Below are 288,358 nucleotides of genomic sequence, written 5' to 3'. Positions count from 1 at the left end.
TGCTTAGCACTTGTTGGCCCTTTTGCCTTCACTCTGCGGTCCAGCTCACCCCAAACCATCTTGATTGGGTTCAGGTCTGGTGACTGTGGAGGCCAAGTCATCTGGCGTAGCACCCCATCACTCCCCTTCTTGGTCAAATAGCCCTTACGCAGCCTGGAGGTGTGTTTGGGGTTATTGTCCTGTTGGAAAATAAATGATGGTCCAACTAAACGCAAACCAGATGGAACAGCATGCCGCTGCTAGATGCTGTGGTAGCTATGCTGGTTCAGTATGCCTTCAATTTTGAATAAATCCCCAACAGTGTCACCAGCAAAGCACCCCCACACCATCACACCATTGGTCTAATGTCCATTCCTTGTGCTTTTTAGCCCAAACAAGTCTCTTCTGTTTGTTGCCTGTCCTTAGCAGCTATTTTACCATGAAGGCCTGCTGCACAAAGTCTCCTCTTAACAGTTGTTGTAGAGATGAGTCTGCTGCTAGAACTCTGTGTGGCATTGACCTGGTCTCTAATCTGAGCTGCTGTTAACCTGCGATTTCTGAGGCTGGTGACTCGGATAAACTTATCCTTAGAAGCAGAGGTGACTCTTGGTCTTCCTTTCGTGGCGCGGTCCCCATGTGAGCCAGTTTCTTTGTAGCGCTTGATGGTTTTTGCAACTGCACTTGGCAATACTTTCAAAGTTTTACCAATTTTTCAGACTGACTGACCTTCATTTCTTAAAGTAATGATGGCCACTCGTTTTACTTTACTTAACTGCTTTTTTCTTGCCATAGTGCAAATTCTAACAGTCTATTCAGTAGGACTGTGTATCCACCAGACTTCTGCTCAACACAACTGATGGTCCCAACCCCATTTATAAGGCAAGAAATCCCAGTTATTAAACATGACAGGTCACACCTGTGAACTGATAACCATTTCTGGTGACTGCCTCCTGAAGCTCATCAAGAGAATGCCAAGAGTGTGCAAAGCAGTCATCAAAGCAAAAGGTGGCTACTTTGAAGAACCTAGAATATAAGACATATTTTCATTTGTTTCACACTTTTTTGTTAAGTATATAATTCCACATGTGTTAATTCATAGTTTTGATGCCTTCAGTGTGAATTTACACTTTTCACAGTCATGAAAATACAGGAAAATCTTTAAATGAGAAGGTGTGTCCAAACTTTTGGTCTGTACTGTAGGCCTCAAAGTCACTTCAAATGGGATGTGGTCTCTAAACTTCTTATAAAAAATGTTTAAAAAGCGATGCTGAAGTAAAGTAGGTAAATGTTATTTATTAACTATTTTGTATCGTATAACAATTTGATTTGATTTAAGGGCATACAAATTCAAAGTTTGAAAATTGCTAAATTTTCCAATTATTTGTACAAATATTTATATTTTAATAAATGAACACAAATCGTATCGACCAAATTTTGCCAATAATATGAAGTAGTAGAGTTATTGCCTCACAAAGTGACACTGGTCAAAATTGAAAAAATGGCCTTGTCAGGAAGGTGAAAAAAAGCTTGGTAGTGAAGTAGTAATAAGTACATAACATAATAAGAATGCAAAACGATATAGAATATCAGCAGAATACAAGTGCAATAAATAGGATTAAATAAGTGACAGATTGGCTCATAATGGGTGAGGACCCAGGTTACTTGGCTTACAATGTGCAAGATAAGCAGAGACGTAAAGTAAGAAAAGGTAGAAGTGGTGATCTAAACATAATAGAACAAATTGCTGTCTAACACGTTGGTTTGTTGAATTCCACAAGTAGTTAAAGGGCCTGTGCCATGTTTTGATGTTATCTAAAGCAGTTCCATAAAGAATGAAAGATGCACATGTTCGATCTCTGCTCCTTTTAGACAGGGTTAATTCTCGGGGTCGCCGGGTGTCCAGCTCTCAAAGCCCCAGGAATTGGGAGTTTATCCCCTATTTTATGCCTAGGGATCATTTCCAAATTTGGCACAAAACCCTTAATTACACACTGCACATGTGAAAAGATGTTTAGACTCCTATTCGGTGTCTGTAGACATAATCAAATAAATAATCCAATGACTTTGATTTACTGAGCATTTCCCACCCACTACAACAAGAGAAGTTTACAAGGCATGCTCCACTACACTAGTTTCCCCAGTGACAGTGAAAAAAATGAAGAAAATTTGTCTTGTCATTAGACTAGCCATTAACCCCATAAATAAAATGAGTAGCCAGTAAAAAATGTATATTGACCCTGAGCTACGGGAATTGTACTATTCATCCAGAGATAAGCGCAGTTGAAAAGCGTAAAAGAGAGGAGTGAAGGTTGTAAAGTGAAGTTGGTAATGACATATAGTGGTCTTGACCTTATTCAAAACTAAAGCAGAAGAGATTTGTAGATTCCGAACAGAAGTTTCCCCTAGAGTTGCACGTTCATCCACATCATGGAAAGTTTGTTTGATTTAGTCGCGTTTTGATTAGTTCCAAGAAAAAGTTCTCATCTTGTGTTTAAGACTGAAAGACTCTAATGTGCTTTTCCTTTTATTTCTTCTCCATTACCAGCTCAGGATATTTACTGCTCTCTCTTTTTTTCAGTCCACACATCTGTATATTGTTACAGCAAGTTGGCAGGAAATCAAGGTCATTTTAATTTACAATATGGTATTAACAGGGTGTGATGTCATTGAAATCATTTTGCTTGATCTTTTTGCAATATAAATCATGTTTATCCAATTAGTACATGAGATAAACAATGCTGTGGCTTTTATAGGCCACTTACATAGGGGAAGGAAGAAATACTGTATAAATTAAATAAGCAATGGTGCATGCCCTGCCTGTAATTGAGCATCAGTGTGGGCACAGTGACCTGCATGGCATTGTAATATATAGTAAAATCATGTTTTATTGGAATTTAACTTAAATCATGAATTGCTTATGGCAGAAAAAGTGAATGCACCACTTTAGAGTGATCGTAAATGAACTTTTTGATGTATATGTAATAACTGTGGGTAATTGATGCGTCAATTAGAATGTGCAGTGTTAGAAAAGAGCAGATTGGAGCAGAAGAGCTAATGAACTATTACATTTGTTTATCATTATACCTAATTAATGTAATCTTAGGTTTATTACTAAGTCTGGTTTATTAAACATTGAGATTCTTCTATTTTGTGGTTTGTCAGTGTCACGTGAACATTCTTACAGTGAAACTATCATTTTTTACTACAGTATCATTTGTAGGTTCTGCATTTTGTACTCAAACACCGTACTTTGCGGTTCATAAGACGCACTGGATTATAAGACGCACCCCAAATTTTGGGGACAAAAATAGTAACATAGTAACATAGTAACATAGTTAGTAAGGCCGAAAAAAGACATTTGTCCATCCAGTTCAGCCTATATTCCATCATAATAAATCCCCAGATCTACGTCCTTCTACAGAACCTAATTGTATGATACAATATTGTTCTGCTCCAGGAAGACATCCAGGCCTCTCTTGAACCCCTCGACTGAGTTCGCCATCACCACCTCCTCAGGCAAGCAATTCCAGATTCTCACTGCCCTAACAGTAAAGAATCCTCTTCTATGTTGGTGGAAAAACCTTCTCTCCTCCAGACGCAAAGAATGCCCCCTTGTGCCCGTCACCTTCCTTGGTATAAACAGATCCTCAGCGAGATATTTGTATTGTCCCCTTATATACTTATACATGGTTATTAGATCGCCCCTCAGTCGTCTTTTTTCTAGACTAAATAATCCTAATTTCGCTAATCTATCTGGGTATCGTAGTTCTCCCATCCCCTTTATTAATTTTGTTGCCCTCCTTTGTACTCTCTCTAGTTCCATTATATCCTTCCTGAGCACCGGTGCCCAAAACTGGACACAGTACTCCATGTGCGGTCTAACTAGGGATTTGTACAGAGGCAGTATAATGCTCTCATCATGTGTATCCAGACCTCTTTTAATGCACCCCATGATCCTGTTTGCCTTGGCAGCTGCTGCCTGGCACTGGCTGCTCCAGGTAAGTTTATCATTAACTAGGATCCCCAAGTCCTTCTCCCTGTCAGATTTACCCAGTGGTTTCCCATTCAGTGTGTAATGGTGACATTGATTCCTTCTTCCCATGTGTATAACCTTACATTTATCATTGTTAAACCTCATCTGCCACCTTTCAGCCCAAGTTTCCAACTTATCCAGATCCATCTGTAGCAGAATACTATCTTCTCTTGTATTAACTGCTTTACATAGTTTTGTATCATCTGCAAATATCGATATTTTACTGTGTAAACCTTCTACCAGATCATTAATGAATATGTTGAAGAGAACAGGTCCCAATACTGACCCCTGCGGTACCCCACTGGTCACAGCGACCCAGTTAGAGACTATACCATTTATAACCACCCTCTGCTTTCTATCACTAAGCCAGTTACTAACCCATTTACACACAATTTCCCCCAGACCAAGCATTCTCATTTTGTGTACCAACCTCTTGTGCGGCATGGTATCAAACGCTTTGGAAAAATCGAGATATACCACGTCCAATGACTCACCGTGGTCCAGCCTATAGCTTACCTCTTCATAAAAACTGATTAGATTGGTTTGACAGGAGCGATTTCTCATAAACCCATGCTGATATGGAGTTAAACAGTTATTCTCATTGAGATAATCCAGAATAACATCCCTCAGAAACCCTTCAAATATTTTACCAACAATAGAGGTTAGACTTACTGGCCTATAATTTCCAGGTTCACTTTTAGAGCCCTTTTTGAATATTGGCACCACATTTGCTATGCGCCAATCCTGCGGAACAGACCCTGTCGCTATTGAGTCCCTAAAAATAAGAAATAATGGTTTATCTATTACATTACTTAGTTCTCTTAGTACTCGTGGGTGTATGCCATCCGGACCCGGAGATTTATCTATTTTAATCTTATTTAGCCGGTTTCGCACCTCTTCTTGGGTTAGATTGGTGACCCTTAATATAGGGTTTTCATTGTTTCTTGGGATTTCACCTAGCATTTCATTTTCCACTGTGAATACCGTGGAGAAGAAGGTGTTTAATATGTTAGCTTTTTCCTCGTCATCTACAACCATTCTTTCCTCACTATTTTTTAAGGGGCCTACATTTTCAGTTTTTATTCTTTTACTATTGATATAGTTGAAGAACAGTTTGGGATTAGTTTTACTCTCCTTAGCAATGTGCATCTCTGTTTCCTTTTTGGCAGCTTTAATTAGTTTTTTAGATAAAGTATTTTTCTCCCTATAGTTTTTTAGAGCTTCAATGGTGCCATCCTGCTTTAGTAGTGCAAATGCTTTCTTTTTACTGTTAATTGCCTGTCTTACTTCTTTGTTTAGCCACATTGGGTTTTTCCTATTTCTAGTCCTTTTATTCCCACAAGGTATAAACCGCTTACACTGCCTATTTAGGATGTTCTTAAACATTTCCCATTTATTATCTGTATTCTTATTTCTGAGGATATTGTCCCAGTCTACCAGATTAAGGGCATCTCTAAGCTGGTCAAACTTTGCCTTCCTAAAGTTCAGTGTTTTTGTGACTCCCTGACAAGTCCCCCTAGTGAAAGACAGGTGAAACTGTACAATATTGTGGTCGCTATTTCCTAGATGCCCGACCACCTGCAGATTTGTTATTCTGTCAGGTCTATTAGATAGTATTAGGTTTAAAAGTGCTGCTCCTCTGGTTGGATTCTGCACCAATTGTGAAAGATAATTTTTCTTGGTTATTAGCAGAAACCTGTTGCCTTTATGGGTTTCACAGGTTTCTGTTTCCCAGTTAATATCCGGGTAGTTAAAGTTCCCCATATCCAGGACCTCATTATGGGTTGCAGCTTCATCTATCTGCTTTAGAAGTAGACTTTCCATGGTTTCTGTTATATTTGGGGGTTTGTAACAGACCCCAATGAGAATTTTGTTACCATTTTTCCCTCCATGAATTTCGACCCATATGGACTCGACATCCTCATTTCCTTCGCTAATATCCTCCCTTAAAGTGGACTTTAGACAAGACTTTACATAGAGACAAACCCCTCCTCCTCTCCGATTTTTACGATCCTTTCTAAACAGACTGTAACCCTGTAAGTTAACTGCCCAGTCATAGCTTTCATCTAACCATGTCTCGGTTATTCCCACTATGTCAAAGTTACCTGTAGATATTTCTGCTTCTAGTTCTTCCATCTTGTTTGTCAGGCTTCTGGCGTTTGCGAGCATGCAGTTTAGAGGATTTTGTTTTGTTCCAATCTCCTCGCTGTGGATTGTTTTAGAAATGTTCTTACCTCCCTTCTGAGTATGTTTTCCTGGATCTTCTTTGTTCAAGTCTAATGTTTTTCTTCCCGTCCCCTCTTCTTCTAGTTTAACGCCCTCCTGATGAGTGTAGCGAGTCTTCTGGCGAATGTGTGTTTCCCAGGTTTGTTGAGGTGTAGTCCGTCTCTGGCGAGGAGTCCATCGTACAAGTAATTCACACCGTGGTCCAGGAATCCGAATCCTTGTTGTCTGCACCATCGTCTTAGCCAGTTGTTTGCATCAAGGATCCTGTTCCATCTCCTGGTGCCATGCCCGTCTACTGGAAGGATAGAAGAAAAAACTACCTGTGCATCCAGTTCCTTTACTTTCTTCCCCAACTCTTCAAAGTATTTGCAGATTGTCGGTAGGTCCTTCCTTGCCGTGTCATTGGTGCCAACATGTATCAGAAGAAATGGGTGGACGTCCTTGGAGTTGAAGAGCTTTGGTATCCTATCGGTCACATCCTTGATCATCGCACCTGGAAGGCAGCATACTTCTCTTGCAGTTATGTCCGGTCTGCAGATGGCTGCTTCTGTGCCTCTCAGTAGTGAGTCTCCCACCACCACCACTCTTCGTTGCTTCTTGGCTGTACTTTTTGCTGTCACTTGTTGCTGTGTGCCCTTTTCTTTTTTGCTTGCTGGTATTGCTTCATCCTTAGGTGTGCCATATTCATCCTCTACAAAGATTTGATATCGGTTCTTCAGTTGTGTGGTTGGTGATTTCTCCATGGTCTTCTTGCTTCTTTTGGTCACATGCTTCCACTCAACTGCTTTTGGAGGTTCTCTGACACTTTTTTCACCTTCTGTGACCAGTAGAGATGCTTCTGTTCTGTCTAGAAAGTCTTCATTCTCTTTGATGAGTTTCAAAGTTGCTATTCTTTCTTCCAGACCCCGCACCTTTTCTTCTAAAAGGGCCACTAGTCTACACTTCTGACAGGTGAAATTTAATTCTTCTTCTGGTCGATCTGTGAACATGTAGCACATGCTGCAGCTCACCATGTAGGTTGTCACATCTGCCATGTTGCTCCTAGATCCTGCTGACTTGCTGTGTGTTTTCCTTCTTGTGTAATCTACTCAGCCAAGCTCTCTTGCATTAATGTCCTACAGGCAAAAATACGGCGCGCGGTTTGGTGATTCTTTCCAAGCAGCTGGTCCCGGCTGTACCCAACGATCTTCTAGCTTAGGGAGACTCTTCGCTTTTCCCAGAAGGCACCTGGAATATGCAAATTAACATCCTCAAGCTTGAATCCCTGGTTTGGTGATTCTTTCCAAGCAGCTGGTCCCGGCTGTACCCAACGATCTTCTAGCTTAGGGAGACTCTTCGCTTTTCCCAGAAGGCACCTGGAATATGCAAATTAGCCTCCTCAAGCTTGAATCCCTGGTTTGGTGATTCTTTCCAAGCAGCTGGTCCCGGCTGTACCCAACGATCTTCTATCTTAGGGAGACTCTTCGCTTTTCCCAGAAGGCACCTGGAATATGCAAATTAGCCTCCTCAAGCTTGAATCCCTGGTTTGGTGATTCTTTCCAAGCAGCTGGTCCCGGCTGTACCCAACGATCTTCTATCTTAGGGAGACTCTTCGCTTTTCCCAGAAGGCACCTGGAATATGCAAATTAGCCTCCTCAAGCTTGAATCCCTGGTTTCAAAACCAGTGAAAAAAAACAATTTCATAAAATGGTGGTGCTTCTTATAATCTGTGAATTTTATTGTTTTCTGGGGGTGGCGGCTGCAATGAAGTGGGTTCCCAAGGTCGCTGCTGGTGGAGGCTGGAAGTAAGCGGTGTTCAGAGATGCAAGGCTGTGGATGTTCAGTGATGCGGGAGCTGTGATGACATTTTGTAAAAGCCCAGAGCCCACGCACTTCCATGGTTTACATTGAGGTTGACTCCGGGAAAATGGAAAATAACGAATACTGTACTGCAGTAATAATGCTTAGCAGATAATAAAGTGTCTCTGCTGGGACCTATTCTACTTGAACTCCTCTCATGGGGTGATAGCCTACATTTATAGAAATCAGGTGTGTTCAGGTGCTTATTAAGATTAGCCATTTCCATATAAAAGCAAGTGATGGTCAGTCTTTTGATATTTGTATACATAGGCTCTCTGACTGAGCAGTCTTCCTGTCAGCCTCTGGTGGTTTTAATTACAGCAGACTCCTACCTTCCCATATAAATGCAGGCTTCAGCTCATGGGAGGCGTTCTAAAAGGATGGGTCCCAGCAAAGAGAATCGCCTTATTGTGGCCCCAGGTACACATGAATTGCCCAATTTATGCACTACATATTCACAATTTTTCCTATTTTCTAGACCAGTAATGCAATTCATATTTCATATATTTCATGTTTGCATGCTATGGCGCTGCAGAGTTCTACTTTATTTTGTTATTTAAACTCCTCTGAGCACCTACATTAGTGACTGGTCACTAGATACAATGTATTGATTTGCTTAGTGAGCAGTTCAGCATAAGAAATGTATTTCTTTAGTTTTGTAGACATATTTCTTTAGCACTCTATCCAAACATGAATGTTTTCCCAAGAAATCATGTTGCAACAATTTGTAATTACCATGAATAAGAGCAGATATTATCACTAAACATCATGTAAATGGAATAAATGTAATATAACAGACACAACTGAAACACACAATAAACTAATAACACATTTGGCACATTTACCCAACTGCACTCTGTTTATGCCTCATAATATCACAATAAAATACATTTTCAATTATATTAACATAGCTGTGCCAATAAAACCATTGGGCTTTTAACCTAAATAGGCATATTACACAAAAGAAATTGTAAAACACTTATAATCGCCAGCATTTACAAAGACTAAAGGATAACACTGGAATTTAAGAAATATGTATATTTCACTTCATAAACAAGCTTGTAGGAGATAATGTAGATTAAAAAGGCTGGAACGGATGTACAAAGAGGGTATGCCGAATGTTCCGAATGTTGAAATATCTGTTCTAATTAAAATTATGACAAACATGAAGGGAAACTTGACTTTTTGACATATGTACTCTTTCTGGTGGCTGCTCACACTCATAATATATTGCAATAACCATGATTTTATTATCACTATTTGAAATGCTCATTGCGAAACAATACTTTATATATGATTTGTTAAGTTTTAAATAGTATAAAAATTAGTCAGCTAAATTTGTCATACAGAGAATTAGCCTTAAAAATGTAGCATAGCACAATACTTGACAGGAAGTTTTCAAGAAAAACACTAGAATATGACTTGAAGGCAAGTGTCAACTCTAGTCAGACATTGTTGTTTCTGTTACAATATTTAAAAGGTGTAAAGCCATGAAAAAAACGAAAGTTTAAAAAAGAGGGCCATAACTGAGCAACACATCGTAGATATTATTTCTGCCTTTCCATTTCAATACCCAAAGGTTTTAACATGTGTTCTGAAAGGTTAAAATGGTTGACCAGTTTAGAGAACTAATTTCTATATATTCTATTATGATAATAGAGGAGTGGGGGATCAACTGTTCAGGATCCTCATCTCTAGAGCAGAGTGGATAGAATTTACAAAAAGCTATATTAGATTCTTTGGTGTCAGGAAGACACATTGGGCCCAATTTATCAATACTGGCATAGTTCAGGCTGGTCTTGAGGAGATGGGCTGATTCATGAAGAGGCCTCATCAGAAATCTAACTCCAGTGCCTTCTGTTATAAGATTTGTGGATTAGTGAATGCCGCTGCTTGTCATGAATTTGAAGAGTGGTGGTACCCACTTCTCCGCCCCAGCTCTGCCCACTCTGTCACAGCTGGCCAAAAATGGCATAAAAATGTCAAAAGTCTCAAAGTTTTAGAGCAGCCTTGAGTTGCGAAAAAAAAAATTTGTGACTTTCCAAAGCTTTTTAAACCACAATACTGGAATAAAAGCTTTGATGAATCAGACCCTCCCTTTGTCATCAAAAAAAAACTGATAGGGAATTTAGATTGTGATTCCAAATGGGGACAGTGATGATGATGTCTGTAAAGCTCTGTGGAATATGTTGGCGTTATTGTAACTCCTGTGCAAGTTTCTACTTCGGCCACAAGGCAGTGCAACACTGTTGCTGCAGGTGATACTTGATAAGACCAGCTGATTTTATTCCTGGGACTTATGGCTCTGGCTGTCCAGAAACTATGGGGTTAATCTTGGTAATTTGGTTTCTATCTGCTGTCAGCACTGGGTGAGGCTGTTCTATACGAATTTTTGAGAGTCAGTTTCATTGCCAGTCAATAGAGTTGCTATCTTGGTGTATACTGCTGTGATTCTGTTTGCTGTTCTGATTTCCCTGCTGTTTGACCTCGACTTGACTTTTTGACTACCTACAAGTTTTACAATTTTGACCCTGAAGTGACCTCTTCGATGTGATCCGGCTTAGTGACTATCCTTCTTGCCAGCTTGCGCCACTAAACAGCAATTGACACTGTGGCTCTTGCCCAGGGACCCTTGTGCAGGGAGAAAAAAAAATAAAAAAACATTTTTACATAAATATATTGCAGCATTATGATAGTTCGTAACATTGGGTTGCTTTGTATCCATCAGTAAAATGACACATTATATTTAAATTGAAATTTCTTTCTTTTTTTTTATCCAAGTCATAATTTAACATTAGATAAATAGAAATTGGGGAAAAAAACGTGGACTTATTCTGCACTCCTGAATAACTGGAGATCCGGGTATATTAAATAAAATGTGGGTTTATTCAACGCGTTTCAAAGTACTGAGACTTCTTTATCAGGAAATACCACAAATGACATAAGAATAAGTCCACGTTTTTTTCCCAATTTCTATTTATCTGGTGGCCGTTACTGGACCTGTGGATCTGCTGCAGCGAATATCTCCTATAAGCTTAATATATAGCTCCATCTGGTGAGTGCAATTTGATTGTTTTAAACCAATTGTATTTTGGATAATGCCCTATTTGCGCTATTTTCTCCAGCAGCACCTACTTGATAATTTAGCATTAATAATTTAAGCAACTTCCAGGTTCAAAAATGTGCATGCTAATTACATGCAAGGTATGTGATTGGAAGTTTTGATTTTAACCCCTTTCTGACATATGACGTACTATCCCGTCGAGTTGGGGTGGGCCCATATGACCAACGATGGGATAGTACGTCATAGCGATCGGCCGCGCTCACGAGGGAAGCGTGGCCGATCGCGGCCGGGTGTCAGCTGACTATCGCAGCTGACATCCGGCACTATGTGCCAGGAGCGGTCACGGACCGCCCCCGGCACATTAACCCCGGCACACCGTGATCAAACATGATCGCGGTGTGACGGCGGTATAGGGAAGCATTGCTCAGGGAGGGGGCTCCCTGCGGGCTTCCCTGAGACCCCCGGAGCAACGCGATGTGATCGCGTTGCTGCGAGGGTCTCTTACCTCCTCCTCCTCCTTGCAGGCCCGGATCCAAGATGGCCACGGCATCCGGGTCCTGCAGGGAGCTGGCTTCACTGCGCCTGCTCAGAGCAGGCACCAGGAAGCCAGGAGAAGTGCACGTCAGATCGCTGATCTGACACAGTGCACAGCAAAGTGTCAGATCAGCGATCTTACACTATAACATGATGCCCCCCCCCACTGGGGCAATGTTATAGTGTAAAAATTACAAAAAAATTCCCAAAAAAATTCCCCCCCCGCAAAAAATATTCTTCCTATAAATACATTTATTTATCTAAATAAAAAAACAAAAATATAAAAGTACACATATTTAGCATCTCCGCGTCCGTAACGACCTCACCTATAAAACTATATCACTAGTTAACCCCTTCAGTGAACACCGTAAAAAAACGAGGCAAAAAACAACACTTTATTCTCATACTGCCAAACAAAAAGTGGAATAACACACGATCAAAAATAGATATAAATAACCATGGTACTGCTGAAAACGTGATCTTGTCCTGAAAAAATCAAGCCATGATACAGCATCATCAGCGAAAAAATAAAAAAGTTATAGTCCTCAGAATAAAGCAATGCAAAAATAATTATTTTTTCTATAAAATAGTTTTTATCGTATAAAAGCGCCAAAACATAAAAAAATGACGTAAATGAGGTATCGCTGTAATTGTACTGATCCGAAGAATAAAACTGCTTTATCAATTTTACCAAATGCGGAACGGTATAAACGTCTCCCCCAAAAGAAATTCATGAATAGCTGGTTTTTGGTCATTCTGCCTCACAAAAATCGGAATAAAAAGCGATCAAAAAATGTCACGTGCCCAAAAATGTTACCAATAACAACGGCAACTCGTCCTGCAAAAAACAAAACCTCACATGACTCTGTGGACCCAAATATGGAAAAATTATAGCTCTCAAAATGTGGTAACACAAAAAATATTTTTTGCAATAAAAAGCGTCTTTCAGTGTGTGATGGCCGCCAATCATAAAAATCCGCTAAAAATCCCACTATAAATAGTAAATCAAACCCCCCTTCATGACCCCCTTAGTTAGGAAAAAATTGAAAAAATTAAAAAATGTATTTATTTCCATTTTCCCATTAGGGTTAGGGCTAGGGTTAGGGTTAGGGCTAGGGATAGGGTTGGGGCTAGGGTTAAGGCTACAGTTAGGGTTGGGGCTAAAGTTACGGTTAGGGTTGGGGCTAAAGTTAAGGTTAGGGTTGGGGCTACATTTACGGTTGGGAATAGGGTTAGGATTAGGGTTAGGGGTGTGTCAGGGTTAGAGGTGTGGTTAGGGTTACCGTTGGGATTAGGGTTAGGTGTTGTGAATTCTGTGGCCAAGCTCCCTCCTGTGGTCGTGAGTGGTACTGCGGCTGGTTCTGTCTATAAGCTTCCTTTGGTGGATGAGAGTGGTACTGCGGCTTCTGAGTTTCCTTCCTCAGGTGACGGGGTTAAGTCGTTAGGTGCTGCTCTATTTAACTCCACCTGGTGCTTTGATCCTGGCCTCCAGTCAATGTTCTAGTATTGGTCTTGCTTCCTCCTGGATCGTTCCTGTGGCCTCTCTATCCTGCATAAGCTAAGTTCTGCTTGTGTTATTTTTGTTTGCTATATTTTCTGTCCAGCTTGCTATTTTGGTTTTTCTTGCTTGCAGGAAGCTCTGAGACGCAGAGGGAGCACCTCCGTACCGTTAGTCGGTGCGGAGGGTCTTTTTGCCCCTCTGCGTGGTTGTTTGTAGGTTTTTGTGTTGACCGCAAAGCTATCTTTCCTATCCTCGGTCTATTCAGTAAGTCGGGCCTCACTTTGCTAAATCTATTTCATCTCTGTGTTTGTATTTCATCTTAACTCACAGTCATTATATGTGGGGGGCTGCCTTTTCCTTTGGGGAATTTCTCTGAGGCAAGGTAGGCTTATTTTTCTATCTTCAGAACTAGTTAGTTTCTCAGGCTGTGCCGAGTTGCATAGGGAGCGTTAGGCGCAATCCATGGCTACCTCTAGTGTGGTGTGTTAGGATTAGGGATTGCGGTCAGCAGAGTTTCCACGTCTCAGAGCTCATCCTATGTTTTTGGTAAATGTCAGGTCACCTTGTGTGCTCTGAACTTCAAGGTCCATTGTGGTTCTGAATTACCTGTTCATAACAGTTAGGGGTGTGTTTGGATTAGGGTTTCAGTTATAATTGTTTTTTTTTTCCTGTTTAGGCACATCAGGGGCTCTCCAAACGCGACATGGCGTCTGATTTCAATTCCAGCCAATTCTGCGTTAAAAAAGTAAAACAGTGCTCCTTCCCTTCCGAACTCTCCCGTGTGCCCAAACAGGGGTTTACCCCAACATATGGGGTATCAGCGTACTCAGGACAAATTGGACAACAACTTTTTGGGTCCAATTTCTCCGGTTACCCTTGGGAAAATATAAAACTGGGGGCTAAAAAATATTTTTTGTGGGAAAATTTTTTTTTTTTATTTTCACGGCTGTGCATTATAAACTGTACTGAAACACTTGGGGGTTCAAAGCTCTCACAACACATCTAGATGAGTTCCTTAGGGGGTCTACTTTCCAAAATGGTGTCACTTGTGGGGGGTTTCAATGTTTAGGCACATCAGTGGCTCTCTAAACGCAATATGGCGTCCCATCTCAATTCCAGTAAATTTTGCATTGAAAAGTAAAATGGCGCTGCTTCCCTTCTGAGCTCTGCCATGCGCCCAAACAGTGGTTTACTCCCACATATGGGGTATCAGCGTACTCAGGTCAAATTGTACAGCAACTTTTTGAGTCCAATTTCTCCTGTTACCCTTGGAAAAATACAAAACTGGGGGCTAAAAAATATTTTTTGTGGGAAAAATTTTTTTTATTTTCACGGCTCTGCATTATAAACTGTACTGAAACACTTGGGGGTTCAAAGCTCTCACAACACATCTAGATGAGTTCCTTAGGGGGTCTACTTTCCAAAATGGTGTCACTTGTGGGGGGTTTCTACTGTTTAGGTACATTAGGGGCTCTGCAAACGCAATGTGACGCCTGCAGACCATTCCATCTAAGTCTGCATTCCAAATGGTGCTCCTTCCTTTCTGAGCCCTCCCATGCGCGCAAACGGTGGTTCCCCCCCACATGTGGGATATCAGCGCACTCAGGACAAATTGGACAACAACTTTTGGGGTCCAATTTCTCCTGTTACCCTTGAGAAAATACAAAACTGGGTGCTAAAAAATAATTTTTGTGGGAAAATGTTTTTGTTTTATTTTTACGGCTCTGCATTATAAAATTCTGTGAAGCCCTAGGTGGGTCAAAGTACTCACCACACATCTAAATAAGTTCCTTAGGGGGTCTACTTTCCAAAATGGTGTCACTTGTGGGGGGGTTTCAATGTTTAGGCACATCAGTGGCTCTCTAAACGCAATATGGCATCCCATCTCAATTCCAGTAAATTTTGCATTGAAAAGTCAAATGGCGCTCCTTCCCTTCTGAGCTCTGCCATGCACCCAAACAGTGGTTTACCCCCACATATGGGGTATCAGCGTACTCAGGTCAACTTGTACAGCAACTTTTGGAGTCCAATTCCTTCTCTTACCCTTGGGAAAATAACAAATTAGGGACAAAAAAATCATTTTTGTGAAAAAATATGATTTTTTATTTTTACGGCTCTGCATTATAAACTTCTGTAAAGCACTTGGTGGGTCAAAGTACTCACCACACATCTAAATAAGTTCCTTAGGGGGTCTACTTTCCAAAATGGTGTCACTTGTGGGGAGTTTCAATGTTTAGGCACATCAGTGGCTCTCCAAACGCAACATGGCGTCCCATCACAATTCCTGTCAAATTTGCATTGAAAAGTCAGACGGCGCTCCTTTGCTTCCGAGCTCTGCCATGCACCCAAACAGTGGTTTACCCCCATATATGGGGTATTGGTGTACTCAGGACAAATTGTACAACAACTTTTGGGGTCCATTTTCTCTTGTTACCCTTGGTAAAATAAAACAAATTGGAGCTGAAGTAAATTTTTTGTGAAAAAAAGTTAAATGTTCATTTTTATTTAAACATTCAAAAAATTCCTGTGAAACACCTGAAGGGTTAATAAACTTCTTGAATGTGGTTTTAAGCACCTTGAGTGGTGCAGTTTTTAGAATGGTGTCACACTTGGTTATTTTCTATCATATAGACCCCTCAAAATGACTTCAAATGAGATGTGGTCCCTAAAAAAAAAAATGGTGTTGTAAAAATGAGAAATTGCTGGTCAACTTTTAACCCTTATAACTCCCTAAGAAAAAAAAAATGTTGGTTCCAAAATTGTGCTGATGTAAAGTAGACAGGTGGGAAATGTTACTTATTAAGTATTTTGTGTGACATATCTCTGTGATTTAATTGCATAAAAATTCAAATCATTAAGTACAATATGTCACGAAAAAACAATGTCAGAATTGCCAAGATCTGTTGAAGCGTTCCAGAGTTATAACCTTATAAAAGTACAGTGGTCAGAATTGTAAAAAATGGCCTGGTCATTAGGCCTTGTTCACACGATCCTTTTTTTCATGCGGAATTGCCGCGATTTTCCCGCTGCGGGTCCGCAGCTGTTTTCCATGCAGGGTACATTACATTGTACCCTATGGAAAACAGGAACTGCTGTGCCCACAATGCGGAAAATAAAAAAAAAAGCCGCGCTGAATAGCTGCGGGAAAAAAGAAGTACCATGTCACTTCTTTTTTCGGAGCCGCAGCGGTTCTGCACCCATTGACCTCCATTGTGAGGTCAAACCCGCAGTAAAATGTTGTGAATTCTGTGGCTGAATTCACTCCTGTGGTCACAAGTGGTACTGCGGCTTCTGAGCTTCCTCCCTCAGGTGTTCTGGTGAGCTCGTTGGCTGCTTTGTTATTTAACTCCACCTGATTCTGTCTTCCTTGCTCCTTGTCAATGTTCCAGTGTTGGACCTGAGCTTCTGGATCTTTCCTGTGGCCTGCTGCTCTACTTAGATAAGTGCTTCCTTGCTTTTGTTGCTACTTTTTTGTCCAGCTTGTCTCTTCGTTTTTGCTGGAAGCTCTGAGACGCAAAGGGTGCACCGCCGTGCCGTTAGTTCGGCACGGTGGGTCTTTTTGCCCCCTTTGCGTGGTTTTTTGCTTTAGGGTTTTTTGTAGACTGCAAAGTTCTCTTTGCTATCCTCGCTCTATCTAGAATATCGGGCCTCACTTTGCTGAATCTATTTCATCCCTACGTTTGTCTTTTCATCTTGCTAACAGTCATTATATGTGGGGGGCTGCTTTTTCCTTTGGGGCATTTCTCTGAGGCAAGTCAGGCTTGTTTTTCTGTCTTCAGGCTAGTCAGCTCCTCAGGCTGTGCCGAGTTGCATAGGTAGTGACAGGCGCATTCCACAGCTGCCTTTAGTTGTGTTAGGATAGGTTCAGGTATTGCGGTCTACAGAGATTCCACGTCTCAGAGCTCGTTCTATTTTTTTTGGGTTATTATCAGATCACTGTTTGTGCTCTGATTGCTGGCGCACTGTGTTTCTGGATTGCCGGCATAACAGTACAAGGAGCCAACCTAATGATTCTCAATAGAGGGAAAAAAGAAGTTCTGACATCATTTTTTTTTCTCAGCTCTGTGTTCAGTCTTTTTTTTCCCCTAGACATTTGGGTGTTTCAGGACACAGGTGTGGACATGGATATTCAGGGTCTGTGCTCTTCAATGGATAATCTCGTTATAAATGTACAAAAGATTCAAGATACTATTGATCAGAAATCTATGTTAGAACCAAGAATTCCTATTCCTGATTTGTTTTTTGGTGATAGAACTAAGTTTCTTAATTTCAAAAATAATTGTAAGCTATTTCTGGCCTTGAAACCTCATTCTTCTGGTAATCCTATTCAACAGGTTTTGATTATTATTTCTTTTTTGCGCGGCGACCCTCAGGGCTGGGCATTTTCTCTTGCGCCAGGAGACCCTGCATTGAGTAATGTCGATGCGTTTTTCCTGGCGCTCGGATTGCTTTACGATGAGCCTAATTCAGTGGATCAGGCTGAGAAAAATTTGCTGGCTTTGTGCCAGGGTCAGGATGATATAGAAGTATATTGTCAGAAATTTAGGAAGTGGTCAGTACTCACTCTGTGGAATGAATCTGCGCTGGCAGCTTTGTTCAGAAAGGGTCTCTCTGAGGCTCTTAAGGATGTCATGGTGGGTTTTCCTATGCCTGCTGGTTTGAATGAGTCTATGTCTTTGGCCATTCAGATCGGTCGACGCTTGCGCGAGCGTAAATCTGTGCACCATTTGGCGGTATTGTCTAAGATTAAACCTGAGCCTATGCAGTGCGATAGGACTATGACCAGAGTTGAACGACAAGAACACAGACGTCTGAATGGTCTGTGTTTCTACTGTGGTGATTCCACTCATGCTATTTCTGATTGTCCTAAGCGCACTATGCGGTTCGATAGGTCTGCCGTCATTGGTACTGTACAATCCAAATTCCTTCTGTCCATTACCTTGATATGCTCTTTGTCATCGTATTCTGTCATGGCGTTTGTGGATTCAGGTGCTGCCCTGAATCTGATGGATTTGGATTATGCTAAACGTTGTGGGTTTTTCTTGGAGCCTTTGCGGTGTCCTATTCCGTTGAGAGGAATTGATGCTACACCTTTGGCCAAGAATAAACCTCAGTACTGGACCCAGCTGACCATGTGCATGGCTCCTGCACATCAGGAAGTTATTCGCTTTCTGGTGCTACATAATCTGCATGATGTGGTCGTGTTGGGGTTGCCATGGCTGCAAACCCATAATCCAGTATTGGATTGGAACTCTATGTCGGTATCCAGCTGGGGTTGTCAGGGAGTACATGGTGATGTTCCATTTTTGTCTATTTCGTCATCCACTCCTTCTGAGGTCCCAGAGTTCTTGTCTGATTATCAGGATGTATTTGAAGAGCCCAAGTCCGATGCCCTACCTCCGCATAGGGATTGTGATTGTGCTATCGATTTGATTCCTGGTAGTAAATTCCCTAAAGGTCGATTATTTAATTTATCCGTGCCTGAACACGCCGCTATGCGCAGTTATGTGAAGGAATCCCTGGAGAAGGGACATATTCGCCCATCGTCATCACCACTGGGAGCAGGGTTCTTTTTTGTAGCCAAGAAGGATGGTTCACTGAGACCATGTATTGATTACCGCCTTCTTAATAAGATCACTGTAAAATTTCAGTATCCCTTGCCATTGTTATCTGACTTGTTTGCTCGGATTAAGGGAGCTAGTTGGTTCACTAAGATAGATCTTCGTGGTGCGTATAATCTGGTGAGAATCAGGCAAGGAGATGAATGGAAAACTGCATTTAATACGCCCGAGGGTCATTTTGAGTATCTAGTGATGCCGTTCGGGCTTGCCAATGCTCCATCTGTGTTTCAGTCTTTTATGCATGACATCTTCCGTGAGTATCTGGATAAATTCCTGATTGTTTACTTGGATGACATTTTGATCTTCTCAGATGATTGGGACTCTCATGTGAAGCAGGTCAGAATGGTTTTCCAGGTCCTGCGTGCTAATTCTTTGTTTGTGAAGGGATCAAAGTGTCTCTTCGGTGTGCAGAAAGTTTCATTTTTGGGGTTCATCTTTTCCCCTTCTACTATCGAGATGGATCCGGTTAAGGTCCAAGCCATCCAGGATTGGACTCAGCCGACATCTCTGAAAAGTCTGCAAAAATTCCTGGGCTTTGCTAATTTTTATCGTCGCTTCATCTGTAATTTTTCTAGCATTGCCAAACCATTGACCGATTTGACCAAGAAGGGTGCTGATTTGGTTAATTGGTCTTCTGCTGCTGTGGAAGCTTTTCAGGAGTTGAAGCATCGTTTTTGTTCTGCCCCTGTGTTGTGTCAACCAGATGTTTCTCTTCCGTTCCAGGTCGAGGTTGATGCTTCTGAGATTGGAGCAGGGGCGGTTTTGTCACAGAGAGGTTCTGGTTGCTCAGTGCTGAAACCATGTGCTTTCTTTTCCAGAAAGTTTTCGGCTGCTGAGCGTAATTATGATGTGGGCAACCGAGAGTTGCTGGCCATGAAGTGGGCATTCGAGGAATGGCGTCATTGGCTTGAAGGAGCTAAGCATCGCGTGGTGGTATTGACTGATCATAAGAACCTTACTTATCTCGAGTCTGCCAAGCGCTTGAATCCTAGACAGGCCCGTTGGTCGTTATTTTTTGCCCGCTTCGATTTTGTGATTTCGTACCTTCCGGGCTCTAAAAATGTGAAGGCGGATGCTCTGTCTAGGAGTTTTGTGCCCGACTCTCCGGGTTCATCTGAGCCGGCGAGTATCCTCAAGGAAGGAGTCATTGTGTCTGCCATCTCCCCTGATTTGCGGCGAGTGTTGCAAAAATTTCAGGCGAATAAACCTGATCGTTGTCCGGCGGAGAAACTGTTCGTCCCTGATAGGTGGACTACTAAAGTTATCTCTGAACTTCATTGTTCGGTCTTGGCTGGTCATCCTGGAATATTTGGTACCAGAGAGTTAGTGGCTAGATCCTTCTGGTGGCCATCTCTGTCGCGGGATGTACGTGCTTTTGTGCAGTCCTGTGGGATTTGTGCTAGGGCTAAGCCCTGCTGTTCACGTGCCAGTGGGTTGCTTTTGCCCTTGCCGGTCCCAAAGAGGCCTTGGACACATATTTCGATGGATTTCATTTCTGACCTTCCCATTTCTCAAAAGATGTCAGTCATTTGGGTGGTCTGTGATCGCTTTTCTAAAATGGTCCATCTGGTGCCCTTGGTTAAATTGCCTTCCTCCTCTGATTTGGTGCCTTTGTTCTTCCAGCATGTGGTTCGTTTGCATGGCATTCCTGAGAATATTGTTTCTGACAGAGGTTCCCAGTTTATTTCGAGGTTTTGGCGAGCCTTTTGTGGTAGGATGGGCATTGACCTGTCTTTTTCCTCGGCTTTCCATCCTCAGACTAATGGCCAGACCGAACGAACCAATCAGACCTTGGAGACATATCTGAGATGTTTTGTTTCTGCAGACCAGGATGATTGGGTGTCCTTTTTGCCGTTGGCTGAGTTCGCCCTTAATAATCGGGCCAGCTCGGCTACCTTGGTCTCTCCATTTTTCTGCAATTCTGGGTTCCATCCTCGTTTCTCTTCAGGACAGGTTGAGTCTTCGGACTGTCCTGGTGTGGATTCTGTGGTGGACAGGTTGCAGCAGATCTGGACTCAGGTAGTGGACAATTTGACCTTGTCCCAGGAGAAGGCTCAACTTTTCGCTAATCGCAGACGCCGTGTGGGTCCCCGACTTCGTGTTGGGGATCTGGTTTGGTTATCTTCTCGTCATATTCCTATGAAGGTTTCCTCTCCTAAATTTAAACCTCATTTTATTGGTCCGTATAGGATTTCTGAGATTCTCAATCCTGTGTCTTTTCGTCTGACCCTCCCAGACTCCTTTTCCATACATAATGTATTCCATAGGTCGTTGTTGCGGAGATACGTGGCACCTATGGTTCCATCTGTTGAGCCTCCTGCCCCGGTTTTGGTGGAGGGGGAATTGGAGTATATTGTGGAGAAAATTTTGGATTCTCGTGTTTCTAGACGGAAACTCCAGTATCTGGTTAAATGGAAGGGTTATGCTCAGGAAGATAATTCCTGGGTTTTTGCCTCTGATGTCCATGCTCCAGATCTTGTTCGTGCCTTTCATGTGGCTCATCCTGGTCGGCCTGGGGGCTCTGGTGAGGGTTCGGTGACCCCTCCTCAAGGGGGGGGTACTGTTGTAAATTCTGTGGCTCTATTCACTCCTGTGGTCACAAGTGGTACTGCGGCTTCTGAGCTTCCTCCCTCAGGTGTTCTGGTGAGCTCGTTGGCTGCTTTGTTATTTAACTCCACCTGATTCTGTCTTCCTTGCTCCTTGTCAATGTTCCAGTGTTGGACCTGAGCTTCTGGATCTTTCCTGTGGCCTGCTGCTCTACTTAGATAAGTGCTTCCTTGCTTTTGTTGCTACTTTTTTGTCCAGCTTGTCTCTTCATTTTTGCTGGAAGCTCTGAGACGCAAAGGGTGCACCGCCATGCCGTTAGTTCGGCACGGTGGGTCTTTTTGCCCCCTTTGCGTGGTTTTTTGCTTTAGGGTTTTTTGTAGACTGCAAAGTTCTCTTTGCTATCCTCGCTCTATCTAGAATATTGGGCCTCACTTTGCTGAATCTATTTCATCCCTACGTTTGTCTTTTCATCTTGCTAACAGTCATTATATGTGGGGGGCTGCTTTTTCCTTTGGGGTATTTCTCTGAGGCAAGTCAGGCTTGTTTTTCTGTCTTCAGGCTAGTCAGCTCCTCAGGCTGTGCCGAGTTGCATAGGTAGTGACAGGCGCAATCCACAGCTGCCTTTATTTGTGTTAGGATAGGTTCAGGTATTGCGGTCTACAGAGATTCCACGTCTCAGAGCTCGTTCTATTTTTTTGGGGTTATTATCAGATCACTGTTTGTGCTCTGATTGCTGGCGCACTGTGTTTCTGGATTGCCGGCATAACAGTAAAACCCGCAGATGAAAAAAATATCTGCGGGTTTTACTGTGGTTTGTGGTGCAGAACCGCTGCAGCAGGAAGTGCGGGGAAGCGGGCGGAAGTGCGTGGGCAGAGTGTGGCTGCCCCCCCTGTGCTCCGATCCCGCCCCCCCCGTGCTCCAATCCCACCGCCCCGTGCTCCGATGCCCCACCCCAGTGCTCCGATGCCCCCCCCGTGCCCTAATCTCCCCCCCTTATACTTACCCGGCGTCCCGGTGTCCGTCCGGCCGTCTTCTCCCTGGGCGCCGCCATCTTGCAAAATGGCGGGCGCATGCGCAGTGCGCCCGCTGAATCTGCCGGCTGGCAGATTCGTTCCAAAGTGCATTTTGATCACTGAGATATAACCTATCTCAGTGATCAAAATAAAAAAAAATTGTAAATGACACCCCCCCCTTTGTCACCCCCATAGGTAGGGACAATAAAAAAAAATTAAGAATTTTTTTTTTTCCACTAAGGTTAGAATAGGGTTAGTGGTAGGGTTAGGGGTAGGGTTAGGGTTAGGGGTAGGGTTAGGGTTAGGGGTGGGGGTAGGGGTAGGGTTAGGGGTAGGGTTAGGGTTAGGGGTAGGGTTAGGGTTAGGGTTAGGGGTAGGGTTAGGGTATTTTCAGCCATTTTAACCCTAAAAAACTTCCTAGAAAACACACAGACTCTGCATAGAAAACTGCATAAAAAAAGGATCAAAAAAAGGATCAAAAAACGCATCAAAAAACGCATCAAAAAGGACAAAAAAAGGACCAAAAAAAGGACCTGCGTTTTCTGCCAAGAGCTGCAGTTTTTTAAAAAACAGTCCTGAAAAAAAAAGGATGGAAATCAGGAACGTGTGAACATACCCTTAACGTGCAAACCACCCTTGGGGGTAAAGGGGTTAAATAGTTTGTTCTGTATACTCATGTGATCTCTGTGACTGGGGGCGACATTAGTGCCAGAAACAAGTCAGAGATGAGAACTTGAACAGTCTGAACAAATTTTTAATGGAACCCAAATACAGAAGTTATTTTATTTTATACAAGTGGGTCTACCTGCTGCTTTTTTGTTTTTCCTCTAATCGCATGTGCACCTGTTGGTCAGCAGTCCAAGCAGCATCCACAACAAGAGAATAGGTGGAGTTGTTCCCTTGTCCAATTTAACCTGTTACCCTTGTGAAAATAAAAAAATTGGGGCTAAAAGTATATTATTGTGGAAAAAAATGATTTTTTTATTTTCATCGCTCTAGGTTATGAACTTCTATGAAGCACCTAGGGGTTATAAGGTGCTCACCATACATCTAGATACATTCCTTCAGCGGTCTAGTTTCCAAAATGGGGTCATTTGGGTTTTCCACTGTTTAGGCACACCAGGGGCTCTTGATTCCAGCTATTTTTCGATTCAAAAAGTTAATGGTGCTCCTACCCTTCTGAGCCCTCCAGTGCACCCAAACAATAGTTTTCCCCACATATAGAGTATCGCGCACTCAGGAGAAACTGCTCAACAAATTTTGCAGTCCATTTTCATGTGACTGTCATGATGTATTTGTTTTCTCTGAACCATGTTTTTCCATTGTAATGCCACGAATTTTTGTATATACTTTATTTAATTTTTTTACCAATTCATATATTATTTTCATAATTTGTAACCTACAGTAACTGATGAAGGTCATGTGTTTATGACCGAAACGTTTGCTGTTACTACACCTCCGCTTGGAATAATAAAATATCACCTATATAAAGTTGAGTGCCAGGTTTTTCTTATATGTATCACTACGGTTTTGGAACCTACCTGGGCACCTTCATATAGAGCTGTGCACACGTTTTTTGTTGATACCCCCCGGTGTGAGTCGGCAACTAAATCAATGCATATGATGGCAGAGAGCTGCTATTAGGTACAAACTCTGTGCAAGTGAATGAATGTCACTGCATCCACTGATTAGGTGAATAGAGCAGCACTTACCGGTAAAACAAAAGAGGGCGGTGAACGTTGGATCCAAGAAGGACCCCCAATCCTCCTTATTCTATCCTGATGCACCTTATTGAATTTTGTACTTTTTGTATGCACACTTTTTGATGAATTGTTAATAAAATATTACCTTTTTTAACCTATATACTCCTCTGTTCTCCTCTTCTTATATCAGATATGGAGTTGGTGTTCCTTTTTGGTTTTGGGTTTATTTGCACTATTTAGTGCTAAACTTCCCTATTTATGACCAATATGTTTCCTGGCTCTGTTATCATGTATTCAGGCTGTCCAGCAGCCACAAATCATGCAGCTGGGTTGACATAAACTAAATCCCCGAGCAAACCAAAATACTCAGAGACCAACCAAGCATGCTGGGGAAAACTTGAGCAACGAGTATACTCTCTCATCAATACTGGGTAAGTGTCTCTGAATAAAAATCCTGCACAAACCCATTTAAACTAGAGTCATCAATCAGTTACAGAAGAAAGAGTAGCCTCCTGTGGCCGTTGATTAGCACTGCAGACAACAGTATTTTCAATGTCCATATACATTACTACTAAAATAGAACAGGAGCTGCAAATTACATGCAAATGGTTAATGGTAGGTGACTGTCTGTGACATATTCCCCATCATCTCACATGTGTGACAGTGGTAGCTTAGAAGAGTGAGAGTATGTTGTAACTGACCTAAGTGTGTATGAGTATTTGCTGTAGCTGAACTGAGTGTGTTTAGGTCTGTTGTAGATGAGATGACTGTGTCTGAGGTAGCTGAGCTCAGTGTGTGTTTTGTCTGAGGTAGCTGAGCTCAGTGTGTGCTTTGTCTGAGGTGGCTGAGCTCAGTGTGTGTTTTGTCTGAGGTAGCTGTTCTCAGTGTATGTTTTGTCTGAGGTAGCTGTGCTCACGGTGTGTTTTATCTGTGGTAGCTAAAGAAAATAGTGAAATAACATCACAATAATGTTCAGCGGGTACCAGGCCCCCCAAAACAACTATCCAGTTATTATAATATGCAACATATCGAAAAGTAAGGCAGCACTCCAGTTTCGGTTTAAAAAAACTCTCTTCAATAATCTGGGTCCCCTTTTTCTTGAGCAGTGTTAAAATCCCAGAATATGTTAAGCTGATCCAAGTACTTTAGAAGAATAGATCCACAACTTATCTAAGCAGGGATTATTCATAGATATCCTACCTTGTGAGAGGGAGCAAATTAGCTCATGATATCACAAGAAGATTTTCCACTATGGGTACCAGAAGTAACTTAACATTCCATTACTTCATAAGCAAATTTCTAAGACTTCCCTTCATCAAGTCCGCACTAATTGCAGATTCTATAAAACCCAGTGATGAGCCCAATTTCATCAGGTAGTCACCTGGAATGACTTTCCAACAGTCCCGAAGGAGTTCACACAGGTGCTGAGCATTTGGTTGCTTTGCCTTCACTCTGTGCTCCAGCTCAATGTAAACCATCTCAATTAGATTGAGGTTGGGGGTTTATGCAGGCCATGTTCTGAAGCAGCACTTCACGTCTCTCTTTCTTCATAACATAGCTTTTACATACGTAGCTTGGAGTTGAGATATGCATTGGATCATTTTATCCTGTCCCAACGCAAATGATGATTCCGTCATTTGTGTTGAGACAGGATAGCAAATCAGATAGGATGGCATATCATTGCAAATACTGTGGTAGTCGTGCTGAGTAAGCGTGACTTGAATTTGTAAGAAAATCTCAACAGTGTCATCTCAACAGCAAAGCACAACCACACAATCCACCTCCTCCTGTCAGTACCAGCTACCTGATGGGCACTCACCGGCGAAAGCACAGGAGGCTAGCCTGGACGTCTGGTGCCAGGGACAGCCTGTGACACTGAGGAGCTGTGAACGAGAACAGTAGCAGCGGCACTGCAGGGGCTAACCGCTCTCCAGAGAAGGCAGACAGGGCCTGCGGTCACGTGACCGTGTGTCATAGGGGGTGGTCGGAGCTTAGCGCAACTGTTTGAGCCTGCAGCACGGGGCTGCAGCGGCTCTGGGAGAAAGTGTAAGAAAGAGAGGAGCCCCCAAGGATGTTAAAAGGGGTGACAGGAAAAAACGTAGTCACACAAGCCAAGGTCATACACAGAGAGGTCAGCGCAGTACACAGGGGCAGTCAGAAGAATAGTCAGGACGTAGCAAGAGATCAGTAAACCAGAATGGGCAATAGACGGTACAGAAACAGCAGGCAGGATTCACAACAGGGACGAAACCAGATCAGAAATCAAACAGACAAACAATAGTACATGCACAAAGTAGGGGCACACCAAGGTCAGACACATTCAGCCAAGGGTCAGAGTATAAACGACAAAGATTGACCTCACAGTGAAGCTATAAAAAGCCTCCCAGGACCCAGACAGAGGCCATCCAAGTTAACCCTGCAACTACCTGACCCGAGAACCCAGTAAACCATGACAAATCCCCCATGCTTCACAATGGGTTCAGCACATTTACAAACCATCCTCTCGCCTTTTCTGTGTCTCATAGAGACAAAGTGGTTGGAACCAGAAATTTCAAATTTTGACTACAGGCCACAATGCAGATTTCCACTGATCTAATGTCCAGTCTTTGTGTTGGTTGTGGTCCTTAATAGAGGCAATTCCACCACAAAGGCCTGCTCCTCATAGTCTCCTCTAGACAGTTAATGTTGAGATGTGTCTACTACTTGAAGACTGTTTATTATCATTTATGACGCCTGTTATCTGCTGTTACCTGGAGTGCTGTCAGTTTGCTGTTTCTGAAATTTTTTATGTCCACATGACAGCCTTTTTTATAATTGATGGTTTTCATGACTTGATACTTTCAGTGTTCTTGCAATTATCTAGATTGCTTGACCTTCATGTCTTAAAGTAATTATGGACTGTAGTTTAGCTTTACCCATTTGTGTCATTCTTGCCATATTCTGGCTTAGACCAGTTCTGAAATAAGACTCAGCGCTGTATGGATCTGTGTACGAACACTGCCTCTGCAAACAGTGAACCCACATCTTTCTGGCACATGTCAGCTCAGCTGTTTGGAAGAGCTGACATGTGCCTCTAACAGCAACTAGTTAAATGCCGCTGTCAATCACGCCCATCAGTGCCCCAGTCACGTGATTGCGGGTCACAATGGTTGGCATGACAACCAGAGGTGTCTAGCAGACTTCTATATGGTTGTCATAGCCAGATTGCTATGGGCGCCACCCGATCTGATCATCGCCTGTATGTAGCAGAGCCGATCTGATAAGTGCAGCTTCTAGTCTCCCATTGAGACTATTGAAGCATGCAAAAAGTAAAAAAAAGTGTTTAAAAACATTAAAAAAATAAAAAAAATAAAAGTTCAAATCACCCCTCTTTTGCCCCATTCAAAATAAAACGATAAAAAAATGAAACATACAAATATTTGGTATTGCTGCATTCAGAAATGCCCAATCAATACAAAAAAAAAATTAACCCAATCGTCAAATGGTGTAATGAGAGAAAAAACTCAAAACAAAAGAATTATGCTTTTTGGGTCGCCGTAACATTGCATTAAAATGCAATAACGGGCGACCAAAAGATCGCATCTGCACCAAAATGGTATCAATAAAATGTCAGCTCGGCATGCAAGAAATAAGCCCCCACCCAACCCGAGATCATGAAAAATGGATACGCTACGAATATCGGAAAAATGTTGCATTATTTTTGGCATTTCTTTTCATTGCTTAAATAAAGAAGAACCTAGACTTGTTTGGTGTCTATGAACTCATAATGAACTGGATAATCATAATGGTAAGTCAGTTTTAGCATTTAGTGAACATGGTAAAAAAAAAACTAAAAACAACTGTGGGAATGCACTTTTTATTGCACTTTCACAGCACTTGGAACTTATTCGGCTGCTGTCACACTAGCAGTATTTGGTCAGTATTATACCTCAGTATTTATAAGCCAAAACCAGGAGTGGGTGATAAATGCAGAAGTGGTGCATATGTTTCTATTATACTTTTCGTCTGATTGTTCCACTCCTGGTTTTGGCTTACAAATACTAATGTAAAATACTGACGAAATACAGCGAGTGTGATGGCAGCCTTCCCATTTTGCAGTACATCACATGGTAAAACCAATGGTGCTGATCAAAATTACAACTCGTCCCACAAAACACAAGCCCTCACATGGCCATGTTGAACAAAAGATAAAAAAGTTATGGCTCTTGAAAGAACGGGAGCAAAAAATGAAAATGCAAAATCAAAAATAAATTAAGGAGTTAATGGTATTTTCACCATGTGAATGAGTAAAATTTACTATGTAAAAATCAATGTCAAAATTTATGTTTTTTTCTTTCTCTTCAAAGACAGTCAATAAAAGATATTAAATAAATCCAAATAGTGCCACTAACAAACATAACTTATTCTACAAAAATGCCCTTATATGCTACATCACCAAAAACATTAAGGGTATGTTCATACAGGGCGTTTTTGCTGCTTTTCTTCTGCAGCAAGACCTGATCATCTGGCAGGAAAGAAGCTGTGCCAAAAACGCAGGTTTAGGTGCGTTTTTGAGGCATTTTTGCCGCGTTTTTGGTGCGTTTTTTCATGCTTTTTTTTACTCTTTGTGCATGCCAATAAAGTTGAGTGCACACAGAGAAAAAAAAAACAACTTCCTGTAGATAGAATGAATAGATAGATTGATAGAATAGATCGAGTGATAGAATAGATAGATAGAATCGCTAGATTGATAGAATAGAATAGATAGATAGAATAGATACATTACCTGTGGTATCCTCTTCCCCGGCATTTTCCCAGGGTGTAGAGGTTACCTCAGGTCAGGCTGTGAGGGAGCGCAGGCTCGGTGACGTCACCGCTAGTTACTGAGCCTGCGCCCGCTGCGTCTCATTCATTCCCCAGTCGCTTACAGCCGGGGAGGTCGTATTAGCAGCGCTCCCAGTTGTAAGCTTTATCTCCCCCCGATACTGCATGGGACCCTCGTTATATCGGACTACGACAGATCAGGGAGAATATTTTTGCTTTTTTATTTTATTTTTATTACAGAAGATCAATGACTTCGCTTTGGAATGGCAGAACAATAAAAAGATGGTCAAAACTGTGTGGTGTTTTATTTCATTAAAATATTTTTTTCTGCATGTGTGTGTGTTTATTTAACCCTTTAATTACTATAGGATTAGTAATGGATAGGTGTCTTATTGATGCCTCTCCATTACTAAGCCGCCTTAATGTCACCTTACAATAGCAAGGTGACATTAACTCCTCATTACCCCGCTTGCCACCGCTACAGGGCAAGTGGGAAGAGCCGGGTAAAGCTACAGAATTGTCTCATCTAATAGATGCACCTTTTCTGGGCAGCTGCGGGCTGCTATTTTTAGGCTTGGGCCTATATCAATGGCCCCTTACCAGCCTGAGAATACCAGCCCCCAGCTGTGAGCTTTAGCAAGGCTGGTTGTCAAAAATGGGGGGACCCCACACCATTTTTTTTTTATTATTTATTTAAATAAAACATGAGGACCACTCTATTCTTGATAACTAGCCTTGCTGAAGCTGACAGCAGGGGGTTGCAGCCCTCAGCTGTGAGTTTTGTCTGGCTGGTTATCAAAATTAGGGGGGAACCCACGCCATTTTTTTACAATTATTTATTTATAGCGCAGGAGCGGCAGGTGAAAATTCCTATCCACCGCTCCTGTTGTCACTGTAATTAGCGTTAGCAGGTGCCAGAAGATGGGATCAGTAGTCCCATCAGCTGACACCTCCGTATCTAATCCGTATGGCATCCGTACAGTGAGATTTTCTTGCTGGCTTGCAAAATGAACATACAATGGATCCATGGGCTCAAATATTCATGAAAACATATATACAGTATATATATATATATATATATATATATATATATATATATATATATACAGTGGGGCAAAAAAGTACTTAGTCAGTCAGCAATAGTGCAAGTTCCACCACTTAAAAAGATGAGAGGCGTCTGTAATTTACATCATAGGTAGACCTCAACTATGGGAGACAAACTGAGAAAAAAAAATCCAGAAAATCACATTGTCTGTTTTTTTATCATTGTTTTTGCATATTATGGTGGAAAATAAGTATTTGGTCAGAAACAAACAATCAAGATTTCTGGCTCTCACAGACCTGTAACTTCTTCTTTAAGAGTCTCCTCTTTCCTCCACTCATTACCTGTAGTAATGGCACCTGTTTAAACTTGTTATCAGTATAAAAAGACACCTGGGCACACCCTCAAACAGTCTGACTCCAAACTCCACTATGGTGAAGACCAAAGAGCTGTCAAAGGACACCAGAAACAAAATTGTAGCCCTGCACCAGGCTGGGAAGACTGAATCTGCAATAGCCAACCAGCTTGGAGTGAAGAAATCAACAGTGGGAGCAATAATTAGAAAATGGAAAACATACAAGACCACTGATAATCTCCCTCGATCTGGGGCTCCACGCAAAATCCCACCCCGTGGGGTCAGAATGATCACAAGAATGGTGAGCAAAAATCCCAGAACCACGCGGGGGGACCTAGTGAATGAACTGCAGATGGCTGGGACCAATGTAACAAGGCCTACCATAAGTAACCCACTACACCACCATGGACTCAGATCCTGCAGTGGCAGACGTGTCCCACTGCTTAAGCCAGTACATGTCCGGGCCCGTCTGAAGTTTGCTAGAGAGCATTTGGATGATCCAGAGGAGTTTTGGGAGAATGTCCTATGGTCTGATGAAACCAAACTGGAACTGGTTGGTAGAAACACAACTTGTCGTGTTTGGAGGAAAAAGAATACTGAGTTGCATCCATCAAACACCATACCTACTGTAAAGCATGGTGGTGGAAACATCATGCTTTGGGGCTTTTTCTCTGCAAAGGGGCCAGGACGACTAATCCGGGTACATGAAAGAATGAATGGGGCCATGTATCGTGAGATTTTGAGTGCAAACCTCCTACCATCAGCAAGGGCATTGAAGATGAAACGTGGCTGGGTCTTTCAACATGACAATGATCCAAAGCACACCGCCAGGGCAACGAAGGAGTGGCTTCGTAAGAAGCATTTCAAGGTCCTGGAGTGGCCTAGCCAGTCTCCAGATCTCAACCCTATAGAAAACCTTTGGAGGGAGTTGAAAGTCCGTGTTGCCAAGCGAAAAGCCAAAAACATCACTGCTCTAGAGGAGATCTGCATGGAGGAATGGGCCAACATACCAACAACAGTGTGTGGCAACCTTGTGAAGACTTACAGAAAACGTTTGACCTCTGTCATTGCCAACAAAGGATATATTACAAAGTATTGAGATGAAATTTTGTTTCTGACCAAATACTTATTTTCCACCATAATATGCAAATAAAATGTAAAAAAAAACAGACACTGTGATTTTTTGGATTTTTTTTTCTCAGTTTGTCTCCCATAGTTGAGGTCTACCTAAGATGTAAATTACAGATGCCTCTCATCTTTTTAAGTGGTGGAACTTGCACTATTGCTGACTGACTAAATACTTTTTTGCCCCACTGTATATGTCAGTGTGACACATATATATTGTAAGACTCATGCTGGTGTGGTAGATGGAGGCAGGTATATCTCGACCAGGTGTTTGTCCTATGTGAATTAGGCCACTCAGTATCTTCAGGGTGCTAATGGGTTAATGATTGCAGGAATAAAAGATGACCAGCTGGGTGTTTCCAGTGTCTGCCTGGGGCACACAGATTGCCTGCCTGTGTGAGACAAACGTGAGTGAAGAGCTCTGCTCAAGATCTGTATGATGTTAGCTGGGTGGGAGAAGCCCCCCCAGTTGTTGAGATAGCAACGTATTTGTTTAGTTAGTGCCGGACAGGCTAGGGTTTATTTTTATGTTTTGTTTTTTGTGTTGCTTTCACGTTAATAAATCTGACCTGAGGTCAGCCTGCTCAGAAACCTGCTGTACGCCTCAGATTCAATGCACAAACCACGTGTCCTTTGACCCCAGCAAAGGCGATCCCAGAGTGTTTTGTCACATTGTGGTGGAGAACGCGGGCATACCGTGGCACAGGCGACAGCATGGAAGATGTGGTGAAAGCCTTAGTACAGTCCACTGCCGTACAGCAGCAGGCCACTGCCGCACAGCACGAAGCTAATCGCTTGATGGCCGCACAGCTGAAGGAGTTACTGGACATGACGGTTGCAGACCGCCAACTTCTGCAACAGGTGGCGCAGCGCCTGGTGAGCATGCCTGACGCTGACCCGGAAGCAGAGTCCAGAAGGATCCATGTGAGTCGATACTGGCAAAAGCTGACTGCAGAAGATGACGTCGAGGCATATCTGACAACTTTTGAGCGGACGGCATTGAGAGAGAAGTGGCCGAAGGCACGATGGGCCGATTTGATTACCCCGTTTCTCTCCGGCGAGGCCCAAAAAGCTTACCATGATTTGGACCCGGAGGTCGCTCAGGACTTTGAGAAGCTGAAAGCTGAGATCCTGGCCCGGCTGGGTGTGACGACGGCTGTCCGTGCACAGAGGGTACATCAGTGGACATACCAGCAAGATAAACCAGCGCGGTCTCAGATGTTCGACCTGATCTACTTGACAAAGAAATGGCTGCAACCCGAGGTACTGACAATACCCGAAATAATCCAGCGGGTTGTCCTGGACAAGTACCTGAGAGTACTACCCCCAGCGCTGAAAAGGTGGGTAAGCCAAGGAAATCCCACGACAGCGGATCAACTTGTGGAGTTGGTCGAGCGTTATTCCGTGGCAGAAGGACTTCCCGACGACACCGCCAAACCCCGGACTGTGCCTCCTCCTCGTGGAACCGGTAAGACTGTTCCAGGGACCACGGGTGAAGGAAAATCGCTTAAATCTGTGGGGGAAGAGTCCGGGACTGCTCGCACTCCGAGACCAAGAGTATTGGACGGTGGTCTCAGTAGGGGACCTGTTAGGTGTTTCCGCTGCAATGAGAAGGGTCATGTTTCTGCGAACTGTCCTGTTACCGCTGAACCCATGCAGTGCGACGTTATAGACTCTAGAAAACGCATGTCTTTGGTTACACAGCTAGTGAGTGTGAATGCGGGTCAAAATGATACAGTGAAACACCTGTGTGAATTATCTGTTGATGGGAAAAATGTTGTGGCATTACTAGACTCTGGAAGTGTGGTGACTCTGGTGAAAGCTAGTCTGGTGGCACTTCCGTCTGGTCCGTCTGACAAGTTTTCTGTGACGTGTGTGCATGGTGACACCCGCTCGTACTTAACAGCGGTCATATGGATTTCTACTCCCTATGGGTCAGTGCAGCACAAAGTGGGACTCGTTCCCGCATTGTTACATGATGTAATCCTGGGCAGGGATTTTCCCTATTTCTGGCAGTTGTGGGAGAATCAGTTACTCCTTCACGGTAGCTGTACCCGTGAATCTTCTCCCATGCCATCTGGAGGTCCCGAGTCCCTAGAGGAGACCCCACAGGAAGATGTTGCTGGGGAGGTTAGTGAATCTAACCTTCAGTACCCCTTCTCCGTCATGGCGGGGGAAACAGAGGAAACTGAGGAACCTCAGCGAGAGGCGGAGGCAGACAGCCATCCGGCACCCTGCCTGCCAGATTTGGGAGTCCAGGTGGATGACTTCCACAGCGAGCAAATGAAAGATCCTACCCTGACTCCGGCTAGGAAAAATGTAAAAATGATAGATGGGGTACCCGTAGAACCTGACACTAGGCTAGCGTACCCGTATATGGTTCTTGAAAATGATTTGCTCTACCAGGTAGAAAAAAAAGGGGAAGACACAGTGCAACGGTTAGTGGTACCCAAACCTTATCGGCGGAAGGTACTGGATTTGGCCCACGGACATATAATGGGGGGACATCTGGGGGTACAGAAAACCACAGAAAGGATATTGCATTGTTTTGTGTGGCCTGGAATACATTGTGATGTGCGTAACTATTGTGAGTCCTGTCCAGAGTGCCAAATCGCGGCCCCTAAATCTCGGTTCCGTAGCCCTTTGGTACCCCTTCCTATCATCGGGGTCCCTTTTGAGAGAATTGGGATGGATTTGGTTGGGCCCCTTCCCCGATCCGCACGTGGGCACCAACATATCCTCGTCATCGTGGACTATGCCACTCGTTACCCGGAAGCCGTCCCTTTGCGTAACACAGCTACCAAGACGATCGCCAAGGAATTGGTACAAGTGTTTAGTCGGGTGGGAATTCCAAAACAGATACTCACCGACCAGGGGACTCCCTTTATGTCGAGGGTAATGAAGGAGCTCTGCAGGCTCTTACAAATAGACCCGTTGCGTACGTCTGTCTATCACCCTCAAACAGATGGCCTGGTTGAGCGCTTCAACAAAACCTTAAAACAGATGCTCCGGAAGGCGATAGACAAAGATGGGAAGAACTGGGATTACTTGTTACCCTATTTGCTGTTTGCCATTAGGGAAGTTCCCCAGTCTTCCACAGGATTTTCGCCTTTCGAACTGTTGTACGCCCGTCGTCCCCGGGGACTGCTGGACGTCGCAAAAGAAACCTGGGAAGGTCAAGTCACTCCCTTTAAAACGGTGATCGACCATGTAACACAAATGCAGGATCGTATTGCCGCTGTCATGCCCATTGTTAGGGACCATATGTTACAGGCCCAGGGAGCCCAGAGGCAAAGTTATGATAGAGGCGCTAAGGTCCGTACATTTGCACCCGGCGATAGGGTGTTGGTCCTAATCCCTACGGTGGATAGTAAATTCCTGGCGAAATGGCAGGGCCCATTTGAGGTCCGAGAAAGAGTTGGTGAAGTGAACTATAAAGTGTACCAGCCGGGTAAGAGAAAACCGGAACAGATTTATCATGTGAATCTGATAAAATCCTGTAAAGACCGCTCTGCCCTAACGGCGGATCTGCCCCGTCCGGTTTGTTCACCTACTGTACCAGAGGTGCAGGTTGCTGAGACTCTCTCAGAACGACAAAAATCTGAGGTTAAGCAATTTTTGTTACAGAACCGACAGTTTTTCTCCGAAAAACCTGGCCGGACGAAGTTGGTGAAACATGAGATTGTCACAGAGCCTGGCGTCACTGTTCATGTGAAGCCCTACCGGATTCCGGAAGCCCGCCGTGAAGCCGTCTCCCGGGAAGTGGTGGCAATGTTGGACTTAGGAGTCATTGAGGAGTCACACAGCGCCTGGTCCAGTCCAATTGTGTTGATACCTAAACCGGATGGCTCCATCCGGTTTTGTAATGACTTTAGGAAACTGAATGCAGTTTCTAAATTTGATGCGTACCCTATGCCCCGGGTCGATGAGTTGATCGACCGGCTTGGTAAAGCCCGATACATTACGACCCTGGATTTAACAAAGGGGTACTGGCAGATTCCTCTGGCCGAGGCGGCCAGAGAGAAGACGGCATTTGCTACACCGGAAGGTCTGTTCCAGTATGTCTATATGCCGTTTGGACTTCACGGAGCTCCCGCAACGTTCCAGAGATTGATGGATCGAGTCTTGAGGCCTCACAGACAGTACGCTTCTGCCTACCTGGATGACATCGTAATTTACAGCATGGACTGGGAAACTCATCTCCAGAAGGTACAAGCCGTGATTGATGACCTGCGAGATGCAGGTTTAACGGCAAACCCCAAGAAATGCCACATCGGGCTTGAAGAAGCCCGATACTTGGGCTACGTGATTGGCCGAGGAGTGGTTAAACCCCAGATCGACAAAATACAGGCAATTCAGGGCTGGCCACAACCAGTGAACAAGAAACAAGTGCAGGCTTTCCTGGGGATTGCCGGCTATTATCGCCGGTTCATACCCAATTTTGCAGCCATGGCTACTCCCTTGACGGATCTTACCAAGGGGAAGGGTTCCGTCATGGTAAAATGGACCTCAGCTGCTGAAGAGGCCTTCCACAGCCTGAAACGGGCTTTGTGCTCTCAGCCCGTACTAGTGACTCCTGATTTCAGCAGCGAGTTTGTGGTACAAACTGATGCCTCTGATACTGGTGTCGGAGCTGTACTTTCCCAGGTGAGGGACGGAGTCGAACACCCGGTCCTCTATCTCAGTCGGAAACTGAATGTACATGAGCAGAGGTATGCCGTGGTTGAAAAAGAGTGCCTAGCCATTAAATGGGCTCTCGACTCCCTCAAGTATTACCTGGCTGGTAGGAAGTTTAGGCTGGTCACAGACCATGCCCCTCTCAAGTGGATGCACCTCCACAAGGACCGTAATAGTCGGGTAACCCGGTGGTTCCTTGCCCTGCAGGCTTACTCTTTTACGGTGGAGCACCGACCTGGGGTGCAGATGGGGAACGCCGATGCCCTATCCCGAGTGCACTGTTTCAAAAGTGTTCTTGCTCGACCGGAGTGGTCTGAGCAAGGGGGGGGGATATGTAAGACTCATGCTGGTGTGGTAGATGGAGGCAGGTATATCTCGCCCAGGTGTTTGTCCTATGTGAATTAGGCCACTCAGTATCTTCAGGGTGCTAATGGGTTAATGATTGCAGGAATAAAAGATGACCAGCTGGGTGTTTCCAGTGTCTGCCTGGGGCACACAGATTGCCTGCCTGTGTGAGACAAACGTGAGTGAAGAGCTCTGCTCAAGATCTGTATGATGTTAGCTGGGTGGGAGAAGCCCCCCCAGTTGTTGAGATAGCAACGTATTTGTTTAGTTAGTGCCGGACAGGCTAGGGTTTATTTTTATGTTTTGTTTTTTGTGTTGCTTTCACGTTAATAAATCTGACCTGAGGTCAGCCTGCTCAGAAACCTGCTGTACGCCTCAGATTCAATGCACAAACCACGTGTCCTTTGACCCCAGCAAAGGCGATCCCAGAGTGTTTTGTCACAATATATACATATATATATATATATATATATTTAATACAGCGCTAGATAGCTTAAAAGCCGGTAATTCAATTGCCAGCTTTTGCTATCTCCTTCTCACAAGCGTGAGAAAATATTCAGAAAAATTCCCACACCCGAGTTCATCTGAGGTTATGCCAGCAGGGGGCACGGCACCGCAAGTCTAGGTAGCTACATTCCCCTGCTTTCCATTCATTCCCAAGTTTTTACAGGCAGGGGCGGCTGCATTAGCAGAGCTCCTGCTTGTAAAATTATTTAACCCCTTCAGATGGATTTACAGCGTGGGACAAGACTGAACCACGGAAGGTATGGGATATTGTTGATTTTTTATTTTAACTTTGTTTCAGGTGACAAGGGTCTTCAATTGGATTGAGAGTATAATAAACTATTACAACACCCTGTGTCTTTATTTCAATAAAATATTTTTTTCCAAATGTGTGTGTGTTTTATTAACCATTTACTACTATTGGATTAATAATGGATAGGTGTCTTATTGACACCTCTCCATTATTAACCTGGCTTAATGTCACCTTACAATAGCAAGGTGACATTAACCCTTTATTACGCCATATCCCATTGCTACATGGAGTGGGAAGAGAGAGGCTGTAACGGGGTCTAACAAGCTGGGGTACCTCTTTCAGTACCACCCCGTGTTTCAGGAGGTCCAGGCTGCTTTTGCTGGATTCTGAATGAAGCATGCTGGCTGGAATTCCTTGGTTACGTGAGAGCATATAAAAGCTGACTGCTACCCCACGTATTTCCAGTCTAAAAGAACACACTTTATTTTCAGCACACAGAATATATAACACAGATACACAGTACAGGCCAATAGGAAAGCAGCTGGCCAGACATACATTACAATAGCCGCAGGGGGCCGGAGCCTGCCGCTATTTACTGTGGGAATTACAAAGGTGGGGGGAGGTCAGAAAGAGAATATCTTGTCCAGGGGCACAGCCTGTGGACTGATGCATTTCACATGGAAACTATTAAACATACATATACTGCATAACATTCTTGGTGCTGGGGGGTTCTGTAACAGAGGCTAAGTGCCAGAATAGGTGCATCTTACAGATGTTCCTTTTCTGGGGTGGCTGGGGGCAGATGTTTTTAGCCAGGGGGGTCATATAACCATGGTCCCTCTATAGGCTATTAATATCTGCCCTCAGTCACTGGCTTTCCCACTCTGGCGGAGAAAATTGCACAGGAGTCCACGCCAATTTTTTCTGTGATTTAACCCTTTATTTTAATAGCTAGAGCCCCCAAATTTTGCACACAGACACTTGGAACATTATTGGTGAGGAATATGTTAAAAAATAAGGGATATGAAATGGTTTACTGTATGTAAACCATGTCTCATATCCTGTCAGGTTTGGGAAGGTGATAGCAAAAGCCGGCAATTGAATTACCGGCTTTTCTGCTATCTAGCGCTGTATGAAATATAAATACATATATATATGCCTCACTGACATATATATATATATACCTATTCTATGTGTAGACATTTATTTTAGCTATTCTATTGTAAGCTGTCAGTGTGATTTTACTGTACACCGCGCTGAATTGCCGGCTTTTTTATAGAACACCGATGTGTATTTCTCACAAGTCACACTGCTAGTCCGTGTGTAATCCATATTTTTCTCGCCCCCATTGACTTTCATTGGCGGATTTTTTGTGCAATACGCTGACAAACGCAGCATTCTGCGATTTTCTACGCCTGTAAAATAAGGCAGAGAAATATACGGCAGATAGGAGCTGCCCCATAGAGAATCATTGGTCCGTGTGCAATGCGTAGTTTTTGCGCCTCTCATACGTCCATAAAACTCGCTTGTGTGACCCCGGCCTGACAGCGTGGGAGCCGTTGCTCTCTGACCGGCAGGGAGGATTTCCCTGCCGATCAGAAGCGGTATTTGCCATGCTGTCATGCATATGACAGCATGTCAAACACTAATGTCAGACCCCCTTTCAAGTGAATGGGGGGGGGTCCACTGCTGGATGACAGGCTGCATTGATGCATCATGCAGCCTGCCATCTAGATGTAACAGAGCTGAAAATGACGTCACATCCGGATCTCCTTTACTTTTCTGCAGCAAATACGCTGCAAGAAAAGTCAACCTAGCGTATTTGCAGCGTTTTTTCACCACCCATTCAAGTCAATGGGTGAAAAATCGCTGAAAAAACGCTGAAAGAAGTGACATGCTCTATGTAAAAAAAAGCTGCAAATCACAAAATACTGATCACAAAAAACCCAATGTGTGTGCATGAGATTTCTGAAATCTCATAGGCTTTGCTGTTGTACTGTAAAAAGCAGCTGAAATTAGCATAAAAAGAACGCTGCAAAAAAAAGCTGCAAAAAAAAGCTGCAAAAACGCCCTGTGTGAACGTAACCTAAAAGTAGAATGGCATTTGGAATGTGAGAATGAAAACATGGAAAAAAGTTGTCACTATTGTCAAAATAGCCCTTGTCCTAAAAATGCCTAACTCATGCTACAGGGAGATAAAGCTGTAGGTTCAACTACTAACACTCTTCCCGCCGCTCCATAAAATGCAGGCCCAGAAATACTGTACACAGTGCAAAAAATAAGCAAACTAGCTTTGCTGAGAAACCCATCTGTCCTATGTCCTTCTACCTGACCCACCTTCTCTGTATTCATCCCCTTCTGTACTTCTGCTGCTTGCTCACCCTTTTTTGGCAAATTGCCATGTAATCTACAAAGTGGCCTTAGTTTATTTTGGGTAGAAGCTCTAAATACAGCAGCTTGAGTTTAGTAATATGAACTACATTTCAATATTATTAATGTTTTTTTAATCTATGAAGGGAATATCTACAGTCTTTCTGATCCATTTTTTGAAAGCAGATGTAAAACAACATCACAACTTTCAGCCAAATGTGTTGAACATGCTTCAAAGGCCAAACAAACTTGAAATCAGGTCCAGAAACATCTTGAAGGCCAGTATATCATTTTACATAACCCAAGATGCTCCCAGTCTGTGAATCTACCAATTATACATTGAACTTTGTGTTTACGTAAATTTATGATCACTGTTGAGATGTACTCTCTGTTCTTGTCTCATACGTGCGCATAGAAAATGTTTCTTATTACAAATTTCAGAGTTATCCTCTCAGCCATTGTATTTTCGTATGACCTTATAAATAATGTAGGAAAACAACTTGGAACTACGGTACATGGAAACTATGGCTCTGATTCATGAAGAAGTTTTTGCAAGCTTTTTGGTGTAAAACTGCTTGAAATCTTGCAAAATGTTTGCACAATTCATAATTGCGTTAAAAAAATATAATAATTCTTGGCAGTTTACGTCAGTTTCAACAAGCTCCAAAAACGTTTTGAAAAACAGGTGGAGCTTTCCCAAAAGTGAGCGTGTCCAACCTTAGCCAAAAAATTGATTCATTATGGCAGAAGTGTACCAATATCTTTCATGTCTGGCTTTCTCATGAATTGGGGCCATTGTGTTTTAGTAACTCTACTCCATAAATTGAAATAAGTTTCTTTTTGTATTATTACAAATCTACATAAAGTGGAAAAAGTATGTGAATACTCATTCTCACAACCGTGGAATCTCCATAGAAAAACATTTGTAGTAGTGAAGACCATACTTATTTCGTATTGAACACTTTCAAAGAGCAAATCTAAATAATAATACCACATTTCTAGCAAGTCAGTTTAACTTCTTCCCTAATTAGCTGTAAGTTTTTTGAAAAGTCAGCAAGTCTAACTAAGTCTGTTTTCTTTCAAGTACGGGTACCATTCAACAATTTTTTGTATTAAAAAAATAATCTTTGTCATTGGTATATCATACAGGGCTCATAAGAGTTCTCGATTGTTCTGCAGTTAAAAAGAGTGGACCAAACATGATAGAGGGACATTTCTACCAGAAAATTCTGAGTTAATAAAAGTGGTAATCATGGTAGGTATTCATTTAATTCTACAAGAATTGCACACATAATGAATTGTAGTGGAACAACTTTTAGTTGAATGTCAACTATAAGTGAATTACATGAGTTGCAAGGGCAAAGTAAGGACTGAAATTTGAGATTTTTTTTTGGTGAAGGCAAGGAAATTTGTAATGGATTGAATGTAAGAAAGATGGGACAGATCAGAAGAAAAGGATAAAACAATAGAAAAAATAAGTGGAAAATAGAAAAACGAAAATATTCAAATTGTAAAGAGCATATACATATAAAGGAAGGGTTATATCATTTAGGACAGGGGTTGAGATGAAATTCACTCCTGCCTCCAGGGAGATTCCGGGGCTGCTGACCCTGTAATTCTTCCTTGTACAATGAGCATGTGAGCAGGTTGCAGGATGTAGTAATGGACAGGAGGCAGAGCAAGGGTTAACAGTTTTATTATGAACAGATTTGTACTCCATGCAGGGAGAAGTATGGTAACTAGGGGTAAGGCAGGGTATGAGTATGCAAAAGTAGGATATGATAAAGATAGAAAGGAGAACAGCAAACAGTTCTTAAACGTATAACTTATTCTGTCCAAGAGACTCCCAGAGTGAAATATCCATGAGCAGTAAGATGGCGCCAACAACAATCAGCATGCGGTGAGTCCGGTGTGATCCTCCAGACATGGATGAGCAAGGTCCATAGGGGCGGCGAGTCCTTGCTGTCTGTCGCAAGTTTCAGGAAAGCAGGTTCAGCAGAGGAATAAAGTTCAGGGTCTGGCCGAAGCTTAATGGGGCCTGACTGGTATAGACTGATTTTTCAGGGTACAGTTCCCGATAGCGGGTCCGGTCTTTCTTAGACGGCAAGCACGTGGCACTTACGGGCCCGGAGTCTCTGTCACTTTGCCTTTTGGGAGGCAGCGGATGCTCAGCATGTTCTTGATCACAGTCTCTGGCAATGCAAGTGTAAATGTTAAGGTGTGGGCCTGCATTACTCCGGTGTTCAGGGGACAGAGCACTCGCTTCTACCTGCCGCGTGCTGTCTTTTCCCGCCAAGTCTGAACGCTTCCGCGCGCGCTATCTCCTATTTAACCTAGCCACGCCCCCTGCCAACAAGTGCAAAAATCGGTCCGGGTCTCTAATCTTTCCCTTCAGACAACAGAGGAGACAGCCCCAACAGTTCTGGACCCAGCGTAAAAGAGGTACCCCCGGCTCGGTCCTTCTTCTTACAAGCACACACACACCGGATTCACAAATGAACGTTTTGGAGCATGCAATAAGTGATTACATCCTGAAGCTGACCAATGCCAGCATTAAGACATGTATTTCATATTCGACATGGTTTGGCACGATAGAGTGCATCCTTTTTTTGTATATTGTATATGGAGGTAGCTGCTCCTGGTATGCACCTATTCACACTAGTTTGGATGTGCCAGTCGTTTTTCTGTCATTTCTATGTTAGCTTACTGACTGAGCACTCCTCCCATCACCATGTGGTTTTTAATTACATCTAATCACACTTGGTTCCGGCCAACCCATATATGTAGGCTTTACTGAGAGAGGTGTCCATATTCACCCATGCATACAGACATTAGCCTTCGGTAAGTGTTCACATTTGGACAGAGAGGTCAGGGACCCATCAGATTATTGAGACCACCTTGACGATGGTTGATGGGCTCACACTATTTGGCCAAATTCTGTGCAAAGCATCTCAAATATTTTTCCTAATGTTCAAAAAGCCATTTTGCTATTCATATTTCATGTATTTCATATTCGATATGCTTTGGCACGATAGAGTGCAACCTTTTTTTGTATAATGCATTTATGTTCAGCCACATGTAGTTTGATACCCTAAAAATGCCTGAGTGAACAATTACCTTCAGAAGTCGCGTAATTAATAAATTGAGTTCTCCTGTATCTAACTTATTCTCAGTATACAGTAACTGCAGCTGCTCTCTCTAAAGTCCTCAGAGGTTTGTTTCAAAACATTAGGGATCAAACAGCATCATGAAAACAAAGGAAAACATCCGACAGGTCAAGGATAAAGTTGTTGAGAAGAATAAAGCAGGTTTAGGTTCCAAAAATATAGCTCAAGCTATGACACAACTGCAAACCTACCAAGACATGGCTGTCCAGTGTCCACCTAATCTGACATGCCAAGCAAAGAAAGCACTAATTAGAAAATCAGGCAGGAGGCTCAGTTGAGAGAATCTGTCCACAGGACAATTATTCGTTGTATTCAACACAAATCTGGCTTCTATGGAAAAATGGCAAGAAGAAAGACATTTTTGAAAGCAAGCCTTAAGAAATCCATTTGAAGTTTGCAAAAAGTCATGTAGTCGAACACGACTAGCATGCGAAAGAAGGTGCTCTGGTCACATGTGATTGAAGTAGAACTAACTCTGCACTTCACCTTGAAAACCCTAAATTCACAATAAAATATGGTGGTGGTAGCATCATGCTGTGGGAAAGCTTTAGTTCAACAGGCAGGGACAGGAAAGCTGGCCAGCGTCGATGGAAAGATCACAGCATATTCATGTATTTGATTTGCCCAGTTAAAGTCCAAACCTAAATCCCATTGAGAATTTGTGGCAAGTCTTGAATATTTCTGTTAACAGATGCTATCCATCCAATCTCAGTGAGGTAGTTAGTTTGCAAAGAAGAGTGGGCAACATTTTCAGCCTCTGGAAGTGCAAAACTGATACAAACATGCTTCAAAATGCATGCAGCTGTAATTGCAGCAAAAGGTGGCCCTACAAAGTATTTACTCAGGGTGGAAAAATACAAATGCATGTCATAATTTTTAGATTCATATTTTTAAAATATTACAATATTTGGAAAAACAAGTATCATTTAGTTTACACTTCACTAATATGTCCAACATTGTTTTGGTATAGCACATCAAATCCAAGTAAAAAAGCATCTTAGTTTGGGCGTATAACATTAAATAATGTGTAAAAGTTCATGATTCAGTATGAATACTTTTTTCAAAGCCTTGTATATGCCAGTCCCAGTGACTCCTTTGTGATGTATACAGCAGTCTCAGTGTGTCTCCTATGTGATGTTTAGAGCAGAATTGGTATCTTCTATTTCAAAGGTATAAAACATGCGGCCCCTGAGGCCCCATTATGCAGCTCTCGGGCCCCTGAGACAATCAAGCTCAGGAAGTGAATGGCCGTATACGTCATCGCTTCTATTCAACTGAATGTATGCTCTTGGACGCACATTCATATGAATTGAATTGTGTGGCAGAAACCAGCTTTCTGCAATGCAATAGCAATACCAGCCACTGGCCAATGGCCAATGTGTATATAAAGAGTGCAGAATGGCAGACATTACTGCAAGATAGGGCACCATGATGGGGACATTACTATAAGATATGGCACAAAGATAGGGGGACATTGCTACAAGATAGGACGCTAAAATGGGGGACAATGCTATAAGATATAGCACCAGCATGGCGGGATATTGCTACAAATTGGGGACCATGACAGGGAGACATTGCTACAAGATTAGGGACATTGCTACAGGATGAGGACAAGGATGGGGGACATTGCTACAAGATGCAGACCAGGATGGGGGACATTGCTACAAGATAGGGACCATTATTACAGGACAAGGGGCATTATTACAAGATGAAGAATATTATTACAGGATGAAGAATATTGTTACAGGATGGGGACCAGAATAGGGGACATTACTACAAAAATGTCATCTTCTCCTGCAAAAAACATGGCCCTTCATATTCAAATTTTTTCCATGTGCGACCCATTTGCCGGCTGAGTTTGAAACCACTGTTCTATATGATGCATACAGGAGTCTCAGTGTGTCCCATATGTGATGTATACAACAGTCTCTATGTCTCCCATGTGATGTAAACAGCAATATCATTGTCCTCTATGTGATGTGTACATCAATCTCTGTGTCTCCTATATGTTATATACATCATTTTCATTGTCTCCTATGTGTTGTATACATCATTCTCAGTGTCTCCTATGTGATGCATACAGTATTCTAAGAGTATCCTATGTGATGAATATTGCAGACCTTCCATTGCTTGGGTACCATAAATGTAATGTTAGCAGTGATGAATTTCCTGCTGTGAAGTGCAATATGCATCTGTGATTGGAATAACTTATTGCTTTGAGCCATTCTTTACAAAACTTATTGCAAAGATTCGACTGCCCACCAGACTGACGCAAACCTGGAAAAGCAGTTGTGAGTTGCAACATTATCAATATCACGTAACATCTCACATCCTCACCAAAGAAAAGCAGTTTAACCCATGACATTAGTGGTGAGTAAATTAAATGTTTAACCTGTAATAACAGGATCATTTTCAAGTTGATGATTTTGTCTGGACCGCAATTGATGTTATAAATATCCAAACGGCCCTTAGCAGGAAAAAGGTTCACCACTTCTGCTTTAGGATAAATGTAATATTTTTTCATGGTTTTGTAGTATTGATTCATGGAGTTAATGGCTGTAAATATATCAAGATGAGTACTGGTCATTGGATTTGGCAAATATCAGATAACATAAGAAAATATGGTTACTGCAGTTTCTGAAAAATGCCAAACATAATTATGAGGGTCTAATGGAGAGATAGGAGAAAGATTAATGATGAGTACTTTATATATCAGACTTTCTAGTAGGACATAAATGGCTAGAAATAGGTTGAAAAAAGTGAAGTAGTTTGCAGAGGAGTTGTAATGTCAGAGCATGGGTAAAAGTCACACCTAAACATTTCATAGAAAGGTAATTGTCCACGCTGATTTTCCCAAATTAGCTATAAAGGGGAAAAAATAAATATGGATTGGTGAACATTTTTCTAATTTTAAACAGGGTGCCCAAATAACTAGTCTGGCCAATGCCCTCTTCCATCATAGTCCTTGTGTTCCTATGCTTCTTTTAGCAACTAGACATTTCCTTCCTTAAAAGAGTCTTCAAAGGGAGGATATCTATTGCAGATAACGTCCAGAAAAGCAGTTTCGTGAAGAGCAGTGACTGAGTGGAACAGTAACACATATCTACAGAGCTTGTATGTTCTTTGCCCTGGAAAAAGCAAGATATGATTATTTTCATGGGAAGTTTAAAATTAGAATACTCTAAATTAAGAAGCTAAGTTTTTAGTAGATATCAATGCAAAAAGAAGATGTGAAACCTTTGATTAACCCACCAGTAGCTTGACAACTTCCTGAAAACATTGACAATACTCTTGCTTTTTTTTTTTTTCAAAATCCAGAAATTGGTGATAATTTCCCAGGACAAGTGTGAAACTCTACAAAATACGTTGTTAACTGGAATCACATAGTTGTCTGTTAGTAGTCTGTGTTTCCTGGCAGTTACGTACTACCTCTTGTGACCACTGCAGACAATCAACAGCAACTAATTATCTGCAGCCTTCATACTTCCATCAGACGTGAAGTTAGCCATGAAGGAACAATGATGGCTGCAGACCATCAGTGGCCCCTGATAGGCTGCAGCACTCACATGACAACAATATTAGGTGTGTAGGTGTAAGGTGGGTGTGTAGTTTTTATCTTACATGGAGCACATTTATATTTAAATAGAACTTGTCACCTACAAAAATGCTGTTTACCTGCAGAACCAGTGCCTTGAAAAAAGTATTCATACATGTATTTTATTTGTATTTTATGTGATATACCAACACAAAGTAACAAGTATCTGTGAAGTACAAAGGAAACTACTCATCTATATATATAATCGTCTAAGGGGCACTTCCGTCTGTTTGTCTGTCACGGAAATCCCACGTCGCTGATTGGTCGCGGCCACCAGGCCGAGACCAACCAGCGACGGGCACAGCCCGGCCGAGAATTAGTCCCTCCCTACTTCCATCCAGTCAGTGCCCGGCGCCTGCTCCATACTCCCCTCCAGTCAGCACTCACACAGGGTTAATGGCAGCATTAGCGGACCGCGTTATGCCGCGGTGTGACGCACTCCGTTAACGCTGCTATTAACCCTGTGTGACCAACTTTTTTACTATTGATGCTGCCTATGCAGCATCAATAGTAAAAAAAATCTTATGTTAAAAATAATAAAAAAAAACAAAAAACCTGCTATTCTCACCTTCCGTCGTCTGCCGATGCGCGCCCGGCTGCCGCCAGCTTCCGTTCCCAGAGATGCATTGCGAAATTACCCAGTCGATTTCACGCATCGGGACAGCTTCACTGGCCGCCAGAGTATATAACTATTTTTTATTTTAATTATTCTTTTTAACAGGGATATGGTGCCCACACTGCTATATACTACGTGGGAAAAGAGGAGAACTGGGAGCCTATAGTAAATGTATAAAACTAACAATCTTTATTAATACACAAGGATAAAAGAAGTATAGGACAACAAAGCGTAACAGTGTAAACCATGACAAAACATGAAAAAGGGGGGAGAAAAACACCCCACATCCCACCGCCCTCCAAAAAAGGGGTAATCAGATGGTAGTAATGCGGCAATAAAAGGAGAGCACCTATGCACATAAATATAAGGACAAAATGCACTTGGTCACAGTAATAGATAGATCCCACCAGAATGGGTAAGGGCCAAATGTGTACTGGTACAAAGAGGAGACCCCTACAGCAATAGTCGTATCTGTCACCTAAATAGTTGACTATATATAGAGTCTGGCAACCTGTCGGTAATAACAATTATGGCGATCCCTATCACACCAATGGAAACAACTGTGTCATAAAATGAAAGTGATATGGTGTGAGAGGGAATCGCCGCTGTACTGACACTCAGTACAGAGTGCACAGCCAGTATGCATAGGTTGCAAGGGACGGCCCCGGTACCAGCAGCACAACATAGCGAAAAATGCTCACCTAAAGCCCGTGGGGGGAAGGAGATGAGGGGGTCACACCGGTGAGAACGCCCCGACGCGCGTTTCGCGGCGTAAACATGCCGCTTCCTCAAGGGGAGTATGATATCACTTTCATTTTATGACACAGTTGTTTCCATTGGTGTGATAGGGATCGCCATAATTGTTATTACCGACAGGTTGCCAGACTCTATATATAGTCAACTATTTAGGTGACAGATACGACTATTGCTGTAGGGGTCTCCTCTTTGTACCAGTACACATTTAATCTGGTAGACTGGGACAATATCCTCAGAAATAAGAATACAGATAATAAATGGGAAATGTTTAAGAACATCCTAAATAGGCAGTGTAAGCGGTTTATACCTTGTGGGAATAAAAGGACTAGAAATAGGAAAAACCCAATGTGGCTAAACAAAGAAGTAAGACAGGCAATTAACAGTAAAAAGAAAGCATTTGCACTACTAAAGCAGGATGGCACCATTGAAGCTCTAAAAAACTATAGGGAGAAAAATACTTTATCTAAAAAACTAATTAAAGCTGCCAAAAAGGAAACAGAGAAGCACATTGCTAAGGAGAATAAAACTAATCCCAAACTGTTCTTCAACTATATCAATAGTAAAAGAATAAAAACTGAAAATGTAGGCCCCTTAAAAAATAGTGAGGAAAGAATGGTTGTAGATGACGAGGAAAAAGCTAACATATTAAACACCTTCTTCTCCACGGTATTCACGGTGGAAAATGAAATGCTAGGTGAAATCCCAAGAAACAATGAAAACCCTATATTAAGGGTCACCAATCTAACCCAAGAAGAGGTGCGAAACCGGCTAAATAAGATTAAAATAGATAAATCTCCGGGTCCGGATGGCATACACCCACGAGTACTAAGAGAACTAAGTAATGTAATAGATAAACCATTATTTCTTATTTTTAGGGACTCTATAGCGACAGGGTCTGTTCCGCAGGACTGGCGCATAGCAAATGTGGTGCCAATATTCAAAAAGGGCTCTAAAAGTGAACCTGGAAATTATAGGCCAGTAAGTCTAACCTCTATTGTTGGTAAAATATTTGAAGGGTTTCTGAGGGATGTTATTCTGGATTATCTCAATGAGAATAACTGTTTAACTCCATATCAGCATGGGTTTATGAGAAATCGCTCCTGTCAAACCAATCTAATCAGTTTTTATGAAGAGGTAAGCTATAGGCTGGACCACGGTGAGTCATTGGACGTGGTATATCTCGATTTTTCCAAAGCGTTTGATACCGTGCCGCACAAGAGGTTGGTACACAAAATGAGAATGCTTGGTCTGGGGGAAAATGTGTGTAAATGGGTTAGTAACTAGCTTAGTGATAGAAAGCAGAGGGTGGTTATAAATGGTATAGTCTCTAACTGGGTCGCTGTGACCAGTGGGGTACCGCAGGGGTCGGTATTGGGACCTGTTCTCTTCAACATATTCATTAATGATCTGGTAGAAGGTTTACACAGTAAAATATCGATATTTGCAGATGATACAAAACTATGTAAAGCAGTTAATACAAGAGAAGATAGTATTCTGCTACAGATGGATCTGGATAAGTTGGAAACTTGGGCTGAAAGGTGGCAGATGAGGTTTAACAATGATAAATGTAAGGTTATACACATGGGAAGAAGGAATCAATATCACCATTACACACTGAATGGGAAACCACTGGGTAAATCTGACAGGGAGAAGGACTTGGGGATCCTAGTTAATGATAAACTTACCTGGAGCAGCCAGTGCCAGGCAGCAGCTGCCAAGGCAAACAGGATCATGGGGTGCATTAAAAGAGGTCTGGATACACATGATGAGAGCATTATACTGCCTCTGTACAAATCCCTAGTTAGACCGCACATGGAGTACTGTGTCCAGTTTTGGGCACCGGTGCTCAGGAAGGATATAATGGAATTAGAGAGAGTACAAAGGAGGGCAACAAAATTAATAAAGGGGATGGGAGAACTACAATACCCAGATAGATTAGCGAAATTAGGATTATTTAGTCTAGAAAAAAGACGACTGAGGGGCGATCTAATAACCATGTATAAGTATATAAGGGGACAATACAAATATCTCGCTGAGGATCTGTTTATACCAAGGAAGGTGACGGGCACAAGGGGGCATTCTTTGCGTCTGGAGGAGAGAAGGTTTTTCCACCAACATAGAAGAGGATTCTTTACTGTTAGGGCAGTGAGAATCTGGAATTGCTTGCCTGAGGAGGTGGTGATGGCGAACTCAGTCGAGGGGTTCAAGAGAGGCCTGGATGTCTTCCTGGAGCAGAACAATATTGTATCATACAATTATTAGGTTCTGTAGAAGGACGTAGATCTGGGGATTTATTATGTTGGAATATAGGCTGAACTGGATGGACAAATGTCTTTTTTCGGCCTTACTAACTATGTTACTATGTTACTATGTTACATTTGGCCCTTACCCATTCTGGTGGGATCTATCTATTACTGTGACCAAGTGCATTTTGTCCTTATATTTATGTGCATAGGTGCTCTACTTTTATTGCCGCATTACTACCATCTGATTACCCCTTTTTTGGGGGGGGTGGGATGTGGGGTGTTTTTCTCCCCCTTTTTCATGTTTTGTCATGGTTTACACTGTTACGCTTTGTTGTCCTATACCTCTTTTATCCTTGTGTATTAATAAAGATTGTTAGTTTTATACATTTACTATAGGCTCCCAGTTCTCCTCTTTTCTCATATTTAGTGTTTGGAGCAACTATCTAGAGTCTGGGGTATTACTAGACATACTATATTACCTCCCCCAGATCTCTGTTAATATGTATTCGGTGTCCCGGTTGGTATATACTACTTGGGCAGTGTTATATACTGCTTGAGCTGTGTTATATACTGTGTGAGGCTGTGCTATATATTACATGGGCTGTGTTATATACTGCGTGGCTGCTATATACTACGTGGGCAGTGTTATTTCCTACGTGGGCAGTGTTATATACTGCGTGGGCTGTGTTATATACTGCGTGGGCTGTGCTATATACTGCGTGGGCTGTGTTATATACTGCGTGGGCTGTGTTATATACTGCGTGGGCTGTGCTATATATTACATGGGCTGTGTTATATACTGCATGGGCTGTGCTATATACTGTGTGGCCTGTGTTATATACTGCGTGGCCTGTGCTATACATTATATGGGCTGTGTTATATACTTCGCAGCTGTGTTATATACTACGTGGCTTCTATATACTACGTGGGTATTTTCAAGTCTTGCCACAGATTCTGAATTGGATTTAGGTCTGGAAAGACTGGGCCATTCACACACATGAATATGCTTTGAAATAAACCATCCATGGTAGCTCCAGCAGCATGTCTAGGGTTGTTTTCCTGCGAGAAGGTAAACCTATGCCCCAGTTTTTTGCATCCTTTAACAGATTTTCTTCCAGGATTTCCCTGTATTTAGCTCCATCCATTTTCCTATTAATTCTAACCAGCTTCACTGTTCCTGATGAAGAAAAGCCTCCCGACAGCATAATGCTGCCACCACCATGTTTGACGGTGGTGATTCACAACACATAACATTTTGAATTAATTTCTACTATTATCTCATATAACTAGAGCACCTTCTTCCACATGTCATGTACGAGACACAGCTAGCATCTGGAAGAAGGTGCTCTGGTCAGATGAGACCAACGCAGCAGAGCAGGCTGACAATCAATGTGCAGGGGAGTAATAACAGCGTGCTCATATTATATGGTGAGAGGTGACTGTAACAGCCCCCGCACCACACCATGACTGGATGAGAGTGGATATAGATTTTTAGAAGCTCTGGATCCTTCTTTATTAGGATACTATTTAGAGATGAGTGAATTTTTTAAATTTGAATTCACCATCTTTGCCGCAAGTTGCAATCAATGTCGCGTGAATCACAAATACTACAAATGTGGTGCCGCAGGGTCCTGGTCATCACAGTTGCATTGCTTTCCTCACAGGGAGAGGGATGTCACACTTGGAGGCAAGGAAGGATAACTTTCACCAGGTAAACAAAAACATGCACACACCAGGCCACAAGGGGGAGCTTTTGATCCTATTCCAAGGTGACTCCCCTATATATATTGTGGTTTGGAGGGAAAGTTAGTTTGTTCCTGTCAGAGAGACAGAGGGGAAGGAAGCAGAGGAGACCAGGGGAGACCAGCTGCAAATGGGCTGCCTCCCTCTGAGGTGCAGAGAACCGGTAGCTGGAACACCGAGATTGTAAAGGCCTCTGCGACTTACAGCAGAGACCAGCAGGACAGCTGACATGCAAGTTACCTGTCCGCCTCAATACCCAGGAGGAACAGAGCCCTAGTCATGATAGAGATCCTGTAAAAAGGCTCGAGTCACCTACCATATGGGTTTGTGTCCTATCCTTTACGGGGGACAGAGAGAAGAACTGTGAGAACCTTATCAGAAGCCATAGGCAGTAAGGGACTACAGCACCACTGCGCTAGAGGAAGGCTTTTAACTCCACCTGGATAAGGGGACTCCCAACTTGCCTCCAAGCCGGCCAGACTCTGCCTATCCTATGATCTGGTACCCTGGACTGTGGCTGCCTGAAGTCTTCAGTGAACCAGGTAAAGACACTGCAAACCTGTGTCCTTGTTTTTTACTGTGCCATTCACCATCTTCCATCTACACATAGGGAGCCCTGGGGATATACTTCACCTGTGGGAAGTTATACCATCTAGCTGCTATAACATCACCCCAGAGGACCCCTTAAAGCAGCGTCGGTCACCACTGACTGAATACCACAGGTGGCGTCACAAACATAAACTTTATTCAATACCCCTTTTACATCGGCACCCAGGACCACGGACCAGGTCGCCACCATGACATTCCCCTATGAACACCGGACCCGGTACCGAGTACCCCACGGCCTTGGCGGGCGACTCACAAAGACTCCAACTGCACTTTAAAGACACATAAAACACATAAATAATAGCCACGTAAAGAAGGATCTAAAGCTGCTAAAGATCTATATCAGACCCATCCCCTAACTTTTGTGCTAGTGTGCAGTGGCTTCACATTCTGCAAATGCATTATTAGTTCATTACAGTCCATTCCTGTATGTATTACTCATGGGAAAAGGAATAGCGCCTATGTCATTTATTTTGCCAGATGAAAGTGGATTTGAAAAAAAGGACCAAATAATGCTTACAAAGAAGAAAAAAATGCAGCCAGGCTAAGAAGACTATGTACAAGAGTTTGTCCTTTGGCAATGTGAAAAATCTGAGTCTTGAGAACATCCTCTTACCACTAAATCAACACATTAGGGATTTGTGTTATTTCATGTGCTAAATGTAAAGAATAGTTCTTCTCTAGAATGAATAACACTGTCTCTTTAGTGCCACCTATAGGTAGCTACCAGCTGAGTCAATGTCGACCCTTTAAAAAACTTTGAAAAGGGGGTTACACATGGATGTACATGAGTTACTTGCGACTTTAATTACTATATGATAACATGGAGGTCATAATTCAGCTCATCCTGAATATTACTGTGACAGACACATGAACACATCTTTTCTTCATTGATTTTCCCAAATGCAAATAAATCTGGTCTTATTGCAAATATTGAGTACAAGGAATCTCGATTGATCGTTGCTGTTGAAATTGTCTGGCTGTTACATATTTTTATGTTCCTCCAGACAATTTATACTATTATGCACAGTGTACAGAGGGATGAGTATGCTTGGCTGATAAATGAAAGGACATACTACATTGCAACAAAGACTTTCCGGGAAAAGCAATGTCTTTTTAAAGGCAATTCGTTCCTATACTTTTGGAAGTAAATGTTCCGAAAAACAATACATTACGTACAGCTGTATCTGTCGTAAAACAGGTTTGTAAGATTTGATTATCTTCTTGTGAATCAGAATGGAATTTTTTTTGCAATATGTTATATTACTTACAATTAACTGCTTTATTAAAGAAAAGAAAGAAGGCATTGGCACACAGATCACATCCACAGAGACAATTCTTTAAAATTCTGTCCCCGTCCCCTGGTTACTTCAAACATTCTTTCAAAGTGAATTACAAGCCTGACAGTCTGTGAACAAAGATTAGATTTATCCTGCTTGTGGGTTCTTTCACTAAGCAACTGTATGTATTCACATACTCATATGTAAGTAGCTATTTCCTCAGTTAAGACTTGGGAATTCTATTTTTTTTTTTTTTTAGAGTTTTTCAATTTTAATTCCCTTTGAGAAATACACAGCATTCTGCATTTCCTATTAACTACGTAGTTGCATCTGAGTCTCGGTATTTAACTGAACGTATAAGGGTTTTAGATGTTATTGTAGACTTTCTATTGAGCCCATCCTCAGCTGTGCGTGCTCATCTAGAGCTGAGCGCTTCGGCACAGCCTTTGAGTGATACATGGAGGTCTAAGGACCCGGACGCCACTGATCTACAGAACATTTTAGGGCTACAAGAAAAGAGACGCTTAGTTACACTTTACTTTCAACAGGTCTTTATTAAAAAAAAGTCAAATTATGTCCAGAAGTTAACAAGATGTTAAATATATTGCAAGGAATATTTTTTATTAGGAGATTGCCTAGGTGACACTCTGTAACCAATGATCATACCATGGTGTAATGGATATACTTTACTGAGCTGAATGTCCTGTACAAAATGTCTGCCATTTCTACATCATACAGTTATTCATTAAGGCTAGCTTTATTGTATTTCAGTCATTTATTACAGTCTGATAGACAGATGGGTTCATATATATTTAATCCTAAAAGAATTCCCCAGAACATCAATATAGAGTAGAAAATTGTAAAACTGCATCATCTATTGAGGATCGTTCAGATCTGTATTTAATTCTAGTATAGATGGTTAGCACTCGACCACGTAGAGAAAAGGTGCCAGTGAAAAGGAACCCAATGTTCCGTAAAGTCCAAATCAAATATAGAATCACTGCACTCAGTAGAAAGGTATGCTTTCAAGTGAATGAATTTTAGTTACAGTGATCTGTGAAGCGACAGTTGACGTTTCGGCCGAACCCCGGCCTTTATCATATAGTCGCCTGTGAGGTCACCGAGAGAATATTGGCACCGTTTTTGGAATTTTTCAAATTGATGACATATATCCAGTTTAATGGATGATCCAGAAGGGGTTTGCAGCAAGCCAGGGGAGCGCTATCCTGACCGTGACAACTGGGAAGTATTGGTGGCGCAGTAGTCCTGCGGGAGCACAGGCGTGCTGGTGCAGTGTGTGAAACGTCAACTGTCGCTTCACCCATCACCGTAAATAAAATTCATTCACTTGAAAGCATACCTTTCTACTGAGTGCAGTGATTCTATATTTGATTCAGATCTGTATTTATTTTCCAACTAAATCACAAGGATTTCAAAAGGCATCTGCTGGTCAGACAGAACAGAGTCACTGTCATGGGAGAGATGTTCCTTTCTCGATTTCCTTAATTTGCTGTCTCATAACAGCTGTTGAGCGTTTGATAAATTGCATCGAGTTCACTGCCAGAAAAGAAGCGAAAAGTGCTGCTATTGCAAAGAAAAATCTAATCACAATTTTTGAATCAGAATAAAATTCAAATTGATCAAGGGACACATGGGACTGGGCCTTATATACCAAAGATTGTAGACTATCATTGGGCTACCAAAAACTTGAACTAAATCACTGATTAATTGTCTATTAGATCATGAGAAATTCACTTACCTCTGCTCATATGTGAAGCACATGATAACTTGTTACAGGATTCAATTTCGTCATGTCAGTGGGAACCCCACATTTAGGCAGGGTTTAAGGAAATCCCTCCCAGCACTCACCGATACATGCCCTGAATTGAGTAGATTGTTTCCGGAAATCTTGCCAAATTTGAGACTTTTGGACTATGCAGTTCCTGGATAGTCCCCTTGAGATAGAGTAGAGTAGAGTTGACCCAAATAATTATTTTCATCCTTTGTGGATTTATATTTGCTATGTTACATAATTACAATGATAAGTAGCATGAGAAACATATAACAGTTCTTGAGCATTGTGAAAAGGTTACCATATATCTGTACTTTGATAATAAATTGTTTAGTAACAAGCAAAAACAGTTATAACTTATCACATTACATGGTCTGGCTCAGCCAATCAAGAAAGGCAATTGCAGTCATTACAAAGGATGAAGGCTGGCCAAGCAACATTTAATACTTTACAGCATAGAGATAGCATATCAGGGCACACAGCTCATTATACACATAGGAATGTAAAAAGGCCTATATTTGATTGTGGTGTATTACTGCAGGTCTGAAACACATTGAAACTAGGAGTTGCAGTCTCAGTATGTAAATAATAATACATAGATTCAAATGTAGGGAAGTGCTGGACCTGTATAGTCAGTGTAACTGTGAATTGATTAAGCTATTGCAGTAACAATAATAATAACTACGTAGATGGGCATTTCCTGAAGGAAATACATGGTGCTTGAACAGCACTGCCAGCTTTACAGCAGTGTATCAGGTGTCGACTGTAAGAAAGTAAAGTTAGAATATTAATGTTGTGTATAGCAATGGCACAACCTGGGATGGGTTGTATATGCAGCCAATGGGAGTGATGTAGTGATGTCACCATCATATAATATTGGGTGCAGGCTAAAGGACTTGTGTGATGTCACCACTATTTGCTTCAAGGGGACCCTGGGACCCACAATGATGAAATGAACGGGGTCCGGACACTTGTGAAGAACAGGCAGATTGTCCTAGGCAGAGTCTGTATGTAAGAAATTGTGGCTGCTCAGTTTGATTTATTGATTTCACTAGAAATTCTGATTGCAATGAGTAATCTCTCTAGCAGCAAGTTCTCACAGGTAGACTCTGCTAATGTAAAGTCTCAAGACCTCATAATACTGGCAGCAGTGTGATTTGAACCCACGCCTCTGAAGAGACTGGAGCCTTAATCCAGCGCCTTAGACCGCTCGGCCATGCTACCTTAATTAATGAAAAGTCTGTCTGCTTTTGGCAGATTTTAATAGGGACGGCCATAATGGAAACAAACTACCGTATATACTCGAGTATAAGCCGAGATTTTCAGCCCATTTTTGGGGGCTGAAAGTCCCCCTCTCGGCTTATACTCGAGTCATACCCAGGGGTCGGCAGGGGAGGGGGAGCGGGGGCTGTCTAATTATACTCACCTACTCCTGGCGCGGTCCCTGCATGTTCCTGGCTCCTCGGCGCCCCAGCTTCTTCCTGTACTGAGCAGTCACATGGTACCGCTCATTACAGTAATGAATATGCGGCTCCATCTCATTACTGTAGTGAGCAGTAACGGTGACCGCTCAGTACAGGAAGAAGCAGCCGGCACCGGGGAAGCAGGGACTGCACCGCGCCAGAAGCAGGTGAGTATAGTGGGGAGGGGGAGCGCAGCGCTGTGCGATATTCACCTGCTCCTCGTTCCAGCCGCCGCTCCGTCTTCAGTGTCTTCTGCAGTGACGCTCAGGTCAGAGGGCACGATGACGTGGTAGTGCGCACCCTCTGCCTGAACGTCAGTGCAGAAGACGCTGAAGATGGAGCGGCGCCGGAACAAAGTCAGGTGAATATTGAAAGTTTGGGGGCCTGAGCAACGGAGCGGTGAGTATGTGATTTTTTTTTATCACAGCAACAGCAAATGGGCCAAGTGTCTGTATGGAGCATCTTATGGGGCCATAATTAACGTTTGTGCAGCACTATATGGGGCAAATATCTTTATGGAGCTGCTTATGGGGACATAATCAGCATTTGTGCAGCATTATATTGGGCAAATGTGTCTACGGAGCATCTTATGGGGCCATTATTAACCTTTATGCAGGATTATATGGGGCATATTTTAATATGGAGCATCTTATGGGGCCATCATAAACTTTATGGATCATTATATGGGGCTCCTGATTCAATATGGATATTCAAAAACACTTAGCCTACTGATGTCTCAATTAATTTTACTTTTATTGGTATCTATTTTAACTTTTAACATTTACTGGTAGCTGCTGCAATTCCCACCCTAGGCTTATACTCGAGTCATTAAGTTTTCTCCAGTTTTTTGTGGCAAAATTAGGGGGGTCGGCTTATACTCGGGTCGGCTTATTCTCGAGTATATACGGTATTTTTATGTAGCTAATGAAGTCACACACAGTCAGAATAAATAATCGGTCGAATTCGGATGTAAAAATCGGACTGTGTGTACTAGCCCTTATAAAGCAGTGTATAAGTGTACACATACTACAGTATGATTACTTACATAAAGCTTTAAAATCAAAGGAAAGCGAATTAGAATGTTTTATGCCAAGTCAGAGAACAGGAATCCTGTGCTGGTGCTGCACCGCACACACCAGATGCTCTTACGCTTCATGCCCCTTTGACAATATGAAGTAAAAACACAAACAACTTTGTAAATTGTAAATAGGTGGTGGTGTTGACAGCTTTTCACTAGCAGATTAGGCCTCTTTCACATTAACGTCGGTACGGGCACGTCGCAATGTGTCGGGCCGACGTACCGACGGACGTTGTGAATTCTTTTCACGACGTGGGCAGCGGATGCAGTTTTTAGACGCATCCGCTGCCCATTCTGCAGTCCGGGGAGGAGGGGGCGGAGTTTTGGCCAAAAATGGCAGACGCGACGCACAAAAAGCGTTACATTGAACGTTTTTTGTGACGAAGGTCTGCGAAAACACGACGGACGTGACATGTGGCAATCCGTCGCGATCCATCGCTAATACAAGTCTATGGGCAAAAAATGCATCCTGCGAGCACATTTGCAGGATCTGTTTTTTGCCCAAACCGACAGATTGCGACAGACTGCAAAAAACGGAAGTGTGAAAGAGGCCTTAGGAAGAACAGGCCTCACACAGTGAAACTGCCTGATAGACAGCTCTAGTTGCCCCGACAACCAATCAAAGGTCAGCTTTCGTTTTACTTCAGCAGTTTCAAATATGAAAGCTGACCTCTGGTTGCTATGGACAACCAAAATGGTTTTACTCTGAGGCAATTTTCATTAATCATGCCACTAACATTTGTTATAGAAATCAGGGAACCTTGTCACATACATTTCTTGTACCAGTGCAGTGGTCCCTATTTACACAATAAAATTGAACAATTAGTGGACTAGTAAGTCCTTAAGGTCCCTTCACACTGAATTATACCGCTGACGATTGCGACGCTGCAAAGTCGCAAATCCAACATCGCAGCGTTGCAAGTGCAGCAGTCACAGTGAACAATTTTTTCACTGGGAGTGTATGATGCATGACACCCCAGCGATGAAAACGGCCGGGACTGGGATCTGCCATGCTCAGGAATGCCCCTTGCGATGTTGTATCCCACTGTCACCTGCAGCAATTGCCGCTGTCACAGCGGGGTATCGCTGAAACATTATGGATCGGATGCTCGTTCAGTGTGATGGGGACCTTAGTAATGATAGCAACCATTTAATTGCAGCTGTACCCCTGAAAGATAAAAATGGACAAAAGCGCATATCGCATTTTCAAGGAAATATTTTGTGGACATTCTTGTTGGGCGTGGCATCTTAGGTTGGTAAAAGCCAGAGCGACTGCATAGTGCAGCCCCTCACAAGCCACTTTGGCATGGTGTGGCCCCTCAACAGCCACTATGATGTCGGGGCCTTTCAGGAGTCAGTCTAGCAAGCGAGGCCTCTCAGGGGCCACTTTAGTATGTGAAGTCCAAGACCCACTTTGTTGTGTGGGCCCCTTCAGGAGCCAGTCTGGTTCCCAGGGCCCCTCAGAAACCACTTTGGTGCTAATGAACCTCAGGAGCAAGTCTGGCATGCAGGGCCCTGCCTCTGGGTAGCCATTTTGGCCCCTTGGTAGCCACTTTGATGTGGGGGCCCCTTGTTAGCCACTTTGGCCCGTTGGTAGCCATTTTGGCATGCAGGAATCCTTGGTAGCCACTTTGGTGCACACAGCCCCTCGGTAGCCACTTTGGCCACTTGGTAACCACTTTGGCACATTCGGCATGGCACATTGGCAGCCACTTCAGCCACTTGGTAGCCACTTTGGCACATTCGGCACCTCAGTAGCCCCTTTTTGCCACTTGGTAGCCACTTTGGCACATTCGGCACCTCGGTAGCTGCTTTGGCCACTTGGTAGCCACATTGGCATATTCGGCACCTTGGTAGCCATTTTGGCCACTTGGTTGCCACTTTGGCACATTCGGCACCTCGGTAGCCACTTTGGCCACTTGGTAGCGACTTTGGCACATTTGGCACCTTGGTAGTCACTTTGGCCACTTGGTAGCCATTTTGGCTACTTGGTAGCCACTTTGGCACATTCGGCACCTCAGTAGCCACTTCAGCCACTTGGAAGCCACTTTGGCACATTCGGCACCTCGGTAGCCACTTTGGCCATAAAGTAGCCACTTTGGCACATTCGGCACCTTGGTAGACACTTTGGCCACTTGGTAGCCACTTTAGCACATTCGGCACCTTGGTAGCCCCTTTTGCCACTTGGTAGCCACTTTGGCACATTCGGCACCTCGGTAGCCACTTTGGCCTCTTGGTAGCCACATTGGCATATTCAGCACCTTGGTAGCCACTGAGGCCACTTGGTAGCCACTTCGGCACATTCGGCACCTCGGTAGCCACTTTGGCCACTTGGTAGCCATTTTGGCTACCTGGTAGCCACTTTGGCACATTCGGAACCTCGGTAGCCACTTCAGCAACTTGGTAACCACTTTGGCACATTCGGCACCTCGGTAGACACTTTGGCCACTTGGTAGCCACTTTAGCACATTCTGCACCTCGGTAGCGACTTTTGCCACTTGGTAGCCACTTTGGCACATTCAGCACCTCGGTAGCCACTTTGGCCACTTGGTAGCCACTTTGGCCATGGCCACTTTGGCCACTTGGTAGCCACTTTGGCACATTCGGCACATCGGTAGCGACTTTGGCCACTTTGGCACATTCGTCACCTCTGTAGCCACTTTGGCCACTTGGTAGCCACATTGTCCACTTGGTAGCCACTTTTGCACATTCGGCCCCTCAGTAGTTATGAGTCAGAGTCACGAATCAGAGTCACATTATTCTGATGTTTGACTTTGATAAATGATCATGTCCTAAAATGGACACAGTACATTTGCATAGCTGCCATTTTTGTAACATCAGTGCACCTGCGCTGCGGCTTCAATCCATGTCAGTGGGGGGTCATGGAAAGGTCGCCATTAATTCCTATGGGAAAATGTTTGCTTAACCCTTTAATCCAATATGATGTACTATCCTGTCGAGGTGACCTGGGACTTAATTCCCAGTGACGGGATAGTACGTCATATGCGATCGGCCGCGCTCCCCCCGATCGCCGCCTGGTGTCAGCTGACAATCACAGCTGACATTCGGCACTATGTGCCAGGAGTGGTCACGGGCCGCACCTGGCACACTAACCCCTGGAACACAGTGATCAAACATGATCGCAGCGTTCCCATGATACAGGGAAGCATCGCGCAGGGAGGGGGCTCCCTGCGTGCTTCCCTGAGACCCTTGGTACAAGGCGATGTGCTCACCTTAAGACACAAAAGAGAATAGTAAAACCAAAAACACTCAGTTTGAAAAAATGTTGCAGTAATCCGCAAGTGCTAGTAAAAGATGTAAAAAACAGGGTATTTGGTTGATACGTTTTTTGCAAAAAATGTATACTAAGCTGCTCTACCAATCTTCACGGTATACCCTTATCAGAGCAGTCCTAACTAATGTATGCAATCCCTATCTGATGTATTTAAAAACCTGATCATCTGTATATAACCTGTGTGAACAGGGTTCAGAGAGGAAAAATCCATGTGTGCATACAGGGTAGAACAGCTTTTGTGCAGATAGCCCAAGAGGAGTGGTGGAACTCCCCAGTCTTGTAGACACAAGAGAACAATTATGGAAACAGGAACACATGGGCTACTTGCACAGTGAACAAGTCTGTATGATCATGTTCACACACCACCAAGAAACCTGAAGACACAAAAGAGAATAGTAAAACCAAAAACACTCAGTTTGAAAAAATGTTGCAGTAATCCGCAAGTGCTAGGAAAAGATGTAAAAAACAGGGTATTTGGTTGATACGTTTTTTGCAAAAAATGTATACTAAGCTGCTCTACCAATCTTCACGGTATACCCTTATCAGAGTAGTCCTAACTAATGTATGCAATCCCTATCTGATGTATTTAAAAACCTGATCATCTGTATATAACCTGTGTGAACAGGGTTCAGAGAGGAAAAATCCATGTGTGCATACAGGGTAGAACAGCTTTTGTGCAGATAGCCCAAGAGGAGTGGTGGAACTCCCCAGTCTTGTAGACACAAGAGAAGAATTATGGAAACAGGAACACATGGGCTACTTGCACAGTGAACAAGTCTGTATGATCATGTTCACACACCACCAAGAAACCTGAAGACACAAAAGAGAATAGTAAAACCAAAAACACTCAGTTTGAAAAAATGTTGCAGTAATCCGCAAGTGCTAGTAAAAGATGTAAAAAACAGGGTATTTGGTTGATACGTTTTTTGCAAAAAATGTATACTAAGCTGCTCTACCAATCTTCACGGTATACCCTTATCAGAGCAGTCCTAACTAATGTATGCAATCCCTATCTGATGTATTTAAAAACCTGATCATCTGTATATAACCTGTGTGAACAGGGTTCAGAGAGGAAAAATCCATGTGTGCATACAGGGTAGAACAGCTTTTGTGCAGATAACCCAAGAGGAGTGGTGGAACTCCCCAGTCTTGTAGACACAAGAGAACAATTATGGAAACAGGAACACATGGGCTACTTGCACAGTGAACAAGTCTGTATGATCATGTTCACACACCACCAAGAAACCTGAACACACAAAAGAGAATAGTAAAACCAAAAACACTCAGTTTGAAAAAATGTTGCAGTAATCCGCAAGTGCTAGTTAAAGATGTAAAAAACAGGGTATTTGGTTGATACGTTTTTTGCAAAAAATGTATACTAAGCTGCTCTACCAATCTTCACGGTATACCCTTATCAGAGCAGTCCTAACTAATGTATGCAATCCCTATCTGATGTATTTAAAAACCTGATCATCTGTCTATAACCTGTGTGAACAGGGTTCAGAGAGGAAAAATCCATGTGTGCATACAGGGTAGAACAGCTTTTATGCAGATAGCCCAAGAGGAGTGGTGGAACTCCCCAGTCTTGTAGACACAAGAGAACAATTATGGAAACAGGAACACATGGGCTACTTGCACAGTGAACAAGTCTGTATGATCATGTTCACACACCACCAAGAAACCTGAAGACACAAAAGAGAATAGTAAAACCAAAAACACTCAGTTTGAAAAAATGTTGCAGTAATCCGCAAGTGCTAGTAAAAGATGTAAAAAACAGGGTATTTGGTTGATACGTTTTTTGCAAAAAATGTATACTAAGCTGCTCTACCAATCTTCACGGTATACCCTTATCAGAGCAGTCCTAACTAATGTATGCAATCCCTATCTGATGTATTTAAAAACCTGATCATCTGTATATAACCTGTGTGAACAGGGTTCAGAGAGGAAAAATCCATGTGTGCATACAGGGTAGAACAGCTTTTGTGCAGATAGCCCAAGAGGAGTGGTGGAACTCCCCAGTCTTGTAGACACAAGAGAACAATTATGGAAACAGGAACACATGGGCTACTTGCACAGTGAACAAGTCTGTATGATCATGTTCACACACCACCAAGAAACCTGAAGACACAAAAGAGAATAGTAAAACCAAAAACACTCAGTTTGAAAAAATGTTGCAGTAATCCGCAAGTGCTAGTAAAAGATGTAAAAAACAGGGTATTTGGTTGATACGTTTTTTGCAAAAAATGTATACTAAGCTGCTCTACCAATCTTCACGGTATACCCTTATCAGAGCAGTCCTAACTAATGTATGCAATCCCTATCTGATGTATTTAAAAACCTGATCATCTGTATATAACCTGTGTGAACAGGGTTCAGAGAGGAAAAATCCATGTGTGCATACAGGGTAGAACAGCTTTTGTGCAGATAGCCCAAGAGGAGTGGTGGAACTCCCCAGTCTTGTAGACACAAGAGAACAATTATGGAAACAGGAACACATGGGCTACTTGCACAGTGAACAAGTCTGTATGATCATGTTCACACACCACCAAGAAACCTGAAGACACAAAAGAGAATAGTAAAACCAAAAACACTCAGTTTGAAAAAATGTTGCAGTAATCCGCAAGTGCTAGTAAAAGATGTAAAAAACAGGGTATTTGGTTGATACGTTTTTTGCAAAAAATGTATGCTAAGCTGCTCTACCAATCTTCACGGTATACCCTTATCAGAGCAGTCCTAACTAATGTATGCAATCCCTATCTGATGTATTTAAAAACCTGATCATCTGTATATAACCTGTGTGAACAGGGTTCAGAGAGGAAAAATCCATGTGTGCATACAGGGTAGAACAGCTTTTGTGCAGATAGCCCAAGAGGAGTGGTGGAACTCCCCAGTCTTGTAGACACAAGAGAACAATTATGGAAACAGGAACACATGGGCTACTTGCACAGTGAACAAGTCTGTATGATCATGTTCACACACCACCAAGAAACCTGAAGACACAAAAGAGAATAGTAAAACCAAAAACACTCAGTTTGAAAAAATGTTGCAGTAATCCGCAAGTGCTAGTAAAAGATGTAAAAAACAGGGTATTTGGTTGATACGTTTTTTGCAAAAAATGTATACTAAGCTGCTCTACCAATCTTCACGGTATACCCTTATCAGAGCAGTCCTAACTAATGTATGCAATCCCTATCTGATGTATTTAAAAACCTGATCATCTGTATATAACCTGTGTGAACAGGGTTCAGAGAGGAAAAATCCATGTGTGCATACAGGGTAGAACAGCTGTGCTCACCTTGTACCGAGCGTCTCCTCCCTGAAGGCCCCGAATCCAAAATGACCACAGGGGTGCATCCGGGTCCTGCAGGGAGGTGGCTTACCAGCGCCTGCTCAGAGCAAGCGCTGGTAAGCCTGGAGCCCTGCATGTCAGATCGCTGATCTGCCACAGTGCTCGGCAAAGTGTCAGATCAGCGATCTGACCCTATAACATGATGCCCCCCCCCCTCTCCCCCGGGGCAATGTTATAAAGTAAAAAAAAACATTCAAATATTCACATGTGTAAAAAAAAAATTTTTTTAAATTCCTAAATAAAGGAAAGATATATATATATTTTTCCCATAAATACATTTCTTTATCTAAATAATAAAAAAACAATACAAGTACACATATTTAGTATTGCCGCATCCGTAACGACCCCACCTATAAAACTGTCCCACTAGTTAACCCCTTCAGTGAACACGGTAAAAAATAAAAAAAGGCATAAAACAACGCTTTATTATCATACTGCTGAAAAAAAGTGGAATAACACGCGATCAAAAAGACGGACATAAATAACCATGATACCGCTAAAAACTTCATCTTCATCTTGTCCCACAAAAAATGAACCGCAATACAGCATAATTAGCGAAAAAATGAAAAAAGTTATAGTCCTCAGAATAAAGAGATGCAAAAATAATTATTTTTTCTATAAAGTAGTTTTTATCGTATAAAAGCGCCAACACATAAAAAAAATGATATAAATGAGGTATCGCTGTAATCGTTCTGACCCAAAGAATAAAACTGCTTTATCAATTTTACCAAACGTGGAATGGTATAAACGCCCCCCCAAAAAAGAAATTCATGAATAGCTGGTTTTTGGCCATTCTGCCTCACAAAAATTGGAACAAAAAGCGATCAAAAAATGTCACGTGCCCGAAAATGTTACCAATGAAAATGACAACTGGTCCCACAAAAAACAAGACCTCACATGACTCTGTGGACCAAAATATGAAAAAATTTTAGCTCTCAAAATATCGAAACACAAAAACTATTTTTTGCAATAAAAAACGTCGTTTAGTCTGTGACGGCTGTCAATCATAAAAATCCACTAAAAAACACTATAAATAGTAAATCAAACCCGCCTTCATCACCCCCTTAGTTAGGAAAAATAATAAAATTTAAAAAATGTATTTATTTCCATTTTCCCAATAGGGTTTTACGGCTAGGGTTAGAGCTAGGGTTAGAGCTAGGGTTAGGGCTAGGGATAAGGCTAGGGTTAGGATTAGGGCTAGGGTTAGGATTAGGGCTAGGGTTAGAGTTATGGCTAGGGTTAGGGTTAGGGCTAGGATTAGGGTTAGGGCTAGGGTTAGGGCTAGGGTTATGGTTAGGGTTTAAGGCTAGGGTTAGGGTTAGGGCTAGGGTTGGGGCTAGGGTTGGGGCTAGTGTTAGGATTGTGGCTAGGGTTAGGGTTTCAATTAGAATTGGGAGTTTCCACTGTTTAGGCACATCAGGGGCTCTCCAAACGCGACATGGCGTCCGATCTCAATTCCAGCCAATTCTGCGTTGAAAAAGTAAAACAGTGCTCCTTCCCTTCCGAGCTCTCTCGTGCGCCCAAACAGGGGTTTACCCCAACATATGGGGTATCAGCGTACTCAGGACAAATTGGACAACAACTTTTGGGGTCCAATTTCTCTTGTTACCCTTGGGAAAATAAAAATTGGGGGGCTAAAAAAACATTTCTGTGGGAAAAAATGTTTTTTTATTTTCACAGCTCTGCGTTATAAACTGTAGTGAAACACTTGGGGGTTCAAAGTTCCTTGGGGGGTCGTTTCTAATATGGGGTCACTTGTGGGGGGTTTCTACTGTTTAGTTACATCAGGGGCTCTGCAAATGCAACGTGACGCCTGCAGACGAATCCATCTAAGTCTGCATTCCAAATGACGCTCCTTCCCTCCCGAGCTCTGCCATGCACCCAAACGGTGGTTCCCCCCACATATGGGGTATCAGAGTACTCAGAACAAATTGGACAACTATTGGGGTCCAATTTCTCCTGTTATTCTCGGGCAAATACAAAACAGGGGGCTAAAAAATAATATTTGTGGAAAAAATGACTTTTTATTTTCACCGCTCTGCGTTATAAACTGTAGTGAAACACTTGGGGGTTCAAAGTTCTCACGACACATCTAGGTAAGTTCCTTGGGGGGTCTTGTTTCCAATATGGGGTCAGTTGTGTGGGGATTCTACTGTTTAGGTAGATTAGGGGCTCTGCTTCGCAATGTGACGCCTGCAGAATATTCCATCTAAGTCTGCATTCCAAATGGTGCTCCTTCCCTTCTGAGCTCTGCCATGCGCCCAAACGGTGGTTCCCCCCCACATATGGGGTATAAGTGTACTCAGGAAAAATTGGAAAACAACTTTTGGGGTCCCAATTACCCTTGGGAAGATACAAAACTGGGGGCTAAAAAATAATTTTGGTGGGAAAAAAATAATTTTTATTTTCACAGCTCTGCGTTATAAACTGTAGTGAAATACTTGGGGGTTCAAAGCTCTCACAACACATCTAGATAAGTTCCATAGGGGGTCTACTTTCCAAAATTGTGTCACTTTTGGGGTTTTCAATGTTTAGGCACATCAGTGGCTCTCCAAATTCAACATGGCATCCCATCTCATCTCAATTCCTGTCAATTTTGCATTGAAAAGTCAAACGGTGCTCCTTCCCTTCCGAGCTCTGCCATGTGCCCAAACAGTGCTTTACCCCCACATATGGGGTATTGGCATACTCAGGACAAATTGTACAACAACTTTTGGGGTCCATTTTTCTCCTGCTACCTTTGGTAAAATAAAACAAATTGGAGCCGAAGTAAATTTTGTGTGAAAAAAAGTTAAATGTTCATTTTTATTTAAACATTCCAAAAATTCCTGTGAAACACCTGAAGGGCTAATAAACTTCTTAAATGTGGTTTTGAGCACCTTGAGGGGAGCAGTTTTTAGGATGGTGTCAATCTTGGTTATTTTCTATCATATCGACCCCTCAAAATGACTTCAAATGAGATGTGGTCCCTAAAAAAAATGGTGTTGTAAAAATGAGAAATTGCTGGTCAATTTTAACCCTTATAACTGGGGTTGAGCGACTTTTACTTTTATAGGATCGGGTCGGGTTTCACGAAACCCGACTTTCTCAAAAGTCGGGTTGAGTGAAATCGCCCGATCCTATAGAAAAGTCGGGGTTGGGGTCGGCCGAAACACGAAACCCAATGCAGTGCAATGGGATACTATGGTTCCCAGGGTCTGAAGGAGAGGAAACTCTCCTTCAGGCCCTGGGATCCATATTTAAGTGTAAAATAAAGAATTAAAATAAAAAATATTGCTATACTTACCCTCTGACGTGCCCTGGTACTAACCGGCAGCTTTCCTTCCTTAGAATCAGCGCGTGAAGGACCTTAGATGACGTCACGGCTTGTGATTGGTCGCGCGACCGCCCATGTGACCAATCACGAGCCGCGATGTCACCGAAGGTCATTCAAGCGCTGATTCTTAGGAAGGAAGGCTGCCGGAAAGAAGCAGGGCGCGTCCGAGGGTGAGTATATTCCTATTAGGTATTTTAATTCTTTATTTTACACTTACAGTTGGGCAAAAAAGTATTTAGTCAGTCAGCAATAGTGCAAGTTCCACCACTTAAAAAGATGAGAGGCGTCTGTAATTTACATCATAGGTAGACCTCAACTATGGGAGACAAACTGAGAAAAAAAATCCAGAAAATCACATTGTCTGTTTTTTTTACATTTTATTTGCATATTATGGTGGAAAATAAGTATTTGGTCAGAAACAAAATTTCATCTCAATACTTTGTAATATATCCTTTGTTGGCAATGACAGAGGTCAAACGTTTTCTGTAAGTCTTCACAAGGTTGCCACACACTGTTGTTGGTATGTTGGCCCATTCCTCCATGCAGATCTCCTCTAGAGCAGTGATGTTTTGGCTTTTCGCTTGGCAACACAGACTTTCAACTCCCTCCAAAGGTTTTCTATAGGGTTGACATCTGGAGACTGGCTAGGCCACTCCAGGACCTTGAAATGCTTCTTACGAAGCCACTCCTTCGTTGCCCTGGCGGTGTGCTTTGGATCATTGTCATGTTGAAAGACCCAGCCACGTTTCATCTTCAATGCCCTTGCTGATGGAAGGAGGTTTGCACTCAAAATCTCATGATACATGGCCCCATTCATTCTTTCATGTACCCGGATCAGTCGTCCTGGCCCCTTTGCAGAGAAACAGCCCCAAAGCATGATGTTTCCACCACCATGCTTTACAGTAGGTATGGTGTTTGATGGATGCAACTCAGTATTCTTTTTCCTCCAAACACGACAAGTTGTGTTTCTACCAAACAGTTCCAGTTTGGTTTCATCAGACCATAGGACATTCTCCCAAAACTCCTCTGGATCATCCAAATGCTCTCTAGCAAACTTCAGACGGGCCCGTACATGTACTGGCTTAAGCAGTGGGACACGTCTGGCACTGCAGGATCTGAGTCCATGGTGGCGTAGTGTGTTACTTATGGTAGGCCTTGTTACATTGGTCCCAGCTCTCTGCAGTTCATTCACTAGGTCCCCCCGCGTGGTTCTGGGATTTTTGCTCACCTTTCTTGTGATCATTCTGACACCACGGGGTGGGATTTTGCGTGGAGCCCCAGATCGAGGGAGATTATCATTGGTCTTGTATGTCTTCCATTTTCTAATTATTGCTCCCACTGTTGATTTCTTCACTCCAAGCTGGTTGGCTATTGCAGATTCAGTCTTCCCAGCCTGGTGCAGGGCTACAATTTTGTTTCTGGTGTCCTTTGACAGCTCTTTGGTCTTTACCATAGTGGAGTTTGGAGTCAGACTGTTTGAGGGTGTGCACAGGTGTCTTTTTATACTGATAACAAGTTTAAACAGGTGCCATTACTACAGGTAATGAGTGGAGGAAAGAGGAGACTCTTAAAGAAGAAGTTACAGGTCTGTGAGAGCCAGAAATCTTGATTGTTTGTTTCTGACCAAATACTTATTTTCCACCATAATATGCAAATAAAATGTTAAAAAAACAGACAATGTGATTTTCTGGATTTTTTTTCTCAGTTTGTCTCCCATAGTTGAGGTCTACCTATGATGTAAATTACAGACGCCTCTCATCTTTTTAAGTGGTGGAACTTGCACTATTGCTGACTGACTAAATACTTTTTTGCCCCACTGTAAATATGGATTCCGATACCGATTTCCGATATTGCAAACATATCGGAACTCAGTATCGGAATTCCGATACCAGATTCAGAAGATCGCTGACCTCATGGCCGACCCCACACAGGGGTCGGGTCGGGTTTCATGAAACCCGACTTTGCCAAAAGTCGGCGACTTCTGAAAATAGCCAACCCGTTTCGCTCAACCCTACTTATAACTCCCTAACAAAAAAAAATTTGGGTTAAAAATTGTGCTGATGTAAAGTAGACATGTGGGAAATGTTACTTATTAAGTATCTTGTGTGACATATCTCTGTGATTTAAGGGCATAAAACTTCAAAGTTGGAAAATTGTTAAATTTTCAAAATTTTTGCCAAATTTCCATTTTTTTCACAAATAAACGCAAGGCTTATCAAAGAAATTTTACCACTATCATGAAGAACAATATGTCTCGAGAAAACAATGTCAGAATCATCAGGATCCGTTGAAGCGTTCCAGAGTTATAACCTCATAAAGGGACAGTGGTCAGAATTGTAAAAATTGGCCCGGTCATTAACGTGCAAACCACCCTTGGGGCTTAAGGGGCTAAAATGTGATTTTTAAAAAAAAAAAAATAGAAATCGGATTGACTCCATAAATACATGCACACCTGTCCCCACTGAGGGCTTCGAAACGCCACCTGAACGGGGTCTCTGCGCCGAGCGGTTCGGGCGCATTAATTGTGGAAAAAGCGGAGATGAAGAAGTAGAATAATAATAAAATATAAGAAATCGGATTACAATATGTTACAAATAAGGAGGGCAGTTTAATACACCACTTTGCATCATAACAGAATAAAGGTATTGATTTTTTTTCATCACCCAGACTGGATGCTGTTCCTTTTTTATTTGGGACTGATACTGCAGTATGGTCATAAATAGGCTGTTGGCTACAACCAGTGTGACAAAGTAATTGGCAAAGTGTCGGAGGGGAGATACGTTTCACTGAGGCTGTTAGCATCAGTGATTTAAAACCCAGAACTTTCCTCCAGCACACTATGTGTTGAGAGGGATTAATTGGTCATTTTAAGGGCTAGATTTTTGTGGACAACCATAGAGTGGGTGGGAGGTTGTCCACCCTATCTCCACCGCAAGGCTGGAGTTTGGAACTCCAGCATTTTGTGTCCTGAGAAGGAAAAACTGAACCAGTGAGTGGTTATTATCCCAAGCGGGTGGATCCCCGCAGATGCAAAGACTGAATACCATATTGTTTTGTTGTTCCTATTTTTGCTTGAAGGGCTGAGTTTATTTTCACTTTGCATTGTTTACGCCACATGTCTAATAAACCAATTGAAGATTTAAAGAAACAGTGTACCTGTGGCTACCTCTGTGTCCAGCCAAATGAGCCGATTTACCACACCGGTTACCATACATTTTCCCTTGCCAGATGGGTTGAGGACATTTGGACATTAAAAAGGCATTTAAATAGCTCAAAAGAGGTTGAATGCAGTCCTAGGAGACCTTCAAGTGTTACACATGTATTTTCCAGACAATTGGAGGCTTCGCAGTATTGAGATTCAATGCAAATTTATTCATCGTTAATTGAATTTGGGGGAAAAATTTGGCAAAGCAGACAAATTTGAATTTCTAAAAATCTGCTCATCTTACGTAATTATCCTTAGGACATTTCTTGCTTCCAGATGAAGGATGCTCAAGATAAAGGAAGGATTTTCATTTTAAATTTTGAGAAAAAAAATGGCTGAGAATAGCATTTTTGTAATACCACATTCGGAATAATATCATTTCATTCTCTCATCACAGAAAATTGCAGATTTCACTAAAATGATAAACAAGTGATTCACATTCAGCAGATTTTTAAACTTATATGAATCTTTAATGTAATATATTATGGAAGTTATAACTTTGCCTTTGTTTCAGCCAGAGACACTCAACCTGCTGTAATTACCAAGGGAAACTCTAACTCCAGTTAATACATAAAGATGCATCATATAGGGTAAGTAACGCATGTATCATTTTTGCACAGCTCTAAAATGCTTACAAGATTGCATATACCACTTTGCATATCATTTAGAAATCTTACTGATAACTGAGCTGACACAAACAAGTTGAGATGAAACTAAATGATGTATTTCCACACTTGCTCCGTTACGGAGCTGCACAGCACAGCTCCATCAATGGAATTGTAGCCACAGCCGGGTACTGCGCATTCGTCCTCTATTGATTTAACAATAATAATAATAATCTTTATTTATATACCAACATATTCTGCAGCGTTTTACAGTTTAACAGTTTCAAACACAACAGTGATAAGTAACAATGTTAACAATACAATAATTAAAGCAAAATAAGACGACCCTGCTCGTGAGAGCTTACAATCTACAATAAGATTTGAATAGGGGCGGATGTGCAGTACTTGGTTGGGGCCACTAGGCAGTTGATGGATCTGTGCTGTGCAGCTTTATTACTAAGCAGTTCCAGCCAATACTGAGAACAGCTGATTGCTATGACTGCAAAAGCACATTCACACAGGTAATGTACAAACAAGGAAGACAAATACCTGAATCTGACAGGTCCCTTTTCTGACAAGGAAAAGTCCTTCTCTGACCCTGGTCTGTCCCTGCCTGACAGCAGAGGTTGGCACCCAAAGATAACTCAATGGCGTCCCCACTCGATAGCGACTTACCCTGAATGTCCTTAGCAGCTCCTTGGATTGCTAGAGTAGGAGTTCCTTAAGGAGAAAAGGAATCAAACACAAAACAACTGCATCCAACACAAACTACAGCAAAGTGAATTAATATAACGTCTTTCGCCAGCAGTAAACACCAGTAGGGGAAAGGTATTTAAAGCTGCACCTGAAAGGTGATAGGATAAAGTAAATGAAAAACACCTTTTGCCCAAAACTAACAGAAACAAAGATAACAGAACTAAAACACCCAAAGAAAAAGTGCATCAGCTGTGGCTCAGCCGAAAGAGATGCTGACTGCAGAATAAAGGGTTTGAACCAGAAGCATGACACTGATCGGCGGAAGTGCCAGGTGTCGCACCCCCATCTTTCACACATTTTAAGGAGAGGTCATTAATGTTAAAGTTGTTGACAACCTCTTTAAGTATCAGTTTGCTTTTTTAAGATTTTATTAGAATTATATACTTATCTTACGCTGTTTTCTTCTGCACAACTCATCTGCCTGTGGGTTTCCTGGAGCATCCTAATTTGTGGTAATAAAATAAAGAATATCGTGCTAGATAAATACGTAGGCAAACCACTTCCATTAGGAAACATTGGTCTCCTCTTTATTAAACAATAATCTTAAATCTTCCAACCACATAGCGGATTTTACATATGTTTCTACATAGTTTCCCACACTGTTTCCAGACATAATTGATACAAGTATTCTCTGGGTACCTCTCATATGTCTTTTTTACTTTAGCACGTCACCCTTTCATTTTCTTATTATCCCTCCATTTATTTTTGTTACCACTCGCTGATCATGAGCCAAATTATAGATTTTTAGATTCAAAGTGCTGATGTCTGCCTAAAAAAATAATAAAACTTCTGTTTAAAATTCAGTCTAGTTTTCTGCATACCTCAGAATGTATTATATAACAAGAAGTGCCTACAGCCTGTGGAGACAGTGGGACAGCTGTAAATATGTCCATTGAAGACTCCACTTCTGGAAGGCCCAGTAGTAAATATTTGCACCCTAATGCCACCTACAAACCTCTTCTAAAGATCAGTGAGCAATGCATCGAATGAATTCAGTGAATGCCAACAGAATAACCACATATTTCAGGATTGTGATCATTTCAACATTGTATGCTTACATTTTTAAAAAAAATCTTATTTAACATTTAAAGGGATTGCCTAATTTACTCCTATTGTAACAAATGTATTGGGGACATGATTTTGTGACACTTATTAATTTATAAGTACACATTATCTTGTTGTATTGTGGACTTCCTCACAAACTGCACAGCTCTCCATTTATCAAAATATCTGCTGATGGTGGAGCATGTGACCAGCCCTAGCCTCCCTCCAATAGAAAAGCAGCTTTCATATGTGCAGTCCTTCTCAAGTAGAGGAGGCTGATGGACAGGTTTGATCACAAGCTCCGCCAACAACTGTTTTAAGAACTGGAGAGCTGTATGTCTGTTGAAGGCCACACCAACTAGTAGGCTTCCCATCACAAAAGAAAGCAACCTGTAAGACTTCATTTTAGTAGGTGCCACTAAATCATATCCCCAACACATTTCTTAAAATCAAGACAATGGAGTCGACAGCGGTTATAAAATAAGACTGATTAAAATTGTGGCATCTTTGTCTGCACTGAAATGGCTTATCATAGAAAGATCTTGACTCATAGTGATCTCTGATGACAGGATGATGCAGTAATAATTCAGCTATTAGTATTTAAAAAGCTTATTATCACTGTAGCTTTTAGTCTATCACTAGAGGGAAAATTGCCCCAATAAGAAATAGCGACATGCTCTTTGTTCTCCTGCACCAGGCTTTACTCCCTTCTCCTATGGTGGATCCCTATTTACTAGTCCACGTACGTTTACTATGGGAGCCCAGCAACCATTTATAAAGTTATCACCCTAGGCCTTTTACGGCTGGCTCAGGCAGCTATGAGGTGCCTGAGTAAGGAGAGTAAAGCACCTTGCTATTTTTGCAAGAGTTAGCCTCATCTTGCTCTAGACTCTGCTCCAGCCAAGTGGCTAATGATCCACCAAAGTAGATTCATCTACTACTTCCTAGTTCAGTGCAGTGAATCCTCTTGCTGCTGTTCTCTCAGCTCTACACAATCAAGCTGCAAGTTACAAACTACCATATTTTTCAGACTATAAGACGCAATTGTTTCCCCCAAAATTTGGGGAAAATGGGGGTGCGTCTTATTGTCGGAATATACTCACAAATGCTGCGGCAGCGGTGCTCTGTGTTGGGGTGGCAGCGGTGCTCTGTGCTGGGGTAGCGGCGCTCTGTGCTGCGGGGGGCTCCGCCGCATTTTGTCAAAGCCAGGAGGCCCCCGCAGCTCCATTGCTGCGATGCGGTGGCCTCCAGGAAAATGGCCGCTGGGGGCGGCGCATGCTCTGATAGAGATCTCGACAACAAGATATCATCCCAAGATCTTGGGAGATGAGATCTCGTTGCCGAGATCTGAATCTGAGCATGTTCCGCCCCAGAGGCTATTTTTCCGGAGGCCACCACATTGCAGCAATGGAACTGTGGGGGCCTCTGGGCTTTGGCAAAATGCCGGCGGAGCACCACCGCCGCAGCACAGAGCGCCACCACCGCAACACAGAGCACCACTGCCACCCCAGCACAGAGCACCGCTGCAGCACGAGCACAGAGCACCGCTGCCACAGCACAGAGTGCTGTCGCCCCAGCACAGAGCACCGCTGCAGCCCCAGCACAGAGCACCACTGCCGCCGCAAAGCATGCTGCCACCACAGCACAGAGCACCGCTGCCACAGCACAGAGTGCTGCTGCCCCAGCACAGAGCACCGCTGCTGCACCAGTCTGGGATGAGATTTCCCAGAGGCCACCGCACCAGCCTGGACCACCGAACAACCCGTGACCACTCCTGCACCTGTGCCTATCCCCCTTTAAGCTGAATTCGGACTGTAAGATGGACCCCCATTTGACACATTATTTTTTTCCCCTATTTTCCTTTTGAAAATTTGGGGTGCGTGTTATAGTCTTAAAAATAGAGTAATTTCTGCTTTCAATGTTTCTGATTGCATATATTTCTCTGCTGATCCTGTATGTAACTGCCCCAAGCTTCATCTACTTCTTCTAGCTTTGCTTGCCCTTCTGTCATCCTGCATATTGCACTGTCCCCGTCCTCGCTCATCCACCAACTTTCTATTAACCCAGCATCATTGCCTCTGGTCCATGCTGCTCACCCTGATGTACAACTTGGAGAGTCTACTTTATCAGCTAAGCCCATAACAAAGATATTGCAATACCTAATGTATACAGCTATGCTGACTGGCACTATTTTAGGCCTCACATGTTGATAAAAAAAATTTAGGGGCTATTATGGATAAGTCATATGGGCAATGCATGTTATGGAAATGTTACGTTGACAATATATGGCACTGTTATGTAAGTTTTTGGGAGAATATATGGCACTATATTTTGTCAGACACACAGAAATGTTTTTACAATGAGTTGTATGTAGATGGGCATGCTAGGCTATTCTGACTCCATAACTAGGCTGTGAGTGTCGGATTCTTGAGACACCTTTTCTATGGATGTCTGTATTGACCAATACTCACACAGAATGATTTCATCAGATATCTTAACTTGACTGCATGAGACGTATATAGATTCCAGAGGAAGGTTTATTTTCAAGCTAAATTCTTGTACTTATGCACAATTACAGTAGGTAAAAATATGATTCTGATCCACAGCTGTATAGACAGTACTCTTGCAAGACGGATGACAACCACTGAACACAGGAAGAAGAAGGAAAAATTGATGTCAGGGTTACTGACATGAGAGGTGAGGAGACAGACAAGGAAAGACAGGACAAAGTTCTTAAAGGCAAGCCTCATTGCATAGCAATAATACAATGATAATACAAAAACAATACTGTATGATTCCCAACTCATGGGACATGATATAGGCTCAAAGTTTATAAGTTTGGCAACAACATGCTACACATTATTTCAATAAAAACTAAACCACTATTTTCACCCTTAGATGAACTTTTGCATAAAACAAGATTCATGCTTCTGATTAGTTAATAAAAACAAATTCAGGCAAGCCAAAAGCACAATCTATGGAGAAACTGGAAACAATCTAATTCAGAAGACATTATTACTATTATTATCATCATCATCATCAACAGCATTAATAAAGAATTTAGATAAGCCAACTGGTTTCTGATGACAGAGTAATATAAAAGAGTCCGTTGTCATTAAATATATACCAAAACAGCTTGGAAAAAAATTTGGATGTAGAGTAACACTCAGCTTCCAAGCTTTGGTGATTTGGTGAGCATAGAACAGATGACTGCAGTGGGGCTAATTAATTTTAGTTCATGGATTGTTAGCTACCCTACTACTTGTCTGTAGTGCCTGGATGCCACATATTAAGCACAAACCTATTTTTTTTCTCAGCAATTAGTCTGAAGAAACTGAAGTATGATGACAGTTATGAGGCAGCATGATACGTTATAGCATAGTATCTCTGGTTATCTTCAGAAACCACTGGCAATGGCGGGAATCTATGACTGAGTCACTATAGTCATGTTGCCTGCTTGACTTAAGTGACTTTTGTTCTGCACTAATCAGCGCTAGGGTCGGGAAAGCTGCCAGCCAGTCCATGCATTGCGGTCCAATTTCAGTCCGATTTATACAGCCATCTGATTATGCCCTTACACTGAATTAGCATGTTAGGACCTTTCACCAAACTTTTAATGGTGATGTAATAATGGCTACAGAGCGGAATAGAAAGGTTTGGTTTTTTCGGGTTGGGATTTTTCATTTTTACCGTGTTCGTTTTTCACTCCCCTCCTTCCCAGAGCCATAACTTTTTTATTTTTCCGTCAATTTTGCCATGTGAGGGCTTATTATTTTGCGGGACAAGTTGTACTTTTGAACGACATCATTGGTTTTAGCATGTCGTGTACTAGAAAACGGGAAAAAAATTCCAAGTGCGGTGAAATTGCAAAAAAAGTGCAATCCCACACTTGTTTTTTGTTTGGCTTTTTTGCTAGGTTCACTAAATGCTAAAACTGACCTGCCATTATGATTCTCCAGGTCAAAACGAGTTCATAGACACCTAACATGACTAGGTTATTTTTTATCTAAGTGGTGAAAAAAAAATCCAAACTTTGCTAAAAAAAATAAAATTGCGCCATTTTCCGATACTCGTAGCGTCTCCATTTTTCGTGATCTGGGGTCGGTTGAGGGCTTATTTTTTGCATGCTGAGATGACATTTTTAATGATAGCATTTTGGTGCAGATACGTTCTTTTGATCGCCCGTTATTGCATTTTAATGCAATGTCGTGGCGACCAAAAAAACGTAATTCTGGCGTTTTGAATTTTTTTCTCGCTACGCTGTTTAGCGATCAGGTTAATGCTTTTTTTTATTTGATAGATCGGGCGATTCTGAGCTCGGCGATACCAAATATGTGTAGATTTGATTTTTTTTTATTGATTTATTTTGATTGGGGCGAAAGGGGGGTGATTTAAACTTTTATATTTTTTTTATTTTTTTCACATTTTTTTTTGCTTTTTTTTTTTAACTTTTGCCATGTTTCAATAGCCTCCATGGGAGGCTAGAAGCAGGTACAACTCGATCGCCTCTGCTACATAGCAGCGATCTGCTGATCGCTGCTATGTAGCAGAAATGGAGGTGTGCTGTGAGCACCGACCACAGGGTGGCGCCCACAGCCACCGGTGATCAGTAACCATAGAGGTCTCTAGGACCTCTATGGTTACCATCCTGATGCATCGCCGACCCCTGATCATGTGACGGGGGTCGGCGATGACGTCATTTCCGGCCGCCCGGCCGGAAGCGGTAGTTAAATGCCGCTGTCTGCGTTTGACAGCGGCATTTAACTAGTTAATAGGTGCGGGCACATCGCGATTCTGCCCGCGCCTATTATGGGCACATGTCAGCTGTTCAAAACAGCTGACATGTCCCGGCTTTGGTGCGGGCTCACCGCGGAGCCCAGCATCAAAGCACGGGATCTGACCTCGGACGTACTATCCCGTCCGAGGTCAGAAACGGGTTAAATTTCTTTTGCCTCTGTTGTGGAGATATTAGCAAAGTATTCAGCATCTAATGATATAGTGAGTTAATTTTAGTTAATTCCAAGTGTGTGTTTTCTAATGCTGAGTCGACTGTCAGTCAGTACCAGGGCGTGGTTACAGCCACTGCTCACTATGTACTAAGCAATATATAGAAAAAACTTGGCACTCAACTTAATGTAAGACAGGTGATTTAATGGTGTCCACAAAATAACAAACATTTCGGTCCTACATCTGGACCTTCATCAGTTATAGTTGATAAATGTGAGGGATCGAGTGGACCCACAGAATTGCTGAATGTGTAATGAAAGCACCGCTAGTCCATGGATTCCGCATCCCACACAGGCATGGCACTTATGTCCTGATATTTTAAGGTATATCGCTTCATTTGGGGCTATACTGCTCACATACAGCCAGCGCTCACACACAAGTGTCATTCCACAATCAGCAATTCTGTGCGTCCACTCGCTCCCTCACATTTATCAACTGTGACTGATGAAGGTCCAGATGTAGGATCGAAACGTTTCTGGTATTTTGTGGACATCATTAAATCACCTGTCTTACGTTAAGTTGAGTGCCGAGTTTTTGCTATATACCACGGTGTGGGAACCTACTCTGGCACCTCTTTACGGCTGTGCATACTTTAACTTTTTATATGTACTAAGCAATGACTAAAGCCGCGCAAGCTGAAAGTCTGAGGCTTTCAGTGGAATATAGGTTGGTGTGCATGCAGCGTGTAGGCGCATTTCACACTGTCTGCTAAAGAGACAAAACCCATGATAAAAACAAAGTAATACCTTGCAGTAAATAAATAAATAGCAACAGTGCATAAAAATAACATAGGGTACTTAGCTAACATCATTTTGATAAAAAAACATAAAAGCCATCCCACCACGACAAGGTGACCCTATTAGGGACGGTCCTAACCTCTATTATTAAAATATTACAATTTGTCAAGTGACATAAAATGTGAATAAGGGCCAACAAAGACTGAGACCTGGCTTCTGGGAGCAATAAAATTCATTTCCCCAAGGCAGTGGGGTTCTCAGTGCAGCGACCACACGGCGTCAAAATGCTGTTAACCTTTAAAAGGAACCTGACTGCTGACACATGCTGATCCTGAGCCACGGGTATTTTGTACAACTTGCTGCACTACTCCAGCCATACATATTTAACTCTGAAACGTTGCAGCTTTTGATAGAAAAACATAGTTCAATAATTACCAGGGACTAGGGTTGAGCGACTTTTAGTTTTTTAGAGTCGAGTCGGGTTTCACGAAACCTGACTATCGCAACAGTCGAGTGGAATCGGCCGATTATCGCGAAAAGTCGGGGATCGACCGAAACACGAAACCCAATGCAAGTCAATGGGGGAGCATAGTCGGCAGTGAGTGGAGGCCAGGAAAACATGTACAGTGCCCATTTTAATGGCAAAAACATCCATTCTTGTTACTGAAGCTTGTCAATCTTAATTTACCTTATAATAATAGTAAGGCATTGGAAATTGGGGGTCATTTGGCTAAAGTTGTGGGGGGTAGGGCTGGTTCAAGTATTTAGTGGGCCCAGGAAATCTGGACCACGTGACGGCAGTGGAGCAGGGAGAGGTAAGTATTTGCCAGTGCTGTGATCCTGAGCAAGCAGGGGGGGCCCACTTGTTGGCATTGGCAATGGCACAGGGCCCCTCAAAGTACGGTGTGTTTGCACGGCGGGGGCGCCTCCCACCGGCAGCGACACTTTTGCGTACTATGAGGGGCCCTGTGCCAGTGACGTCTCCAACGAGTATTCCTCCCCCCACCTGATGAAGGAACCTGCACTTTCATCTGCACCTTCCTCTTTGTCCCCGTGTAAGGTGGTATGGTATGCGGGAAGAGGAACCTGACTTTCAGCAGGGTCACAATCTTGCTGTGTAGCGTGCACGGGGAATGTTGCGTTATGGGTCAATGTACCAGCAGACTCATCTATCACTGGCTGGGCAATGGGCAGGATGAGGAGGAAACACAGATATGGGCCCAAAGAATAAAGTGGGCTAAATGCAGTTCAAAATTGGTAACAGGACTAACCAGGGGGCATTGCAGTGGAGGACAACTGTAATGAGAGGCTGACACAGAGAGTAGGCCCAAATCAGTAAGTAGTCTAAATGCAGTTCAAAATTGGCAACAGTAGTAAACAGGCGGCACAGTTTTGTTCAGTGGAGGAGAACAGCAGGAAGCGGCAGACACCGATAGTAGGCCCCAACCCAACTAGTAGGCCAAATGCAGTCTAACATTAACAACTACTTAACGAGAGCCTGAAAATGGAATTTCAGGACAGGAAACCAGGAGAACAGCAAGGAGCGGCAGACACTGTTAGTAGGCCCCAACCCAACTAGTAGGCCAAATGCAGTTGTTCAATTTAACAACTATTTAACAAGAGCCTGAAGATAGAAGCTCAGGAAAGTCAACCTGGAGAACACATTGGAGCGGAAGACACCTGTTGTGAATTCTGTGGCAGAGCTCCCTCCTGTGGTCACAAGTGGTACTTCGGCTGGTTCTCTCTGTGAGCTTCCGTTGGTGGAGGAAAGTGGTACTGCGGCTTCTGAGTTTCCTTCCTCAGGTGATGTGGTGAAGTCATTAGGTGCTGCTCTATTTAACTCCACCTAGTGCTTTGATCCTGGCCTCCAGTCAGTGTTCTAGTATTGGACCTGTTTCCTCCTGGATCGTTCCTGTGGCCTGCTGCTCTGCATAGCTAAGTTCCTCTTTGCTATTTGTTTGCTGTTTTTTTCTGTCCAGCTTGTCAATTTGTTTTTTACTGCTTGCTGGAAGCTCTGGGACGCAGAGAGTGTACCTCCGTGCCGTTAGTTCGGTACGGAGGGTCTTTTTGCCCCCTTTGCGTGGTTTTTGTAGGGTTTTGTGTTGACCGCAAAGTTACCTTTCCTATCCTCGCTCTGTTCAGAAAGTTGGGCCTCACTTTGCTAAATCTATTTCATCTCTACGTTTGTCTTTTCATCTTAACTCACAGTCATTATATGTGGGGGCTGCCTTTTCTTTTGGGGTATTTCTCTGAGGCAAGGTAGGCTTATTTTCTATCTTCAGGCTAGCTAGTTTCTCAGGCCGTGCCAAGTTGCATAGGGAGCGTTAGGCGCAATCCACGGCAGCCTTTAGTGTGGTTGGAGAGGATTAGGGATTGCGGTCAACAGAGTTCCCACGTCTCAGAGCTCGTTCTTGTTTTTTGGGTTATTGCCAGGTCACTGTATGTGCGCTGACCTCTATGTCCATTGTGGTACTGAATTACCTTTCATAACAGTACTGGAGGCCCAATGTACTAATGATTCTCAATAGAGGGAAAAAAGAAGTTCTGAGACCATTTTTTTTTCTTTGCACTGTGTTTTGCCTTTTTTTTTCCCCTAGACATTTGGGTGGTTCAGGACACAGGTGTAGCAATGGACATTAAAGGTCTGTCTTCATGTGTGGATCAGCTCACGGCAAGAGTACAAAGTATTCAAGACTTTGTGGTTCAGAATTCTATGTTAGAACCGAGAATTCCTATTCCTGATTTGTTTTTTGGAGATAGAACTAAATTTCTGAGTTTCAAAAATAATTGTAAACTATTTCTGGCTTTGAAACCTCGCTCCTCTGGTGACCCAGTTCAACAAGTTAGGATCGTTATTTCTTTTTTGCGTGGCGACCCTCAGGACTGGGCATTTTCTCTTGCGTCAGGAGATCCTGCATTAAGTAATATCGATGCATTTTTCCTGGCGCTCGGATTGCTGTACGATGAGCCTAATTCTGTGGATCAGGCAGAGAAGAATTTGCTGGCTCTGTGTCAAGGTCAGGATGAAATAGAGGTATATTGTCAGAAATTTAGAAAGTGGTCCGTACTCACTCAGTGGAATGAAGGTGCGCTCGCAGCTATTTTCAGAAAAGGTCTCTCTGAAGCCCTTAAGGATGTCATGGTGGGATTTCCTATGCCTGCTGGTCTGAATGAGTCTATGTCTTTGGCCATTCAGATTGGTCGACGCTTGCGCGAGCGTAAATCTGTGCACCACTTGGCGGTATTACCTGAGCTTGAACCTGAGCCTATGCAGTGCGATAGGACTTTGACCAGAGTTGAACGGCAAGAACACAGACGTCTGAATGGGCTGTGTTTCTACTGTGGTGATTCCACTCATGCTATCTCTGATTGTCCTAAGCGCACTAAGCGGTTCGCTAAGTCTGCCACCATTGGTATGGTACAGTCAAAATTTCTTCTGTCTGTTACCTTGATCTGCTCTTTGTCATCGTATTCTGTCATGGCATTTGTGGACTCAGGCGCTGCTCTGAATTTGATGGACTTGGAGTATGCTAGGCGTTGTGGGTTTTTCTTGGAGCCCTTGCAGTGTCCTATTCCATTGAGAGGAATTGATGCTACGCCTTTGGCCAAGAATAAGCCTCAGTACTGGACCCAGCTGACCATGTGCATGGCTCCTGCACATCAGGAGGTTATTCGCTTTCTGGTGTTGCATAATCTGCATGATGTGGTCGTGTTGGGGTTGCCATGGCTACAAGTCCATAATCCAGTATTAGATTGGAAATCCATGTCTGTGTCCAGCTGGGGTTGTCAGGGGGTACATGGTGATGTCCCATTTCTGACTATTTCGTCATCCACCCCTTCTGAGGTTCCTGAGTTCTTGTCTGATTACCGGGACTTATTTGATGAGCCCAAGTCCGATACCCTACCTCCGCATAGGGATTGTGATTGTGCTATCGATTTGATTCCTGGTAGTAAATTCCCAAAAGGTCGACTGTTTAATTTATCTGTGCCTGAGCATGCCGCTATGCGGAGTTATGTGAAGGAGTCTTTGGAGAAGGGGCATATTCGCCCGTCATCGTCGCCATTAGGAGCAGGGTTCTTTTTTGTAGCCAAGAAGGATGGTTCACTGAGACCTTGTATAGATTACCGCCTTCTAAATAAGATCACGGTTAAATTTCAGTACCCCTTGCCATTGTTATCTGATTTGTTTGCTCGGATTAAGGGGGCTAGTTGGTTCACCAAGATAGATCTTCGTGGTGCGTATAATATTGTGCGTATTAAGCGAGGCGATGAGTGGAAAACTGCATTTAATACGCCCGAGGGCCATTTTGAGTATCTAGTAATGCCATTCGGACTTGCCAATGCTCCATCAGTGTTTCAGTCCTTTATGCATGACATCTTCCGAGAGTACCTGGATAACTTCCTGATTGTGTACTTAGATGACATTTTGATCTTCTCGGATGATTGGGAGTCTCATGTGAAGCAGGTCAGAACGGTGTTTCAGGTCCTGCGTGCTAATTCTTTGTTTGTGAAGGGATCAAAGTGTCTCTTTGGTGTTCAGAAGGTTTCATTTTTGGGGTTCATCTTTTCCCCTTCTACTATCGAGATGGACCCTGTTAAGGTCCAAGCCATCCATAATTGGACTCTGCCGACATCTCTGAAAAGTCTGCAAAAGTTCCTGGGCTTTGCTAATTTTTATCGTCGCTTCATCTGCAATTTTTCTAGTATTGCTAAACCATTGACCGATTTGACCAAGAAAGGTGCTGATTTGGTCAATTGGTCTTCTGCTGCAGTGGAAGCTTTTCAAGAGTTGAAGCGTCGTTTTTCTTCTGCCCCTGTGTTGTGTCAACCAGATGTTTCGCTTCCGTTCCAGGTCGAGGTTGATGCTTCTGAGATTGGAGCAGGGGCTGGTTTGTCGCAGAGAAGTTCTGATTGCTCGGTGATGAAACCATGCGACTTCTTTTCCATGGATGTTTTCGCCTGCTGAGCGAAATTATGATGTGGGCAATCGAGAGTTGCTGGCCATGAAGTGGGCATTCGAGGAGTGGCGTCATTGGCTTGAAGGAGCTAAGCATCGCGGGGTGGTCTTGACTGATCATAAGAACTTGACTTATCTCGAGTCCGCCAAGCGGTTGAATCCTAGACAAGCTCGTTGGTCGTTGTTTTTTGCCCGTTTTGACTTTGTGATTTCATACCTTCTGGGCTCTAAAAATGTGAAGGCGGATGCTTTGTCTAGGAGTTTTGTGCCCGACTCTCCGGGTGTATCTGAGCCGGCGGGTATCCTCAAAGAGGGAGTAATTGTGTCTGCCATCTCCCCTGATTTGCGGCGGGTGCTGCAAAAATTTCAGGCTAATAAACCTGATCGTTGCCCAGCGGAGAAACTGTTTGTCCCTGATAGGTGGACGAATAAAGTTATCTCTGAGGTTCATTGTTCGGTGTTGGCTGGTCATCCTGGAATCTTTGGTACCAGAGAGTTAGTGGCTAGATCCTTTTGGTGGCCATCTCTGTCACGGGATGTGCGTACTTTTGTGCAGTCCTGTGGGATTTGTGCTCGGGCTAAGCCCTGCTGTTCTCGTGCCAGTGGGTTGCTTTTGCCCTTGCCGGTCCTGAAGAGGCCTTGGACACATATCTCTATGGATTTTATTTCAGATCTTCCCGTCTCTCAAAAGATGTCAGTCATTTGGGTGGTCTGTGATCGCTTCTCTAAGATGGTCCATTTGGTACCCTTGTCTAGATTGCCTTCCTCCTCTGATTTGGTGCCATTTCCAGCATGTGGTTCGTTTACATGGCATTCCAGAGAATATCGTTTCTGACAGAGGTTCCCAGTTTGTTTCGAGGTTTTGGCGAGCCTTTTGTGGTAGGATGGGCATTGACTTGTCTTTTTCCTTGACTTTCCATCCTCAGACTAATGGCCGGACCGAACGAACCAATCAGACTTTGGAAACATATCTGAGATGCTTTGTTTCTGCTGATCAGGATGACTGGGTGTCCTTTTTGCCTTTGGCTGAGTTCGCCCTTAATAATCGGGCCAGCTCGGCTACCTTGGTTTCACCGTTTTTCTGCAACTCTGGGTTCCATCCTCGTTTCTCTTCAGGGCAGGTTGAGTCTTCGGACTGTCCTGGTGTGGATACTGTGGTGGACAGGTTGCAGCAGATTTGGACTCATGTAGTGGACAATTTGACTTTGTCCCAGGAGAAGGCTCAACGTTTCGCTAATCGCAGACGCTGTGTGGGTCCCCGACTTCGGGTTGGGGACTTGGTTTGGTTATCTTCTCGTCATATTCCTATGAAAGTTTCCTCTCCTAAGTTTAAACCTCGTTTTATTGGTCCGTATAGGATTTCTGAGGTTCTTAATCCTGTGTCTTTTCGTCTGACCCTTCCAGATTCTTTTTCCATTCATAACGTATTCCATAGGTCATTGTTGCGGAGATACGTGGCACCTACGGTTCCATCTGTTGATCCTCCTGCCCCGGTTTTGGTGGAGGGGGAGTTGGAGTATATTGTGGAGAAGATTTTGGATTCTCGTGTTTCAAGGCAGAAACTCCAGTATCTGGTTAAGTGGAAGGGTTATGCTCTGGAAGATAATTCCTGGGTCTTTGCCTCTGATGTCCATGCTCCCGATCTTGTTCGTGCCTTTCATATGGCTCATCCTGGTCGTCCTGGGAGCTCTGGTGAGGGTTCGGTGACCCCTCCTCAAGGGAGGGGTACTGTTGTGAATTCTGTGGCAGAGCTCCCTCCTATGGTCACAAGTGGTACTTCGGCTGGTTCCTGTGAGCTTCCGTTGGTGGAGGAAAGTGGTGCTGCGGCTTCTGAGTTTCCTTCCTCAGGTGATGTGGTGAAGTCGTTAGGTGCTGCTCTATTTAACTCCACCTAGTGCTTTGATCCTGGCCTCCAGTCAATGTTCTAGTATTGGACCTGTTTCCTCCTGGATCGTTCCTGTGGCCTGCTGCTCTGCATAGCTAAGTTCCTCTTTGCTATTTGATTGCTGTTTTTTTCTGTCCAGCTTGTCAATTTGTTTTTTACTGCTTGCTGGAAGCTCTGGGACGCAGAGGGTGTACCTCCGTGCCGTTAGTTCAGTACGGAGGGTCTTTTTGCCCCCTTTGCGTGGTTTTTGTAGGGTTTTGTGTTGACCGCAAAGTTACCTTTCCTATCCTCGCTCTGTTAAGAAAGTTTTGCGTCACTTTGCTAAATCTATTTCATCTCTACGTTTGTCTTTTCATCTTAACTCACAGTCATTATATGTGGGGGCTGCCTTTTCCTTTGGGGTATTTCTCTGAGGCAAGGTAGGCTTATTTTCTATCTTCAGGCTAGCTAGTTTCTCAGGCCGTGCCGAGTTGCATAGGGAGCGTTAGGCGCAATCCACGGCTGCCTTTAGTGTGGTTGGAGAGGATTAGGGATTGCGGTCAACAGAGTTCCCACATCTCAGAGCTCGTTCTTGTTTTTTGGGTTATTGCCAGGTCACTGTATGTGCGCTGACCTCTATGTCCATTGTGGTACTGAATTACCTTTCATAACAGACACCGTCTCTACAACCCAGACCCAACTTGTAGGCCTAATGCAGTGTTGTTTCAACAACTACTTAACGAGAGCTAGAAGATAGAAGCTATGGAGAGGCAACATGGAGAACACCTTGGAGCGGAAGACACCGTCTCTACACCCAGACCCAACTTGTAGGCCTAATGCAGTGTTGTTTCAACAACTACTTAACGAGGGCTAGAAGATCGAAGCTATGGAGAGGCAACCTGGACAACACCTTGGAGCGGCAGACACCGTCTCTACAACCCAGACCCAACTTGTAGGCCTAATGCAGTGTTGTTTCAACAACTACTTAACGAGAGCTAGAAGATAGAAGCTATGGAGAGGCAACCTGAAGAACACCTTGGAGCGGAAGACACCGTCTCTACAACCCAGACCCAACTTGTAGGCCTAATGCAGTGTTGTTTCAACAACTACTTAACGAGAGCTAGAAGATCGAAGCTATGGAGAGGCAACCTGGAGAACACCTTGGAGCGGCAGACACCGTCTCTACAACCCAGACCCAACTTGTAGGCCTAATGCAGTGTTGTTTCAACAACTACTTAACGAGAGCTAGAAGATAGAAGCTATGGAGAGGCAACCTGGAGAACACCTTGGAGCGGAAGACACCGTCTCTACAACCCAGACCCAACTTGTAGGCCTAATGCAGTGTTGTTTCAACAACTACTTAACGAGAGCTGGAAGATCGAAGCTATGGAGAGGCAACCTGGAGAACACCTTGGAGCGGAAGACACCGTCTCTACAACACAGACTCAACTTGTAGGCCTAATGCAGTGTTGTTTCAACAACTACTTAACGAGAGCTAGAAGATCAAAGCTATGGAGAGGCAACCTGGAGAACACCTTGGAGCGGGAGACACCGTCTCTACAACCCAGACCCAACTTGTAGGCCTAATGCAGTGTTGTTTCAACAACTACTTAACGAGAGCTAGAAGATAGAAGCTATGGAGAGGCAACCTGGAGAACACCTTGGAGCGGAAGACACCGTCTCTACAACCCAGACCCAACTTGTAGGCCTAATGCAGTGTTGTTTCAACAACTACTTAACGAGAGCTAGAAGATCGAAGCTATGGAGAGGCAACCTGGAGAACACCTTGGAGCGGAAGACACCGTCTCTACAACCCAGACCCAACTTGTAGGCCTAATGCAGTGTTGTTTCAACAACTACTTAACGAGAGCTAGAAGATCGAAGCTATGGAGAGGCAACCTGGAGAACACCTTGGAGCGGCAGACACCGTCTCTACAACCCAGACCCAACTTGTAGGCCTAATGCAGTGTTGTTTCAACAACTACTTAACGAGAGCTAGAAGATAGAAGCTATGGAGAGGCAACCTGGAGAACACCTTGGAGCGGAAGACACCGTCTCTACAACCCAGACCCAACTTGTAGGCCTAATGCAGTGTTGTTTCAACAACTACTTAACGAGAGCTGGAAGATCGAAGCTATGGAGAGGCAACCTGGAGAACACCTTGGAGCGGAAGACACCGTCTCTACAACACAGACTCAACTTGTAGGCCTAATGCAGTGTTGTTTCAACAACTACTTAACGAGAGCTAGAAGATCAAAGCTATGGAGAGGCAACCTGGAGAACACCTTGGAGCGGGAGACACCGTCTCTACAACCCAGACCCAACTTGTAGGCCTAATGCAGTGTTGTTTCAACAACTACTTAACGAGAGCTAGAAGATAGAAGCTATGGAGAGGCAACCTGGAGAACACCTTGGAGCGGAAGACACCGTCTCTACAACCCAGACCCAACTTGTAGGCCTAATGCAGTGTTGTTTCAACAACTACTTAACGAGAGCTAGAAGATCGAAGCTATGGAGAGGCAACCTGGAGAACACCTTGGAGCGGCAGACACCGTTAGTAGGCCCTACCGAAGTAGTAGCCCCAATACAGTTTTCAAATTCCTATAGGCTGAAAACCAGACTATTGACGCTCAGCTTTTTTCAGAGGAGGACAGCTGTATTGAGTGGCGCAGACAGACACAGGTAGTAGGCCTTAAACAAAAAATTTGGCTCAATGCAGTTTAAAAAAGGTTACAGGGGTACACAGGCAGCATTGCTCTGGTCAGTGGAGGACAATTTCAATTATGGACCGCAGACAGACTTAGTACGCCTACAATTAAAAAAAGATGCTCTATGCAATTTAAAATAGGTTCCAGGGGTACACGGACAGCATTGGTATGGTCAGTGGAGGACTATTGGAAGGAGGGACCGCAGACAGGCTTAGTAGGCCTAACATATCAAAAGTAGGCTGTAGGCACTTTAAAATAGGTTCCAGGGGTACAAGGGCAGCAGTGGTGTGGTCATTGGAGGACTATTGGAAGGAGGGACCGCAGACAGGCTTTGTAGGCCTAACATAACAAAAGTAGGCTGTAGGCACTTTAAAATAGGTTCCAGGGGTACACGGGCAGCAGTGGTCTGGTCAGTGGAGGACTATTGGAAGGAGGGACCGCAGACAGGCTTTGTAGGCCTAACATAGCAAAAGTAGGCTGTAGGCACTTTAAAATAGGTTCCATAGGTACACGGGCAGCATTGGTCTGGTCAGTGGAAGACTATTGGAAGGAGGGACCGCAGACAGGCTTAGTAGGCCTAACATAACAAAAGTTGGCTGTAGGCACTTTAAAATAGCTTCCAGGGGTACACGGGCAGCAGTGGTGTGGTCAGTGGAGGACTATTGGAAGGAGGGACCACAGACAGGCTTAGTAGGCCTAACATAACAAAAGTAGGCTGTAGGTACTTTAAAATAGGTTCCAGGGGTACACGGGAAGCAGTGGTCTGGTCAGTGGAAGACTATTGGAAGGAGGGACCGCAGACAGGCTTAGTAGGTCTAACATAACAAAAGTAGGCTGTAGGCACTTTAAAATAGCTTCCAGGGGTACACGGGCAGCAGTGGTGTGGTCAGTGGAGGACTATTGGAAGGAGGGACCGCAGACAGGCTTAGTAGGCCTAACATAACAAAAGTAGGCTGTAGGCACTTTAAAATAGGTTCCAAGGGTACACGGGCAGCAGTGGTCTGGTCAGTGGAGGACTATTGGAAGGAGGGACCGCAGACAGGCTTAGTAGGCCTAACATAACAAAAGTAGGCTGTAGGCACTTTAAAATAGCTTCCAGGGGTACACGGGCAGCAGTGGTGTGGTCAGTGGAGGACTATTGGAAGGAGGGACCGCAGACAGGCTTAGTAGGCCTAACATAACAAAAGTAGGCTCTATGCACTTGGAATTATCTTGCAGGTGTACACAGGCAGCATTGGTGTTGTCAGCGGAGGCCGATTGTAATGAGTGTCTGACAGTTAGTACTCCCAAAAAATAAATAGATGTTAATGTCTCGCAATACAACAAAACCAAAAAACAAAAGGGTGGCATACTTAGGTACAGGGGTGGGCTCCTCTGCTGAGTTTCAGACCTAGTAATTTGGCGCAAAGTATTTACTGGTGTAAATATAGGACACTGCCCCTGACTATTTTAAGTAGCATCATACATGTCAACACATTGGTATTGTCAGTGCCAGGCATTGAAGGATGTCAGCGCATAGACTAAACATTGGTGGAGCTGTGAGAGATAATTTTGCAAATCGTAGAGCACTGTTTGAGCTTGGGGGGGAAACTGTCTTGTGGCCGGCGGTACAGGAACAGGGCCCCTCATGTTACAACGGCGTGTCTGACGTTGGTTGCGCGCCACCACTGCCAGAGACACTTTATTGCACTATGAGGGACCCAGTGGCAGTGCCGTCGACCAAAAGCGTGCACACCCACCTCTTCAGACAAACGGCACTCTCATGGGTGCTTGCGCCAAGTGGCGAGACCACGGCCCCGTGGGGGGAGTTTGGCCATTTAGGGAGATGTAAACATGTCATATGCTGGACAAACAGCTGCTGCAAATTACGAGATTGGAAAACTCAGTCAGAGCAGTCCAGAAGCAAGACCTTTTCATTGGAAAGCTAGGTGTCAGCCGGGAAAGGTGGGGCAAAATAATTCGAAATCCAGTAGTGGTTCATTTTAATGAAGGTTAGATCATCAACATTTTGGGTAGCCAGACGAGTCCTTTTTCGGTTAATATTGAACCAGCAGCACTGAATACTGTTTCTGATAGCACACTAGCTGCTGGGCAAGCAAGCTCCTGCAATGCATATTCTGCCAATTCTGGCCAGGTGTCTAATTTGGATGCCCAGTAATCAAATGGGAATGACGGTTGAGGGAGAACATCGATAAGGGTTGAAATATAGTTAGTAACCATACTGGACAAATGTTGTCTCCTGTCACTTTGAATTGATGCTGCAGTACCTGTCCTGTCTGCGGTCATAGCAAAATCACTCCACAACCTGGTCAGAAAACCCCTCTGTCCAACGCCACTTCTGATTTGTTCACCTCTAACACCTCTGGTCTGCTGCCCCCTGCAGCTCGTGTGAGAACGATCACCGGTGCTGTGTGCTGGGAATGCCTGAATCAAACGGTCAACAAGAGTTGATTGTTTGGTTGCTAATATTTGTTCCAAGTTCTCATGTGGCATAATATTTTGCAATTTGCCTTTATAGCGAGGATCAAGGAGGAAGGCCAACCAGTAATCGTCATCGGTCATCATTTTAATAATGCGTGTGTCCCTTTTGAGGATACGTAAGGCATAATCCGCCATGTGGGACAAAGTTCCAGTTGTCAAATCTGCGGTTGTGCTGGGTTGAGGGGCAGTTACAGGCAAATCTACGTCACTTGTGTCCCTCAAAAAACCATAACCCGGCCTTGCCACGCCACCAATTTCCAGTGGCCCCGGAGAAGCTTCCTCATTAAAAAAATACTTATCCCCATCATCCTCCTCGTCCTCCTCCTCCTGTTCGCCCGCTACCTCGTCCTGTACACTGCCCTGACCAGACAATGGCTGACTGTCATCAAGGCTTTCCTCTTCCTCTGCTGCAGACGCCTGCTCCTTCATGTGCGTCAAACTTTGCATCAGCAGACGCATTAGGGGGATGCTCTTGATTATTATGGCATTGTCTGCACTTACCAGCCGTGTGCATTCCTCAAAACACTGAAGGACTTGACACATGTCTTGTACCTTTGACCACTGCACACCTGACAACTCCATGTCTGCCATCCTACTGCCTGCCCGTGTATGTGTATCCTCCCACAAATACATAACAGCCCGCCTCTGTTCGCACAGTCTCTGAAGCATGTGCAGTGTTGAGTTCCACCTTGTTGCAACATCGATGATTAGGCGATGCTGGGGAAGGTTCAAAGACCGCTGATAGGTCTGCATACAGCTGGAGTGTACGGGCGAACGGCGGATATGCGAGCAAAGTCCGCGCACTTTGAGGAGCAGGTCGGATAACCCCGGATAACTTTTCAGGAAGCACTGCACCACCAGGTTTAAGGTGTGAGCCAGGCAAGGAATGTGTTTCAGTTGGGAAAGGGTGATGGCAGCCATGAAATTCCTTCCATTATCACGCACTACCTTGCCTGCCTCAAGATCTACAGTGCCCAGCCACGACTGTGTTTCTTTCTGCAAGAACTCGGACAGAACTTCAACAGTGTGTCTGTTGTCGCCCAAACACTTCATAGCCAATACAGCATGCTGACGCTTGTCAGTAGCTGCCCCATAATGGGACACCTGGTGTGCAACAGTGGCAGCTGCGGATGGAGTGGTTGTGCGACTGCGGTCTGTGGACGATCTCTCGCTTCTGCAGGAGGACGAGGAGGAGGGGGGGCGAACAGCTACAGCCAACTGTTTCCTAGACCGTGGGCTAGGCAGAACTGTCCCAATATTGCTGTCTCCTGTGGACCCTGCATCCACCACATTCACCCAGTGTGCCGTGATGGACACGTAGCGTCTCTGGCCATGCCTACTGGTCCATAAATCTATTGTCAGGTGCACCTTTGTACTCACAGATTGCCTGAGTGCATGGACGATGCCCTCTTTAACATGCTGGTGGAAGGCTGGGATGGCTTTTCTCGAAAAGAAGTGTTGACTTGGTAGCTCGTAGCGTGGTTAAGCGTAGTCCATCAGGGCATTGAAAGCTTCGCTTTCAACTAACCGGTAGGGCATCATCTCTAACGAGATTAGTCTAGCTATGTGGGCGTTCAAACCCTGTGTACGCGGATGCGAGGATGAGTACTTCCTTTTTCTAACGAGAGTCTCATGTAGGGCGAGCTGGACTGGAGAGCTGGAGATCGTGGAACTAGCGGGGGTGCCGGTGGACATGGCAGACTGAGAGACGGTTGGAGACGGTATTCTTGCCGGTGCCCTAGATGCAGTGTTTCCTACTACGAAACTGGTGATTCCCTGACCCTGACTGCTTTGGCCTGGCAATGAAACCTGCACAGATACTGCAGGTGGTGCGGAAAATGGTGGCCTTACAGTGACGGAAGGGATGTAGCGTTGCTGACTAGCTTCATTGGCCGAGGGTGCTACAACCTTAAGGGATGTTTGGTAGTTATTCCAGGCTTGCAAATGCATGGTGGTTAAATGTCTATGCATGCAACTTGTATTTAGACTTTTCAGATTCTGACCTCTGCTTAAGGTAGTTGAACATTTTTGACAGATGACTTTGCGCTGATCAATTGGATGTCGTTTAAAAAAATGAAAGACTGCACTCTTTCTAGCATTGGATACCTTTTCAGGCATTGCAGACTGAGCTTCTTTAACCGGATGGCCACGCTGTCCTCCAACTGGTTTTGGCTTTGCCACGCGTTTTGGGCCAGATACGGGCCCGGCAGATGGAACCTGTTGCGATGTTGATGCCTGCTGCGGCCCCTCCTCCTCCGCTTTCAGAACTACTGCCACCAGCACCCTGTTCCCCCAATGGCTGCCAATCGGGGTCAACAACTGGGTCATCTATGACCTCCTCTTCTATCTCATGTGCAACTTCGTCTGTGTTACCGTGTAAGCCGGTGGTATAGCGTTTGTGACGGGGCACCATAGTCTCATCAGGGTCTGATTCTGGATCAGTACACTGCGAGGGCAATGTGGTGGTCTGAGTCAAAGAAACAGCATAGTAATCTGGCTGTGGCTGTGCATCTGTGCACTCCATGTCCGATTCAACTTGTAATGGGCATGGCCTGTTAACTGTTTCAGGAACGGTATGTGTAAAGAGCTCCATGGAGTAACCCATTGTGTCGCCTGACGCATCCTTCTCTGTTGTTGTTTATGCTGAACAGGACAATGGAGCGACTTGTCCCTGAGCGTGAACATCCACTAACGACGCGCTGCTTTTACATTTACCAGTTTCAGAAGAGGAGGCAAAAGAGCTAGAGGCTGAGCCAGCAAGGAAAGCCAAAACTTGCTCTTGCTGCTCCGGCTTTAAAAGCGGTTTTCCTACTCCCAGAAAAGGGAGCGTTCGAGGCCTTGTGTAGCCAGACGACGAACCTGGCTCCACAGCTCGAGACTTAGGTGCTATATTGTTTTTCCCACGAGCACCTGATGCTCCACCACCACTACCATCATTACCAGCTGGCAATGAACGCCCACGGCCACGACCTCTTCCACCAGACTTCCTCATTCTTTTAAAAACGTAACCAAAGTAACAGTATTTGTTACTGTAAAACAACTTACAAGGTGAACTCAAACTTCTGTAGGATTTAGATATCCCTTTATAGGTGGGTGAGACTGCAAGGAAAATCAGGCACAATGTTACACACTTGGTTTTCTGTGGCACAAAATGAGACAGATGCCACACACGCAGGACTGGCACTGAAGCACAAATGCCAATATTAATCTCCCACTATTTATTTTTTTTTCAGGGAGAATTTAAAAACCAAAATAAAAAAAAACAGACACTAGGCTTTCTGTGGCCCACAATTTGAGAGAGATGGCACACACGACTGGCACTGAAGCACAAATGCCAATATTAATCTCCCACTATTTTTTTTTTCAGGGAGAATTTAAAAACCAAAATAAAAAAAAACAGACACTAGGCTTTCTGTGGCCCACAATTTGAGAGAGATGGCACACACGACTGGCACTGAAGCACAAATCCAAAATATTAATCTCCCATTATTTATTTTTTTTCAGGGAGAATTTAAAAACCAAAATAAAAAAACAGACACTAGGCTTTCTGTGGCCCACTATTTGAGAGAGATGGCACACACGACTGGCACTCAAGCACAAATGCCAATATTAATCTCCCACTATTTTTTTTTTTCAGGGAGAATTTAAAAACCAAAATAAAAAAAACAGACACTAGGCTTTCTGTGGCCCACAATTTGAGAGAGATGACACACACGACTGGCACTGAAGCACAAATGCCAATATTAATCTCCCACTATTTATTTTTTTTCAGGGAGAATTTAAAAACCAAAAAAAAACAGACACTAGGCTTTCTGTGGCCCACAATTTGAGAGAGATGGCACACACGACTGGCACTCAAGCACAAATGCCAATATTAATCTCCCACTATTTATTTTTTTTCAGGGAGAATTTAAAAACCAAAAAAAAAAAAACAGACACTAGGCTTTCTGTGGCCCACAATTTGAGAGAGATGGCACACACGACTGGCACTGAAGCACAAATGTCAATATTAATCTCCCACTATTTTTTTTTTTTCAGGGAGAATTTAAAAAAACAAAAAACAAAAAAACAGACACTAGGCTTTCTGTGGCCCACAATTTGAGAGAGATGGCACACACGACTGGCACTGAAGCACAAATCCAAAATATTAATCTCCCACTATTTTTTTTTTTCAGGGAGAATTTAAAAACCAAAAAAAAAAAAAAACGCAGACACTAGGCTTTCTGTGGCCCACAATTTGAGAGAGATGGCACACACGACTGGCACTCAAGCACAAATGCCAATATTAATCTCCCACTATTTATTTTTTTTCAGAGAGAATTTAAAAACCAAAATAAAAAAAAAGAAAACAGACACTAGGCTTTCTGTGGCCCACAATTTGAGAGAGATGGCACACACGACTGGCACTCAAGCACAAATGCCAATATTAATCTCCCACTATTTATTTTTTTTCAGGGAGAATTTAAAAACCAAAATTAAAAATAACCAGACACTAGGCTTTCTGTGGCCAACAATTTGAGAGAGATGGCACACACGACTGGCACTGAAGCTCAAATGCTAATATTAATCTCCCACTATTTTTTTTTTCAGGGAGAATTTAAAAACCAAAATAAAAAAAACAGACACTAGGCTTTCTGTGGCCCACAATTTGAGAGAGATGGCACACACGACTGGCACTCAAGCACAAATGTCAATATTAATCTCCCACTATTTATTTTTTTTCAGGGAGAATTTAAAAAAACAAAAAACAAAAAAACAGACACTAGGCTTTCTGTGGCCCACAATTTGAGAGAGATGGCACACACGACTGGCACTGAAGCACAAATCCAAAATATTAATCTCCCACTATTTATTTTTTTTCAGGGAGAATTTAAAAACCAAAATAAAAAAAAACAGACACTAGGCTTTCTGTGGTCCACAATTTGAGAGAGATGGCACACACGACTGGCACTGAAGCACAAATCCAAAATATTAATCTCCCACTATTTACTTTTTTTAAGGGAGAATTTAAAAACCAAAATAAGAAAAAGAAAACAGACACTAGGCTTTCTGTGGCCCACAATTTGAGAGAGATGGCACACACGACTGGCACTGAAGCACAAATGTCAATATTAATCTCCCACTATTTTTTTTTTTTCAGGGAGAATTTAAAAAAACAAAAAACAAAAAAACAGACACTAGGCTTTCTGTGGCCCACAATTTGAGAGAGATGGCACACACGACTGGCACTGAAGCACAAATCCAAAATATTAATCTCCCACTATTTTTTTTTTTCAGGGAGAATTTAAAAACCAAAAAAAAAAAAAAACGCAGACACTAGGCTTTCTGTGGCCCACAATTTGAGAGAGATGGCACACACGACTGGCACTCAAGCACAAATGCCAATATTAATCTCCCACTATTTATTTTTTTTCAGAGAGAATTTAAAAACCAAAATAAAAAAAAAGAAAACAGACACTAGGCTTTCTGTGGCCCACAATTTGAGAGAGATGGCACACACGACTGGCACTCAAGCACAAATGCCAATATTAATCTCCCACTATTTATTTTTTTTCAGGGAGAATTTAAAAACCAAAATTAAAAATAACCAGACACTAGGCTTTCTGTGGCCAACAATTTGAGAGAGATGGCACACACGACTGGCACTGAAGCTCAAATGCTAATATTAATCTCCCACTATTTTTTTTTTCAGGGAGAATTTAAAAACCAAAATAAAAAAAACAGACACTAGGCTTTCTGTGGCCCACAATTTGAGAGAGATGGCACACACGACTGGCACTCAAGCACAAATGTCAATATTAATCTCCCACTATTTATTTTTTTTCAGGGAGAATTTAAAAAAACAAAAAACAAAAAAACAGACACTAGGCTTTCTGTGGCCCACAATTTGAGAGAGATGGCACACACGACTGGCACTGAAGCACAAATCCAAAATATTAATCTCCCACTATTTATTTTTTTTCAGGGAGAATTTAAAAACCAAAATAAAAAAAAACAGACACTAGGCTTTCTGTGGTCCACAATTTGAGAGAGATGGCACACACGACTGGCACTGAAGCACAAATCCAAAATATTAATCTCCCACTATTTACTTTTTTTAAGGGAGAATTTAAAAACCAAAATAAGAAAAAGAAAACAGACACTAGGCTTTCTGTGGCCCACAATTTGAGAGAGATGGCACACACGACTGGCACTGAAGCACAAATGCCAATATTAATCTCCCACTATTTTTTTTATTTTATTTCTGGGAGAATTGGCAAGAAATCAGGTCCACTGTTAGACTGTATGTTTTCTGTGCCAGAAAATGAGACACAGATGCCACACACAGGACTGCCACTGATGCAGATTTGCCAATTTTAATCTGCACCCTTTTTTTTTTATTCAGGGAGACTAGTGAATAAATCTGGGCCACTGTATTAGAGTATATTTTCTGTGGCAGAAAGTGGCTTGAACAGATGTAACAAAAAAAAAAAGGGACTGTCCTACAATTACTATCTCCCTGCAGTAATCTCAGCAATGTATGGCAGGCAGCAATAACAAGGAGTGGACTGCTGCACAAATTAAGTAAAAAGTGTGGACAAACAAACAAGATAGCTGTGCAGAAAGGAAGGAACAACAGGATTTGTGCTTTGAAAAAAGCAGAAAAAAAGCAGTTGGTTTGCACAGCGGTGTACAAACAGCAATGCAGCTATCAGGGAGCCTTCTAGGGCAGCCCAATGAGCTACAGCGCTGAGGAAAAAAAATGTAGCCTCCACTGTCCCTGCAAACAAAAGGTGGTGTTGGACAGTGGAAATCGCTACAGCACAAGCGGTTTGGACCCTGCCTAACGCTATCCCTGCTTCTGACGAAGTGGCAGCAACCTCTCCCTATGCTCAGATCAGCAGCAGTAAGATGGCGGTCGGCGGGAACGCCCCTTTATAGCCCCTGTGACGCCGCAGACAGCAAGCCAATCACTGCAATGCCCTTCTCTAAGATGGTGGGGACTGAGACCTATGTTATCACGCTGCCCACACTCTGCGTCCACCTTCATTGGCTGAGAAATGGCGCTTTTCGCGTAATTGAAACGCGACTTTGGCGCGAAAGGCACGTACCGCATGGCCGACCCCACACAGGGATCAGGTCGGGTTTCATGAAACCTGACTGTGCCAAAAGTCGGCGACTTTTGAAAATGAACGATCCGTTTCGCTCAACCCTACCAGGGACAAAACAATGCTGAAGCCTAGTCAGAGAGGTGGTTCCCCTGAGGCTTCTCTCCTTCCACTCTGTTGGAGTGCCAGGTTTCTCCCTGTATGTGCATAAAGGACTTTTAGGATTTCTACTTCCAGTAGGCGGCACTAGAAATCCTCTTCCTCTTTAAAGAGGCAATTGGCATATTTAATTTCCCAGAGGAGCATTGCATGGCATCTAAGTCTCCTTAGCCTGGCATGTCAGGCAAGTCACTCTTCATAAGGAGAGATGTTACCCCAAGATAAGTGCAAATATGTTGTGAGAAAATCTATTAATATCTTTGAGTTGATTTAATTTTACACGAGCAATTCTGTCAAAAAATGCCTTCAACCAAATGTGTAGATAAATATTTTAAGGGTTTTTTCAGGATTTTACATTGCTAGCCTGTCTTTACCTCAGTATTTTATGTTTTGTCCCACCCCTGGGATCCCACTAATCTGGAGACAGGATGAAAGGGCAGCAGTGACTTTGTGTGGCAAATAGACTGAACTGTAGTAGTAGATACATACAGTATGAGTGTCATTATTTCCTTCATTCAGTAATTGCAAGGTCACATTCTCACAATTATACTTTAATGGCCTGTATTAAGTCTAAGGTAAACACTTTAAGCTCTATTCATGTATTTCTAATGGAAGTCATAACACTGTGCTGGATCCATTATACAGTGCAGAAAGCAGCGCATAATGTCTCACTTGTGTGATGCTAGTCACTACTCATGGGCAAGCCATGAGGCTGTGTAGTCAAGAGGTCTTGGATCAGATACTAATGGCTTGTCATAAACAAAGGGGTAATACAAAAGCATAGTCAGATCATGGTCCGAGGTTAGGACTCCAGGAGTGTAGCGGATCAAGACAGAGGGGCTAGGCAAATGGATGGTCAGAAGCAAGGTCAAAGGTTAGGAACAATAGATCTGAGACTGAGCACAGAAACAGAAGGCACACATACATCATCAAGTATAAGCGACAACTGTCAGTAATTGGCGGAAGAGAGGCAACCACCACTGGCACTAGTTGTCTAGGGAGTATACTATCGCTTGAGGATGATATTACCTCTGACAATAATATCATAAATTTCAGCCAGTGTTTTGCACACAACTGTCTGCCTGATCACACGTGACTAAGAGGTGTAATTGTTGGACCATTTTTTTTAGTATTAATAGATATAAAAAGTCTATCAGTGCACTGTGTTAGTAAGTGGGCTGTTGGTCACTATCTGGTTACTATCCGTTTCTATGGTGAGATTATTTTGACATTATTCAGACTGTTTGCATTAAAGAGCTTGAAGAGGGGTGTAATACTTTCCTAGGATACTTCAGAGTGTTATGTCTTTTGGGGGAAATTGTAGGCTTTGTAGTATTGTGATTCAAATAGTTTGAAAAATTAGTTTAGTCTGGCAAATTCTAATTTGCTAAACAGTATACACAAGCTACCTGGCACAGGAGATTGTCAAGGAAATGCTGGAAAAACAGAGAAATACAAAATAGTAATTAGAATATGCATTCAGTCCCTGTGGTGATGAAACACCGTAAGGAATGTTTCGCCTCGCTTGATCATGGGGGATATCCCCCATGATATCCATGGTAATCCCTTTCCATTAGAAAAATGTTTAATAAAACTCCAGCATTTTATAAAGGTCATGTGACTTATTAACATTAGTATTAGACGTATGTTGTGAGAGACTATTCTTTACTCTTCTAGTGATATGAATGAATGAGACATATTAATCGTATGGGTCAGTTTGGCAGTGCTCATGTAACAAAAAGAACTTCTAATATGAACCATCTGTCTATGAGGCAGTAACTTCATATAACAAGGTAATAATATTTATGAAATGTGTCTCTGTAGATAAATTATCATCCTCCTCTGCTCTGTGGACCAAAAAAATATCACATAATATTAATGGATACAGCAATTGTAGAAAAGCAGGACAATATTTCCAATACGTTGCCATCTGAAGGACAGGATATCGCTGAGAGAGGAGGCGATTTCCCTGTTGGGTTGTTTACTTTTATAGGTCCTTATACAAAGGAACATACAGTATCTGTTGGCTGCTAATCTTTAACGGCTTCTCAATCCCTTAGATTTATAGTAAGTCAAATATTATTTAGTGTCACATTACACATTTACGGTAATTAACAGAATGAATTAGAAATGTATAACTGTATCCATTTATTCCAATGGGTCAATGCAAATTCATTGTATTTATTTTTTCATAGGCCTTTTGGTATTGGAATATTCATGGAGCTAGATATAAATGCAGGAATTATATGTATACAGTGGTAGCAAATGCTAGTATGCGCAACAGATTCAATACAAACCAGTTGATTATTAACAATGATAAATCAAAAAAAATAGTATCTGTTCATATCAATGTATAACTATTTAATACATAACCACTTGAAGTCGTGGCAGCCAGTCTTTATAGACTTTGTGGTGTGTTTCCAAGTCTCTCAGCTCTGGAGACCCGGATGTCGTCATGATGACATCGGGTCTCCATGGCAGCGATCGGCACGCCACAGGGTCTCCAATCCAAAGGCAGGGGGCTGTCAGCCCCTGTGTCGGCTCAGGAACGCTGCAGTCATGTTTGAGCGCAGTGTATCGGGGTTAAAGTGGCGGTAGGTCACAAAAGCTACGAGATTGCAGGGACAGACAAGTGTGGAAAAGGGGCTCATGATGCTGGGCAACAAGTACAAAACTCTTGAGGCAATGAAAGAATCTATGTTACTTCTCCCTGCCTTCATCACCACAATATAATTGTGACGCCATCAGAGGACAGTGGTGGCAGAAGCTGTTGTAAATGACCACAGTGCTATTCCCTGATGGCATCCTGTTTAATACGCGGTGATAGACGATGTGGGGAAGTGACTGCAGGTGCAATCTTCCTTTGATGTCCGATTTAAGACTCCCCTCAAACAAAACATCACAGGAAGTAAAGTAATTAAAAAAAAAACACAGTCACAGGGATTAGATGCGTAGGGATTACAGTAGGGAATTTTCAAATTAAAAAAATTTAAAAAGTGGTTAAGGCTGGGTTTGCATTGCGTCAAGGCAGTCCGTTAGACGGACTACGCTACACCGCGGCATAAACGCGGTGTAACGTAGTCCGTTACGGCCGCCATTGACTGCAATGTCGGACGCATCGCTAGCGCACGCCCACAATGGGCATGCGCTAGGGATGTGCCGTCATTGAGTGACGGACCCGGAGACGCGGGCTGCAGCGTTTCCGGGTCCATCACTGCTAGCGCAGATAGAGCTGGCAGATGCTCTATCTGCACTAGCGCGATCTAAACACCGGCACTTGCGTTAACAGCAGCCCGTTAACATATGTGCTGAACGGGCTGCTGCTAACGCAGTGTGAACCCGGCCTTGGGCTTAAACATAGATATTTACACAGGTCATTTTTTGCACCAGACAACCTCTTTACAGATAAGAACTAAAAAATAATTATATCCTACTGTATCTGGACAGGAAATGATCATTGTGATACATCCAACAGAAATCCTTCAAAATGGTAAAAATGCTTTAGAGAGGAAGGACAGAAATCACAAATCTGATTTAGGCACAGGGTGGCACATAGCAGGATAAACATGGCATCATTTTAGTGATACTGAAGCATTATTCTACATTTACACCACGGTACTACTGAATATAATATACTAATAAAATACAAAGCACATTTCCGAAAAATGTCCTGACTTGACTTCTGTTAGCTTCCAGGATGTACATGTGATATTGATACACCCAGGACTTGGGCAAATGCTTTGAATCAAGAAATAAGATATTGTCTTGGTGCAAAAGTTTTCACTTTGAACCTTTCTTGGCATCAACCTTACATTTATTTCTCAGAGGAATTTACATTTTAGCTTATTCATTTAATTTTGTCTATAAGTAAGAATCTATAGCTTCTAACCAAATCACCATCTTTTAGGGTACCGTCACACAGTGCAATTTTGATCGCTACGACGGCACGATTCGTGACGTTCGAGCGATATAGTTACGAGATCGCAGTGTCTGACACGCTCCTGCGATCAGGGACCCCGCTGAGAATTGTACGTCGTAGCAGATCGTTTCAAACTTTCTTTCGTCGTCTAGTGTCCCGCTGTGGCGGCATGATTGCATGATGTAACATATATCGTATACGATGTGTGCATAGTAACCAACGGCTTCTACATCGCACATACGTCATGAAATTATCGCTCCAGCGTCGTAGATTGCAAAGTGTGACAGCAGTCTACGACGCTGGAGCGATATTGTTACGACGCTGGAGCGTCACGGATCGTACCGTCGTAGCGATGAAAATTGCACTGTGTTACGGTACCCTTAGGCAGAAATCCCTTGCTTCTTTGTGCAGTTATTATTGTAATTATTGTAATTTTGCATTTTTATACTGATAAGTACATTGTAAAGGGATTAAGGTGATGACAAATTCTTATGCATGGATTCAGGCACTAAAGGGGTTGTCCAGGGCCAAACAATTGATGATCTATCCACAAGAATAGGGCATCAATAGGAGGTCACACACTTGGTACCTCTAAGCCAATTATCGTAACTGAAATCTGCTAAGGTAGAGGCTAGATATAAGCAATGTACAGGGAGGAACACAGCAGCTCTGTACTTTGCTTTGTGGCCACTGCCAAATAATGCTGTCTGTTTCCCATTTTAATGAATTAATTAAGTCTTGGACAACCCCTTTTGAAACTAGATGGACATGTCAGAATTATTTCATTTCAGTTACATGTTCCATTCCCTTAAATGATGCTGTAGATGGGCAGAGAGTGGCGCTATTCGGAGGGGAGTAATTTTTTTCTGATCTCATATCACATACAATGCTTAGGATTCTTAGGTTGATTACAATACTTATACAGTTAGGTCCATATATATTTGGACAGAGAAAACATTTTTCTAATTTTGGTTCTAGACATTACCACAATGAATTTTAAACAAAACAATTCAGGTGCAGTTGAAATTCAGACTTTCAGCTTTCATTTGAGGGTATCCAAATTAAAATTGGATGAAGGGTTTAGGAGTTTCAGCTCCTTAACACGTGCCACCCTGTCTTTAAAGGGACCAAAAGTAATTGGACAATTGACTCCATGGCTATTTCATGGAAAGGTGTGGGCAATCCCTTCGTTATGTCATTCTCAATTAAGCAGATAAAAGGCCTGGAGTTGATTTGAGGTGTGGTGCATGCATTTGGAAGGTTTTGCTGTGAAGTAAACATGCAGTCAGAGGAGCTCTCCATGCAGTTGAAACAAGCCATCCTTAAGCTGCAAAAACAGAAAAAACCCATCCGAGAAATTGCTACAATATTAGGAGTGGCAAAATCTACAGTTTGGTACATCCTGAGAAAGAAAGAAAGCACCGGTGAACTCATCAATGCAAAAAGACCTGGGCACCCACGGAAGACAACAGTGGTGGATGATCGCAGAATAATCTCCATGGTGAAGAGAAACCCCTTCACAACAGCCAAACAAGTGAACAACACTCTCCAGGAGGTCGGCGTATCAATATCCAAATCTACCATAAAGAGAAGACTGCATGAAAGTAACTACAGAGGGTTCACTGCACGGTGCAAGCCACTCATAAGCATCAAGAATTAAAAGGCTAGACTGGACTTTGCTAAAAAACATCTTAAAAAGCCAGCACAGTTCTGGAAGAACATTCTTTGGACAGATGAAACCAAGATCAACCTCTACCAGAATGATGGCAAGAGAAAAGTATGGTGAAGGCGTGGTACAGCTCATGATCCAAAGCATGCCCCATCATCTGTAAAACACGGCGGAGGCAGTGTGATGGCATGGGCATCCATGGCTGCCAGTGGCACTGGGTCACTAGTGTTTATTGATGATGTGACACAGGACAGAAGCAGCCGAATGAATTCTGAGGTATTCAGAGACATATTGTGTGCTCAGATCCAGCCAAGTGCAGCAAAACTGATTGTCCATTTGTAGTATGAAACGACGACCAATGACCCAAAACATAAAGCCAAAGCAACCCAGGAGTTTATTAAAGCAAAGAAGTGGAATATTCTTGTATGGCCAAGTCAGCCACCTGATCTCAACCCAATTGAGCATGCATTTCACTTGTTAAAGACTAAACTTCAGACAGAAAGGCCCACAAACAAATAGCAACTGAAAACCGCCGCAGTGAAGGCCTGGCAGAGCATCAAAAAGGAGGAAACACTGCGTCTGGTGATGTCCATGAGTTCAAGACTTCAGGCAGTCATTGCCAAACAAAGGGTTTTCAACCAAGTACTAAAAATGAACATTTTATTTAAAATTATTGAATCTGTCCAATTACTTTTGGCCCTTTTAAAAACAGGGTGGCACATGTTAAGGAGCTGAAACTTCTAAACCCTTCATCCAATTTTAATGTGGATGCCCTCAAATGAAAGCTGAAAGTTTGAACTTCAACTGCATCTGGATTGTTTTGCTTAAAATTTATTGTGGTAAGGACTATAACCAAAATTAGAAAAATGATGTTTCTGTCCAAATATATATGGACCTAACTGTATACCCTGGCAGCTTGATCGTAGACCATTCATTTTCGGTTAAATGGGATGTCTCACAATGACAGCTGTCTATATGTCCTACTATGACATATAGACATTGTAGAGGGACCTCGTTAGCCCTCAAAATGGCTTCCCTTGTGTTTGACTCAAGAAGCTTTTGTGATTTAATATAATATTCAACATTTGTCCAATATCAACTGGTGCAAGAGTAAAGTCTATCCAGAGAAAACACATCCAACTAGAGCGGGACGCAAAAGCCATAAGGTAAAACCATACAACTTTATTAGAAAAATGCAAGATACACAATAAAATAATTTAAAAGGAGTAAATAACCCCCTTAGGAAGAAGCTATACGTGAAACGAGCGTCGGGGACCGGTACTGCCTGGATAAGGTCATATACCCTTCTCCCATCTATATATGATTGTTACTTTTACTCACTGCTATATGTTTGGTGCTCACTATTGCTGCCTCACTGGAGGTATTAGTCTACTATGTCTACTATGTTTATGTGATCTCTAAAGGGGCAATGTGTCTCCATGTATGGGGCTCCAATGTATCTTTACCAGAATCTATTATATTATGTATACCCTCCGAACCATATTTAGAAAAGGTATACTAGTAATAGGAGGTTTTCTTCCTACATACTTTAAATATCAATAAACTGGTTACATATCATGGGGATTTGCCCCTTTTTATATATATTTCTCTTCTCTATCTTGGTTTTGGAGGATATATATATATATATATATATATATATATATATATATATATATATATATATATATATATATATGAGATTTGAGCAGTGGGCATTCTGACATTTGTGATGGCTATAGATGGGTCACACCAGTTGGCTATATATAGGGCCCATGGTGTTACCAGGTAGTAGGTATTGGACATGCACTCCTTTTAAATTATTTTATTGTGTATCTTGCATTTTTATGATTAAGTAGTATGGTTTTACCTTATGGCTTATGCTTCCTGCACTAGTTGGATGTGTTTGCTTTTTTTGGAAGTGCCACTGATTTAGGCCATTTTTTTTATATAGGTTGTGTCTATCCAGAGAAAGCTTCCCTGGCAACACCACCTATTGACCTGGGCTGCAGAATCTGGGGGATTGATTAATTACTATGGTGGCTGTAGCTTGGGCTGTATTTGGCATTCATGCTGCACTGTAAGTGGGCACGCCCCCTACTGATCAGTCCAACTAAGGGTATGTCAACATTGTGTCTTTTTCAGGTAGATTCACTCTGTAACCAACCTGAAAAAGCACTGAATAAATGCTAAAAACAATGAACTCATACACTGCAAAGTAAAAACGACTTGCTGTTTATTTGCTCAGTCATTTGAGGTGTTTTTAAACGCTTCATGTTTTCTAAGACATGAAGCAGCTAAAAAAAAAGTGACCAGTGTTATATGAGTGGCTTCTACCTGGAAGCAGCTTAAAAGTTAAAAAAAAAAAAAAAAAATTAACAAAAACTGGTGGCTAAAAGATGTCGTAAAAGATAACCAAAAAGAAGCTTAAAAAGTAACTTCAAGACACAAAAATGACTGCGTCCTGAAGCTTCGTCCGTCTGTAAAACTCAATGGATTCGCAGACGTCAAAAAAAAAAATCATGTACACATATCCTGAAAGTGCCCATACCCTTCAGGTAGTAGTTAAGACACCTATATACTTTAGACTAGATTTGGCTAAACCTGCGATATCAACAGGCTCTTCTGGCAGTCCAATGTATATGGGGGCCTCTGATTGATGATTGTCAGGGGTGATAAGGATCCAGTATGTCCAATTTTGGACTGTAGATCCTTTTGTTCTCAAAGTGATAAGCTGCTACCAGAGATATATATAACCACAAAAAATATATGAAATACATAACCAGTCTAGAATGATATCAAGATAATTCCCATGTTATAGATAAATATCGGAACGCAGAAGAAATGACTGGATAGGACCATAACAGACTAACTGCATATTCACTAAGAATAAATCATAAGAACAAAGCAGTCTTAGAGTCCCACAAATATATTAACGATCAAAATACTTTATTTAATAATAACAAGTAAAAAACAGCAAGCGGGAAATACCCTGCGCTAAACACACTCCCATCAACCCCGACGCGCGTTTCAGCGAGTACCTTCCTCAGAGATATATAGCAGTGGCTTTCATTGAGAACACAGGCACACTGTATATTGGAGAGGTGGGTGAGATACCTGCCGATCAAATGAACGGACAGCTGTCTATGGTTTATGGGGACTTTAGTCAATTACTTGTTCGTCTGACAGACATTCAGACAGCTGTATTTTTGGTCCAGCACACTGACCTTATAATATTTTAGCGTCAAGTCTGATATATTAAACATTTCAACATCTGCATCAAATGGAAGGTGGAGGAGCTCAAGGTCTCTAACATCCACGAGCTCCATGATGTCGTCATGGAGGAGTGGAAGAGGATTCCAGTAGCAACCTGTAAACCTCTAGTGAACTCCATGCCCAAGAGAGTTAAGGGAGTGCTTGAAAATAATGGTGGCCACACAAAACACTTTGAGCACAATTTGGCCATTTTCGCTTAGGGGTGTACTCATTTTTGTTGCCAGCGGTTTAGATATTAATGGCTGTGTTTAGTTAGAGGACACACCAAGTTTAAACTGTTATGCAAGCTGTACACTGACTACTTTACATTGTATCAAAGTGTCATATCTTTAGTGTTGTTTCATGGCAAGATATAGCAAAATATTTTTTAAAAAATGTGAAGGGTTTACTCACTTTTATGTCATACTGTACATATAATTAATGCATAAAAGTTTCAGTACTTTAAAACATTATTATTTTTGTAAATATAAAGATGCAGAATACTTTTTGTTAGGCCGGGGTCACACTTGCCAGTGCAATAAGAGAAATTGTTGTAGTAATGTTGTCTTGCACAACTATCACACTCATACAGAAAACAACAGTACTTTGTGTATCCACCCTGGAGACCAAGTAAGAGAGCAACCACCGTTAAGTCACCATAGAAGGTCCACAAATGTTGGTCACATTTCAGGCACCTCAACAGCTGTTGTCAGGTTTTTCTTATGGATTCTGGATAACCAAATGGAATTGAAGGTAGCGCATTACCATTATGCAGCAAGATGACTTTTAGGTTTGTTTTGTTCGAATCGATGAAGACCCTCAATTCCTTTGGATTGTGACTTATCTTCAGGGCTTCAATTAAATTGTTAATGCTGTTCCATGCCACCAAATCACCCTCCATGAAGAAGAATTGGACAAGATCTTTATCACAGTTACGGAACAAAGGATCGCTAGCTAAGAGATTCCACTGCTGTAGCCTGGAACATAAAGGTACCTTCACACTGAACAACTTTCCAACGATCACGACCAGCGATACGACCTGGCCGTGATCGTTGGTAAGTCGTTGTGTGGTCGCTGGGGAGCTGTCACACAGACAGCTCTCTCCAGCGACCAACGATCAGGGGAACAACTTCGGCATCATTGAAACTGTCTTCAACGATGCCCAAGTCCCCCTGCAGCACCCGGGTAACCAGGGTAAACATTGGGTTACTAAGTGCAGGGCCGCAGTTAGTAACCCGATATTTACCCTGGTTACCATTGTAAAAGTAAAAAAAAACACTACATACTCACATTCTGATGTCTGTCATGTCCCCCGCTGGCGTCCACAGGGTTAAAACTGCTTTCGGCAGGAGCGCTGCTAATGCACGCGCTGCTGCCGAGAGTTTCCCTGCACTGACTGTGTCAGCGCCGGCCGTAAAGCATAGCACAGTGGTGACGTCAGACAGACATCAGAATGTGAGTATGTAGTGTTTTTTTTTTTAACTCTTACAATGGTAACCAGGGTAAATATCAGGTTACTAAGCGCAGCCCTGCGCTTAGTAACCCGATATTTACCCTCGTTACAAGTGAACACATCACTGGATCGGCGTCACACACGCTGATATAGTGATGACAGCGGGTGATCAGCGACCAAAAAATGGTCCTGATCATTCCCCAACGACCAACCATCTCCCAGCAGGGGCCTGATCGTTGGTCGCTGTCACACATAACGAGATCGGTAGCGGGATCGTTGCTACGTCACCGTCATCGTTAACGATATCGTTATGTGTGACGATGCCTTAAGACCTCAGCCTTATTGTGGGGCAGATCCAAATCTCTAACAAGATGGTTCAGTTCATTTTGTGTTATAAATAGTGTTGAGCATTCCGATACCGCAAGTATCGGGTATCGGCCGATACTTGCAGTATCGGAATTCCGATACCGAGATCCGATACTTTTGTGGTATCGGGTATCGGTATCGGATCCATAGGGATGTGTAAAATAAAGAATTAAAATAAAAAATATTGATATATTCACCTCTCCGGCGGCCCCTGGACATCACGCTGGTCACCGGCAGACTTCTTTGTTTAAAATGCGCGCGTTTAGGACCTGCGAATGACGTCCCAGCTTCTGATTGGTCGCGTGCCGCCCATGTGACCGCCACGCGACCAATCAGAAGCCGTGACGTAATTCGCAGGTCCTAAATTCCTAGAATTAGGAGTTTAGTGAATGAGAATGACGTCGCGGCTTCTGATTGGTCGCGTGCCGCTCATGTGACCGCCACGCGACCAATCAGAAGCCGCGACGTCATTCTCATTCACTAAACTCCTAATTCTAGGAATTTAGGACCTGCGAATGACGTCACGGCTTCTGATTGGTCGCGTGGCGGTCACATGGGCGGCACGTGACCAATCAGAAGCCGGGACGTCATTCGCAGGTCCTAAACGCGCGCATTTTAAACAAAGAAGCCTGCCGGTGACCAGCGTGATGTCCAGGGGCCGCCGGAGAGGTGAATATATCAATATTTTTTATTTTAATTCTTTATTTTACACATTAATATGGATCCCAGGGCCTGAAGGAGAGTTTCCTCTCCTTCAGACCCTGGGAACCATCAGGATACCTTCCGATACTTGGTGTCCCATTGACTTGTATTGGTATCGGATATCGGTATCGGCGATATCCGATATTTTTCGGGTATCGGCCGATACTATCCGATACCGATACTTTCAAGTATCGGACAGTATCGCTCAACACTAGTTATAAAGTGTGGTTCATTTGAGATTGCTGACAGAAAGTCTTGGTCATGAGAGGAAGATGCTTCATGACATCAAGCGCCCCTCCTTCCTTACTTGATTGACTGAAACTGTTTCTGGTGCTTTTGGAACAGGTAGTTCTTCAATATGTGGTACTGGGTGTATTGCAGATGGAATGCTTGGGTACTGTAAAGTTCACTTCTTCCTTGAAACTCCTTTACTAATGGGGGGTACCATGCAAAAAAATAGCAATTGCTAGTGTGATCGGTTGGCTCTTTCGAAACCATTGGAACTGCAAAAGGCATACAGTGGGTACGGAAAGTATTCAGACCCCTTTAAATTTTTCACTCTTTTTTTCATTGCAGCCATTTGGTAAGTTCAAAACAGTTCATTTTATTTCACATTAATGTACACTCTGCACCCCATCTTGACTGAAAAAATGCAGAAATGTAGACATTTTTTCAAATTTAATAGAAAAGAAAAACTGAAATATCACATGGTCATAAGCATTCTGTGCACACAAAAGTGAGTCAACATCCTTCCTAATCAGGCATTAAGCCGCTGCTGATCGGTATCATAAAGAGGGTCAGCAGTCATTTAAAGGTTGCACCTGGCCAATGTAAATGCACCTTAGATCTAAATACCTTATAGGTCCCGACTCCATGTTGACTTTTCACTGCCACTTTTCTCTTCGCTGGTGTTCTGCAGCACATTACGACATGATGCCCTTAAAAATAGCATTGCTATTATAATGCTCCTGAATAAAAATAACCACCCATGTGGTGCTCTAATTAAACCCTATGCTGTGTCCATGAATAAATATTTGCCCCTCACTATACAACAAATGACCCCACACTGTCTCACTTATGGTACCTGGTATCCACACTATGCTCTCCTAAAAATTATTCCCACCACACTCTCTGCCCTAGTGAAATATGACAGCCACACAACTCATAAATGAAAACCACCACACTGTCCCCACTCCATGCAGCCCCTCCTCATTGTTCCCCTCATGTTTTCCCACACCAAATTGAGCTCCCACACATGCTACACCATTCTCCATACTGAGCCTCCTTCATGTTACCCTATTCTCCATACTGAGACCCCTCATGCTACCTCATTTACTGTAGCAAGTCCCAATGCAACCTCAGTCTCCATACCAAGCCCTCCTCATGCTACCCCTTCTTCATACTAAGACCTCCCTTGATTCTACATACTGGTCCCCCCTCCATTCTCCATACCAAACCCCCCTCCTTGCCTCATCCCGAGCCCCATGCCACTCCATTCTCCATACCAAGCCCATCATGCTATCCAATTCTCTATACAGAGCACCCTCATGTAACCCTTTCTCCATACAAAGTCCCCCATGCCATGCCTTCTCCATACTGAGCCCTCCCATTCTCCAAACCAATTTCCTTCATGCTACCCTATTTTCCATAACAAGCCCCCTCCATTCTCCATACTGAGCCTCCCTCCACTCTCCATGCAGAGCACCCCATTGTCCATTCTGAGCCTCTTCCCATCCAATTCTCCATACCAAACCCCACCCCATTCTCCATATCCAGTCCCCCACCCCACGCTCTATACCGAGGGCCCCGCCATCTCATTCTCCATATCGAGATCCCTTACCCTTCTTTCTCCATATCAAGGCCCCCCACTCCCCATTCTCCATAACAAGGCCCCCATTCTCCATATCAAGCCCACCCAACCCATTCTCCATATCGAGGCCCCCCAGGCTGCTCTTTTGTATCTTCAGCTCCATGAGCACTTGCTCCAGGCTCTGGCCTGTCCTCCTCCACGGCGCTCTGGAAGATGTCAGCAGTGTGATGAGATAACCTAATCACGCTGCCGTGACATGAGCAGCGTGTGCACATTGCTGCACAATGGGGCTTGGAGATGATTGGAGCTCCACTGACCCCAGAAGTTCACTTGCATTTGCGTTTTAAAGACTCTAATACAAATAAATGAATGCTGTGCACCCCTCCTTCTTCCAGAAACGCGTCCTTCTGTAACTGCTTCAACTTGAGTTTGATATCCTGGTAAAGCATATCTGGTAAGATTAGTATATCTGTTCTTGCAATGCAATGTACAGAAATGTGATTAAAGGGAACCTGTCACCTGAATTTGGCGGGCCCTTTTTTCGGTCCGATGGGTGGTGTTTTCGAGTCTTTTATTTACCCCTTCTTTTCCCGCTGGCCGCATGCTGGCCGCAATATTGTCTTGAAGTTAATTCGCCTTCCTCCGTAGAACACGCGTGCGCAAGGCAATCTTGCCTTGCGCACATGCAGTATGCTTTGCCAAAACTGCGGGCAAAGCCGAAAAGCATTAGTGCACATGCGCCGGCACACTATGTCCCGGAACACAGCAAAATACTTCCAGGACATAGTGCGCCAGCGCGTGGGCACTAATGCTTTTCAGCTTTGCCCGCAGTTGGGCACAGCATACTGCACGTGCGCAAGGCAAGATTGCCTTGCGCATGCGTGTTCTACGGAGGAAAGCAAATCAACTTCAAGACAATATTGCGGCCAGCGGGAAAGGAAAGGGGTGAATAAAAGACCCGAAAACACCACCCATCGGACCGAAAAAAGGGCCCGCCAAATTCAGGTGACAGGTTCCCTTTAACTTTATAGCAGTCAGTATATAGGAGATGTGATTAGAGATCTGTGTATTCTCATGTTAAAGTTTGCATCACACTGTATACTTTCCTGTTAATTGTAAGTGTTAGATGTGTGATTATTTGTCCTATATTTACCTATGTTGTTTGTATTCTTATAGATTTATTGCATGTTCTATAACCATTCACCAATAAACAAGTTAGACTACAGAGAACGGTCTGCTTATTTGGAAGATAGAAAGTGGTTTATGCTGTATGTCACATTGCACACCATGTCAACGTGTATGAAGGCAGAACATGGACAGTGGGAAGTCTTTACAAACAGGCATTTAGGATAAGGCCCAACGAGTTGTCATCTTTCCCACAGGTACCAGACACATCTTCAGCTCCGGTTCTCGGTATAGGTAGAGTGTCCCTCTTGCTATCTTCACTGGCACTAGGAAGTCTTCTCTGCAGTCCCAGTGTGTGTTACCTTTGACGACGCATGAATATAAAAAACATTTAACCCCTTAGAGTGTCAGGTAGCAGACCATCAGCTCCACCACTCCTACAGATAGACACCAAAGGCTTTAGGGGTGTCTGTCACTTTACTGGTTAAAATTGGGCTATAAAATCTGACAATCTTAGAAGAGTCTGCAATGGAGATTATGATGAGCATTGAGCACAGATGTGAACACAGCTATGGATGGATTTAGCTCTCAGAACATTGTGTTGCATGGATGGATACAGTTGTAAATAGGACTCATATGGATGGATTTGATGCTTCTAAATGTAAGAACACTTTTCTCATTCCGTTGTCTAGTCCCAATGCTAGATCGCTGATTGGAAATACCACTTAAGATAAATGACTAACTTATTAATGCCATATGAAACATGCTGTATATCAGGTTCATAAGCTGCACATTGCTAAAAAGGGTCGTTGTCTAATGTTAAAAGACCTAATGAAATAAAGATGAAATTCCTTATCGGTAGTTAATCATGTATTCAGAGATTCCCACAACATATATGAAAACCAACGATATGTGGAAGGAAGCCAGAAACCTAAAATGTGTGGAAACCAGTGACACTATTTGATGGTAATGTTGATAACAGATAATTAGTGGTAAAGCAACATGGTTTCACATGTCAAAACGTTCCCACCAATTACTTACTGGTAAAGACATAGCAGGGAGCAGCTGACTTTAGATCGGTCAAATTCTTAACATTAAGACAACAAAATATATGGAATTGGGCTTTAGTTTGCTGTAAGGGATAACTTTTCCCTAAATTATAATGTTAGTTTTGGGTGCAGAACACTGAGAAAGAAGCCAAGTGTATGCACTCACCGGTACTTATACTGATAAATGGAAGAAAAAAAAAAAACATTTTATAGAAAAACAATATTAACTGAGAACAATAGAAAAATAAAAAAAAATATAAACTATGTTTTGGATTTTTTTAACAACTTTCTAAATTTTGCTGTGCTCGAAACCAGTGAGCTAAAAGCTGATATAGCATGAGTCAGTTTCTAAGGGTACGTGTCCACTTTCAGGATGGCCGGCGGTTTGGACGGAGCTGCAAAATCGCTCCGCCCCCTTCTGGGGACGCGATGATGCCAGATGTGTTCATTGCACACATCCGGTATCATCGCACCCCACACATAGGGCCCTGTGTTATACCTTGCGGCGGCGCAGCGTCGCCGCAAGGTAAACGGACATGCTGCGATCTAAAAAGACGCGCTGCATGTCCGGATTCGCAGGGCCGCCGGATGCGTGTTACCACGCATAGTGGAGACGGGATTTCATTAAATCCCCTCCATTATGCTGTAACATCTGGACGCTGCGTGTTTGACGCTGCGTCTCTATGCAACGTCAAACACGCAGCGTTTCCTGAACGTGGAAACATACCCTTAGATCTAGCAATACTGAGCTACAAATGTGAACCGCTCATACACAAGACTTCTGGTGAACTTTAGTTAACTTAAAGGAGGTCTCCACTTTTAGAAAACGTATACTTATATGTACATATCATTGTAAAAAAAAAAATTTGTACTTTGCCTACACTCCCAAGGCCAAGTGCAGCTCCAGTCTCCATCTCCCTGCTGCACCAGTCTACATTATATGGGTGCAGCTGTGACATCTTGTGGTCATCTCTCTAGCCAATCACTGAGCTCAGCAGATCTGCTCATGAATGAGCCACTAAAGGTACCGTCACACTGGACGATATCGCTAGCGATCCGTGACGTTGCAGCGTCCTGGCTAGCGATATCGTCCAGTGTGACAGGCAGCAGCGATCAGGCCCCTGCTGTGATATCGTTGGTCGCTGCAGAAAGGCCAGGACTTTATTTCATCGCTGGCTCTCCCGCTGACATCGCTGAATCGGCGTGTGTGACGCCGATTTAGCGATGTCTTCGCTGGTAACCAGGGTAAACATCGGGTTACTAAGCGCAGGGCCGTGCTTAGTAACCCGATGTTTACCCTGGTTACCATCGTTAAAGTAAAAAAAACAACCACTACATACTTACCTACCGCTGTCTGTCCTCCAGCGCTGTGCTTCTCTGCTCTGGCTGTGAGTGCCGGGCAGCCGGAAAGCAGAGCGGTGACGTCACCGCTGTGCTTTCCGGCCGCTGTGCTCACAGTCAGAGCAGAGAAGCACAGCGCCGGGGACAGACAGCGGTAGGTAAGTATGTAGTGGTTGTTTTTTTTACTTTAACGATGGTAACCAGGGTAAACATCGGGTTACTAAGCGCGGCCCTGCGCTTAGTAACCCGATGTGTACCCTGGTTACCGGCATCGTTGGTCGCTGGAGAGCGGTCTGTGCGACAGCTCTCCAGCGACCAAACAGCGACACTGCAGCGATCCGGATCGTTGTCGGTATCGCTGCAGCGTCGCTTTGTGTGACGGTACCTTAAGAGCCACTGAGCTCAGTGATTGGATGCAGTGATGTTAACATCAAGTCTACTCTGCAGCCAAACAACAAAGATCAAGTGAGCAGTAGAGACAGTGCTGGACCCCGGTAGGGTAAGTAAAGCTCAGATTGAATTGTGTATGCCTTTGACACAGTGGACAAACACCTCCTATTTCAGATCTTCTCTTGGAATCAAAGACCTTGCTCTCTCCTGGTTCTCCTCATACCTCACTAACTACATGTTTAGCGTCTCCCGTTTCCATTCTACCTCCTTATCCCACCCTCTCCATATATACCATTGGCTTGGGCCAATTCATAGCATCCCATGGATTCTAGTATCTATAAACTGATGATACTCAAATTTACCTCTCTGGGCCAGACTTCACCTCTCTGCAGTCCAGAATTCCAGAGTGTCTATCAGACAAGGTGTATCTAGGAGCAGGCAGGGCATGCAGCTGGCAGCTAGATGTCCTTGTTAAGAGGGGCGTTGATGGAATCCTACTTTCCCATGTCTTCCGTAAGGATACAGCAGTTAATTTGCTTCTCCACGCGTCATCTTCCCATCCACCCTATGTTATTAAGGCTGTTCACACTGGCCAGTTCCTTCTCATAGTAACATAGTTATTAAGGTTGAAGGAAGACTTTTAGTCCATCTAGTTCAACCCAGTTCTCATTAAAAGTATTTGCTCCACCAATTAATATTTCGAGATTCAAGCCAAGCATATGAAAAATCGCTTTTTGGATCGAGGGTATAGTAAGCGGTGCATCAAGAGAGCCTATAATAGGGCAAAGAACACCGACAGGCAACAGCTTCTGTGCTCGACAAAAACCAGGCCTAACAACCTGGTAAGATTGGTGACCCAATATCACTCTCAGTGGAGTAGGCTGTATGATGCACTAGCCAAATACTGGCCTATATTATTAGCCAACCCCTCTCTCAAACAATACCTGCCTTCGTGACCCGCTGTTACAGCTAGAATGTCTCAGAACTTGGGGAATCACCTAGTGAGAAGTTATTTTATGCCCCTTAATCCTCCTTTGTTCTCCATGGAGTCTGCCCCCTGTGTTTCTACATGGGGTTGAAGACCCTGTGAGAAATGTGTAGCCTATCCCAACATTGAAAATTCAAAGAACTTTCTTTCCTCTGATGGCAGGGAATTTCTCATTACTTACTCTGTCACATGTTCTACAAACATGGTGATATATCATGTGACTTGTCCATGCAGATTGATTTATATAGGTCTCACCACACGTGCCCTAAAGGTTCGAGCACGTGGACATGTGTAGGACATCATAGCTGCTACTAAAGAGGATGATGTTGAGTCCTTGAAAACTATTCCTCAACACTTTAAACTGCGCCATTCTTGCTACTCCTCTGGTTTGAAGATTAAAGGGAATCTGTCACCCCCAAAATCGCGGGTGAGGTAAGCCCACCGGCATCAGGGGCTTATCTACAGCATTCTGTAATGCTGTAGATAAGCCCCCGATGTATCCTAAAAGATGAGAAAAAGAGGTTATATTATACTCACCCAGGGGCGTTCCAGCTGCTGTTCCGGGTCCGGTGCCTCCTATCTTCATCAGATGACATCCTCTTCTTGTCTTCATGCTGCGGCTCTGGCGCAGGCGTACTTTGTCTGCCCTGTTGAGGGCAGAGCAAAGTACTGCAGTGTGCAGGCGCCGGGAAAGGTCAGAGAGGCCCAGCGCCTGCGCACTGCAGTACTTTGCTCTGCCCTCAACAGGGCAGACAAAGTACGCCTGCGCCAGAGCCGCAGCGTGAAGACCAGAAGAGGACGTCATCTGATGAAGATATGAGGCGCCGGACCCGGACCAGCAGCGGGAACGCCCCTGGGTGAGTATAATATAACCTCTTTTTCTCATCTTTTAGGATACATCGGGGGCTTATCTACAGCATTACAGAATGTTACAAGCCCCTGATGCCGGTGGGCTTACCTCACCAGCGATTTTGGGGGTGACAGATTCCCTTTAAAGGGATAGATCGTATTGTCACCAGTCTCCGCGGAAGCAATTTAAATCGCTTCTTGGCCCAGAAGGAGTCGCGCTGGATCTGGAAATTACGCACCCTTCAACCCCTTGGCCTTAATGATACTTTGAGTTATGCTCCCTTCCTTTGATCACCTTCCCCCATGTCTCTTTTTAATTGGCATCTTTCATTTTTTATATTTTTTTAATATTTGTTCTTTATTTTAATTTTTATGCCTTATATTCTCACATTATGCTTTGATTATCATACTTTGCCTGTTTCATCAGCGTACCTGTATCCGACCACATGCCTGTCATCAGTAATGGATCAACATGTGCACAGAATCCTCTTATGGATCACTTTTTTTTCTTTTTCTTTTGATGGGTCATCCATCTGGGTGCCTCTCTCTTATATTGTTATAATGATGTATGTTTGTCTTGCTACTCTCATCATATATTTATTCTAAAATATATATACTTGTCATATTCTTGATGCATTTTTTTCACAGTTGTATACTTCTAATGTGTTGATTTATATTATTTATCCCCTTGGTTGGGTTTTTCTTACATTTTGACTTTCATCAGCTTCTTTTTGATACCCCTTTAATTTTCATTACATACCCCCTTTATTTTTATAACTCACTCACACACATTTAGTTTTGTATACTCACTAGCTTGTGTGGACAGAATACATGTTCTGTTCCTTTTATAGTCTTCTTAGCATTCATTGATCCCTTTTCTATCCGGTGTACTATACTTGCCTGCTTGTGCGCATGCATCCGAGCGTGCCGTTGCCTGGCACCGCCGACGGCATCTCATCTCAGCCCTGCAGCCCCGCTCATGTGATCACACGTGGGCAGCGCCATATGATGTGTATCTCCCCATCCGATGATGCCCTCGGCGATGCTGACTTCTGGGAATCATCAGCATTGCATGCGCCAATCCAAAGCACCATTACATCTAATACTCACCATGGCGCGGATAGGTGGACATTAATTATTTATAGGCAACCCTCCCACTTGATGCCACTCCCCCGGAAGAAGGCACTGTACCAAAATGCACGTTGGGGCAGCGGCAACGCAACTCTCAGGTAATACCAGGCACGTTGTTTTACTCCTTTACCTTTGGCTCAGCTTTTTCACTTTATCTTATACACAACCCTACTAGACTTTATTGCTGTTGAGCTCTCTCTGAGTCCCTTATACATAACCTTATGGTGTCCATAGGATTGTTTTTTGCACTATGCACCTGCACTTTTAAGCCATTAATAACTTCTTTAATTTGCCTGTTTGTTGCCTGTTTGAGTTGGGGTTCCACCATTTGGCTTACCACTGTCGTCATCCTACTATTTGTAAGCATATATGTTTTTATATGTGTCACGGACATGGTTTGTGCAACCACTGTGCCATGGAGAGCTTGGAGGGGCATGACTAAGCAAGCTCCTGACTGTTTCCTAGAGCCTCTGATTGTGAGGTTAGACTTGGCTCCCGATGAACACCAGGTGCCACTCCAGGACAGACCAACGGATGCGCAGCAGCTAGACCCAGAGGACAGACTGGATGGAGCAGCAGGCAGAGATTGTATCAGAGTGCAGCAGACAGAGTGTGATCAGAGTGCAGCAGGCAGGATCTGCACCAGAGTGCAGCAGTGTTATGATCTGGTGGTTTAGGAACAACATGAGATAAGCTCTGAAGGAGGTGGTATCTGTACTGACCGCAAACCCTGAACCTAGCAGCGCAACTAAAAATAGCCGTGGGGGGTACCTGACGCTCCCTAGACCCCTCGGCACAGCCTAAGATCTAACTTCCCCTAAAGATGGAAACAGGAAACCTATCTTGCCTCAGAGAAAATCCCCAAAGGAAAGATAGCCCCCCACAAATATTGACGGTGAGAGGAGGGGAAAATAACATACGCAGAAATTAAATCAGATTTTAGCATAGGAGGCCAGTCTAGCTTGATAGATAGGACAGGAAAGGATACTGTGCGGTCAGTATAAAAACTACAAAACAATCCACACAGAGTTTACAAAAATCTCCACACCTGACTAAAGGTGTGGAGGGTAATTCTGCTTCCCAGAGCTTCCAGCTAACAGCAATAATCCATACTGACAAGCTGGACAAATATAGAATGCACAGAACAATAAGTCCACAACATGTGGACTGAAATGAGCAAAGCCAGAACTTATCTTTGCAGAACTGGTCAGGAAACCAGGAGAATCCAAGCAGAGATGTGAATCCAGCCAGGAAACATTGACAAGTGGCACAGGCTGAAGAAAGAGCCAGACTTAAATAGCCGAGCAGAAGAGACGATAAGTGGAGGCAGCTGATGACAGCTAACTCCAAGGAGCAGCCATACCACTAGAAACCAGAAGAGGGAGCCCAAGAGCAGAACTCACAAAAGTGCCACTTACAACCACCTGAGGGAGCCCAAGAGCGGAATTCACAACAAGCAGGCAGGATCTGCACCAGAGTGCAGCAGAGGTTGGTATGCAACCTTACACAACATAGAGTGCAAAACAGGAAGTGGTGGTGGTTCTGATTTTGAATTTCTGTACTACTAGTGGTTCTGGTGATGTACTGTATTTCGGTACTATTGAGGGTTATGATGCTATGTTTCTGTACTGATGAGGGTTCTAGTGATGTATTTTTGTACTGTTGGTGTTCTGTACCCAGTATAGGCAATTCTTTGTCACTTAAAGAGTCTGTGACTGTGAACTAATACACTGACACATTGCAGCAAAAAATACAAACAGGAGATCATTATTAGATCTAGAAAATAGTGAAGAATTGTTATACAAACTAAATTAAAAAACTGCACCACTTCTATTTTGCAATGATTTAGCTGTATTTTATGTCAGAATGAAAATCTCTTTTGATCACACCAACAGTATCTGATATTTCCTTTGTGTGCATCACTATAGTCTACATGCTATAGTAACATGATTATTATTATCGTGCAAAAATACATTATTGTATGGTTGCCATATACACTTTCTTCCTATTCACTGTTTCTATGGTGAAGAACATCCTTCATAAACCTCATAAAATGACTGATGAATGAGATTTTCATTGTTTTTTATTGAACTTCACATCTAACACACATTGTTTTGTATCCTAGGATTTGTGGATGGGATATACTATGTGATGTTGATTTTATCAAGCATGTGAAAAGGTTGTCCAGTACTTTTATATTGATGGCCTATCCTTAGGATATCAGATCGGTGGATGTGCGACACTCGGCACTCCCACCGATTAGCTGTTTTAAGTGCCGGACAGTTGTGATCAATTGCAGAACAGAACAGCAATTGTCTAGAGGCAGTGGCATGTCTAGAGGGGCAGGAGGGAGTCTTGTGCCTGACACAGCTGGCAATGGAGCTGTGTTATCAAGCTGTGACATCAGGCGGCCCCCTGGAGTGGGTTTCTGCGATTTTCTGAGCCGGTTGTCTTTCAGATGCGAGAACTTCCAAGTCAGGGTGATATCAATACCGTGATGAGGTCACGCTGTTGGTGGCTGCCGTTTTGCTGAATCTTCATTGAAATGAATTTAAAAAAATCTGAATTTTGGTGAATACGGAATTTGGCAAAATTACAGCATCATTTAATTCCACTTGAATTTTCTTTAATTTACATACCTAAAATTTGTATAAAATATACAGAACTAGTACTATAAACATTCACAGTGACAATCTGGTACAGAAGGGTATAGGACCTTGGCCTAACAGCTTACAATCTACAAGGAATTCGAGAAAGAGACAGTAGATTATTATTATTTATATAGCACCATTGATTCCATGGTGCTGTACATGAGAAGGGGTTACATACAAATTACAGATATCACTTACAGTAAACAAACTAACAATTACAGACTGATACATGGGGGTGAAGACCCTGCCCTTGCGGGCTTACATTCTACAGGATTATGGGGAAGGAAACAGTAGGTTGGGGGGATCGCAGCAGCTCCGGTGTTGGTGAGGCGGTGGCTCCGGAAGAGGTGGATGTTCAGGTTCCGTCTGAAGGATCTGAATGTGGTTGATAGTCGGATGTGTTGGGGCAAAGAATTCCAGAGGATGGGGGATATTCGGGAGGAGTCTTGGAGGCGGTTGGGTAAGGAGAGAATAAGTGTGGAGGAGAGAAGGAGGTCTTAGGAGGACCGGAGATTACGTGAGGGAAGATATCGGGAGATTAGTTCAGAGACGTATGGAGGAGACAGGTTATAGATGGCCTTGTAGGTCAGTATTAGTCATTTGAAATGGATACGCTGAGGGCATGGGAGCCAGTGAAGAGATTTGCAGAGGGGAAAAGTGGAGGAGTAGCGAGGAGAGAGATGAATTAGTCAGGCAGCAGAGTTAAGGATAGACTGGAGAGGTATGAGGGTGTTAGCAGGAAGGCCACAGAAAAGGATGTTGCAGTAGTCGAAGTGGGAGATGATGAGGGCATGCACAAGCATTTTAATAGATTGAGGGTTGAGGAAAGGACGAATTCTGGAGATATTTTTGAGCTGGAGGTGACAGGAGGTGGAAAGAGCTTTGATGTGCAGTTTGAAGGACATGGCAGAGTCAAGAGTTACTCCGAAGCAGCGGACTTCCGGTACAGGGGAAAGCGTGCTGTCATTAATTGCGATAGATAGGTCAGGTAAGGAAGATCAATGAGATAAAGGAAAGATGATGAGTTCAGATTTGTCCACATTGAGTTTGAGGAAGCGAAAGGAGAAGAAGGAGGATATGGCTGATAGACACTCCGGGATTCTGGACAGCAGAGAGGTGACATCTGGGCCATAGAGGTAGATCCATGGGACTTTATGAGTTGTCCCAGGCCAAGTATATAGATTGAGAAGAGTAAGGGTCCTAGAACAGAGCCTTGGGGAACTCCAACAGAGAGAGTGGGATGAGGAGGTTTTGTGAGAGTAGGAGGTGCTGAATGTGCGGTTGGAAACGTATGAGGAGATCCAGGATAGGGCGAGGACTTTGATGCCAAAGGAGGAGAGAATTTGTAGTAGGAGGCAGTGGTCAACTGTGTTAAAAGCAGAGGACAGGTCTAGAAGGAGGAGTATAGAGTATTGTCTGATAGCATTGGCTGTAAGTAGGTCGTTAGTACATGAGAAGTAATTTTGGTCAGGGCTGTCTCAGTTGAGTGATGGTAGCGGAACTATAGATTGTAGATGGTCAAAGAACAAGTTAGATGAGAGGTAGGAGGAAGGTTCAGCATGGACGTGCTGCTCCAGGAGTTTGGAAGCAAATGGGAGCAGTGATATTGGGCGATAGCTGGACATAGCAGTTGGATCGAGGTCTGGCTTTTTAAAGATAGGCTTGATTGTGGCATATTTGAAAGCAGAAGGGAAGGTACCAAAAGTTAGTAATAGGTTGAAGAGGTAGGTTAAGCATGAGATAAGAGTGGCGGTGAGGTTGAGGAGGAAATGGGGTTGGATGGGGTCGAGCGCACAGGTGGTGATGTGCGATTTGGAGAGGAGACAATTAAGCCCCCTTCAGTGATGTTGGATAGGGAGGTTATGGGGATTGGACATTGGTTGAACAATGAAGACTTGCCTTGTTTGGTCGATCTTTATTTTATAGATTAGGAGGATAGAACAGGATAGAACAGCTGTGGTGGTAGTGAAGTGTCGTGGCAAGATGTATGCATTTCTGCAGGCATGAGGTTTAAGGTTGAGAGATTGAAGGTTGCAATCATGGTTCATGGAAGACAATCTGATGTGAGTTTCAGATGATGAGGGATTTTCGGGAGAAATCCAGGAGGCAGTTGTCTGATGAACATACAAGGGTAAAGGAAATAAGTGATGACATGGTTACATGGTCATGAGAGTGCTCTGCCAATCATTGACAACAGTGCTAACATTAGGGGTGTTATCATGTAAATATAATGCCTCAAAGTTGTAGTGTATGTGCCTTTAAGATGTAGAAGAGCTAGCAGCTACCTCATTATGTTTGCACAATGTTCACATTTCCCTCTGCAGATAATGAATGCGAGAATTCAGTACATAGAAGTGGTTTATATATGGATAGAGTGATGTACTTATTATGTTCTGCTATCAGGACATTGTAAAGATTTAACAAAGCAGCCCTGCTTTCCACATATGGCCATAATGTCACATGTTGTATGAATTCTTGATTTTTGCAGGAAAAATTATATTTTTGAGTGACCCAATATACTATACCGTACATTGTACTGTAAAATGGAATGAAGTGGTAATGAAGTGGTAAAAAGCAAATTCTGCCATAGTTTTTTGAGCTTTTTTTACTGTATTCATTTTAACCCCTTAAGGACCAGGGGTATTTACGTTTTTTGCGTTTCCATTTTTTGCTCCTCTTCTTCCCAAAGCCATAACTTTTTTATTTTTTGATCTAAATGGCTATGTGAGGTTGTTTTTTGCGGGACTAGTTGTACTTTTGAACGATACCATTGGTGTTACAATGTCATGTGCACGAAAACGCGAAAAAAATTCCAAGTGTGGTGAAATTCTAAAGAAAATGCAATCCCACACTTGTTTTTTTGTTTGGCTTTTTTTTTACTAGGTTCACTAAATGCTAAAACTGACCTGCCATTATGATTCTTCAGGTCATTACGAGTTCATAGACACCTAACATGTCTAGGTTCTTTTTTTTATCTAAGTGGTGAAAAAAAATTCCAAACTTTGTTAAAAGCCGTTGGACTTTAAGGGGTTAAGGTAAAAATAATCCGGCAGCATAATTCTCCAGATCACTATGATTACTGCAAAATCAAACATTTACTTTAACTGGGGATATTTACTGTGAACGAACATAGATAGGTATTTGATTTTGGACATAATATTACCGTATAGAAGAAACAGATAGGAAAATATTCTAAACCATTAGATGCTATTAAAACTGAATATCCATGACATCATGGTCATCATCTCAAATTGTCAAACTGGGCATCTAGAAATAAGGGAGTTCACTACAAAAAGTAAATCCATTCTCCAAATTGTTTCCTCACTTAGCTCATATCATCGTTTTATGCATCATAATTGATATAATAGAGAAAACAGACTTAGTCCTAGGAGGCAGATGTTAGTGCCGTTATAAGTGACCTGTCTTACTAGAGCCATGCTGAACTCATAGGAAGCGCTAACTAACCACGGATCCTCAGTGGACCCGTAGAGGGGCACACAGCGCGAAACGGCCGTTGTCCGGCATGCTTCGCACAGGACACTCCTGCCTCTGTTATTTTATGTGACTCCAATAAAAGGACTTTTAATGGGACGGTGAGTGCCACCCTTTTTTTGACTGACAGACTTTGCCCTCTTTGTTAATTGTTTTGGGTCGACCCCCGAGATCCCTGGGGCAGTACTTTCACGATCATCAGTGTCGGCTACAGGTGTTTCAGCGGTGCGGATCATTTTGTCTTTCTCACGTCTTAAATTAAAATGTTGGCGATAATTTAGGAAAAAAACTGTCAGTTCAAAAACACCGAAGACCTTTTGAAAATGTCACTCAGTCTGCTTATATCCGCAGTGTAGACTGTGACTGTGCTCCGTGCCAGAACGAAATTTGAAGATAATGGTAGCAACTTTCAATAAATTGCGATTTGTATATTTGTTACTTATCCTGATTAATGGTGCAGCATTACACCATGAGATATAGCACTTACTGTACCTTTAGACCAGCGTTGTCAGAGGGTCATATGCGGAGGATCGCTGCTGAAAACTGTGTCTGTGGTGTCGGGGTCACACTCAGTCGGAGCAGCCTTTGGAAGTGGGGAATCACCAGGTAATAATACACAAGACACGTCTTGTATAGTGTATCACTGGGAAGTCTCTGAAGCACGCCTGCCTTCAAGGTGCTACCCCTTCTTTATATAGTTGTTTAGTGGTTATACAAGTTTTGCATGTTTAAACAAAGAGACAAAACAGGAAAGAAAGAAAAGAAAAGAAAACAGTTTCGTGGGCGGCAGTTTCACAACAAACAGTACAAAGGCAATTCCACAGACAAGAAAAACAGGATTTCATACTATAGCTAAAATGTCCTTGAATGGACAGGTCAATATTTATCACAAATTCTTTTTTTTTATTTTTGTTCATTGAGGTAATCATTTTTGTTCTGCTCTTCACAATCCCCCCTTTGACATATTCCATTCAAAACCTTGTCGATCATTTTAGTCATTCTTTTTGTGATATTACAAAAAAAAAACTTTATATTCTCGCATCCATTACACAAAATTTATTTGTGCATACCGAGATACCCTTGAGTACAACCTTGAATAATACATATATAATTACAATAACCATAACTGTATGTATTAGGCTTTGCATAATCCCGGTAACCCACCCACCGATCCGTCTGAACCAATTGGCCGGGTTAAGAAAAGAAAAGGTATCTGACCACCAGCTATCCTTATTTTGGTCATTGTCTTTGTCATACTGATCCCTGAGTCGTTGTACGTCTTTTTTGCAATGGCTTGCATGTATCCATGATGCCTTTCCTTCAAGCTTGACTGCTGTTGGAGTTGTTAACAGGACTTGGAAAGGTCCGTCAAATCTCGGTTCCAGAGTCTTTCTGGTGTGTCTTTTCACGTAGACTTGATCACCAGGTTCCAACTTGTGGCCTCCTTCGAAATTTTCTGGATCTGGAAGGGAAGCAAAAACTTGCGAATGCACTTTAGTTAAACGTTTTTGTAATTCTTGTACATAAGCAATTAAAGTCTCAGTATTCAACATCAGTTGTTGTGGAAAATAACAACCCAAATTTGCTGCTCTACCAAAAAGAATCTCATGTGGTGACAGCTTAGCCTTCCCCCTTGGGGTGTTTCGGATGGAATACAGGGCAAGTGGTAGACACTCGGTCCAAGGCTTTCCTGTTTCTGCCATGGCCTTCTGGATTTTTAATTTTATTGTCCCATTTAATCTTTCCACTTTACCTGAACTCTGTGGATGATATGGAGTGTGAAACTGGTTTTCTACTCCCAACATTTTCATAACATTCTGGAATATTTCCCCAGTAAAATGGGTACCCCTATCTGACTCGATCACCTCAGGCATGCCGTAATGGGGTATCAGTTCATGTGCTATTTTAATGGCAGTAGTTTTTGCTGAGGCTTTACGAACTGGATAAGCCTCTGGCCACCCTGAGAACATGTCCACACACACAAGCACATATTCGTATCCATTGTACCTAGGAAGTTGGATGTAGTCGATCTGGAGTCTTTGAAAGGGATACAGTGGTCTTACATGATGCTTGGTTGGGGTTTTAATGGCCTGACCTGGATTGTGTGCCAGGCATATAGCGCATGCAGCACACATGTTCCGAGCAAAATTACCAAAGCCTGGAGCCAACCATCTTTCTTTTACCTTGAGCGTCATACCATTTGCCGACACATGCGTGGGTAGGTGGAGGTCACTTGCCACTGCGGGGTACCAGGCTCTGGGTAAACACAACAAAGTTCCTTTTTTCCATAATCCTTGCTGATCTTCTGCCCCTTTTTTCTGCCACTGCCCTCGTTCTTCGTCGTCTACCTGTTTCTGAGCTTCCTTCAATCTTTCCTCATCATCTTCAGAGCTATCTAGTGTGTGGGCATGATGTAAGGGTTTACGTGCTGCCTGTTTTGCTGCCTTATCGGCTTTATCGTTACCCCTGGCTTCCTCGGTGTCGAGTCTCACATGTGCAGCTACCTTTATCACCGCTATTTCTTTAGTTTCTTGTGCTGCCTCCAGAATCTGTCTAATGAGGGAGGCATGTTTAACAGGTTGGCCTGAAGCAGTCATATAACCTCTGGCTCTCCATATTACGCCAAAATTGAAAATAATGCCATGTGCATATCTAGAATCAGTGTATATGTTTGCTGTCTGATCTTTGGCTATTTTTAGAGCTTCAACTAATGCCGTAAGTTCTGCTTCTTGTGCAGACTGATTAGCAGGGAGAGGTTCTGCTTTCAGCACTTCATGCTGAGTTACTACCGCATAACCTGTATGAAATTGTCCATTCATATCTGCATATCTACTGCCATCTATGAAAAGTTCAAATGTAGCATTACAGAGTGGCTTGTCACGTACATTACATAAGCCCTGAGTCTCTTGTTCCATTAATTGTACACAATCATGCATTGACTTTGATGGGTCAAAGGAGTTGGAGAGTGCAGTTTCAAAGGAGTTGGAGAGTGCAGTTTCCCCAGGTTTGGTACCCCCCTCAGACTCTAAAGGGAGCAAAGACGCAAGATTAAGAGTCTGAATCCTGGCAAAGGAAATGTTGGGCGGCAGTAGTAGGGAACATTGGAGACTACTACTACTACTCTTACACAAGAAGGTGCGGCTCTAGCTACAGGGTCCAGATGAGCTGATATGTATGCCACAGGTCTCTGTTTGTTTCCATGTTTTTGTGTGAGCACCCCTGTAGCATGTGAGGATATCTCAGCTGCCATCAATTGAAAAGGTTTAGTGTAGTCTGGGAGTCCCAAAGCCGGAGCTGATACCAGTGCTGTTTTCAAAGAGGAAAATGACTGTTTAGCCTCTTCACTGAGTGAATATGGTGTGTTGGCAATACAGTCATATAAAGGCTGCATGAGTTGACTTGCATGTATGATCCACTGTCTACAGTGTGAAACAATACCTAGGAAAGCACGCAGCTGTTTGCGATTCCTGGGTTCAAGCATGTTACGTATGGCTTCCGTACGTTGAGGTGTGAGGTGTCTGATGCCCTGTGATATGCAGTGACCTAAAAACACGACTGTTTGTTGACAAGCCTGGAGTTTCTGTCTATTTACTTTACAGCCTTCTTGCGCTAGGAAAATTAAGAAATTAACAGTTGAGGTAACTGCCGTCTGCTCATCAGGGCAACAAATAAGTAAGTCATCTACATACTGTAGAATGACTACTCCTGGTTCTGGGATGAAATTTTTTAGCACGGTCTGCATTGCTTCAGAGTACAAAGTTGGTGAGTGTACCATACCTTGTGGCAATCTTGTCCATGCTAATTGTTTACCCTTGAATGTAAAGGCAAACAAATGCCAACAGTTCTTATGTAGTGGCACAGAAAAAAATGCGTTTGATCACTGGGAAGTCTCTGAAGCACGCCTGCCTTCAAGGTGCTACCCCTTCTTTATATAGTTGTTTAGTGGTTATACAAGTTTTGCATGTTTAAAGAAAGAGACAAAACAGGAAAGAAAGAAAAGAAAAGAAAACAGTTTCGTGGGCGGCAGTTTCACAACAAACAGTACAAAGGCAATTCCACAGACAAGAAAAACAGGATTTCATACTATAGCTAAAATGTCCTTGAATGGACAGGTCAATATTTATCACAAATTCTTTTTTTTAATTTTGTTCATTGAGGTAATCATTTTTGTTCTGCTCTTCACAGTGGTGACGAGGAGAGGCGCAGCAGCAGGCGGGTCAAAGGAGGAAGCCGCATGTGTAGAGCTAGGGGTGCTCCGGCCGGTAGCATCACTGGATACCAAAAACAAAGATGGATGGCGGCTTTGGAAAAGGTATATGATGTCACGGGATGCAGTGTCCTGAAGGAGCCAAAAAGATAACCAACGCGTTTCAGGGAATGCTCGGTTCCCCTTCGTCAGGGTGTAATACAGATCTTCACATCTCCTGAACACATACTGCAGAGCTAAATGAAAATCTAAAAGCCACCATTAAAACGAGCTGATTGCATACTGTATATCCACTAAAAAAGTTAATCTGACACAAGTTTTTTTACGACCCCATCTCAAATTAGCATGATGTAGGGTCATAGACCCTGATTTTAGTCGTGTGTCTTAATAGGCTGCTTGCTGAAGCAGATAAACAGTGATTTTATCAAAATGACAGCAAGGAACCCAGTAAGTGATATATTGCTGTAATCAGGGTCTCTGCCCTAGATCACGCTGTTTTCATATGTGGTAGCAAAAACCTGGTGACAGCTTCCCTATAAGGAGACCGTAAAGCTATATGATAACTGCATTTATTCTGCAATTGTACGATTGTTCTTTGTAAGCTGGCAGTTCAGGCTAGCCAGAAGTGAACTGTATGTTGTTTAATGGGATTACTGAGAGGATGTCCAGATATGAGCTTCTTTAAGATTTTTCAATATTGAAGAAGTTGAGACATCAGTTTTTCCATCCATGATATTTAAACGGGTTATCCGAGATTTTGACATTGATGACCTAGTCCTAGGGTAAGTCATAGATATCTGATAGGTGGGGGTCAAGCAGTGTCGGACTGGGGTGACAAGGGCCCACCAATAACCAACTCCAGGGCCCCACCTTTCAGCTACATGCAAATGTGACATTATCCTCAATCACCAACTTATATAACAATGAACCGGGTAGACTGATAAATGAATAAGATGCAGCCTCTGTCTGTACATAGTGATCAAGTATGGGTGGTGGCCCACTAATGCACAGAGGCCCACCGGAGGATTCTCTTGTTCTCCTATGGTCCAGTCCTGGGTGCGACACCCAGTCCACCCGCCCATCAGCTGTTCCCGGTGTCGGCCAGAACTGCTCAATAACAGAGCTGCACAGAACAGCTCAGTAGATGGCATAGTGGCCACGACCGGGTACTGCACATCTGTCCCCTATTTATATCAGTAGTTGGTGGATGTGCAGTAGTCGGCCATGGCGGCTATTCCATTGACAGAGCATTGCTGTGCAGCTCCATAACTAAACAGTTCCTTCCGGGACCAGGAAGAGCTGAACAGCGAGAGTGCCAGGTGATGCACCACCAGCGGTCAGACATTGATGACCTACTCTAAGGATAGGCCATCACAGTGTTAATATTGAGAGCGAAAAATGCCATTTGGCCATGCAAATATTAACACTGCTTTTATAAGGTTCACACTTTAGCTGTAAAGGACACTGTTGGCCGGATGCTCTTGCTATGGTGCTATGGTGTGTGTTTCAGTAGTGTAACTAGGGCACAAATTACACACAGACCTCCAAAGTTGTCACAAAGGTCATTTGTGAGCGACTAGAATGTTACAGAAGTTTGATTTTGGTTTGATCTTTTATACGTGTCCCTGTTCTGTCTTGTACCAATACTTTAATCTGTTTGTTGGTAATAAAAAGATTTTTAGCTTTTGCCATAAAATTTGTGAGAGTGGGATAGCGCAATAATGTGCCGCTCATCTGAGAAACGAAAGGCCACACAAACCGCTGAGCACTACTGCCATCTTGTGGTGTGTTGGTGCAATGACAAGCACTAATCATAACTGTAAAAAGACTTAAGAATAAAGTAAATGATATTTTTCCACAAATCTCCCATCTTTGGAAATGTTTTGCTCTATGTGACTTAAATTGGAAAATCTTTGAAAAACAGGTTTAAAGGGGGATTCTTATCTCAGACATTTATGGCATATGTACAGTATTTGCCATTTTGTCTCACAACTTTTTATAAAAAGTGTTATACAATAGCTCAAGGGTTGCCTTTATTAAATTAAGATTTCGTTAGATGTTAGATGTTAAAACTGCAGGATGAAGCAATTTCCTTTCCATTTTTTGCATTTGGGAAAGTGCAAAAAAAAGTGTATTTTAGCGTTTTAACTTTTATCATATAGTTTGGACTTTTTTATGTTTTAATTCTCTTTCAGGAATAAATGTGGGGTGATTTAAACTTTTATAAACTTTTTTTAATTTATATATATATATATATATATATGTATGTATATACCGTATATACTGTATATATATACACACACACACACAGTGGGTGCGGAAAGTATTGAGCCCCTTTACATTTTTTCACTTTGTTTCATTGCAGCCATTTATAAATTCAACAAAGTTCATTTTTTTCTCATTAATGTTCACTCTGCACCCCATCTTGACCGAAAAGAAAAGAAATGTAGAGATTTTGCAAATTTATTAAAAAAGAAAACCTGAAATATCACATGGTCATAAGTATTCAGACCCTTTGCTCAGGCACTCTCATATATAAGTCACATGCACATGGCAGCATCATGCTATGGGGGTGTTTTTCAGCTGCAGGGACTGGTTGTCATTGAAGGAAGGATGAATGCGGCCAAGTACAGAGATATCCAGGATGAAAACCTCTTCCAGAGTGCTCAGGACCTCAGACTTGGCTGAAGGTTTAGCTTCCAACAAGACAATGACGCTAAGCACACAGCAAAAACAACAAATGAGTGGCTTCAGAATAACTCTGTGACCATTCTTGACTGGCCCAGCCAGAGCCCTGACCTAACCCCAACTGAGCGCACCCGGAGAGACCTGAAAATGTCTGTCCACCAACGTTCACCATCCAACCTGACGGAACTGGAGAGGATCTGCAAGGAAGAATGGCAGAGGATCCCCAAATCCTGGGGTGAAAAACTTGTTGCATCATTCCCAAGAAGACTCATGACTGTAATAGCTCAAAAGGTGCTTCTACTCAATCCTGAGCAAAGGGTCTGAATACTTATGACCATTTGATATTTCAGTTTTTCTTTTTTAATAAATTTGCAAAAATTTCTACATTTCTGTTTTTTTCAGTCAAGATGGGGTGCAGGGTGAACATTAATGAGAAAAAAAAATGAACTTTTTTGAATTTACCAAATGGCTGCAATGAAACAAAGAGTGAAAAATTTAAAGGGGCCTGAATACTTTCCGTACCCACTGTATATATCAACTTTTTTTTTTATTTTTACTTAACTTTTAAGTCCCATCAGGAAACACTGAACCTGAGATCAAGTTATCGCTTATACTTATGTGCTGCAATACTACTGTAATACTACTGTATTGCAGTATATATTGTAAATGAAATCCGGTTTGAGCTCCACAGGAATACAAAGCAGCTGTGGGAGTCTTCTGTCTTGTTAACCCATTGACTCCAGGCGTTCACTTTACTGATCGCTCGCCATTTCAATGCCAATGTCAGTGATTGACAGCAGCATATAAAAGGTTAAACAGCAGCAATCAGGGTATTTTATTTGAAATAAATTAAAACATAATTGTATTTTTTTATTTAAAAATAACAAACACAGTTATACTCACCTTCGCCCATTCAATAAAAAGCCATAGTCTCCTGTAATAAAACAAAAATAAAAAACAACCATATTCCTCACCTGTCCATCATTTCTGTCCCACACCGTAATCCATGTCTAGGGATAAACAGTTTTCACCATGGACGGTACCAAGATGCGATCATCCAGGCTGAGAACCACTGAGGAATGAGCTGCAGAAAGTGCAGTATCAGTGACTAGCGGTGACGTCATCAAGGATATCGCCGGTCACTGAGGCTTTTTGGGATGGAGGGATGGCTAGAAGAGTAATGGATGGATGGATGAGGGACGGACGAATGTAGGGATGGCTGGATGAGGTATGGATGGATGGTTGGATGCGGGATGAATGGATGGATGCATGGATGGATGAGGGATGGAAGGATTAATGGATGAGGAATGGATGGAGGGATGGATGTAGGAGAGGGATGGATAGATGACAGATGAATGGGTGAAGAATGGATGGATGAGGGATGGATAGATGGCTGGATGAAGGTTGGATGGATGAGGGATGGATGGAGAATTGGCTGGATGGAGGGATGGCTAGAATTCATAGTGTCCCGTGCTGTAACCAATCTGCGTGATATGTGCTCTTCAGCATGAACAGTGGCATCAAGCAACCATTCATGCTGAGAATCAGGGAAGAATCAGCTGTAGCGAGTGGGCCCCTAAACTGCGGTGATCACCGCTAGCACAATGAGAAAAAGTCTCACGGTGCAGCAGTGTGTTCACCGCAGATCACTGAGAGAAATTTCTCCCGGTGAACTCTCCACTGCACCGTGAGACTTTTCTTATTGATCTCACTGAGGTCACCGCAGTTCATTGGCCCAGCTGGAAACAGCCTCAGTGACCTGCAGTTACCTTGATGGCGTCACTGCTAGACACAAATGCTGTGCTCGCAGCACCCCATTCCTCAGTGGTTCTCAGCCTGGACGGTCGCTTCTTGGCACCGTCCAGGATGAAAACTGTTTAACCCCAGACATGGATTACGGCGTGGGACAGAACAATAGACAGGTCAAGGATATTGTTGTTTTTTATTTTTTTTTACAGGAGACATTGGCTTCAGTGGGATTGGACATTTGGTAAGTATTTGTGTTGTTTATTATGATGTTGTGCTCACAGCAGCTCATTCTTCAGTGGTTCTCAGCCTGAACGGTCACATCTTGGCACCGTCCAGGTTGAAAACTGTTTAGCCCCATAGATTAAGACATGGGACAGAATGACGGACAGGTGAGGGATGTTGTTGTTTTTTTTACAGGAGATGAGGTATTCAATGGAATGGGCATTAGGTGAGTATAACTGTGTTTGTTATTTTTAAATAAAAAAGTAAAACTGTGTATATAATTATTTAAAAAAAGGACTCTATTCTGGCTGGGCGTTTATTTGCAATATAACTATAGGTTTAGTAATGGATAGGCGTCTTATAGATGCTTCTCCATTACTAAGTCGTGGGCTTGATGTCACTGGACAATACAAAGGTGACATCAACCCCACAAATATGAACCCCACTTTCCACAGAGCAAGTAGGAAGAGCCAGGAAAAGTGCCAGAATCTAATACATGTGCTTTTTCTGGGTGACTGCAGGCTGCTAGGTTTAGGCTAGGGAGGGAATATCCATGGACCCTTACCAGTTGGAGAACACCAGACCCCAGCTGTCTGCTTGAGCTTGGCTGGCTGTCAAAAATGGGGGGAACCCACACCGTTTTTTCAAATAATTTAAAAAAAAGGCATGGGGACCCCTCTATTCTTGATAACCAGCTTTGCTAACGCTGATAGCTGAAGGTTGTAGGCCCAGCTATCAGCTTTGCCTGGCTGGTTATCAAAAATACAGGGGAACCTTTGCCTTTTTATTTAAATATTTATTTTGAGTGCAGGCATCGGCTGATGAATACTCCCATCAGCTGCCACCTGCTCTCATTGTTATTAGCGGCAGCAGGCGTAGGCTGACAGGCTCACACTGTCATTTGACAGCTGTCATGCACATGACAGCATGGCAAACACTGGATGTTTGGGCCCCCCATTCAAGTGAATGGGGTCCGGGTATTGTCCTGGTACCCGAACTTTGTTTAACTGTTAGGCTGAATCCACCAGATTCGGACATCCACGGGTCTGCCCATATCTACTTACAAATCCACCCAACTTCTTCTTCTAAAAGTATGATGGAATTCAGGAGTAGTGAGCAAATACCGGCAAGGGGGCAGGCTGTTAAACATAAGGTCCCCTCTATTCGCAGGATCCATAGCAGTCATGTATCTTGTCACTATTGGTTATAAGCCACGGCCCGGACTGCCCACGCACGGAGGGATTTAAAAATGGGAACTATGTAGAACGATATTTGTAAATGAAGCATTTGACAGACTAGATAAGAAAAATCTCTCAGTGGTTTCAACCTCCCATAATGGGACACAAAAGCTTCTAATCCATTTTATTAGATGTCGGACAGCTGTTTTCACTTCTGGCTTATGCTTGTACCTACACTGCACATACTCCAGGAAATGACATGAAGTACGGTACATATAGGCAGTTTAGTGCATTTGTGTGCTTGGTGCAATTTTTTTTTTTTTACAAGAAAGGCAAAGTATTTTCTTCTTATGAGACCTAAATCTTTATTCATTTCATACATGATTTTCCAGCAGCAGGACTGCGGCAGTCATTGATATCTTTACTGTCCTTGATCTAACACATCAACATTACATTCTGTGCCATAAATGTTCTTGTGACAAAGTGCCCTGTAGTGTCACAAGAGTCTTTCAGGGTCTTCGGTCCTCAGAGTTACTGCGTTGCACAAGAGTTTATTTTATAACGTCTTTATCTGGGGAGTCATTTCTTGGAAACTCTGTTTTAATGTGAAATCAGAATAACGGAAATACACAAAGGGGAACAATGGTCAATTATGAAGCTAACGAGAAACAGATGCACACTGCTGAATGCTGAGTCTATAGTACTGTGACTGCCTCAGCTCGTAGAACTCCTGTGCGTTGCCTCTGAGGGGCTCCCTCTCATCTTCCAGGTAACTGCCTTTCAATTTAGGAAAATAAGTGGCAGAGCATTTCCTCTGGTAATGTAGATCCATCGATTTCAGATGTATCAGCATGTGGAGCGCGTAGGCCAATACCAGTAGGAGGATAAGTGACATGACAAGACCCATAAGAATGGCTGGAGAAAAGTAGGTTGCACAGTCCTTGGCATAGGCAAACTCTCCATCTTCAATGTTAAATCCCTGTATCTGTAAAAAATAGCATATGGTAATTAGGTGATAATTGTGATCCTGGAAGTCAGATGCCTAAGACCCTCATGATCACAAGAACAGGGGTCCAGTATCCCCATTATGAATGGAGCAGCTTTGCATATGCAGCCCTACTCACTTCTATTGGTCAAAGGGGGCACTAGTTCCCATTCAAGATGACCACTGACATAGATAATGAATAGAGCAATAATTACACAAGTGCACCACCTCTCCATTCATGCTGGCGACATGTTACATAGTTACATAGTTATTAAGGTTGAAGGAAGACTATAAGTCCATCTAGTTCAACCCATAGCCTAACCTAACATGTCCTAACATGTTGATGTGACCAAGGTTGGCAACCATCCAGAAATTCCAAAACAGTAGGTAAAAGTAGGGCACTTTTTTGCCCTGTCTGCAAAAAAATATTGAAGACATCCATGATATTTGTGAAGTTGAAACTTATGCAGATTATTTAATTATCATTTTACTGTTTACAGTGATTGCAGCTGATATCTTCACATCAAAATTATGGGCTGTACCCGTGGACCACTTATAACCATAATGATTTATAATAGTTTTCTAATGTGTCCATAAAAATATTGTCTGTCCATGATTTTTTGATAAGCTGGCCAGAAAAAATAAAAAGTCCAGTTGGCAACCCATGCATGGGACCCCTATTTTCATGACTGAAGGGAGCCCCATGATTATGCTTCCAATCATACATATGTCACATATCTTGGAATAAATGGTATTGGCGGGAGAACCCCTTAATTTTCTAGTTGTTTGGGCTACAGAAAAAACACTTACATGGGTTGTTCACTTTGGAAAATGCATTTTTGATGCTAAGGATATAAGCTGGTCACAAGGAATAACGCTGCTGGGACCCCCAGTGATCAGCAGCAAACTCTGCAGGAAGCTGGAAGCCATTGCTTCGTTCCTCTGTCTGCTCTGATTCTGCAGTTTACCTCGATTCAAGTGAAATAATGCTGACTTGCAGTACCAGACACAGCCACATTTACAAGAGTTGCGCTCTGTTGGCGTCTTGACTGCTGTACACAAGATTGCTTTTCTATTCTCCCTTTTATTATACCCCGTACAGTAATTATAATATAGTATGTTTATAGTCTATGTATTTATTTCTGTGCATTGCTTATAATCAAGGAAAAAGTGGTTCACTGCATTATGAAAACCATATGTAACATAGTAACATAGTAACATAGTTAGTAAGGCCGAAAAAAGACATTTGTCCATCCAGTTCAGCCTATATTCCATCATAATAAATACCCAGATCTACGTCCTTCTACAGAACCTAATAATTGTATGATACAATATTGTTCTGCTCCAGGAAGACATCCAGGCCTCTCTTGAACCCCTCGACTGAGTTCGCCATCACCACCTCCTCAGGCAAGCAATTCCAGATTCTCACTGCCCTAACAGTAAAGAATCCTCTTCTGTGTTGGTGGAAAAACCTTCTCTCCTCCAGACGCAAAGAATGCCCCCTTGTGCCCGTCACCTTCCTTGGTATAAACAGATCCTCAGCGAGATATTTGTATTGTCCCCTTATATACTTATACATGGTTATTAGATCGCCCCTCAGTCGTCTTTTTTCTAGACTAAATAATCCTAATTTCGCTAATCTATCTGGGTATTGTAGTTCTCCCATCCCCTTTATTAATTTTGTTGCCCTCCTTTGTACTCTCTCTAGTTCCATTATATCCTTCCTGAGCACCGGTGCCCAAAACTGGACACAGTACTCCATGTGCGGTCTAACTAGGGATTTGTACAGAGGCAGTATAATGCTCTCATCATGTGTATCCAGACCTCTTTTAATGCACCCCATGATCCTGTTTGCCTTGGCAGCTGCTGCCTGGCACTGGCTGCTCCAGGTAAGTTTATCATTAACTAGGATCCCCAAGTCCTTCTCCCTGTCAGATTTACCCAGTGGTTTCCCGTTCAGTGTGTAATGGTGATATTGATTCCCTCTTCCCATGTGTATAACCTTACATTTATCATTGTTAAACCTCATCTGCCACCTTTCAGCCCAAGTTTCCAACTTATCCAGATCCATCTGTAGCAGAATACTATCTTCTCTTGTATTAACTGCTTTACATAGTTTTGTATCATCTGCAAATATCGATATTTTACTGTGTAAACCTTCTACCAGATCATTAATGAATATGTTGAAGAGAACAGGTCCCAATACTGACCCCTGCGGTACCCCACTGGTCACAGCGACCCAGTTAGAGACTATACCATTTATAACCACCCTCTGCTTTCTATCACTAAGCCAGTTACTAACCCATTTACACACATTTTCCCCCAGACCAAGCATTCTCATTTTGTGTACCAACCTCTTGTGCGGCACGGTATCAAACGCTTTGGAAAAATCGAGATATACCACGTCCAATGACTCACCGTGGTCCAGTCTATAGCTTACCTCTTCATAAAAACTGATTAGATTAGTTTGACAGGAGCGATTTCTCATAAACCCATGCTGATATGGAGTTAAACAGTTATTCTCATTGAGATAATCCAGAATAACATCCCTCAGAAACCCTTCAAATATTTTACCAACAATAGAGGTTAGACTTACTGGCCTATAATTTCCAGGTTCACTTTTAGAGCCCTTTTTGAATATTGGCACCACATTTGCTATGCGCCAGTCCTGCGGAACAGACCCTGTCGCTATAGAGTCACTAAAAATAAGAAATAATGGTTTATCTATTACATTACTTAGTTCTCTTAGTACTCGTGGGTGTATGCCATCCGGACCCGGAGATTTATCTATTTTAATCTTATTTAGCCGGTTTCGCACCTCTTCTTGGGTTAGATTGGTGACCCTTAATATAGGGTTTTCATTGTTTCTTGGGATTTCACCTAGCATTTCATTTTCCACCGTGAATACCGTGGAGAAGAAGGTGTTTAATATGTTAGCTTTTTCCTCGTCATCTACAACCATTCTTTCCTCACTATTTTTTAAGGGGCCTACATTTTCAGTTTTTATTCTTTTACTATTGATATAGTTGAAGAACAGTTTGGGATTAGTTTTACTCTCCTTAGCAATGTGCTTCTCTGTTTCCTTTTTGGCAGCTTTAATTAGTTTTTTAGATAAAGTATTTTTCTCCCTATAGTTTTTTAGAGCTTCAATGGTGCCATCCTGCTTTAGTAGTGCAAATGCTTTCTTTTTACTGTTAATTGCCTGTCTTACTTCTTTGTTTAGCCACATTGGGTTTTTCCTATTTCTAGTCCTTTTATTCCCACAAGGTATAAACCGCTTACACTGCCTATTTAGGATGTTCTTAAACATTTCCCATTTATTATCTGTATTCTCATTTCTGAGGATATTGTCCCAGTCTACCAGATTAAGGGCATCTCTAAGCTGGTCAAACTTTGCCTTCCTAAAGTTCAATGTTTTTGTGACTCCCTGACAAGTCCCCCTAGTGAAAGACAGGTGAAACTGCACAATATTGTGGTCGCTATTTCCTAAATGCCCAACCACCTGCAGATTTGTTATTCTGTCAGGTCTATTAGATAGTATTAGGTCTAAAAGTGCTGCTCCTCTGGTTGGATTCTGCACCAATTGTGAAAGATAATTTTTCTTGGTTATTAGCAGAAACCTGTTGCCTTTATGGGTTTCACAGGTTTCTGTTTCCCAGTTAATATCCGGGTAGTTAACCCCTTCCCGACCCATGACGCCACGTAGGCGTCATGAAAGTCGGTGCCATTCCGACCCATGACGCCTATGCGGCGTCATGGAAAGATCGCGTCCCTGCAGATCGGGTGAAAGGGTTAACTCCCATTTCACCCGATCTGCAGGGACAGGGGGAGTGGTAGTTTAGCCCAGGGGGGGTGGCTTCACCCCCTCGTGGCTACGATCGCTCTGATTGGCTGTTGAAAGTGAAACTGCCAATCAGAGCGATTTGTAATATTTCACCCATTATAACGGGTGAAATATTACAATCCAGCCATGGCCGATGCTGAAATATCATCGGCCATGGCTGGAAATACTAGTGTGCCCCCACCCCACCCCTCCGATCGCCCCCCCACCCCCCCGATCTGGCCGGTACACTGCTCCGGCTCCCCTCCGTCCTGTGCTCCGCTCCCCCCCGTGCTCGTGTCCGCTCCCCCCGTGCTCCAATCACCCCCCGTGCTCCAATCACCCCCCCTGCACTCCGATCCACCCCCCCCGTGCTCCGTTCCACCCCCCCGTGCTCCATTCCAGCCCCCCCGTGCTCCGTTCCACGCCCCCCGCGCTCCGTTCCACCCCTCCCGCGCTCCGATTCCCCCCCCCCCGTGCTCCGATCCCCCCCCCCGTGGTCCCCCCCCACCCTATCATACTTACCGATCCAGCCGTGGTCCCGTCCGTCTTCTCCCGGGCGCCGCCATCTTCCAAAATGGCGGGCGCATGCGCAGTGCGCCCGCCGAATCTGCCGGCCGGCAGATTCGTTCCAAAGTGCATTTTGATCACTGAGATATAATCTATCTCAGTGATCAAAATAAAAAAAATAATAAATGACCCCCCCCCTTTGTCACCCCCATAGGTAGGGACAATAAAAAAATAAAGAAATTTTTTTTTTTCCACTAATGTTAGAATAGGGTTAGGGTTAGGGGTAGGGTTAGGGTTAGGGGTAGGGTTAGGGGTAGGGTTAGGGCTAGGGTTAGGGCTAGGGTTAGGGCTAGGGTTAGGGCTAGGGTTAGGGGTAGGGCTAGGGGTAGGGCTAGGGTTAGGGGTAGGGTTAGGGCTAGGGTTAGGGGTAGGGTTAGGGTTAGGGGTAGGGTTAGGGTTAGGAATGTGCACACGTATTCTGGTCCTCTGCGGATTTTTCCGCTGCGGATTTCATAAATCCGCAGTGCTAAACCGCTGCGGATTTATGGCGGATTTACCGCGTTTTTATGCGCATTTCACTGCGGTTTTACAATTACGATTTTCTATTGGAGCAGTTGTAAAACCGCTGCGGAATCCGCACAAAGAAGTGACATGCTGCGGAATGTAAACCGCTGCGTTTCCGTGCAGTTTTTCCGCAGCATGTGTACAGTGATTTTTGTTTCCCGTAGGTTTACATTGAACTGTAAACTCATGGGAAACTGCTGCGGATCCGCAGCGTTTTCCGCAGCGTGTGCACATACCTTTAGAATTAGGCTATGTGCACACGGTGCGGATTTGGCTGCGGATTCGCAGCAGTGTTCCATCAGGTTTACAGTACCATGTAAACATATGGAAACCAAATCCGCTGTGCCCATGGTGCAGAAAATACCGTGCGGAAACGCTGCGTTGTATTTTCCGCAGCATGTCAATTCTTTGTGCGGATTCCGCAGCGTTTTACACCTGTTCCTCAATAGGAATCCGCAGGTGAAATCCGCACAAAAAACACTGGAAATCCGCGGAAAATCCGCAGGTAAAACACAGTGCCTTTTACCCGCGGATTTTTCAAAAATGGTGTGGAAATATCTCACACGAATCCGCAACGTGGGCACATAGCCTTAGGGTTAGGGTTGGAATTAGGGTTGTGGTTAGGGTTAGGGGTGTGTTGGGGTTAGTGTTGTGGTTAGGGGTGTGTTGGGGTTAGGGTTGTGATTAGGGTTATGGCTACAGTTGGGATTAGGGTTAGGGGTGTGTTGGGGTTAGTGTTGGAGTTAGAATTGAGGGGTTACCACTGTTTAGGCACATCAGGGGTCTCCAAACGCAACATGGCGCCACCATTGATTCCAGCCAATCTCGTATTCAAAAAGTCAAATGGTGCTCCCTCACTTCCGAGCCCTGACGTGTGCCCAAACAGTGGTTTACCCCCACATATGGGGTACCAGCATACTCAGGACAAACTGCGCAACAATTACTGGGGTCCAATTTCTCCTGTTACCCTTGTGAATCTAAAAAAATGCTTGCTAAAACATAATTTTTGAGGAAAGAAAAATGATTTTTTATTTTCACGGCTCTGCGTTGTAAACGTCTGTGAAGCACTTGGGGGTTCAAAGTGCTCACCACATATCTAGATAAGTTCCTTGGGGGGTCTAGTTTCTAAAATGGGGTCACTTGTGGGGGGTTTCTACTGTTTAGGCACACCAGGGGCTCTGCAAACGCAACGTGACACCCGCAGACCATTCCATCAAAGTCTGCATTTCAAAAGTCACTACTTCCCTTCTGAGCCCCGACGTGTGCCCAAACAGTGGTTTACCCCCACATATGGGGTATCAGCGTACTCAGGAGAAACTGGACAACAACTTTTGGGGTCCAATTTCTCCTGTAACCCTTGGGAAAATAAAAAATTCTGGGCTAAATAATTATTTTTGAGGAAAGAAAACGTATTTATTATTTTCACGGCTCTGCATTATAAACTTCTATGAAGCACTTGGGGGTTCAAAGTGCTCACCACACATCTAGATAAGTTCCTTTCAGGGTCTAGTTTCCAAAATGGGGTCACTTGTGGGGGGTTTCTACTGTTTAGGCACATCAGGGGCTCTGCAAACGCAACGTGACGCCCGCAGAGCATTCCATCAAAGTCTGCATTTCAAAACGTCACTACTTCAATTCCAAGCCCCGGCATGTGCCCAAACAGTAGTTTACCCCCACATATGGGGTATCACCGTACTCAGGAGAAACTGGACAACAAATATTGGGGTCAAATTTCTCCTGTTACCCTTGGGAAAATTAAAAAATTCTGGGCTAAATAATTATTTTTGAGGAAAGAAAACGTATTTATTATTTTCACGGCTCTGCATTATAAACTTCTATGAAGCACTTGGGGGTTCAAAGTGCTCACCACACATCTAGATAAGTTCCTTTGGGGGTCTAGTTTCCAAAATGGGGTCACTTGTGGGGGGTTTCTACTGTTAAGCCACATCAGGGGCTCTGCAAACGCAACGTGACGCCCACAGAGCATTCCATCAAAGTCTGCATTTCAAAACGTCACTACTTCACTTCCGACCCCCGGCATGTGCCCAAACAGTGATTTACCCCCACATATGGGGTATCAGCGTACTCAGGAGAAACTGGACAACAACTTTTGGGGTCAAATTTCTCCTGTTACCCTTGGGAAAATAAAAAATTGCAGGCTAAAAGATCATTTTTGAGAAAATAATTTTTTTTTTTATTTTCATGGCTCTGCGTTATAAACTTCTGTGAAGCACTTGGGGGTTCAAAGTCCTCACCACACATCTAGATTAGTTCCTTTGGGGGTCTAGTTTCTAAAATGGTGTCATTTCTGGGGGATCTCCAATGTTTAGGCACACAGGGGCTCTTCAAACGTGACATGGTGTCCGCTAATGATTGGAGCTAATTTTCCATTTAAAAAGCCAAATGGCGTGCCATCCCTTCCGAGCCCTGCCGTGCGCCCAAACAGTGGTTTACCCCCACATATGGGGTCTCAGCGTACTCAGGACAAACTGGACAACAATATTTGGGGTCCAATTTCTCCTATTATCCTTGGCAAAATAGGAAATTCCAGGCTAAAAAATCATTTTTGAGGAAAGAAAAATTATTTTTTATTTTCATGGCTCTGCGTTATAAACTTCTGTGAAGCACCTGGGGGTTTAAAGTGCTCAATATGCATCTAGATAAGTTCGTTGGGGGGTCTAGTTTCCAAAATGGGGTCACTTGTGCGGGAGCTCCAATGTTTAGGCACACAGGGGCTCTCCAAATGCGACATGGTGTCCGCTAACAATTGGAGCTAATTTTCCATTCAAAAAGTCAAATGGCGCGCCTTCTCTTCCGAGCCCTGCCGAGTGCCCAAACAGTGGTTTACCCCCACATATGAGGTATCGGCGTACTCGGGAGAAATTGCCCAACAAATTTTATGATCCATTTTATCCTACTGCCCATGTGAAAATGAAAAAATTGAGGCGAAAAGAATTTTTTTGTGAAAAAAAATTACTTTTTCATTTTTACAGATCAATTTGTGAAGCACCTGAGGGTTTAAAGTGCTCACTAGGCATCTAAATTAGTTCCTTGGGGGGTCTAGTTTCCAAAATGGGGTCACTTGTGGGGGAGCGCCAATGTTTAGGCACACAGGAGCTATCCAAACGCGACATGGTGTCCGCTAACGATGGAAATAATTTTTCATTCAAAAAGTCAAATGGCGCTCCTTCCCTTCCGAGCCTTACCATGTGCCCAAACAGTGGTTTACCCCCACATGTGAGGTATCGGTGTACTCAGGAGAAATTGCCCAACACATTTTAGGATCCATTTTATCCTGTTGCCCATGTGAAAATGAAAAAATTGAGGCTAAAAGAATTTTTTTGTGAAAAAAAAGTACTTTTTCATTTTTACGGATCAATTTGTGAAGCACCTGGGGGTTCAAAGTGCTCACTATGCATCTAGATAAGTTCCTTGGGGCGTCTAGTTTCCAAAATGGGGTCACTTGTGGGGGAGCTCCAATTTTTAGGCACACGGGGGCTCTCCAAACGTGACATGGTGTCCGCTAAAGAGTGGAGCCAATTTTTGATTCAAAAAGTCAAATGGCGCTCCTTCCCTTCCAAGCCCTGCCGTGCGCCAAAACAGTGGTTTACCCCCACATATGAGGTATCAGCGTACTCAGGACAAATTGGACAACAACTTTCGTGGTTCAGTTTCTCCTTTTACCATTGGGAAAATAAAAAAATTGTTGCTAAAAGATAATTTTTGTGACTAAAAAGTTAAATGTTCATTTTTTCCTTCCATGTTGCTTCTGCTGCTGTGAAGCACCTGAAGAGTTAATAAACTTCTTGAATGTGGTTTTGAGTACCTTGAGGGGTGCAGTTTTTAGAATGGTGTCACTTTTGGGTATTTTCAGCCATATAGACCCCTCAAACTGACTTCAAATGTGAGGTGGTCCCTAAAAAAAATGGTTTTGTAAATTTCGTTGTAAAAATGACAAATCGCTGGTCGAATTTCAACCCTTATAACTTCCTAACAAAAAAAAATTTTGTTTCCAAAATTGTGCTGATGTAAAGTAAACATGTGGGAAATGTTATTTATTAGCTATTTTGTGTCACATATCTCTCTGGTTTAACAGAATAAAAATTCAAAATGTGAAAATTGCAAAATTTTCAAAATTTTCGCCAAATTTCCGTGTTTATCACAAATAAATGCAGAATTTATTGACCTAAATTTACCACTAACATGAAGCCCAATATGTCACGAAAAAACAATCTCAGAACCGCTAGGATCCGTTGAAGCGTTCCTGAGTTATTACCTCATAAAGGGACACTGGTCAGAATTGCAAAAAACGGCAAGGTCTTTAAGGTCAAAATAGGCTGGGTCTTGAAGGGGTTAAAGTCCCCCATAACCAGGACCTCATTATGGGTTGCAGCTTCATCTATCTGCTTTAGAAGTAGACTTTCCATGCTTTCTGTTATATTTGGGGGTTTGTAACAGACCCCAATGAGAATTTTGTTACCATTTTTCCCTCCATGAATTTCAACCCATATGGACTCGACATCCTCATTCCCTTCGCTAATATCCTCCCTTAAAGTGGACTTTAGACAAGACTTTACATAGAGACAAACCCCTCCTCCTCTACGATTTTTACGATCCTTTCTAAACAGACTGTAACCCTGTAAGTTAACTGCCCAGTCATAGCTTTCATCTAACCATGTCTCGGTTATTCCCACTATGTCAAAGTTACCTGTAGATATTTCTGCTTCTAGTTCTTCCATCTTGTTTGTCAGGCTTCTGGCGTTTGCGAGCATGCAGTTTAGAGGATTTTGTTTTGTTCCAATCTCCTCACTGTGGATTGTTTTAGAAATGTTCTTACCTCCCTTCTGAATATGTTTTCCTGGGTCGTCTTTGTTCGAGTCTAATGTTTTTCTTCCCGTCCCCTCTTCTTCTAGTTTAACGCCCTCCTGATGAGTGTAGCGAGTCTTCTGGCGAATGTGTGTTTCCCAGGTTTGTTGAGGTGTAGTCCGTCTCTGGCGAGGAGTCCATCATACCAGTAATTCACACCGTGGTCCAGGAATCCAAATCCTTGTTGTCTGCACCATCGTCTTAGCCAGTTGTTTGCATCAAGGATCCTGTTCCATCTCCTGGTGCCATGCCCGTCTACTGGAAGGATAGAAGAAAAAACTACCTGTGCATCCAGTTCCTTTACTTTCTTCCCCAACTCTTCAAAGTCCTTGCAGATTGTCGGTAGGTCCTTCCTTGCCGTGTCATTGGTGCCAACATGTATCAGAAGAAATGGGTGGACGTCCTTGGAGCTGAAGAGCTTTGGTATCCTATCGGTCACATCCTTGATCATCGCACCTGGAAGGCAGCATACTTCTCTTGCAGTTATGTCCGGTCTGCAGATGGTTGCTTCTGTGCCTCTCAGTAGTGAGTCTCCCACCACCACCACTCTTCGTTGCTTCTTGGCTGTACTTTTTGCTGTCACTTGTTGCTGTGTGCCCTTTTCTTTTTTGCTTGCTGGTATTGCTTCATTCTTAGGTGTGCCATCTTCATCCTCTACAAAGATTTGATATCGGTTCTTCAGTTGTGTGGTTGGTGATTTCTCCATGGTCTTCTTGCTTCTTTTGGTCACATGCTTCCACTCATCTGCTTTTGGAGGTTCTCTGACACTTTTTTCACCTTCTGTGACCAGTAGAGATGCTTCTGTTCTGTCTAGAAAGTCTTCATTCTCTTTGATGAGTTTCAAAGTTGCTATTCTTTCTTCCAGACCCCGCACCTTTTCTTCTAAAAGGGCCACTAGTCTACACTTCTGACAGGTGAAATTGGATTCTTCTTCTGGTCGATCTGTGAACATGTAGCACATGCTGCAGCTCACCATGTAGGTTGTCACATCTGCCATGTTGCTCCTAGATCCTGCTGACTTGCTGTGTGTTTTCCTTCTTGTGTAATCTACTCAGCCAAGCTCTCTTGCAATAATGTCCTACAGGCAAAAATTCCTTACGGCGCGCGGTTTGGTGATGCTTTCGAAGCAGCTGGTCCCGGCTGTACCCAACGATCTTCTAGCTTAGGGAGACTTCGCTTCTCCCAGAAGGCACCTGGAATATGCAAATTAGCCTCCTGAAGCTTGAATCCCTGGTTTGGTGATGCTTTCGAAGCAGCTGGTCCCGGCTGTACCCAACGATCTTCTAGCTTAGGGAGACTTCGCTTCTCCCAGAAGGCACCTGGAATATGCAAATTAGCCTCCTGAAGCTTGAATCCCTGGTTTGGTGATGCTTTCGAAGCAGCTGGTCCCGGCTGTACCCAACGATCTTCTAGCTTAGGGAGACTTCGCTTCTCCCAGAAGGCACCTGGAATATGCAAATTAGCCTCCTGAAGCTTGAATCCCTGGTTTGGTGATGCTTTCGAAGCAGCTGGTCCCGGCTGTACCCAACGATCTTCTAGCTTAGGGAGACTTCGCTTCTCCCAGAAGGCACCTGGAATATGCAAATTAGCCTCCTGAAGCTTGAATCCCTGGTTTGGTGATGCTTTCGAAGCAGCTGGTCCCGGCTGTACCCAACGATCTTCTAGCTTAGGGAGACTTCGCTTCTCCCAGAAGGCACCTGGAATATGCAAATTAGCCTCCTGAAGCTTGAATCCCTGGTTTGGTGATGCTTTCGAAGCAGCTGGTCCCGGCTGTACCCAACGATCTTCTAGCTTAGGGAGACTTCGCTTCTCCCAGAAGGCACCTGGAATATGCAAATTAGCCTCCTGAAGCTTGAATCCCTGGTATGTATGTAAACGTGGATAGAAGATAGATAGATAGATAGATAGATAGATAGATATTGTTGAGCAAGTGTGCTCGGATATAGCATTATCTGAGCATGCTTCGGTGTTACTAACAGGAAATCCCTGCATGTGTTGCGCCTGTCTAACAGCCACAAATCATGAAGCCACGTGGGTTCAAACATATCCCAGTATTTCGGATAATAATACCTAAGCATGCTCAGATAACACTATATCTGAGCACGCTCGCTCATCCTAGATATATAATACTGAAAAACCCGACAAGCACCTCCTTAGTGTGAATAGGTACAAGCTGCAATAATTACACAATATGTAAAAAGAAAACGCAGCAGCACTCTATAGAGGCCAAGACATACAGAAACACTGGAAACATTAACTCCAAGCTATACTGTTACTTAGTAAGATGTACCGTAATTTTCGCTTTGTAAGATGCATTTTATTTCCCCCAAATTTGGGGGGGAAATCGGGGTGCGTCTTACAAAACGGATATTCCGCTTACCGTTACAGGCTGGGATGAGGGGGTGTCCGCAGCTGTTGTGCTTGTCCGCTGCTGCCCAGGGTGATGCTGGAGTCTCCGGTGCTGCGGGGGGCTCTGCCAACATTTTGGGAAAGGCCAGAGCCCCCTCGCAGTTCGTCCATGCTTTGCTGTGCGACAAACTCCGGGAAAATGGCAGCCGGAATCTCAGGAGATGAGATTTTAGCACTGAGATCTCATTTCTCGAGATCTTGGTCCCAAGATCTCCATCTGCGCATGCGCCGCCTCCCAGCGGCCATTTTCCCGAAATCCACTGCACAGGAAAGCATGGACGAACTGCCGCGGGGCTCTGGCTTTTCTAAAAACGTCGGCAGAGCCCCCCGCAGCACCAGAGACACCCCCACAGCACCGGAGACACCCCCACAGCACTGGAGACACCCTTGCAGCACAGGAGACACCCCCGCAGCATCGGAGACACCCCTGTAGTGCAGGAGCCCTCTGCAGCACAGGAGCCCCCCTGCAGCATAGGACACCTGCACACCCCCTCATCCCAGCCTGCAGCAATGCTCCACTCCTGCCTCCGCCAGCAGTGACCCTGGGACCCCGCTTCACCGCAGCCACCACCCCGGTAAGCAATAAGACGCATGGATTATAAGAAGCACCACCAATTTATAAAAAAAAAAGTTTTTTTCCTATTTTTCTCCTCAAAATTTGGGGTGTGTCTTATAATCCGGAGCATCTTATAAAGCGAAAAATACGGTACTTACAAAAAAAGCAAAGGTTCTTAGCCCGAAAGTGGCATGTTCAGTAGAATAGGAAAGATGTATGATAGGACCCATCAGAGAAGTGTCACCTTGCCATGGTTGATGGGCACATATGAATTGGCCAGTTTAGGCGCTAAGAAGCTTTGATTTTTTGTAAGTACATCTTACTAAGTAACTATACAGCTTGGAGTTAATGTTTCCAGTGTTTCTGTATGTCTTGGCCCTTATAGACTGCTTCTGTGTTTTCTTTTTACATAGACAGATAGAAATATAAGTTCCATCTTCAACAGGGAACAAGAATAGTCCAAATATTAGACAACATTCAGAAATACAAAATTCAAATAAAGGTTAAGGTATGTTCATACTAGGCGGTTTTGCTATGCTTTTTTTCGGCTTTTTTATGCTGCTTTTTCAGCTGCTTTTTACAGTACCAGCAAAGCCTATGAGATTTCTGAAATCTTATGCGCCGACATTGGGTTTTTTTGTCATCAGGATTTTGTGCTTTGCAGCATTTTTTTTACATAGAACAGGTCAGCGTTTTTGAAGCGTTTTTCACCCATTGACTTGAATGGATGGTGATAAAATGCTGCAAATGCGCAGGTTGACTTTTTTGCAGCGTATTTGCTAAAGAAAAGTCAAGGACTTAAGAATGTGACCTAGATGGCAGGCTGCATGGTTGTATAATGCGACCATACAGCCTGTGATCCAGCAGAGACATTGAGCAGCTGACCCAAACCCCATTCAGTTGAATGGGGGGCCCGACAATACAGTTTTTGCCGTGCTGTCATGTGCATGACAACACAGCAAAAAATGCTTATCGGTGGCGAAATCATCCCTGCTCATCATAGAGCCACGGTTGCCATGCTGTCAAAATACCAGGTGAGCTAGCAGCTGTGATTGGAGGTATAAAGTTTACCTCTGGTCACTGGTGTTGGCTGATGGGACTACTGCCGCTAATAGCAGTGAGAGCAGGAGCAGCTGATGGGGGTATGCACTGTAAATAAATAATTTTAAAAAAAAACCTGCATGGGTTCCCCGTATTTTTGATAACCAGCCAGTCAAAACTCACAACTCAAAACTCACAACTGGGGGCTGCAACCCTCAACTATCAGTATTAGCAAGGCTGGTTATTATTATACATATTTTTATAGCCCCATTTATTCCATGGCGCTTTACAAATGAATACGGGACAAATATAGACAAATACATTAAATATGACAAAAAACAAGGCACATGGGTACATAAGGAGGGAGGACCCAGCCCGCGAGGGCTCACAGTCTGCAGGGGATGGGTGATGATACACTAGGAGAGTGTAGGGGGGCAGGTTGTGTGGCGGTTCAGTAGGTTCAAGATCACTGCAGGCTGTAGGTTATCAAGAATAGAGGGGTTCCCATGCTGTTTTTTTAATTATTTAAATAAATAATTTACAAAAACGGAGTGGGGTCCCTGTTGTGAATTCTGTGGCAGAGCTCCCTCCTGTGGTCACAAGTGGTACTTCGGCTGATTCTCTCTGGGAGCTTCCGTTTGTGGAGGAAAGTGGTACTGCGGCTTCTGAGTTTCCTCCCTCAGGTGATCTGGTGAGGTCGTTAGGTGCTTCTCTACTTAACTCCACCTAATGCTTTGATCCATGCTTCCTGTCAATGTTCCAGTGTTGGACTTGTTTTTCCCTGGATCATTCCTGTGGCCTGCTGCTCTGCATAGCTAAGTTCTTCTTTGCTATTTGTTTGCTATTTTTTCTGTCCAGCTTGTCTATTTGTTTTGCTGGAAGCTCTGGGACGCAAAGGGTGTACCTCCGTGCCGTTAGTTCGGTACGGAGGGTCTTTTTGCCCCCTTTGCGTGGTTTTCTTTAGGGTTTTGTGTAGACCGCAAAGTTATCTTTCCTATCCTCGCTCTGTTAAGAAAGTCGGGCCTCACTTTGCTGAATCTATTTCATCCCTACGTTTGTCTTTTCATCTTAACTCACAGTCATTATATGTGGGGGGCTGCCTTTTCCTTTGGGGTATTTCTCTGAGGCAAGGTAGGCTTATTTTCTATCTTCAGGCTAGTTAGTTTCTCAGGCTGTGCCGAGTTGCATAGGCGAGTTAGGCGCAATTCACGGCTGCCTCTAGTGTTGTTTGGAGAGGATTAGGGATTGCGGTCTGCAGAGTTCCCACGTCTCAGAGCTCGTTCTATTATTTTGGGTTATTGTCAGATCACTGTATGTGCTCTGACCGCTATGTCCATTGTGATACTGAAGTGCCTATCACAACAGTACAGGAAGCTGATGATTCTCAATAGAGGGAAAAAAGAAGTTCTGAGACCATTTTTTTTCTTTGCACTGTGTTTTGCCTTTTTTTCCCCCTAGACATTTGGGTGGTTCAGGACACAGGTGTAGCAATGGACATTAAAGGTCTGTTTTCATGTGTGGATCAGCTCACGGCAAGAGTTCAAAATATTCAAGATTTTGTGGTTCAGAATTCTTTGTTAGAACCGAGAATTCCTATTCCAGATTTGTTTTTTGGAGATAGAACTAAATTTCTGAGTTTCAAAAATAATTGTAAATTATTTCTGGCTTTGAAACCTCGCTCCTCTGGTGACCCAGTTCAACAGGTTAGGATCGTCATTTCTTTTTTGCGTGGCGACCCTCAGGACTGGGCATTTTCTCTTGCGTCAGGAGATCCTGCATTAAGTAATATCGATGCGTTTTTCCTGGCGCTTGGATTGCTGTACGATGAGCCTAATTCAGTGGATCAGGCAGAAAAAAATTTGCTGGCTCTTTGTCAGGCTCAGGATGAGATAGAGGTATATTGTCAGAAATTTAGAAAGTGGTCCGTTCTCACTCAATGGAATGAATCTGCGCTGGCAGCTATATTCAGAAAGGGTCTCTCTGAAGCCCTTAAGGATGTCATGGTGGGATTTCCTATGCCTGCTGGTTTGAATGAGTCTATGTCTTTGGCCATTCAGATCGGTCGACGCTTGCGTGAGCGTAAATCTGTGCATCATTTGGCGGTATTACCTGAGATTAAACCTAAGTCTATGCAGGGCGATAGGACTATGACCAGAGTTGAACGGCAAGAACACAGACGTTTGAATGGGCTGTGTTTCTACTGTGGTGATTCCACTCATGCTATTTCTGATTGTCCTAAGCGCACTAAGCGGTTCGCTAGGTCTGCCACCATTGGTACAGTACAGTCAAAATTTCTTCTGTCCGTTACCTTGATCTGCTCTTTGTCATCGTATTCTGTCATGGCGTTTGTGGATTCAGGCGCTGCCCTGAATTTGATGGACTTGGAATATGCTAAGCATTGTGGGTTTTTCTTGGAGCCCTTGCAGTGTCCTATTCCATTGAGAGGAATTGATGCTACGCCTTTGGCCAAGAATAAGCCTCAATACTGGACCCAGCTGACCATGTGCATGGCTCCTGCACATCAGGAGGTTATTCGCTTTCTGGTGTTGCATAATCTGCATGATGTGGTCGTGTTGGGGTTGCCATGGCTACAAGCCCATAATCCAGTATTGGATTGGAAATCCATGTCGGTGTCCAGCTGGGGTTGTCAGGGGGTACATGGTGATGTTCCATTTCTGTCAATTTCGTCATCCACCCCTTCTGAGGTTCCAGAGTTCTTGTCTGATTACCGGGATGTATTTGATGAGCCCAAGTCCGATGCCCTACCTCCGCATAGGGATTGTGATTGTGCTATCAATTTGATTCCTGGTAGTAAATTCCCAAAGGGTCGACTGTTTAATTTATCCGTGCCTGAGCACACCGCTATGCTCAGTTATGTGAAGGAATCCCTGGAGAAGGGGCATATTCGCCCGTCATCGTCGCCATTAGGAGCAGGGTTCTTTTTTGTAGCCAAGAAGGATGGTTCGCTGAGACCTTGTATAGATTACCGCCTTCTTAAGATCGCTGTTAAATTTCAGTACCCCTTGCCATTGTTATCTGATTTGTTTGCTCGGATTAAGGGGGCTAGTTGGTTCACCAAGATAGATCTTCGTGGTGCGTATAATCTGGTGATGCACAGGTAGTTTTTTCTTCTATCCTTCCAGTAGACGGGCATGGCACCAGGAGATGGAACAGGATCCTTGATGCAAACAACTGGCTAAGACGATGGTGCAGACAACAAGGATTCGGATTCCTGGACCACGGTGTGAATTACTTGTACGATGGACTCCTCGCCAGAGACGGACTGCACCTCAACAAACCTGGGAAACACACATTCGCCAGAAGACTCGCTACACTCATCAGGAGGGCGTTAAACTAGAAGAAGAGGGGACGGGAAGAAAAACATTAGACTTGAACAAAGAAGACCCAGAAAAACATACTCAGAAGGGAGGTAAGAACATTTCTAAAACAACCCACAGCGAGGATATTGGAAGAAAACAAAATCCTCTAAACTGCATGCTCGCAAACGCCAGAAGCCTGACAAACAAGATGGAAGAACTAGAAGCAGAAATATCTACAGGTAACTTTGACATAGTGGGAATAACCGAGACATGGTTAGATGAAAGCTATGACTGGGCAGTTAACTTACAGGGTTACAGTCTGTTTAGAAAGGATCGTAAAAATCGGAGAGGAGGAGGGGTTTGTCTCTATGTAAAGTCTTGTCTAAAGTCCACTTTAAGGGAGGATATTAGCGAAGGGAATGAGGATGTCGAGTCCATATGGGTCGAAATTCATGGAGGGAAAAATGGTAACAAAATTCTCATTGGGGTCTGTTACAAACCCCCAAATATAACAGAAACCATGGAAAGTCTACTTCTAAAGCAGATAGATGAAGCTGCAACCCATAATGAGGTCCTGGTTATGGGGGACTTTAACTACCCGGATATTAACTGGAAAACAGAAACCTGTGAAACCCATAAAGGCAACAGGTTTCTGCTAATAACCAAGAAAAATTATCTTTCACAATTGGTGCAGAATCCAACCAGAGGAGCAGCACTTTTAGACCTAATACTATCTAATAGACCTGACAGAATAACAAATCTGCAGGTGGTCGGGCATCTAGGAAATAGCGACCACAATATTGTACAGTTTCACCTGTCTTTCACTAGGGGGACTTGTCAGGGAGTCACAAAAACACTGAACTTTAGGAAGGCAAAGTTTGACCAGCTTAGAGATGCCCTTAATCTGGTAGACTGGGACAATATCCTCAGAAATAAGAATACAGATAATAAATGGGAAATGTTTAAGAACATCCTAAATAGGCAGTGTAAGTGGTTTATACCTTGTGGGAATAAAAGGACTAGAAATAGGAAAAACCCAATGTGGCTAAACAAAGAAGTAAGTCAGGCAATTAACAGTAAAAAGAAAGCATTTGCACTACTAAAGCAGAATGGCACCATTGAAGCTCTAAAAAACTATAGGGAGAAAAATACTTTATCTAAAAAACTAATTAAAGCTGCCAAAAAGGAAACAGAGAAGCACATTGCTAAGGAGAGTAAAACTAATCCCAAACTGTTCTTCAACTATATCAATAGTAAAAGAATAAAAACTGAAAATGTAGGCCCCTTAAAAAATTGTGAGGAATGTATGGTTGTAGATGATGAGGAAAAAGCTAACATATTAAACACCTTCTTCTCCACGGTATTCACGGTGGAAAATGAAATGCTAGGTGAAATCCCAAGAAACAATGAAAACCCTATATTAAGGGTCACCAATCTAACCCAAGAAGAGGTGCGAAACCGGCTAAATAAGATTAAAATAGATAAATCTCCGGGTCCGGATGGCATACACCCACGAGTACTAAGAGAACTAAGAAATGTAATATATAAACCATTATTTCTTATTTTTAGGGACTCTATAGCGACAGGGTCTGTTCCGCAGGACTGGCGCATAGCAAATGTGGTGCCAATATTCAAAAAGGGCTCTAAAAGTGAACCTGGAAATTATAGGCCAGTAAGTCTAACCTCTATTGTTGGTAAAATATTTGAAGGGTTTCTGAGGGATGTTATTCTGGATTATCTCAATGAGAATAACTATTTAACTCCATATCAGCATGGGTTTATGAGAAATCGCTCCTGTCAAACCAATCTAATCAGTTTTTATGAAGAGGTAAGCTATAGGCTGGACCACGGTGAGTCATTGGACGTGGTATATCTCGATTTTTCCAAAGCGTTTGATACCGTGCCGCACAAGAGGTTGGTACACAAAATGAGAATGCTTGGTCTGGGGGAAAATGTGTGTAAATGGGTTAGTAACTGGCTTAGTGATAGAAAGCAGAGGGTGGTTATAAATGGTATAGTCTCTAACTGGGTCGCTGTGACCAGTGGGGTACCGCAGGGGTCAGTATTGGGACCTGTTCTCTTCAACATATTCATTAATGATCTGGTAGAAGGTTTACACAGTAAAATATCGATATTTGCAGATGATACAAAATTATGTAAAGCAGTTAATACAAGAGAAGATAGTATTCTGCTACAGATGGATCTGGATAAGTTGGAAACTTGGGCTGAAAGGTGGCAGATGAGGTTTAACAATGATAAATGTAAGATTATACACATGGGAAGAAGGAATCAATATCACCATTACACACTGAATTGGAAACCACTGGGTAAATCTGACAGGGAGAAGGACTTGGGGATCCTAGTTAATGATAAACTAACCTGGAGCAGCCAGTGCCAGGCAGCAGCTGCCAAGGCAAACAGGATCATGGGGTGCATTAAAAGAGGTCTGGATACACATGATGAGAGCATTATACTGCCTCTGTACAAATCCCTAGTTAGACCGCACATGGAGTACTGTGTCCAGTTTTGGGCACCGGTGCTCAGGAAGGATATAATGGAACTAGAGAGAGTACAAAGGAGGGCAACAAAATTAATAAAGGGGATGGGAGAACTACAATACCCAGATAGATTAGCGAAATTAGGATTATTTAGTCTAGAAAAAAGACGACTGAGGGGCGATCTAATAACCATGTATAAGTATATAAGGGGACAATACAAATATCTCGCTGAGGATCTGTTTATACCAAGGAAGGTGACGGGCACAAGGGGGCATTCTTTGCGTCTGGAGGAGAGAAGGTTTTTCCACCAACATAGAAGAGGATTCTTTACTGTTAGGGCAGTGAGAATCTGGAATTGCTTGCCTGAGGAGGTGGTGATGGCGAACTCAGTCGAGGGGTTCAAGAGAGGCCTGGATGTCTTCCTGGAGCAGAACAATATTGTATCATACAATTATTAGGTTCTGTAGAAGGACGTAGATCTGGGGATTTATTATGATGGAATATAGGCTGAACTGGATGGACAAATGTCTTTTTTCGGCCTTACTAACTATGTTACTATGTTACTATGTTACTATGGTGCGAATCAGGCGAGGCGATGAATGGAAAACTGCATTTAATACGCCCGAGGGTCATTTTGAGTATCTAGTGATGCCATTCGGACTTGCCAATGCTCCATCAGTGTTTCAGTCCTTTATGCATGACATCTTCCGAGAGTACCTGGATAAATTCCTGATTGTGTACTTGGATGACATTTTGATCTTCTCGGATGATTGGGAGTCTCATGTGAAGCAGGTCAGAACGGTTTTTCAGGTCCTGCGTGCTAATTCTTTGTTTTGAAGGGATCAAAGTGTCTCTTTAGTGTGCAGAAGGTTTCATTTTTGGGGTTCATCTTTTCCCCTTCTACTATCGAGATGGATCCTGTTAAGGTCCAAGCCATCCATGATTGGACTCAGCCGACATCTCTGAAAAGTCTGCAAAAGTTCCTGGGCTTTGCTAATTTTTATCGTCGCTTCATCTGCAATTTTTCTAGAATTGCCAAACCATTGACCGATTTGACCAAGAAGGGTGCTGATTTGGTCAATTGGTCTTCTGCTGCTGTGGAAGCTTTTCAAGAGTTGAAGCGTCGTTTTTCTTCTGCCCCTGTGTTGTGTCAACCAGATGTTTCTCTTCCGTTCCAGGTCGAGGTTGATGCTTCTGAGATTGGAGCAGGGGCTGTTTTGTCGCAGAGAGGTTCTGATTGCTCAGTGATGAAACCATGCGCTTTTTTTTCCAGGAAGTTTTCGTCTGCTGAGCGAAATTATGATGTGGGCAACCGAGAGTTGCTGGCCATGAAGTGGGCATTCGAGGAGTGGCGTCATTGGCTTGAAGGAGCTAAGCATCGCGTGGTGGTATTGACTGATCATAAGAACTTGACTTATCTCGAGTCTGCTAAGCGTTTGAATCCTAGACAGGCTCGTTGGTCGCTGTTTTTTGCCCATTTTGACTTTGTGATTTCGTACCTTCCGGGCTCTAAAAATGTGAAGGCGGATGCTCTGTCTAGGAGTTTTGTGCCCGACTCTCCGGGTTTATCTGAGCCGGCGGGTATCCTCAAGGAAGGAGTAATTGTGTCTGCCATCTCCCCTGATTTGCGGTGGGTGCTGCAAAAATTTCAGGCTAATAAACCTGATCGTTGTCCAGCGGAGAAACTGTTTGTCCCTGATATGTGGACGAATAAAGTTATCTCTGAGGTTCATTGTTCGGTGTTGGCTGGTCATCCTGGAGTCTTTGGTACCAGAGAGTAAGTGGCTAGATCCTTTTGGTGGCCATCTCTGTCGCGGGATGTGCGTACTTTTGTGCAGTCCTGTGGGACTTGTGCTCGGGCTAAGCCCTGCTGTTCTCGTGCCAGTGGGTTGCTTTTGCCCTTGCCGGTCCCGAAGAGGCCTTGGACACATATCTCTATGGATTTTATTTCAGATCTTCCCGTTTCTCAAAAGATGTCAGTCATTTGGGTGGTCTGTGATCGCTTTTCTAAGATGGTCCATCTGGTACCCTTGTCTAAATTGCCTTGCTCCTCTGATTTGGTGCCATTGTTCTTCCAGCATGTGGTTCGTTTGCATGGCATTCCAGAGAATATCGTTTCTGACAGAGGTTCCCAGTTTGTTTCGAGGTTTTGGCGAGCCTTTTGTGGTAGGATGGGCATTGACTTGTCTTTTTCCTCGGCTTTCCATCCTCAGACTAATGGCCAGACCGAACGAACCAATCAGACCTTGGAAACCTATCTGAGATGCTTTGTTTCTGCCGATCAGGATGACTGGGTGTCCTTTTTGCCTTTGGCTGAGTTCGCCCTTAATAATCGGGCCAGCTACCTTGGTTTCGCCATTTTTCTGCAATTCTGGGTTCCATCCTCGTTTCTCTTCAGGACAGGTTGAGTCTTCGGACTGTCCTGGTGTGGATACTGTGGTGGACAGGTTGCAGCAGATTTGGACTCATGTAGTGGACAATTTGACCTTGTCCCAGGAGAAGGCTCAACGTTTCGCTAATCGCAGACGCCGTGTGGGTCCCCGACTTCGTGTTGGGGATCTGGTTTGGTTATCTTCTCGTCATATTCCTATGAAGGTTTCCTCTCCTAAGTTTAAACCTCGTTTCATTGGTCCGTATAGGATTTCTGAGGTTCTTAATCCTGTGTCTTTTCGTCTGACCCTCCCAGATTCTTTTTCCATACATAACGTATTCCATAGGTCATTGTTGCGGAGATACGTGGCACCTATGGTTCCATCTGTTGACCCTCCTGCCCCGATTTTGGTGGAGGGGGAATTGGAGTATATTGTGGAGAAGATTTTGGATTCTCGTGTTTCAAGACGGAAACTCCAGTATCTGGTTAAATGGAAGGGTTATGCTCAGGAAGATAATTCCTGGGTTTTTGCCTCTGATGTCCATGCTCCCGATCTTGTTCGTGCCTTTCATGTGGCTCATCCTGGTCGGCCTGGGGGCTCTGGTGAGGGTTCGGTGACCCCTCCTCAAGGGGGGGGTACTGTTGTGAATTCTGTGGCAGAGCTCCCTCCTGTGGTCACAAGTGGTACTTCGGCTGATTCTCTCTGGGAGCTTCCGTTTGTGGAGGAAAGTGGTACTGCGGCTTCTGAGTTTCCTCCCTCAGGTGATCTGGTGAGGTCGTTAGGTGCTTCTCTACTTAACTCCACCTAATGCTTTGATCCATGCTTCCTGTCAATGTTCCAGTGTTGGACTTGTTTTTCCCTGGATCATTCCTGTGGCCTGCTGCTCTGCATAGCTAAGTTCTTCTTTGCTATTTGTTTGCTATTTTTTCTGTCCAGCTTGTCTATTTGTTTTGCTGGAAGCTCTGGGACGCAAAGGGTGTACCTCCGTGCCGTTAGTTCGGTACGGAGGGTCTATTTGCCCCCTTTGCGTGGTTTTCTTTAGGGTTTTGTGTAGACCACAAAGTTATCTTTCCTATCCTCGCTCTGTTAAGAAAGTCGGGCCTCACTTTGCTGAATCTATTTCATCCCTACGTTTGTCTTTTCATCTTAACTCACAGTCATTATATGTGGGGGGCTGCCTTTTCCTTTGGGGTATTTCTCTGAGGCAAGGTAGGCTTATTTTCTATCTTCAGGCTAGTTAGTTTCTCAGGCTGTGCCGAGTTGCATAGGCGAGTTAGGCGCAATCCACGGCTGCCTCTAGTGTTGTTTGGAGAGGATTAGGGATTGCGGTCTGCAGAGTTCCCACGTCTCAGAGCTCGTTCTATTATTTTGGGTTATTGTCAGATCACTGTATGTGCTCTGACCGCTATGTCCATTGTGATACTGAAGTGCCTATCACAACAGGTCCCCCCCATTTTTGACAATCAGCATTGCTAAAGCAAACAGCTCGGGGCTGATATTAATAGCATAGGAAGTGGCCATGAATATTGGCCACCTCCCAGACTAAAAACATCAGCTCTCAGCCACCCCAGAAAAGGCACATCTATAAGACGCACCAATTCTGGCACTTTACCCAGCTCTTCTCACTTGCCCTGTAGCGGTGGCAAGTGGGGTTCATATTTGTGGGGTTGATGTCACCTTTGTATTGTCCAGTGACATCAAGCCCACGGATTACTAATGGAAAGGCGTTTATAAGACACCTATCCATTACTAATCCTACAGTTATATAGTAAATAAACACACAGCCAGAATAAAGTCCTTTATTTCAAATAGTACAAAACAGTTTTTTAATTAAAAATAACAAACATAGTTATACTCACATAACGCCTAATTCCACCGAAGCCCTCGTCTTCTGTAATAAAACAATAAAAACAACAATATCCCTCACATGTCTCTTGTTCTGTCCCACACCGTAATCCATGTCTAGTTTTAGATTAACAGTTTTCAACCTGGATGGTGCCAAGATGCGACTATCCAGGCTGAAAACCACTGGTGAATGAGCTGCTACGAGCGCCGCCTCAGTGACTATCGGTGACATCACTTAGGCTGCGTTCCCAGCCGGGCTGAACTGCAGTGACATCGGTGAGATCCCCGCTAGCACTATAAGAAAGTTACACGGTGCGGAGACAAGTTCCCCACAGTTCACTGGGAGAATTTCACTGTGGTGAATTTGAATTGCGGTGAATTCACCTCGGCACTGTGCGACTTTCTCATGGTGCTTTCTCTTTGCGCCCGAAGCCAAATGAAAAAAATATAGTTAAAATATAGTTATCCTCTATGACAAATGCAAAAAAAATTACTATGCATCACATCCCTTTTTATTGTTAATAACTGTATATAATGATGAAAAGTCTATGGTACTTATAATGTAATGAGATTTCCCTTCAGTTTGTCTAAGGATTTGTAGTACATGTTTAGTGTCCTTAACCCCTTCATGACCCAGCCTATTTTGACCTTAATGACCTGGCCGTTTTTTGCAATTCTGACCAGTGTCCCTTTATGAGGTAATAACTCAGGAACGCTTCAACGGATCCCAGCGGTTCTGAAATTGTTTTTTCGTGACATATTGGGCTTCATGTTAGTGGTAAATTTAGGTCAATAAATTCTGCGTTTATTTGTGATAAAAACGGAAATTTGGCGAAAATTTTGAAAATTTCACAATTTTCACATTTTGATTTTTTATTCTGTTAAACCAGAGAGTTATGTGACACAAAATAGTTAATAAATAACATTTCCTACATGTATACTTTACATCAGCACAATTTTGGAAACAAAATTTTTTTTGCTAGGAAGTTATAAGGGTTAAAATTTGACCAGCGATTTCTCATTTACAAAAAATTTACAAAACCATTTTTTTTAGGGACCACCTCACATTTGAAGTCAGTTTGAGGGGTCTATATGGCTGAAAATACCCAAAAGTGACACCATTCTAAAAACTGCACCCCTCAAGGTGCTCAAAACCACATTCAAGATGTTTATTAACCCTTCAGGTGCTTCACAGCAGCAGAAGCAACATGGAAGGAAAATATGAACATTTAACTTTTAAGTCACAAAAATGATCTTTTAGCAACAATTTTTTTATTTTCCCAATAGTAAAAGGAGAAACTGAACCACGGAAGTTGTTGTCCAATTAGTCCTGAGTACGCTGATACCTCATATGTGGGGGTAAACCACTGTTTGGGCGCACAGCAGGGCTTGGAAGGGAAGGAGCGCCATTTGAATTTTTGAATTAAAAATTGGCTCCACTCTTTAGTGGACACCATGTCACGTTTGGAGAGCCCTCATGTGCCTAAAAATTGGAGCTCCCCCACAAGTGACCCCATTTTGGAAACTAGACGCCCCAAGGAACTTATCTAGATGCATAGTGAGCACTTTAAACCCCCAGGTGCTTCAGAAATTGATCCGTAAAAATGAAAAAGTACTTTTTTTCACCAAAAAATTCTTTTAGCCTCAATTTTTTCATTTTCACATAGGCAACAGGATAAAATGGATCCTAAAATTTGTTGGGCAATTTCGCCTGAGTACACCGATACCTCACATGTGGGGGTAAACCACTGTTTGGGCACATGGTAAGGCTCGGAAGGGAAGGAGCACCATTTGACTTTTTGAATTAAAAATTATCTCCATCGTTAGCGGACACCATGTCGCGTTTGGAGAGCCCCTGTGTGCCTAAACATTGGAGCTCCCCCACAAGTGACCCCATTTTGGAAACTGAACCCCCCAAGGAACTTATCTAGATGCCTAGTGAGCACTTTAAACCCTCAAGTGCTTCACAAATTGATCCGTAAAAATGAAAAAGTACTTTTTTTTCACAAAAAATTTCTTTTTACCTCAATTTTTTCATTTTCACATGGACAATAGGATAAAATGGATCCGAAGGTTTGTTGGGCAATTTTTCCCGAGTACGCCGATACCTCATATGTGGGGGTAAACCACTGTTTGGGCGCACGGCAGGGCTCGGAAGGGAAGGCATGCCATTTGGCTTTTTAAATGGAAAATTAGCTCCAATCGTTAGCGAACACCATGTCACGTTTGGAGAGCCCCTGTGTGCCTAAACATTGGAGCTCCCCCACAAATGACCCCATTTTGGAAACTAGACCCCCAAAGGAACTAATCTAGATGTGTGATGAGCACTTTGAACCCCCAAGTGCTTCACAGAAGTTTATAACGCAGAGCCATGAAAATAAAAAAAAAAATTTCTTTTCTCAAAAATGATGTTTTAGCAAGCAATTTTTTATTTTCATAAGGGTAACAGGAGAAATTGGACCTCAGTAATTGTTGCGCAGTCTGTCCTGAGTATGCTGGTACCCCATATGTGGGGGTAAACCACTGTTTGGGCGCACGTCGGGGCTCGGAAGTGAGGGAGCACCATTTGACTTTTTGAATACAAAATTGGCTGGAATCAATGGTGGCGCCAAGTTGCGTTTGGAGACCCCTGATGTGCCTAAACTGTGGAAACCCCTCAATTCTACCTCCAACACTAACCCCAACACACCCCTAACCCTAATCCCAACTGTAGCCATAACCCTAATCACAACCCTAACCACAACCCTATTTCCAACCCTAGCCCTAATTCCAACCCTAACCCTAAGGCTATGTGCCCACGTTGCGGATTCGTGTGAGATTTTTCAGCACCATTTTTTAAAAATCCATGGGTAAAAGGCACTGAGTTTTACCTGCGGATTTTCCGCGGATTTCCAGTGTTTTTTGTGCGGATTTCACCTGCGGATTCCTATTGAGGAACAGGTGTAAAACGCTGCGGAATCCGCACAAAGAATTGACATGCTGCGGAAAATACAACGCAGCGTTTCCGCGCGGTATTTTCCGCACCATAGGCACAGCGGATTTGGTTTTCCATAGGTTTACATGGAACTGTAAACCTGATGGAACACTGCTGCGAATCCGCAGCGGCCAATCCGCAACGTGTGCACATAGCCTAATTCTAAAGGTATGTGCACACGCTGCGGAAAACGCTGCGGATCCACAGCAGTTTCCCATGGGTTTCAATGTAAACCTATGGGAAACAAAAATCACTGTACACATGCTGCAGAAAAACTGCACGGAAACGCAGCGGTTTACATTCCGCAGCACGTCACTTCTTTCTGCGGATTCCGCAGCGGTCTTACAACTGCTCCAATAGAAAATCGCAGTTGTAAAACTGCAGTGAAATGCGTAGTAAAACCGCAGTAAGTCCGCCATAAATCCGCAGCGGTTTAACACTGCGGATTTATCAAATCCGCAGCAGAAAAATCCGCAGAGGACCAGAATACGTGTGCACATACCGAAACCCTAACCCTAACCCTAACCTTAGTGGGGAAAAAAAATTTTTTCTTTATTTTATTATTGTCCCTACCTATGGGGGTGACAAAGGGGGGGTCATTTACTATTTTTTTTATTTTGATCACTGTGATAGGTTTTATCACAGTGATCAAAATGCACATTGGAACGACTGTCTGCCGGCAGATTCGGCGGGCGCACTGCGCATGCGCCCGCCATTTTGGAAGATGGCGGCGCCCATGGAGAAGACGGACGGACCCCGGGAGGCTCGGTAAGTATGATGGGGTGGGGGGGAGCATGGGGGGTGGATCGGAGCATGGGGGGGTGGATCGGAGCGCAGGGGGGGTGGATTGGAGCACGGGGGGTTGATCGGAGCATGGGGGGGTGGATTGGAGCACGGGGAGGGATGGATCGGAGCACGGGGGTGGATCGGAGTGCAGGGGGGTTGGATCGGAGCACGGGGGTGGGATTGGAGCACGGGGGAGCGGACAAGAGCACGGGGGAGCGGACAGGAGGACGGAGGGGAGCGGAGCAGTGTACAGGACAGATCGGTGGCTTAGGGGGGCGATCGGTGGGGTGTGGGGGGGCAGACCAGTGTTTCCAGCCATGGCCGATGATATTGCAGCATCGGCTATGGCTGGATTGTAATATTTCACCAGTTTTAATAGGTGAAATATTACAAATCGCTTTGATTGGCAGTTTCACTTTCAACAGCCAATCAGAGCGATCGTAGCCATGGGGGGGTGAAGCCACCCCCCCTGGGCTAAACTACCACTCCCCCTGTCCCTGCAGATCGGGTGAAATTGGAGTTAACTCTTTCACCCAATCTGCAGGGACGCGATCTTTCCATGACGCCACATAGGCGTCATGGGTCGGATTGGCACCGACTTTCATGACGCCTACGTGGCGTCAGAGGTCGGGAAGGGGTTAATATATGTTGGTAGGTTTTGGACATAGATCTGCAAAATATGATATAGATGTTGGGATAAATTAGAAGTTAGGTATTTCACACCAGAAATAATGGGCCTCCTTGGTGAATCCTGAATGTCTTTATGGATTTTTTGGTTTGTGGTAAAACTGGAGCACTGGAGACACCGAAAGCACCATAGATTGAGGTCTGACAGGTTATTCCTCATTCAGTGAATCATCTCTACGTTCTAACAGATCTAGGAATCTATGGACACGTAGGCATAGGAATTTAAAAAAATATATATTTTTTGCAGGATTCTATGCATTTATCATAGAGGATAACTATGTGTTATATGTTAACTAAAATATAATTTAAATTAAGAAATAAAATAAATAAAATTATTAATTTAGCTTTGGGCATAAAGAGATTATTTAGCTCATTTAACCTTAATTTGAATTTAAAAAGTGTGGGTCCTGGCCAGGTGGGTAGATTTGTACTGTGAGGGCATCACGCCTGTGCAAGGCTGCAAGTAGCTGGTGGTGAGGGCTGGCCAGGACCATGATTTTTTACAGTTCAATGAGGGAGACTTCCGTTCCAACAAAAACTCTTTACTGCGTGTAAAGGTTATACACAAGGGAGAGCGGGTACATGTAGGTCCCAAACGCGTGTTGGGTGGGTGGTACCACGGCCTAACAGGTAATCCCCAGGCATACATGTACTTTATTGTTACGGTCATTGCTCTGCACTTTTCTCCCTATTGTGGCTGTTAGCCTCTATGGACTTTCCTTGTGCCTCCAATGTACCTATATCTTTGGATATACACTGCTCAAAAAAATAAAGGGAACACTAAAATCCCACATCCTAGATATCACTGAATTAAATATTCCAGTTGTAAATCTTTATTCATTATATAGTGGAATGTGTTGAGAACGATAAAACCTAAAAATGATCAACGTAAATCACAACTAATATCCCACGGAGGTCTGGTGTTGGAATGATGCTCAAAATCAAAGTGAAAAATGAAGTTACAGGCTAATGCAACTTCTGTGGAAATGCCTCAAGACAAGGAAATAATGCTAATAATAAGTAGTGTGTGTGGCCTCCTCGTGCCTGTATGACCTCCCTATAATGCCTGGGCATGCGCCTGATGAGACGGCAGATGGTCTCCTGAAGGATCTCCTCCCAGACCTGGACTAAAGCATCCGCCAACTCCTGGACAGTCTGTGGTGCAACGTGACGTTGGTGGATGGTGAGAGACATGATGACCCAGATGTGTTCAATCAGTTTCAGATCTTGGGAACGGTTGGGCCAGTCCATAGCTTCAATGCCTTCATCTTGCAGGAACTGCTGACACCCTCCAGCCACATGAGGTCTGGCGTTGTCCCGCATTAGGAGAAACCCAGGGCCAACAGCAGCAGCATATGGTCTCACAAGGGGTCTGAGGATCTCATCTCGGTACCTAATGGCAGCCATGCTACCTCTGGCAACCACATGGAGGGCTGTGCGGCCCTCCAAACAAATGCCACCCCACACCATTACTGACCCACTGCCAAACTGGTCATGCTGAAGGATGTTGCAGGCAGCAAAATGCTCTGCACGGGGTCTCCAGACTCTGTCAAGTCTGTCACATGTGTTCAGTGTGAACCTGCTTTCATCTGTGAGGAGCACAGGGCGCCAGTGGCGAATTTGCCAATCCTGGTGTTCTGTGGCAAATGCCAAGCGTCCTACATGGTGTTGGGCTGTAAGCACAATCCTCATCTGTGGACGTCGGGCACACAGATCATCCTCATGGAGTCAGCTTCTCACGTTCGTGCAGACACATGCACATTTGTGGCCTGCTGGAGGTCATTTTGCAGGGCTCTGGCAGTGCTCCTCCTTGCACAAAGGCTGAGGTAGTGGTCCTGCTGCTGGGTTGTTGCCCTCCTACGGCCCCCTCTACGCCTCCTGGTGTACTGGCCTGTCTCCTGGTAGTGCCTCCAGCCTCTGGACATTACGCTCACAGACACAGCAAACCTTCTTGCCACAGCTCGCATTGATGTGCCATCCTGGATGAGCTGCAGTTGTGTGGGTTGTAGAGTCCGTCTCATGCTACCACGAGTGTAAAAGCACAACCAACATTCAAAAGTGACTAAAATATCAGCCAGAAAGCATTGGTACTGAGATGTGGCCTGTGGTCCCCACCTGCAGAATCACTCCTTTATTGAGTGTGTCTTGCTAATTGCCAATAATTTCCATTTGTTGTCTATTCCATTTGTACAACAGCATGTGAAATTGATTGTCAATGTTGCTTCCTGAGTGGACATGTGATTTCACAGAAGTTTGATTTACTTGGAGTTATATTCTGTTGTTTAAGTGTTCCCTTTATTTTTTTGAGCAGTGTATTTTCCATCTATACAACCTAACTGGCACACTTTGTTGCACAAAGCACTTGAATTTTTGAGCAGACTTATATGTTTACAAATGTTTACTTTGCCTGTTTAAACCGTGGTTCCATCAATTTTTTTTTTTGCTTACCACTGTAATTTCCCTATTGCTTTTATATTATGTGTTTTTATTGTCAATTCAATAAAAGTTTTCACCTTTAGTACCTTGGTTCTTATTAGTACTCTTTTTCTGATATTATTTTCTTTAAACTCCATATACATAGTCAGGGCTGCCATCAGGGCATTACTGCCCTGACTAGCGTATGGGGCCTGGTGGGCATCAGGCCTCGTCTCATCTGCTCACCGGGCCCCTACTGGCAGGCTAAACCGGGCCCTTAGCGGCACTGCAGTAGTTTAACGCTATTGACGTACGGGTGTGGGCTTGCGCCCACACGTCAATAGTTAACAGCCGCCAGCCAAACGGAGGCTGGCAGCTGACGTCAGCTGCAGCGTGCACATCATCGGCATCTGACGTCAGTCAGTCGCCGGCGAGTGTGCACTTCAGCTGAGTGGAGGGGAGCTTCACTGCAGGAGCACGGCCAGGTAAGAAGAACTTGTTTTTTTTGTTTTTTGTTTTTTTTTATTGAGAGCGGCGATTCGGGGGGGCCCGGGGCAGACTGTGAGACACGGGGGCAGAATGCTGGACACATGGGCAGAATGCTGGACACACGGGCAGAATGCTGGACACACGGGCAAACTGTGAGACACGGGGGCAGAATGCTGGACACACGGGCAGACTGACATATGGGGGCAGAATGCTGGACGCGGGGGACAGAATGCTGGACGCGGGAGACAGAATGCTGGACGTGGAGGCCGAATGCTGGACATGGGGGCAGAATACTGGACATGGGGCAGAATGTGAGACACAGGGGCCATGACTGGAGACACTGGGGGCAGGACTGGGGACATTGAGGGCGGGACTGTAGACACTGGGGGCAGGACTGGAGACACTGGGGGCAGGATTGGAGACAGATAGGGCAGTATGGAGACACAGGAGGCATGATTGGAGACAAGGGGCATGATTGGAGACATAGGGGGAAGAATGGAGATACGGCGCATGATTGGAGACACGTGGCAGAATGGAGATTAAGGGCATGATGAAAGACATGGGGGCAGGGTTGGAGACAGATCATGCAGAATCATGGGGCGGTATGGATACGATGGAGACAGATGGGGCAGAATGGGGAGATCATATGGGGCAGAATGGATACTGATGAGGGCAAGATGGGAGAACATATGGCTGGAGCCAGGAATGAGACACACGGGGGCCAGGATGGGGAATATTATTACCATAGGGGCTAATTAAGGGATATTATTACTGCAGTGATGTTTTAAATGGTGGGCGATCCTGTTACTGTGTAGGGTGATACTATGTCACCTTTTTTTCTTCATGTGGTGTAATGTAGAAGTTGGGAAAAATTACGTGATGTGTTCTGCAAGCGGAGCTCAAGATAACTGTGTTATTTCCTGCAGAGACGAGTCCTGGCTGGAAGAAGTGACGGCAGTCTGTGCTGGATGAAAGATGAAAAACAAAGATGAAGGACTTTACCTAGAGACGTCACTGGTGAGTTAGAGTGTTACCTATACACTGACACTTTACACTGTATACTATATACAGAGGTCCTGTGTATAATGTCACCAGTGATCACTGTATTATCTGTACACAGACACTGCATACTAAGTACAGATCTCCCGTGTATAATGGCACTTATGGTGATAGTATTGTGGGGGGTTTTTTAATTACTGATCAGTATTGTAGTATTCAGTCACTATGTGGTGGTAATATGTGATCTGGACTTGGTGTTGAAGTATTTGTCCCTTGTATGTGCTATTTGGTCACTTTCTGGTGGTAATATGTAGTCTGGTCATGGTGCGGTGGTATTTGTTCCTTGTATGTGATATTATTCGGTCACTGGTGGTAATAAGTGCTCTGGTCATGGGGTTGGGGTATTTGTTCCTTGTATGTGATATTATTAAAATTGAAAAATAAATAAAAATATACCTAAATTGTATTGCATATTTTAACAAATATTTAATAGGTTACAGTAGAGTAGGGCCGGCAAAAAGTGTCTACCGTGTTATGGTGGCGGCTTAAAAAATCTTTTGGCCAAAACAAAAGCTTCCGGCTATATGTGTGATCTGGTGATAGGAACTGTTAATGTGTGATAGGTGAGAAGTGGAGTTTTTCCAAGAGAGAGCGGGGGTACTGTGGACAGTTCGAGGGGTGGAGGCAGGGCTGGGGTGGAGCCTGGGCAGAGTCTCAAGGGGGCCCCGAAAATTTTGCCAGTATGGGGCCCCGAAATTGCTAGTGGCAGCCCTGTACGTAGTGTCAGACACAGACTGATATTTTGAGACAGTGTAACGTTACAGGAGAGAGACTTTCCCGATGACAATCCTCTCAGGTCATGTCATTGCCTCAAGAATACAACCGTACTATCAACGCATATAATGCCGGGAAGTTGACTGTGTGGCAGAAATACCTGACACTTGTGACATCATTAATCTAGAAAGCCTCAGGCTTTCAGCATGTACAAGTTGAAAGAACATTATACTATAAGCTTCACTTTATTTTCCTCCTCTTGTTATTTGCGGTGTACTTTTATGCTCTTGTTAAAGTAAATCTTTTGTGTCTTCCATCCAAACCATTCCTATTACCTGAAAATCCTGGAAACTGACATCCCACAGACTTGAGCAGTTTTCGGCAGAGCTGGGGACTAACAATGCATCATAATTCTGTAGGCTGCTGACGTGCTGGCAGTGGTAAGAATAGCTTATAGGAGCAAATATTCTGGAACTACTGAACGTTGCCTGCACAGAATGGTTGAGAAGGATCTGTACGCTTTGTAGTTTGTACCAGTTCTGCACAGACAGTTTGTAGTAACTTTTTACTAATAAAAATCTAAAAAAAAAGGGCAAAACATAAAATACATAATTATATACATAGATACATGCTATACCTAAAATACATAATAATATACATTGACGAACAAAAAAGTAACAGTGTTTTGAACATTTGACTTTCACACTCCATATCTCACCATCCACTACTGCTTCGAACGCGAGTCTTCCATCGTTTTATAGAAAATCATCTTGGCTATCTCATACATAAGTTTGACTTCCAATTATTTAGCATATGATTAGTTAAGCAGATTCTTGTCATGTCACTGCATTGTTACTGTTTTGCTTCTTGTGGTGGAAAAATCTTTTTCTTCCTGTATGCTACAAAATGCAACCTTAAGGGGCCAGTGGTCCTAACAGGAATTCCTGTCACATATTCTCTTTAGTGAAGATATCATGGTACCTGGGCTGCGCTTGTGGGAATGAAGAATCCTCGATTGTATACAATTAAGGTTTCTATTATGCCAAAGTATCTTGGCACCAGACCTTTCTTCAAGGTAAAAAAAAAAATGCCTGGCACCAAAACGCGTTGGTGCAATAAAAATATTAATTTTTATACCATCAAGGAAGCCCAAGTACAATGATATCTCCAATAAAGTGAGTTGCTATCTGGAAGAATTTTTCCTCCAGGCATGGGGCTTCAGTCGTGGATTCTAAGGCTCTCATGGGTGATATGTTCCTACACAACCCCAACCAGGTAAGCATCACTCTCAGCCTCTCTAACTTTTCTTGCGGTATTTCCCTATTGTGCACTTCTGTACCATCAAGATCTGTGCCAGAAATATAGCAAAGATATAGCACAATTTGTCCTGGTTCAGTCAGGCACCATCTATTAGTCAATAGGGTATGTTGTGCTCCGCTGCTGTCTATTGGATGTTGGCAGATCACTGCAACCAGGACAGATGTGAACACTAAATTCATACATGAATACTAGATATCTCAGTAGTACAAATCCATAATACATGCAACTCCTCCATATGATGCTATATAAACAGATGTATGGTCCCTTAAAATAATTAATTACAGGGGTTAATATGCCTGCTTACAAAATGGCACATGAGCCCTCTGTAGTATTGAACCATAAAGGGTTTCCTCACTATAGAAAGTGATAGGCTATCTCTGCTCACCATCTGTTTAATTAATCTTTGTTGTATAATGATGCCCCTGGCCATCCTAGTACACCTTTTCATCTTTTTGTGAAAGAGGCATACTCTCCTCTGTTTAGGGATTATGGGGAACCCCATAAGTCAAGTATGACAGAAAGGTTATAACTAGTGATGAGCAAGCATGCTCATTACTACTCATTACTCCCTCAATGATCAGTGTTCTCGAGATGATCCTTACTCGGCCATTACATTTTTAATGCTCGAGTGGGAGATCGAGTCCCCGCCCCGCATGTTTGGTGCTTTTTAGACAGAGTATGATCATGTGGGGATTGCCTCCCAGTCACTATAATACCGCACTCTTCTTGGTTGTGGCATTACTGTGATTGGCTGGCCACATAGCGTCATCAGGTTTATATAAGACCAGTGATGTCATACTTGGCACACTGTACCCCAGACACAGGTAGCGTAAGGAGAGGTGCTGATGAGAGAGGGACAGAATTGTAGCAGGGTATTTGCCAGGGATTCAACCACATTTATATTTCTTTTAAGTACAACAGCCCATCTTAGGGCTAATGATAATCAATGATAATACTGCTGTTAGCAGCACTTAGGGAAAGATTGTGCTGAAGGGACTGTGTAGGACAGGACAGGGTGAATTGCACGTCCTTTATGCTGCAGCCTGCAACTGATACCAAAATACCTTCTCAGGGCTAATAATATTCATTTTTACTCCTAATCCTGCAAATGGTTCTGAGCAGGGAAATATTACAAACCATTTTTACTGCGACAGTTATGCATCCAAAGCATGTAGCCAGATTGTTTATATTGTTACTGCAGTCTTATATGTCCATCTGATGTGTGCAAATTTGCCTGGCTTTGTAATACTGCGTTTGTTTTGAGCTGTAAATTTTATACAGTATTTATCATGGTAGAGTTGGGCCTCAAACTCCCCCCCCCCCCCCCCAAAAAAAAAAAATAGTTAAAAAAATTGCATTGCTATATTAATACTGCATTCTTATACGTCTATCTGAACTGGTCAAATTTTCCAGGCATTGTGACACTGCAATTTTTCTGACCAGTAAAATTTTATATGGTATTTATTTAAAAAAAGTCACATTGCTATATCCCCTTAACCCCCGGAGCTTTTTCAGATTTGCGTTTTCGTTTTTCGCTCCCCTTCTTCCAGAGCCATAACTTTTTTTTATTTTTCCATCAATATGGCCGTGTGAGGGCTTGTTTTTAATTATACCATTTTGGTGCAAATATGATCTTTTGATCGCCCGTTATTGCATTTTAATGCAATGTCGCAGTGACCAAAAAAAGTAATTCTGGCGTTTTGACTTTTTTCTCGCTACGCTGTTTAGCGATCAGTTTAATCCTTTTTTTATTGATAAATCGGACAATTCTGAATGTGGCAATACCAAATCTGTGTATGTTTGATTTTATTTTTATTGTTTTATTTTGAATGGGGTGAAAGGGGGGTGATTTGAACTTTCATTTTTTTTAAATATTTTTAAAAACACTTTTTTATTTTTGGCATACTTTATAGTCTCCATGGGAGACTAGAAGCTGCCACAACTTGATCGGCTCTACTACATAGAGGCGATGTTCAGATCGCCTCTAGATAGATTTACTCACTTGCTATGAGTGCCGACCACTGGGTGGTGCTCACAGCAAGCTGGCAATGACAACCATAGAGGTCTCCAGGAGACCGCTGGTTGTCATGCCAGTACAACGGTGACCCGCGATCATGTGATGGGAGTCACCGGTGTGTGCGCGATTGCCGTAAGCACGATTTAAATGCAGCTGTCACCATTTCATAGCGGCATTTAATGGGTTAATAGCAGCGGGTGGGTCACGATTTCACCCGCGTCTATTCAGGGCACATGTCAGCTGTTCAAAACAGCTGATATGTGCTAGGAAAGATGTGGGCTCACCGCCGGAGCCCACATCAAAGGGAGGGAGTCTGACTATTATGACCGATGTCGGATATTGGATATTGATACTGCAGTCTTATACAGCCATCTGTAGTGGTCAAATTTGCTGGCATTGTATTACTGTCTGCAATGCTTTCTCAACAGGTATAGACAATACGTAAAATTAAAATAGGCTAGGTGTGTGGTAAGAGATGGGGAAGTGGATGTGACGCTGATGGTAAGTGCAGAGGCGGAGGCCGTGGGCAAGGTCAAACTGTGTCTACTGTGGGAGCACAACAAAACACACACATCATGTCGATCTAGGTTCCTGTCCCACTTTGTTGGATAGATAAGGCCTCTTTCACACTTCTGTCTTTCTTTTTCCGTCACAATCTGTCGTTTTGTGAAAAAACAGATCCAGCAAATGGTGTTGCTGGATCCGTTTTTTTCTCATAGACTTGTATTAGCGACGGATTGTGACGGATGGCCACACGTTTCATGCCTATGCAGCATCAATAGTAAAAAGGTATAATGTTAAAAATAATTTAAAAAAAATAAAAAAATCGTGATATTCTTAAATTCCGGCGTCCCGCACGGCCCCCGCAGCCTTCCCCCCTATGCTCGCGATGCTGCCGGCAGCTCCGGTTCCCAGTGATGCATAGCAAAATAACCCGATGACGGAGCGGTCTCGCGAGACCCCGACGTCATCACATGTAATTGTCTCAATATGCATCACTGGGATACGATTTTTACAATCAGCACGCGATCCATCTTTTCAACATTTTGACGGATCCTGTGCAGATTGTAAAAACTGGAAGTGTGAAAGAGGTCTAACAGATTTATTTAATCGTATTAACATATATTTTAACATCATATAAGAATAAATAACAAACAATAAACAGTGATTGAAAAAAAACAAAGGAAAAGAAATCAGAGTCGGATATCGAGCTTTTCTATGTATGCAATAACATTGTCATTTCCAGTGTAGAAATCATTCTTGTCACCAGTATTAGATCTGAGGGGACATTCCTCGACAATATGCTGAATTGTTTGACGGTCAGCTCCACAATCACAGGCAGGAGAGTCAGATTTCCCCCACTTATGCATAAGATCTGCACAGACACCAAAGTTTGTTCTTAAGGTACCTTCACACATAACGATATCGTTAACGATATCGTTGCTTTTTGTGACGTAGCAACGATATCGTTAAGGAAATCGTTATGTGTGACAGAGACCAACGATCAGGCCCCTGCTGGGAGATCGTTGGTCGCTGAGGAAAGTCCAGAACTTTATTTCGTCGCTGGACTCCCTGCAGACATCGCTGGATCGGCGTGTGTGACACCGATCCAGCGATGTCTTCACTGGTAACCAGGGTAAACATCGGGTTACTAAGCGCAGGGCCGTGCTTAGTAACCCGATGTTTACCCTGGTTACCAGCGTAAAAGTAAAAAAACAAACACTACATACTTACCTACCGCTGTCTGTCCCCGATGCTCTGCTTCTCTGCACTCCTCCTGCACTGGCTGTGAGCGTCGGTCAGCCGGAAAGCAGAGCGGTGACGTCACCGCTCTGCTTTCCGGCCGCTGTGCTCACAGCCAGTGCAGGAGGAGTGCAGAGAAGCAGAGCGCCGGGGACAGACAGCGGTAGGTAAGTATGTAGTGTTTGTTTTTTTTACTTTTACGCTGGTAACCAGGGTAAACATCGGGTTACTAAGCGCGGCCCTGCGCTTAGTAACCCGATGTTTACCCTGGTTACCCAGGGACTTCGGGATCGTTGGTCGCTGGAGAGCTGACTGTGTGACAGCTCTCCAGCGACCAAACAGCGACGCTGCAGCGATCGACATCGTTGTCGGTATCGCTGCAGCGTCGCTGAGTGTGAAGGTACCTTTATACGATTCAGAGAAACCCGGGTTTTCCTTGGTAGATTGAAGCCTGGCGATGGATTTTGTAAGTGAGGACACATTTGAGGCTCACCGTCTATTGCACTGACCCAAAGTTCACGCCATTTCTCTTCTAAATTGAAATCATGTTCATACAGGGTAATTGCGGTTCGGATGGGTGGATGTCTTGATTTCAATCGCTGTATTTGAACATCTTGGATATTTTCATGTATTGGTATATTTTCATTATTCACTAATTTGGTGTATTCTTTAAGTAGGAGCTTTTGTCTTCTCAGATTTGCTGGTGCGAAATGGCTCAAGACAGGTAACTAGTGTACAGGCGTAGGTCTGATAGCACCAGATATTGATATTATGCGCATAGAGTTATTCAGCTGATTGTCAATTGCATTCACATGACAACTATTCAGTCACAGTTCCTTGGACAATCAAGGAGTGGAGACTAGGGAGACACACACCAGATGCAGCAGACGTAGGGGAAGACTCTCAAAGGTCTGGAACAGTTTTATCAGATCCATTGCCCAGGCCCGGATACACAGGGTATTCTGACAAGGAAGAAAGGTTTGGAAGATGGTGAAGGAGTACCTTGCTGACCATACCAGTGTCCTCCATGATTCCTCTGTACCTTACAACTATTGAGTATCCCAGCTAGACACATGACATGAACTGTCTCTCTACACCTTGGAGGTCCTGGCCTGCTCTGCTGCTAGCAATTTGACAGGGCTGGTTTTTAGTGCTGCTGGTGATATTATAACCAATAGGCACATCCTCCTGTCAACTGAAAATGCTGACAGGCTGACTTATCAGAATGAAGAAGGGCTAACTAGATTGGGCCAAACTTCTCCGCTGGATGACAGCAATGGAACATAAACTCAAATCTAGTGTTTTTTTCTCTGGTTATTCCTATGCACCCCTTCCCATTCAAAGATGGGTACACGCTTCAGGATTTCATCTTTTTATGTCATCCTCCTCCACAGCCATATCAACATTGACAATTAATTTATATATATACCCAAGAGATAAATGTTTTTCAGCCCATGCACTTAGTGCATGCACATTACCAGTCTAGGATATCCACTCCTTATGGGAAAAAAATGTTTTATAAGGTCCTCCACTACTTCTCTTCCAGGTGGTACTGGAGTGCCTCCTTCTAATTTTTTATGCCCTTTGCACTTAGTGCATATGCTTTACCGGTGTAGGAGACCCACTCCTTAGTAATGGCAAAAAATGCTTTTCTGTGGATCCAGCTTCTAGTTGAGGGAAAAAATTTTGAACCCAAAAGAGCCGATGGGTTCTATTAGTATATGATCCAGTGCCTTGTTGTGGGCTGTCAGGTGGTCATCACACAGGGAGTTCTCACACTGCATACAGGATTTCACAGATGGGATAGGGGAGTTTGTACAGTAACAGAAGATCCTGATATCCTCCATATCAGGCTGAGTAGATGTGAAATGCTCCACTATATTCCCAAGCAGGGTTGAGTAAATAACAGTCCTTGATGCTGCTACATTAAACTAATCACTTTTTTCAGGGCTAATTCAAAGATTCTATTCTGTTATAATAATACTGCTCTTATCTGCACTTCATCTACGGTGAGTTGTAACAGTAAGGATTATTGCCTTGTAAATTGTAAGCCTTGCTGCTGCTTCTTTCATGAACTCATTGACCGAGTTCATGTTTTTTTACGGTAATTTTTACTCAGAAATTCATCAACGCTGGCAGTGTTACTTGCGTTACTCCAGAGTTTGTTGCTGCCCCGTAAAAAAACTGTTTAGGGCCAATTCAAATCCCTTTTATATTCTACAATAATACCACTCTTATCTGCAATTTGTCTATGGTGAGGTGTGGCAGTATGAATAGTGTATGACAGTCATCCAGTCAGAGATAATTGGTTTATAACTTCTAAGCCTTATTGCTGTTTGTTTCCTTAAACATTCATGTTTTTTAAGGGGTTCTGTACTCAGAAATTCATCAAACCTAGCCAAATTAACCGATTTAATGTGCTCATTCACAGTTTCTAGCATCTGTATGTAAAAGGTAGTGGTGGGAGACTTAACGTTACTGGAGCTGGAATTGCCACTTCTGAATGCTATAGTACTTTGTTTCCATCAATTTCTGGGTGCTTCTTGAAGTATGTTTGGGGTCATTGTCCTGCTGGAGGAGCCATGTCCTAGGATGCAAATCCAGCTTTCTGACCCCGGACACTAAGTTGCAACCCAAAATCCTTTTGGAATCTTCACATTTCATGATGTCTTGCACACAGTCAAGGCACCCAGGACCAGAGGTAGTAAAACAACCCCAAAATATCTTTTAACCGCCATCATATTTGACTGTAACTGCTATGTTCTTTTATTTGTAGCCCTCATTCCATTTACAGTAAACAGTAGAATGATGTGATTTACCAAAATACTCTATCTTGGTCTTATCTGTCCACAAGACACCTGCTGGCTCTCTAAAAATAGTGGGGGCCAGCTGATAGCCCTGAAAAAAAATTGTGACTTTCAATGTGTCTGATCGTGTCTCACATACCACATGGACAGATACGGTAATAAAATGATAAAATTACATTTCCTGTTAAATGTTTCTTTAAGGCAATGCAAACGTGCAAAAGCGCAGCAAAAACACTGAGTGTATACATAGCCCAAGGTGTGGAGGAGCATTTTCTCTTATTTATTTTGCCTTATATGCAAGTTAGTATCCTGGAAAGAATGTTTTATATTTTTTCTAGTCAAATCCATTTTAAATGCGGTTTTGTATGTTTTATTGTCAGTCCGTAAAAGTGGCATAATACTCTGAAAACAATGTCCTCAGAACCAACCTGGGATTCAAAGATGCTTTCAAGGGTCTTCCACATGCTTTTCCCATGCGATTTCAGCGCAGTTTCCATTTTTTTCAGAAATTTTAGACCCCCTCTAGACCTCTGGGGGGCCGCCACAAAAATGTTTGAATTTCCCATGAACTTCCATTATACTCATTACTCAGGTCAAACACCCGAGCATTACGATTTGCCCGACTCGAGTAACAAGTACCCAAGCATTTTAGTGCTCGCTCATCATTAGTTATAACATGAAAAACCCTTTCAGCCCACATTTCTGAGTATTTTGAAATCGGAGTGAGGAAATTAGGTAACATCACATATTAACCAAAATTATTCTACAACTAAGGTACTGAAGGTAACAGAGATGTGGCATTGTATACAGTCAGTGACCTATTGGCTTACATTTAATTCCAGAATACATAATCATGGCTTACCTTAAGGCAAGTCCCTTTAAGTGTCTAACTTTGAAAAATGTTAGAGTAAGTCTGCAAATAAGAAAATAAACATAAGTCAATAAAGTAATGTGCATATGACTGAAATACAATATTTAATGGTGGTGAGCCATTGCCAGTAATTAGAGGAACCACTTCAGAGATAATTTACTGTAATTTTAGTAGACAACTAAGAACAGTTTTATAAACAGTAATTCCAACTTCAACACAAAGAATTGAGCTATAGTACAAACCTCCACCGACTGCTGATAAAAATCTCCTGACAATCAGCTGACCACCACCAGTTCTCCAACGGCTGGACCTCAAATGATCAATGATGACCTATAAACTGACTGAAATCCCTCTGGGTCCGATTCATCGTTTCCGATCTTTTTAGGTCACTTTTCTTTTTTTGTCATGTGGTATATGCTGATGGCTTTTGCACCAAAGTCATCAACATGGAGGCGCAAAACCAAAAACACTCTTTTTTCTGTCTTGAAAATTTTTTGAGATTTTTTTAGTGCAGCTGATCAATTTGAAAAATGGCACAAAAACTGGACCAACTTTGTGGCATGTATAAAATAACTTTGAGGGTGGAGCTGAAAGAACATTTGCTACAAATTTTGTGATTGTTTTTATTTTGAAAAGTTGCAAATGATCATTTAGGTGGAAACATCTGGAAATCCTAAACTCTGCCCTCAATGGCAAACATAAAAAAAGGAAAAAAAGAGACCACATAAAATAGACTTTAAAAAAGTACAAATTCGAAAAAAGTAAAATAAGTGAAAAACGCACAAAAAAAAGGCAAAAAACAAGCGTAAATGCAATAATGAATTGGGTCTTATATATATATGATACAATTTCGTTATTTGTCCCTCAGAGAGATGGACACTCTTTCCATATACAGCCACTGTCTGTTCTGGAGAATAGGTGAGAGTAGCAAAAAAGTGACCAGTGAGTGTCTATTAACTTTGAATACTTTTATATGAGATTTGATTCCGGTGACGAGTCACTTATTGGTTTGCTTGCTGTATTTTTTTTTTATAAAAATCAATGGTTTATCAGCAGGAGATCATCACTAGAGGACTAGTAAATCTGCTGCAAGGTGGTCCAACCCCACCCCCACCATTGTCACAGGAAGAGCACATAGTTGTCGCTAGGTCCAACAGAGGCCACAGCACCACCAGGGCCTCAATTTCATACCCAATGCTTATTAAAACTATTGCAAGAAAAAACTTTGACTACTGGTGTAAATATCTGTCAAGACTGTATAAAAATGGGAAAGAAAGGCTAAAAAGGTAAGGCTTTTTTCACATGGCAGTATTTGATCAGTGTGTCATGATTATTTGCAAACCAAAACGAGGCATATCTCCAAAATACAGAAGAGCTCTGAATCTTTCCATTATGTTTGTTCTGAGTTTATGTGCAAATACTGGTTTTGGCTTACAAAAAACAATGAACACTTACCTTATGATTTGTAATTAGGCAATATTGTAAGACATAACTAAATCTACTAGCAATTTCAATACAAGAGCAAACAGCACTCCTTGCATTTCAAACACAGTTCACTTGATTATTCATATGATGTAACAGTTAAAGGGATTCTCCAAAAATGAGATAAAATGGCCTCCCTGATATAATGTAAACTGCAGCCCGTCCTAGTCACATGTCAAGACAGACTGCAGACTGAAGACATACAGCTCACCTACATCTCAACTGCCAAGAGCCGGAAGCACGGCTGTCATCTGTGAAGAAACACATATTTTCCTAAGGGTATCGTCACACCAAGCGACGCTGCAGCGATACCGACAACGATGTCGATCGCTGCAGCGTCGCTGTTTGGTCGCTGGAGAGCTGTCACACAGACAGCTCTCCAGCGACCAACGGTCCCGAGGTCCCCGGTAACCAGGGTAAACATCGGGTTACTAAGCGCAGGGCCACGCTTAGTAACCCGATGTTTACCCTGGTTACCAGCGTAAACGTTAAAAAAACAAACACTACATACTTACCTTCAGCTGTCTGTCCTCCGGCGCTCTGCTTTCCTCAGCACTGTCAGCGCCGGTCAGCCGGAAAGCACAGCGGTGATGTCACCGCTCTGCTTTCCGGCTGGCCGGCGCTGACACAGGATGCAGGAGGAGTGCAGAGAAGCAGAGCGCCGGGGACAGACAGCTGAAGGTAAGTATGTAGTGTTTGTTTTTTTAACGTTTACGCTAGTAACCAGGGTAAACATCGGGTTACTAAGCGCGGCCCTGTGCTTAGTAACCCGATGTTTACCCTGGTTACCAGTGAAGACATCGCTGAATCGGCGTCACACACGCCGATTCAGCGATGTCAGCGGGAGATCCAGCGACGAAATAAAGTTTCAAACGATCTGCTACGACGTACGATTCTCAGCGGGGTCCCTGATCGCAGTAGCATGTCAGACACAGCGAGATCGTAACGATATCGCTGGAACGTCACGGATCGTGCCGTCCTAGCGATCAAAGTGCCACTGTATGACGGTACCCTAACTGAACACAAAGGGGGTTATCTCCAAGGTCATCCTCCTGAATGTTTATTTGTTTTGCAGTTGGGTGCAATCAATTTCTCTGCACTGCTATAAAACTGTCAGACTGAAGGAGGAGGAGGATGAAGCTAGAGATTTCTTCAGTGAGAACAACATGGGTATCACATTGGGGCAAGAGAATACCCCCTGGGTGATGCAAAAGAGGGAAAAACACTGATAAAATGTAAAGGAAGCCCTGCCGATAGGGAGAGGGGAGGAAGACCCCTAAACACTCACTTGATACAGAACTCTGTGCTTCCTAATGGCCTAGACGGGGCCTTCCCCCTGTGCGTGATCACATGCCTAAGTCCTGGCTAGCCGTGAGCTAACCCTGACTAATGAGTAGGGCAACAAGACATTAGTCTCACTACTACGGTAAGAAAACACAGGAGGGAGACAAATAGGGTGAAATCAAATAGCAAATGGAACTCCAGAGCTTTAACTGGAACAACGTCTCCAGAGAGGTCAGCAAAGAAAACCTATAACTGGCATAGAAGAGAGATAGGAGTGCGTCTAAGTTAGGGCATGTTAGGTTAGGCTATGGGTTGAACTAGATGGACTTAAAGTCTTCCTTCAACCTTAATAACTATGTTACTAATGGAAGGGAGTGGCAGCAAGATGCAGCAGCTGAGATTAGAGCCATATGGAATCCCTGTGTAGGGGATGTGATATTATTATTATTATTATTATTATTTATTTATATAGCACCATTGATTCCATGGTGCTGTACATGAGAAGGGGTTACATACAAGTTACAAATATCACATACAGTAAACAAACTAACAATGACGGACTGATACAGAGGGGCGAGGACCCTGCCCTTGCGGGCTTACATTCTACAGGATTATGGGGAAGGAGACAGTAGGTTGAGGGTTGCAGGAGCTCCGGTGTTGGTGAGGCGGTAGCTCCGGTGTTGGTGAGGCGGTAGCTCCGGTGTTGGTGAGGCGGTAGCTTCGTTGGTGATGAGGCAGCAGCGGTGTCAGTGCAGGCTGTAGGCTTTCCTGAAGAGATGAGTTTTCAGGTTCCGTCTGAAGGATCCGACTGTGGTTGATAGTCGGAAGTGTTGGGGCAGAGAGTTCCAGAGGATGGGGGATATTCGGGAGAAGTCTTGGAGGCGATTGGATGAGGAGCGAATAAGTGTGGAGGAGAGAAGGAGGTCTTGGGAGGACCGGAGGTCACGTGAGGGAAGATATCGAGAGATTAGTTCAGAGATATATGGAGGAGACAGGTTGTGGATGGCTTTGTAGGTCAGTATTAGCAATTTGAACTGGATACGCTGAGGGAATGGGAGCCAGTGAAGAGATTTGCAGAGGGGGGAAGCGGAGGAGTAGCGAGGAGAGAGATGGATTAGTCGGGCAGCAGAGTTAAGGATGGACTGGAGAGGTGCAAGGGTGTTAGCAGGGAGGCCACAGAAAAGGATGTTGCAGTAGTCAAGGCGGGAAAATGATGAGGGCGTGCACAAGCATTTTAGTAGATTGGGGGTTGAGGAAAGGACGGATCCTGGAGATATTTTTGAGCTGGAGGCGACAGGAGGTGGAAACAGCTTGGATATGTGGTTTGAAGGACAGGGCAGAGTCGAAGGTTACTCCGAGGCAGCGGACTTCGGGTACAGGGGAAAGCATGATGTCATTGACTGCGATAGATAGGTCAAGTAAGGAAGATTTGTGGGATGGAGGAAAGATGATGAGTTCAGATTTGTCCACATTGAGTTTGAGGAAGCGAGAGGAGAAGAAGGAGGATATGGCTGATAGGCACTCTGGGATTCTGGACAGCAGAGCGGTGACGTCTGGGCCAGAGAGGTAGATCTGAGTGTCATCAGCATAGAGGTGGTACTGGAATCCATGGGACTTTATGAGTTGTCCCAAGCCAAGTGTATAGATTGAGAAGAGTAGGGGTCCTAGAACAGAGCCTTGGGGGACTCCAACAGAGAGAGGGTGGGATGAGGAGGTAGTATGGGAGTGGGAGACGCTGAATGTGCGGTTGGAAAGGTACGAGGCGATCCAGGATAGGGCGAGGTCTTTGATGCCAAAGGAGGAGAGGATCTGTAGTAGGAGGCAGTGGTCAACTGTGTCGAAAGCAGAGGACAGGTCTAGAAGGAGGAGTACAGAGTATTGTCCAGTAGCTTTGGCGGTAAGTAGGTCGTTAGTGATTTTGGTCAGGGCAGTCTCAGTTGAGTGATGGGGGCGGAAACCAGATTGTAGATTGTCGTACAACAAGTTAGATGAGAGGTGGGAGGAGAGTTCAGCATGGACGTGCTGCTCCAGGAGTTTGGAAGCAAATGGGAGCAGCGATATTGGGCGATAGCTGGACATAGCAGTTGGATCGAGGGTTGGCTTTTTAAGGATAGGCGTGATTGTGGCATGTTTGAACGCAGAGGGGAAGGTGCCAGAAGTTAGTGATAGGTTGAAGAGGTGGGTTAGGGATGGGATAAGTGTGGTGGTGAGGTTGGGGAGGAGGTGGGATGGGATGTGGTCGAGCGCACAGGTGGTGAGGTGGGATTTGGAGAGGAGACAATTAAGTCCCCCTTCAGTGATGTTGGATAGGGAGGTTATGGGGTTTGGGCATTGGTCTGGTATACTAAGGGGTTGTGGTGGTTGAACAATAAAGTCTTGCCTTGTCTGGTCGATCTTATTTTTAATGTGTGTGGCAAAGTCCTCAGCAGAGATGAGGGAGGTTGGAGGGGGCAGTGGGGGGCGGAGGAGGGAGTTAAATGTTTTGAATAACTGTTTGGGGTTGTGGGATAGGGAAGATACGAGGGTTGTGAAGTAGGCCTGTTTAGCAGAGGTGAGTGCAGATTTAAAAGCGAGTGTTGCTTGTTTGAATACAGTGAAGTCGTCTTGCGAGTGTGTTCTCTTCCAACGCCGCTCCGCAACCCTGGACACTTGCCTTAGCTTTTTGGTGGTGTTATTATGCCAAGGTTGTCTATTGATACGTCGTGCTCTGCCATGGACGAGAGGGGCAACCGTGTCAATAGCTGATGCGAGAGTGGCATTGTAGAAAGCAGCAGCACTGTCTGTGTCGTGGAGTGAGGATATGGATGCCAGTGGTAGGATGGAGTCATAGAGTGTGTGGGTGTCTAGGTGTGCAAGGTTTCTGCGTGGGTGCGCATGTTGCTGGATATGGATGATTGGTGAGGAGGACAGGGATGAGAAGGTGAGCAGATGGTGGTCGGATAGAGGGAGAGGGGAGGTGGTGAAGTTAGATAGAGAGCAGAGACGGGTGAATACCAGGTCTAGTGTATGCCCATCCATGTGGGTGGCTGCGGAGGACCACTGAGTAAGTCCAAAGGATGAGGTAAGGGACAGAAGTTTGGAGGCTGTTGACTGAAGGGTATCAATGGGGATGTTGAAGTCACCCATGATGATGGTGGGAGTGTCAGCAGAGAGAAAGTGAAGAAGCCAGGTGGAGAATCGGTCAATAAAGGCAGTGGCCGGGCCCGGAGGTCGGTATATGACTGCCACTTGGAGGATGGAGGGAGAGTAGATGCGGACAGAATGGACTTCAAAAGAGGGGAGGATAAGGGAGGGAAGAGGTGGGATTGGGTTAGAGGTGCAGTTTGAAGAAAGGAGAAGACCCACTCCTCCACCATGTTTGTTGCCGGGTAGAGGGGTGTGGGTGAAGTGGAGGCCTCCGTAACACAGCGCAGCAGGGGAGGCGGTGTCAGAGGGTGTTAGCCATGTTTCTGTGAGGCCAAGGAAGGCAAGATTGCGGGAGAGAAAAAGGTCGTGAATCACATGAAGCTTATTGCAGATTGAGCGGGCATTCCAGAGTGCTCCAGAGAGAGGGAGCGGGGGGGTGGGCGTCAGGGGCACGGGTTTTATGTTGGAAAGAGTGCGGAAGTTCATGTTGGATAGTGAGTGATAGGAGGGAGTAGTAATGAGAGGTATGAGATGTGGGGGTCCAGGGATGGGATATATGTCTCCAGCAGTGAGGAGAAGGAGAGAGAGAGAGCAGGTGGGAGAAAGGGAGTGGCCGACTTGTTTTATGTGTTTGTTGGACAGATTTGAGGTTGAGGAGCAGGTCAGCAGAGGAGGACAGGTGGGGAGGTAAGAGGGAAGGGGAGATGATTATTAGGTTAGGGAGTGCTGGGATTTGTGATAGCGAAGGAGAGAGAGGACTAGTGGAGCAAACAATGTAGGGGCATAGGTAAACATGGCAAAGAAGTAAGATGGGTTAATAGAAAGCTAGATTCAAGTAATAAGAAGTGCTTACTCGGAAGACACACCCAGAAGAAACAGAACATAGAGTGGGGTCGTGACTCCTGCCGTTGAAATAACTGCGGCGTCTGTATGCTTAGCTGCCGTGATGCTTTGCTGCAGAGATGCGCGTGCCTGACCCCACACGCGTGCACCCCTTAAGATGCTACTAAATTTATAGGACTGACTAAAGGATCAGGTGAGAGGGATTGTGGGTCCTTATTTGGGATAAATTAGCAATTGGCCAACACCCTGGGGGAGGTTACAAGATCAAAGGCACTAGACCTGGCTGCAAACATTTGCTCTAACACCTTGAACACAATAATGTCTCCTGTGACCCCAGCATGGATGGACAGCAGTAAGTAATACAATGCAACAAATGCATTTAGCATACAGTCAACAGGCACATTAAAGGGAAGGGTGCAGGATTAGGGGCGGCAGATAACAGCGAGTAGCAGAGATGTTCGTACCATTAAAGGGAAGGGTGCAGGATTAGGGGCGGCAGATAACAGCGAGTAGCAGAGATGTTCGTACCATTAAAGGGAAGGGTGCAGGATTAGGGGCGGCAGATAACAGCGAGTAGCAGAGATGTTCGTACCATTAAAGGGAAGGGTGCAGGATTAGGGGCGGCAGATAACAGCGAGTAGCAGAGATGTTCGTACCATTAAAGGGAAGGGTGCAGGATTAGGGGCGGCAGATAATATTGATATGTTTTATGCCTTTAATATGTTTACTTAATGTGATAATACACCAAATAGTGTAGCAGTATCACTACTGTATTTTTGGTACTGCTACATTAATAACGTGTATTACCATTAGTGTTCTGACGTATATATGTCTGATTGTCTACATGTTTTGCACAGTTATTGCATGATAGGGAAAGTGAGTACCCAGGGCCGTTTATTAGTTATAGTGCTAGGGGAGTAATACCCCAAGTTGGCCACTAGATGGGGGCACTATAAGAAGGATAGCAAATAGTTAATTGTAGGAGGGACACAATGAGATAAGCAGTGAGGTTTTCCCGGGCAATGGCAGCTGGGGCCAGGGCGCCCGTGTGGAACACAGGGCTGGCTAGCTACCGTTTGTTAGAAGAGTGGGCCCAGCACTCAGTATCCCGGGGGCCAGAGTACAGAACGAAGCACAGCGACACTAGAGAGATAGCGGTGCAGTATAAGTGGGACTGCAGTGCTGCGGGAAGAAGGCTAAGCAGAATGGGAGCAAGGTATCCAAGATGTGGCAGATTGTTGCGTGGGCCGCTAATCTAAGGACCAGGGTGAAACAGCAGAGAATACCCCCATGAGAAGCAGGAATTCTGAGCATTGAGGACACAGAGTGACCGAAGGAAACAAAATGTCCCGGGGACAGGCTTAGCGCAGAGAGAAGAGGCAAGGGAAAGTGTTGCCAATTGTTATGATTGACTGTGCCCTGGATAATGTTGTGTTAAGTAAAGAAGTTGAAGTTAAAATGAAGCCGGACTGCGACTCTTTAATTGCGAAGCCGTCTGTAGAGAATACACTCTCGTGCCGGTAGATCCCAGATGGCACAAAGAAGCAGCACCAAGGTACTCAGAAGAAAACATGATCTTGTGCTGGGAGGGGGCCAGGGGGTCATACAGGGGTTACTGCCAGCCATGACCTCAGCCCTGGCCCCGGCTTCCTACACTTGCCGGACCAAAAAATAACTTTTAACGCCTTCCACACCAAGTGCTAATCAATGCGCTCCACTGAAGCTCATCACCAAGCCGAACCCAAAGAGGACCTGCGATCTATATTCATGACTGTAGGTTAAAACATATTTCTTCACATATCCCAGTTGTGGTCCAGGCCGCCAACGGAGTATATGTGATACATGTGAACAGAAAAAAACCCGTTGTTTTCAGACATAGACATTGTACTAAAAACAAATACAGATACATGGTTATCAGAGGTAGGCTTGTCAAACAGAGACAAACAGATTAGTTTATCACTGGTGGAATTAAATGGTATTAATATTAGTAATTGAGCCAAGTTCTATTTGAATTTTGAAAAAAGACATGTGAAAAGGACAGTCAGACATGATGTACAGTGTGTGAACATAGAACTTCAGATGCCAGATTTTCTCACAGATAGCACTCGTGCCTATGATACTCTATGAGGTATTTCACATGTCGGATTTTTTTCTTAGACCAAGTGGGCCACCCAAAAGCAAGGGGACTTGTCCAATATTGAGTGTCGGATCAAGCTCTATGGTTCGGTTAAAAAAATTGGACAGCACTCGAATGCTATCAATGTGCCGTCAGCTTGTAATAGATTGAACCATCTCCGATTGAACAAAAACCACCATCATTTTCTTTCATTCAAGAAAAACTAATGAAACTCTGATGGTAAAAACGGATACATTGACCAAACACTCTGATAGAAAAATAAAACACAAGAAAAATCACGGATACCTGAAGGAAGCTTCATACTGATGTTGATTCAACAAAAAAATAGTAACAATATTAATATTTTCATTCAAAACCTGAATATTTGATCCACATTGACAGCTTCTAAGACATTACAAGACATGTACAGAAAGACAACAGTGCTATAGAAAAAAACACCTTGCGGCCACTTCTGGATGTCAGCATTGAAGAGTGGGATGCACAGACACCATGAACAGAAGGGACACAGTAGAAGAAGGTCCAGCCCCGATGAGCTCACACCTCGGGGGTCAGGGATGTTTTACGTCATGGACACAACGCTTCAATTCATACGGCAGCAGCAGATACAATTTATGAAAACTAAATCCATACTTGCTTACGTGGAATTGTCTTCATTGCAGTTTGATTTCTCTACATCCACATTGTTGGAGAGGCTGAAATTTGTGTTTGTCTGGTCCAGCCGAGTTTTATTCTTAAATCTGATTATTATTCTCTTGACTCCAAACAGGATACAAGTTTTGCCATTTCTGGTGATGTTGACGATACTGTGAAGCGGTAGATTGCTTTCATTCGTCACTTCTCCAATCAGAGTTTCTTTTCTTGCTATGTGGAAATGTATACTCTGTATAAAAGCACAAAGTAACAAATGCAAGCTTACAGAAATCAATAACACATGACATACAAAGTATTAAAGGGAACTTGTCAACAGTTTTGTCATGTCTAAACTAAGTCTAGCACCGTAATCAGCGCCTGTGCTGCTTACCATAAAGGGGTATATAACCCTCTGACTCCTCCTGTATACCCTGCAAACACCTTTTGAAATTCTCCTGATTGTCTGGTCCGGTCAGCATCCCTTTTATGGCATCTATCCCGTCTCCCGGCTGCTGTTCACCATTCTCCTGCTGTGATTGATGCTCATGATCATGAGGCCTCCTGCGTCATCCATATAGCCAGGCGAAACCTCGCACCTGCACAAAAACATCATCGGCTCATACCTGCACACTTTGCTCTGTCTTACTACAGGCCTAAAACATAAGGGTGCATGCGTTCTTATGTTTTAGGCTCTGGCACAGTAGGGCAAAGCAAAGTGTGCAGGCGTGAGATTTCACCCAGCTATGTGGATGGGGCCTCCTGCGCCATGTCAATCAGAGCGGGAGAGCGGTGATCAGCAGCCGGGAGGAAGGATAGACGCCGCCGCCGCAAGGACGCCTATCGGACCAGACCGTCAGAATTTACAAATTTACATAAAGCGGCAAAGAATTTCAAAAGGTTTTTGGGGGTATATAGAGGAAGTCAGAGCGGTATATAGCCCTATTTTTTACAGGTGGTGATTAAGGTGGTAGTCTTAAAAACTGGTGACAGGCTCCCTTTAAAGGGAACCTGTCACCTGAATTTGGCGGGACTGGTTTTGGGTCATATGGGCGGAGTTTTCGGGTGTTTGATTCACCCTTTCCTTACCCGCTGGCTGCATGCTGGCTGCAATATTGGATTGAAGTTCATTCTCTGTCCTCCATAGTACACGCCTGCACAAGGCAAGATTGCATTGCGCAGGCATGTACTATGGAGGACAGAGAATGAACTTCAATCCAATATTGCAGCCAGCATGCAGCCAGCGGGTAAGGAAAGGGTGAATCAAACACCCGAAAACTCCGCCCATATGACCCAAAACCAGTCCCGCCAAATTCAGGTGACAGACTCCCTTTAAGGAATATTCACACATGGTGGAAAACCAAAGCTTAGTAAAAAAGCAATATAGAGAATGGGATTTTATGAGAATTGACTTGAGGTGTGGATTTTAAAGAGATCTGTCATCAGGTTTTTGGTACCTACTGTAAGAGCCGAATAATGTAGAGAAGGAGACACTGATTACAGCGATTTGTCACTTACTGGGCTGCTTTATGTAGATTTGATAAAATCACTGTTTTGTCAGCAGGAACTTATCACTAGAGAACTAGTAAAACTGCTGCCATGTAGTCCTCTATATTTATAAGCCCTGTATAGTATGACCTCATCACTGATTGGCTGCCTTCTGCCTATACACAGTGTACAGTACACAGAAATCTGACAATCAGTTGTCTGCTTATCAAAATTGCAACAACCAGTAAATTAAGTGCTACATCTCTGGAATCAGGGCAAAAACCTGGAGACAAATTCCTTTAACATCCCGAACATGTTGCTCTATTCTGCATATTTTCACAGTAAAGTTCACCCTTTGTAATGTACAACGTGAAATCTGTGGTAAATCTGTTGAAAATTCCAATGCACATTCTCACGTAACACAATCAGTAGGTCGGATTTTCGCTGCTAACAAGATACATGGGGTGGTCAAGGCACAAAATGTGTCTGTCGATTCAGATTACTGTTTCCCAGCGAGAGCATTATCGGTGAGACAGCAGCCCGAGATGATCCCTACACAGTCCTGATGCCTGAAATTGGAAATCAGAAGAGTGTGAATGGAGCGGGCAGCCACAATTAGTGACTAATTGACATTTATCTGCCCATTCCTTGCTGAAGCCAGAAGAGAATCTGCGGAACTACAGAGGAAAGATAGAAAAAAAAACTATTTTACCCACACCAATGATTTTTATCCTCCACAGGAGACCAAACAAGTATGTCACCTAATTATTTAACTTAAGCTATGGTAATAATTTTACATTGATGCATAATTGCTGAAAATACCTAAGAGTGTGAATTTTCCGCGTCACAGCCACTTTTGCCCATTTTGCTATTTTTTTCAGTTTCTATTATCACATTCCAAGAGTCACAACTTTTTTAAAATTTTCTCAGTGATATAGTCATATAAAGCTTGTTTTATTCCGAGATGACTTTTGTCAGTGGCATCATTTTAAGGTACATATAACTGTTTAGCACACTTTTATTAACTCTTTATAGGAAGGAATATAAAGAAACCAACTGTTTTTGGTTTAAAATTTTACAATATTTGCTATTCTGCACAAATATAGTAAAATTTTATTCTGTGGGCGAGTTTAAATATAGTGATACCAAATTTAGATAGTTTTATTTTATTTTTTATTGCTTTTGGACCAATAATACATTCTCTGAAAAAAACATAAATAAGAGGGCTTATTTTTTGCATCAACGGACATCAGCCACTGTTCATATGAGCCTTTAAGTTGACTCTTGTATGTTAATATTTGGAATGCCTGATGATTACGTATTGTATCATCCCCCTGCGGTTTACCGGTCTACACACCTTGAAGGACAAAAATGCAGGTTAATTGAACAATTATGGATTACATCCCCCCACCTTCCCCAATCCTGTTGGAGAATGCCCTCAGTGATAGCTGTGGAATATAAAAAGGGGCATCCTCTATCTACAGAGAGACTCTACAGAATCAGCCCAAGGAACCATGGCTCCATCTGGTGGAATACAGATCTGCTCCACTGCCCATCACTGAACCCACGAAGATGTTTAGAGAACCCAAGTTGGGACAATCAGATCACCGGGCCACATATCTCACTGTGCTCAGTCAGTCTCCGAAGCTTGCCGCTACCTCCTCTCTATGGGTGCCCGACAAAAGGAAAGAGCTACTGGTTGGGATAGTTGGCTATGGATGCCCTGAAGTCGTAGAGGTTCTAATTCCCTGCGAACCAGCGGAAGGGTGAGTCAGTTGCACCATCTTGTGTACTTGCTGGGACTGTACTATATGTTGTTGCCGGCTGGAGCTGGATGGACAAGTTACGGTCGTTGTAGCCGTTGTCTGGAGGAACTTGCATTGTGACTACAGACTATACTGGTGGGAGATGCAAAAGCTGTGAGTCAACCAAAAATTAAGAGGTAGTGGGTATCGCCTGGTATGGGGTCAGTGGAACTACCAACCCCGAGTTGGGATCTTGTAGACTGGGAGCATTGCATTGTGGCCATGTACCCGGAGTTGCTGTAAGACCATGGACATAGAAAATAAAAAATACGGTAGTTGAATCGTTAACCTACTTAGGTGTTTATTACAACCCACAACCTCGGATCCTTACAAACAGAAATGCTATTTTTTGTTTATTTTTAAACACCAATACCCATTCAATATAATTCTCAAGTTGTCTTTTTTCTGTGGGTTGATACAATCACACAATACAAAATATATAGTTTTTTTTAATGTTTTATTACTTTGCACAAGAAATTACTTTGTAGAAAAAAAATCTCATTCTGTTAGTCACCATATTCTGACACATAACTTTTTTTATTTTTCGATAGCTGGAGCTGTATAAAGGCTTGTTTTTACTGGTACCATTTTTTAGTACATACAACTTTTTGATAATTGTTCTTTTTTTGGTAGAAGACATGAACAAAAAAAAACATTCAATCAGGAATATTTTTTAAATGTTATTCTTTATAGCCGCTGTGTAATATAAATGACATGATATTGTTATTCTGCTAATTACTACGATTTAGGAGATAACTAGTTTGTAACGTTTTTTTATTTTACTACATTTACAGAAGAAAAATCACTATAAAAAAATGTTACTTTTGGTTTGACTGTCGTATTGTAAGATTCTAACTTTTACATTTTTCTGCTTACACAACTGTGTGGGGGCTTGATGTTTGAATAACAAACTAGTTTTTACAGGCATCATTTTTTAATAGATACAATTTTTTGATCACTTTTTGTATAATTTGTTTTTAAGCTGACATTAACAAACAGCAATTATGGTGTAGTTTTTCATATTTTTAACGGTGCTCACAATATGGGATGACAAATGATACAATTTTATAGAGGGTCGTTATGCAGGAGAATGTTTAACATACACCAATTATTTTATTATTAAAACTCTGAATTTATGTTTTAATTTTCTTTAAAATAACAGTTAAAACATATTTTTTTTTATGTTGCACAGTCTATTATCTATTCTGTCAGTGTTTGACTGACAGTTAAACTATCAGGCCCCGCCCCTGGTAGGTTCTGATTGGCTAAGGGATATGACAGGCACAGAGTCCATTATCGCGCAGCGGGGGTGATGACAGGGTGACAGAGGGACTCTTCACATGTCGCTGTCTGAAGGGTTGACATCACGTCAACAACTGTGCAGCCAATCACTGAGCTCAGCAGTTTATGCTGTGCTCACAGGCAGATCTGCTGAGCTCACTGCTTGGCTGTCGATATGTCAGCACTGCAGACAGACAGCGGGAGCGGTGGAGCAGACTCAGTGCTGGACCTGGGGAGGATGAGTATAGAGGAGTTTGCTTTTATAAAACAAACTGAGCCAGGAGACACAAGTTTTCCAAAACTTAAAAAACCCTCCAATGAACAATTTTGTATATTTCTGTAAATCATATTTAGCTCATCAGAGAATGATGTTGGCCTCAACAAAAAGGACCTCATCGCTCTCAAGTTCATTGGAGGCTTGACAGCTGGAACGGACATGAATACGATATGAGCAACTAACATTTTGTAAATGTCAAATATAGATCTGCGATATCAGCATAATTGTTATGTTAAAACACAGACACACCAGAGTCACTACTCAATTAAAATATATAAAAAAATGTGTACATACTATAAAAATTCGATAGTCTCGGTGCTCTGTGAGAGACAGTGGATACCACCAAATGGATAGAACAACCCAAACAACCAAAGGTATGGACTACCAGAAGAGCACCACGCAGGAGATAATAATTATATTACAAAATGCCTTTATGCAATATTAGTGGCAATTAGTTAAAAAACAAAAATCAGTGCGCGTATCAGGACTAAAAGAATCACATACGGTTATATCAGAAATCAGATGATGACAGCAGACCCAATTATATGTAAATATATTCCTCAATAGTGCAAAACAAAATTAATACACATATTCATAAACCATAATGATAACTGTGTAAAAAAAATGCAATTAACCCCTTTACACCAGGGTGGTTTGCACGTTAATGACCAGGCCAATTTTTACAATTCTGTCCGCTGTCCCTTTATGAGGTTATAACTCTGAAACGCTACAACAGATCCTGTTGATTCTGACACAGGTTTCTCGTGACATTTTGTACTTCATGATAGTTGTAAAATTTCCTTGACATTACTTGAGTTTATTTGTGCAAAAAAAAAAAAAATTTGGCGAAAATTTTGAAAATTTCGCAATTTTCCAACTTTGAATTTTCATGCCCTTAAATCACAGAGATATGTCACACAAGATACTTAATAAGTAACATTTCCCAGATGTCTACTTTACATCAGCAAAATTTTGGAAACAATTTTTTTTTTGTTAGGGAGTTAAGGGTTAAAAGTTGATCAGCAATTTCTCATTTTTACAACACCATTTTTTTTTAGGGGCCACATCACATTTGAAGTCACTTTGAGGGGTCTATATGATAGAAAATACCCAAGTGTCACACCGTTCTAAAAACTGCACCCCTGAAGGTGATTAAAACCACATTCAAGAAGTTTATTAACCCTTCAGGTGTTTCACAGGAATTTTTGGAATGCTTAAAAAAAAAATGAACATTTAACTTTTTCACAAAAAATGTATTTCTGATCCAATTTGTTTTATTTTAGCAAGGGTAACAGGAGAAATTGAACCACAAAAGTCGTGGTACAATTTGTCCCGAGTACGCCGATACCCAATATGTGGGGGTAAACTACTGTTTGGGCGCATGGCAGAGCTCAGAAGGGAAGGAGTGCCATTTGACTTTTCAATGCAAAATTAGCTGGAATTGAGATAGGACAGCATGTCTCGTTTGAAGAGCCCCTGATGTGCCTAAACAGTAAAAAACAAAACAAAAGTGACACCATTTTGGAAAGTAGACCCCCTAAGGAACTTATCTTGATGTGTGGTGAGCACTTTTAACCCCCAAGTTTATAATGTAGAGCCGTAAAAATAAAACAAAATGTTTACACAAAAATGATTTTTTGCCCCCAATTTTTTTATTTTCTCAAGGGTAACAGGAGAAATTGGACCCCAAAAGTTGTTGTGCAATTTGTCCTGAGTACGCTGATACCCCATATGTGTGGGTAAACCACTGTTTGGGCACATGGCAGAGCTCATAAGGGAAGAAGCGCCATTTGACTTTTCCATGCAAAATTGGATGGAATTGAGATATGATGCCATGTCTCGTTTGGAGAGCCTCTGATATGCCTAAACATTGAAATCACCCACAAATGACACAATTTTGGAAAGTAGACCCCCTAAGGAACTTATCTAGATGTATGGTGAGCACTTTGAACCCCAAGTGCTTCACAGAAGTTTATAATGTAGAGCCGTGAAAATAAAAATTATTTTTTTTTCCACAAAAATGATTTTTTAGCCCCCAGTTTTGTATTTTCCCAAGGGTAACAGGAAAAATTGGATCTCAAAAGTTGTACAATTTGTCTAACTGCCACTGGGATCGGATGCGAGAAATTCTGACTAGACACTGGCCAATTTTAAAAACTGACAGTACTCTTGCGGCCCAATTACCGCAGACTCCATTGATGACACAACGCAGAGGGAGGAACCTTAGGGATAATTTGGTGCATAGCCACTATGTGGCAGCACAAAAACCCTTTTTTACCAACTGTCCTCCCCGCGTTGGATGTTTCCCGTGTGGGTCGTGTGTCGCGTGTCCTAACATCCTTAGATGTGGGACCTTCAAAACATCTGATGGGAGCAGGGAATATAAAATCCGTGATTACATTTCGTGTAGTACTACCCATGTTGTGTACTATGCTACTTGTCCCTGCTCCCTCATTTATGTGGGTCTCACATCTAGGGAACTCAAGATTAGGACACGCGAACACGTCCGGGATATTATAGCCGGTAAGGATGTCTTGGATGTGTCATTACTTAAAACTTTACCGAGGCACTTCAGAAAGTTTCATCGGTCCGATCCCAGTGGCTTGAGAATTAGGGGTATTGATAGATTACATGGTGGTGTCAGGGGTGGCAATCTAAACCAATTGTTGGCACAACGTGAATGTAGGTGGATTGTCACCCTTGACACCATGGCCCCAAAGGGCCTAAATGAATCTATCAGTTTTGTCCCATTTTTATGATCTCAATTATCCTCTTTACTTGGATGGGGTATGTATATGGGCAGGGTATTAGATTTGGGAGTCTGAGTCCTCATCCTCTCTCAATATATTGTGTGGGATCGTCCCCGCTTTGTTTTTAACGTGTACGTAATTTTATTGTTCTTTTTTCCTAATTTTATTTTTCTTGCCTTGCCGGTTAGCGGAACCTATTAGAGACCGCCTTCCTTTCTTGCTGCTGAAGAATCACCCTTGTGTTGCATCACTGATACGAATCCTTGTGGTTTCATCTATCGTCTTCCTTTGCTGCTGGAGAATCGCCCCTGTGTTGCATCACTGATATGAATCCTTGTGGTTTCATCTACTGCACTATATATATTTTTATAATAATAGGTTACTATGGTGTATCTTATGTACTTTACTGCACTATATATATTTTTATAATATTAGGCTACTATGGTGTATTTCATGTTGTTTATTAGTTTAGGATGTTTTTTATATATCCTTATTGTTCCATGTGTGGCTGTAGCCGTAGTCGGTGCAGCTACATATGTTCACTTATGTATATTTAAGATTTTATAATCACTATATGTGTATATCATATTTTTTTCACTGTGTCACACTTAGTACCTGTTGGTATTCTTACTATCTTGAGGCTTCTCGCAGCGCATTGTTGAGGTGGGGCAGAGTAAGTGCTTTGGTTACATTGGCCGCCCCCACCGTATCTATAGTATGTTCGTACACTAATGGGTCTTTCAAAGTATGGCCGCAGCTTTGGTCTCCATCTTAATGGCCGCTATGTGGACGCATGCGCTCCTTGGGTGCGGTTATCTCCGCCTCTCCTGTGGCTATCTGGAACTGGTGTGTGCGCATGTCATGACGTCACACGGCGGACTTCCGCCTTTATGCTCGCACGGCAGTGACGGCCGCTGGGGATGCGGTGCCCGGATCCAGGTGCGCATGCGCCAATAGCCTAGCGGCACTTCCGGTTTCGGCATTATATTAAGGCATCAGAACAGCTGACTATTATCCCCTTTTGAAAAAGCTTGGCGGCGAAACGTGCGTCAAGGGGTTCCTGGTGTGCAGTGGGTGAGCTGTCCGGTTTACATATGGGTAAGCATGCAGTGGGTATTGTTCATTTACTAATGGATTTAGTGTTCACCCCATAGAATACTGTCTGTTGACAGCGGGGGATATATGCAGGATTTAACCTTATAATATAACTATGTCTATGGCCCTATACTAGTAACATTCTTATCCCCGGATGTACGCTATACTCCCCATGTACACCTGTACTACTAGAGTTTTTCCTCCTTAGTTTCCATCTGTTACGGTGCTTATCTGCAATTTTATTGGTGTTATATTTTTGGAACTTTTTGTAATGTTTATATGGTATAAATAAAGGTATTTGTTTTTACTATGGTATCTGGGATTTTCTTACTCCATTTCTTTGTTAGTATTTATGACCCTTGGAGTGGCCCTATTAAACCAGTTTATCTGGGTATTACGAGTGGGAGAGATGCATTGCACTACTCTCGGCCCTATAGTACTTTTGCGCTTCATGATTCTTTGTTGAACAATTTGTCCCGAGTACGCTGATACCCCATATGTGGGAGAAAACTACTGTTTGGGCGCATGGCAGTGCTCGGAAGGGAAGAAGTGGCGTTTTGGAATGCAGACTTTGATGAAATGGTCTGTGGGCATCACGTTGTGTTTGCAGAGCCCCTGATGTACCTAAACAGTAGAAACCCCCCACAAGTGACCCCATATTGGAAACTTCACCCCCCAAGGAACTTATCTAGATTGTGGTGATCACTTTGAACCCCAATTGTTTCACTAAAGTAAAAACGCAGAGCCGTGAAACTAAAAAAATCAATTTTTTTCCACAAAAATGATTTTTTAGCCCCCAGTTTTGTATTTTCCCAAGGGTAACAGGAGAAATTGGACCCCAAAAGTTGTCCAATTTGTCCTGAGTAAGCTGATACCCCATATGTGGAGGTAAACTATTGTTTGGGCGCACAGCAGAGCTTGGAAGGGAAGGAGCATCGTTTTACTTTTTCAACGCAGAATTGTATGGATTGAGATTGGACATCATGTTGCGTTTGCAGAGCCCCTGGTGTGCCCAAACAGTGGAAACTTCCCAATTCTAACTCCAACGCTAACCCCAATACACCCCTAAGCCTAATCCCAACCCTAACCACACCGCTAACTGCAACATACCCCTAACACCAACACACCCCTAACCCTAATCCCAACCCTAACCATACCCCTAACCCTGACACACCCCTAACCCAACCGTAAACGTAATCCAAACCCTAAACCCCAACTCTAGCCCCAACTCTAACTTTAGCCCCAGCCCTAACTTTAGCCCCAGCCCTAACCCTAACTTTAGCCCTAACTCTAACCCTAACTTTAGCCCCAACTCTAACCCTAACTTTAGCCCCAACCCTAACCCTAACTTTAGCCCCAATCCTATTTTTAGCCCCAACCCTCACCCTAATGGGAAAATGGAAATAAATACATTTCTTATTTTTCCCTAACTAAGGCGGTGATAACAGGGATTTGATTTACTATTTATAGCGGGTTTTTATAGCGGGTTTTTATGTTTGGTAGCTGTCATACACTAAAAGATGCTTTTTATTGCAAAAAAATATTTTTTGCGTTACCACATTCTGAGAGCTATAATTTTTCCATATTTTGGTCGACAGAGTCATGTAAGGTCTTGTTTTTTTGCGGGACGAGTTGATGTTTTTATTAGTATCATTTTTGGGCCCATGACATTTTTTGATCGCTTTTTTATTCCGATTTTTGTTAGGCAAAATGAACAAAAACCAGCAATTCATGAATTCCTTTTGGGGGGCGTTAATACCATTCCGCATTTGGTAAAATTGATAAAGCGGTTTTATTCTTCGGGTCAGTACGATTACAGCAATACCTCATTTATATCATTTTTTATGTTTTGGCGCGTTTTTACAATAAAAACTATTTTATAGAAAAAATTATTTTTCCATCGCTTTATTCTGAGGGCTATAACTTTTAAACTTTTTCGCTGATGACGCTGTGTGGTGGCTCGTTTTTTGCGGGACAAGATGAAGTTTGCGGCAGTACAATGTTTATTTATATCCGTCTTTTTGATTGCGTGTTATTCCACTTTTTGTTCGGCGATATGATGAGAAAGCATTGTTTTTCACCTAGTATTATTTTTTTTACGGTGTTCACTGAAGGGATTAACTAGTCGGACAGTTTTATTGGTCAGGTCATTAGGGACGTGGCGATACTAAATGTGTGTACTTTTATTGTTTTTTATTATTTACATAAAGAAATGTATTTATTGGAACAATGTATATATTTTTTTATTTATTTAGGATTTATTTTTATTTATTTTTTTACACATGTAAATATTTTTTGGGGGTAATGCACTGTGTCAGATCAGCGATCTGACAGGCACTGCAGGAGGCCACCTCCCTGCAGGACCCATAAGGAGCCCTGCGGCCATCTTGGATCTGGGGCCTGCAGGGAGGAGGACGGAGGAGATGATCGGAACAATCATGCCGCCGGAACACACTGCCGGATGTCAGCTGTGATAGCCAGCTGACACCCAGCCGCAATCCCCCTGTGAGCGCAGCTGGTCGCGTTAGACATACTATCCCGTCGGTGGTCATACGGGCCCATACCACTTCGACGGGATACTACGTCTAATGTCACAAAGGGGTTAATGTGGTTTAGTGTAAAAGATACAGACTCACAATAATGTGTCATACAAAGTGCAATGTGCAAAGCTAAAGGTTTAATAGACCGATAAATGGTCACTACTTTCAATAACTAAAACAATAATTAAAGTGCTGCGTGCAAGGAGGAATTGTAAAATTACAGGTGTATACCTTTAAGGGTCAGTATGAGCAGTTAGGACTGTTTGATTTTGTTGGGAGTTTTTTTAGCTTTGGAAGAAAGACTCCTGCAATTACAGTAAAAATATAAGGACATCAATTTCAATATAACCTGTAAACTCTCAGCGGCCAAAACGTTTATATAGCGTAACAGCAATGTCTTCCTATTGCCTCTGAAAATAAGTAGAAGCGTGGAACTGGATTAACTCTTTACCTCTGTTCTTTTGTGTTTCTTTATTCTTATGGTAATATGACCTTCGTGGAAAATGTACTTGCATCAGTCATAAAGCCATTTGACTCCTTTGACAATGTATAATCACACATGATGTGAATGGTATATAAGAGACTGGACAATAGGGCAGGAGGTTTGTAGCAGCTGCAGTATAGGGCAGAAACAAACAATGATACAATACACAAGCTGCTAGATTTTACTTGTTCAACCAGGACATCTTCCTACTCCCTTGCAGCAGGCTGTGGAAAGCTGCTTATACATTGTAGATAGCTGACGGCTGATTTCTTCTTCGGTGGGGATGTCAGCGGAAAGTAAATGAAGTAGCCAGGTGGTGAAGTGGTCGAAGAAGGCAGTGGCTGGCCCTGGGGGCCGGTAAATGACAGCCAGTTGGAGGTTGTCTTCATTTTATCAAACCATTGGGTTGCTGCTCTTCCTCTTGCCTTGTTCCTTCTATTCTTCTGACCATGATGACCTTCTCCAGTGATTAGTAGGCAAGTCATAGCTTGGTGATCCTTGCTTCGAGTGACAGGTCTGGATGGATTTGTTTAGAAATGGGTTATTCCCATCGCCAAATTGATTTGGATTCACAGAGGGTATGTGGGGGTGTAATTGGGAGAAATAACTCATTATGGGTGACTTCAACATCCCCATTGACACCTCTCTTAGCTGTCGCTAAACGTCTATCGATCATTTTCTCCTTTTGCCTCGCTCAATGGTCTTCTGCAGCCACTCCCAATGATGGCCACACACTGGACATCATCTTCACCAGCGTCTGCTCCCTATCTAACCTCTGTAACTCACCCCTCCCTCTTTCTGACCACAACATAATTACATTATCTTCCCTCTCCTCTTCAGAAATCTTAAACACCTTATAGGGGTTGTACTCTGTCGGGTGCGACAGGAGGAAAACAGGAGGCTTGTTCCTTTAAACGTTCATGTGGAAAATAAACAGCCTTTAGATCAGGCAAAGAAAATACAAAATGTCCATAGCAGGGCTCTGCTCCGCCAGTCCTGTGGGGACACAGGCTGGGGTACTGTCCAATACTCAGGCTAGGTCTGGAGTCAGACACCCAGGAGGCCTTCTCCTTCCCAGCACATAGACCATGTGCCAAACACCAGCCTTCATTACTATATATGTTAACCACACCCATAGGTGCAGTATGTGGGTAGCCAGACCCGCCCATCTCTCATAGCTACCCATAACCCGGTCCCACGTGCACCAAATGAGCTTTTGTGCACTAGTAAAAATACTCTGGGTTACATCACAGAGAGCAGCCATCTCTGTGACACATACCGTCCATTGACTACGCGGCCATTAGCATCCTCACAACCTCGATCCACAATCACTCTCTGACTCCCTTCTCCCTCTTACAGGCATAACTTTCCTACATAATGCGGGTGTCGCTGCCGCTTTACAGTATATAACACCACAATAGCTGCAGCTCTCGAATTGGTCGCCCCTCTCACATACTAGAGCTCGCAAAATCAACAGACAACCCTGGCACACCAGCCTGACCAAAGAACTGAGACGGGCTACCAGTCCCCACTCCAATGAGCACTTTATCTCATACAAACAGTCCCCCACTACTTTCAAGACCACACTCGCAAACAGCAAAACAAACCTACTTCTCATCTCTCATATCCTCCCTATCTCACAACCCTAAACAGCTATTCAACACTTTCAATTCTCTCCTCCGTTCCCCAGCACCTCCTCCCTGTCCACTCATCTCAGCTGGGTTCTTCGCCCCCCTGACGAAGGAAAAATAAGGTTCCGAAACGCGCGTCGGGTGAGCGCATATACAGGATTAACCCCATCAGGTATATATTAACTCTATCTCAGGCTGTACTGCTGCACATTTTCGCTGTGGGTGCCACATTTTGTTATAATCGTGTGTTAAAATATAACCGCACTTGTGCACTTTACTTTTTATATTTTAATCTTTGTCGTACACTGGCATATCACTATATTTTTTCTGTGGCAGCTCTACGGAGGCACTTTTTGGATGTTGTCTGGTATAAGACATCCATTATCAGCTATATGCTGTCTTTTTAGCAATTTTTGTCATATATATATTCTTCTTGGCATTGACACAGTTGTGCAATAGTATTATATAAATTAATATATTTTTGTCACTTATTATTTTGCACTTGGTCACTTTATTTGCAACATTGCACACTGTTGTTTTTTGTGTATAAATATAGAAGAGTGGTTTTGTTTTTTTGCACTTCTTTTGTATAGCACTGGGGAACACAGTTTTTTAAGAGTTAGGTCAGACAACTGTTCTTAATTAATTTTTGGATGCTGAATCCAGAAATGATCTCAGTTTCTCTCTATCACGTCAAGTTTTTGAACTATAGGATTTTTGTCTTCGCAAAACTATGTAAACTACTGTACCTAAAAAGTGTTTTTTTTTTATTAAATAGTACAAATATGAACAAAAACTGAAATATATAAGAAATAGGCATGACAAAGTTGTGACTACTCTTACAAGTTGCCACGTAGCTCTATATGAGTCGAATTGTAATCAGATAACAAGTCTTATTACAGATATCAGTGCAATTGTGCTTCTCTGGCAGGTAAGTTGTGGAGGAAAAACTTGACGTGCTAGAAAAAAAACTGACTACATTTTTGGAATCAGCATGTCAATTTTAGTATAAATCAGCTCAAAAACCTAACTCAACAGAAATTTTTTTTCAAATTGTTCCCCTGTGTAGTGATTCTTTTTGTGCAGCCAATTTTGAGTGTAATCCTGGCAATTTTTGGGGGGTGCTATTGCTGTAAAGAGATATATATACAGCCTTTTATATCCTGTTACTGCGCGTCATTATTTATTATCTATTAGTGTTTTTAACAGATATAAAAAATTATTTTCTTGATTTTTATGTAATCATAGGCATTTCATCAATAAAGCCATATTTTATTTATCCTATGCCTTTGTATAATTTCTCGGCATTTTGATCTGTGTGGTATTGCGTTGGTTTTTTTGGAACAACATATCCATTTCAAACTGTCTTCCCATCTCACTTCCTGCCCCCTCTTCGACCGCTTACAATCTGGCTTACAACCGCATCACACCACTGAAACTGCCCTAACTAAAGTCACCAATGACCTACTAACTGCCAAAGCCAAGGAACACTGCTCTGCCCTCCTCCTCCTGGCCCTGTCCTCTGCCTTTGACACAGTGGACTATTACTACAGACCCTCTCATCTCTTGGCATGACAGACTTTGCCATATCTTGGGTCTTGTCATACCTAACATACCGGACATTCAGTGTCTCCCACTCACACACCACCTCCTCACCTCGCCCCCTATCAGTCGGAGTCCCGCAAGGTTCAGTCTTAGGTCCCCTGCTCTTCTCTATTTACACCTTTTGCCTGGCACAGCTCATAGAATTTCACAGCTCGCAGTATCACCGCTATGCTGATGACACACAGATCTACCAGATATCACCTCCCTACTAACCAAAATGCCTGTCTGCTATTTCATCCTTTTTCTCTACTAGATTTCCAAAATTATGGACAAAACAGAATTCATCATATTTCACCCATATCACTCGACTAACCCAACAGACCTATCCATTAAAGTAAATGGCTGCTCACTCTCCCCAGTCCCACAAGCTTGCTGCCTTGGGGTAATCCTTGACTATGATCTCAGCTTCAAACCACATATTCAAGCCATTTCCACGTCCTGCTGACTTCGGCTCAAAAATATTTCCTGGGTTTGTACATTTGTCCATCACGAATCTGCAAAAACTCTAGTCCATGCATTCATCAGCTCCTGGCTTGACTACTGCAACCTCCAACTTTGTGGTATCCTTTCTAACACTCTCTCACCCCTGCAATCTATTCTAAACTCTGCTGCCCGACTAATCCACTTATACCCCCGCTATTTCCTGGCCTCTTCCCTCTGTCTATCCCATCACTGGCTCCCCAATACCCAGAGACTCCAGTTCAAAACCCTAACCATCGCATACATAGCCATCCACAACCTGTCTCCTCCATACATCTGTGACCTAATTTCCCGGAACTTACCTGCACATAACCTCCAATCCTCACAAGATCTCCTTCTCTACTCCCCTCTCATCTCCTCTTCCCACAATTGCATACAAGATTCCTCCCGCGCATGCTCCCTACTATGGAACTCTCTACCCTAATATGTCAGACTCTCGCCTACCGTGGAAACCTTCAAAATAACCTGGCGACCTACCTCTTCCGACAAGCCTACAACATGCAGTAATCACCAAACCGCTACACAACCAGCTCTACCCTCACCTCCTGTATCCTCACCCATCCCTTGTAGATTGTGAGCCCTCGCAGGCTGGGTCTTCTCTCCTTCTGTAACAATCGCGACTTGTATTGTTTAAAATTACTGTGCTTGTTTTATATTATGTATGCCCCTATTCAAATGTTAAGCTGAAGAGCTTTCATCCATTAAAGGCCCCGTCACACATAGCGACGCTGCAGCAATACCGACAATGATCCGGATCGCTGCAGCGTCGCTGTTTGATCGCTGGAGAGCTGTCACACAGACAGCTCTCCAGCGACCAACGATCCCGAGGTCCCCGGTAACCAGGGTAAACATGGCTCTGCTTTCCGGCTGCCCGGCGCTCACAGCCAGAGCAGAGAAGCAGAGCGCCTGGGACAGACAGCGGTAGGTAAGTATGTAGCGTTTGTTTTTTTTTACTTTAACGATGGTAACCAGGGTAAACATCGGGTTACTAAGCGCGGCCCTGCGCTTAGTTACCCGATGTTTACCCTGGTTACCAGCGAAGACATCGCTGAATCGGCGTCACACACGCCGATTCAGCGATGTCAGCGGGACCTCAACGATCAAAAAATGGCCCAGGCCATTCCGACACGACCAGCGATCTCACAGCAGGGGCCTGATCGCTGGTACGTGTCACACATAGCGAGATCGCTACTGAGATCGCTGTTGCGTCACAAAACTTGTGACTCAGCAGCGATCTCGCTAGCGATCTCGCTATGTGTGATGGGGCCTTAAGTCACCATGGCTCGAGATCAAGCTGAAGGCTGTTAACAATAAAAATAAACACTTCTGGTGGTTTCTTATCTCTCCCGAGAGAAAAAAGGATCACACATGTTGAGATCCAGCAGCCTGATCCTTCTTTTTGCTGATATCTTCAATCAGAGGGAAGTTGGGAAACCTCATATACTCATATGGTCGTCTGGTCATGCCGAAATGTTATTAGTAGCTAACTGTTTGGTAAAGATATAACACTTCACCTACATAAAAGAGATGATTGTCAATCTGACAAGTGTATGTGGCATGTCATTACTTCGCTATCTTGTGCTCATAGGTTTTTATTAGCCAAAGTATACTAAAACAGTAACCTTTTTGCATTCGTTTGACAAAATATGTCGACACACTGGTATTTTTCTTTATTGAAAACCATAGTAACATAGTAACATAGTTAGTAAGGCCGAAAAAAGACATTTGTCCATCCAGTTCAGCCTATATTCCATCATAATAAATACCCAGATCTACGTCCTTCTACAGATCCTAATAATTGTATGATACAATATTGTTCTGCTCCAGGAAGACATCCAGGCCTCTCTTGAACCCCTCGACTGAGTTCGCCATCACCACCTCCTCAGGCAAGCAATTCCAGATTCTCACTGCCCTAACAGTAAAGAATCCTCTTCTATGTTGGTGGAAAAACCTTCTCTCCTCCAGACGCAAAGAATGCCCCCTTGTGCCCGTCACCTTCCTTGGTATAAACAGATCCTCAGCGAGATATTTGTATTGTCCTCTTATATACTTATGCATGGTTATTAGATCGCCCCTCAGTCGTCTTTTTTCTAGACTAAATAATCCTAATTTCGCTAATCTATCTGGGTATTGTAGTTCTCCCATCCCCTTTATTAATTTTGTTGCCCTCCTTTGTACTCTCTCTAGTTCCATTATATCCTTCCTGAGCACCGGTGCCCAAAACTGGACACAGTACTCCATGTGCGGTCTAACTAGGGATTTGTACAGAGGCAGTATAATGCTCTCATCATGTGTATCCAGACCTCTTTTAATGCACTCCATGATCCTGTTTGCCTTGGCAGCTGCTGCCTGGCACTGGCTGCTCCAGGTAAGTTTATCATTAACTAGGATCCCCAAGTCCTTCTCCCTGTCAGATTTACCCAGTGGTTTCCCGTTCAGTGTGTAATGGTGATATTGATTCCCTCTTCCCATGTGTATAACCTTACATTTATCATTGTTAAACCTCATCTGCCACCTTTCAGCCCAAGTTTCCAACTTATCCAGATCCATCTGTAGCAGAATACTATCTTCTCTTGTATTAACTGCTTTACATAGTTTTGTATCATCTGCAAATATCGATATTTTACTGTGTAAACCTTCTACCAGATCATTAATGAATATGTTGAAGAGAACAGGTCCCAATACCGACCCCTGCGGTACCCCACTGGTCACAGCGACCCAGTTAGAGACTATACCATTTATAACCACCCTCTGCTTTCTATCACTAAGCCAGTTACTAACCCATTTACACACATTTTCCCCCAGACCAAGCATTCTCATTTTGTGTACCAACCTCTTGTGCGGCACGGTATCAAACGCTTTGGAAAAATCGAGATATACCATGTCCAATGACTCACCGTGGTCCAGCCTATAGCTTACCTCTTCATAAAAACTGATTAGATTGGTTTGACAGGAGCGATTTCTCATAAACCCATGCTGATATGGAGTTAAACAGTTATTCTCATTGAGATAATCCAGAATAACATCCCTCAGAAACCCTTCAAATATTTTACCAACAATAGAGGTTAGACTTACTGGCCTATAATTTCCAGGTTCACTTTTAGAGCCCTTTTTGAATATTGGCACCACATTTGCTATGCGCCAGTCCTGCGGAACAGACCCTGTCGCTATAGAGTCACTAAAAATAAGAAATAATGGTTTATCTATTACATTACTTAGTTCTCTTAGTACTCGTGGGTGTATGCCATCCGGACCCGGAGATTTATCTATTTTAATCTTATTTAGCCAGTTTCGCACCTCTTCTTGGGTTAGATTGGTGACCCTTAATATAGGGTTTTCATTGTTTCTTGGGATTTCACCTAGCATTTCATTTTCCACCGTGAATACCGTGGAGAAGAAGGTGTTTAATATGTTAGCTTTTTCCTCGTCATCTACAACCATTCTTTCCTCACTATTTTTTAAGGGGCCTACATTTTCAGTTTTTATTCTTTTACTATTGATATAGTTGAAGAACAGTTTGGGATTAATTTTACTCTCCTTAGCAATGTGCTTCTCTGTTTCCTTTTTGGCAGCTTTAATTAGTTTTTTAGATAAAGTATTTTTCTCCCTATAGTTTTTTAGAGCTTCAATGGTGCCATCCTGCTTTAGTAGTGCAAATGCTTTCTTTTTACTGTTAATTGCCTGTCTTACTTCTTTGTTTAGCCACATTGGGTTTTTCCTATTTCTAGTCCTTTTATTCCCACAAGGTATAAACCGCTTACACTGCCTATTTAGGATGTTCTTAAACATTTCCCATTTATTATCTGTATTCTTATTTCTGAGGATATTGTCCCAGTCTACCAGATTAAGGGCATCTCTAAGCTGGTCAAACTTTGCCTTCCTAAAGTTCAATGTTTTTGTGACTCCCTGACAAGTCCCCCTAGTGAAAGACAGGTGAAACTGCACAATATTGTGGTCGCTATTTCCTAAATGCCCAACCACCTGCAGATTTGTTATTCTGTCAGGTCTATTAGATAGTATTAGGTCTAAAAGTGCTGCTCCTCTGGTTGGATTCTGCACCAATTGTGAAAGATAATTTTTCTTGGTTATTAGCAGAAACCTGTTGCCTTTATGGGTTTCACAGGTTTCTGTTTCCCAGTTAATATCCGGGTAGTTAAAGTCCCCCATAACCAGGACCTCATTATGGGTTGCAGCTTCATCTATCTGCTTTAGAAGTAGACTTTCCATGGTTTCTGTTATATTTGGGGGTTTGTAACAGACCCCAATGAGAATTTTGTTACCATTTTTCCCTCCATGAATTTCAACCCATATGGACTCGACATCCTCATTCCCTTCGCTAATATCCTCCCTTAAAGTGGACTTTAGACAAGACTTTACATAGAGACAAACCCCTCCTCCTCTCCGATTTTTACGATCGTTTCTAAACAGACTGTAACCCTGTAAGTTAACTGCCCAGTCATAGCTTTCATCTAACCATGTCTCGGTTATTCCCACTATGTCAAAGTTACCTGTAGATATTTCTGCTTCTAGTTCTTCCATCTTGTTTGTCAGGCTTCTGGCGTTTGCGAGCATGCAGTTTAGAGGATTTTGTTTTGTTCCAATCTCCTCACTGTGGATTGTTTTAGAAATGTTCTTACCTCCCTTCTGAGTATGTTTTCCTGGGTCGTCTTTGTTCGAGTCTAATGTTTTTCTTCCCGTCCCCTCTTCTTCTAGTTTAACGCCCGCCTGATGAGTGTAGCGAGTTTTCTGGCGAATGTGTGTTTCCCAGGTTTGTTGAGGTGTAGTCCGTCCATAGTAAAATGGTTACAAAAATATTCAGGATATCTGAACATATACAATTATTCTTCTAAAGGAAGATATATGCCACTGCACAGTCACACACAGTTATACATATTGGGCATATGGTTGTTTGTTTGTGTCAATGCCAAATGTAAGCCTCAATGCAGTGTTAACCAAGCCTTAAAGTAAAAGATATTAGTCATTAGAGCGAGATTTTTCAGTTTGTTAAAAAACTGCTCCAAATTCCATATTCAAAAAAAGATTTAAAAGCCAACATTCACCACTAGAGGGAGCCTTAGAGCTCACTGCAGACTCTGCATTAAAGCACCATTCCAGCGGGTTTTTTTTTATAGCAGCTTTGGAGCGGTGCTACTAATCTAGGGTCAAAGAGCCATATTAGGTTGTGTACTGAAGTTTTAATACAAAAAATGTTTTATTACCAGGAGATTATCACTGCATTACCAGGTCTCACATGCAGGCCAATCAAGAAGCTCCCAATCAGGGGTGTGGGTGGGGTTATAACAGCTCAGCATACAAATCACTGCTACAAGATGGGATTCTACCCAAACTACAGCAAGCAGTCCATAAGTGATACATCCATGGAATCAGGTTTTATACCCCTACATTATGCTTCTCTCAGATTATATAGCCTATTGACATATTTCCTTTAACTTCAATCATCAGTTTGGAATAAGCTTCCTAATGCCTTTTGGTAATGGTAACAGGCAGGAACAGGTTATCTGTTTGATCCAAAATTAAGCTGTGCATGCTCAGCCAGAACTGAGGACAGCAAGCGAGAACATGGGCAGTTTCTTAACAGAATGTTACAGTGAGGCTAATGTCACACAAGAGTATAAAAAAAATCATCCGAGTTTCATCTAGAAAAAGACAGGCGATGTCCATCTCAATCGTCATCCGTATGTACTGTAATTGTTTTTATAGTTTAACAGTTATTAAAATTTACAAGGCCAAATATAGTGAAATGTGATCCAACTTTTTTGCCCACTCATTTATTTAAATTGCTGTGATTTGTTTCGGTCCAGGAAAAAAACCATCGGAACAGCCAAGCTGAATAATATTGGCCCAAGTGATGTCGGCTTTTTCAAGGCGAGCACTCGGACTGAAAATACGCTCATGAGAACTTAGCTTGACAGTCACTGGTAGAGGTTAGAGAAGGAGTTACGAATACTCAACCAGTAAGAACTACCGGGTGGCATCTCCATAATAATAATCTTTATTTTTGTATAGCGCCAACATATTCCGTAGCGCTTTACAGTTTTGCACACATTATCATCACTGTCCCCGATGGGGCTCACAATCTAAATTCCCTATCAGTATGTCTTTGAAATGTGGGAGGAAACCGGAGAACCCAGAGGAAACCCACGCAAACATGGGGAGAACATACAAACTCCTTGCAGATGTTGTCTTTGGTGAGGTTTGAACCCAGGACTCCAGCGCTGCAAGGCTGCTGTGCTAACCACTGCGCCACCGTGCTGCCCCAGTGGCTTGACAGTCACTGGTAGAGGTTAGAGGAGTTACGAATACTCAACCAGTAAGAACCACCGGGTGGCATCTCCATTAACAATAGAAGATAAATAATGCATGGAGATGGGATTATTAGGGGGTAAATGCTGAGAAATGCGGAGGAAAAAAGGTCATCTCCAGCGACAGTTATCCAGGACAGGGATATAGTGGATAAAAAAATAGCCTTTATTGCACCATATCACTGGTTAAGGTGGCCAGCACATTGATTTTATATCTTGATACAATAAAGCCTATTTTTTTATCCACTATATCCCTGTTCTGGATAACTGTCGCTGGACTGGCTCCGTGCTGACTGCTTCTACCAGACAAGGTGCTCCTGGAGGTGGTGAGCTGACTTTCCATTTTCCCTTCCCGCTTTTTGTGTATGCTGAGAAATGATACACTTTTTGAAAATCAGACATTCTTAGATAGATAATATTAAGTTTTCAACACAAAGAACCCCCAGTCTGATTCTGGGAATACTTCTTTAAACAAAAAAGAATTTATGAACTTTAAAAGAAATATAATAATAAAAATAGGTGATTACCTTTAAGTTTGTAACAGTCGTACATGTGCCTTCCTGTATTTTTCCACAACCACCTCTTAAAGAGAACCTGTCAGCAGGATTTAGCCCTATAAACTAAAGGCATGGCCATAATGGCACTACGATGCTGATTAATATGATACCTTATGTAAAGGGATCTGCTCAGTGGCTGATGAATCCTCGCCTTGAAAAGTTTTTATAAAATGACGTCTTATGTGCCTTGGGGCAATACATGGGGGCAGGGTCTTCTTCTAGTTCTCCACCCCCCCACTAGCCTCTGCATTCAATTACCTGTATGCGCAGATCCAGATTTTGGCTCCGTGAAAAATTTACTGAGCCGAAATTTTGATCTGCGCATGCGCCATTTTATTGAAGTCCTAAATACAAGACACCGACTCACACTGCACAAGCACCGTCCACACAATAATTATGACAGCGATGCGGGATTTTAAAAAGGATGCAGGTCACTGAATAATCTGTACAAGAAGCTGAAGCGGCTGGTGTGGGGGTGGGAACCAGAAGAAGACCCTGCCGCACGTCCCACCCCGAAGCACACAGAACACATCATTTTATGAAAACTTCACATGGAGAGTATTCATCAGTCACCGAGTGAATCCCTTTACATCAGGTATCATATTAATCAGCATCATAGTGCCATTATTTTATAGGGCTGAATCCTGCAGACAGGTTTTCTTTAAAGGAAATCTATCACCAGATTTTTCATATCTCATCTGAGAGTAGACTGATGTAGGGGCAGAGAATCCGATTTTAGCAATGTATCACATACTTGGCTTCGTGCCGCAGTTTTGATAAAAAATCCTGTTATATCTGCTGCAGATCTACCAGCTCTCTAAATGGTGAGCTCTGTATAACCCCACCTACACCACTGATTGGCAGCGGCTTTGTACACTATGCATAGGCAGAAAGCTGCCAATTAGTGGTGAAGGAGGGGTTATACAGAGCTCTTGAATATGGAGGACTACATGACTGTAGGTTTAATAGTAGTGATGAGTGAATATACTCGTTACTCAAGATTTCCCGAGCACGGTAGGGTGTCCTCCGAGTATTTTTTAGTGCTCGGAGATTTAGTTTTCATCACCGTAGCTGAATGAGTTACATCTGTTAGCCAGCATAAGTACATGTGGGGGTTGCCTGGTTGCTAGGGAATCCCCACATGTACTTATGCTGGCTAACAGATGTAAATCATTCAGCTGCGGCAATGAAAACTAAAACTCCGAGCACTAAAAAATACTCGGAGGACACCTGAGCGTGCTGGAGAAATCTTGAGTAATGAGTATATTCGCTCATCACTATTTAATAGTCCTCTATTGATCTTCAGCTGATAAAACAGTGATTTTATAGCAACTACAGCTTGGAGACCTGCAAGTGACCAATCGATGAAATCAGTGTCTCTGACTCTACATTATGCTGCTCTCAGATTTGAAGGCTAAAACTTGGTGATGGATTCCCTTTAATAATCAGCCATGCTCTATATACCAACCAGTAGATTCCGTTATTATAGATTTCAGGTGAATAATATCATATTAATGTCAAAATGGCCATTCTCATTATCTCCACATCTTACCTGGTTATTCTGTTTTTGTGGAAATGTATAATCCTCTTGTATAGTGAACTTGATAGGATATCCTACAACACAAACCGTATATTAAGATACATTGTATACAACTTTTAACTCTCTCTACTTATCTGTTCATTGCTATCTATCAGGAGATAATACTGCTGGTTGCAGTGGACATTTTAAAAATGTCTACAATAATAAGTGACTAGGAAGATGAGTAAAATATGAATTATCTCAATTATGGCCTGTACTGAGAACATAAAGCCTTACCAAAACTCTGCGTAGATTCATTCTCTGAATAGGATTGCAAGTTATACCTTGGATGAAAGACAAAAAGGAAAAAAAACAATCATTGTAACAATTGTATATTTCTATCTATATTAGTATTACTGAATTATAAGCGTCTTTTCCATGCCGGACTCGACTGCCTGCTAAGGGCCCACCAGTAACCAACTCCAGGGCCCCACTTTTCAACTACATGCAAATGTGAGATTATTCACAATCCAAAATTTACATAACCATGAACTGAATAGATTGTTAAATGAATAAGATGCTGCCTCTATCTGTACATAGTGATCAAGTATATCGTGCCAATTTGCTCATATAATAGGGTGTTGCCCTACACTTGCACAGGGGCCCATGGAGGATTCTCCTATTCTCCTGTGGGCCAGGCCAAGCCTGCGATCACGGGGTTACCACGACAGTGTGGAGCCAGAAGACTGTGGCGTCTGATTGCTCCTACTCCAGCACTGAGAAGAAGCACTTCTCCTTCATTTTAAATGTGTTCATTTCTTCTTGCAGAACAAGGATTAATCTGCCATGTTGGAAATCCCTGTGCTCACACCTGTGCTCGGTTAGCCACTCCTTTTCCCTTTATAATCTGGGCTCTATTACTAATCCTTGTTAGAGCTAGCATTTGCTGCATGGCTAATGGTGGGAGAGGAGCATATATGAGGAGAGTTGAAGGAGTTATTAGTGACTGTTGCTTGGTTTCTATGGTAATTCCTTATCCTTCTCTGCTTTTGTTTATTCCCCTACCTTTACATCCAGTTGCATTCCTCTGTTACATGTGAGTAAATATTTACATGCCTGGAGTTTTGTTAACCCTTGTTCGTTTTGCCTTGTTTGTCGGGTTGGTGTACTATGGTGTACAGAAGCGCCCCGTCTTCCCTGTGTGGGGGAGGAGGACTGACAGAGGACTAACTTAGGAGATAAGGCAAGGGCGGAGGCCCTGGAATCTTTGCCATCTGTAGTATCCTGAGTAGCAGAGTGACCTAGGGCACCCCCTAGTGCTAGGGACAGGGAAGAAGCCATCACCCGACAGCTGTGTCATGACACCTGCATCTTGTTATACTTTGTGATCCAATTTCCTATTGTTTGCAAGATCAAAAGTTAAAAGGGGTTGACCAAGACTGAGATATTAACCCCTTTCTCACCTCGGACGGGATAGTACCAGCGGTGAGCCCGCATCAAAGGCGGGACATGTCAGCTGTTTTGAACAGCTGACATGTGCCCGCAATAGCGGCGGGTGAAATCACGATTCACCCGCCGCTATTAATTAGTTAAATGCCGCTGTCAAACGCTGACTGCCGCTTCTGGCCGGGTGGCCGGAAATGAGCGCATCGCTGACCCCGTCACATGATCGGGGTCAGCGATGCTTCTGTATAGTAACCATAGAGGTCCTTGAGACCTCCATGGTTACTGATCCCCGGTAGCTATGAGCGCCACCCTGTGGTCGGCACTCATAGCACTCCTGCTGCATAGCAGCGATCTGATGATTGCTGCTATGCAGCAGAGGCGATCGAGTTGTGCCAGCTTCTAGCCTCCTATGGAGGCTATTGAAGCATGGCAAAAGTAAAAAAAAAAAAAAAAAAAAAAGTTTAAAAAAATGTGAAATAAAAAAAAAAAAAAAAAGTTTAAATCACCCCCCCTTTCGCCCCATTCAAAATAAATCAATAAAAAAAAAAATCAAACCTACACATATTTGCTATTGCCGCATTTGGAATTGCCCGATCTATCAATAAAAAAAAGCATTAACCTGATCGCTAAACAGCGTAGCGAGAAAAAAATTCAAAATGCCAGAATTACTTTTTTTGGTCTCCACGACATTGAATTAAAATGCAATAACGGGCGATCAAAAGAACATATCTGCACTGAAATGGTATAATTAAAAACGCCAGCTCGGCACGCAAAAAATAAGCCCTCAATCGACCCCAGATCATGAAAAATGGAGACGCTACGGGTATCCGAAAATGGCACAATTTTTTTTTTTTTTTTTTTTTTTTAGCAAAGTTTGGAATTTTTTTTCACCATTTAGATAAAAAAATGACCTAGCCATGTTAGGTGTCTATGAACTCATAATGACCTGGAGAGTCATAATGGCAGGTCAGTTTTAGCATTTAGTGAACCTAGCAAAAAAGCCAAACAAAAAACAAGTGTGGGACTGCACTTTTTTTGCAATTTCATCGCACTTGGAATTTTTTTCCTGTTTTCTAGTACACGACATGCTAAAACCAATGATGTCGCTCAAAAGTACAACTTATTTTGCATTAAATAAGCCCTCACATGGCCATATTGACGGAAAAATAAAAAAAGTTATGGCTCTGGGAAGGAGGGGAGCGAAAAACGAACACGGAAAAATGGAAAATCCCAAGGTTATGAAGGGTTAAGGTCTTATTGACTAGCTGATATATGGTGCTACAGTCATAGGAAGTAAATTGGGTACATCGCTTTCCAGATTATTATGCAAATAAGATTTAAATGTCATAACCATGTAATTTGTTTGTTTTTCAACTAAACTCATGGATGGTATTGTGTCTCAGGGATCTGTGGATCACTAAAATCAATCTCAAATACCTTTAATGATTAGATTGCCAGGTAAGCCCAATTAAAGGAAAACTACTTATGAAGGCTGCTCCGCATTATTAAGCAGACCACAAGGTTCAAGCAATATGGGAAAAAACATCTCTCTGCTGCTGAAAACTGTCAAATAGCACAATGCCTTGGACAAGGTATGAAAACATCAGATATTTCACAAAAATTTAAGTTGGATCATCATACTGTGAAGAGATTTGTGACTGATACAAAGCATAGTCAGGTTCAAGCAGATAAAGGCATAATGAGAAAGGTTTCTTCTAGACAAATTCATCGGATTAAGAGAGCAGCTGCTAAACTACAATTACAAAGCAGCAAACGTATTTGAATCTGCTGGTGCCTTTGGAGTCCCGCAAACCTCAAGATGTGAGATATTCCAAAGGATATCAAATGTGCATAAACCTACTATTCATCCACTCCTTAAACAGTGCTCACAAGCAGAAATGTTTGCAATCAAACTAATAGGTCCAGAAAATATATTTAGTGTTAGGCACTTCAAAGTTCATCAAACAACAAAAGCAGGTGGGCAGTCTTTCCACCTGATAAGAAGCGAATCCAAACCAATTCAGGATAAAACAATATATTTGTATTAATTTGCAAAAAATATAAAACCAACTAAAAAGACAGGGAAAGGGACCTCCAATAAAGGAGGGGAAACTACTGCAGACCATTATTGAAATATGTAAATAATGGTTGGGAGGTAAATGGGGTGAAGAATAGGGGTCCTAGTATTGATATCATGCTGGTTCCATGGGTTGAGAAGATCACAAAAGGTTTCAATGCAGTTCACTCATGGGCTCTGCGGTACACATATCCCAAAGTGCTTCATACCAGAAAATTCAGCAGAGAAGAGGTGGTTTATAATTATATCCTGAACTTAAGTCCTACTTAAAGCCATACTTAGACAAAATGTCTACCATTTACCTGCCTAGGGATGGTCACAAGGAGTGCAGTGTTCCCCTCACACCTGACAGATGCTGTTTCGCTGCTCGCTTCTTCCACGGGCATAAAATGGTTGCAATAGGCCCAGACATACATGAAGAATACTTTTGCAACAGTTCTGTTTACTGGTGAAAGCCGTGTAATCCTGGATGATCCAGATGGATGAAGTGGATGGTTGATGGATGGCCACCATGTCCCAACAAGTCCACGACTTCAGCAAGGAGGTGGTGGAATCATGTTTTGAGCTGGAATCATGGGACTAGAGCTGGTAGGTCACTTTAGGGTACATGAAGGTGTGAAATGGCCTTGGCAAAGTATATAGAGTTTCTGAATGACCACTTTCATGGTGCAAAAAAAACATTGCTCTCTGTAGCAAAATCATCTTCGTGCATGACAATGCCCCATTTCATGCTGCAAAGAAGACATCTGAATCATAGGTTGCTTTGGGTAGAAAAGGAGTAAAAAACTCAAAGTGTGGCCACCATTCTCCCTTGACCTCAAAACTATTGAGAACCTTTGGAGTATCATCAACCAAAGTGTTTATCAGGGTGGGTGCGAATTCCACATTAAAATAACAGTTCTCGGAGGCTATTCTGACATATTGCAATGAATTCAAGTAGAAACCTTAAAAAAACTCACAAGTTCAATAGATGCACAAATTATGAAGGCACAAGGGGTGCTATGTAACTTAGCCCGTTAAGATGCTTTTCAATTAAATAGCTTTTGACTTAAGTAAATATGACCTTCTAATGCTGCAAATTCAACAAATTACCATTTTCAGTTTATTAAAACCAATAAAATGTTTGGAAACTCCATTATACAGAGGAGTAGTGCATTCTGAGTTCTCAGTTTTGAAATAAAAACAACTTATCATTGGGAGATTTGTCCAATAAAATTTGATTTACACTCTAACAGTTGATGGTTTGAACATTATACTGACTCATTTGCATTGACTATTTAGTAAAATCAGAGAACTGTTGCTGTGGGCTGGTGATTCTGCAAGATTTATAACAGCATCTTGTCAGGAGCTGAGAGAGAGGATGAGGGAGGTGAGCCGCTAACTGCTGTATGAAAATAAATGAGCTAGAGAGAGGTGGATTGTATGCTAGGAATTAACTTCTCTCCAGGAATGTAACTACTGCCTACTCTTTCCCACAGTTAAAACAGGCACTGTTGACCAAGATCTATGGAAGCTAGCTGTACACTACGAAAAATAAAAACTCTGATTGCAGGAGAGGACAGCAAATAGTAACCCGTTGAAGCAATTACACGCGAAATGGCCATAGTCCTTTCTCTCCCCAATTGCAAATTTGCTTATGTTCATGCTGTCTAATTAAAGAACATGTCAACCTAAAAAAGCAGTCCAATCCTAAGTATCAGGACCCTGTCAGCACCGGTGTGCTGCCACGGCTGAGCAGGGTGACTCACCCACACTGCGGGAGAGCCCGGGGTCAGATTGCACGGGAAAAGCTCAGGCAGACAGGACCTGTGCAGCGTGCTGAAGGTAGCAGAAAACAGAAGGACCTACGATCATGTGACCACAGGGGGCGGGACTTAGCGTCCTGCTACTGGAGATAAGTGCAGGATTTTACAGGCACCCTGAAATAGAGGAAAGGAAAACTCAAGTCATACAAATGGGGGTTATAAACGAAGAGGGCAGCGCGGTACAGAAGGGATGAGCAGAGAATAGTCAGAACGTAAGCAAGTAGTCATACACAGAGATAGCAGCGCAGTACAAAAAGGGACAGACAGAACTCTAAATGGGGACAGAGCCAGATTAGAACCAGACAAGCATAAAGTAGCACAGGCACAAAACACAGGCACAACAGGGTCACACACTCGGCCAAGGGAGGGTCAAAGTATAGGCGACAGGAGGGCTCCACAATGAGGCTATAAAATGCCTCCCAGAATCCCAGAGTGAGGCCATCCTAGTTAACCCTAAAACCACCTAATCCTAGAAACTCAGCAGACCATGACAGTACCCCCCTTTTAACGGGGGCCTCCGGACCCCCAGGTTTCTCAGGGTGTCGGGCGTGGAAAGCACGAACCAGGCGGTCAGCATGTACCGATTTGGCTAGTACCCAAGACCGATCCTCCGGGCCGTATCCCCTCCAATGCACCAGATTTTGCAAAGATCCCTGAACCTGCGTGGAGTCCACAATATGTTGCACTTCAAACTCCATATGCCCATCAACCAAGACTGGAGAAGAACCGGCGTCTGAATCCTCCCTCACTGACCCCAAAGGTTTAAGTAAGAACCTATGAAACACATTACAGAGTTTTAAAGAGGGGGGCAGATGAAAGCGATAGGCTACCGGGTTCACCACTTCCATGACTTCATAGGGGCCAATAAATTTAGGTCCAAGTTTGACGGAGGGCACTCGAAGGCTTATGTTCCGTGTGGAAAGCCAAACTTTATCTCCACATCGCAACATCTGAGCAGAGTCCCTTTTTTTATCTGTAAAACGTTTATATTTTTGCTGAGCCCTTGAAATATTTAGTCGAACCTTTGAACAAAGATCCCTGAGACAATTGATCCTGTCCTCTGCCCCCGGGCAATCGGAATCCATACGAGAGAATTCACCAAAATGAGGATCTATCCCATAATTAACAAAAAATGGTGACCTACCGGTAGACTGGTTTACCCGGTGGTTGATGGCGAACTCTGCTAACGGTAAGGCATCAGACCAGTCACTTTGCAGGGAAGAAGTCAATCACTGCAGAATTTGTTCAAGCGACTGGTTGGTGTGTTCAGTTTGTCCGTTACTTTCTGGATGATACGCTGAGGAAAATGACAAAGATATCCCCAATTTTTTCCAAAATGCCCGCCAAAACTTAGACACAAATGGAGTCCCTCTATCTGACAAAATATTCATAGGCACCCCGTGCAAGCATACCACCTGGGAAAGAAAAAGTCTAGAGAGAGTCTCTGCTGAAGGTAAGCTTGCAATGGGTACAAAATGTGCTAATTTAGAAAATCTGTCCACAATTATCCAAATAACAGTATTTCAAAGGAACAATGGAAGATTGGTAATGAAGTCCATGGACAAAGGAGTCCATGGTCTTCCCGAAATTGGTAAAGGCACCAATTCCCCAGCCGGCAATGAGAGCTTTTAGAACGGGCACAAATTCCACATGCAGCGACATGTTTCTTGACATCCGAAGCCATTAAAGGTCACCAAAAAACTCTTGCCACTGCTTCTCGCGTGGCCGCTATACCCGGATGAGCACTCAACTTCGAATCATGGAACTCCCACAGGAGTTTGGTACACAAATGTTGCAGAACAAATAATTTGTCTTCAGGTTTGGACCTTGGTGCTGAAGATTGTGGGGGCTCAGTCTCCTGCTCCAATTTCAATGACACTTCGGCAGCCACGATACTGGGTTGAAGAATGGGGGATGGACAATGGTTCAAAACCACATGACAAATCATTAGCCTTCACGTTTTTTGACCCTGGACAAAAAGTAATGAAAAACTGTAATCTGGGAAAAAAAAAAGTGACCAGCGGGCTTGCCTGGGAGTCAGTCTCTTAGCAGATTTGATATATGTAATAGGGTGAGCCACCCCCTCCAAAAAATGCCTCCATTCTTCGAACGCCAATTTAATAGCCAAGAGCTCCCTATTGCCTATGTCATCATTTTTTTCAGCGGGAGAAAATTTCTTTGAAAAATAGGCACAAGGCCTGAGATTAGTTAGGGAAGCCGGTCCTTGTGATAACACTGCCCCCACCCCCACCTCAGAAGCATCAACCTCAACCACAAATGGCATAGAAGGGTCGGGTTGAACCAGGATAGGAGCGGATGTGAAACAGTTTTTTAGCTTTAGAAATGACTGTTTAGCTAACGGGGACCAATTCCTGACATTTGCCCCTTTACAAGTGAGATCAGTGAGAGGCTTCGTTATCTGTGAGAACCCTTTAATAAACTTGCGATAATAATTTGCGAATCCCAAGAAGCGCTGGAGTCCTTTAAGGTCCCGAGGCTGGACCCACTCCACAATAGCTTGCACCTTCTTGGGATCCATGCGAAACCCCTGAGGTGAGATTATAAGACCTAAAAATGACAACTCTTGAACAAAAAAAAATGAACATTTCTCGAGTTTGACAAACAATTGATTTTCTCGGGGCTTCTGGAATACAGTTTTAACATGTAACAAATGTGACTGTTTATCGGCAGAATAAATCAGGATATCATCCAGATATACAACTACAAGGTGGCCAATGAGGTCCGAGAACACAACATTAATAAAATTTTCGAAACCCGCTGGTGCATTTGTGAGACCAAACGGCATTACCAAGTTCTCAAATAATCTCTCAGAAGTAAGAAAAGCAGTTTTCCACTCATCCCCTTCCCGTATCCTTATCAGATTACAGGCCCCTCTGAGATCCAATTTAGAGAACCATCTGGATCCAGAGAGCTGATTACAGAGATCGGAAATCAAAGGCAGGGGATATGTATTCCTGACCGTGATTTTATTTAACTCTCGAAAGTCGAGGCAGTGATGTAGGCTGCCACCTTTTTTCTTAACAAAGAAAAACCCCGCTGCCACCGGGGAAACTGAAGGTCTTATGTGCCCCTTATGGAGGCTCTCAACAATATATTTTTTCATAGCCAGGCGCTCCGGACCAGACAAATTAAACAAACGAACTTTGGGCAATTTGGCTCCTGGAATAAGATTGATCACACAGTCAAATGGCCTATGAGGGGGTAACACCTCGGCCTCACTTTCTGAAAAAACGTCCTAAAAGTCTTTTAGGTACTCCGGAATACCCTCCAGACTAACAGAACACAGAGACAGGTTTTGCAATTTTCACACAAAAACAGATTTATGGTAACAGTCAACACATTTGGACCCCCACTTGACAATCTCCCCCAATTCCCAATCAATCATAGGATTGTGGCATTGAAGCCACGGCATGCCCAAAACCAGCCCTGCGGGCAATTTGTCCATAACAAAACATTCAATTTCTTCCATGTGGGAAGAACCAATTTTCAACACAAATTTCTCAGAAACAGAAAGAATCCTAGTTTGGGTGAGAGGAGATGAGTCGATGGCCATGACTTTAAGTGGGGTATGAAGCCTGACTGTCCCTATCTGGTGTTGGGAAATGATATCAGAGCTGACCAGGTTGAGAGATGAACCACTGTCCACCAGTGCTGTAGAGAAAAAACGATAATTGTCAACCAACAGTTCAACCTTGAGAAAAACCTTAGCACATGAGGAAGAAAGTGCCTTAAGGTCTGAGCAGCCTCCTCGACCACTACCCAGACCTAGTCGTTTCCCGTCGCCTTGGAGGATGACGGACACAATAGACACTCCTTTTTCCAGTGACCGGACTCACCACAGTAAAAACAGAGCTGTTTCTCCCGGTGACGTTCTCTCTCTTTTTCTCTGATAAAGTTGACGCCTACTTTCATAGGCTCAGGAGTAGCAGATGCGATACCAGTCTCTTTGCTGCCGGAGAATATAGATGTCTCGGACTGCATGATACCCCTAGCCCAAAGCCTGCAGTCCATACGGACTGCTTGGCATCCTCCAAAGTGTCTGGTGGAGGATGAAGGGCCAGTGCATTTGGAGGTGTTCAGACAGGCCTCTGCGGAATAGGCCCCGAAGGGCAGCATCATCCCACGAGATCTCCGCTGCCCAGCGTCGGAACTCCGCACAGAACCACTCAGCCGAGCATTTACCCTGGAGCACATTCTGTAATAATTATAAGGGTACTACAGAATCTGATAGCATGGGATAAAGCCAGTCTGAGAGCAAAGTTGCAACAAAAGATGTATTTACTCAAAAACAGAAATGTAAACAGAACTAACAGATATTTCTGCAATTGTAACGAGGTCCTCAGCTCTATATAGAAAGTCACAACAAACAGAATAGCGAACAAAACATGGTACAGATATTCCTGCAATAGTAACGAGATCCTCAGCTCTATATTGAAAATCACAGCAATCTGAGTAGCGGGGCGCGACTGCTAATGTGAACCAGTCCAGCAAGGAAATTATGTGGAAGCAAACAAGAAACTTAAACGAGGAAGTCCAATAAGGTTATAGTGCAAATGCACACAGTACTTAAAAGATGAAGTCCAGCAAAACTTGCTTACACATGTGCACAGTACTTTTTAGTAGGAGTCCAATTGTTCACAGATGATGCTTCATGTGAATGACGTCCTGGAAAAGAGAGGACGAGGGGAGAAAGAGGGAGAGCGCTATCTAAGCGTAGTAGATGAGTACATCTTTCTTGGAGAGAAAAGCACAGCTTGAATCTTGCTCACCTGGTGTGGTTGTGCAAAGAGGCACAACACTGGGAACAGTTTGGTACACAAAGGAAATCCTTCCATTGGTGTACTGCACGTCGCAGCAGTTCCAGGGGCGAGAGGTAGCTGAATGGGGTGAAGCAGACCACCGAGTAGTAAGCAGCAGAAGCAGGGAGTTAGCCAGCAAGCAGGCAGATGCTCAGGAGCCAGCAGCACAAAATACTGAAGCACAGGTGAACACAAGACCCGGACTTAAATAGTCAGGACAGGAAGTTCCATGACAGGGCGAGATCCAAGACTCCATCTTGGATCAGGGCGAACAGACACCAGGAAAGTCCAGAATCCTTACACATTCATCACCATATCTTTAGCCATACGAACCCTTTCAGAATCATCATTTATGCGACCCAGGGCTTCAAAAAAGCCATCAACAGTCATTCTCTCTGGGGCAGAAAGAGATAGAGAAAAGCCTTGTGGAGCACCCCAAAGTAGGGAAATGATGACCCCCACCCTCTGGAACTCGTTCCCCAGAGGAGCGGGGCCTTAGAGAAAAAAAAAGCTTGCATCCTTCTCTGAAGGATCTGAACTCTCTTTTATCCCCTGAGAAAGGATCTGGCAATTTGACCGGAGATTCAGGGGACATCTCTACCCCCAGAACTAGGAGTCCCTTCAGCGACAACTCCCTGCACAGTACCCACCAACTGTTGCTGGATATGGGCCATCGCACGCTGTTCCACACTGAGTGTCTTGAACATTTGAGTCAGGTTCTTGACCTGATCAGCCAAAGCGTGCATGGGATCCATACTGCTAATTTGCACAGAAAATCACACAACTTTCCCCAACCTAAAAAATTAGGGTCGCTTATAATATCAGGACCCTGTCAGCACTGGCGCGCTGCCACGGCTGAGCAGGGTGACTCACCCACACTGCGGGAGAGCCCGCAGTCAGAATGCATAGGGAAAGCTCAGGCAGACGGGACCTGTGCAGCATGCTGAAGGTAGCAGAAAACAGAAGGACCTACGATCATGAGAACACAGGGGGCAGGGCTTAACGCTTAGTGTAGGATTTTACAGGCACCCTGAAATAGAGGAAAGGAAAACCCAAGTCGTACAAACGGGGGTCATACACGGAGAGGGCGGCGCGGTACAGAAGGGGCGAGCAGAGAATAGTCAGAACGTAAGCAAGTAGTCATACACAGAGATAGCAGCGCAGTACAAAAGAGACAGACAGAATTCGAAACAGGGACAGAACCAGATCAGAACCAGACAAGCATAAAGTAGCACAGGCACAAAACACAGGCACAACAGGGTTACACACACTCGGCCAAGGATCAGAGTATAAGCGACATAGGATGGCTCCACAACGAGGCTATAAAAAGCCTCTCAGAATCCCAGAGGGAGGCCATCCAAGTTAACCCTAAAACCACCTAATCCCAGAAACAGCAGACCATGACTGTTATGAAAGGCAATTCAGTACCACAATGGACATAGCGGTCAGAGCACATACAGTGATCTGACAATAACCCAAAATCATAGAACGAGCTCTGAGACGTGGGAACTCTGCAGACCGCAATCCCTAATCCTCTCCAAACAACACTAGAGGCAGCTGTGGATTGCGCCTAACTCTGCCTATGCAACTCGGCACAGCCAGAGAAACTAACTAGCCTGAAGATAGAAAATAAGCCTACCTTGCCTCAGAGAAATACCCCAAAGGAAAAGGCAGCCCCCACATATAATGACTGTGAGTTAAGATGAAAAGACAAACGTAGAGATGAAATAGATTCAGCAAAGTGAGGCCCGACTTTCTTAACAGAGCGAGGATAGAAAAGATAACTTTGCGGTCTACACAAAACCCTAAAGAAAACCACGCAAAGGGGGCAAAAAGACCCTCCGTACCGAACTAACGGCACGGAGGTACACCCTTTGCGTCCCAGAGCTTCCAGCAACAAATTAGACAAGCTGGACAGAAAAAATAGCAAACAAATAGCAAAGAAGAACTTAGCTATGCAGAGCAGCAGGCCACAGGAATGATCCAGGGAAAAGCAAGTCCAACACTGGAACATTGACAGGAAGCCAGGATCAAAGCATTAGGTGGAGTTAAGTAGAGAAGCACCTAACGACCTCACCAGATCACCTGAGGGAGGAAACTCAGAAGCCGCAGTACCACTTCCCTCCACCAACAGAAGCTCACAGAGAGAATCAGCCGAAGTACCACTTGTGACCACAGGAGGGAGCTCTGCCACAGAATTCACAACAGTACCCCCCCCTTGAGTAGGGGTCACCAAACCCTCACCAGAGCCCCCAGGCCGACCAGGATGAGCCACATGAAAGGCACGAACAAGATCGGGAGCATGGACATCAGAGGCAAAAACCCAGGAATTATCTTCCTGAGCATAACCCTTCCATTTAACCAGATACTGGAGTTTCCGTCTAGAAACACGAGAATCCAAAATCTTCTCCACAATATACTCCAATTCCCCCTCCACCAAAACCGGGGCAGGAGGATCAACAGATGGAACCATAGGTGCCACGTATCTCCGCAACAATGACCTATGCAATACGTTATGTATGGAAAAAGAATCTGGAAGGGTCAGACGAAAAGACACAGGATTAAGAACCTCAGAAATCCTATACGGACCAATGAAACGAGGTTTAAACTTAGGAGAGGAAACCTTCATAGGAATATGACGAGAAGATAACCAAACCAGATCCCCAATACGAAGTCGGGGACCCACACGGCGTTTGCGATTAGCGAAATGTTGAGCCTTCTCCTGGGACAAGGTCAAATTGTCCACTACATGAGTCCAAATCTGCTGCAACCTGTCCACCACAGTATCCACACCAGGACAGTCCGAAGACTCAACCTGTCCTGAAGAGAAACGAGGATGGAACCCAGAATTGCAGAAAAATGGCGAAACCAAGGTAGCCGAGCTGGCCCGATTATTAAGGGCGAACTTAGCCAAAGGCAAAAAGGACACCCAGTCATCCTGATCGGCAGAAACAAAGCATCTCAGATATGTTTCCAAGGTCTGATTGGTTCGTTCGGTCTGGCCATTAGTCTGAGGATGGAAAGCCGAGGAAAAAGACAAGTCAATGCCCATCCTACCACAAAAGGCTCGCCAAAACCTTGAAACAAACTGGGAACCTCTGTCAGAAACGATATTCTCTGGAATGCCATGTAAACGAACCACATGCTGGAAGAACAATGGCACCAAATCAGAGGAGGAAGGCAATTTAGACAAGGGTACCAGATGGACCATCTTAGAAAAGCGATCACAGACCACCCAAATGACTGACATCTATTGAGAAACGGGAAGATCAGAAATAAAATCCATAGAGATATGTGTCCAAGGCCTCTTTGGGACCGGCAAGGGCAAAAGCAACCCACTGGCACGAGAACAGCAGGGCTTAGCCCGAGCACAAATCCCGCAGGACTGCACAAAAGCACGCACATCCCGCGACAGAGACGGCCACCAAAAGGATCTAGCCACTAACTCTCTGGTACCAAAGATTCCAGGATGACCAGCCAACACCGAACAATGAACCTCAGAGATAACTTTATTGGTCCACCTACCAGGGACAAACAGTCTCTCCGCTGGACAATGATCAGGTTTATTAGCCTGAAATTTTTGCAGCACCCGCCGCAAATCAGGGGAGATGGCAGACACAATTACTCCTTCCTTGAGGATACCCGCCGGCTCAGACAAACCCGGAGAGTCGGCCACAAAACTCCTAGACAGAGCATCCGCCTTCACATTTTTAGAGCCCGGAAGGTACAAAATCACAAAGTCAAAACGGGCAAAAAACAGCGACCAACGAGCCTGTCTAGGATTCAACCGCTTAGCAGACTCAAGATAAGTCAAGTTCTTATGATCAGTCAATACCACCACGCGATGCTTAGCTCCTTCAAGCCAATGACGCCACTCCTCGAATGCCCACTTCATGGCCAGCAACTCTCGGTTGCCCACATCATAATTTCGCTCAGCAGGCGAAAACTTCCTGGAAAAAAAGCGCATGGTTTCATCACTGAGCAATCAGAAGCTCTCGGCGACAAAACAGCCCCTGCTCCAATCTCAGAAGCATCAACCTCGACCTGGAACGGAAGAGAAACATCTGGTTGACACAACACAGGGGCAGAAGAAAAACGACGCTTCAACTCTTGAAAAGCTTCCACAGCAGCAGAAGACCAATTGACCAAATCAGCACCCTTCTTGGTCAAATCGGTCAATGGTTTGGCAATACTAGAAAAATTGCAGATGAAGCGACGATAAAAATTAGCAAAGCCCAGGAACTTTTGCAGACTTTTCAGAGATGTCGGCTGAGTCCAATCATGGATGGCTTGGACCTTAACAGGATCCATCTCGATAGTAGAAGGGGAAAAGATGAACCCCAAAAATGAAACCTTCTGCACACCAAAGAGACGCTTAGATCCCTTCACAAACAAAGAATTAGCACGCAGGACCTGAAAAACTGTTCTGACCTGCTTCACATGAGACTCCCAATCATCCAAGAAGATCAAAATGTCATCCAAGTACACAATCAGGAATTTATCCAGGTACTCTCGGAAGATGTCATGCATAAAGGACTGAAACACTGATGGAGCATTGGCAAGTCCGAATGGCATCACTAGATACTCAAAATGACCCTCGGGCGTATTAAATGCAGTTTTCCATTCATCTCCTCGCCTGATACGCACCAGATTATACGCACCACGAAGATCTATCTTGGTGAACCAACTAGCCCCCTTAATCCGAGCAAACAAATCAGATAACAATGGCAAGGGGTACTGAAATTTAACCGTGATCTTATTTAGAAGGCGGTAATCTATACAAGGTCTCAGCGAACCATCCTTCTTGGCTACAAAAAAGAACCCTGCTCCTAATGGTGACGATGACGGGCGAATATGCCCCTTCTCCAGGGATTCCTTCACATAACTGCACATAGCGGCGTGCTCAGGCACGGATAAATTAAACAGTCGACCTTTTGGGAATTTACTACCAGGAATCAAATTGATAGCACAATCACAATCCCTATGCGGAGGTAGGGCATCGGACTTGGGCTCATCAAATACATCCCGGTAATCAGACAAGAACTCTGGAACCTCAGAAGGGGTGGATGACGAAATTGACAGAAATGGAACATCACCATGTACCCCCTGACAACCCCAGCTGGAGACCGACATGGATTTCCAATCTAATACTGGATTATGGGCTTGTAGCCATGGCAACCCCAACACGACCATATCATGCAGATTATGCAACACCAGAAAGCGAATAACCTCCTGATGTGCAGGAGCCATGCACATGGTCAGCTGGGTCCAGTATTGAGGCTTATTCTTGGCCAAAGGCATGGCATCAATTCCTCTCAATGGAATAGGACACTGCAAGGGCTCTAAGAGAAACCCACAACGCTTAGCATACTCCAAGTCCATCAAATTCAGGGCAGCGCCTGAATCCACAAATGCCATGACAGAATACGATGACAAAGAACAGATCAAGGTAACGGACAGAAGGAATTTTGACTGTACTGTACCAATGGTGGCAGACCTAGCGAACCGCTTAGTGCGCTTAGGACAATCAGAGATAGCATGAGTGGAATCACCACAGTAGAAACACAGCCCATTCAGACGTCTGTGTTCTTGCCGTTCAACTCTGGTCAAAGTCCTATCACACTGCATAGGCTCAGGTTTAATCTCAGGTAATACCGCCAAATGGTGCACAGATTTACGCTCACGCAAGCGTCGACCGATCTGAATGGTCAAAGATATAGACTCATTCAAACCAGCAGGCATAGGAAATCCCACCATGACATCCTTAATGGCTTCAGAGAGACCCTTTCTGAACATAGCTGCCAGCGCAGATTCATTTCATTGAGTGAGCACGGACCACTTTCTAAATTTCTGACAATATACCTCTATCTCATCCTGACCCTGACAAAGAGCCAGCAAATTTTTCTCTGCCTGATCCACTGAATTAGGTTCATCGTACAGCAATCCGAGCGCCAGGAAAAACGCATCGATATTACTCAATGCAGGATCTCCTGGCGCAAGAGAAAACGCCCAGTCCTGAGGGTCGCCGCGCAAAAAAGAAATAACAATCAAAACCTGTTGAACTGGATCACCAGAGGAGCGAGGTTTCAAGGCCAGAGATAATTTACAATTATATTTGAAACTCAGAAACTTAGTTCTATCTCCAAAAAACAAATCAGGAATAGGAATTCTTGGTTCTAACATAGATTTCTGACAATAGTGTCTTGAATCTTTTGTACACTTGCCGAGAGCTGATCCACAAATGAAGACAGAATTCTAATGTCCATCGCTACACCTGTGTACTGAACCACCCAAATGTCTAGGGGAAAAAAAAGGCAAAACACAGTGTAAAGAAAAAAAAATGGTCTCAGAACTTCTTTTTTCCCTCTACTGAGAATCATTAGTACTTTTGTCTTCCTGTACTGTTATGAAAGGCAATTCAGTACCACAATGGACATAGCGGTCAGAGCACATACAGTGATCTGACAATAACCCAAAATCATAGAACGAGCTCTGAGACGTGGGAACTCTGCAGACCGCAATCCCTAATCCTCTCCAAACAACACTAGAGGCAGCCGTGGATTGCGCCTAACTCTGCCTATGCAACTCGGCACAGCCAGAGAAACTAACTAGCCTGAAGATAGAAAATAAGCCTACCTTGCCTCAGAGAAATACCCCAAAGGAAAAGGCAGCCCCCACATATAATGACTGTGAGTTAAGATGAAAAGACAAACGTAGAGATGAAATAGATTCAGCAAAGTGAGGCCCGACTTTCTTAACAGAGCGAGGATAGAAAAGATAACTTTGCGGTCTACACAAAACCCTAAAGAAAACCACGCAAAGGGGGCAAAAAGACCCTCCGTACCGAACTAACGGCACGGAGGTACACCCTTTGCGTCCCAGAGCTTCCAGCAACAAATTAGACAAGCTGGACAGAAAAAATAGCAAACAAATAGCAAAGAAGAACTTAGCTATGCAGAGCAGCAGGCCACAGGAATGATCCAGGGAAAAGCAAGTCCAACACTGGAACATTGACAGGAAGCCAGGATCAAAGCATTAGGTGGAGTTAAGTAGAGAAGCACCTAACGACCTCACCAGATCACCTGAGGGAGGAAACTCAGAAGCCGCAGTACCACTTCCCTCCACCAACAGAAGCTCACAGAGAGAATCAGCCGAAGTACCACTTGTGACCACAGGAGGGAGCTCTGCCACAGAATTCACAACACATGACACTAAGGCACCATGTAATTAATCAGAGGGAACGGAGTAGATTGACCTATAGTTTTCTGAGTGAAGATTCAGTATAACCTGTGTTTAAATCATTTAACCCCTTTCCAACCTTGGGCGTAATAGTACGCCCACATCAGAATCCTCCCCTTTGATGTGGGCTCCGGCGCTGAGCCCACATCTTTCCCAGCACATGTCAGCTATTTTGAACAACTGACATGTGCCACTAACAGCCGCTGGTGGAATAGCGATCCACCCGTGGCTGTTATCCTGTTAAATGCCGCTGTCAATCTCTGACACTTAGCTCACACTTACCGGAAGAGCACCGGAAATCCCGTGATCGCGGGTCACTGATGGGTTGACATGACAACCAGAGGTCTCCAGCAGACTTCTATGGTTGTCATAGCCAGATTGATATGAGCGCCACCCGGTGGTCAGCACTCATAGCAAGTGAGCATTTCTGCTATGCACATCAATCTGATCATTGCCTGTGTGTAGCAGAGGCGATCAGACAACTGCAGCTCCTAGTCTCCCATGGAGACTATTGAAGCATGCAAAAAGTAAAAAAAATGTTTTTAAATACAAAAAAAATTATAAAAGTTCAAATCACCCACCTTTCGCTCCATTGTAAATAAAGCAATAAAAAAACAATATTAACATATTTGATATTACCACGTTCAGATTCGCCCGATCGATCAGACGATCAAAAGATTGAATCTACACCAAAATGGTATCAAAAAAATGCCAGCTGGGTGCGCAAAAGATAAGCCCTCACCCAGCCCCAGATCATGAAAAATGAAGACACTAATGGTCTCGGAAAATGGCGCCATTGTTTTTTTATACCAAAGTTAGGATTTTTTAATCACCACTTAAATAAAAGAGAACCTAGACAAGATCAGTGTCTATAAACCCATAATGACCAGGAGAATCCCAATGGCACGTCAGTTTTAGCATTTAGTGAATATAGTGAACAAAAATTATACTTTTTTTGCAATTTCACCGCATTTGTAATTTTTTTTCCCATTTTCCAGTACATGATTTGTTAAAATCAATGGTGTCGTTCAAAAGTACAACTTGCCTTGCAAAAAACAAGCCCTCACATGGCCATATTGACTGAAAAATCAAAACGTTATGGCTCTGGGAAAAAGGGGAGCAAAAACAAAAATACCTCATGTTATAAAGGGGTTAATCCTCTGCTCTTTCTAGAATTTCTGGGCAAATGAGTGGTCCTATCAGTGACGGCCAACAATAAATCACTGATAGAATGGCCCTTGGACTAAATATATAAGAAATGGAAGAGGTTTCAATGATTAAAACACAGGTTACACTGATTCTTTACTCACAAAATTATACACTGGGTATTCAGGTATTTAGACCTGTGAGGCTAGTCACTTCTCATCGCTAAGCCATGAGTCAGAGTGGTCAGGGAGTCCAAGATCAGAGGCCAGGAGGGTACATCAAACTGAAGGAAGAGAAAAAAGTGTACTTAGGTAACGTTCCAAGGTCAGAGTATAGGGAGGATAACAGATCAGAGCTAAAGGGGTTAAACAGGCAGATGGTCAGAACAAAGTCCAAGGTCAGGCAACAGATCAAGCATATGGAACTCAAGGCACAGGAAAGCACAAAGCACCATCCTCACAAGATGAATGTACGTCTTGTAGTGGTCTGGGAGAAGCTGCTCAGTTAAGTAGCCATGGCAATTAACTGGGATAGTGAACACCTGAGACAACTGACACCTCCCAGTCACAGACTGTCTAGTCGAGCTGTCAATAAACACACTGACAACTCAGCACGCCCCTGAACCAGACTGGATGGTCATGCTGTCAATCTAAGTACTGAGAGATTCAGCATGCCCTTGTACCAGATTGGACAGCCGAGCTGACAGTAACTGCATCCCAGACACCCCGAGGGGTTGAACCATGACAAGACTCCTTTAAATTTTTCACTCTTTGTTTCATTGCAGCCATTTGATAAATTCAAAAAAGTTAACTTTTTTTCATACAGTAATGGCCAAAAGTATTGACACCCCTGCAATTCTGTCAGATAATACTCATTTTCTTCCTGAAAATGATTGCAAACACAAATTGTTTGGTATTATTATCTTCATTTAATTTGTCTTAAATGAAAAAACACAAAAATAATTGTCCTAAAGCCAAATTGGATATAATTCCACACCAAACATAAAAAAGGGGGTGGACAAAAGTATTGGCACTGTTCAAAAAATCATGTGATGCTTCTCTAATTTGTGTAATTAACAGCACCTGTAACTTACCTGTGGCACCTAACAGGTGTTGGCAATAACTAAATCACACTTGCAGCCAGTTGACATGGATTAAAGTTGACTCAACCTCTGTCCTGTGTCCTTGTGTGTACCACATTGAGCATGGAGAAAAGAAAGAAGACCAAAGAACTGTCTGAGGACTTGAGAAACCAAATTGTGAGGAAGCATGAGCAATCTCAAGGCTGCAAGTCCATCTCCAAAGACCTGAATGTTCCTGTGTCTACCGTGCACAGTGTCATCAAGAAGTTTAGTGCCCATGGCACTGTGGCTAACCTCCCTAGATGTGGACGGAAAAGAAAAATTGACAAGAGATTTCAACGCAAGATTGTGCGGATGTTGGATAAAGAACCTCGACTAACATCTAAACAAGTTCAAGCTGCCCTGCAGTCCGATGGTACAACAGTGTCAACCCTTAGTATCCGTCGGCGTCTGACTGAAAAGGGACTGTATGGTAGGAGACCCAGGAAGATTCCACTTCTTACCCCGAGACATAAAAAAGCCAGGCTGGAGTTTGCCAAAACTTACCTGAAAAAGCCTAAAACGTTTTGAAAGAATGTTCTCTGGTCAGATGAGACAAAAGTAGAGCTTTTTGGACAAAGGCATCAACATAGAGTTTACAGGAGAAAAAAAGAGGCATTCAAAGAAAAGAACACGGTCCCTACAGTCAAACATGGCGGAGGTTCCCTGATGTTTTGAGGTTCCTTTGCTGCCTCTGGCACTGGACCGCTTGACCGTGTGCATGGCATTATGAAGTCTGAAGACTACCAACAAATTTTGCAGCATAATGTAGGGCCCAGTGTGAGAAAGCTGGGTCTCCCTCAGAGGTCATGGGTCTTCCAGCAGGACAATGACCCAAAACACACTTCTAAAAGCACTAGAAAATGGTTTGAGAGAAAGCACTGGAGACTTCTGGAGCGCCCACAGACACAGGGCCACGAGTTCTCGTACCGGGCCTCTCTGGTTCGGTTCTGAGGCCGTCACGGTGGCTAGACCAGGTCCGCGACCCTGCTAAGGGGCGTCCAATAAAGGTGGTACAGTCTGTCAGAGATTCGTGACGCTACCTGTGGTGTTCGGTCAGGGTGACCGACGCTGCTGTGGGGTCCGCTGGGGTGATGGAATGGCAGCTGGATGGTATACCTTCCCACAGGTGAAGTATGTCCCCAGGGCTTCCCAGTAAGGTGGATGGTGATGGTGTGAGGTGCAGTCAATAACGAGGACACAAGGTTGCAGTCTCTTTACTGAAGACTTCAGGATCCTCAATCCAGAGCACGCTTAACAGGGCTTTCTGAGACCGGCCAATCTGATGGGCACATCCAGAGTTCCCTTTGCAGGTGGAAATCAGTGCCTACCACTAGCACCTGTGTGTTCTAGTGCTACCCTGCTGAGCATTCGGAATAGTCCTCACAACTGCTGTTCTCGTTCATTCGTTCTTTCTAATTCTCTCTCGCTTGTTCCAGATGTTACTAGTTTCTCGTCCCCCAGTATGTTATGGCTAGGACGCACCCGTATGACGGGAAGGCTCGGAGCTCTTCCGGGACCCTAGAGACGCCCCTCTCCACGCGTTGCCCCCTATGTCTTCGTAGGAAATTTAAGGTAGACAGCCAACCTATAATTAACTGTCCTGTGGAGTTTGAAGTAAGGCCTAGAGTCAGTTACTCCGGCGGTGTTCCGGCCACCGGCTACGCACCTCAGTAGGATGTTGCCTTGGTCTCACGGCACGACTCCTACTGGTTCTCCTTTGTGCTTGATCTCGTTTCTCACTGTTCCACAATATCCTTTCCTTCGTGTCTCTCTCTTGGGATACCGCCGCGGGGTGTGCAGGCGCGGTTCCGTTACATTCTGCTCTGATCGCTAGGTACCTGCTAGGTTCCCATGCCTGACAGGGACCCCCCTGTGTCTTCTCCCTACAACACCCCCTGCCACGGGATGTTGCCTGAATCCAACCCAGTCAGCTTCTGACTAACTTCCTATCCAACCCCTAGTATTACCAGTGTGAGGAGAGGCCCAATAAATAAAGCCTTTTTCTCACCCTAGTGGCCAGAGTGGCAGAGGATCCCCAAATCCAGGTGTGATGCAATGATTGTTGCATCATTCCCAAGTAGACGCATGGCTGTACTAGCTCAAAGATGCTTCTACTCAATACTTCAGTCAAGATGGGGTGCATAGTGTACATTAATGTGAAAAAAATGAACTTTTTTCAATTTACCAAATGGCTGCAATGAAACAAAGAGTGGAAAATTTAAAGGGGTCTGAATGCTTTCAGTACCCACTGTACATCAATCTCACCCTGGACTATAACAGTCTGCCTGCAGATTAGAATGGATTTTCATGGTGACACTTTCCCTACAAAGTAATTTAATAACTTGAGAATAACCCTTTATGTCCCAATACTCCTTTGTGATATAAACAAATGAGCATCATAAGACTGTCTCCTCTCCTGGACAATTGCCACAACTTATTACTAGTGATGAGTGAGTGCGCCTGTTACTCGAGTTTTCCGAGCATGCTGTGTCTCCGCAGCTCCATGATATGCGGCTGCTAGACAGCCTGAATACATGTGGGGATTCCCTAACAAACAGGCAATCCCTGCATATATTCAGGATGTCTAGCAAGAGCAAATCATGCAGCTGCGGAGACACAAAGATAATCCACAAGCACGCCCAAAATACTCAGAGAACACCTGAGCATGCTCGGAATACTCAAGTAACAAGCACACTCGCTGATCACTACTTATTACACCTCATCTAGATGTCCATTCTACACATACAAATTCTGTTTGTATTTTTCATAGGTAGAAAACATACCTATTATAGCCTACAACACTGAGTGTCTGCAAAAAAAAATAAACTGAGACAAGTCAATTTAGTTATCAGATTCACAGATCAAACCTACCAATTCAACAAAATGGTTTAAGAAAAAGAAACATCAAATGCATCTGTGTGTCATCAGAGGGCTGTTCCTATATAGAAGCAGGTTGAAATGTGTTTATTTTTTTGCAAATGAATGCTATTATATATATAAATGGGAAAGTGTGTGGATATACAATAAATGTACTTTATGGAAATACCCAAGAATTACATGTGTGAATATGTATGCTAAAATATTACTTGATTGGAGCTAGTCATCCTGAAATCTGACTCATAAAGCACCACTCCAGCATTTTATTTTGAATTTCAGCGCTAGAGTGATGCCACTAGCCTAAGTTCCCCGACACTAGCATTATACTTACAAGCCGCCATCTTTCAGCTCTTCCTGGCACTGCTGCAATCCCAATTTGTCATCTTGTGACCACAACATCTAAGCGACAGCACGTCAGAGGTAACGGTCACCAGCTCTCAGTATCAGTCTATGAGCCTCCTTCTGCCTCATAAACTTACATTAGGTTGTGACTTCTGACTCATCCAGCAAACACTGGAGCGATTCGGCCGGTCACAACCTGCAGAAGACCGAACTGAGAGGCACCGAGAACAGACAAAGATGACGGTTGGTGAGTATAATAGTATGGGCAGGGATCTTAGACTAGTGGCACCAGCAGTAAGATAAACAAAACACTGGAACAGTGCTTTAATATACATAAACTAGCTATTGAACCGTTCTACGCCCAGGTGGCGAGCATTTATATTGGTATATGGTCTCCATCCTGGTATGTGCTCCTGCGTCCCCATCCTGTCATGTGCTGCTCCATCCTGCGTCCCCATCCTGTCATGTGCTGCTCCATCCTGCGTCCCCATCCTGTCATGTGCTGCTCCATCCTGCGCCCCCATCCTGTCATGTGCTGCTCCATCCTGCGCCCCCATCCTGTCATGTGCTGCACCCATCCTGTGCCCCCATTCTGTAATGTACTGCTCCCATCCTGCGCCCCCATTCTGACATGTGCTGCTCCCATCCTGCGCCCCCATTCTGACATGTGCTGCACCCATCCTGCGCCTCCATTCTGACATGTGCTGCACCCATCCTGTGCCCCCATTCTGTCATGTGCTGCTCCCATCCTGCGCACCCGTTCTGTCATGTGCTGCTCCCATCCTGCGCCACCATTCTGTAATTTGCTGCTCCCATCCATATGCCCCTATACGCTGCTCCATTATGGTTGATGGCCCCCATAAGATGCTCCATAGTATATGCCTCATATGCTGCTCCATTATGGTTGATGGCCCCCATAAGATGCTCCATAGTATATGCCCTGTATGCTGCTCCATTATGGTTGATGGCCCCCATAAGATGCTCCATAGTATATGCCTCATATGCTGCTCCATTATGGTTGATGGCCCCCATAAGATGCTCCATAGTATATGCCCTGTATGCTGCTCCATTATGGTTGATGGCCCCCATAAGATGCTCCATAGTATATGCCCTGTATGCTGCTCCATTATGGTTGATGACCCCCATAAGATGCTCCATAGTATATGCCCCGTATGCTGCTGCATTATGGTTGATGGCCCCCATAAGATGCTCCACAGTATATGCCTCATATGCTGCTCCATTATGGTTGATGGCCCCCATAAGATGCTCCATAGTATATGCCCCGTATGCTGCTGCATTATGGTTGATGGCCCCCATAAGATGCTCCACAGTATATGCCTCATATGCTGCTCCATTATGGTTGATAGCCCCCATAAGATGATCCATAGTATATGCCCCGTACACTGCTCCATAAAGGTTTATGGCCCCCATAAGATGCTCCATAGTATATGCCCCGTACACTGCTCCATAAAGGTTTATGGCCCCCATAAGATGCTCCATAGTATGTGCCCCATATACTGCTGCGATATATAAAAAAAAAATAACATACTCACCTATCGTCGCTGGGCGCCGAGTGCTGGGGGGCCTAAGCAGGCGGGGACACCGGCATGCTGTGGGGGTCAGGTGCCGGAGTCACCGCTAGCTCAGGCCCCCGACACTTGCTATAGTCACCTGGCCCTGATCCAGAGCTGCGTGCCGCTCCGTGTTCTGGGTCATCTGGCTGTGACTGTTCAGTCAGAGGGCGGCGCGCATTAAGCGCGTCATCGCGCCCTCTGAACTGTGAACGTCACAGGCAGAGGACCCGGAAGATGGAGCGACGCGCAGCGCTGAAACGGGACAGGTGAATATAGCTCATACTCACCCTCCTGCCACGTCCCTGCTTCTCCGTTGGAGATCGCGGTGTGCGTTCAGTGATTACGCGTACCGCGATCTCCTGGGCTGCGTCACTCTGTGGGGTCCAGACTGCGCCGGCGCTTGCGCAGTCTATAAAGGCTTCAGACAGAGTGACGCTCCCAGCCTTATATTATAGATATACAATCCATTAATACATTTAATAAAGGTTATAATATATTAATTCAAATTTAAATAAAATACTATTAGAAAGGTATATATTTTTTGAGAACAGAAATCAAATAGATCGCAAATTTAGGAGGAGGAGAGAAAGGTAAGCTGCTGTTCCTGCTATCCATTCCTGGAGTGTGAAAATAGCAAAGCTTCACTTAAAGGGACTCTGTCACATGAATTTGGAGGGAACAATTTTCAGCCATAGGGGCGGGGTTTTCGGGTGTTTGATTCACCCTTTCCTTACCCGCTGGCTGCATGCTGGCTGCAATATTGGATTGAAGTTAATTCTCTGTCCTCCATAGTACACGCCTGCGCAAGGCAAGATTACATGTGCAGGCAATGTACTACGGAGGACAGAGAATGAGCTTCAATCCAATATTGCAGCCAGCGCCTTGTGCAGGCATGTACTATGGAGGACAGAATGAACTTCAATCCAATATTGCAGCCAGCATGCAGCCAGCGGGTAAGGAAAGGGTGAATCAAACACCCGAAAACCCCGCCCCTATGGCTGAAAATTGTTCCCTCCAAATTCAGGTGACAGAGTCCCTTTAAATTAGGATGTGTGAACTTGTTCCTTCAGGAGAATATATCCATCCATATGGATTAAATCTGTACACAGGACTCCACGCTGTGTACATAAGTCTTAACAGCCATGGAAATGTTCAGCACGTCGGATATAGTTGTGGATTGTATCCCTGTCATAAATGTTTAGTGCTAAAGACAAGTATTAACACTTCATTTTACAAATCAAGAGCCTCACAGCAGAAGGTGCAACTACAATTTGTATTAGCTGAGAAAAAGTGGGCTTTATGCAGATCACACTAATCACTAAGCAGGATCTGGTTAGGAAGGCGTATTAGTGCCTCTAAGTACCACGTCCAGCTCATTAGGCCGTGTTATCCACTAAGCAGGTTACCCCTTACAAAGGATGAAATTCTAAGGTTATAATAATATAAACTGCAGTAAATGCAGAAAAATCATGAATATAGTTTTGTTTCTAAACACTACTACATAATATGTCATTCTTCATGCATAAGGGAAAAAAATGCGTTTAGCAGCGCAGAGTGAATCCACGTCTACCCATTTTTTTTTCCTTCGGTTGGTCAATATTGGACCTGTGGATCTGCTGCGCCGAATACTATCATAAGCCATAAACTGGCTCTATCTAGTGAGTACAATCCTATTGTGTCTAACCATCTGAATCTTGGATAAGACCCTATTTTGTGCTATTTGTCCAACAGTATCTATTCTTCATGCCTGAGGCTGCTTTCACACATCAGTTTTTTGCTGTCAGGCTCAATCCGGCGAATTTTGAAAAAAACGGATCCGGCAAAAATTGCCACTGGATCCATTTTTCTCATAGACTTGTATTAGCGACGGATTGCGATGGATGGCCTCACGTTTCATCCATTTTTCGTCGGATCCATCGCTGTTCGTTTTTTTGCCAGACACAAAAAACAGACATAGTAACGTTCTTTGTGTCCGTCGAAAAAACGGACAGCGACGGATCCGTCATCGTCCATCGTTTGCTATAATGGAGCCCTATGGCGCCGGATCCGTCAAGTGACGGAATCCGGAGACGGATTCCATTTTTTAAAACTGAGCATGCGTTTTCCATTCTGGTCTCTCTCAGCTATTCGGCTCCGGACCAGATAATCTAGTCGGATCTGGCAAAAAACGGATTCGTAGCATCAGTTTTTCACAATTTGTGACGGGTCCGTATTTTCAAAATCCGCCGGAATGAGCCTGACAGCAAAAAACTGATGTGTGAAAGCAGCCTAAGGCACTCTGGGGGTGTATATATGTATGTGTATATATATATATATATATATATATATATACACATACAGTACAGACCAAAAGTTTGGACACACCATCTCATTTAAAGATTTTTCTTTATGTTCATGACTATGAAAATTGTAAATTCACACTGAAGGCATCAAAACTATGAATCAACACATGTGGAATTATATACTTAACAAAAAAGTGTGAAACAACTGAAAATATGTCTTATATTCTAGGTTCTTCAACGTAGTCACCTTTTGCTTTGATGACTGCTTTGCACACTCTTGGCATTCTCTTGATGAGCTTCAAGAGGTAGTAACTGGAAATGGTCTTCCAACAATCTTGAAGGAGTTCCCAGAGATGCTTACCACTTGTTGGCCCTCTGCGGTCCAGCTCACCACAAACCATCTCGATTGGGTTCAGGTCTGGTGATTGTGGAGGCCAGGTCATCAGGCGTAGCACCCCATAGCTCTCCTTCTTGGTTAAATAGCCCTTACACAGCCTGGAGGTGTGTTTGGGGTCATTGTCCTGTTGAAAAATAAATGATGGTCCAATTAACGCAAATCGGATGGAATAGCATGCCGCCGCAAGATGCTGCGGTAGCCATGCTGGTTCAGTATGACGTCAATTTTGAATAAATCCCAAACAGTGCCACCAGCAAAGCACCACCACACCATCACACCTCCTCCTCCATGCTTCACGGTGGTAACTAGGGATATAGAGTCCATCCGTTCACCTTTTCTGCGTCGCACAAAGACACGGTGGTTGGAATCCAAAGATCTCAAATTTGGACTCATCAGACCAAAGCACAGATTTCCACTGGTCTAATGTCCATTCCTTGTGTTCTTTAGCCCAAACAAATCTCTTCTGCTTGTTGTCTGTCCTTAGCAGTGGTTTCCTAGCAGCTATTTTACCATGAAGGCCTGCTGCACAAAGTCTCCTCTTAACAGTTGTTATAGAGATGTGTCTGCTGCTAGAACTCTGAGTGGCATTGACCTAGTCTCTAATCTGAGCCGCTGTTAACCTGCGATTTCTGAGGCTGGTGACTCGGATAAACTTATCCTCAGAAGCAGAGGTGACTCTTGGTCTTCCTTTCCTGGGCCAGTCCTCATGTGAGCCAGTTTCTTTGTAGCGCTTGAGGGTTTTTGCAACTGCACTTGGGGACACTTTCAAAGTTTTCCCATTTTTTCGAACTGACTGACCTTCATTTCTTAAAGTAATGATGGCCACTCGTTTTTCTTTACTTACCTGCTTTCTTCTTGCCATGATACAAATTCTAACAGTCTATTCAGTAGGACTATCAGCTGTGTATCCACCAGACTTCTGCTCAACATAACTGATGGTCCCAGCCCCATTTATAAGGCAAGAAATCCCACTTATTAAACCTGACAGGGCACACCTGTGAAGTGAAAACCATTGCCGTGACTACCTCTTGAAGCTCATCAAGAGAATGCCAAGAGTGTGCAAAGCAGTCATCAAAGCAAAAAGTGGCTACTTTGAAGAACCTAGAATATAAAACATATTTTCAGTTGTTTCACCCTTTTTTGTTAAGTATATAATTCCACATGTGTTAATTCATAGTTTTGATGCCTTCAGTGTGAATTTACAATTTTCATAGTCATGAAAATACAGAAAAATCTTTAAATGAGAAGGTGTGCCCAAACTTTTGGTCTGTACTGTATATATATATATATATATATATATATAAACGCATACATATGTACCTACGGTATATATGGAAATTGTAATGAATGTTAATATTAATGAGACAGGAAGGAAGGGATAATGGAGCACTTAAAGGGACACTGTCACCTGAATTTGGAGGGAACAATCTTCAGCCATGGAGGCGGGGTTTTGGGGATTTTGATTCACCCTTTCCTTACCCGCTGGCTGCATGCTGGCTGCAATATTGGATTGAAGTTCATTCTCTGTCCTCCGTAGTACATGCCTGCACAAGGCAAACATGTGTGGACATACCGCATGTGCAGCCTGTGCGGCTGCACCGAGGTCTGGCGGAGATGAAGGGGGGCCCCTGCAGGGTGGTTGCGACGTGCAGGGAGAAATACCTGCAGCTCCACTGCCTACAAGAGAAAATAGCAGCGGAGCTGCAGCGATCTGTCTTCCTGCCCACACTTCCTCTCACACAGGCAGCGCCGCTGGATGACGTCATCATACAGTGGCCGGCTGTGTCAGAGGAAGGCGATGAGATGCTGCGGCAGAGCGTGAGAGGTTGTGTGTGTCTGTATTGAGAGGTCAGAGGTGCTGTGTGTGTGTATATATAGAGGTGAGGTGTTTATTGTGCGTGTGTGTATATAGAGGTGAGGTGTGTTTATTGTGCGTGTGTATATATAGAGGTGAGAGGTGCTGTATGTGTTGTGTGTATATATAGAGGTGAGAGGTGCTGTATGTGTGTTGTGTGTGTGTATATATAGAGGTGGGAGGTGCTGTGTGTGTTGCGTGTGTGTGCATGCATGCATGTGTAGTGCTGCGGGTGAATGTGCAGAGAGGTAAATGGTTTTGTGTGTGTGTACTGGGAGGAGAGGCGAAGGCAATGATGGGGCTGTCGGGGAGAGGGCAATAATTGGGAAGGAGGGGGAAGAAGAAATGATGGATGTGGTGGAATGGGCAATAATGGAGGTGGCAATGATGGAGGTGGAGGAGGAAATCAAGGAGGTGGTGGAAAGGGAAATAATGAGGGGGGAAGAAATGATGGAGGTGGTAGAATGGACAAGGATAGTGGTGGTGGAAAGCACACTTATGATATTGGAGGGGGACAAAATGATGGAGGTGGTGGAATGGGTAAGTATGGTGATGGCGGCGAAAAGGACAATGATGGGGATGGTAGGGGACGAGAAAATGATGGATATGGTGGAAACGCCAAAGGAGGAATTGATGGAGGTTGTGGAATGGGAAGTTATGGGGGTGGTGGGGGAGAAAGCAAAGATAGAGGTGGTGAAGAGAGCAATGATGGGGTGGGGTAGAGGAAAATAATGGGCATATATGAGGAAACAGTAAGAGGGAATTGGGGGCATGTATGAGGAAACAGTACTGGGGAATAGGGGGCATTTATGAGGAAACAGTACTGGGGAATGGGGGGCATATCTGAGGAAACAGCATGGGGGATGGGTGCAGACAGTATGAGGAGCGAACGGGGGAATGTATGTGGACACAGTATGAATAGCGATGTGAAAAATGTGCGTGGACAATGTACGGGGAGTGAGGGTGATGGGATGTGTGCAGACACAGTATAGGGAGTCAGGTGAGCAGGCAGTATGGAAAGTGAGGAGGTAAATATATGAGGAGACAGTATGGTGAACATCGGGATGTGAGAGGAGACAGTATGAGAAGGGAGGGGAATAGTGTGAGGAGACAGTATGGGGGGACAAAAGTGATTGGGCACAGAATAGAAACTGAGTAGTGGGGGGGTAGCATGGAGGGACAGTGTAAGGGCACAGCCAGGAGAGGACAGTATACCAAGGAGGGGGGGTCTGATGAGAGAGTACAGTATAAATATTGAGCCCTATAGGGGGACACAGTATGAGAGGACAGTGTGAAGAGGGGGCCGATATAGAAAGGAGAGATCAGTGTGAAGAGCATGTACCATAAGAGGGACAGTGTGGGGGTCATATTTTGTGCAGACAATATAGTGAGGGGCATTTTTTTTATTCAGGAGCATTATAATGACAATTGTATCTTTAAGGGCATCATGTGGAGATTTTCTGCAAAAGAGCGGAGAAGATGGAAGTCTGCAGCGACGAGCTATGGATGAGAAAACTCATCATGGGGTCTGGACAAAATGAAGAAAAGAAGGAGAACTACTCCAGAGACGACGTCATCTATAAGGTACCTGGATGTAAATGGTATTTGTGATACTAACTAACTCATGTTTTTATTTATGTTAGGAGCATTAAAGGGGATGTCCAGGTTTGTAATGAGTCTGCAGTCATTCTTTGTGACTGCAGACTTCTGAGTTCTCACAGTGCGCACTGCACGCTGTCAGGATTCTCTCGTGCTGGCGATTTACATACATGCGGTCACGTGCTGACTAGACATGTGTGGCCTCAATGAAAATGAACTGAGCGAGGCCGGGCATGTCTAGTCGGAATTTGGTCAGAAGTATACAGATCACATGTTTGTGCTGACATGACCGTCCACCGGCAAGGGAGAATCCTAAAAGTGTGCAGTGCATGAGTTGTGAGAATTCAGAGGTCTGCAATGTCAGGATTCAGCTCTGCAGGTTCCAGTAGTCATCACATGGACACTTCACTTATATGCGATTTTCATACTTATGGTCCTGTGATAATGAGCTTCTCTTCTGCTTCTCTCAGTTTTTCACTGAACATTGAGAGCATTAGGGAGAGAGTCTCGTCGGTACATGACTAAGTGTGCAAATCGCATATGTCCTGGGGGGGCGCCAAAATGATACACCCTAGATACACCTCTGGGTCATTCAGTCAGTGGAAATCTGTATTGTGGCCTACTGAGTCAAACTTTGAGATTTCTGGTTCCAACCACTATGGCTCTGTAAGACATAAAAAGGGTGAGGGGATGGTTTTTAAATGTGCTGTATCCATTGTGAAGCATGGAAGAGGTGGATGCTGTGGTTGTGCTTTGTTGGTGACACTGTTGGCATTTTCATACAAATTCAAGTCTCATTTACTTAGCATGACTACCACAGCATTTACAATGACATGCCATCTCATCTGGGACCATCAGTTGTGTTGGAACAGGATAAAGACCCAAAATACATATCAACTCCAGTCATGACCAAAAGTGTTGGCACTCTAGAAATTGTTCCAGAAAATAAAGCATTTCTCCCAGTTTTGTTAAGCATGTTTATTTCCTTTGTGTGTATTGGAACAACACAATAAAACAGGGGAAAAAAAGGCAAATTGTACATAATTTCACACAAAATCCCAAAAATAAGTGGGACAAAATTGTTGTCACCTTTTCAGAATTCTGGGTAAACAACTTTGCTTCAAGCATGTGATGCTTGTTTTAGCTCACCTGCGGCAAGAAACAGATGTGGGCAATATGAAATTCGGGAATAGAAAGAGGAGACCTGTCTGAGGACTTTGGAACCTAAATTGCTGAAAAATATTAACATTCTCAAGGTTAAAAGGCCATCTAAAGAGATCTTGATGTTCCTTTGTCCACAGTGTGCAAAATAATCAAGAAGTTTACAACCCATGGTACTGTAGCTAATCTCGTGGACGGCAGAGAAAAAATTATGAACGGTTGCAGCACAGGATAGTCCACATGGTGGATAAGCAGCACCAATCAAGTTCCAAACAAATTCAAACTGTCCTGCAGGCTCAGGGTGCATCGCTGTCTGTGCAAACTATCTGTCACATTTTAATGAAATTAAACACCATAACAGGAGATCCAGGAGGATCACACTGCTGACTACTGACACGGAGACATACAAAAGCTAGACTGCAGTTTACCAAAATGTACATGAGTAAGCCAATATCCTTTTAAGGGCCCCTTTCCACTTGTGTGAGAAAAAAACGGTCCGATTTACGGACCGAAAAAACTGATGTAACGTCTGCGAGTGCCATGCGAGTGTCATGCGAGTGTCATGCGATTTTTTTATCGCAACATCCGTATGACATCCGTATTGCTGTCCGATTTTTACGCACGGGTCTCCTTTGAAAAGCCGGTAATTCAGCACAGAGTACAGTAAAATCACAGTGACAGGTTAGATTAGAGTAGATATATACACATAGAATAGGTATATATACATATATATATGTCAGGGAGACACCTATATATATATATTTATATTTAATGCAGCGCGAGACAGCTTAAAAGCTGGTAATTCAATTACCGGCTTTTGCTTTCTCCTTCACAAACCCGACATGATCTGAGACCTGGTTTACATACAGTAAACCATCTCATATCACCATTTTTTTTGCATATTCCACACTACTAATGTTAGTAGTGTGTATATGCAAAATTTGGGCGTTCTAGCTATTATATTTAAGGGTTAAATGGCGGAAAAAATTGGCGTGGGCTCCCGCACAATTTTCTCCGCCAGAGTAGTCAAGCCAGTGACTGAGGGCAGATATTAATAGCCTGGAGAGGGTCCATGGTTATTGGCCCCCCCCTGGCTAAAAACACCTGCCCCCAGCCACCCCAGAAAAGGCACATCTGGAAGATGCGCCTATTCTGGCACTTGGCCACTCTCTTCCCATTCCCGTGTAGCGGTGGGATATGGGGTAATGAAGGGTTAATGCCACCTTGCAATTGTAAGGTGACATTAAGCCTAATTAATAATGGAGAGGCGTCAATTATGACACCTATCCATTATTAATCCAATTGAAAGAAAGGGTTAAAAAAATACACACACACATTATTAAAAATTATTTTAATGAAATAAAAACAAAGGTTGTTGTAATTTTTTATTTAACGCCCAATCCACTCAGTGAAGACCCTCATTCTGTGACAAAAAAAAAATAATAAACCAACAATATACTTACCTTCCACAGATCTGTAAAGTCCAACGATGTAAATCCTTCTGAAGGGGTTAAAACATTTTGCAGCCAGGAGCTTTGCTAATGCAATGCTACTCCTCGCTGCAAAACCCCGGGGAATGAGTCTAAATATAGATCAATGATCTATATTTAGCTTCATTTGCGGTGAGGCGCCCTCTGCTGGCTGTTCATAGATCGTGGGAACTTTCCTAGAAAGCCTGGGAGCTTTCAAGGTAAGTTCCCACGATCTATGAACAGCCAGCAGAGGGCGCCTCACCGCAAATGAAGCTAAATATAGATCATTGATCTATATTTAGACTCATTCCACGGGGTTTTGCAGCGAGGAGTAGCATTGCATTAGCAAAGCTCCTGGCTGCAAAATGTTTTAACCCCTTCAGAAGGATTTACATCGTTGGACTTTACAGATCTGTGGAAGGTAAGTATATTGTTGGTTTATTATTTTTTTTTTGTCACAGAACGAGGGTCTTCACTGAGTGGATTGGGCGTTAAATAAAAAATTACAACAACCTTTGTTTTTATTTCATTAAAATAATTTTTAATAATGTGTGTGTGTATTTTTTTAACCCTTTCTTTCAATTGGATTAATAATGGATAGGTGTCATAATTGACGCCTCTCCATTATTAATTAGGCTTAATGTCACCTTACAATTGCAAGGTGGCATTAGCCCTTCATTACCCCATATCCCACCGCTACACAGGAATGGGAAGAGAGTGGCCAAGTGCCAGAATAGGCGCATCTTCCAGATGTGCCTTTTCTGGGGTGGCTGGGGGCAGGTGTTTTTAGCCAGGGGGGGGCCAATAACCATGAACCCTCTCCAGGCTATTAATATCTGCCCTCAGTCACTGGCTTGACTACTCTGGCGGAGAAAATTGTGCGGGAGCCCACGCCAATTTTTTCCGCCATTTAACGCTTAAATATAATAGCTAGAACGCCCAAATTTTGCATATACACACTACTAACATTAGTAGTGTGGAATATGCAAAAAAAATGGTGATATGAGATGGTTTACTGTATGTAAACCAGGTCTCATATCATGTCAGGTTTGTGAAGGAGAAAGCAAAAGTCGGTAATTGAATTACCAGCTTTAAAGCTATCTCACGCTGCATTAAATATAAATATATATATATAGGTGTCTCCCTGACATAGAATAGGTATATATACATATATATATGTGTATACATCTACTCTGATCTAACCTGTCAGTGTGATTTTACTGTACTCTGCGCTGAATTGCCGGCTATTCTAAGGACACGGGTGCGTAAAAATCGGACAGCACTCGCATGGTGCGAGTGCTGTGCTTTTTTTTTCTCGCACCCATTGACTTGCATTGGCGAGTCTCGTCCGAGAATCTCAGCAATACGCAGCATGCTGCGATTTTTTTCTCAGCCGACACAGATTTTTCTCAGTCCGATTTCGGCTGGGAAAAAAATCGCAAATGGAGTGTCATATATTGATTAACATTGGTCCGAGTGCAATCCGATTTTTTATCGGATTGCACTCGTCCGTTTTCCTCACAAGTGGAAAGGGGCCCTAAGAAAGCATTTTCTAGCCCCATTCTGACATCCAACGTACTTTCTCGTCCATGTGCCCTGGGCCCGTTTGACCATGGACGGGATAGTACATCATAGCCGATTGGCCATGCACATGGGTGGTGTGCACCGATCGGGGCCGGGTGTCATCTGATTGTCACAGCTGACACCGGACACTAAGTGCCAGGAGCGGTCACGGATGTACTCCATATAATGGGGTACATTAGTATTCCGTAGTATGGGGTACATTTCTGTGATATCTAACACAATAAAAAAAAAGTCTGTATTTAACCACTTTACCCCCAAGGGTGCTTTGCCCGTTAATGACCGGGCTAATTTTTACAATTCTGACTACTGTCCCTTTTTGAGGTTATAACTCTGGAATGCTTCAACGGATCCCAGTGATTCTGACATTGTTTTCTCATGACTAGTGTTGAGCGATACCTTCCGATATTTGCAAGTATCGGTATCGGATGGTATCGGCCGATACCGGCAAAATATCGGATCTCGCCGATACCAAGATCCGATACCAATACAAGTCAATGGAACACAAATATCGGAATGTATCCTGCATGGTTCCCAGGGTCTGAAGGAGAGGAAACTCTCCTTCAGGCCCTAGGATCCATATTAATGTAAAAAAAAAGAATAAAAATAAAAAATATGGCTATACTCACCCCTCCGAAGAATCCTGGCTGTCACCGCTGCAAGCGTCCGCCTCCGTCCTTAAGAATGCTGTGAGTGAAGGACCTTCGATGACGTCGCGGTCAAGTGACCGCTCACGTGACCGCTCACCTGACCGCGACGTCATCGAAGGTCCTTCACGCACAGCATTCTTAAGGATGAAGACGGACGCTTGCAGCGGTGACAGCCAGGATTCTTCGGAGGGGTGAGTATAGCCATATTTTTTATTTTTATTCTTTATTTTTTACATTAATATGGATCCCAGGGCCTGAAGGAGAGTTTCTTCTCCTCCAGACCCTTGGAATCATACGCACCGCACACTCCGATACCGATTTCCGATATCACAAAAATATCGGATCTCGGTATCGGAATTCCGATACAGAAAGTATCGGCCGATACCCGATACTTGCAGTATCGGAATGCTCAACACTACTCATGACATATTGTACTTCATGATAGTGATAACATTTCTTAGATATTACCTGCGTTTATTTGTGAACAAAACGGAAAATTTTGAAAATTTCGCAATTTTCCAACTTTGAATTTTTATGCAATTAAATCACAGAGATATGTCACACAAAATACTTAATAAGTAACATTTCCCACATGTCTACTTTACATCAGCACAATTTTGGAACCAAAATTTTTTTTGCTAGGGAGTTATAAGGGTTAAAAGTTGACCAGCAATTTCTCATTTTTACAAAACCATTTTTTAGGGACCACATCTCATTTGAAGTCATTTTTAGGGGTCTATATCAGGGGTGTCAAACTGCATACCTCGAGGGCTGCAAACAGGCCATGTTTTCAGGATTTCCTTGAATTGCACAGGTGATAATTTAATCACGTGCAGAGAATGATTCCAGCACCTTGTGCAATGCTAAGGAAAACACGCATGGTTTGAGGCTCTCGAGGAATGCAGTTTGATACCCCTGGTCTATATGATAGAAAATAATCAAGTGTGACACCATTCTAAAAACTGCACCCATCAAGGTGCTCAAAACCACATTCAAGAAGATTATTAATCCTTCAGGTGTTTCACAGGCATTTTGGGAATGTTTAAAGAAAAATGAACATTTAGCTTTTTTTCACAAAAAATTTACTTCAGCTCCAATTTGTTTCATTTTACCAAGGGTAACAGGAGAAAATGGACCCCAAAAGTTGTTGTACAATTTGTCTTGAGAACGCCGATACCCCATATGTGGGGGTAAACCACTGTTTGGGCGCAAGGGAGAGCACGAAGGGAAGGATATCCGTTTGACTTTTCAATGCAAAATTGACAGGAATTGAGATGGGACGCCATGTTGCGTTTGGAGAGCCACTGATGGGCCTAAACATTGAAACCCCCCACAACTGACACCATTTTGGAAAGTAGACCCCCTAAGGAACTTATCTAGATGTGTGGTGAGCACTTTGACACACCAAGTGCTTCACAGAAGTTTATAATGCAGAGCCGTAAAAATAAAAAATCATATTTTTTTTTTAAAAATTATCTTTTCACCCTCAATTTTTTATTTTCCCAAGGGTAAGAGAAGAAATTGGACCCCAAAAGTTGTTGTACAATTTGTCCTGAGTACGCTGATACCCCATATGTGGGGGTAAACCACTGGGCGCATGGCAGAGCTCGGAAGCGAAGGAGCGCCATTTGACTTTTCAATGCAAAATTGACTGGAATTGAGATGGAAAGCCATGTTGCGTTTGGAGAGCCACTGATGTGCCTAAACATTGAAACCCCCCACAAGTGACACCATTTTGGAAAGTAGACCCCCTGAGGAACTCATCTAGATGTGTTGTGAGAGCTTTGAACCCCCAAATGTTTCACTACTTTATGACGCAGAGCCGTGAAAATAAAAAATTCTTTTTTTTCCACAAAAATTACTTTTTAGCCCCCAGTTTTGTATTTTCCCGAGGGTAACAGGAGAAATTGGAAACCAAAAGTTGTCACTGTTTGGACGCATGGGAGAGCTCAGAAGGGAAGGAGCGCCATTTGAAATGCAGACTTAGATGGACTGGTCTACAGGCGTCACATTGCGTTTGCAGAGCCCCTAATTTACCTAAACAGTAGAAACCCCCCACAAATGACCCCATATTGGAAACGAGACCCTCCAAGGAACTTATCTAGATGTGTTGTGAGAACTTTGAACCCCCAAGTATTTCACTACAGTTTATAACGCAGAGCCATGAAAATAAAAAATCTTTTTTTTACACAAAAATTATTTTTTATCCCCCAGTTTAATATTTTTCCAAGGATAACAGTTGAAATTGGACCCCAAAAGTTGTTGTCCAATTTGTCCTGAGTACGCTTGCACCCCATATGTGGGGGGGACCACCGTTTCAGCGCATGCGAGAGCTCGGAAGGGAAGGAGCGCCATGTGGAATGCAGACTTAGATGGAATGGTCTGCAGGCATCACATTACATTTGCAGAGCCCTAATGTACCTAAATAGTAGAAACCCCCCACAAGTGACGCCATATTGGAAACTAAACCCCCCAAGGAACTTATCTAGATGTGTTGTGAGAACTTTGAACCCCCAAGTGTTTCACTACAGTTTATAACGCAGAGTCGTGAAAATAAAAAATCCTTTTTTTCAACGAAAATTATTTTTTAGCCCCCAGTTTTGTATCTTTCCAAAGATAACAGTTGAAATTGAACCCCAAAAACCTGTTGTCCAATTTGTCCTGAGTATGCTGATACCCAATATGTGGGGGGGAACCACCGTTTGGGCACATGGCAGAGCTCGGAAGGGAAGGAGCGCCATTTGAAATGCAGACTTAGATGGAATCGTCTGCAGGCGTCACTTTGCATTTGCAGAGCCCCTGATGTAGCTAAACAGTAGAAACCCCCTACAAGTGACGCCATATTGGAAACTAGACCCCCCACGGAACTTATCTAGATGTCTTGTGAGAACTTTGAACCCCCAATTGTTTCACTACAGTTTATAACGCAGAGTCGTGAAAATAAAAAATCTTTTTTTCCCCAAAAATTATTTTTTAGCCCCCAATTTTGTATTTTCCCAAGGGTAACAGGAGAAATTGGACCTCAAAAGTTGTTGTCCAATGTGTCCTGAGTACGCGGATACCCCATATGTTGGGGTAAACCCCTGTTTGGGCGCACGGGAGAGCTCGGAAGGGAAGAAGCACTGTTTTACTTTTTCAACGCAGAATTGGCTGGAATTGAGATCGGACACCATGTCGCGTTTGGAGAGCCCCTGATGTGCCTAAATGGTGGAAACCCCCCAATTATAACTGAAACCCTAATCCAAAAACACCCCTAACCCTAATCTCAATGGTAACCCTAACCACACCCTTAACCCTGACACACCCCTAACCCTAATCTCAACCCTATTCCCAACCGTAAATGTAATCCTAACCCTAACTTTAGCCCCAAACCGAACCCTAACTTTAGCCCCAACCCTAACCCTAACTTTAGCCCCATCTCTAACTGTAGCCCTAACCCTAGCCCCAACCCTAACCCTAATGGGAAAATGGAAATAAATAAATTTTTTAATTTTTCCCTAACTAAGGGGGTGATGAAGGGGGGTTTTGATTTACTATTTATAGCGGGTTTTCTAGCGGATTTTTATGATTGGCAGCCGTCACACACTAAAAGACGCTTTTTATTGCAAAAAAATATTTTTTGCGTTACCATATTTTGAGAGCTATAATTTTTCCACATTTTGTTCCACAGAGTCATCTGAGGTCTTGTTTTTTGCACGACGAGTTGACTTTTTTATTGGTAACATTTTCGGGAACGTGACATTTTTTGATCGCTTTTTATTCCGATTTTTGTGAGACAGAATGACCAAAAAACAGGTATTCACAAATTTCTTGGGGGGAAGGGGCGTTTATACCGTTCCGCGTTTGGATAAAGCAGTTTTATTCTTCGGGTCAGTATGATTACAGCGATACCTCATTTATATCTTTTTTTAGGTTTTGGCGCTTTTATACGATAAAAACTATTTTAGAGAAAAAAATAATTATTTTTGCATTGCTTTATTCTGAGGACTATAACTTTTGTTTTTTTGCTGATGATGCTGTATGGAGGCTCGTTCTTTGCGGGACAAGATGACATTTTCAGCGGTACCATGGTTATTTATATCCATCTTTTTGATCGAGTGGTATTCCACTTTTTGTTCGGCGGTATGATAATAAGGCGTTGTTTTTTGCCTCGTTTTTTTATGGTGTTAACTGAAGGGGTTAACTAGTTGGGCAGTTTTATAGGTCGGGTCGTTATGGACGCGGTGATACTAAATATGTGTACTTTTATTTTTTTTATTAGATAAAGAAATGTATTTATAGGAATGATATATTTTTTTTTGCTTTTTTTTAGGAATTTTTTTAAAATTTTTTTACACATCTGAATATTTTTTTTTCCCACTATCACATTGCCTCAGGGGGGCATCATGTTATAGTGTAAGATCGCTGATCTGACTCTTTGCTGTGCACTGTGTCAGATCAGCGATCTGATGTGCACTCCTGGCGGTTTCTGGTAAGCCACCTCCCTGCAGGACCCAGATGCAGCCCCGCGGCCATTTTGGATCTGGGCCTGCAAGGAGAAGGAGGTAAGAGACCTTCGGAGCAATGCGATCACATCGCGTTGCTCCGAGGGTCTCAGGGAAGCACGCAGGGAGCCCCCTCCCTGCGCGATGCTTCCCTATACTGCCGGAACACTGCGATCATGTTTGATCGCAGTGTGCCGGGGGTTAATGTGCCGAGGGCAGTCCGTGACCACTCCTGGCACATAGTGCCAGATGTCAGCTGCGATAGTCAGCTGGCGATCATCCGCGCTCCCCTCGTATGCGCAGCTGATCACGCTGGATGTACTATTCCATCCTTGAAAAGTAGGGCCCACCCCACATGGACGGAATAGTATGTCCAATGGTAGAAAGGGGTTAATGAATCATCCATACAGTGCAATGTATTTAGTGGGGGACAGAGATGGCAGAATTAGGTGAAACTACTGATGGAGTGACATGAGGAATATTGAAGCAAGAGGAAGCTGGCATGACAGCTGAGGCGGTAGGAGCCTGTGGGCTTGATCCAACCACTTTCCCGGAACCACCAAGTCCCAAACCCAAGTCGCAGCCTTTACCACTAAGGTTCTTGTGGACTGCGGACAGGAGAGCCAAGATACAGGAACTGATGACCAGACTTCGGGGCCTAGGCTGGTCAGAAGGGACAAGGAGGTGAGCCAAGACCAGGCCTGGAGAAATGCTTTTGGACCCGCTAGCCACAAGATACTGACAGTGGGCATCCCAGGGGTTGTCATTATACATGACCAACAGCGGAGAAGGGGGTCCATTGAAGAGTATGGGACCAGTCATATTTTATTCATCCATTGGGCTAAAGAGACGGAACACTTGACTCGAAGGCTGCAAGAGTTGATGTCTGGACCCAGGATCACATTCCTCAAATGGAGGGTCAACATCGCTGGTATGCAGTGGGTGTTATCCCAGAAGGAAAGGAGCAGGATGACGTCTTCTTGAAAAATGAACGGGCCTGGGTGCAGCTTCTCAAGAAGGCTCAAGACGGAGCTACTACGATCCTCAAAGATATTGTATGGTCATTGTGGTTCCCCACCTCCTACGCAGGAGCAGTTGATAGTGCAGGTGACATATGAGACATAGGGAAGTCCGGCACTACCAGAAGACGGGTCACTTACAGCCCTGGAACCAAGGAATTGGGCTCCAGGAAGCAGGTCGGGGCAGTCCCCCAGCCTCCCAAACAAGGCAAAGAAACAGACACCTGAAGAGGATTATGGTATTATCCTCATTATAATTCTTCCTGGCTTTGTACTTTGTGCAAAGCCTTTATGAGTGTAAGAGTACAGCAACTACCCTTTAAAAATATTTCAATGAGGCCTGCCAGTTGGTGTTTTTCTGGGATCTATGTGTGACCATCCTTATAACTTTTTACTAGGTTTGTACTTTGTACAAAGCCTTTATGGGAGTAGCAGTACATCAACTAATGATAAAAATATTTATGTTGGATTCAATTAGTCATGCATAAAGTTGAAAACAGTTATTATTACATTATGGTGTTATGTGAAATTACATAAAAGTGTTGAAAAATATTTCTGGATTTAATTACTCATCCATATACGATTGCATGCTATGTAGTACATTGCAATGGTGTATAACCTTCCAAAAAAAGCATTGAAAAAGTTATCTTCATTCAATTACTCATCCATATACTATTACACACTCTGGTGTACACTGCGGTGGTATATAACATTACTAAAATGCATTGAAAAATGTATCTGGGTTCAATTACTCATCCATATACTATTGCATGCTCTGGGTTACATTAGAGTGGTATCTAACCCTCCAAAAAAGCATTGCTAAAGTTATCTGGATTCAATTACTCATCCATAGACTATTACAAGTTTTTGGAAACATTGCGGATACATTGCGGTGATGTATAACCCTCCATAAAAAGAGCTAAAAAATGTGCCTGGATTCAATTACTCATCCACACACTATTGAATGTTATTGGGTACATTGTGGTGATGTATAACCCTCCAAAAAAGCAATGAAAAAGTTATCTGGATTGAATTACTCATCCATATACTATTACATGCTCTGGGGTACATTGCTGTGGTGTATAATCCTCCAAAAAGAGTTAAAAAATTTACCTGTATTCAATTACTCATCCATATACTATTACATGCTCTGCTGTATATTGTGGTGGTATCTAATCTTCAAAAAAAGCATTGAAAAAGTTATCTGGATTCAATTACTCATCCATATACTATTACGTGCTCTGGGGTACATTGCGGTGGTAGCTATCTAACCCTAAAAAAAAGTGTTGAAAAAGATATCTGAATTCAATTACTCATCGATATACTATTATGTGCTATGGGGTACATTACGGTGGTATCTAACCCTCAAAACAAGTGTTGAAAAAGTTCTCTGGATTTAAAGGGAACCTGTCACCTTCCCCCCCAGGCGTTTGTAAATAAAAGAGCCACATTGCGCAGCCCTAATGCTGCATTCTGACAAGTTGGCTCTTTTAGGCTACGTTCACATTTGCGTTGTGCGGTGCTGCGTCGGCGACATAACGCAAACAAGAACGCATGCAAAACGCATAGTTTTGCGACGCATGCGTCCTTTTTTTGCCGGATTTTGGACGCAAAAAAAAATGCATCTTGCTGCGTCCTCTGCGCCCTAACGCTTGCGGCAAAAAAGACGCATGCATCGCAAAACGCATGCAAACGCATGTCCATGCGCCCCCATGTTAAATATAGGGGCGCATGGCGCATGCGTTGCCACGGCTATGCCCGACACAGCCCGGCAGAAAGCAAATGTGAATGTAGCCTTAGTTCTTGGTGCTGTAACTGCAGAAATAATCAATTTTGCAATTTGTCCAAAGTACCTTGAAACAGGTTCCCCCCCCCCCGATACAGACACAGCACTGCCGTAACTCATGCCCTCTTGGGGCCTGGCGCCACCTCCTTAGCGCTGTTATCAACTGTCCAGGCACCTGTGCTGTTATCTTATGCCTTGGGCATGCGCAGTTAGTGCTACCCATGTTCTGACATCATTTGATGTCTTGCTGACTGTGCCTGTGCAGCCACGCTGGGCGAGATCCCAGGCAGCGCGGCCGCACAGTCTGGAAATTGACGTGACGTTGACAGAAATTAGCGGCGGCTGCAGCCTGGGGATCACGTGACACGAACTAAGCATAGTGCTGCTCACAGGCAAAAACGGCAACATAAGGTATTTACAAAATTCATTAGGGGCCCTGGGGGGATACATTGGGGGGTTAATTGAAAGTAGTGGACAACCCCTTTAAATGTTTGCGCCAAGAGCAGTGTGAAAGACTGGTGGAAAGCATGCCAAGATACATGAAAGCTGTGATTAAAAATCATGATTATTCCACAAAATATTGATTTATAAACAATTCCTGAATTAAAACATTAGTATTGTTGCTTCTAAATGATTATGAACTTGTTTTCTTTGCATTATTTGAGGTCTGAAAGCGCTGTTTTTAAAAAAAAAAAAAAAATTTGACCATTTCTCCTTTTCCGAAAAAAAATAAAAAATGTATTGCTTGGATATTCGGAGACATGATGTCAGAAGTTTATAGAATAAAAGAACAATTTACATTTTACTCAAAGATATACCTATAAAAAGAAAAATCAGACAAACTGAACATTTTGCAGTGGTCTCTTAATTTTTGCCAGAGCTGTATGAACATAAAAAAAAACCTTGAAAAAATGTTTATAAATTCAATGATTCATTCATACATTGCAACGCAGTTCTTGTTACATTTCGCTGGTATATTAAATTCTGAGAAAATAGCAGATAAAGTAAATATCACCGATCTCGCCAAATAATATGATGTACAGCAGAAGGTGAGAATTATGCATTAAAACATAACTTTTAATGTATAAAATAAAAGAAAACCAAATAGTGCCACCTCTAAAATGTGGGGGATGAGACCTCCAGTCAGGGAGAATGGTCTCCAATTAATCTGACTGAGGGGTCCTCCTTAAAGGGATAAATAAAATAGCTGGCCTCTCCTGCAATAAGAGACACCAGGTCAGATGTAACAAAGGGCAAATAATATGAGGTAAGACTGTGTTAGACCACAGATATGATATTGCTCAATGTGAATCACCCAATCATGGAAGAACAATCTAAAATGTGCATGAATGCAAGGGACAGATAGTTGTTACCTGAAAAATTATTAGAAGTATAGGACCATTCCTTTATCCTGTTTGGAGAGTGAAATTGAGACCTATACACGCCTCTAGAGGCAAAAAACCTGTCAAACTCTCTGCCTAAAGGGTAATAGAAACATGTAACTATAAATAGGTAGAGTTATAGGACCATTCCTTTTATCCTGTTTGGAAAGTGAAAGTAGGACCCATATACACCTCTAGAAGCAAACAAAGACAATGTGTCAACCCTAATGCTAATAGGTAACTACAACATATTAAATAATAATTGTCAGGTGTGAAAGTATGTTGGAGCATTCTCACCAGTCTAGTGGTGCACTTTAACCATGGGAGTATATATTTGTTCCTGGTTGTTACTTCCAGAGAAAAGAAGGGACAACTAATATCCCTGTTTGTCCCTATGGGGCTAGCTGTAAACTACGGTAATCCCAATACTCCCGCCCTGTCAAGCGCAGTCTACAGCTACCCCTAGGCTGGTGGCCCTGTACTCTCTCTTGTAATTGTGTCCCAACGTGTTTCATCCACGCAAAATCATCAGCATCTGCTCTTACATCACATTTTTGGCAGTTCTTGTGTCACGGGGTTACCACAACAGAGAGAAGCCAGAAGATTGCAGCATCTGACTACTCATTCTCCTGTCCTCCCACTCCTGTGCTCATTTTTCACATGGATCCGGCGAAAGTCCAGGCAGTATTGGTTAGGATTGTCCTGAGGATTTGATAAGGATTTTTAGGTTTCTCTAACTACTACCGGAAGTTCATCAAAAACTTTTCGGTAGTAGCCAGACCTCTTATGGATATGACTAGGAAGGGGATGAACTTTTCCAAGTGGTCCAGTCCGGCCAGGGAGGCATTTGATACTTTGAAGACGTGTTTTTCATCTGTGCCGATCCTCATACAGCCTGACGTCTCTCAGTCTTTTATCATTGAGGTTGACGCATCTGAGGTGGGAGTGGGGGCTGTGTTGTCGCAGGGTGCATTCCTGGTAAATGGCGTCCTTGTGCATATTTTTTTTTAAAAACTGTCATCTGCAGAGAAAAAAATGTGTCATCAGTAACAGGGAACTCTTGGCAATCAAATGTGTCCTCATTTTCATTTTTTGGAGGGAGCAATTCATCTGGTTATGGTGATCATGGATCATAAGAGTCTTGTGTATTTGGATTCGGTGAAACGTCCAACGCCTCAACAGGCAAGATGGGCATTGTTCTTTACCAGGTTTAACTTTTTTGTCACATATAAGCCAGGGAACAAAAACATTAAGGCAGATGCCTTATCTCATTTTCCTGGGGGAGGAACTAATTGTGAACCGGTACCTATTTTACAAAAGGGGGTGGTTATAGCGTCTGTATGCTCTGATCTTGAAAGAGAGGTTGTTGACTCTCAGGAGGATGCCCCTGCTACCTGTCCTTCAGGTAAACTGTTCCCGTTAATCTTTGAGTCCTTAGTAAACATCACAATTCAGTCTTGGCTGGACATCCTGGTAATAAAGCCACAACTGTTCTTCATACTCAACGTTTTTAGTGGCCAGAGGTTCAACAGGATGTCCGAGAGTATATAGCTTCCTGCAGTGTCTGTGCATGTTCTAAGACCTCTCATTCTCGTGCCCTCGGGGCTCCCCAACCATTGGAGATTCCCAATAGACCTTGGACTCACTTGTTGGTCGATTTTATCATGGATCTAATGGTGGCGACGGGGAATATGATAATCTTGGTGGTCGTGGATAGATTCAGTAAGATGTCTCATTTTATTGCATTACCAGCCTCACCAAACGCCAAGTCCTTGGCACAAATTTTCATCAGGAAAATTGTAAAATTACATGGAATCCTGACAAATATTGTTTCTGACCGGGGGGTACAGTTTGATTCCAAGTCTTGGAGGGCATTTTGCAACCATATGGGGATCCATCTGTCATTTTCACCCGCAGTCTAATGGGCAGACTGAGCGGGTTAACCAAAATCTAGAGATTTATCATAGGTGTTTTGTGTCCGAGAATCAGAAGGATTGAGTTACCTACTTACCGCTAGTCAAATTCACAGTAAATTATTGTTGTCATGAATCTACTGGTAAGTCCCCGTATTTTGGAGCGTGTGGGTTCCATCCTCAGTTCAGCTCATTTAATAAAAATCATCGTTCTTCTGGATTACCGAAAGAAGAACGGTTTTCATCATCCATTACATCCAATTACTAATAATTTGAGGAAGATGGTATCCAAATATCCAAAAGATTTTCTCAGTACTTTGAAATGCGCTCAATAAAACCACATTTTATTTAATATACCTGAATCTTCAGTTATTCAGCAGCGCAGAATAAGTCCACTTTTTTTCAAATTTCTCTTTATTTGGTGGTCGTTACTGGACTTGTAAATCTGCTGCAGCGAATATCTCCTATAAGCTTAATATATAGCTCCATCTGGTGAGTGCAATTTGATTGTTTTAAGCCAATTGTATTTTTGTAAGATTCTATTTGCGCTATTTTCTCCAGCAGCAACTACTTGACAGTATACATTCAGCAGAGACGAGTAGAGGATGAAATAAGTCATCATGGCAATGTAGTTCAAATAGAGAAGAAAAGTGAAAGATTGTGATCAGAGAGATGTTACAAGAGCATCATTGAATTTACCTGTACATTATACACATACAATACACGGTCTACAGCAGGGATGGGCAATTCATTTTCCTGAGGGGCCACATGAGAGAATGTGAGAGATTATATAGTATGAGCCCCAAAAAGTCCCATATATATATATATATATATATATATATACATATATATATATATATAACATGAACCCTCATATACCCTCGGTATGAGCCCTCACACAGCCCACAGTATACAGTATGAGCCCCACAAAGCCCCATATATATACAATATACAGCATGAGCCCTCACATAGCCCACTATGTACAGTATCAGCCCTTTTGTAGCCACACTATATACAGTACTAGATGGTGGCCCGATTCTAACGCATCGGGTATTCTAGAATATGTATGTATGTATATAGCAGCCACATAGTATATAGCACAGGCCACGTAGTATATAGGAGCCATGTAATATATAGCAGTCACGCAGTATATAACACAGCCACGTAGTATATAACACAGCCCACATAATGTACGGCACAGGCCACGCAGTATATAACACAGCCCACACAGAATATAACACAGCCCACGCAGTATATAACACAGCCTACGCAATATATAACACAGCCCACACAGTATATAACACAGCCACGCAGTATATAACACAGGGCACACAGTATATAACACAGCCCACACAGTATATAACACAGGCCATGCAGTACATAACACAGGCCATGCGGTATATAACACAGGCCGCGTAGTATATAATAGTGGCCACACAGTATAACAGTGGCCACACAGTATATAACACAGCCCACGCAGTATATAACACTGCCCACGTAGTATATAGCAGCCAAGTAGTATATAACACAGCCCACGCAATATGTAGCACAGCCCACGCAGTATATAACACAGCTCATGCAGTATATAACACTGCCCACGTAGTATATAGCAGCCACGCAGTATATATCACAGCCCACGTAGTATATAGCAGTGCGGGCACCATATCCCTGTTAAAAAAAATAATTAAAATAAAAAATAGTTATATACTCACCCTCCAGCGTCCAGCGAAGCTGTACTGATGCGCGCGTGGCTGCCACCAGCTTCCGTTCCCAGAGATGCATTGCAAAATTACCCAGATGACTTAGCGGTCTCGCGAGACCGGTAAGTCTTCTGGGCAATTTCGCAATGCATCTCTGGGAACGGAAGCTGGCGGCAGCCGCGCACATCGGCGGACGACGGAAGGTGAGAATAGCAGGTTTTCTGTTTTTTCATTATTTTTAACATTAGATTTTTTTACTATTGATGCTGCAAAGGCAGCATCAATAGTAAAAAGTTGGTCACACAGGGTTAATAGCAGCGTTAATGGAGTGCGTTACACAGCGGCATAATGCTGTCCGTTAGCGCTGCCATTAACCCTGTGTGAGCGCTGACTGGAGGGGAGTATGGAGTGGGCGCCGGGCACTGACTGGATGGAAGTAGGGAGGGACTAATTCTCGGCCGGGCCCAATCAGCGACGCGGGATTTCCGTGACAGACAGACAGACAGACGTGCCCCTTAGACAATTATATATATAGATGAGCTCCCACATAGTGTCCTATACACAACTTGATGAAGATGTCCAGCAACAGATATGGAGAGGAAAGTATTAAAAACAACTATTTAATTAAAAAAATGATTAAAAAATATTTTTGTAAAATGTTTATAAAAATGCATATCCCTGGGAATACACCAGACTGACCATTTCGATCTACTTGTTCTTTAGTTGTCTTCATTTCATGCTGCCGACACATGCTCTCATGTCCCTGCACTATTGGAGGACTTCAATTTATGGGTGAGCTAGATAACTATTCCTCCTATATACAGTATGAGTCCTCATATAGCCTCCTTGTATGCAGAATGAGCCCTCACATTGCCCCTATATAAAGTATGGGCAGCCACATAACCCCTGTGATGCAGTGACCCCTGTGGCAGCTAGGGGACGCTGTATGTGCTCCTCGGGATATGCATGGAGGCGTATCTGTTGTTATAATGTTGGTGAAACTGTGACTGGCAGATTTGTAAGTGGCCGATATGTGTCGCAGAGGGAGTCTGCATGGTAAGTCTGATGTAATGTTGTTGTTCTTGGACCTGTAGTCCCACAAGTGTTTGATATAGTTGTGAAGGGAGACTTACTAGGCTAGTTATGAGAGATGGGTGGGTTAAACTAGCCACACACACACACACTCCCATCTAGGGGAGTGGTTACAGGTGTATAATGTGACCAGGGTGTGGGTCACGGGGTTCCTGTATGGTCATTGACTGTGGACCTGAATGGTCTATGCTGGAAGGTCCTGGAGAGCCTATGTGTTGGGAGTGTCATCTCCCTGAAGATCACATGGTGGGGCTTTGAACCTGGTGGCCTGGGGTGTTGGACTAATGTCCTGAATAGCACCTGGACAGGCCACATGCCAGTGTGCTGGTCGGTCCCAGGTTGGGATGGACATCCTGAATAGCGCACTGAGCAACCTGTGTTGGAAGTCCTGGGAGTAGGCTTCCTGAAGAGCACAACCTGTGTTGGATGTCCAGGGAGTAGGAATCCTGAAGAGCACATGCCAGTGTGTTGGACGGTCCCAGGTGGGATGGACGTCCTGAATATTGAAACTGAGGTCCTGGATGGTCTGTGTTGGAAAGCTCCTGTGATTGGAGTCTTCCTGGATCACCTGATAGACTGTGGACCTGGTTGGTCTGTGTTGGGGGAAGCTACCATCCTTCAGTGGCTCTGGACTGACTGATGTGTGCCGGCCAGGCAAGTTGGTGAACCCCGTAAGGCAGTTTCCCCAGGATAGAGGACTGACGAGGAGTCAGCAGGTGGAGCAGGAGCTCCAATAAGGTACCATTGACTGATGGTGCTTGTGATATTCTATGAATTGTCTGGTCTGCCACGGTAACTGAACGAAGTGAGGTTCAGCGTGTTTAGAGTCCGCGACCCAATGTCATGTGCGCTATATGACTAGGGACATTGATGAACTGTTCGGCGTACGGACACCCATGGTAACTGGACGAAGTGAGAGGTCCAGCATGTGTAGTGTCTGTGAGACAAAGTCGTATGTGAAGTGTTTAAGATAAAGCTGCAAATTAATATCACCGGTTGGTGCCTATTGTGTTCTATGAAATGTATATAATGAACTGTGCATAACCCGGTTTATGACACTTTAGTAAACCGCATAGACAGTATTTAAGCGAAAAACTGTGCCCGTGTGCTTGAATCCCATGCCAAGCGAGTGTCCCCCAACACATGCGGTAAGCACAATCTTACACCCCCTATATACAGACAAGCCCTCACATAGCCTTCTGTAAACAATATGAGCCCTCAGTTAGCCCCCTATATATCGGCGCACATTCCATAAACAGCATTCGTAATGTAGTGATACCATGGAGTCTGCAGTCTTGGTCACACACCGATTAATGGAAGAAGAAGCCAGTGGCTAAGTCCTCCACCAATGTATTCACCGCTTTCTGCCTCCTGGTGTGGTGGGCCCAGATTCCTTGCCTTGTTCTTGGTTTTTTGGACATTGGTCATTGTGGGTATTCATTATTTATAGTCTCATTTTCTGTGTCATATTGTGCAATGACATATAGATGTATTGGTGTCTTCCTGGGTGGTTTACTTTTCCAAGCCCTTTGCATGTTGTGCCTTACTTCTTAGCTGGGTTACTTAACCTTCAGCTGTGATCATTACATACTTGCTGCTAGTACTGTTACTTATACCACATACTCATTTTCTGTGTCATATTGTGCAATGACATATAGATGTATTGGTGTCTTCCTGGGTGGTTTACTTTTCCAAGCCCTTTGCTTGTTGTGCCTTACTTCTTAGCTGGGTTACTTAACCTTCAGCTGTGATCATTACATACTTGCTGCTAGTACTGTTACTTATACCACATACTATCTACTGCAGTTAGCAAGGCTTCCTAGGTGTCCCCCGCTTCTCTTTTAAATTTACCTGCGGTGTCTCACTTCACTATGTATTTTTTTAGTTTTTTATATATTTAATACAATTAAATAATTTTTATTATATATTGGCTTGCATGTTCTCTATCATTGGTGTTTATTTTTAAATTTGGTTACTTTTGCATTTTTAAGAGTTTGGGGGAGGCAGATCAAAAGTAATGGTCTGCAAGATTGCACGGTCGGCAATAAAGTGGGCATGGCTCACCTGCAAGTTTCCCTCAGTGTGCTGTGCGTGTGGCTAATATTTGCTGTTAAACATACTGCTTCTTTGTTTAGCATCATGGAAAAGTTTAAAGAAATCAGACAAGATATTAGGGAGTAAATTTTAGACTTGCACAGGTCTGACTCATCCTCGAGTACAATTTCAAGATACCTGAAGATGCCTTGTTCATCTGTATAAACAATTATACGCAGGTACAAACAAGATTGGGAATGTCCAGCAATCATACCGCTCCAGAAGGAGATGGGTTACGTGTCCCAGAGACAAACGTCCTGTGGTCCGACATGTGCATATCAACCCAAGGACAAAAGCAAAACACTTTTTGAAGATAATGGCGGAAGCTGGTAAGATTGTGTCAATATCTACAGTGAAACGAGTACTGTATCAACATGGACTGAAAGGCCACTCTGTTAGGAAGAAGCCATTATGGTATAAGAAATATAAAAAAGCAGATTAACCCCTTTACCCCCAAGGGTGGTTTGCACGTTAATGACCAGGCCAATTTTTACAATTCTGACCACTGTCCATTTATGAGGTTATAACTCTGGAACACTTCAACCGATCCCAGTGATTCTGACATTATTTTCTTGTGACATATTGTACTTCATGATAGTGGTAAAATATCTTTGATATTACCTGCGTTTATTTATGAAAAAAACAGAAATTTGGCGAAAATTTTGAAAATTTTGCAATTTTCCAACTTTGAATTTTTATGCAATTAAATCAAAGAGATATGTCACACAAAATACTTAATAAGTAACATTTCCCACATGTCTACTTTACATCAGCACAATTTTGGAACCAAAATTTTCTTTTGTTAGGGAGTTATAAGGGTTAAAAGTTGACCAGCAATTTCTCATTTTTACAACACCATTTTTTTTAGGGACCACATCTCATTTGAAGTCATTTTGAGGGGTCTATATGATAGAAAATAACCAAGTGTGACACCATTCTAAAAACTGCACCCCTAAAGGTGCTCAAAACCACATTCAAGAAGTTTATTAACCCTCCAGATGTTTCACAGGAATTTTTAGAATGTTTAAATAAAAATGAACATTTAACTTTTTTTCACAAAAAATTTAATTCAGCTCCAATTTGTTTTATTTTACCAAGGGTAACAGGAGAAAATGGACCCCAAAGGTTGTTGTACAATTTGTTGTGAGTACACTGATACCCCACATGTGGGGGTAAACCACTGTTTGGGCGCATGGCAGAGCTCTGAAGCGAAGGAGCGCCATTTGACTTTTCAATGCAAAATTGACTGGAATTGAGATGGGACGCCATGTTGCGTTTGGAGAGCCACTGATGTGCCTAAACATTGAAACCCCCCACATGTAACACCATTTTGGAAAGTAGACCCGCTAAGGAACTTATCTAGATGTGTGGTGAGCACTTTGACCCACCAAGTGCTTCACAGAAGTTTATAATGCAGAGCCGTAAAAATAAAAAATCATATTTTTTCACAAAAATTATCTTTTCACCCCCAATCTTTTATTTTCCCAAGGATAAGAGAAGAAATTGGACCCCAACCGTTGTTGTAAAATTTGTCCTGAGTACGCTGATATCCCATTTGTGGAGGTAAACCACTGTTTGGGCGCATGGTAGAGCTCGGAAGGGAAGGAGCGCCATTTGACTTTTCAATGCAAAATTGTCAGGAATTGAGATGGGACGCCATGTTGCGTTTGGAGAGCCACTGATGTGCCTAAACATTGAAACCCCCCACAAGTGACACCATTTTGGAAAGTAGACCCTCTAAGGAACTTAGCTAGATGTGTGGTGAGCACTTTGACCCACCAAGTGCTTCACAGAAGTTTATAATGCAGAGCTGTAAAAATAAAAAATCATATGTTTGCACAAAAATGATCTTTTCGACCCCAATTTTTTATTTTCCCATGGGTAAGAGAAGAAATTGGACCCCAAAAGTTGTTGTAAAATTTGTCCTGAGTACGCTGATAACCCATATGTAGGGGTAAACCACTGTTTGGGCGCATGGCAGAGCTCAGAAGGGAAGGAGCGCCATTTGACTTTCCAATGCAAAATTGACAGGAATTGAGATGGGACGCCATGTTGCGTTTGGAGAGCCACTGATGTGCCTAAACATTGAACCCCCCCACAAGTGACACTATTTTGGAAAGTAGACCCCCTAAGGAACTTATCTAGATGTGTGGTGAGCACTTTGACCCAACAAGTGCTTCACAGAAGTTTATAATGCAGAGCCGTAAAAATAAAAAATCATATTTTTTCACAAAAATGATCTTTTCGCCCCCAATCTTTTATTTTCCCAAGGGTAAGAGAGAAATTGGACCCCAAAAGTTGTTGTACAATTTGTCCTGAGTACGCTGATACCCTATATGTGGGGGTAAACCACTGTTTGGGCACATGGCAGAGCTTGGAAGGGAAGGAGCGCAATTTGACTTTTCAATGCAAAATTGACTGGAATTGAGATGGGAAGCCATGTTGCGTTTAGAGAGCCCCTGATGTGCCTAAACATTGAAACCCCCCACAAGTGACACTATTTTGGAAAGTAGACCCCCTAAGGAACTCATCGAGGTGTGTTGTGAGAGCTTTAAACCCCCAAGTATTTCACTACAGTTTATAACGCAGAGCCGTGAAAATAAAAAATCTTTTTTTTCCCACAAAAATTATTTTTTAGCCCCCAGTTTTGTATTTTCCTAAGGGTAACAGGAGAAATAGGACCCCAAAAGTTGATGTCGAATTTGTCCTGAGTACACTGATACCCCATATGTGGGGGGGAACCACCGTTTGGGCGCATGGGAGAGCTCGGAAGGGAAGGAGCGCCATTTCGAATGCAGACTTAGATGGAATGGTCTGCAGGCGTCAGATTGCGTTTGCAGAGCCCCTAATGTACCTAAACAGTAGAAACCCCCCACAAATGACCCCATATTGGAAATTAAACCCCCCAAGGAACTTATCTAGATGTGTCGTGTGAACTTTGAACCTCCATGTGTTTCACTACAGTTTATAATGCAGAGCCCTGAAAATAAAAAAATCCTTTTTTTCCCTCAAAAATTATTTTTTAGCCCCCAGTTTTGTATTTTCCCAAGGGTAACAGGAGAAATTGGACCCCAAAAGTTGTTGTCCAATGTGTCCTGAGTACGCTGATACCCCATATGTTGGGGTAAACCCCTGTTTGGGCACACGGGAGAGCTCGGAAGGGAAGGAGCACTGTTTTACTTTTTCAACGCAGAATTAGCTGGAATTGAGAGCGGACGCCATGTCGCGTTTGGAGAGCCCCTGATGTGCCTAAACAGTGGAAACCCCCCAATTATAGCTGAAACCCTAATCCAAACACACCCCTAACCCTAATTTCAACGGTAACCCTAAACACACCCCTAACCCTAATCCCAACCCTATTCCCAACCGTAAATGTAATCCAAACCCTAACCCTAACTTTAGCCCCAACCCTAACTGTAGCCTTAACCCTAGCCCCAACCCTAACCTTAGCACTAACCCTAGCCCTAACGGAAAAAAATACATTTTTTAAAAAATTTTAATTTTTCCCTAACTAAGGGGGTGATGAAGGGGGGTTTGATTTACTTTTATAGTGGTTTATAAAAGTGGTTTATTTAGCGGATTTTTATGATTGGCAGCCGTCACACACTGAAAAACGCTTTTTATTGCAAAAAATATTTTTTGCGTTACCACATTTTGAGAGCTATAATTTTTCCATATTTTGGTCCACAGAGTGATGTGAGGTCTTGTTTTTTGCGGGACGAGTTGATGTTTTTATTGGTAACATTTTCGGGCACGTGACATTTTTTGATAGCTTTTTATTCTGATTTTTGTGAGGCAGAATGACCAAAAACCAGCTATTAATAACATACATATTGTCCATCCAGTTCAGCCTATATTCCATCATAATAAATCCCCAGATCTACGTCCTTCTACAGAACCTAATAATTGTATGATACAATATTGTTCTGCTCCAGGAAGACATCCAGGCCTCTCTTGAACCCCTCGACTGAGTTCGCCATCACCACCTCCTCAGGCAAGCAATTCTAGATTCTCACTGCCCTAACAGTAAAGAATCCTCTTCTATGTTGGTGGAAAAACCTTCTCTCCTCCAGACGCAAAGAATGCCCCCTTGTGCCCGTCACCTTCCTTGGTATAAACAGATCCTCAGCGAGATATTTGTATTGTCCCCTTATATACTTATACATGGTTATTAGATCGCCCCTCAGTCGTCTTTTTTCTAGACTAAATAATCCTAATTTCGCTAATCTATCTGGGTATTGTAGTTCTCCCATCCCCTTTATTAATTTTGTTGCCCTCCTTTGTACTCTCTCTAGTTCCATTATATCCTTCCTGAGCACCGGTGCCCAAAACTGGACACAGTACTCCATGTGCGGTCTAACTAGGGATTTGTACAGAGGCAGTATAATGCTCTCATCATGTGTATCCAGACCTCTTTTAATGCACCCCATGATCCTGTTTGCCTTGGCAGCTGCTGCCTGGCACTGGCTGCTCCAGGTAAGTTTATCATTAACTAGGATCCCCAAGTCCTTCTCCCTGTCAGATTTACCCAGTGGTTTCCCGTTCAGTGTGTAATGGTGATATTGATTCCTTCTTCCATTGTGTATAACCTTACATTTATCATTGTTAAACCTCATCTGCCACCTTTCAGCCCAAGTTTCCAACTTATCCAGATCCATCTGTAGCAGAATACTATCTTCTCTTGTATTAACTGCTTTACATAGTTTTGTATCATCTGCAAATATCGATATTTTACTGTGTAAACCTTCTACCAGATCATTAATGAATATGTTGAAGAGAACAGGTCCCAATACTGACCCCTGCGGTACCCCACTGGTCACAGCGACCCAGTTAGAGACTAATGTGGCACCCCTAGGGGTATTTGCCACAAAAATAGTTACTGACAGTAAGTACAAATACTAAAATAGCAAGACTGCACTACCACCTCCGGCCAGAAGGGGGAGCTCCAGAGACTCCCCTTGATCCATTCTGGTCTGAGAGAAGAAATGGCAGTTGGGCCAAGGAGCTGATAGTGAGAGGTCATACAGTTGAATCTCTAACAGCCCTGTGACTGTTACCAGGCCTAAATCACCGGCCTGAGGAGAAGAGGGACAGAGAAAAAGGACATTGTGAGAACCGGGTAGCATTAATCACTACCCAGAACAGGCGCAAAGACGGATACCGGATCCGTGGCTGTATTCATTATATATAATACAGCAACCGGAAAAACGTGAGGTGATATCAGCTTCACTAGGGTCGGATGCAGCAACAGACACAGAGTTCAGCGGTACTCCCAGAGGGGGTAAACCGATAAAAGGACTCGGGTTGCCCGTCGAACCAGGACCCGGAGGGGACAGATTGGGCCGGCAGCCAGTTCACATACAGCAGCAGGGCCACACAGAAATTGCGCACAATAAGAGGCGAAGACCCCGGCAGGGTCAAAGTAACTCAGAGTTCCCATACAGACTCCGGTGACAGGACTGGTTGTAAATCCTTTTATGTTAAAGTAAACTGGTTAAACGTTTCAGTGCCTCAGTCTTTCATTTGGACAATAGCCATCTATCCAGGATCAGGATCGTCACCGCTGGGAGAACCTGCTGCTGATCAAGTAAGTGCCTGTCCCCTCATGATACCCCTTACACTGTGCATTGCCTGAGGCCACAGCACCGGGTCAAGCCACCCGTGACATCCCCCTCAAGAGACAGACTCCATTGGTCCGGTGCTGGGTATCCCGGTCTCCTGGGCGTCACAATTGGCGTCACGAACAGGATCTAGCCAGCCCGTATACCGGGTATTGTGTGCCGTGATTGGAGCCCAAAACTGTGAAAACTGGGATGAAAAATCTTGAAAATTGACTTTATTAAAGAAAAATCCATTCCCCATTGAAAACTATTGAAAGTGACTTTTCCCCATTGGTTATAATGGAGTAAAGATGGCCGCCATCCCCTGAGGTAATCACTTCATAACCGTTAGGCACGAGACTGTTAATTGAGCTACGCCATCACCTGAGCCCCAGTCTAACTGAAAAACTTCAGAATCCGCCATTACAGAGCGCGGTGTGTGGGAGCAGCAGGGGGCGTGTCATTGTGGGCGGCACCAAGCTGAGCGCTCTGACATCAGAGCAAGGGGAAAATCGATCCTGCTGCACAGCGGAACGAATCTACACTATCCTGACGGAAGCGGAGGACCGGAAGGGTCCGGATTAACTAAGGGGGCACAGTATGTCGCAGCACGGAGACGCCGCAGCACTCGGCAACGCTAATGCAGCTGAAAGACAGAGTGTCAATAGAGAGTCCGGCAGCGCAGCGGTGCAAGGAGTGGCGCCCATCATGCCGGTGCTGATGCCATATACCCAAGGTGGCCCATGGCTTCCAATGTATGAAGGTGAGCCTAATACCCTTGACGATTTCAGAGAAAAGATGCTGGCCCATTTTGACATGTTCCCTGTGGGTGAAGTTCAGCGTGTTAGTCTCCTGATGATGCAGTTAAGTGGCCATGCTAAGCGAGAAGTCACAGCATGGGCAGCTGATCTAAAAGGCACTGTTGAACGCATATTTGCTGGATTAAAAGCTACATTTGAAACCACGGCCAGCAGCAAAGCTAAAATACGATTCTTTAGTTGCAAACAAAAAGCTAATGAGGGCGTGAGAGACTTTGCCTTAAACCTGCAGGAAGCCCTTAAATCACTTACACTGGCTGAACCCATTTTTAACACCGGAGCGGATAAACTGCTAAGAGATCAATTTATTGAGGGACTCTACACCCCTTCTCACCGGGGGCATGTGAGCATGCTTGTTTTTAAGAACCCTGAATTGACATTTGCCCAATTAAAGGAGAGCGCTATACGTCTCCAGCTGGCAGAGGCACCTCGGGATCAGGATCCTGCGCAACCCATGGCAGAGGCACCTCAACAACAGGGAGTGCCAGTGACATCAGCTATGTCTGGGGCCATTGCTAAGCCCCTGGGGCCCAGTACTAATGAGGCTCTTCAACAAAAGCTTGACTCTTTAGCTGATGTTGTTGCTTCAATGGCTAAAACCATGCAGGAGATGAGAGGACACAAGATGGAGTTGGCAAACTGTAGAGAGGATGTTCCATGGATGAGACCCCGGAGATACCCGACATGGAGAGGACGACCACGCGACCGCTACCAACCGGATGGACAGCCCATTTGCCGCCGTTGCCAGCAGCCGGGCCACTTTGCACAAGATTGTGATTTAAACGGGAATCCCCTGGGAATGCGGGCCGCTTCGCAGGAATGAACTTTCAAGGCCCAACACCCTGGCACGACAGGTACATCGGAGGACGACCCATTATCCCTATCGTGCTGGACGGAATTCCCCTCAACGCTTTGCTGGACACAGGTTCCCAGATTTCATCTATACCGTATATCCTTTATAAGAGGTACTGGGCTGATGCAGATATTGATAAAGGGCCCTCTGATGTTGAACTAGATATATGGGCCAGTAATGGTAAGTTGGTACCGAAACTAGGATTCAGGGAGATGACCATAAAGATTGGTAAAGTAGAACTGAAGAAACAGGGTATAATTGTTGTTGATGTTGACCGGCGGAACTGTGAACCAACTGTATTGATAGGAATGAATGTGTTAGAGAACTGCTTTTCCGAAGTCATTTCTGTCTTACAGCAAATTGCTGAAACTGCCCAATCCTGCCAGCAGAGAGTTCTCCGGAGGGAAATAAAAGTATTGATGTTAAGGCAACAGGTAGAAGTTGCAGGTGGAGAAATCGGCAGTGTGAGGGTAAGTGATCCAACGTCTATTGTAATCCCACCAAAAACAGAAATGCTGGTATGGTGTAGAGCAGCCATTGGTACTAAGGGACGAGATTATCAAGCCTTAATAGAACCAGTGTACACCGACAGCAGGCCCACTATACTCACAGCACGAGGGATAGTCGAGGTACACCGGGGACGAGTGCCGGTACGACTTTTGAACTGTGGAGAGGAAGAGGTCACTTTGCCAAGGTATGCTACAATGGCAAAGCTATATACTGTTGACAACAATGCCATCACAACCATTGAGCCCTTAGAACCAACCTGTCAGGTGGAAGGCAATGGCTCAGATGGAGAAATGGAGGATTGGTGCCAACAGCTACACGTGGGCATAAATTCAACACCTACCCATCAAAAACAAGGGGTGTATAGGCTAGTGACGGAATATGAACAAGTCTTCAGTAAACACCCATTGGACTTCGGACGGATAGAAGGGGTAGAACACACAATCCCCACAGGTGACCATCCCCCAATAAAAGAAAGATATAGACCCATACCGCCCGCTCACTATCAATGTGCAAAAGATATGCTGAGGGAAATGAAACAGGCCGGGGTAATAAGAGACAGCTGTAGCCCCTGGGCGGCCCCTCTAGTGATTGTCAAAAAAAAGGACGGAACCATGAGAATGTGCGTAGACTACCGGAAGATTAATAACATCACCCATAAAGACGCCTACCCCTTGCCTAGGATAGAAGAGTCCTTAACTGCTTTGAAATCTGCTAATTATTTTTCCACCTTAGACTTAACAAGCGGGTATTGGCAAGTCCCTGTGGCTGAGAGAGATAAGGAAAAAGACGGCATTCACCACACCAATGGGTCTATGTGAATTTAATCGCATGCCGTTCGGACTCTGCAACGCATCCGGTACCTTCCAGCGGCTGATGGAATGCTGCCTCGGACACAAGAACTTCGAGACCGTCCTCCTGTACCTAGATGATGTGATCGTCTACTCAAAGACTTACGAACAACACTTAATAGACCTGGCAGAAGTGTTCGAAGCCTTATCCAGGTATGGCATGAAAGTCAAGCCATCCAAATGTCACCTTCTCAAGCCAAAGGTACAGTACCTGGGACACATCGTGAGTTCGGAGGGAGTAGCACCAGATCCCGAGAAAATAAGCGCCATAAGGGATTGGCCAAGACCTACCAGCGCAAAAGAAGTGAGACAATTCCTGGGATTGGTGGGTTACTATCGCAGATTTATAAAAGGATTTACCAAGTTGGCAGCACCCTTGCAAGACACCTTGGTAGGGCAGACGAAGAAACCTTCAAACCGAAACCCTCCTTTTCAGTGGAACGACGAAAGGGAAGACTCCTTTGAACAACTAAAGAAGGCACTAACCGGAGAAGAGGTTCTGACATACCCAGATTACCATAAACCTTTCATCCTCTACACCGATGCCAGTAATGTGGGACTAGGAGCGGTGCTGTCACAAAAGCAAGAAGGTCGGGAGAAAGTCATCGCCTTTGCAAGTAGAAAGCTCCGGCCTACTGAAAGAAATTCAGAAAATTACAGCTCCTTCAAATTGGAACTACTGGCAGTAGTTTGGGCTGTGACGGAGCGTTTCAAACACTATCTGGCCGCTGCAGAATTTATTGTCTATACTGACAACAATCCGTTGACCCACCTGGACACAGCCAAATTAGGTGCGTTAGAACAGCGATGGATAGCCCGGTTATCTAATTACAACTTCATAATCAAGTATCGAGCAGGTCGCAAGAATGGAAATGCCGATGCCCTATCCCGGATGCCACACTTGAGAGATGTAGAAGAGGAAACGGGGGAGCTTGAAGAAATTGAACTACCAGCCTTCCATTGTCCCAAGGCAAAACATCATCAGTCAAGTACCTATCAGAAACAACAAGAGGTGAATTTTAATCCGTTAGCACACCATAGATGGGCTGACACCCAAGACAGCAATCCGGCTGTGAAGTTGGTGAAGGAACTGTTGACTGAGCAAAGTGCATATCCCTATGAGGATGCCCCAGAAGAGACGCATCAACTCTGGAAAGAGAGAGGCAAAATGTTCCTGTATCAAGGGAAGCTCTGTAGAAGATACACCAATCCGAAAACACATGAATTGGTTTGGCAGATTATTGTGCCTAAACAAGATGTGAAGATGGTCCTCGAAGCTTACCATAATGGTGCTGGTCACTTCGGTTGGAAAAAGTTAGAAGTACTTCTAAGAGAAAGATTTTATTGGGTCAGGATGAGAAAATCAATCGAACAGTGGTGCAGAAATTGTGGCCCGTGTAACCTCAGAAGAAACGATCAAAAGAACCAAAGAGCACCACTGCAGCCCATAATCACCAAACAACCACTTGAACTTGTAGCCATGGACCACGTGAAGTTGACACCAAGCCGGTCCGGCTATGTCTATGCCTTGACCATCGTGGACCATTATTCACGTTTCTTGGTAGTAGTACCCGTAAAAGATCTGACAACAAAAACAGCAGCCAAAGCGTTCCAAACGTACTTTTGTAGACCCCATGGATATCCGGAACAGGTTCTCACCGACCAAGGTACAGCCTTTGAATGAGAGATCTTCAGAGAATTCTGTAATATGTATGGTTGCAAAAAGATCCGGACGACGGCCTATCATCCACAAACAAACGGCTTATGCGAGAAGATGAACCATATTGTAATAGACCTACTAAAGACTTTACCTGAGACAGAAAGGAATCAATGGCCAGAGAAATTGCCTGACTTGGTGGATCTGTATAATCATGTCCCGGTGAGCTCCACCAACTGCACCCCAGCTTACCTTATGCGTGCAAGACCCGGCCAATTACCAATCGATCTAGAAATGGGAATTCTGAAACCAGACGCAGAAGTTCAAGACTCCAATTGGGATATCATACGGCAAAAGCAGTATCGCCAAGTGCAAGAGAGTGTGGAAAGAAGCCTTCAGCAAACTAGAGAAAGACAAGAGCGAACTTTCAACCAGAATGCTCTAGCGACCCCATTAAGACCGGGTGACCAAGTGCTCAAGAGAAATCGTCGAACCAATAAACTGGACAATCAGTGGGAAGCCGTACCCTACACAGTTTTACCAACAAGAGTGGATAATCCTAAAATGTGTCTCATTAGCAAAAACGGAGGCTTAACATCTGTACTAGTGTCAAGAGACAATCTTAAATTATGTCCGGAAGCATTGAAAGAGCCAGACGTTGTCCAGCCAGAACCAGAAGTTATTCAACCCATACAGGTTCAACCAGTAAAGGAAAAAGAAGAGGAAGTGTATCACACCTGTATAGGAGACTTTCCCAAAACCCTACTAACATACCATGGTGCAGTAGTGGTTCCCATGGTGGCCTTTTACCCAACACCGAACCCAATACCAGAAGTCCCAAGACTGGAAGAGGCTGACCCCGTACTACAGGAGGTTCCAGGCCAGGAAGAACAGATTCCTGGTCAGAGTAATCCCATTCACGGAGGACTTGCCAACTCCATAGTCGTGGAATTATCTTTAGCAGAGCGGGCAGATACTACATCCGCAGTAGACAGTAGTACACCACATGAAGAGACACCGCTATTACGTAGATCACAGCGTAGTACCCAGGGTCAATTACCGGCCAGGTATGCAGATTACCAACTATAAAGCTCATAATGTGAATTGTATATATGTTATGCCGTATATAGTTAAACAGAAAATGTAGTATAGTCATTGCTATCAGTCTGCAACGTTTAAGCCCAGTGCCTACAGAGACTTGTCTGTATGAACTTATTGCATATTCTTGAACTTTTTATCAGCCCGGAGGCACTAAATCAAAGCTCCGGAAAGACTGCTTTTTGAACTTTGCTTTTTGCTCTTTTTGAACTTTCTTTAGACTTTATATTGATAACTCCGTTGGAAAAATGGAACTAAATTCCTGGATATTAAGTACAGTGCCGTTCCTAATACCTTCAAGGATAGAACTGTATTAATGGACGCTATTTGAAGTGACTTTTTACAGAACTCTATTTTTGTTTCCTTGAGTGGTTTTTGTAACTTTTCATTTTTAAGACTCTGTACATATTAATTGTTATTTCAAAATGTTATTGTCCCACAGTCCCGGAGTACTGTTCTTAACTAAGGGGGAATGTGGCACCCCTAGGGGTATTTGCCACAAAAATAGTTACTGACAGTAAGTACAAATACTAAAATAGCAAGACTGCACTACCACCTCCGGCCAGAAGGGGGAGCTCCAGAGACTCCCCTTGATCCATTCTGGTCTGAGAGAAGAAATGGCAGTTGGGCCAAGGAGCTGATAGTGAGAGGTCATACATTTGAATCTCTAACAGCCCTGTGACTGTTACCAGGCCTAAATCACCGGCCTGAGGAGAAGAGGGATAGAGAAAAAGGACATTGTGAGAACCGGGTAGCATTAATCACTACCCAGAACAGGCGCAAAGACGGATACCGGATCCGTGGCTGTATTCATTATATATAATACAGCAACCGGAAAAACGTGAGGTGATATCAGCTTCACTAGGGTCGGATGCAGCAACAGACACAGAGTTCAGCGGTACTCCCAGAGGGGGTAAACCGATAAAAGGACTCGGGTTGCCCGTCGAACCAGGACCCGGAGGGGACAGATTGGGCCGGCAGCCAGTTCACATACAGCAGCAGGGCCACACAGAAATTGCGCACAATAAGAGGCGAAGACCCCGGCAGGGTCAAAGTAACTCAGAGTTCCCATACAGACTCCGGTGACAGGACTGGTTGTAAATCCTTTTATGTTAAAGTAAACTGGTTAAACGTTTCAGTGCCTCAGTCTTTCATTTGGACAATAGCCATCTATCCAGGATCAGGATCGTCACCGCTGGGAGAACCTGCTGCTGATCAAGTAAGTGCCTGTCCCCTCATGATACCCCTTACACTGTGCATTGCCTGAGGCCACAGCACCGGGTCAAGCCACCCGTGACATCCCCCTCAAGAGACAGACTCCATTGGTCCGGTGCTGGGTATCCCGGTCTCCTGGGCGTCACACTATACCATTTATAACCACCCTCTGCTTTCTATCACTAAGCCAGTTACTAACCCATTTACACACATTTTCCCCCAGACCAAGCATTCTCATTTTGTGTACCAACCTCTTGTGCGGCACGGTATCAAACGCTTTGGAAAAATCGAGATATACCACGTCCAATGACTCACCGTGGTCCAGCCTATAGCTTACCTCTTCATAAAAACTGATTAGATTGGTTTGACAGGAGCGATTTCTCATAAACCCATGCTGATATGGAGTTAAACAGTTATTCTCATTGAGATAATCCAGAATAACATCCCTCAGAAACCCTTCAAATATTTTACCAACAATAGAGGTTAGACTTACTGGCCTATAATTTCCAGGTTCACTTTTAGAGCCCTTTTTGAATATTGGCACCACATTTGCTATGCGCCAGTCCTGCGGAACAGACCCTGTCGCTATAGAGTCCCTAAAAATAAGAAATAATGGTTTATCTATTACATTACTTAGTTCTCTTAGTACTCGTGGGTGTATGCCATCCGGACCCGGAGATTTATCTATTTTAATCTTATTTAGCCGGTTTCGCACCTCTTCTTGGGTTAGATTGGTGACCCTTAATATAGGGTTTTCATTGTTTCTTGGGATTTCACCTAGCATTTCATTTTCCACCGTGAATACCGTGGAGAAGAAGGTGTTTAATATGTTAGCTTTTTCCTCGTCATCTACAACCATTCTTTCCTCACTATTTTTTAAGCGACCTACATTTTCAGTTTTTATTCTTTTACTATTGATATAGTTGAAGAACAGTTTGGGATTAGTTTTACTCTCCTTAGCAATGTGCTTCTCTGTTTCCTTTTTGGCAGCTTTAATTAGTTTTTTAGATAAAGTATTTTTCTCCCTATAGTTTTTTAGAGCTTCAATGGTGCCATCCTGTTTTAGTAGTGCAAATGCTTTCTTTTTACTGTTAATTGCCTGTCTTACTTCTTTGTTTAGCCACATTGGGTTTTTCCTATTTCTAGTCCTTTTATTCCCACAAGGTATAAACCGCTTACACTGCCTATTTAGGATGTTCTTAAACATTTCCCATTTAATATCTGTATTCTTATTTCTGAGGATATTGTCCCAGTCTACCAGACTAAGGGCATCTCTAAGCTGGTCAAACTTTGCCTTCCTAAAGTTCAGTGGTTTTGTGACTCTCTGACAAGTCCCCCTAGTGAAAGACAGGTGAAACTGCACAATATTGTGGTCGCTATTTCCTAGATGCCCGACCACCTGCAGATTTGTTATTCTGTCAGGTCTATTAGATAGTATTAGGTCTAAAAGTGCTGCTCCTCTGGTTGGATTCTGCACCAATTGTGAAAGATAATTTTTCTTGGTTATTAGCAGAAACCTGTTGCCTTTATGGGTTTCACAGGTTTCTGTTTCCCAGTTAATATCCGGGTAGTTAAAGTCCCCCATAACCAGGACCTCATTATGGGTTGCAGCTTCATCTATCTGCTTTAGAAGTAGACTTTCCATGGTTTCTGTTATATTTGGGGGTTTGTAACAGACCCCAATGAGAATTTTGTTACCATTTTTCCCTCCATGAATTTCGACCCATATGGACTCGACATCCTCATTTCCTTCGCTAATATCGTCCCTTAAAGTGGACTTTAGACAAGACTTTACATAGAGACAAACCCCTCCTCCTCTCCGATTTTTACGATCCTTTCTAAACAGACTGTAACCCTGTAAGTTAACTGCCCAGTCATAGCTTTCATCTAATCATGTCTCGGTTATTCCCACTATGTCAACGTTACCTGTAGATATTTCTGCTTCTAGTTCTTCCATCTTGTTTGTCAGGCTTCTGGCGTTTGCGAGCATGCAGTTTAGAGGATTTTGTTTTGTTCCAATCTCCTCGCTGTGGATTGTTTTAGAAATGTTCTTACCTCCTATCTGAGTATGTTTTCCTGGGTCTTCTTTGTTAAAGTCTAATGTTTTTCTTCCCGTCCCCTCTTCTTCTAGTTTAACGCCCTCCTGATGAGTGTAGCGAGTCTTCTGGCGAATGTGTGTTTCCCAGGTTTGTTGAGGTGTAGTCCGTCTCTGGCGAGGAGTCCATCGTACCAGTAATTCACACCGTGGTCCAGGAATCCGAATCCTTGTTGTCTGCACCATCGTCTTAGCCAGTTGTTTGCATCAAGGATCCTGTTCCATCTCCTGGTGCCATGCCCGTCTACTGGAAGGATAGAAGAAAAAACTACCTGTGCATCCAGTTCCTTTACTTTCTTCCCCAACTCTTCAAAGTCCTTGCAGATTGTCGGTAGGTCCTTCCTTGCCGTGTCATTGGTGCCAACATGTATCAGAAGAAATGGGTGGACGTCCTTGGAGCTGAAGAGCTTTGGTATCCTATCGGTCACATCCTTGATCATCGCACCTGGAAGACAGCATACTTCTCTTGCAGTTATGTCCGGTCTGCAGATGGCTGCTTCTGTGCCTCTCAGTAGTGAGTCTCCCATCACCACCACTCTTCATTGCTTCTTGGCTGTACTTTTTGCTGTCACTTGTTGCTGTGTGCTCTTTTCTTTTTTGCTTGCTGGTATTGCTTCATACTTAGGTGTGCCATCTTCATCCTCTACAAAGATTTGATATCGGTTCTTCAGTTGTGTGGTTGGTGATTTCTCCATGGTCTTCTTGCTTCTTTTGGTCACATGCTTCCACTCATCTGCTTTTGGAGGTTCTCTGACACTTTTTTCACCTTCTGTGACCAGTAGAGATGCTTCTGTTCTGTCTAGAAAGTCTTCATTCTCTTTGATGAGTTTCAAAGTTGCTATTCTTTCTTCCAGACCCCGCACCTTTTCTTCTAAAAGGGCCACTAGTCTACACTTCTGACAGGTGAAATTTGATTCTTCTTCTGGTCGATCTGTGAACATGTAGCACATGCTGCAGCTCACCATGTAGGTTGTCACATCTGCCATGTTGCTCCTAGATCCTGCTGACTTGCTGTGTGTTTTCCTTCTTGTGTAATCTACTCAGCCAAGCTCTCTTGCAATAATGTCCTACAGGCAAAAATTGGTGATGCTTTCCAAGCAGCTGGTCCCGGCTGTACCCAACGATCTTCTAGCTTAGGGAGACTCTTCGCTTTTCCCAGAAGGCACCTGGAATATGCAAATTAGCCTCTTCAAACTTGAATCCCTGGTTTCAATGAATTTCTTTTGGGGAAGGCGTTTATACCATTCCGCGTTTGGTAAAATGAATAAAGCAGTTTTATTCTTCGGGTCAGTACGATTACAGCGATACCTCATTTATATCATTTTTTTATGTTTTGGCGCTTTTATACGATAAAAACTAGTTTATAGAAAAAAATAATTATTTTTGCATCGCTTTATTCTGAGGACTATAACTTTTTTATTTTTTCGCTGATGATGCTGTATGGCGGCTCATTTTTTGCAGGACAAGATGACGTTCTCAGCAGTGCCATGGTTATTTATTTCAGTCTTTTTGATCGCGTGTTATTCCACTTTTTGTTTGGCGGTATGATAATAAGGCAGTTTTTTGCCTCGTTTTTTTTTTACCGCATTCACTGAAGGTGTTAACTAGTGGGACAGTTTTATAGGTGGGGTCGTTACGGACGTAGCGATACTAAATATGTGTACTTTTATTGTTTTAGATAAAGAAATGTATTTATAGGAACAATATTTTTTGGGGGGGGGGGAATTTTTAAAAAAAAATTTTTACACGTGAATTTTTTTTTTTTTTTACACTATAACATTGCCCTGGGGGGGGGGCATCATGTTATAGTGGAAGATCGCTGATCTGACACTTTGCTGTGCAGTGTGCCAGATCAGCAATCTGACATGCCCAGCTGAAGGCTTCACAGTGCCTGCTCTGAGCAGGCGCTGTGAAACCACCTCCCTCCCTGCAGGACACGGATGACACGGCCATCTTGGATCCGCGCCTGCAAGGAGAAGGAGGAGGTAAGAGACCCTCGCAGCAACGCGATCACATCGCGTTGCTGTGGGCGTCTCAGGGAAGCCCACAGGGAGCCCCCTCCCTGCGCGATGCTTCCCTATACAGCTGGCACACCGCGATCATGTTTGATCGCGGTGTGCCGGGGGTTAATGTGCCAGGAGTGGCAGTTAAGCCGGGAGTTAATGTGCCGGATGTCAGCTGCGATAGTCAGCTGACACCCGGCCGCGATCGGCCGCACTCCCCCCGTGAGCGTGGCCGATCGCTATGACGTACTATCCCGTCGATGGTCATACGGGCCCACCCCACCTCGACGGGATAGTATGTCATATGTCAGAAAGGGGTTAATGTTTGCAAATACACACAGGAACAAAAGCCTTAATTTTTGGAGACATGTCCTGTGGTCTGATGAAACTAAAATTGAACTTTTTGGGTATAATGACAATCGTTAGGTTTGGAGGAAAAAGGGAGAAGTTTGTAAGCCTAAGAACACCATCTCAACTGTGAAACACGAGGGTGGCAGCATCATGTTGTGGGGTTGTTTTGCTGCAGGAGGGACTGGTGCACTTCACAAAATAGACGGCATCATGAGAAAAGAAGATTATGTCACTACTGAAGCACCATCTCAAGACATCAGCTAGGAAGTTAAAGCTTGGGCGGCAGTGGGTCTTCTAAATCAACAATGACCCGAAGCATACTGCCAAAGTGGTAACAAAGTGGCTTAAGGATAACAAAGTCAATGTTTTGGAGTGGCAATCACAAAGTCCTGATCTCAATCTTATTGAAAATTTATGGTCAGAGCTGAAAAGGCAGGTGTGAGCAAGGCAACCTACAAACCTGGATCAGTTACACCAGTTTTGTCAGGAGGAATGGGCCCAAATTCCAACCAACTATTGTGAGAAGCTTTTTGAAAGATATCCCAAACGTTTGACCCAAGTCATTCAGTTTAAGGGCAATGGTACCAAATACTACTGAAATGTATGTAAACTTTTGACTTTGCAGTAAGTAATAAAAATGCCTTAAAACATTCTCTCTCACATTACTTGGGCATTTGGCAAATATTAATAACTATGGTAATCTTTACTGACATAAAACGGGAAAGGTTTAACCAGATATTGAGAAAAACATGCATATGTGTCTTTATATATAGTGTATGCAACCTAGTTTCAACTGTATGTGAATGCAGCCCGAGATACAGTTAGTGTACAAAGTATGTTTGCCTCGTATTTTATATTATCAATGGCTCATATTACAAAGCAGTTTTTTCAGTATTTGATTTAACATTTGCTTTCTTGACACTTTACAATTTGGGGGGGGGGGATAGTGGGAACAGACTACAAATGAGTGGTTTAGGCCAGATTTATCATGTACAGATGGTCAAAATGTTATAAAAAAAAACTTGGTGCAAATACAGTGGGTACAGAAAGTATTCAGACCCCTTTAAATTTTTCACTCTGTTTTATTGCAGCCATTTGGTAAATTCAAAAAAAGTTCATTTTTTTTCTCATTAATGTACACTCTGCACCCCATCTTGACTGAAAACCCCCCCAGAAATGTAGACATTTTTGCAAATTTATTAAAAAAGAAAACCTGAAATATCACATGGTCATAAGTATTCAGATCATTTGCTCAGTATTGAGTAGAAGCACCCTTTTGAGCTAGTGCAGCCATGAGTCTTCTTGGGAACAAGTTTTTCACACCTGGATTTGGGGATCCTCTGCCATTCTTCTTTGGAGATCCTTTCAGGTTAGATGGTAAACGTTGGTGGACAGCCATTTTCAGGTCTTTCCAGAGATCCTCAACTGGGTTTAGGTCAGGGATCTGGCTGGGCCAGTCAAGAATGGCCAGAGTTGTTCTGAAGCCACTCCTTTGTTATTTTATCTGTATGCTTAGGGTCATTGTCTTGTTGGAAGGTAAATCTTCAGCCAAGTCTGAGTTCCCGAGCACTCTGGAAGAGGTTTTCATCCAGGATATCTCTGTACTTGGCCGCATTCATGTTTCCTTCAATGACAACCAGTCATACTGTCCCTGCAGCTGAAAAACACTCCCATTGCATGATGCTGCCTGCCAGCACCATGTTTCACTGTTGGGATTGTATTGGGCAGGTGATGAGCAGTGCCTGGTTTTCTCCACACATACCGCTTAGAATTATCACCAAAAAGGTCTATCTTTGTCTCATCAGACCAGATAATCTTATTTCTCATAGTCTGGGAGTCCTTCATGTGTTTTTTACCAAACTCTGTGTGGGCTTTCTTATGTCTTGCACTGAGGAGAGGCTTCCGTCGGGCACTCTGCCATAAAGGCCTGACTGGTGGAGGGCTGCAGTGATAGTTGACTTTGAGGGACTTTCTCCCATCTCCCGACTGCATCTGTAGAGCTCAGCCACAGTGATCTTGGGGTTCTTCTTTACTCCTCTTACCAAGGCTCTTCTCCCACGATTGCTCAGTTTGGCTGGACAGCCAGGTCTAGGAAGACTTCTGGTGGTCCCAAATTTCTTCCAATAAAGGATTATGCAGACCACTGTGCTCTTAGGAACCTTGAGTATTGCAGAAATTCTGTTGTAACCTTGGACAGATCTGTGCCTTGCCACAATTCTGTCTCTGAGCTCCTTGGCCAGTTCCTTTGATCTTATGATTCTCAATTGGTCTGACATGCACTGTCAGCTGTGAGGTCTTATATAGATAGATGTGTGCTGTTCCATATCAAGTCCTATCAGTTTAATTAAACACAGCTGGACTCCAGTGAAGGAGTAGAACCATCTCAAGGAGGATCACAAGGAAATGGACAGCATGTGACTTAAATATGAGTGTCTGAGCAAAAGGGTCTGAATGCTTTAGACCATGTGATATTTCAGTTTTTCTTTTTTATTAAATTTGCAAACATTTCTGGGGTTTTTTTCCGGTCAAGACGGTGTGCAGAGTGTACATTAATATGAAAAAAATGAACTTTTTTGAATTTACCAAATGGCTGTAATGAAACAAAGAGTGACAAATTTAAAGGGACTGAATACTTTCCGTACCCACTGTATATACAGGTCCTTCTCAAAAAATTAGCATATAGTGTTAAATTTCATTATTTACCATAATGTAATGATTACAATTAAACTTTCATATATTATAGATTCATTATCCACCAACTGAAATTTGTCACGTCTTTTATTGTTTTAATACTGATGATTTTGGCATACAACTCCTGATAACCCAAAAAACCTGTCTCAATAAATTAGCATATCAAGAAAAGGTTCTCTAAACGACCTATTACCCTAATCTTCTGAATCAACTAATTAACTCTAAACACATGCAAAAGATACCTGAGGCTTTTATAAACTCCCTGCCTGGTTCATTACTCAAAACCCCCATCATGGGTAAGACTAGCGACCTGACAGATGTCAAGAAGGCCATCATTGACACCCTCAAGCAAGAGGGTAAGACCCAGAAAGAAATTTCTCAACAAATAGGCTGTTCCCAGAGTGCTGTATCAAGGCACCTCAATGGTAACTCTGTTGGAAGGAAACAATGTGGCAGAAAACGCTGTACAACGAGAAGAGGAGACCGGACCCTGAGGAAGATTGTGGAGAAGGACCGATTCCAGACCTTGGGGAACCTGAGGAAGCAGTGGACTGAGTCTGGTGTGGAAACATCCAGAGCCACCGTGCACAGGCGTGTGCAGGAAATGGGCTACAGGTGCCGAAATGGGCTACAGAGAAGCAGCACTGGACTGTTGCTAAGTGGTCCCAAGTACTTTTTTCTGATGAAAGCAAATTTTGCATGTCATTCGGAAATCAAGGTGCCAGAGTCTGGAGGAAGACTGGGGAGAAGGAAATGCCAAAATGCCTGAAGTCCAGTGTCAAGTACCCACAGTCAGTGATGGTGTGGGGTGCCATGTCAGCTGCTGGTGTTGGTCCACTGTGTTTCATCAAGGGCAGGGTCAATGCAGCTAGCTATCAGGAGATTTTGGAGCACTTCATGCTTCCATCGGCTGAAATGCTTTATGGAGATGAAGATTTCATTTTTCAGCACGACCTGGCACCTGCTCACAGTGCCAAAACCACTGGTAAATGGTTTACTGACCATGGTATTACTGTGCTCAATTGGCCTGCCAACTCTCCTGACCTGAACCCCATAGAGAATCTGTGGGATATTGTGAAGAGAAAGTTGAGAGACGCAAGACCCAACACTCTGGATGAGCTTAAGGCCGCTATTGAAGCATCCTGGGCCTCCATAACATCTCAGCAGTGTCACAGGCTGATTGCCTCCATGCCACGCCGCATTGAAGCAGTCATTTCTGCCAAAGGATTCCCGACCAAGTATTGAGTGCATAACTGAACATTATTATTTGATGGTTTTTTTGTTTGTTATTAAAAAACACTTTTATTTGATTGGATGGGTGAAATATGCTAATTTATTGAGACAGGTTTTTGGGGTTATCAGGAGTTGTATGCCAAAATCATCAGTATTAAAACAATAAAAGACGTGACAAATTTCAGTTGGTGGATAATGAATCTATAATATATGAAAGTTTAATTGTAATCATTACATTATGGTAAATAATGAAATTTAACACTATATGCTAATTTTTTGAGAAGGACCTGTACAGCGAAGACCAAAAGTTTTGCATTTTTTTTAAAAGTGTGATTACTTCTGTCTGGTTGTTGTGAAGCCATTTTCCTGGTGATGAATTTGAAGTGCCAGACGTTGTCATCATGCAAGACCTTAATTTTAACCAAAATGGTTTAAATATATAATGGTTTAAAATATAGGTATGACCATTTAATTAAAGAAAACTGACTGGCAAAAGTTTTGCATATACTATTTATTGATCACAACATAGAGAGTAATTCATTGTTTACAATACTTAGTATTTTGTAGCATAACCTCTTGCATTAACTACTGCACCATACTGACGGGGCATTGAAGCCACTAGGGTATTCAAGACATCCTGAGGGATCTTGCTTCATTCCATTTGCAAATCTACAAACAATTCATCTTTATTGCTATGGGTACAGGCCCCAACTCTTCATCTTAATTCATCCCAAATCTGATCTATAGGGTTTAAATAAGGTGATTGGCTTGGCTATTGCAACAGGTGAACATTTTTTCTTTGCTGACCAATTTTTTACTACATTGGATATGTTCTTAGGATCATTGTCTTGCTGTAATTTCCAGCCCTTCTCCACTTTGGTTTTACCATGTGGCAGCACTACATTCTTCAGTATATCCATGTTTATGGTAACATTCATATTTCCATCCATTCTATACAGAGGGCAAATGGCAGATGCAGAAATGAAGCCCCAAACCATAACATTGCCACCACCATGTTTCACTGTAGGTTTTTGGTACCTTACATCATTAAGTTTTCCAATTGGGCAGTATATATAGTGCTCAGCATCACTACCAAGCAGATTGAACTTGGATTCATCCGACCACAACACCTTAGATCAATCTGTCTCTTCCCGTTGGCTGCGTTCTTTGGGAAACTCAAGTCGGACCCTCCAGTTCTTTGCAAAGATGAAAGGTTTCTTGACTAGAACTTGTGGATTCAACCCTACTGCTCTTAGCCGTCACACCACAGTTTGGCGACTCACTTTGACTCCGTATTCTTTATTCATTTCAAGCTAAATCTGTACAGCACTTTTATGGACTTTTTATTAATGATGTGATCAACTTTGGAGTAAGTTTTCCATGGTCGTCCACTTCTAGGTTTGTCAGCTGTTCCATAACATTCTTTTTCTATCTTAATTATAAGTGACACTTCTTTTTTTATCTTTATTATACGAGAGCAGTTAAATTCCATATCTACCTCTTTTTGACTTTTGCCTGACTTCACCCCCAGAATAGTAAGCTTCCTGACATCTGGTGATAAATTTGGCTTTGTATTTGTCACGTTTTAACCAAAAAATACACACAAACACAAAAAAATTTAGGTAGAATTCGACTACCCATGACAAAATATTCAAAACATTTGGCCCAGCAAATGTTTAAAACTAAAACAAAAAGGGATAAAACAATGTCAAACACAATTTTCATCCTTATTTGCTTCCGGTTTACTAAAATCACCAGGAAAATGTCATCACAACAACCAGACAGAAGTAATCACACTTTTAAAAAAAAGCAAACTTTTGGTCGCCACTGTACATAGCAGACCTAGAATTAGTCTAATTTCTATCATCTAGGTAAAAATGTGGTCTAATTAAATGGCCGTTGAGTTTTTGCGGCTTAGTAACAGCAGTAATCACTATGGGAGCACAGTCTGTGAGGATATATATTCAGTAAAAAGATCCTTAACACCTAAATACCAGAGGCTGAGTCTTTTTGTGACCTATTGAATAGGCTCCCCATTAAAAATGAGATTTGTTCCAACTCATTTACCCATATTGTGTATCTGAAGATCGCAAAAGAGGTGTTAGTTATAATAACTTGTGTAACCTGTGCAATTGGTGGTCATGCTAACAGCCATTGGTATTTCCTGCTATTGCTTTGGTGAAAAAAAATGTTCCATTGAAAGCCTACTTTAGATGTTTGATATAGTAGGTTTACAAAAAGTGTACCTGTATATCTGAGGTGTTTACACAAGAGATGTTTATCTGCCAAACCCCTCTGACTGCCCCATAAAAATGAACACTTAGCTTTACTAAAGGTACCTTCACACATAACGATTTCGTTAACGATATCGTTGCAACGTCACGCTTTTTGTGACGTAGCAACGATCCCGCTAACGATCTCGTTATGTGTGACAGTGACCAACGATCAGGCCCGTGCTGGGAGATCGTTGGTCGTGGGGAATGATCAGGACTTTTTTTTGGTTGCTGATCACCCCGCTGTCATCGCTGTCACAGCTCTGCTTTACGGCCGGCGCTTACACAGTGCAGGGAAGCTGACGGCGGGGGACGTGACAGACATCGGAATGTGAGTATGTAGTGTTTTTTTCTTTTACTTTTACAATGGTAACCAGGGTAAATATCGGGTTACTAAGCGCGGCCCTGCACTTAGTAACCCGATGTTTACCCTGGTTACCCGGGGACTTCGGCATCGTTGAAGACAGTTTCAACGATGCCGAAGTTGTTCCCCTGGTCGTTGGTCGCTGGAGAGAGCTGTCTGTGTGACAGCTCCCCAGCGACCACACAATGACTTACCAACGATCACGGCTAGGTCGTATCGCTGGTCGTGATCGTTGGTAAATCGTTTAGTGTAACGGTACCTTAAGCTTACAAGTATTCTCAATTGGCAGAGTGGATAAAGCCACTATTAGATACCAAAGGTGAGTGAATTGATTCAAGGCAAATGTAAGCTCACCTTGAATTTTACAAACCCTTCTACTTTTCTAGAAACTGGTCAGGAAGAAAAGCAAGAAAATTTCATTCTTGCCTGTCCCACCAGGGATTGCCTAATTGGCTCTTTTGTATTCTATCTTGAATTTGGATTATTAGCCACTTTTGGAAAGGTCTTCCGTTCACTAAGCCCTCGTTGTCACATGGGGCCAATGACAAACCAAACCCTATGTGACTGCATGTGGAGTGATACAGATCACTAATTTCAATGACATGCATCACATGTCACCTGATATTGTGGGGTCTACTGAACAAAAGATACAATTGGAAGTGACAAAAGGACTGGAACAAAGAAGGTAAAATACCACCAGCTGCAGACAGGTATGGCGGATGGATGAGAGGCGAGTATAAGGCTTGTTTTTTGTTAACCCCTTCCCAAATTTATTCTACAGTATATAAATTTAAATTCCCCCATGAATTAAGTGAACCTACCCAAGTAGAATTTTGGGAGATTTGCTCAACTCTATCAGATACCTTGAGTGGTGGTTATCTCCCTGAAAACATAGGGATCATGTATGTTAATGTCATTTGCCTCTTCGTGTTAATCCATTCCATTATCTGTCTGTCGTGGGGACAGTCCCCCATACACCAGATGTTCTTATGACTGCTGTAGTTTAATGTGTGTGGGGATTTTAAACCTATGACTAACTTGGAACAACCACAGTGATATTGGATCGGTTAGAAAAAAACTCCTAATATTGTATAATGAGAAAGTCAATAATTAAAACCAGTTATTAATAATAGAATAAAAGGCATTGTGATAAACGTTATCAAGTGTGCACAGGAGATGACGTGACGTCAGACATTGTATTTCCTAGAGGTAATGAATATAGGTTTGATACAGGAGCCGTCATCGATTCTGCCTCTCACATGTCTAGTGAGCAGGTTTAAATGCCCGCTAATTAAAAAGCGCTGGATTCCCAGCGGGAAACATATTGTGGCTTTTATCCGTTATTGACCCAAAGTCGTCTTAATACAAGATTAAACAAATCTCCGCATGTCCAGTCTGCCCTACATCCAGAGATTTCATTCTCAGCAGTGCCAACCTCTAGGATATTCTGACCTGTGTACATGTACTGCACATTATATATGAATATATAGGGAAATTTTCAGTTTCTTTGGTAAGTCCACCCCTCATAGAAGACCACTCTTCAACACAATTTTGGGTCATTGTCTCAATGATAGTTTCACTGTTAGCAGAAAGAATATGTGTGTAGTATAATAGAGACGAGAAGAAAGCATTCTGCATCCTGGCGGCTACAGCTAGAGAAAGAACAAGAATAGAAACCCCATAAGCTGCACAATCGCACTCATCATAACATACACGACAGATGGATATTTCAGGAAACCCGTATCTTGAGATATAGAAATAATCATACGGTTAAACTGATGTTGGGGAGTATTCTTTGGTGATATAGCAGTGCTGGGTTTGTAATGTCGTGATATTCTTACCTAAGAATTTACATAGGACTGCGGGCAAACTTGCTGCATTGTTCTAACTGAGTGAGTTTCTTCGATGCGTGAAAGAAACAGTAAAAGGACATATTGTGTACTGCAATCATAGGGGGTACGTATGGCATTAATATACATCACGATGGTAGTTATAGGCTCCACTGCCTCTAGATTGATTAATGATAATGTAATAAATAGCTGCTATCATGAAATGAAGCTTTGTGCTCACCTGTTCTCCAGCCCTGCAGAGACCCAGTCCTCGGAGCACGCAATTCCCAGGCCAATAATAGCTACAATCAAGCAGAACCTATTATTTTCCATTGAGAATCAGCAGATCTTGTCAGTTCATGCACATTTGTTAATCTGGGGTAGCAGAATGAAAGAAATGACCTTCCGATCACATGTGACAGCAGTTTCGCCAATAGGAGGCAAGAGAAGCCAGAAGTTCTCATCCTCATTAGTGCTCGCTGCTCTCCTGCATTTATTTAGCACTTTGATGTCACACATCTCTAAGCTATTATCTCCACAGACATCTTTAATTGGCTTTACCAACTTTACTGCAAAAGAAGAAATGTATGTGCTCGGAAACGCAATCAGTGCAGCAAAAAATGTCGTTCTGGGCAGAGCCGTGCATGACAGAGATCAGAGACGCATTATACATGGCTGACTCCAATGTTAACAGACAATGTATTATCAGAGTATTGTTAGCGAATGGGAAATTATGAGTTTCCATCCATGTTTTATATCCCTGGATATTTTTTTTTAAGACGTACAATGCACATGGCCATATTACGCCACCGTACATGAGCCACTTAGAGCAATGGAGAGCATTTCATCCCTCATTCATTCCAACAGGACTTGCAAAATTCATGGCAATACAAAACCAACAATCTTAATGAATAAAGACACAAACACAGAATTGTAGAAAATAATGGCCGTGGTGTGTTTATTCAGGGTAACCATAAATGAGCCTTTGTAATAAATTAGTCAATTAATAAGAAATTGCCAATAAATTAACCATAACCAAACCCATCCACCCAGATAGCTGGGCGATTTTCCCTCGAATAGAACATCAGGACAGAATGGATTAAAATTAGGGAGGGAGGGCGGGATCTTCTTTCTTCTTGAAATGAATGGGGACAACTGGCAAAAATTGGGATTTATAGACAAAAATTATTCCCGGTCCTTTTTGAATTGACCAATCGAAATTCACAAGAAGGGTGCCAAAACAGCTGGAAAAAAAAACAAAATTAACTTGCTCATGAACCCACAGCTTACCAGGACGACCTTTGACCTCAATAATAAACAACAA

At 43.3% G+C, this 288,358-nt stretch overlaps 1 protein-coding gene across 1 annotated transcript; it reads right to left on the bottom strand.

Annotated features, from left to right (window-relative positions):
* Positions 1–135,028: 135,028 nt before the first annotated feature.
* On the bottom strand, positions 135,029–287,424 carry LOC138664469 (V-type proton ATPase subunit S1-like protein). Its single transcript, XM_069751199.1, has 7 exons — positions 287,276–287,424; positions 210,978–211,024; positions 210,714–210,775; positions 186,857–187,098; positions 177,338–177,388; positions 168,924–169,167; positions 135,029–135,663 (listed from the first exon to the last, which is right to left on the bottom strand). Exons 1-7 carry the CDS (start codon positions 287,365–287,367, stop codon positions 135,337–135,339), a joined length of 1,065 nt encoding a protein of 354 aa, XP_069607300.1. The 5' UTR covers positions 287,368–287,424; the 3' UTR covers positions 135,029–135,336.
* Between the last annotated feature and the right edge of the window lie 934 nt (positions 287,425–288,358).

Source organism: Ranitomeya imitator, chromosome 1 (assembly GCF_032444005.1).
Source record: "Ranitomeya imitator isolate aRanImi1 chromosome 1, aRanImi1.pri, whole genome shotgun sequence".
NCBI classification, from domain to species: Eukaryota; Metazoa; Chordata; class Amphibia; order Anura; family Dendrobatidae; genus Ranitomeya; species Ranitomeya imitator.
Note: the sequence above shows the minus strand (reverse complement) of the source record. Positions and strands in the feature narration are given on the sequence as shown.

Bases quoted from the DNA above. Each gene is read 5' to 3' on its own strand.
- LOC138664469 (XM_069751199.1), bottom strand. From the start codon at position 287,367: ATGGAAAATAATAGGTTCTGCTTGATTGTAGCTATTATTGGCCTGGGA. The intron at 187,099-210,713 runs GTAAGATGTGGA...GCTTTTATACAG, and splicing joins CACAAAAACAGAATAACCAG to AGTATACATTTCCACATAGC. The intron at 169,168-177,337 runs GTAAGCCATGAT...CTTTTTTTTTAG, and splicing joins TTAAAGGGACTTGCCTTAAG to ATTTTTATTAGTAAAAAGTT.